We start from the raw sequence: 243,793 nt of genomic DNA, 5'->3' as shown, positions 1-243,793 counted from the left end.
CGGATCAGCCTCAGTCCCAGCACTCCATATTTTCTTTCTTTCTTTCTTTCTTGTTAAATTTATATACCGCCTTTTATTAAAACAATCCCAAGGTGGTTTAGAGCAAAATTTTAAAACAAGATGGTGAAAAAGACACAATTAAAATGTTAAGTGAAAAGTATTAAACAAATCTGATTAAAAATTTAAAACAAAAGCATAAAAGCAATACAGAGTACAAAGAGCAGCAGCAGAGAATCAAATAAATACCTGGGCAAAAAGCCAAGATTTTACACTCTTTCTAAAAGCTGTGATGGAGACCAAGGAGCGAATAGCCACCAGGAGAGCATTCCAGAGTCTCGGGGCAGCAACAGAGAAGTCCCGGTCCCGCGTGCACAACAACCTAGCCTCCCTCATTGTCAGCACCTGGAGCAGAGCCCCCACAGATGACCTCGTCAAGCAGGCAGCAACCCTTGGGAGCAGGCGGTCCCTCAGGTATCCTGGGCCCAAACCGTTAAGGGCTTTAAAGTTCAAAACCAGCACCTTGAATTGGACCCGGAAACAAACTGGTAGCCAGTGCAGCTCTTTCAAAATGGGTGTGATGTACTCCCACAGGGCAGCTCCAGATAAAACTCTAGCTGCCGCATTTTGCATTAGCTGCAGTTTCCAGATATTCTTCAAGGGCAGCCCCATGTAGAGTGCGTTACAGTAATCCAGCCGTGATGTGACTAAGGCATGGGTAACCGTGGCCAGACCTGCCTTCTCGAGAAAGGGACTCAGCTGGCACACTAGCCAAAGACGTGCAAAGGCACCCCTGGCCACCACCTCCACCTGAGCTTCCAAAAGCAGAGCCGGGTCCAGGAATACCTCCAGGTTTCAGGCAGGAGTCTTTCTCAATCCTACGTGATCTTCCCCTTGTCACGATCTCCTCCATGGCAGAGAGAGACTATAACCTCCCAGGGGCCCTCTGTGTTGTAACAATATTATACCAAACTGTCCTCAGATATTAGTGTAAACCAGGGCTGCTCAACTCTGGCCCTCCTACAGATGTTGGCCTACAACTCCCATAATCCCTGCCTATTGGCCACTGTGGCTGGGGATTATGGGAGCTGTAGTCCAAAAACAGCCGGGCAGGCCTAAATTGGCCTGGTGTAAACGAATACTCTGGCAACTTACATGGCTTTCAGTGCTGCTGACCTGAAGCTAGGTTAGATAATATGTAATCTACATTTGCTACTCTTTTCTAGAAAATATATCTGAGTGTGCACTATTGCAAGAATTGTGAAGTGGCTGGGACTTAGAATATACACACACATTTATAATTTTGTGGTTAAACTTGGGGCAACGGCGCAAGAGAAAGATACAATTCTTGCATTGCAGGAACGGGTGGGTGAAGGCTTGGGTGTTCTGGTTTTCTGTCCCCCACCCCACCCCCGCATGTTTAGCCTTTAATATGACAACATAACATTCTTCATGTAATTTGTAATCTCAGAAGGAGGGAACTGGGAGGGGAAAAACCAGTCCCAGCTATTTATTTATTAATACCACATTAACACCCACTAATAAATCACTGAGCTGATATAATCTGACAAAATTTCTGTACTATTATTTCTTCCTGTTTACCCATTATGGCTCCCAACCTGTTTGTTTGTTTAGTGTTTATACCGCTGTTCACAAGATATCCCAAGATGGTTTACAAAAGTTTAAATACAATAAAACTCCATGAAAATCACATTTAAAACCTTAAAATCAGCTAAACAGTAAAACTCATTAAAAAAAACAAACCACCACCATATAAAAGACAAAGAGAAGCAGGAAAACCGAGAGACCTGGCAGCCCCTAAGCAGTAAAAGCCTGAACAAATAAAAAGGTTTGTTTTTTAAAAGCAGCCACAAATGTCAAAGAGAGGACGTTCACTGGGACAGCATCCCAGGGCCTGGGACAACAACAGAGAAGGCCCTGCACAACAATTTAGCCTCTCAACATTGGCACAAGGGGCAAAGGCCTCTCTGACAACCTTCTTGGGTAGGCAGAAACCCTCGGGATCAGACACTCTTTCAAGTATCCAGGACCCAAACCATTAAGGGCTTTAAAGGTAATAACCAGCAGTTGAAGTGCATATGAGCTACATGTGTTTTATAACAGGGGTTCCCAACCTGTGGTCTTCCAGATGTTGCAGAACTACAATTCCCATCATTCCCAGCCAAATTGTGTCTGGGGGTGATGGGAGTTGTAGTTCAGCGACATCTGGAGGACCACAGGTTGGTTACCCCTGTTTTATATCATTTGTGCACATAGCACATTTGAGCACTTTCCTTGTGCCATTTCTACCCCACTTCAGGGATCATCTCTACCCAATCACTAGCTGCTTTAGACTTTGCAGGTGGGAAATTGCTTCTGAGTAGATGCAGAGTGCACTTCCTTCACTACCCAATGATCAAATTAATCATCGTTAACATGATTATTCTTTTAATAATAATTGATTGTTCTCAGGAGAGGAAACACATTGCTGAAGGTGAGCGGCTTGTTTCCTCTCTTCCAGATCACTTCTAGAGGGCACTCATACCGGGGACATTTTCTTTGCTTGCACAACAGCACAATAGAGAGGGGCTGGGTGAGTTGCACAGGACCCTAGTCAGGATGTCACCCACTGAGTTTCAATGAGGCTGACTTCTTAGTAAACGTGTAGAATTGCAGCATTTCTTGCACTCTTACCCTGTAAAAAGGGAAGAATATTGTTTCCTCTCACAGGACTGTTGTGAGGGCAAACATAATGAAGCGTGTGAAGTGCTGTGCAGTTTTAAGTTAATATAATATGTAATTAGTTTCTGTATACATTATTAATTACAGTGACAGTAGTGGTTCAAGCTGAGTTTTGCTTTTTTAATTTGGCCTACAACTGTATATTTAACATGAAAGATGTAGTCTTGCAATTGGTAAAGTTAGTCTGCTAGGTAGGCAATGACTAGGTTTTCCTGCCCTGTAGGTCTTGTGGCGGTCTTGTGTTCCTTATCTCATGGGCTGCTTTTGGTGGAGATAGGGGAAGATGCCATCGCATTTTCTAGGACTGCCAAAGATACTGGCGGGGTGGGGGTGTTATGAAAGAGCAGAACACTTAAAATGTTAAGTTGAGCTGTGACACTTGATATTTACAACCCACCTTTTTTTTTTCTTTGGAAGACATTGAAATTGCTCATGATCTTTAGCTGGGTCTAAATGGATTTCAGTAATTTTCTCAATGGCAACTGAGAAAAATGGCAAAAGGATTTCAGTAATTTTTCTCAATGCCAAAACATTTAAGCAGCCGAATTCCTACTAACCACATCTCAGTTTTCAAAGGTTTTTGTAGAAGTTTATAAGGAAGATCCTGGGATTATCTGTAAACACATGACCTCTTATACATACATACACACACACACTTCTTTTTTTTGAATTTTTTTTGCCACACTTCCTTTCTTTTCTGTAGAGTGAGCACCGAAATGGGGAGTTTAAACTACTCACTTTTGGAGCTGACGCACCCTGTCATGCACCAGGAAGGATGTGTGTGCTACTCAGTTCACTAGTGGGGAGTCTGCTGCAAAAGCAGAGAGTTTAAACACCCTGCCATTTGAGCCAGCTTGCTCCATTATGTACTAGGAGAAAGATGTCTTTCCTGATGCATTATGAGGTAAGTCAGCTTTGGGAGCTGACTTGCAATGGGTCAGCATGGCATACTGACCAATGTTGCACAGCACACTAGTGCCCCAGCCCACTGACTGGGAAATGCTGTTCTATGGGAGTTTGTTGGAATAATCCCCATGGAGGCACACATGTGAAAAACTTGTTTTTGGAATGCGTCATCCACATGGATTTTTCAGGCGGATTCGGTAAGGAGGGGAGGGACTACAGCTCAATAGAGCACATGCTTTGAATGCAAAATGTTCCAGTACTGGCATCCCCAATAAAAAGCTCAGGTATAAGGGTTCAGAAAGGCCTCCATCAGAAATTTTGAAATGTCACAGCCAGTCTCAGGCTTGGACTAGAGGTAGTCCAGTATTCTAAGTCAGTATCAGACAGCTTTTTATGTGATCAAGACATCAGATTCTTGCTTGCACCAGTTCATCGGATGCCTATGTCTTTCTAACTTCTCCTTTTTTCCCTTTGCAAGGAGTACCACAACATATGCAAAAACAAGATTCTGACTGAGGCCTTGTAGTGCTGAATCCCACTTACATGAAGTCATTAACTCTTAGCTAAGGCAGAATCCTCCTGCCTGTAATAACAATCCAGCTAAAGAATTAAGGGACAAGGAATATAACTACAGATCCTCTTGAAATTGTCTTAATTTGATGTATGTGACAGTGGTCAGATACTGATCAGAAATATACAGTGATGTCCTCCAAGTCTTGACGTGTTAACTCATTGCAAACACTCTATTAGTTTGAAGAGGAGAATATATCCATACAGTTGCAGGGCATCAGATCACACAGGAGCACCAAGAAGTAGATTGTTGTCGGTATTCCCTGGAAGAATGATGACATACAGTCCTCTTAATGTGTACATTGCTCATTCCCGGGACTAAAGGGAAGCTCAGCCAAACATGCTCCAATTAATTTCACACTTCCCTTGTCAACAAAATACTGTACAGACAAGTTCAGGTGTAGCAAAGACTGGTGGCCAGGTGGTACTTAAATTCCAACACAGCTCAAGATCTGAATGCCTTGCGGGAAGACAAACATGACTGAGCAGATAGAAAACTGCCATTTGTTGAAATGAGGTGGCTGCTGAGTTTTTGGAGACCCTTGGCTGGTTGTTTGATTATAAAGGATCTACATATTAGCCTGCTGCATGCCAGCAATTTGATGCTCCTTTCTTAGAATTTTGTAATTAATACAAATCTTATCTATAGCACTGGAAGCCATAGTTTGATGATCTTTTCTTTCTTAGAATTTTGTAATTAATATTTATCTACAGTACTATGGAAGTTTTAGATGTCTCCTGGCATAAATGCAACAAGTACTGTAAAAATATGAGAACACAAGTCTCTAGGAAACTGATGTGGTATTGTGGATGGAATGTAGGATTTGACAGGGGAAACCTGGGCTCAAATGTCCACTGAGCCATGTATCTCACTGGTGGCCTTAAAGAGCAAATCCATCTCTTAAACCAAACTTCCTCACCAGGTTATAATTAGGAAATACAACTGCATTTTGCTAGGAGTGAATAGGAACACATTACTGTATGCAAAGAAGATTTGAGCCATTTCTATACTTGATCACCTACAAGGAGCAGTCCCTTCTGATGGGGAATTCATAGGAAAACAGCTGTTTCACCTAAGGAGCCAGCTGGATGAATAGGCTTAGAAGACAACTGCCTTGCTACATGAGACCCAAGGCCCATCTAGTTCATCACGCTGTTTCTAACAGTGGCCAGTCAGATGCCTCTGGAAACACAAAAGCAAGGCATGAAAGTGATTGTCCTCTATGTCTAAATCCATTTTAAAGCCAACTTAGCTCACCACCCAAAACCTCCAATCCTTACTAAACTGTCACAAACCTACAGAATGCATACTTTGCAATGGTATGTAGAGTATTTAAGGTTTCACTTGGTGAGCTGTTTTGCATGACTGGCTACCCATAAGAAAGAGCCTCCGGTTGGCTGGGATGTAAAAGCAGGCAACTCATGCCTACTTGTAATGTTAATCCATTTTATTTGAAATGTTTTCTAGAGTGTAGCTTGTTTCAATAGTATATATTAGTACAGCCTGAACAACATGGCTCAATTTGAACATAGTTTGGAATTTGTTTCTTTCAGCCTTTTCAAAACTGTCATTTGAAACCCTAGATGGTCTTGGGCAGGTCAGAATCGCTCAGCCTCCTGACGGTATTGTGGGAATATTAGTCTGATTTGGTGCTGTTGTGAGGATGAATAAGAACGGAATGTGAAGCACTTTGCATGCTAGGAATGGGATATAAACTGATGAGATTAGTAGTGCTTTCTATCCCTTTGGCAATCCTGCCTCCTTTATTCCTTGGAGAATGATAACTGCATATATCTAGCCATATTAGACTGTGCAAGGGAAAAGGCAGTGGGGGGAAAGAGAGGCTAGCTGCTTGGCCTGTTGGAAAAATACTACGAATTCCAAGCATTCTTCTCTTTTTCAGCGGTTTAATTTTAATCATTGTGTTATTTAGGATTAACACAAGTAATTGCTTCAAGTCCATTTAGGTTTGAATGTAGTGAAAGCAAACTGATCTCCTGCAGACTGCAGGAGACATTTTTCTTCACAACTCAGTGTACTCATTTACAAGAAGCAACTACAGGACTACAACTATTGACTAGTCTTCCCACTATACTCTGTCTTGCTGAGTAGTGAGCATACATTTTAGAGAAATGCTATTTCTGTTGGAAAATATTTTGTCTTGATGACATAATTAATAAGCAGGTTCTGACACTATTTGAAATGATCAAGAATGGATCTGGAACACACACTATGGTGTGTTCCAACAATTGCAGGTGTAAGATCTTTTATAAAACAGGAACTACGCTTCCTCTCAGCATTTGAGGAATTAATGGCACCATCACCTTGGTAAAATAACAGTGGAGCTGAAGTAAATGACTCTCAAATTCTGAAGATGTCTATTTGGAAGGAGGTCCAGCAGTGCTATTTACTTTAACAGAGCTGCTCTCTAGTAAGTGAGACAAGGTTTAGCTTTCTAAGAGCTTGCAGAGTGACTACTATAGGAACAACCTATAGTGTTTTCCTGCTATCCCAAAGCAAGCTGAATAATTAAAATGAAATTAGGTAAATATTTCTTTATTAAATGATTAATTCTATAAATAAATTCTCTTAATTCATTGAATATAAAATTAAATCATTTACAACTTATTCCAGTATTAGGGATTTTTTTCCTCCAAAACAAAAAAGCTACATTTTGATAAATAAAATATTCCGCTTTTAAGAACCACCAATTTCTGTTTGTGGGTATGAAATATATAGCTGGTACCTATAGCTGCCATAGATGAGAACTCCAAAAGTGCCCATCTTAGGAAGGAATGTAACCTCCAACTTGAGCTTGGAACAACAACAAAAGTGTGGTATTATGTTGAACAGTACAAAATTGAAGGTTTTGATAACCAGGACAGACGGACAAACGCATACACAGATCAGTTACAAACAGAAATCAGTAATCATGAAAGTGCTCCAAAATGAAGCAATAAGATTGCTCCAGTATTATGAAGCTTTAAGTATGTTCAAACTGTTGCTCATTAGTATCCAGTTGCACAGTGCATTCTTGTATCTCAGTGTTGCCCTCCAATGGGCAAAGGCACCACTTCCATCAGAGTTCATTTCTCCACTGCTACTTCCAAAAAATAAAAATATTGTTTGGACCAAGTCTCCTGCTCAAGCCTGCACACATAAAAACTTAGTCTCTAAATTTGTGAATATCATTGAATAGCCGGTAATTAGGGTAGGCTTCATTTGCATGAGGGCAGTTGTAGTTGCATCTGCAAGACTGGATCATCATGACATTCTTTGTGAAGGTCTCTCCATCATCACAGCGGAACCGGATCTTGACAGTCCTGGTCTGCTGAGGAGTGCAGCATCTGCTGTCCACACATGAGCCACAGTACTTGGGGCGGTACTTCTTCACACTGGAGCATCCTGCATAAGTGAATTTTACTGGAGCTTGGGCCTTTTTGGTCTTGGTGCATTTCTTTCCCTTCTGGAAGGAAGAGATTAGCAGCATGGTTAGTAGGAACTCTAGTCAAAAGCCACCTTCCAGCCAGAATCATCAAAAAATACTGGTGCAATGGTAAAGGGCTGCATTTACCTTTAAGGAGTCATAGCTAGGCTGCCCGCATGGCCTCACTTCACATATCCTTGTTTCTTTAACTAGTCTGCAGTCAGGATTATCATTGGTGACTCGGGTGGAGACACCAGTCCCACAAGTCTTTGAACACTGGGACCATGACGTTGTTTGCACAATGCACTTTGGATTCTCAAATGAGTGAGTGTGTGGATCAGATTCAAAGACTAAAAGAGAGAGAGAGAAAGAACCTGGTGTAAGCGTTTTGCTTCTCTTATTAACATGCATAGTAGAGCACTGAATAGACATAACAGTCAATTTCCATGCAATGATATTCTAGTGGTTAAGCCCCTCCCATCCTTGGCAGAGGAAGGATAATATAACCCTGAACTCACCAGGTAACATTTTCAATCCTCCTTTCACAATGGATATGAGCTCATTGTTCCTGGTTAGTTCCCCTTCAGAAGCATCCAGCTCCAAGTCTTTGCCAAAGAAACCTTCCAGCTCCTCCAGGGTGTCTTTGGAGTCATCACAGACCCACTCTTCACAGCACTGGCCAGGAACTTTAACTAGCCTTGGGTTCGGACAGCCCAAGTTGGGAAGGGAGAGTTCTTGTGGGCATAGTGGGATACAGCCAACGGCTCCGTCAATACAAGTGCACTGGTGCTTGCAGTTGGGTTGGAAACTTTCTCCATTCTGATAAATTTTGGAGTTGTATTCACAGGGTCTCCCTTCTGACTGTGCTGCAAATGTTAGGAGAGGTAGAGTTATAAGTAGAGCTCATTCTGCTAAAGTAGGCTGGTTCCCCTCCCCGCCCGCCGCTCTGTTAAATTCAATTTATAGTAAAGTTCCCTACAATCCCCTAGAGCTCTAGGCTAGAACAATAAGTTAGTCAGGAATCACTTTTCCTTATGCGCTGTTAGTGCAGTCCAGACATAGTGAATTGCATTCCAGACTGCTGAAGTCATATGTCCTTCTGCCAATCTACCAACAACAAAGCATAACCATACATGGACTGAAAATTACTAAACTTTGCTAGTACAAGGAGTGATTGGTATTTATATATATATATATATACACACACACACACACATAGATACTTTAAAGGAACCAAGGCACAAACTTCTTACCTCTGCAGATCCCCTTCAGAGCTGTGGCACTGGCGCCGAAATTGCATTCCAGCCCCTTGGTGTGATCACAAGGCTGTGTCTTGCTGCAGTCCTCATTGAGCTGTTTAGCACAAACTTTACAGCATCGACAGCCGTCCAGAACCAGACCGACTCCTGGGGCACATTTGGGTACCTCCAGAGGGCATTGGCAAGTGGCTGGGCAGGAAGAAAGTGCCTGGGGGAAAGAAAAGGAAAATGCTGATGAAATACAAACAGCCGGACTAGGTGAAACACTAAACCTTGCTACCACAGATGCAGTCCAAAAATGCACACACATCATCTTTGATCACCTTCAAGTTACAGCTAACTTCCTTATACCTCTATCAACATGCTCTCTCTCTCTCTCTCTCTCTCTCACACACACACACACACACACACTCACTCTCTCTCACACACAGTCTCTCTCTTTAGTTATCCAAGTTAAGCATATGTCAAGGAAATGATCCACAATCTTTAAAGAAAGAAAAGAACAATCCACCAAAACGGGGGGGGGGGGAGAGTTGGCAATCAACTCCAGACCTACCCTATTTACTAACTGGAGGAGGGCAAAAACCAGGACAAAACAGCTTCTTGTTTGATAGTTCATCTTTGTTTCTTTGAAGAGAAGAACTTCGGGTGGTTGTTGTTAAGCTGAAACCGGTGAAAAACAAACGAGCAGAGAGAGAGCCTAAACAATTCCCCTGCCTCAGAACTGCGAGTTCACCAGTGGAAGTAATTCGGCTCTGGCGGTGGCTTTTTATAGAGAGGTGAGTCCTGAAGGGGCTATAATGCCTCGTCTTGCTTCTGGTCTAAGAAGGGCAAGGGACAGAAACCGGTTGCCGCCTCCTTCTGCTGCTTGTTGTGTCTCACGCTTCTCTGGGATCCCGTTGCCGTCTGAAGAAGCGCTGAGAGAGGTCGCTCCTTATATACTCTGCCGCCGCGGCGCCGCATGCTGCAGTTGCACTGACGTTGAGCGTTCCAGAATTCTAAAGCATCAGGAATTCTAAAGTATCTCAGGAATGTTTCCTTGGCGCGGTTTGCATCCAAACTCCTCCCTGTCTAAGTTGCTTTTTTTTTTTTGTCTCGGTGTTAGCAAGAAAACAGGTTTTCCCTTCCACCCGTCCCTTTCCAACATTTAAACAACCTCAAGCTTATTATTCTTATATTTAAAACAAAAACAAACACACACACACCTTTTTGTGTAGTGATCGTCTTTAAAAACGATTTCTCCACCCACCCACCGCAATTTTTCTCTATTTGTAGCCTGGGAAACAAGTGCATGAGACAGATTGTCCCGGTGTGTTTGCTAAATAGCTTAAATGGTTTCGAAGATTAGAGGGAAGGGTCGGAGGGATGTGGAGGGAAAGCGAGGAGGGAAAGAGTACTGCAGATCTGTTTAACATTCGGATCTGGTCCAATGCTGGAATGAAAGGGTGTATCCAAAACTAATACTCAGATGGCGTAGTTTTAACTTTTTATGAATGGGGCATGTGCAAAAGAACCTCTCCATTGTCTGGAGGTGTTCCAGGAAGGGTGGGAATCTTCATGACCCCTTAAGGATTAAGGTTTTTGACTTATGGGAATTCTGCTTCTGTTATACGGTCACTTTGATCGTGGAAATGCAGCCCCGGTAGTCAAGATCTTTTCTTCTCCTCCTCCTGCAACTATATACTCCCCCCCCCACACACACACATTTTGGTGGCCCATACAAAAAAGCAAACCTTCTCACCACTGTGCATCTGTCAACTCCTGCAAATGTTTTCTATCTCTCTATCCCTACCCAGGAAAGGATAGGTGAAGGCGTTTTCTTCTCTGGATACTCATCTCAGAGAAAGTGTTTGTTGTTCTGATCTCTGCCTTTTACTCTATTTTTTTTCTCTGTACTGCAAGATGGATAAAAACAAACCATCTTTAAAGGGCCCGTTCCTCATGCTTGATCTGCTTTGATGGACCCGGGGGTGCGGGTGCAAAAAGGGTGGTGGAATCTGTTTCAGTGGAAGCAAACTTGAAAGTTGTTCTTATGGAACAGTGAACTCTCAGTGACCTTCAGTCTAGCATGGAATGATAAGCAATTAAAATAAACAGCGCTTAAACTGAATGCTACAATTTAGAGGGGAACATTCAAAAGCAATTATATCCAACTGTTATATAAAGGAGGTGTGTGCATATATTTTATTTATTTATTTACTTATTTATTCAATTTCTATACCACCCTTCCAATATATTCAAAATATGTAAAAACACAAATGTTCTTTATAAGTGTGATAATTCTGCTGAAGGCAGTCACTTTGATGAGGATGGATCCATTATTAAGGCCCCAAAGCAACCCAAAACCACAGTGGGCCTACAAAACACCTTTGCAAGTCTGCTGATGATCAGGGATTTTAGTATTTACCTCTGTAGTTAGGTCTCTCTTTAGTAATGTTTCTTTTCTAGTTTGAGATTGGAGAGGAGGTGTTTTTAGCTTCTGTTGTGGCGTCTTTCAATTGGACTTCATGGCTGTAAGTATTTCCAGATGGTGATTCAGACAGGACACCAGACGTAACAATATTTCCATATTTGGTAGAGCAGTAGCCTGCATTTTCCAAATTTTTCTGCTCTGTTATCCAACCACAAAGCATTCTTGACAACTTCAGATGTTGTTAAATATAGACCTCACTTTTGTTCCCAGGGCAGGAAATTCTTTGGAATTCCTGGTGGGGTGGTTTCCCCCCACCCCCCTTCTTCACGCAATCTGCCTATTATGGTTAGGGAGAAATGGCACTGGAGGAAACAATTGTGGTTTGCTGATTTATTAGTGCAAAATAATAACACACTCCCCATGAGAAATATTCTTGCTACCCTAAAACGTCCCTAAGAATAAGATTCTATAGGCATTCTAGAGGTTGCACTTATTTTTACTTTTTCTTTGCAAGTTACAGATTTCTTATTTGCTCTTTATGTCAACCACCACCATGTGCAAGAGCACCTTACAAGCCGAAAACAACATTTGCAAAACCTATAGCGGACTAATGGACGGGGAGGGGGCGAGAAGGAGGGAGGAGATGGGAAACCAAAGCAATGTGAGGAACCTGGCTGCTTACCATTGCCATACGGTGTGTGTCTTTATATGTGCTACACTCACGCAGGGTGGCCATTTAGGGGAGGGGAGTTTACCCCTCACCCGCCCTACTGCTGCTCGGAGGAAAAACCCAGACGGCTCGTCGCCTGCTCCTTCCCATCGCTGAAAGGGGTACACACAGAGAGGGAGACATTTCATAGGCGAATGTGAAGGTGTTTCAGGGTAAGTGTTGCCTCTGGGGTCTTAATTGAGGGGGAGGGGAGAGACATGTGAGTGTGGGTCTAATAGACATTGTGGCAGTTTTTTGGGTGTTTTTTTTTTAAGGAATAACAAGCAGCCTTATTGAATCTTACAGGAGCCTTAGAAATGGCATACACCCCGCCCCGCATCTTTTAGGGGGCTGAGTGTCTCTGCAACCGGGGAGTTGCAGGCGACAGAAGAAGTAGGACCAATATAATAGCGCCTGTGTCCTCCACTGATGGAGGTTTGAAGCACCAGTCTGCAAACTTGTACAGTGGAGTTTCCACAAACATATACGGTTTTGCCTTACTTCTCAAACATGGCTTTTTCCCCCCCTAGTTGGCTCCAGGCATTGCCCTCACCCAAAGAAATAGACATGAGACAGATGATGGATAAAAAGTCCATCTTAGGTGGATTCTTCTGGAGGAACTTCTCCAGCACCCCCGCCCGCCCACCCCCGCCCCACATAAAGCAACATGAGGACACCATCTGTCAGTTTTCGATGCTGCCAAAAAGGAAAATAATAGCATTTTCCACCAATCTCTTTGCCCGCCCCCCGCCACTTCCCCAAACTGGATTGTCACACACAAAAAGGAACTGGTTCAGAATTGGGTCTAGCCCCGCTAAAATTCCACACTTGTAGCCGATGTTGAGAGGATGCAGAGGAGAAAGATTGTTGTGCAGTCGTGGGATTCCTCGTTGCATTTAGAGTCTGAGGAGGAAAGCGCTAAGGCGGCTTCCCTCCAAAAGTGTCTCCTCGCCGCTTGTGATTCTTCTGCTGCCCTCTGCGGGCAGGGGAGAAGAAAGGGTCGTGCTGGCTCCTTGCCTGGCCTTGCTCCGGGAGCCCAAGCAAAGCGGGGAGGAGGGAGTAACTCTCGCCAAAGTGATTTCCGGCTTCAGCAAAATAAACCCGAGAGGTTTCCAACCCCGATCCATATTTGGTGAAAGTCTTGAGGACCTCGTCATCCGCCTACCCCCCCGGATGACGACGCCTGTAGCTGCAGGGCAGGCGTGGCCGTTGAGCTCCTTTTAGGAAGTCGAGCTCATGGGGTCCTTGACCTGCATACCAGAGAGCTGGGTCACTCGGGAATCTCTGGGCACGTTTTCAATCCTGGGATGGGGAGGGGGTTTCCTCCCTCCCGCCCTCGGGTGGAAGGTCTCCTGGGTTCTCTAGCATAAGTGTCGTAAGGAATTACATGATCTAGCCTGCCTCACGTGTTAAATCAGCTCGCCAAGTTAGGGACCGGGAAGTACTCAGTACAGCAGAGTCCGTCCTCTAGCGCTGACATGGTCCGCAGAAATGAAGCATCCGAAGGGAAGGGCAAGGAATTTGGGGTGTGAGTTCACAGAGAGTTTTGTCCCTTACTGTACTGAAGGAACTGTGCAAAATTCTATTCTGAAGTTACCCAACCAGGATCACCCCAGCAGCACATGCGTTGTTGTCACTGGCTGACATGAGGAGGGAAAATATTCAGAGTAGTCCCACTGAAATTAAAAGTTAGGCCTAACTTATCCTTTTGATTTCAATGGGATTACTCTGAATGATTTTCCTCATGTCAGCCGGTGACAACAATGCTTGTGCTGCTGGGGTGACCCTTGGGGTTTTTAAGGGCACCAGTCAACATAGGAAATTGCCATATACTGAGTCAGACCATTGGTCTATCTAGCTCAGTATTGTCTTCACAGACTGGCAGCGGCTTCTCCAAGGTTGTAGGCAGGAATCTCTCTCAGCTCTATCTTGGAGAAGCCAATCCTAGAAGTGTGCCCCAGAAATTATTGCCACGTTGCAGAGGATGCAGACCCAAGTCTCATACTGGACCCTGAGCTGCCTCCCAGTTATTCTCTGTCTGTAGTACTGAAATGGCTGTGCCTTTTGGGGTAACAGTGGCCCAGTGCCTTAGGTGAGATCAGCTCTGTTACTCACCTGAAGAGCAGTTGCTCCCAAGCCTTTTATAGAGGCTGGGCTGGCCTCCATTTGTCTGTCTTGTTTTTTCAGCTGATTAAGGTGCTGCTTGGCACCTTCTGTGCCCTGAGGCTACTACAGCCCTACATGTGTATACATACTTCCACATGAGTCCCTTCACCCACATTTATTTAAGCCTTTAGTCAGTTCTTTGGCCCAGAAATTCACAACCTTGAATAGCCAAAACAAGAGGATGGAGGGCAAAAGAAGAGAGCAAAAGGATACAATGATAAGTCACCTCACCAAAATTCTTATTATCTATTTTTCTCCCTAAGGGAGTTTACCATTTCTTTTTTCCATTCCACATATTTCTCAGTTTGCCCTTGGCGGATATCACTCTGTTGTTAATGTCATATCAAACCCACACATTTCAGGCAGTCCTGATAGAAACCTATAAAGCAGGCTCCCAGGCATATCATTGTAAGATTCTAGGCTGAAACTGAAGGAGTTAAATCCAGAGGCTACGTGCATTACTTTTAATTCAGGTTTCCTTGTGAACATTTCACAGATGTTTTCCTGTTGCAGTCTTCAATTTGTACCTTAGAGAGTGTATCTTCTTTGCTAGACACATGTTAAAAGAGAACACGAAAGCATTTGGATAGCACAAAGATACCTCACCCCCCGCCCAAGATTACTGCTGTTATGTGGTTACGCTCTTTTTCCTGAAGTAAGAAAGTGTAAAAGGATATTGACTCTGGTTCTTTCTAATGGCAAGCTTTCAGTTCCTCTTCTAATAAGACATTATATAACTCAGAAATGTGAACATACTGAACATACAGAACACAACACAATCCACTTTATTTCATTTTGAATAGAGTATCTCTGCCAGAGCAAAAGCCTCGTAACAACTGAAAGGTCTTCTAAGCAGTTTCTTGAAGTGATTATATATGGCTACAAGCACTTTCATGGTCTCCATGGACCAGCTTTCATGGTCTCAGTGGAGTTAATACTGCATCATTAAGTTGTATAGAGAAAGAGAGAGGGTGGGTTCCTTGTTCCCTCCCCCTCCCAAACCCTACATCTTGTCCAGAGGATTCCCTGGTTCCCTCAATATGGTTCCCTCAATGGTTCTCCTTTGCTTTTTCATTCCTGTGCTGCCTTGCACCTGCTATCCACTATCAGCTATGGGTGTGCGGGCTGGCTCGGTTTGAGCCGGGTTCAACATCGAACCAGCCTGGTCTGACAGGTTAGAGGTAGAACTGGGCCCAGTTTGAATGGAGCTGGCTTGGAGCTGTACTGGTAAAGGGGAATCGTTGAGGATTCCCCTTTGCCAGTAAAAGGGCAGGGGCTTCCCTAAACCTGGAGGAGGCGGGAGGGGAGTAATTTATTTCTTACATTGCAAGTCTCGACTATGGGGGGGACAGGGGGCCGCTCCCCGCACGCTGATCTTTGTGCACACATGAGGGTCATTTTAGTGACCTCCATGCATGTGCCCCCCTCTAGGTTCAGGGAAGCCCCTGCTCCTTTACTGGTAGAGGAGAATCCTCACCTGGTTCCCCTTTACCAGTAGAGCTCTGAGCTGGTTTGGTTCAGACTGGGTCTGGTTCAACCCAAACTGGGCCAAGTTTATTCAAATCTGGCCCAGATTCAAACCAAACCAGCCAGGCACATCCCTAGTAGCAGCTCGCTCTAACAAGCCAGCCCCACCAAGAGAGGTGCAGCTGCCTCTCATTTCTGGCAGCTCCGGTTGCACCTCTTTTTCCTGTCCATTTGGTTAGCAATGGCAGAGGGGGCCTGTGTTCACAGCCACCCCAGCAGCGGTATGTGCCTCCTACTCAACATCCACAGCACCTTGCCACTGCTGAAACTCCTGCCACCCACCCGCTGGCTCATAGACCAGTAAGAAACTGGAAGGCCCCAAGAATGTGGCCTTCCAGCTTCTTACTGCTCCACAAGCTGGCTGGCAGGTGGCAGGAGTGGAGGCGGCAGTAAGGCTCCACAGGAAGTGGTGGGTGGCAGGAGGAGGAGGGAGGGACAGGTGAGCGAGGTGGCCCCCCAAACCCTGGGCAACTTATGCTCCTCGGATACATCCAAACAATTACAGTAATCCCTTGCCAACCATGGTATTACTAACCAGGTTTTGAGTATATGTGGATGGGAAATGTTGACAGGTCTTGCCAACGACAACCCAAGTATCTGTGGTTGGCAAGGTTTTTTTAGTGATTCAGGGGCAGGGGGTCTTCAGTGACTGGGGTTTTTTCAGAGGTTCAATCTGCTCGTTCCTCTTGGTGACCCTTGCTGTCTCTAGCCAATTTAAAATGCCTTTTTGTGATTCTGGTGGGGTTCAAAAAATTCCCAGAGGTTCAATCTACTCGTTCTTGGTGACTCTTGGCAATATTACAGGATTTTTAAAGCAAAATTTTTCGTGTATTTTTTCCTTTTATTTGTAGGTCTTTTTGTGGTCATGGTTCCCCTTTACCCCTGTTTCTAATAGACTTTAATGCTTTGCCAACTCTGCAAATTCGTCAACAGCAAAGTTTTGCCTGTATGGAACCCAGAGGCCTATCTAGGGAAAACAGCACCTAGGGCAAGCACTGAAATTGCGCCCCCACCCCCACCCCAAATATCTGACACCCATCTTTCAGATAACTTCACCATAATATCAGCTCAAAAATAAAAGTCAAGCTTTTAATTAACAAATTATGGCACTACCTGAAAATTATAACTGCACCTTACTTGCTTTCACTGATGCAAATTGCTGAGGCAGCACAGATACAGCCTTCTTCAGAAAGCAGGAATCACACCTATCAGCTATTCAGAGAGGTACTGGAGACTGGATGTAGTCCTTACACTCCCTGATCAGCATGTTCATTGCATTCCAAATCCAGCAGTGTGTATTAGCAACCCCCCTGCCCCACCCCCAGCTGCTATCTGCCAGCAAGCAGTAAAATTCACATTTTTTATATCCCGTTCTTCCTCCAAGGAGCCCAGAGCAGTATACATATTTAAGTTCTCCTCACAACTACCCCGTGGAATAGGTTAGGCTGAGAGAGAAGTGACTGTCCCAGAGTCACCCAGCAAGTCTCATGGCTGAATGGGGATTTGAACTAGGGTCTCTCTGGTCCTAGTCCAGCACTCTAACCACTATCAAGGCAGTGTGTGCACACCTGCATTCAGAGTGGGGCCTTACAGCCTCAGCGCCTCCTCCAAAACACAAGTTACTCTACATGCACATACAGCTACAACATGCAATAAAAACAAACAAAAAACCTACTCCATCTTAAGAGTAAGATACACAAAATGAGCAGGCAGGGCTATTGCTGAGGAATCTCAAGGTTAGGGCAAGGAAGAGAGAGAAACTAATAAATTAATTCTTAAGGGGTACACTTATGAACAATTCTGGAATGTTAATCAAACTGTCCCCTCCTTTCCCCTTCCAATACATCAGAGCAAACAGCATGGGAAGAGAGATTTTGTTTACCCATGTGCCCGTTCTTTAAATTTATATTTACACTTATATCCCTCTCTTCTTCCAAGCAGCTCAGAGTGGTATACATGGTTTTTTTTATCCTCACAACAGCCCTGTGAGATAGGTTAGGCTGAGAGATACATGACTGGCCCAAAGTCACCCAGTGAGATTCATGGTTGAATGAGGATTCAAACTCAGGTCTTCCCGGTCCTAGTCCAACACTCCAACCACTACACTATGCTGGCTCTCAGGAAAAGTCACAAAGAAATCCATCAATTACACTTGTATTCATCCGCCTCATAGAAGGGGTCTCTGCATATTAAGCTTTTTAAGGTTTCTTTTGATGACTGCCTTGTTTATGCACATTAATACAAGTTTATTTCTACATAGTGTGCATGCCTGGCAGTAAATGAAAAACTTATTGTAAGTTCTAGAAACTGGCTTCAAATTTCAGATGTAAAACAATCCTTTTCATTTACCTTTACAATTACAAGCCTTTTTCAATTACACATGATTTACTGCACATTTTAATAGTCAACTCTTTTAAAAGACAAGACTTAAATCACAAAATCAATTTTTAACAAACTGGTGCTGCTGGATAGGGATGTGCACGAACTGGTTTGGAGGCCATGTTGGAGGCCTCCGAACTGGTTCGGAAACGGACCGGTCCGGCGGTCCGGCACTGAGGGGGGGTCTACCTTTAAGGGCGTTCCTCCCTGCCTGCCCCCGTCGTTGCCCGGAAGAAGGAGTAAGACGAGCACGCATGTACACGTCGCGGCGCACGCGCACCTATCGCCGCCATGCGCGTGCACCGCATACTCCTCCTTCCAGGCAACGACGGGGGCAGGGGCGGCAGGGAGGAACGCTGCCGCCCCGAAAACTTCAATTTAAAACGCAGCGGCGGGAGGGGTAAGTTCTACCCCCCCCGCTCTTAAAGGTAGACCCCCCCCTCAGTGCCGGACTGTGCCGCGTGCATCCGTGCACATCTCTACTGCTGGAAGGGCAAGTCAGCACAGCTAAGTACCTACTCTCCTCCCCACCCCTCCCCTCTAACCCCCTCTAACAACAGAGCACAGAGGAAAGCCCACCCAAAGAAAGGAAGATGGGATTTGAGCGGGATCGGGAGAGGGGTTGCCTGCAGAATGTTGCTTACTGAATAAGGACCACACCTTCGAGTGAAGAGCTGCTTTCACACAGCAAGCCTGCTCTGAAAAAAGACAGAAAAGCTACCTCCGGCTCTTTAGAGCTTGAGGCCACGCCCCCTTGGCATGTGATGTATCATGTGATTGTATCACATGCAAAGGGGGCGTGGCCTCAAGCTCTAAAGAGTCCGAGCGAGCTCTTCAGTCTCATTTCAGGGCAGGCTTGCTGCCTGAAAGCATCTGTATTCCCTTTCTCTCCCTCTCTGGAGGAAGAGAAAGGGGAATAGAGACTTTCAGGCAGCAAACACTCCCTGAAAATAACTGGAAAGTCAGTGCTCGGGGGAGGCTGGGGGTGGGGGTGCAGGCTCTCTGCCCAGGACTCAGATCTCTGTAGTTGCGGCTGCGTGAGTGGGGGTGGCAGCGGGTGCCCGGCTGGGCGGGGATTTTTTTAAAAAAACAATAAACCCTAAAAAAAAAAACACACACACACAACTGTGGTGATTGGGGGTGGGGCATGGCAGGCACTTGGCACCCTCCTGCAACTGGCGCCTAGGGCACGTGCCCTGCCTGCCCCACCCTGGTTATGCGTCTGATGGAACCCTAGCAGTTGGCAAGGGGTGACTGTATAGCTCTGCCCCTTATCCTATTCTGCTCCATTCTGGTGTTAATGAGAGGCATGCTGCCTGCAGGCTGGCCATTCATCAGGTAGAACTCAGCCTGATGAAATGGCCAGCCTGCAGGCAGCTCCTATTAATGCCTGGGCAGAGCACGATAGGGTTGAGAGGTGCAACTGGAGCTGCTGGGAACAAGAGGCAGCTGCATCTTATTTGGATGAGCTGCTACTGCTCTTACCCCTGTCTTCCATTACTCTGTCTCTTCATTCCACTTACTTTTCTCCATTTTGATTGTTAATATATCAGCATTCAGATGGTAGATCTCTCAAAAGACTGCTGTCAAACATCCTTTAGGAGGGTTCTAATTATAAACAAAAGCCTTTTGAGGTGTTCTTAGTTTTCTCATATTCCATATTCTCATTTCCATAATCCTATACTTTTACAATTTCTTTCACCCTGTTGCAGCCCGGTCTCAAACTTCCCCATGATCACGGGGTGGCTTCACCACTGCCACCAGTAGACTTTTGTATTTTTTTTCTGGCTGTGTCTACTGAAACAGCCTTCTAAATCTGTTTCTATCAAAGTTAGGTAGGGTGGAAAGGCTTCTAAGTGTGTGGGGGAAACAACTACAAATCTTTAAATTCAAAACCAGAAAGTTTTACTTTAAAATAATTCTGTTCAAAACAATAGTATTTTGGGAATTTTAGTACACGGAAACAGCAGCCAAATGAGCATAAGGCACAAAAAATAAAAGAAAAACACATCCAAACTAACCTATACCTAATACTGTGCCCTAACTCAATCTTTACCAGGAATCTTCCTATAATCACCTCTAGTCAGCTTCTGCAGCAAACCTAGCTTTCCCAGCCTCAGGTTCTGCTCTTTCTATCCAGTTCTGGTGGCTGAATGATTCAGTTCTCCAGAAAGTTTCAGTTAAACTCTCCCAGCGTTTTCTTAGCTCTAACTTCAACAACTCTTCTCAGCTCTTCTCTCCTGACTCTCCAAGACTCCAGCTTCCACTCCAGCTGGCACTTGCACTCACCAACATGAACCTGCACTCCCTTGAGCTTCTTCACTTGAACTAGTAAAAAGACGTGAACTAGTGAAGAGACTAGTGAAGAAAGCCCAGAGACATAAGTTTTGGGTGGTATAAAAATATGTTAAATAAAATAAAACTAACTTTCTGCTGCAGGCAAGCCTCCTTTTTATTCTCTCCTCCCTGGGGCGGAGCCACCATTGTGCAAACAGGTTCAAAGAACCCGGGCTGCCAATGGTAGGGGCCTCTGAAGCCCACAGCAGGGCGTGGCTCGAGCTTCGGAAGAGCCCTGAGCGAACTCCCCACACCTGGGCTATGGAGAGCCCCGACCGAGCACTTTCCTGTCCTTTTCAGGGAAGCATCTACTTTCCTTTCTCTCCCTCCAGCGAGGGAGAGAAAGATAAATAGATGCTTTCAAGCAGCAAGTGCTGCCTGAAATGACAGGGAAGCGCTCCTCAGGCTCTCCGGAGCTCGAGGTCATGCCCCTTTTGCTCCAGAGAGCCTGAGTGAGCGTTTCCCTGTCATTTCAGGCAGCACTCACTCGGGTCTCTCCGTAGCCTGGGGTGGGGGGTTCTTTCGAGGCTCAGCTACACCCTGTGCATGTGATGTCCGTCGCACTGGACCCAAGCTGCCGTTTGGCTGGCTCCGCTCCTGCTCCCCCCGCTCCAATTTTTTTAAACAAACCAATCAAAACAACTCAAGTTTCCTCCATTATTTAAAAGAGATCCAATCAAACCCCATTATGCCTCCAAAACATAGGCAGTAAAACCCTTCCCCCTCCCAAACCAACAGTAGAACCGGAGCTGTGACCCTTTGACAGCTTTTAAAACACAGAACATAAAGAGTAAGCATATACATATTCAATACAGAAATCTGTAACACAAAAAGAGGAGGTTCAGGCCTTGTTCCTTCACACACACACCCTTTCTCCATTCAGCTTCTTCTCTCTCTACGCTTTTCTGTATGTAATGTTTGTGCTTACCTTAGAATGGGCCTCTCCTGCTGCCTCTGCCAGACCACTGGTTCCTGCAGCCCTAAATCATTCCTTCAGTAGTAAATGTCTTGGTTCCGTGACTCACAGGGGAGGTGAAAGGCTGGGGAGGGAGGCAGTTAAACATGGAAATGCATTGGAAAGACAGCAGAACCGAAGCATGACCTCAATGTTTAATGTTCAAGTGGTTTCAGGTTTTCACTTCCTTGGTTTGCCCAAAGCTATGTGAAAAACAGCTTCTAGGTCCATTTTTTTGTCCTTCAGAACAAGCAAGTTCTGTCATTTCTACCTTTATTTTACTGTCTGCTGTGGTTGTACCTTTGCAGATCTCATGGTTTTTGTTTCACTGCAGAGTCTCCTGGAACCTTTTGCCTTTTTTAAAAACTTCAGATAATTAAAGAGAGGATGGAATCTAGCAGTTTCCCTATCACTCTTCAGAAGGGTGGGTGTGTTGCAAATATTTGAGTTAAATAATGAGAGATAACATCTGAATGATGGTTACACTTTGGCCGGTTCGGATGATACCATCTGCTGGTTCCACCCACCACATGATTACAAATAAGGGCATACATGTCCTGCTGCCCCCCATCCAGGTTTTCAGGTTTCTGAGTGTAATACGAGTATCGTAGCAGCTGGCAAATGATGGCATAAGCAGCAGGTTTAAGCTGGACATTAGGAGGAATTTCCTGGCTGTGGGAGCTGTTCAGCAGTGGAGCAGCCAGCTGCCTGCAGTGATGGGCTCTGCTTTGCAGGAGGTTTTGAGCAGAGGCTAGATGGCTGTGTATTGGGGGTACTGTAACAGAGCCCACTACTGAGCAAGGGGTCAGGAACATAGGAAGCTGCCTTCTACCGAGTCAGAGCATTGGTACATCTAGCTCAGTATTGTCTACCCAGACTGGCAGCAGCTTGTAGGCAGGAGTCCCTCTCAGCCCTATCTTGGAGATGCCAGGGAGGGAACTTGGAACCTTCTGCATGCAAGCATGTAGATGTTCTTTCCAGAGCAGTCCACCCCCTAAGGGGAACATCTTACTGTGCTCACACCTGTAGTCTCCCATTCAAATGCAAACCAGGACAGACCCTGCTTAGCAAAGGGGACAATTCATGCTTGCCACCACAAGACCAGCTCTCCTCCCTGACTAGAAAATTTCTAAGGTTCCTTCTTTCCAACCCTACATTACAGTGATTCTTTAGAGAAGAATGCAGAATGTCACTTGTTGCTTTTGGAGGACAGTAGCTCTGGTTCAACCACACAGAGTGCCTGGGGTTATCACTTCCTCTCTCCCTTTCAACCCTCACTTTCTCTATGGGTTCTTATGTTTTCCATTTTCCCTTCTTTAATATGAAAATCAATGAACCAGGCTTCCAAAAGGCATCATATTTTCTCTGTCTCTTTTGCTGGTCATGCAAGAGAGGTATATATAGTAGGGAAGACATTGTGGTTGCCTAGCAACTGCTGGGTGTATTATGTGGCCTCAACTATTTCTGGGTCAATTTAGATGTGCTTGGGGCTGCTGTGTTCCAGAAATTGCAATATATTCTGCCCGTTTAACTAGGAAGTTGAAAATGGTCAGTTGAAAAAATGAAGGAGATGGAGTGTGGTTCCATAAACCACATTTTATGATTGAAACATAAAATACCCAAAGCCATAGGTAAGTCTCTAAGGACTCCAGATGGCAAAATTTAGAGAAATAACATCAATAGTAGCATCCATATATGATGAAGAAAGTGAATTTCCTTAGCTCTTTCCCCTCAACAGAAGGAGCCTATTGTGACTGACCTGTATACTTTAAAACATCTGTAAATTGATCAGACAGTGAGTGACAGCGCAAGAACAATTCATTGTTAAATGTTAAGGAGTAATATAAGGGGTAAAATAACATTGTTAATTGTTATGTTATACAACATATTGAGAGGTTTGCTAACTCCTTTATTGCAAAATCTGCAAAGCAAGCTCCAGTCTGATATATGTTTCTGTCTTCTGAGAGTGAGGCTGCTTGGGAATCAGCTGTTAAGGGGAAACACAACTAGACCATAAGATGATGGGATCACTGAGCAATTACATTTGGTATGGGCATTTCATTTTGCTGCATGGCTCAATCACCTTAATCAAAACATCTTATCTGCTCCTATAGGCATGTACTAGTCAATGAAGCTTGCATTTTGCTGCTACTGGAAGTCCCCATTGCCCAAAGCCATAGTCTGAATACTGTGTGTGGAAAAGCAACAGAATGCTCATAGTGTTCTACACTCAACACTAAACACATAATTTGACTTCCATCTCTCACACACACAAAAAAATTAATTAAAATAGCTTTGGGGGATTCACTCATAATTGCGTGTATTTAACCCCTCCGGTCCTTTGGAACCTGACTTTGCTATCCAGCTCTTTACTGAGGTAGAACAAACTGACAGTTCATTCCATCCTGGTAGGCAAGCGTGTGAACGATCGCCCCGGGTAGCAGTGCTCCCGACAGGCCCATTTTAGGCAGCGAGTTGGGTGGAAGGAGTGACCGTGCAGAGCGGAGCAGCTGCTATACTGAGAGCAGCCACTCCACTGCTCGCATGCTGCCTTCTAGGTCCATGAAGGACCCAGGCTGGCTGTTACCTCTGCGGCTGGCACTCTGCCACTTGCTGCCCTGTGCATGTGTGGGTGCATGAGTGGTGGGGGTTTTGAGGAACATCCAAATCATCTGTGGGGAGGCAGGCCTGCCTCCCCGCCCGCCCTGCCTACCACCTGGGTAAGTGGTTTTGAGAACAACCTTTTTTTCTTTTTGAATTCATTGTAATGTGAAACTCATGTATTTCTGCGATGATAAGCTATGTGATTTGTTTCTGCATCCTGAGTACAAACATCTCAACATGGGGCAGATGTACACGAAAAGTAGAAAGCACAATCCATGCTTCATCTCCCTACACTTACTTGTAACATGCGAAGGAGACATTCCATATAGACAATGATGACTGGTGTGTGTGACGGAATAGTTCTTCTATGTGCTGCCACTACTGAGCAGCAATTGCAAACGGGGAGGAGTTGGTTCATGTAGGCCAGTTAATGTCATTGGTTCACACTGGTGCTGACTACAACAGTTCTGTGGACAGGAGCCAAACGTGGGGGGTATGTGACTTGCACATTTGTTTTTCTGCCAAATGGATTTCCCCCTTGCTGCTAAATGGCTCATTTGGCATAATGGGCCCATTAAGCACATTCAGGGGCGTAACCACAATAGGGCAAGGGAGGCAGTTGTCTGGGGGCCCACTGCCTTGGGCCCCCCCCGAGGCAAGTCACATGACTGACTCCCCCAGCCACGCACCTGCCCGGGCTTTCTTCAGTTGTATTCATCCTCCGAAACTGATGTGAGTGTTAAGACCTGGAGCTACCAGAACAGCATGTCTTTCTCTAGTACCATTAAATGACTTGCATTGTCCATAATTTACAAAACCTTTAAAAAAAATTAGGATGATGTTCTATTGTGGCACATAGGTTTATATAACACACACACACACACACACACACAATTTTTACTATGCTTTTTGTTACCACTATTCAGCCTCATTTAAGATTTCTGTACTTCATGAGCTGAGCTTCAGTGAGGGGGGCCCCATTTTAAAATCTTGTCTCTGGGCCCACTCCAGCCTTGCTATACCCCTGAGCACATTGGCTCTCTTCCTCTTTCTCCCTTCTCAACCATTGCTTGGTTGAGCAACCATTGAGGGTTGCTCAATCGGTTGAGCAACCATTTCTCCCTGCTCAACCATTGCAACCTTGCTGCCAATTACTGTTGGAAACTTTGTGTGTGTGTGTGTGTGTGTATGAGAGAGGGTTCCATCTATTAGCAACAATCTTGTGATGAGGGTTTAAATAAGAAGACATCTTCTTCTCTATGAGTCCCATTGCCCATTGAGCTCATCCAGAGAGGTTCGTCTGCAGTTGCCATCCGCCCGTCTGGTGGCTATACAGGAATGGGCCTTCTCTGTTGCTGCCCCAAGACTAATGCGCTCTTTGCAGAAATAAGAGCCTCCCTACCTCTGATAACTTTTTAAAAAGTCCTTAAAGACACATTTAATCACCCAAGCTTTTAAACTAGACTTGTGGTTTTAAATTGTTTTAAGGCTTTAATTTGTTTTATGTTGCTGTAAACCGCCAAGAGATGGAAGTTTGGGGCAGTGTACAAATATGATAGATAGATAAATAAATACATTCTCATAATAACCATTTTGTAACCAAACCATCTCTTAAAATCACACTAAGTCCCTCTATCACCCTTTTAGGCCAAAGCCCAAGAAAGAAGAACATTTCAGCATTTGTGCAGCTTTAAGGCTACTAATCCCATGGTGCAATGTGATGCTGAGCAAAATATGCATGTGTGTGAATGACAGAGTGTGTTTGCAGCTTTGTATAGAGAATAAATGATGCTGTGAATGAGCCTAAATACATTGTGACAAATATTTGGGCCCTAGATTGCATCAAATAATTGGAAAAGCAAAGCTTTCTGAGGATGTACATGGAGTTTTGAAGTGGCCAATGGCATTTTCTGCAAACATACAAAGCTTTGGGCTTCGAAAACAGAACAGGAAATTCAATTCTTTCTGTGCACTTTGCACTTGACTACCCCAAACCCATTACAGACAGTGCTTGTAGCCTTCTTTATTTTTTGCTGGTGACCATTATGTCTTACCAGCTTCAATTCTCCTGTTAGTTGATTTCTCCCCAAAGGCTCATGCAATGTGCTATATTTAAATACCTCCTGGGGTTTATATAACTCTTATGTTAATAATTTTCCTACATGACCCAAAAGCGTGTTAGGCATTTAGAGAACAAAGGGGGAAAAGGTGCTGTCCTTTCTCCAAGGAGCTTAGAATCTAATTTTACACATGACAGAACAACAAGGCCATGACAAACAATAGGAGATATGGGGTGAAAAAAGCGACAAAAGATCCAGCACGCTAGGTAAGCTTCACTCATCTATTCAAAGAGCAAAATATCACCATGTAACTTAGGTGGCTGCCTGCTCGCAAAAAAGGACATACAGTCAAAGCAAAGAATTAATGAGCACCCGTTGTGCTGAAATAGATCTGCATGAATTCTAGGTTTAACACTGCAAATTGAACAACTCACATATTAATTAGAACCAAAGCCATAACTGAGAATAATTCTAGCCTGATAAAATCACAGTTGCTTTATGCATCTTAAGCAGTTTTAAACAGAAATGCATAGTTTCCAAAATATTCTATCTGAAACAAATATTTACACCATTGTAATCTCTGAAAACAAGACCAGATTGTGCTGTCATTTTAAAATCCTAAAACTGTAAGGGATCTAAATGACAACAGGCAGAAGTTTGCACAAAAGGCAGAACCATGGCTCCAGGGATCAGCTGACTGGGATTGCTTCTTTACATATTCTTCTCAGCTGTTCATTCCTATTTATCATTATTGAAGTCAGCAGTCGAGATGCATACGTTTGTTGGTTTGTTTTATTTAGGGATGTATAGCTCATCTTAGGTAGACGAATGGCCCTAACATAAGAACAGCCCTGCTGGAGCAGGCCCAAGTCCCATCTAGACCAGCATCCTGTTTTCCACATTGGCCCACTAGATGCCCCTGAGAATCCCATATGTAAGAGGTGAGGGCACTCCCTATCTCCTGCTTTTGCTTCCCTGCAACTGGTATTCAGAGGCGTCTTGCTTCTGAGGCTAGACGTGACCTGTAGCCACCAAACTAGTAGCCATTGATAGATCTGTCCTCCATGGATTTGTCCAACTCCTCTTAAAGCCTTCTAAGCTAGTGGCCATCACCACATCTCATGGCTGACAATTCCATAGATTAATTATGTGCTGTGTGAAAAAGTACTTTCTTAAGTCGGTCCAAAATTTCCTGGCCATCAGTTTCATGGGATGGCCACTGGTTTAATGGGATGACCCCTGTTGTCAGAGAGGGAGAAAAATTTCTCTTTGTCTGCTCTCTCTACTCCATGAATAATTTTATATACCTCTGTCATATCTCCTCATAGTCACCTCTTTAAAATAATGAAAATGAATACAATAAAGGCAACAGATAGAAACAAGAGCCCTTTGGGGACAGGGAGCCATCTTATTTGTTTGTTATTTCTCTTTGTAAATCGCCCTGAGCTATTTTTGGAAGGGCGGTATAGAAATCGAATTAACAACAACAACAACAACAACAACAACAACACAACAATAATTATAGTGAACTAGTGAATAAAAATTGTTAAAATGAGCATCCAGTTAAAAAGGAAACCAATATCATAAAAGCAAATATGCTATTAAAAGCCCAAGACAAAATCATAAAAGATAGATATGAAGGTGTCAGGGAAAGAGCTCCACAGTTTGGGCACCACCATTGAAAAGGTCCTCTCCTCAGTAGCCGTCTGCCTGACGAAGGTGGACATACCAAGAGAAGGGCCTCTGACAAAGATCTTAACCGACAGATAGATTTGTGTGAGAGAATGTGGCCCTTTAGATACCTTGGTTCCATGCCATGTAGGGCTCAACGATCAAGACTGCACTTTGAGTTGATCTCTGAGTCTGAAACAAACTGATGGCTGTTTATGCTTCTTTAATACTAGTATAATAAGCTTACAGCACTAAATTCTAGCTAATAGTCTGGCTGCCACATCTTGTTCAGCTGTAGTTTTCAGACACTCTTTAAGGGCAGCCCAAACACATTACAGTGGTCTAACCTGGAGGTACCACAAGCTATTGATGCTACTTGAGCATCTGCAAGCGAAGCTGGGTCAAGCAACATCTGGAAGCTGTGCACCACTTTAAGGGGAATGTAACCCCACCCAACAGCTTGAATATCAGCAGTACCTCTGTTTTTGCAAGGCTGAGCTTCAATTTGTTAATCCACAACTACCCCACTACTGACTCCAGGCACTGATGCAGGTTTTGCATTGTTACTGCTGGGCCTGAAGCAAAAGAGAGGCATAGCTGGGTGTCACCAGCATATTGATGACACCCAGTTGGGACCCACCCCCCCACAACTCTCCCACTGGTTTAAGCTGAGATGTCCTTATATGCTGATTCTTTTTTGGCTGCTGCTATAGCTCAGAATTTAGCTGTTCTATTTGATCCTTGTTTTTCCTTCTCTTGTCATATCTCTTCTATTAACAAAACCTGTTCCTATCAAACTGTCCCTAAGATTAGGGGTGTGCACGGAACCGCCAACTGCGGTCCGGCACTGGGGTGGGGGGTAGCTTTAAGAGCGGTGGGAGGGTTTACTTACCCCTCCCGCCGCTTTCCTGCTCTGGCACTGTAATTCTAGGAGTAATTGGGGTGGCAGGATACCTCCCTGCCGCCCCTTCCCCGCTGTTGCTGGAAAAAACTCCCAGGAGTCCTTTGCGCGTGCACACGTCACAGAGACATCATGCGCGCGCTTCACGTCTCTGTGATGTGCGTGTGCGCAAAGGACTCCTGGGAGTTTTTTCCAGCAACAGCGGGGAAGGGGCGGCAGAGAGGTATCCTGCCGCCCCAATTACTCCTAGAATTACGGTGCCAGAGCAGGAAAGCGGCGGGAGGGGTAAGTAAACATTCCCGCCGCTCTTAAAGCTACTCCCCCCACCCGAACCGAACCGCCCAGGTCCGGACCGGTCCGGACCGGAGGCTTTTTCAGTAGCCTCCGGACCGGGCCAGGCCCATCCCTACCTAAGATTAGTTGGTTTCTTTCTATTATTGGGCTCATTCCTTAATACATTCTTTGATTTGTATCTTTGATTGATTGATTGAGTAAGTGCTGTCAAGTCGGTGTCGACCCGTAGTGACTACATAGATTATCTGTCTTCAGCTTGGCCTTTAAGGTCTCTCAGTGGTTTGCAGTCGTAATCGAGTCCATTGCTGAACTCATTGTGGTCATTATCGAGTCCCTCTACCTTGCTGCTGGTTGTCTTATTCTTCTCTTTCCCTCCAACTTTTCCAAGCATTATGGACTTCTCAAGGGAGCTGGATTTTTGCATAATGTGTCCGAAGTGTGATAGTTTGAGCTTGGTCATTTGTGCCTCGAGTGAAAATCCTAGATAGATTTGTTCTATGATCCATTTGTTTGTTTTCCTGGCTGTCTATGGTATCCTCAAAAGTCTTCTCCAGAACCAAAGTTCAAAAGTGTCAATACTTTTTCTGTCTTGCTTCTTCAAAGTCTAGCTTTCGTATCATAGTGTCATAGGAAAAACCATCAGAGTGTCATAGGAAAAACCATTTCTCGAACAATTCTAATCTTTGTAGGTGTAGACACATCATGGCATCTAAATATCCTTTCCAAGGCCTTCATTGCAACTCTACCAAGTGCTAGTCTGCAGCATATTTCTTGACTTCTGGATCCTTTACTGTTGATGGTTGACAGTAAAGGATCCTGTTTGTTTGTTGTTACAGAAAATTACTGTAATTCTTCACTTTTTGGTTTACCCCGATGCACCTTTAGGCTTTCTTTTCAGTTTTTTATTCTTCTCTTCAGCTTATTTTTTTGCTTGAAAATATGAGTCATCCCTCACCAACCGTGAGGGTTACGTTCCTGCAAAACCCCACAGTTGGCAAATTCTGAGTTGGAGAGGCATTGAAACCAATGGAAAACAGGGTTGGGGAACTGCAACCGTGAAATCACCTGAAATCAAGCGGGGAATGCAAAAAACAAACAAACCTCAAATCACCAAAACTCCCTAAATATCAACAGAATCACCAAGAGTCACCAAGAGGAATGAGCAGATTGAGCCCCTTGAAAATTCCTGAACCCACCCAAACTACTCAAATGCACTTTAAAATCACAAGAAAACAGCAAAACATAAGAAATCTCAATGAGAAGCTTTCCATACCTGACAGCCATGCAGATGGTCAGGATGCTGAGGAGGAGGGGTAGGAGGGATGTGGTGGGTTGCAATCAGGGGGAGGGGAGCGGTGGGAGAGGGTGGGGTGGCTCAGGGGAGATTTCCAAGGGGAAGAGGGGATACTCGCACCCTCCTCCGATGACAGTGCACCCTCTGTTGCAGGCAGTTCACAGCTGCTCCCCAAAGTGCCAGGATGCTCTGAAGTGACAGGCTGTGCTCTCTTGAAAAAGCTCAGGAGAGTTGGCAGTGCCAGCTTCTTCCTGAGGTCTTTTTGGACCTCTGCGTAGGGCTGAATCAGGTCATTCAGTCCCCGTCTGCATGTCAGGCTGCGCTGCATAAAGGGATCCATGTCCACTGCCTCATCTGCTGGCTCTGAGGCATCTTTGTGGAACCTGTTGATCTTTTCCAGGGTCAACTTTGCTGTGGCCCTGCAGTCTTCCTCTTCTTCACCAGCTTCTTCCTGATCACCGGAAGATTTGATCAGGGCCTCCAAATGTTGCTCTGTGAGCTCTTCCGAGTGTGACTCCAGGAGCTCAGCAACTTCAGCCGGCTGGATGTCTTCCAAGCCCTTGCCACCAAGTCGCCTGGCAAAAGTCACTACCCTCTCAACCTCTTCATCCACAGTTGGCACAGAAGTGTTGTCTCTCACAGATTCTTTCCACAGCTTCCTCCAACCGGCATTCAGGGTGCTGCTCCTGAGCTTATCCATCACCTCCTTGAAGATGGTAAAGGCATGGGCAATGTTGTAGCCCTTCCAGGCTTCCTCAAGGGTCATGTCGGGGTTGCCATCCATCAGGTCAGTGATGTGTTCAAAGTTACACCTGGTGTAGTAGCGCTTGAAAGCCTGGATGATGCCTTGGTCCATCGGCTGAATGAGCAATGTGGTGTTTGGAGGCATGAACACCACTTCCACATTGGGGTGGGCAAGCAGCAGGTCTGGAGGATGCCCTGGGGCATTGTTCAACAGCAGCAGCACCTTGAAAGCCAGGCTTTTCTCTCTTAGGTAGCGCTTCACCTCATGCACAAAGCAATTGTTGCTTCACCTCATGCACAAAGCAGTCATTGAACCAAGACATGAAGATGGTGCACGTTACACAGGCCTTTGTGTTTGCTCTCTAGAACACAGGGAGGTGGTTCATGTTCTTCCCCTTCAGTGCCCGTGGATTCAGGGACTGGTAGACCAGCATGGGCTTCACCATCAGGCCACCTGGGGCATTCGCGCAGAACAGAAGGGTCAGCCTGTCCTTTGCAGCCTTGAATCCTGGAGCCCTTCCCTCCTCCTTGGCGATGAAGGTGCGGCTAGGCATCCTCTTCCAATAGAGTCCAGTCTCATCCGCATTGAAGACCTGGTCAGGCACATAGCCCTTCTCCTCTTCACCTTCTCCTCAATCAGCCACTTCAGCTTGGCAGGAAAAGCAGCTGCAGCCTTCTAGTCTGCAGAGGCAATCTCCCCAACAAACTTCAGATTGTGAAGGCTGAAGCACTTCTTGAAGTTCTCAAACCAGCCCTCGCTGGCTTGAAACTTCTCAGGGTCTCCCTCTCCAGAACTCTCCACCATGTGCCTGTATCCTCAGCACCTGGATGCAGATCATGCGGGTGCTGAGAAGGACCTTTTTCTGTGCCTGGTCCTCCATCCAGGTGAGATGTTCATCCAGATGTTCAGGTGAGATGTTCATCCAGATGTTTTCAATGTTGGGGTTTCATGGCAAGTACCAAACCTTAAGAGAGAACTGGGTCCCACTGGCAACACTGCTTCTGATGTCATCCTCATTCTTCTTGATGCTGTGGATGGTGGATTCATTGACCCCAAACAATCTTCCAACCACACTGTTGCTTTGACCCTCCTTCAGGCAGTCCAGTACTTTGATTTTGTCCTCCTGGGACATGACATTCCTTGCCTGCTTGGCCACAGCAGCTTCCTTTCCCTTATCTGCACGCTTTGGATTCATTTCTGAGTGCGCTCTCTCTCTCTCTCTCTCTCTCTCTCTCTCTCTCTCTCTCTCTCTCTCTCTCTCTCTCTCTCTCTCACCACTGCTCCTCTCTCTCTCACCTCCACTTCTCTACCTTTCCCAAAAAAGAAGTGCAAACACAGCAGTGAAGACACAGCAGCCATGCAGCACCCCAGCACATGCAGGCCTCCCCCAACAGCAAACAGTGAAATCCAGGCTCCCCACAGCAGCAGTGAAAGCACGGCAGCCATTAGTGTACAAGCCCCCAACATCTACAGCCCCCAATATTACACATTTTCCACACATCTCACCTATGCCTCTCCAAATCTCTCTCTTTACTCCAACACTCCAACAGCTCTCCAACGCTCCGCCAACTCTCCACAATGCTCCTCCACTCTTTCCTGCCTCTGACCCTCGGAAAATTGTGCCAATTAAATTCCGTGAGAATCGCATATACTCAAGTCATGGTTGGCAAGACCGGTCACAGTTTCCCAGTCGTAAATACTCAAAACCACGATTGGGCAACCCGTGTTGGCGAGGGATGACTCGACTCTTTTACTAGTTTCTCTTAACTGGCTAGCTTGTTCTTTCAATTGTCAAATTAAATTTTGTTGTATTCATTGCTTGGCTCCTTTCTTTTTTATCTTAATTATTTGCCTTCATTTTATTCTCTCTTTGTTCCGGTTTTTTCTTCTGTTTAAACTAAGGATTTATACTTTAACTCAGTTTCATCAGTTTCCTCTTGCTGCTCATTATGCTTGGAATAGGGATGTGCACGAGCTGGTTTGGCGCTTCCTCTGGGAAGCACTGAACCGGCTCAGGTGCCTGTAGCCGATTCAATTCGGCAGGGCGGGGAATGGTTTCCTTAAGAAGCAGGTAAGCAGGTAACTATTGCTGCCCCTCTGCTTTTCTGGGTGCAGCGCTCGCTCTAGCAAAGGCCGCAGCTGCGGCGCTGTTCCCTGCAGCCTGCGCACTCAGCATTGACATGCACATGGCCACTGCACATGCACGATGGCAATGTACATGCCAACGCTGTGTGCGCAGGCTGCAAGGAACAGTGCCGCAGCCACTGCAGCCTTTTTAGACAAGTGCCACACCTGGAAAAGCAGCGGGGTGGCAGCAAAGCAGGCACCCCTCCCCACCTCGCCCATGACTGCATGAGCTATTTGTGCACATCCCTAGCTAGGAATGCATTATCTGCTAAGTTTTAGTCTAACATGCTTTCTGGCTTTTAAGAAACCACTTAAATTGGTTTCAATTAGCATGTTCCCAATGATATTATTTTATTGGTTTTCCCCTCCATTTTCTTTTCTTTTCTTTGTTCTTTTTCCTTTAAAATATTATTTTAATTAATGATCTTGCAAGTTCTTGGGCAGGGCATTGTACCCTTTTTGTACATCACCTAACTATTTAACAAAAATAAGTTTTAGTATTATAAGACGTATTATAAGACACACCTTTTAATGTGGTGATTCTCTTTATTTAGCAGGGGGAGAGTAACTGGCCCTATCCACCCCCAGCACAATACCTCCAGTGACTGTTGCTGGTATCCATCTTGTATTTCTTTTTAGATTGTGAGCCCTTTGGGGACAGGGATCCATCTTATTTATTTATTATTTCTCTGTGCAAACTGTCCTGAGCCATTTTTGGAAGGGTGGTATAGAAATCAAATAGATAGATAGATAAACTCAAAGGCTCTGTTGCTGTTCACAAGAGAGATGGAGGTTTCTAATCAAAGAAGGAAAAATGAATAGACATAATGCCATACATGAAGCCTTTCATGAAGCTAAGGGGTGATATACTTGACTTGTTGACAAATGGTGGAGAAGTTGTGCATGTGAAGGAAGCCCATCAAAGCTGGACTGAGCTCCCAGCCTGCCCATTGCCTGTCTTTAATCAATATCCAAGGTTCTTGGAGCATGGCAATGGCTTTTATAAGAACTCTTGGGCAGTTGCTAGAGTTGACATGAGCTTCTCACAGACTTCCACTTAATTTTTATGTGTGCCTTGATGGGATCAAAAGGCAAATAGCTAACCTATTATCTTCAGTTAATGAAATGTAGACACTAATACCCTATGCTTTGTTTTGCCAGATACAATTGGAGAGGCTCAAAGGCTGATCCTTGTCTTAGGGAAGTGCCCTATGTGACATAGTTTGAGAATCCTATTTCTGGAGAAGATTCCCATTTATTGTAATGAACTAGTACCACCTGGACCTTTGAGTTCCTTTCTGATCAAGCCATATATGTTCCACTGAGGAAGAAGAAAATTCCTTGACGCACATGTCACAGAAACCAACATAGCTTTCAGTGTCATAATCATCCCTATGACTATAAATAGAATTTGGTCACTCAAGCTATAGCTGAACAAACATACTTCATGATCAAGGGTTCTTCTGTCCTAATTCAGAAAAAGCTCCTCTCACCATTGACAGGAGACAAATGAATAGCCATGATGTCACTATATATATGAGGAGCCCTCTCAGGAAGCCAAAGGGCCATCTACCTGACTTGTTGACAAATGATTCCTTTTTTCCAAAAAAGGTATTCTATTTGTGTCTTCCAAATTTATTTCAGTGGGAGTATTGTCCAAGACTCTATACATTGGGTGGTACCTGTCACAGTGATGGGTGTGGTATAAAAATTAACCATAAATGATGAAGAGAAAAGGCCCTAGAAGGCATGAAGTATCAGCACATACATTGTAATAGCATCTCAACATATCCATCACCAATATTTTTAATGTTTGCTGTTTTTCCTCCCTTTTTAATGCCTGAAAGAATTACATCCTAAAAAGAATTTCTAGGTTCATAGAGCTATGTTGTCTGCTGAGTTGTAGCTTCATCATCTTACGTGTATTAGGCAGCCTGGGTGTCTTTGTTAATAGTTTTATAATCCACTCCCTACATAATTTAGGAGCCATAATTAAATATTTAATTTCTCGTTGCTTTTCACTTCCCATCATGCGAACTCATTTATTTGCCATTTTCTTCATATGCTATTGTGAAGCATCAGATAGCTGCTTTATACCCTAGGACTAGCAAGAAGCTGTGGTTTAGATGCAGCTTATCTATTCCCTTGCTGCTGCTGCTGCTGCTGCTGCTGCTGCTGCTGCTGCTGGCACAAGTAATTGGAAGTTTTCTCCAAGAGCTACTGAGCTTAAAACCTGTGGATTGTGATGCTCAGTTCATTTACTCTAGTGTGGTGCCATTAAATTCAACATGAACTGTTGTTGTGCTGCAAATTGCTAACCGAATGATGTATAATTGAAGAGTGATTTTCTGTTTTAGTTGATTTTAAGGCTTTCCAAGGTACTGAATGCTTTATCTAACTTATCTTTTTAAATATGGGCAATAAAAATAATAAGTATTATTATTAAATAAAGATTATAATTGCTACAATAGTTTTGCCAAACATTTGGCAGGAAACACCAACATCACAAGACTTTGCTTCAGGTCATCGTATTTCAAAAAGGAAAGGGCCTTCATCCTTTTCAGTGTGTAAACGTTCTGCAGATACAGTTTCTTTCATCAGAGTTTGGAGTTGGGGGGGGGATTGCCCTGCAAAATGCTGCCGTCATTCACAACTAGTGTTCCTTCTAACTTTTTTTCATCTATATGCAGAATAAGTGTTGTTCTGGGCAGCAGTATCAATGCAGTGTGTGTGCACTTGCATTCAGAATGGGGCCTCCCTGATTCATCCTGAGCAGGGTCTAAAATTAACTGTAAAGGTAAAGTGTGCCGTCGAGTTGGTATCGACTCCTGGCGACCACAGAGCCCTAGAGTTGTCTTTGGTAGAATACAGGAGGGGTTCACCATTGCCTCCTCCCATGCAGTGTGAGATGAAGTCTTCCAGGACCTTCCTATATCGATGCTGTCCAATATAGATATTTCCTATAGTCTAAGAAACATACCAGCGGGGATTCGAACCGGCAACCTCTGGCTTGACAATCGAGTCATAGGAACATAGGAACATAGGAAGCTGCCATATACTGAGTCAGACCATTGGTCTATCTAGCCCAGTATTGTCTTCACAGAATGGCAGTGGCTTTCTCCAAGGTTGCAGGCAGGAATCTCTCTCAGCCCTATCTTGGAGAAGCCAGGGAGGGAACTTGAAACCTTCTGCTCTTCCCAGAGCGGCTTCATCCCCTGAGGGGAATATCTTACAGTGCTCACACTTCTAGTCTCCCTTTCATATGCAACCAGGGTGGACCCTGCTTAGCTAAGGGGACAAGTCATGCTTGCTACCACAAGACCAGCTCTCCTCTCCAGCGGGGAGTCATTTCCCCGCTGCGCCATTAAGTAGTTTAACTGAGCGGACATCAAAAAACTTGTGTGCATGCACACATGTGCACAGAGGGAACACTTTTCACAACCCTTAATGGGACAGCAGCCCTGACTCTTCTGGAATACAGTCACCCTAATCTGGCCTTAAAAAAAACCCAGTCACATACTGTGCAGAGAAATGTTAGCGAGCGATAGAGGCATCTGTGCTGCTGCAATGCCCTCCAAAGCACATCAGCATTACTGTGGAGGCAGGCTGGTCTGTGCTTGCTAAACATTGAGTAGGAGCAGCTGTGACGCAACTTCCATTATTCCTCACGGAAGTAGTGTTGCAACTGTGATTGTGCAATGCTTAATAGGCACGGAGCAGCCCACCTCTGCAGCAGCACTGACCTGCTTTGGAGAGCCTTGCAGCAGCACAGATGCCTCTCTTGCCCCTCAGTGTTTCTCTGTTCAGTTTGTGAATGATTTTCTATAGCCTATCGGTGTCATTTTTGTGTTGTATGTAGAAAACATTTTGCGTCAAATCCGAAGTAAGTTAGAGATATTGAAGTTCAGTTGCGCTTCTTGACAGCCTTGAGATGCATGGCCTAAACCAATATTCCTTGTTCACATATACACATATACATGCATGTTGCTTCATTTTCCTTCATTAGTGAATTGCAGCTGAATGTATGAATAGAGCCCATTAAAGCTGTATGTGTGAAGTGATATGAGGTAATACAAAGATCCTTTCTGTGGGGTACAATCTCTGATATCACATTCATACATCTAGGTAATCTATCTATCTATCTATCTATCTATCTATCTATCTATCTATCTATCTATCTATCTAAAATATTTATAATTCTGCCCCTCCAGCTCAATGCTGCTCAGAGCAGCTTGTCATAATAGACCACAGTATTAAAAACAAAAAGTGAATAGGCAGCAGAGCAGTATAAAACTAAACTATAAAACAGTATAAAAGGTGAACCTCAATTAAGTTTAAACTCATGCAGTCAGCAGATAAATACTAAAAAGTCTCTCTAAAAGTGAGACTCTTTTAAATACCATTAAAAAGTGAGTCCAACTGAGCTCCTCTGTGAGGACGTTCCAAAGCCAAGGGGCCACAACTGAGAAGGCCCTCTCCCTAGTCCCTGCCAACCAAATCTGAGTCAATGGCAGGGCTACAAGCTGTGCCTATGTTGCAGAACAGATAGCCCTAGCAGGTTTGTATTGGCGAATGTGGTCTGACAGATGCCCAAGCTGTGCAGGGCTTTAAAGGTCAAAACCAGTACTTTGAATCTAACCTGAACTAGATTCAGGCTTGAATTTGAGATTCAGGCCCAGATTTGAACTAGCAACCCTGCAACAGGCTGGGTGAATATTTGTGAAATGACTAGCATCCACGAGCATCTTTGCAGCAGCATTCTGGCCCAGCTGAAGTTTCCTGGCTTCAAGGGCAGCCCCACATAGAATGCATTGCAGTAATCCAATTTGCATGTAACCAAGCCATAGGTGACTGAAGTCAGTTTGAATTCTCCAACTAGGATCACAGCTGGCATACCAGCCACAGCTGGCAAAAGGCATTCCAAAACAATCTGAGTCTTAAAGGACAGTATTGGGTCCAGGAGAACTCGCAAACCGTTAACTCTGCTTTCAGTAGGAATACAACCTCATCTTTTTCTTTTTTCTTTTTTGGCTTTTAAAATTTTTTATTGGTTTTTACAATACCTTAACAATCCCGTTACATCTAATTAAGTAAATATTGACTTCCCACTCACCAGTCTGCACGATTCATTAACTATACAAGTCAACCATTGCTATAGTAATTCAAAGCATATATCCTACACATTGCCAACTCAATTTTACTCTACCCAACCTGCTATTATTACTAAATTTCAAACCCTGCTGAAAAATCGATATTAGAAAAATAGTTCTTTAAGTATAGTAAGAATGGTTTCCAATCTTCTTTAAAACATTCCAAGTTTTCATCCCTTATCAGTACTGTACGTTTTGCCATCTCAGCATATTCCAAAATTTTTATCAACCAATCTTCTTTTGAGGGCATTTCCTTATCCTTCCATTTCTGCGCATATACTATTCTGGCCGCCGTGGTTGCATACATAAAAAATGTTAAGTTTCTTCTGGAAAACTCTCCTTGCATTATTCCCAGCAGGAAGGATTCTGGCCTCTTAGGAAATGTCATTTAAAAAATTTTCTTCAACTCATTACATATATCCCAAAAGGCTTTTGCCTTCCCGCAAGACCACCACATATGAAAAAAAGTTCCTTCACAATGTCCACATTTCCAACTTTTGTTTGGAACATTTTTATACATTAATGCTAATTTTTTGGGTGTCAAATACCACCTGTACATCTTCTTATAATAATTTTCTTTTAAAGTATAACATGCAGTGAACTTTAAATCCATTTTCCATAATTTTTCCCAGGCTGCCATATCTATATTATGACCCACATCTTGAGCCCATTTTATCATAGTCGTTTTAACCACTTCATCTCTTGTCTCCTCCAAAAGCAACAGCTTATACATCATAGAAACTAATTTTTCGTCATTTTCACACAGCTCCTTCTCAAATCTCGACATTTGGAATACAACCTCATCAAAGAACAGATTTACTTCACCGCTTGGACAATCACTTTTGCCAGTCCAGAGTACCTCCATCTTATCTGGATTAAGTTTCAGCTTGTTTGTCCACATCTAACCCAGACCAGCTTCCAAATAGCTGTTCAGGATAACCACTGCCTCGCTGGTATCTGCTGTCTTCAATAATAAACAGAACAGAGTTTCATCAGCATACTGATGACTCCACCGCCCATACCCATGGAAAACCTTTCCCACTGGTTTCATGTATTTATTGAACAGCATGGGGGTATAGAATAGATCTTTATAGTACCCTGTAAGCCAATGGCCAAGGGATAGAGACCACCTTCTGTGAACAGCTCTCCTGATAGGACTGGAGCCACTGTATAATATTGCCCCAAAGTCCCAACTTGGTGAAGCAATCCAGAAAGATATAATGCTTGATGGTATCAAAAGCTCCCAACAGGTTCACACTCCCAGTGTCTATCTCCAGGAATAGGTCATGGCAGTTTCTGGACCACTTGGAGCTGAGGCCTGTATGCACTCCACCTTGCCCCCAAATTCAATTAGATACTGGCCAAAATATTGTTCAGGCTCGTTCCAAAGAGGGGTTTTTGGGGGGTGAGAGGCACTTCTTTTGACAGGCGGGCACCACCATCTGATTCAGGGAGAGGTTTATCACCCCCACCAGCCACCAACCTAGTCCCTCCTTGGCTGCATTCACCAACCATGAAGGTGAACAGCCAAGTGCACAAATGGTAGGCCCAAGCAGCCTATCCACCTCCATAGGCAACACAATCTGAAAGGTATCCAATCTAAGAAGACCAGATCATGCATTGACTACCTGCTTCTACAAAAATCCAGGTTGGCACAGATATGATTAATTTTATCTACAAACTGGTCACAGTGGGCTGGAGAAGGTTTAGTTTGATGGTCTTTCAGACTCCGCTGAGGAGCTCTTGATACATTCAAAACCGCTCCATTGGACAACATTGAGCAGATGCAATGATGATGGAGAAGTAACATTTCTTCGCTGCCATCACTGCCACAGAGTTAGCCCTAATATGGGCTCTAACCTGAATTTTCCACTATTGACACTCAAGCTGTCTACTAGTCTACTTCATCGCCCTCAACTCTCCTGTATACTGGTGGGTGGGGGGGTGATAGGGCTTGGCAGGTCTGGAGAAAACACTTAGGTGCAATCATGTCAATTGCCTGACCCATTTCTTCACACCAAGAGAGACAATGGCATCAATAGGATTGTCCACTTGATACATGTTCATAACTTAATCGCTGCTGTATGAACCTTTTGACTCAAAAAGGTTTTCAGTTCTCTCTCTATTCTTTCTCATGAAGTATAAATGTCAGAGGATGTGAGAAACCCTATCCTAACTACACATGGCATTGCTGTCAGAGATAAGGTCTTCCTGTGGAAGAGTGGGTATTTGCAGTGTCATGGGACCTTCAGTATTAGGTGGTTTTGTGTTTTGCGGATGAAACTCAAATATTTGTATGAAGGAAAAGTGTAAGTAGACATGATGTCATCCTTTCCTACAGATAGGAAAGACTTGCTGGCGGCCAAGAAACCATGTATGTGCTTAAGAGTGATTGTTGATGCAGTTTCAATTTAGAAATGCACAAGCAATTGCCCAACCCAGTATTGCATGTCTCTGAATTAAACAAATGGCAACATGTCCAGCTCTTAGTATGACTAGTTTACAAATCTTAACAATATTTCATACCTGAGTGAGGAGGGTTTCTGACTTGGCTAAATGGGATAGAATGATCAGGGTGGGAGGGGAATGAAATATCATCATTCTCTTATTTCCACTTGCAGCTAAAAGAGGCCTCAGGAAAGAGTTTGTCAAGGTTTGGAATGGTTCCTTCAAAAATCGGTATATGTATATGTTTATACAGTGCAAAACCTTGCTTTGATGATATTACCCATGTTGATTTCACAGTCCACATCAACTTCAGCAGAGTATGGATGGCAAAATATGTCCTTATGCCCCTATGAAAATTGAAGTACTCTTCATCATCCTATGAAATTGAAGTACTCTTACATTTTCAGTGTTCTGTGGGATCCAGTTGTCTTCATAAATGCATCAAACATCTTAATATAATGTATGGATACAATCAATTTATTCATGGTAGATTTTTACAAGTTCCTTTTCATAGCAGTAGTATCATGGTGTTTTCCTTTCAAGGATGCTTTGGACACATCTGGGTTCCCAGTTTATCTCACAAACTGCTAGGCAATTCATTAGGACCACAGAAAGGTGATGGAATGCAACATAGTTGGACCTGTCTAGACACTTCTTCGTAATTGCTGGGTGAGCCATAAATGGGAAATATGCTAAATTGTGATAGACAGTTTTGTACATATGCCACCACTGTTGATGCTGGGAAGAAAATGTGGCAATGCTCTAGTCATACTTTCTGAGGCGTATACAGCATTGTATTGGAATAGTATGCCTGTCTTCTAGACACCATGTTTTTCTTATGAGTATTGCCAGCAGCGGGTAAAGGCCATGCCAGAAAGCAACTTTTAGAATTTCAACATAATTATTTAATATAGCTAGAGATTCCTGGTGTGAAATGTTAAGATTATGCCAGAACATTAAACTATCCCAGATACAGACAAGTATTTCCTCCAGCAAACACTAAAAAGCCAGCTCTTGGGTTTGTCAGGTACTGTATAAAATAAAATTATGAATTGACAAAAAGCTGCCTCCAGAGCTGTTGACTTTTATATGCTGTTACACTTTTGACCCCCCTGTTTCTGCTTTGCTACTTAATCCCCAGTGCTGTTTTTCTAATGAGGCTTTTTGATAATTATATAAGAGAACTAGCATCATTCTTCACCTAGCAGTCTCCATACAGACAAAACAATTTGTGATAATTCTGCACGTATGGGGAACAGCAAATTTGACCCAAGAGTGTGATTTTGCCCCTCCTTGCCAAGTAGTGGGGAAGTAACTGGATATAATTTGCACCTGATAATGTCCAAGTATTTAAACAAGAGGTGTTTGCATGTTGAGAAGGTGACTAGTATAAATTTTTCAACTCTGCATTGGCAAGGGAACAATCCCAGATTACTTGCTTTGCTGGTAATGCATATTCAACATACACCTTGAAAGCACCAAATGTGTAATGTACAAATCTACTTGCCCACATTTATGCTGATCTTTCTCAGCTTAACAGTGAAGGCAGGCAAGTACTGTTTATAGTCAGTTCCATGTACTAGCACAATGCTGTACTGTTCAGCTTGTGGGCTCCGGAGGGGAATGTTTTAAAAATATAAAATTGTTCCATTGACTTCTTCTTTAAATCAGGAAAACATTACTGTTACTATTAGCTGATAGGAAAGCTTCCTTTTAAGAAAAATAACATAGTCCTATATTTGATGCTTGACATTATTGACACAAGAGATGGGACTAAAGATTGTTGTTAGATTTGGTGCCATAGTATTCAGAGAGTGGACTAGGACTGTAGTAAGAGAGAATAAGAAGCTTTCACAGCCTTGTATGTCGTAAGTGGGAGGCAGTCTGTATGGTATCCCTTGAGATGATGGAGCAGAGAACTAGTTTCCAAGCATTCTTCCTGCATACACAACCACTAAGAAGATCGAAAAATGAGAAGGCAGGATAGTAACAGCGGTTGATCTTCAGCTGTTCCTGGAAACCCTTAAGCCTCTTCACACAAGCATCTAACCTGGGTTATCTGCCTCTAACCCAGGGTTGCATGTTTGTGTGAAGCAGGACAGACCCTGCAAGCCCTGGTAGTCTGAATCTGGGTAACCTAGCTTCTAACCCTCAATCTTAACCTACGTTAGTGCAGAGTAAGGACCCCGGTACCTGGGGTTGTTGATTCTGTGTCTGTTTTCCTCTATGTTTGCAGGTCCAGCCACCATATTTGTTAGAGAGTGCTGAGGCTGGGGTGGCTGTGATCTGTGAATGTGCCACTCTGCATAGACCACTCTATGATCACTTGCTCAAAATGGCTTTAATGGGGCTTGCCCCTCCTCCTTCCCCCTCATGGCCAATCAGAGGCTAGCTGTGATGTAATGCTGTTTTCCCTTCTCCTGGCAGCAAGGTGCATTTTAGGTAGGTTTTCCAGATTCTTGATGGATTTCCCCCTGATTGCTGCTGTGGCTCTCTTCTGTCTGCTGAGTTTGCAGAGTCCAACAGAGGCTCTGCTTGCATGTGGTAAAGACTCTGCTCAGCCCCAAATCACCCCTTGTTTGCTGTCTTCTGCCTTTCAGAGTAGGATTAGCTTCTCAAGAGAAAATACTAGACTTTGTTCATTCAGCTGATTTAAATGTTTGAATATTTAAAAATCTCTGATTACCCTGTAGCAATGTTGAACGGAAGAAAAAAATCTAAACCCAGGACAGTTGAAAGATATATTATTTGCTGCTGGATGCCATGATGGGTTACATCTTGAAATGTTATGCAAATACTTGAGATATGTCTTTGGGCCAAATGACATAGAGAAGCCTCCACATGAATACTGTTTGAACTGGAACTTTATGATTTGAACCAGCAGAATGGTATCATATCTTCTTAGACTTAATTCCATCAAATCCTACCTTCTTATTACCATGAAAACTGTTTTGAATCCTGGAGGTTACTTTTCTGTATTTGGCCTGTCAACTGTATAGTGTGTTGAGCAACGTAAGGTCTTCTTTCTTTCTCATTCCCCCTTCTCCTGTGAAGGACCCAGGCACGCAAAGGCCCATTGAACATGTGCGGCAGCCTCCAAAATTGCCACTGCAACGGAGGGCAGGCCCGGAATGGGCTGAAGACCGCCCAAACCGGGCAATTTGGACATTAACAGAGGCCAGTGGGCAGAGAGGGAACCGTCATAGACTGCTTCCCCACGACCTCGTTGAAGCCCCCCAGAGCAGCAGCAGCGAATTATTTTTCTTTTTTTCTTTTTTTAAGTCACAAACCCCCCAAACTGAATGCAAGGGTTGGGTGCACAAAACCAAACATGCCAGGTCTAGTTTGAGTCAGATCTGGACTCAAACCAAACCCGGCAACCTGATTTTGTATACACTCCTAATAGCATGGTTTATTTGAACATGCAGCTAGGCAAAGTTTATGCAGTGTCAGAAAAATGTACAGTGTGAAATATGTGTTTGTGCAGTTGGGAATGTGCGGTTTAATAGAAGCTAAGTTGTTCCTTAACAAGAAATAGATGAGAGGGGGGAAACAGCGGGGGGGGGGGGAAAGAGATTTAAAAATAGTAAATGAAGCTGGATACTGCTTTCTTTCAATCTTCATAACTTTATATGAATAGTATATTACACGCTTGACTAGTCAAAGGCATTTATTGACCGATACTGAACTCTACTACTTAAACTATATATGTAGGTATACCAAAAAAATCGCGAACCTCCCAAGCTGAATGGAGTTTTTGACATAGCAGTACAAAACAAACACAGTAAATAATAATTTTCTCCCCCTTCCGCCTCTTCCTTCTTTTCTTTTCAGTTACAAAACGTGCAGGGGGCAGAGATGGGTGGTGTCTAGTGGCTGCTTGTGTAGTAAGGAGAAAAAAAACCCTTAGAATTTATGCTGCCTCATACATCAAAGAGGTTTGAGAAGGGGGAATTCCTTTCTGTCTACTGTTGTAAAAAAGACCCTGCTTCATACAAATCCCAGTGTTAGGCAACCACATAGAGTTGTGTAAGGCTGGTCCTTAGGCAAGGTGAGGCCTCAGGTGGCAGATTATTGGGGCACAACAGGGTGGAAAGTTGCTCCCTTACTACCACCATCAGAGCAGCGCTTCAGAACTGATCTGACCTTTGCAGCTTTGCAAGGAGCACCTCTCCTCATGCTCCTTGCAAAGCTTGCAAGAACCACGAGTAGATAACAGGAGGTGCTTGCAACCTTTTCTCTTCCCCACCACTTTCACTGCTGCAAGGGTTGGTTTTGAAATGGGGCTAGGCCCCATCAGGGGTGTGGGGCAAGGCAACATTTGGAAACTCACCTCAGGCATCCCAATACCTTGGGCTGCCCCTGGTAATGGGGCATGTGACAAGAGCCAATAAGAATGGCGCAGTGGCTACAGAGGTGGCCTTGGATGCAGGAGATCCAGATTCAAATGCCTTATAAATTGTAAAACAAATCAGGTTGCCTTGACAATGTTGCTTCTTCTACTGGTTAGCAGTGAGGGATAAAATGGACTTAAGATATATTCTGTCTGAAATAGGGTAGAAGACAAATATAAGGTGGGCACCGCACTGGTGAAGACAGGAGCATAGAGACTGAACTCAGGTCTCCCAAAGCTGGAAAAACCATGCGGGTGTTTTATTCTCGGCAATCTTTAAGTCTAGCATTTTTCACTTTCCTAAATTTCTCACCCTTTTTGAAGGCTCTGCATTTTGGTACAGAGTCAGGGACAGCTGGCATAATGACAGGAGATGTAAAAAATGAGTGCTTTGTCAGCCTCCATCTGGATGTTACCATCATTTTAATGCTAATGTGGTTTCGCCCCAGTCTTTCTCCCATCTGAATGTTGGGAACTGAAGTCTCCTGATATTTATGGGATTTTACTCGATTAGCTAAAAACGTTTAAAGCAAAGAGGCAGTTCATTCAGTAGTGGGGGTTTGCTAGAAGTGCCACCTTAGATAAAATATTACAGGAATCAAGTAAGTATAAATAAGACCCTTGCCTATGAAATGGTTTCTTATGTGAATTTGGGATTAAGGCCAAGAGTATGTCTAGGATTTAGGGAAATTTATTAGCCGAGGTCAACTGTATTTCTAGGACTCGGAAGATGGGATGGCAAAGAATTTGCCTGTTGGAGTCAGGCACTTCCTCAGTTCTCTGCCTTCTTTTTACTGAAGGATTTTTTGTTGTTGCTAACTTTACAAACTCTCAAGATGGTGCCATTTGCAGTTTTAACTTTTCTGCTTCCTAAATTGCTGTGGAATGGTAATAGCTCCCCATACTGAAACCATGAGCGTAGCATATTGTTCTCTTGAGAAGCTGCCAAATGTTAATGACCTCTCTTTTTTGGAGACACAGCTCCACTTTAGAGGACATTCTCCACTCATAGTCAAATGATTCATCTGAACATATACTCTGCTGACCCTTCTTAATTAATGCATAACACTTATTACTTGCTTGCCCTTTTGATTTTGTTCTCAGATTTTAGGTTTAACAACCTGTTCAATGTAGAACCACAACATTTGAGGCATTTCCCCCACCCCACCACCTTTTTTTGCATTTCTGACAATTTCCTACTCATCTACTCCTGTCTCACTTCTTATTCTTACTACTACCTCCCATTTTATCCTTTAGTGTAAGCTCCTCTCAGAATTCAGAAACACCAGAGTCAAGGCTGCCAAAACCCCTGCCCCATTTGTAAGTATCTGCCCCTGACAGATTATAGATAAAAGAGGTATAAAAGATGTTTTCTTGGCTCCTTGGCATTTTTTACCCTGTGCCACTACCAGTCTGCTTCTCCTTAGAACTCCCACTTTCTGTCTTACTTTCTGTAATGCTGTTTACATCAGAGACAGGAGGAATATCCATTGATTATGGGGCGTGGTGGTGGGGAGTCGAAGAAGTAATGTTGACAGGCCAGCAGGCTGTTACAGGAGAAGGGAAATCAGAAATTTAATAGCTGTTTCTCCTTCTGGCTGTCCTGCCAGCTCTTTGACCTCTGGCCAACTACCCATAGAGCCTCACCTTGCTCCTTTGTAATGCCAGGTCGATCCATAATAAATCAGAAATCATCCATGATCTGATTATGGATGAACAGGCCGACCTGGTTATCACAGAGACTTGGTTGGGGGGGGCTGGTGGCCAAGTCTGGTCCCAGCTTCTCTCTCCAAGGTACCAGTTTGGGCTCAGTTTGAGGGTGGCGGGGGGCTTCCATAAGTGTAACCATTAGTGAATTGAAGTACTCAGTGACCACTGGCAGCTGCAGTGGCCAACAGTGTCTAAAGCTTCTGAGAGATCCAAGTAAGAGGACATGGGTGGGGAGGTGGAGTAGCTGTGGTCTATAAGAATAGCATCTCCTTTACCAGGATCCCTGTCAAAGTGTCTGACACTATTGAATGTGTGTCCTTAAATCTGGGGACCAGGGATAGACTGAAACTTGTTGATGTACTATACTGATCACCCTGCTGCCCAACAGAGTCCCTAACTGAGCTGACTGACTCAGTCTCTGGCTTGGCATTGGAGTCTCCCAGGCTTATGGTGGTAGGGGACTTTATTGTTCACTTAAAGACCAATTTGTCCAAGGCGCCTCAGGAGTTCATAGTGGCTATGATAACTATGGGCCTGTTACAAGTGGTCTCAGGACTGACGCATGTTGCTGGATATGTGCTTGATCTGGTCTTTTACTCTGATCAGGGTGGTGTTCCATAGGTGAGGACTCTTGTGGTTTTCCCATTGTCATGGACAGACCACCATCTGCTTAAGGTTGGACTCACAATCTCATCTCACCTCCTCTGGGTTGAGGGACCTACTAAGGTGGTCATTAGATCCAATCGGATTCCAAGAAGCTTTGGAAGGATTTAGTGTTGGCTCAAAAAACTTGCTCCTTGGTATACAGAAGAACTACAGGAGCTGAAGTGGCAAGATAGACAACTGAAGTGCAAGTGGACAAAGACTCGACTCAAATCTGACAGACTACAACACAGAGTGCATTTGAAGACCTATGCTCAGGCAATACATGTGGCAAAGAAGTAATTCTTTTCCGCCCGTATTGCATCTACAAGCTCATGACCAGCACAGTTGTTTAAAGCTGTGAGAGGGCTAGTACGTGCCCCTCCTCCCTCAAATCACAATTTGGAACCATCAGTTACCCGTTGTGACATTTTAATGAGTTGTTTGTGGATAAAATCTCTCATATTGGGCCAACAGACTCAGGCCCCACAACTATTGCAGAGTCTAATGCGGAGGTGACCAGCAACTCCTCATATGTGGTTAGTTTGGATCAGTTTCAGTTTGTGACTCCTGATGATATGGATAAGCTGCTTGGAGCGGTGTGCCTACCACCTGTTCTCTTGTCTGACATGCCTTATGCTGTCTGGCAGGGGAATTGTTGTAGAGGGTCTGGTAAATATTAAAAATATTTCTCTGTGGGAGGGCAGGATGCCCTCCTGCCTTAAGGAGGCAAATCATTAGACCCCTTCTGAAGAAGCCTGCATTGGATCCCTCAGAGTTAAGCAACTATAGGCCTGTCTCCTTGGTTGGGCAAGGTAATTGAGAGGGCGATGGCCTCCCAGCTCCAGGCAGTCCTGGAGGAAACTGATTATTTAGACCCACTTCAAACTGGTTTTCGGGCAGCCTATGGGGAGAAGACTGCCTTGGTCGGCCTGATGGGTGATCTCCAACAGGTACAAAGGAGCGTGACTCTGTTGGTCCTTTTGGATCTCTCAGAAGCTTTAGACACTGTTGGCCACTGCAGCTGCCAGTGGTCACTGAGTACTTCAATTCACTAATGGTTACACTTATGGAAGCCCCCTGCCACCCTCACACTGAGCCCAAACTGGTCTGAGTGGTTCGGCTTTACCTTGGACTGGACCCAGTTTGTTCCGAGCCTTCAAGCCAACCAGTTCAAGTTCGAACCAGCTTGATTTTGAGCCAGTTTGCACACCTCTAGTACTGAAACCAAGAGATATGTTTGCAGTTTGAATATACTCTTGGGTCCAGCCTTGCTCTTGGAAACTCATATGGCAACCATGGCCTCAAGTGTTTTATTTCTTATACCTGATATATTGAGTATTTGTTTGATCTGTGTTGACCATATTGGCAGAATTACAAGTCATCACAAAGTAACCACAAGTAAGGCTCTTAAAATATGTTGTTCAAACCTCCCTATTGCTGAAAGTCTAAGGTATATACTGTATTAACATCAGCTGCATACCTTACATAGCTAGATGCCCCTAACCCAGAAGGACCTTCACTTTGGCCCTCCCTTTGGCTGTTTTAGATGGAAGATATAAGAAGATCCTCTTGCCTGTGCCCCTGTGATGCTGGGCAAGTTAAAACCACCAAACACATCCTCCTACAGTGCCTATTTTACAGAGACATCCGCAACACCCTTATCCTCCCACTACTTGCTAGGTCATATAGGCCAATTCTACGGCCAATTCAGGTCGTACAGGCCAATTCTATTCTCTCTTACTCTTTGACTGCAACCCTCATAACATACAATGTTGGCAAGTTCTGCGGGGTCACATGTTGACCAGTTACTCAGTCCTACTCCTTTTACTGCCTCCACTTCTTGGATAGCACAGAATATATCCTATTACTTGTATTATAGTTTATAGTCATCTTTTTAGCCTTATAAGCTTTAGCCTTGTAGCTTTTTATAGTATTTATAGCTTTTTATAGAAATAGACTAATAAATTCTATTTTTACAGTTTTTATGTCACAACCTTTTAACTCTATGGTTCACAGTTTCTAGGCACAGACTCTACTGTTTTTAATGTTAATAGATGCTAACTTCAAAGCTTGTTTTTCTCCTTTTACCTTGTGTTGTTCAAAGACCGAAATAAAGATATTGATTGGAAAAAAGCCTGATGACCAGCCTCTTCAGGGCTTGATTTGAGCAAGGATTCACCAGGGCTGACTGCATATGTGCGCGCGCACATACATACATACACACACTCACACCCTTAAGAGACTCTAACCTGAGCATGTGCCATATGTTTTCCTCTCATGAAGAAGTCACCACCAGCACCCATGCATCTAAGATGAGAGGTTAAGGCTTCCCAGTTGCACAACTTCCTGGCAGTCTTCAGCTTTGGTATCTCTCACTTCAGAAATTAACTATACCCTCTCCAGTGACCCCCAGTGATGTCCTACAATGCTAGAAGAAGGGATTGCCTCCACCCTACACTAATGGCTTTGCAAACTGTTGCGGGTCTTCATGTGCACTATTATGTTGTAGCCTCTGAAAAAGTGTAGCTTTACTGCTTGTGAGGCTTAGCGGTAAAAGAGCCTGAATAGCTTGTCTGACTCTGATACAAATCAGTGTTTTCAAAGAAATGCATTAGAGACCTACTTAGGCATGTCATTTACGATCACTCTGGCATATGACCAGATAGACAAAGTTTCATTGAGGCTTCTTGGTGATGCGCTGAGCTAAAGTGTGGGAAAAAGCCTCCAAACTGAACTTAGCTTTTTGTCTTCCATGCCATTATGAACTCTTTGTGGAATATTTGTCCCTCTCTTCATTTGGACTTTGCTTTCTCTTGTGCAGCATCTTTTGCTCTAGTATCTGTCAAGTCTGCTTCACCTTTGTAAAAATAATATTTTTCTTTTTGGTGTAAATGAAAATGTAGACAGAACAAACAGAAATTAATAAGACTGAGGCCGAATGTATTTGAGTTCAAAAATAGATGCAGAGATTACAGCCTTAGTTCTAAACACTTGTACATGAATAAGCCCCATTGATTTTAATAAATTAGACTATGTTCTCAAGCTGAGCTTTTTTCCCAGGACATCAGCTTTGTGCTTGTACTGTGTGCACAACCACACTGACCACATTGTAGTTCCAAGTCAGGGCATCGATATTGCAGGCTGAGTTGATTGCTTGAGTGATCACACATAGAACTACTGTGTAACTGGTGTAACCAGGACCACCACTTGCAAAGTTAGTAAGAGTGACGTTTAGAGGTCCGTTGTGGGGTGTGGGGTTATTTTTGGTAGGAAAACAGGATGGGCAAAGAATGAACATCCCCATTTCCCCCAGTCCCAACTGGGCTTTGTTTTTTACAAAGACCAAAACAAAACAGGCGTTGTCAGCCCAAAGCAATCTTCTGTAGCACTCATTTGCATGCATCTATAGTTTGGCCCTCAAGACAGCAATGAATGTGTATGTGATGAATGTACACCTATAAGCCAGTGTGTAATGATGTGCTGGTTTCACATCAGCAGCCCCTCACCATTGTCCTACCAGCCTGCCTTGGGTTGCCTCCACCATCCCTCCTCAAACTGGTCATGGCACAGGTGCCAGTCAGCAGCACCAGCTCAGAGTGGAATGTCAAACTAACGTTAAGAAATGAAGAAGGCAGCTTGCTCATTGTGCGTGCTCATTGATTTTAAGCTCCGCCCCCTTCAAAAGCAGTGGATAGCCGCACACGGTATGGTCTGAATGATGAGCTGCCAGTGTCCCTGGTGTGGGAGCATCCATTGCTACTTGCTTGTCTTTGGAGGTCCAAAGTATTTGCAGCTCTTTTTCTTTTCTTTTCATTTTTTGCCATGTTGAAATGGCAGGAATGTAAAATGAAGGAACAACCTTAGTGTTTTCAGGACTGACTTCTGCAGAAGCTATAAGCCAGTTATGCAGGAATAGCAAATAATTCTACCGTAATTACATTTGAGAGCTTAGAGCGTGTCCCTGTGTTGTGGAGAGTGCTCTTGCAGTACACCAAGTTCAGGAAATCTTGAGAATAGTGTGTGACTTGCGCAATTGCAAACTGCATGCCCCCTCTTAATAGTATCGCTGTTATGTAAGCAGTCCAGGAACTCGTATATATGCATTTGAATCAAGGCAGTGTTTTCCAGGATGTTCCCCGCAATATTTAAAAATTGCATTACTTTTCATGAGAGTGAAATTTGAATACTCTATTGATGAACTGATTTGTTTGAATTTTTTGCCCTGCATTTAAGGCAGAAGCTTTAATCTTCACCAAAAGAGGGCATTGTCTGTCTGTCTGTCTGTATATATGCATATTTTTAAAAGGGAAAATTACACATATACCTAATTGGGTTGAAAACAATCAGCATCTGATCTGATTCTCAGTGACTCTGGTAAAGTGCTATAAATACATACACGCCTATATTAATATGGAAAGGGGCTGAGCGCCCAGAAAGTCTCTTGGCAGCTCCTGCTGTCTGGTTAGAAAAGGAAGCGAGCAACAACATTTGAACATTCAGTTCTGAGACTTGAAAGATTTCTGGATTTTATTATGGACTCAACAGGGTTTTCATTATGCATGTGGCCAAGTGGAGAGGTTTACGCAAGAGGAACATATTGTCGTTGAACGTGTTTGTAATTTTACATATTGTTAAATAATTGAGATAAATAAGTACCTTCAAACTATACACTGACAGAAAAAAAATCAAAGAGTAAAGAAGGCTGTAATGGCAGGGCAGATTGACAAGAGTAAACCAAGGTAAAAGGACATCTTGAACCCTGCTCTTAATCTCCCTGCTTGTACAAGCAGCACCCGATTATGCACTACTGAAATTAATGACAGGTTGGGTATTTACGTGAATATGTTTCGCTACTCTTGCTGCTTGGCAAGCCTGAAGACATTGCAATCACTTCTCCAAACTGGCTCATCCCTTGTTCTCCCCCTGCCCCCACCACTATCCTTAGGAACCCTACAGCAGTGACGGAACCCTCCCCAACCATTTTTGGCACCCTTTCCTTCCTTAAAAAGCCCTCTGTGCCACCCCCCAAAATCTGTCCAAGTGCTGTATAACCTTCAGGGACATATTTTTGAATGACACAGCATGCTTCCTGAGGAAGGGGAGGGCATCAAAAATTGCCGCTGCACTGTGGCAATTAGCTGGGAAGTGTTTTCGCCTGCTCCTGTCACTGCACTGGTGCTTCCTTGTTCTGTATGTCAGTCAGGGCATTTAATTACCATCGAGTTCTGTTGCATCAAATAAGCACTAAAGTGTAGGGACAATATCATACAATTATTAGTGATTAGTGTTTAATGGATAAATAGCCAATGCCTCTGTATCATAAAAGAATTCATCCTATACACTGCTGAACCAGTTTCCAAATCTCATTTACTCCAATCTAGCTAATTAAATTAATAAAGCAACCTGAAGGTTCAGTTAAGTTGGCCAGTGCTAGAGCTAAATGTCTAGGACTAGAGCTAACATCAGCATAACCATATAGGATCCTATGCTCTCCCAGGAACATGTTCAAAAACACCATAATAGCAATTAAAAGGGAGGCAATGTGGCAACAACAATTGCAGTTCCTACACAATCTCTAAGAACTTGGTCACCAGCCACCAATCACAACATTGCTCCTGACAGCATCCCCACAGTAGACATGAATGGAAGGCACACATCACCATGCAGCAATGGCAGGAATGCTATGATGCTATCACATCACCCATTCCATAGCCCTTTCTCACACACAAGGCAAAGCATTCTGCCAGGAATTAACCACGGTGCCTCTTCCAGCACAGCAAATGCCATAGCACAGGGGGTAGGAGGGCAGCAGCCTACAAGTACAGTCATAAGCTGCACCGTCTCCCGCAGGTAGGGCTTTGAATTTCTTGCCAGGTCCAAACACAGCCATAGAACAAACCTTTTGCCAGGGAAGTAGCCAGCATCATACAGAGAGGAGTGCCATTCCAACACAAAACCCCACCAAATCTGTAGGCCAATGCCTGAGAGTGAGCCTGCACCTCAAAATCATAAGTGAAAGACATTTAGGAGCAAATTCACAGGAGCTTGAGTCCTGCTGCATTTCAAATATTTTTACACAGACAATTCTAATCGCACTGTATTGGTGTCTGTGTAAGGGGAATAAGATTTTCTCAAGGGAGATGAGTAAGTTGGCCAAGGAAGAATGGATGCTCTAACAGCAGGCTTGCAGGAATCTGACAGTTTAGTGGGAAATAATGCTGCAGTGGGAAAGAGGAAAGGGGAGTTGAGTACCCCTGGACCCCCTTCCCATTGTCCCATTCTGGTGACTGCACAGGTGAGCAACAAGCAAGGTTGGGAAAGGGTCCCAATCTCTGAATAGAGGCACAGTTGAAACGGCCAATGCTCTTATTAGACATCATCAGTGATGGATTGAGCTTTGAAAGCAACATGGGGGACTTAGGGTAGTTAGCCTTTTTGTTTCTGCAGGCTGCATCTCCATGGTAGGTACAGATGTGCCTACCATGGAGATGCAGTGATGGGGAAAGCTGTACCTGTTGCTCCTCTGTCTTATGTAGCTTTCTCAGGCAGGGGCCTGCAGAAGAAAAAGGCTAACTACCCGAAGTTAGGGATGTGCACGGAACCAGGCGGAGGTGGTTCGATGGTGGTGGTGGGGTTTTGCATCTTTAAGGGTGGGGGAGGGTGCACCACATTTTCCCCACCACATTTCCCCCGCCGGCGTTCTGTTTTATTTATTTATTTATTTATTTATTTATTTATTTATTTATTTGTTGAATTTATATACTGCAAAGTATAAAAGTCTCTAGGCGGTTTACAAAATTAAAACATACAAAATAACACATTTAAAATTCATAAAAAGATAAAAATTATAGATTAAAAACACATTAAAACACATTAATTTTTTTTTAAATTTGGTTAAAGCCCCTCGGGGTGGCAGTGTACTTCCCTGCTGTCCCATCGCCGCATCTCCCGGAAGTGACCAGAAGTAACAGACGGGCCTGCGCATGCCACATACAGGCACATGCATGTTGTGCTCATGCACATGGCATGCACATGTGCACAATGTGTGCGATTGTGTGTGTGCCCATTTCGGGGCACGTCTGTTACTTCTGGTCACGTCCGGGAGATGTGGTGACGGGGAGGCAGGGAGGCACGCTGCCACCCCGAGGGGCTTTAACAAAATAGAGCACCAGTGGGGGAAATGTGGCGGGAGGGGTAAGTGCACCCCTCACCCTTAAAGATGCACCCCCGCCATCGAACCAGCAGAACTGCCTGCCGATTGAATTGGTTCCTTGCACATCCCTACCCTAAGTCCCCTGTGTTGCTTTCAAAGCTCATTCCATCACTGAAGAGCCTATGGAACTACCACATTGCCTCATTAATCCTATATGCATCTTCGCTTTTTTGAGACTTTATTGATGGCCTCTGTTAGCAAGTAAGCTTCATGCCTCATGTTTTGACTTCTGAGGTCAAGCTATACCCAACAGTAAACACATAATTTGAACCCCCCCCCTCTCTCTCTCACTCACACACACACACACACACACACACACAATAGTTCTGGGGGATTCACTCATGATTGGAACTGTGTATTATGGGGAGAGTGTATTTAACCCCTTTTCCTTTACCATAGCTCTGATGAAAATTGCCCCCTTCCCCAAAGCTCCTCCTATCCAACCCCAGCACAGCATCCCTCCATTGGCTGTTGCTGGTGTCTACCTTATGTTTCTTTTTAGATTGTGGCCCTTGGGACAGAGAACCATCTTATTTATTTAATATTTGCATTTCTGTGTAAAGTGTTTTGAGAACTTCTGTTGAAAAGCAGTAAATCAGTATCCGGAGTAGTAGCAGGAGTAGTAGTAATAGTAGTTCTCCTATAAGAAAGAAAACATCATGATTGCTTGGTAAGCAGTAACCATAGGTCCTGCTGTTACTCCCCTGCAACTGGTATTCAGGGGCATCCTGCCTCTGAAGCTGGAGGTGGCCTATGGACCGACTAGTAGCCATTGATAGACCTCTCCTCCATGAAGTCATCCAAACCCCTCTTAAAGCCATCTAGGTTGTTGGCTGTCAACACATCTTGTGGCAGAAAATTACACAAGTTGATTACGCATTGTGTGTGGGGAAAAGTACTTCCCTTTGTTGGTGCTAAATTTCTTGGCAATCAATTTCATAGCATGACCCCTGGTTCTAGTGTTATGTGAGAGGGAGAAAAATTTCTCTCTATCCACTTTTTCTACACCATGCATGATTTTATAGACCTCTATCTTGTGTCCCCGCAGTCATCTTTTTTCTAAACTAAAAAACCACAGGTGTTGTAGTCTTGCCTCATAAGGAATGTGCTCTAGGCCCCTGATAATCTTTGCACCTTTTCCAGTTCTACAATGTCCTTCTTTTTTAAAATTATTATTATTATTATTATTATTAGGATTTCTATACCGCCTTTCCAAAAATGGCTCAGAGCAGTGTACACAGAGAAATAATAAATAAATAAGATGGATCCCTGTCCCCAAAGGGCTCACAATCTAAAAGAAACATAAGATAGACACCAACAGTCACTGGAGGTACTGTGCTGGGGGTGAATAGGGCCAGTTATTCTCCCCCTGCTAAATAAAAGAGAATCACCATGTTAAAAGGTGCCTCTTTGCCAAGTTATCAGGGGATATAGATGTGGTGACTAGAATTGTATGCAGTATTCCAAGTGTGGCCACACCATAGTTTTGTATAAGGGCATTATAATATTAGCAGTTTTATTTTCAATCCTGATTTGGCCACTTCACTGCTTACCCCAACTTCTAGATAATTTATGAATCAATTAAAAAGCACTGGTCTGAGTACAGATCCCTGGGGAACACCACATCTTACTTCCCTCCATTGTGAAAACTCTCCGGTTATACCTTACTCTCTGTTTCCTGTTCTTCAACCAGTTAGCAATCCACACATGTACTTGTCCCCTTATCCCATGACTGCTAAGTTTCCTCAGGAGTCTTTGATGAGGAACTTTGTCGAAATCTTTTTGGAAGTCCAGGTATACCATGTCAACTGGAACACCCTTATCCACACACTTGTTGACACTCTCAAAGAACTCCAAAAGGTTTGTGAGGCAAGATTTACCTTTGCAGAAGCCATGCTGGTTCTCCCCCAGCTGGGTCTGTTCTTCTATGTGCTATAATATTTTTGTGCTGTTGGCAAAACATTATATTGTCATTAGAAGCAGATCTGACTTCTGAGCAAAGATAGGGTTTTGGTTTAACTCTGTTCCCCTCTCCCAACCTCCCGACTTTACCTGGTTTTGACCTTTGAACTGGTGGTGTGACACCAGTGCAATTATACCAGTACTATAGAGTATTGGACTAGTATAAACATTGTACTGTTGCAGACTGTGTAATTCTGGATCAGCCTAACTGCAGTGAGCAAATTATTGTGGCTTACCAGCAAGAGAAGTGCTTCCTAAGTTCAAATCTCTACTCATTGGGTGATCTTGGAACAGTCGCTATGTTTCTGCCTCACAGTGCTGTTATATATCTATTGTATATTATAAACCTATTGTGCATTATTCTGCAGAGTCTTTCCTAGTATGCCTAAATCCAACTTAAAAGCTCTGAGGAACTGCAGGATCTTGCACTTCCTCAATGCTTTTATTAATAAAAAATGTGTGGTATTTTTAAAGAAGTCTCATCAGCTGACTGGCTTTGACCTTGGCCAGAACATATGAGGCTTGTCTGCAATGCAAGATATCCAGCTCAAAATCATTTTCTGTGGTTTGGGGTTAATTTTACATGGCTTCCAATGCTTCTGCTTTGCATCACCCTGCCCATTTCTGTGCTTCCATAGCTGATGCACACATTCTTTTCCCCTGTGCCAGCATGCATGGAGGTATGCTGGAGTGACTTGGCTCTCCGTTGCTTGTCTGTCATCCTCCCAGACTGACCTTTAAAAAAAAATTCTCTCAAACATCATACTCTTGCAGACTTTATAATGCTGGAGCAGCCTAACAGCAGTGAGAAAACTAATGTGGCTTTATAGCCAGATAGATCCTTGTCTGGGAAAGAGGGTGGACCCAAGTTTCCCAGCCTCTTGCCACTGATCCAGGTAGCAGTCATTCACTGCCTGAATAGCTGGACGGTTGCCTCCTCGGTCATTCTGCTGGCCCTGTCTCAGGCTCTCACTGCATGGTTGATGGCACCAGCTTTGTCCCACTTCCTTGAGGGGTCTTTGGGGTCTGGGACCACTCCTGTACAAGCTTAGCTTCAATAGGAGAGTTAAGTATGTGCTTACATCCTTCCCATGGACGTAAGTCATAAAAGTGCTTAGCTGTTGTTAGATCATGTGCAAAGTCACAAACCAGGGAAGGGAGGAAACAGAAATAACACTGGTCTAGTGTCAGTGAGGTAAGCAGGGCCTGGGCACAACAGGGGTTGACATCCACAAAAATTTTATCAGAAATAAGTATGCATATATGTGGAAACCAGTGACATCAGGCTTTTAATTAGATACTGTTTTAATAGGATGATTTTAAATAGATTTTAATGTTTTACATTTTAAATTGTTGTAATGTTTTAACCTTTTTACTTGTTTTTATTGTTTTGTTGTAAACTGCAGAGAGACTTGCGTTTTGGGTGGTATAAAAATATGTATTAAATTAATGTTTAAAAAAATTCAGATTTCCCTAGAAGTTGCAGTTCAAAAATTGTTATTGGAACTTTAGTATTATGATTTAGATTTAAAAAAGAGAATGGGCTAGTTTTCTTTGCATGCACCATATGCATTGGCTTTTTGTGTTCTTTAAACATTCTAGAATCTTATGAGTGGTTACGGTGCCATGTCACGGTGCCAGAATCTACTACCCTATCTTCAATAGAGAATATTCTACTCCGGAAGGGGTCATTTCTATATAAATTAAATATAAGAAGACCCTGCTGAATCAGACCAAAGGTCCATCTAGTCCAGAAACCTGCTGCCCACAGTGGTCAGTGCCTCTGGGAATCCCAAAAGTGCTTTAAAAAAAAAGAAAATTGAGTATATTTTCCATCCCATTATCTACTGATTCCTCCTCTCAGTCTCTCTTGAACTGGAACAAAAAGGTCACCTCAACTTGAATATCTGTCCATGAAAAGACTTTCAGATGTTGGTAATTCTGCCAGTTTTTGTGGGATTTATAGTGATGTTTGCCTTTTCTCTCCGCAATATTTTTGTTTGAGTGTGTGTGCCTGTGTGTATGTGACTCACACAATCCATTATGGGCAATGGTTTTGAAGAAGAGTGATATTGATTCTGTCAACCAATCACTAAGATTTCCTTTTTAAATAATTCTTATGAAACAATACACAAACCATGAGTTTGCAACACTGGTCTCACTAACAAGTTAACTGTAATTGCATTTTAACAATTTAAGGGGGAAAACACCCTCTTCTAAATACGAGATGAAAGTTTCCAGTAATGAGCCAAGCACCTTGCAGAGTGGAAATATAATTCTGAGAGACTCCATAAGCCACTGGCACTCCTTCCTTCCTTCCTTCCTTTCATCGTAACTAGTGTCTCAGCTGTTTGACAACTTAAATCCTGTACGCTGTCACATGACACTACAGCTGTGAACCCAGGAGACTGAGGACAACCGAAATTCTATACCCTTGGGCAGCTGATACAAGGGCTTAAGGACTTAATTATTCTCTCACTTCACTGCAAATCAAAAAAACATTTCATTGAAGGCACTAAAATTTCCGCAGCAGTCTTTCTGGCCATCGGTTTATGGATCAAGCATATATTTACCTAAGGCAGAGGATTTATGAGATCTACAACTTCAGCGAGCTTAACCACAACAACTAAGTAGTAGCCATAAAATAATAATACCTGTCTTGGGAATGGGAAACCTACACACAGTTATATGCTGTAGTTTAGCTGAAATAATATATACTGTCATATAGGTATTCTGTTGTCCTTTACAGTAGTGCTATCCGCTTGAGCAGTTTGCTTTCCACATGCCAGGACATCATGTTCATTAAGAAGGCATGGAGATTTAAGATATTTGTTTATTAAATTTATTTTTTTACTGCCCTGTTAGTTATTTGGGCAGTCAGGGTAGCTTCATATGCACAAATCCTCACTATTCAGGTCTGTTCTGTGTTAGTTGCTGCAGCAGTCACCAGAGGGAGCTTGTGAACTCACTAGACAAGCAAGATTTGTGCACTTTGTACAAATGGTAGCTGTGGCCTGCATCCCTTCAGACAACCTTGTTCTATTTGACTATTACAACTTGTGAACTACAAGAAGTCAACCATTGTTTGGGATTCCCCCCCCCCACACCTGAATCCAGCAAAAAATGTGTGTTCATTGCTATAAGTAAGCAAGTTGCCAGTGTGTGTGTGTGTGTGTGGTGTGTGTGTGAGATAAAATATTATCTTTAAGTGTTGGAGCTGCCTTTATTCAACTTGGTTTACTTAATAGGAACCTTAATGGTAAATATATTTCATAGTAAAAAAAAAAAAATCAAATTATTTGTTCTGATGGATTCATTTATTATTGTGCTGATATTCTCATTGTTATAATCATCTTTTCCAATGAAAACATTTTGCATTATTTCCAGATGTATAAAATTAATACAAGAAGAAGTATACTAGAATAAGACAAGAAAGGAGTCAGAGAGAGGAAGTATGCAAGAACAAGAGCAGCAGCACTTGCGCGGGGCATCCTTGAACTTCTGGGGCCACATGTGCCCCTGCTAACTGGGCAAAGAGGCACCTTTTACCATGGTGATTCTCTTTATTTAGCAGGGGGAGAGTAACTGGCCCTATTCACCCCCAGCACAGTACTTCCAGTGACTGTTGCTGGTGTGTGTCTTGTGTTTCTTTTTAGAATGTGAGCCCTTTGGGGACAGGGAGCCATCTTATATGTTTTATTTCTCTTTGTAAACCGCCCTGAGCCATTTTTGGAAGGGCGGTATAGAAATCGAATTATTATTATTATTATTATTATTATTATTATTATTATTATGTGTCCTGATCCCCGCAGCCCCCGCCGGCTCCGTGATGGAACCGGTAGTTGTGTGGGCAGTTGATCCTGCCGCCCAGGGTTCCCTTTCCCTAAGCCCGCTCTCCCCACAAACCCCCTTCCAGCAGACTCGCCTCCTTGTGTCCTTTTTGGCACAAGGGTCCATTTTCTCACCCCTTTTCCTATGTGAACTGTTTTTGGAACTTTTGTTGAAAAGCACTGTATAAATATTACATATTTCACATGAAGTAATAGAGAATGTGCATGAATGGATGTCAGCTGGGAATTTTGAAAACTGCCCAGTCAATATGGATAATCACCAACAGATAACAGAGAATATTGATTAGAGATGTTTTGTATATTGCCAAATAATATGCACATTTTCAACAGTGCCTTGGCAATATGCAGAGTCCCTAAGTGGTGAATACATATGCTAACCAGCCAGTATACACTACCCATTGATATTTATGGATGTGCGAATCGATTCAGGTACAAAACGATTTGTACCCGAATCTGACTGATTCAGGTGATTTGTAGACAGAACAAATCACCCCTGTGCTCAGTTGCCAAGAATCGGGTACAAAACAAATTACCCCAGATTCGGACCTGAAACATTTAGATATTTGGACCTCCATTTTGTGGCCAAAGTGGGTTGAGTGGTAGTGCCCTATGGGTGGAAGCTACCGCCCAAATTTTGAAATAATTGGGCAAAGAGGTTTGTGCATCTTTAAGCTTTCCCCCCATAGGGAATAATGGGGAATTTCAGCAGCCCCATAACTCCACTTGGGTGGCCCAGAGCAGGTTGTGGTGTAGTGCACATAGGGTGTCAACCACCCCCAGAATGACAAGCCCATGGGGCACTGGGTTTTGTTGTTTTCATCCTACCAGAGAATCTACTCTCAGAAGAACACCTCAGACATTGAAAACAACAAAACTGAGTGCCCCATGGGATTGTAGTGCTGGGGGTGGTTGGCATCCTGTGTGCACTACACAACAACCTGCTCATGGCCACCCTGGTGCCCCCCAAGTGGAGTTATGGGGCTGCTGAAATTCCCCATTATTCCCTATGGGGGGAAAGCTTAAAGACATGCAAACTTCAGGAAAAAATTTAAAAACCACCCTTTTGCCAATTTATTTGAAATCTGGGTGGTAGTAGGCACCCATTGGGGCACTATCACCTGACCCACTCTTCTGCCCCTGAAACCCCTTTTCTGCCCCGAATCTGCCCCAAAGACATGCCAACTTCAAAAATTCTTTCAAAATCACCCCGTTGCCCAATTTCTTTGAAATTTGGATGTTAGCTTTCACCCATTGGGCACTACCACCTACCTGATTCTTTTGCCCCAGAACCCCATTTTTGCCCCAAATTGATTCAGATTCAGAAAATTCTATACAGCTTCAGAAAAGTTGAATCTGGGGTGATTCAGAAGGGGCAGATTTGGACCCAAAACAAATCGGGGGTGATTCAATTCGTGTACAAATCAAAAAGATTGATTTGTGAACATCCCTATTGCTTTTATTCACTTATGCACATTATTTAGCATCACTGGGAGATGATGAGGTTGTAGTCACAAGCGGCCCTGCCTGGGCAGAAGATCTGTAGCTCGGGTAGGGCTGGTCATGGCAGCTGCTGAGATCGCTCCCAATTCTAGCACTCCTGGTACAAGATGATCCACCACAAGAAATCAAATGAATGAATGAAGTGCTATGCCCGCCTGCACCTCTGTGCTGTGAACAGCCCCAAGAAGAAGTGTGGCCACACCAATGATCTGCACCCCAAGAAGAAGGTCAAGTAAAGAGCTGGGAGGGGGCCCTCGGTTTCCATCTGGCTTCAGCACTCTGTCTCACGACTTGTAGCCAGCAGTGGGAAATCTCATGTGCTGTTCATTGTGGGATACCAGAGGGCGCAGCCTGTTTCCCCCACTCACTGCTCCAGAATTTCTTGCACGTCAGTCATGTGGGCGTGTAGCATAGCAGAGCCCGGGAGCGGCGAGGATCATGTGGGGGAAGGTAGGTCACTACCTTCCTGCCTTCCCCCCAGCCCTCCCAAGTCCCAGCCCCAGCAGTTATGAGAATGACCTCTGTTTCATAAATATGCATAATGTGCTTGTTCTCATGATTAAAGTGCCGCTGAAAGTCAGGCGGAGAAGGGGGCATGGACTTCTAATAGTCATCTGGGTGGTGAAAATGTCAGGTGGAGGACCAGGAAGTGAGTGGGTGCAAGGAGTTATTCGTAGTTGGATGGCATCGGCAGCTGTCCTCCTCCACCCCAGATCAACTATAAGACCATTGATGTCAAATGCCTGTGCCAACCAACCACCATTGACTCCTGGCCCAGTCACTTCCCAGTCTGCTGTCTGACATTTTCACCACCCAGACAATCAAGTTTCTGGATTGTGTGTGCCTCCTCCTCACCCTTATGCCCAACCTTTGGCAGCACTTTGATTGTGAGAACCTGCCCAATGCGTGAAATCCCCTATTCAAGCTGTTAGTTTGTGCACATGTGAAGAAGCACAGTCATTGCTTCTCTATTGACCCACATTAACAGCAACATATACATGGCCTGATATTTCAAAGGGGTTTTAGTGACACTATCCTCCTGTTCTGAGTAATCCAAACATTAAGCAACGAATCAAAACAATAGGGAGGTCTCGTGACTTTGCCTTACCTTGGGCCATCCCGAGTGGCTGCATAATCTTCTCCATAATCACAGTGTCCCATGTTTTGAGCAGCCATTGACATTTTTAAGCATAAGAGCAGCCAGCCCAACTGTTAACTGCGTCTCAGTGTGAGGAATATCCCCGATTTGGCAAATTCTTGAATGCTCTTCTTCAAGTATTATTTATTTATTTATTTATTTATTTACTTACTTACTTACTTACTTATTAGATTTATATACCGCCCTTCCAAAATGGCTCAGGGCGGTTCACAACATGATAAAAACAATTAAAACGAATTAACAATTAAAATCAAACTATTAAAACACAATAAAACCAATAAAACAGCTAAAAATATTGATGGTTATTGACAGAAAGGCCTTTGAACAGGAAGGCATTGCATTGGAAACCAATGTGGTTTGTCATATATAAACTGCCTAGAGATAACAATTTCAGTGGTATAAATCTGTGAAAAATAAATAAGATAATGAAGGTTATCTTACTACGAGGTTAATATCTGTCACTGAAATGTGAGCTGGATTATAAGCATTTATAGTAATAATCCTAAAAACTGGATATCTGGAAATGTGTGCTGTCGAATTTTAATCCTATCCTAAAAAACACAAGACGTTAATTTCTAAGAAGAGAAGTTCTGAGCTCAGGTTTATCTGCAAATTACACCACTTGATTTCTGCTACATGGCAGTAATCTGTGGTTACTCATTGGTGACAGGCACTCTGCATGTGTACAGAGGGCATCAAGTATTACTTGTAACTACATGATGTTCTATATAAATATGTGTAGTACAGCCCTGACACTGTTTTTCTTCTTCTTCAAAAGAAAAAACAGCTTGGGAAGGGATAATTGTGATTGGAGAAGCAAAGTGGGAGAGAATGCTTTTTCTGCTCCAGTTTGCCACCGCCCCCCGATGTCTCCGCCCCTGCAGAGTTCAAAATGTTTGTTTGCTCTATTTTGAAGCCCATGAACATCCTTGGACACCCACAGAGCTGCTGTGTTTGGATGAATTCTTCTGTTGTGTAAAAAAAAAACATGCTGAATGGTAATTTTGAGAGAATGAGAAAAGCAACGAAGCAGTGATGAAATCCTGTGGTTCTTTGGGGGGTGACTTTGAGCCCATAAACTATGTGTAGGGATGTCTCAGCATCCCTTTCACATAACCCCCCCCCAAAATAGAACATTGATTTGTGTGTAATGTGTAGTTAGTGTCTCATGTTTGTGGCACAGATATTGAAACATGACTCGTATTCATTCTTGATAATTCTGATAAGCTGTAGTAAGTGTTAATTGGAGTCAATGGTCAAAAAATAATACAAGATGTGAATGAGAGTTTATCACCTCCACAATGGCTGATGGGTGACATCATGCCTGTACTGTATGCAAGGAACATCACTAGACACCCACAAAGCTGCTCTGTTGGGATGAATTCTTCTGTTGTGTAAAAAATCATGCCGAATGGTAATTTTGAGAGATGAGAAAAGCAATAAAACAGTGATGAAATCCCAAGTAGCAGCTGGAGCGTGCCCAAGAGCAGATCAAATAGCCAGCAGTGCTGACTGTACAAGCTTCTAAAAAATGTTTGTCAGGGCAAAACTTAACAAATCTGAGAGCGGTTTTTTAAAGGGGTGTGTGTGTGTGTGTGTGTGTGTGTGTGTGTGTTTTAAGATAACTTTGGGTCATATACTGATATTTGAGATGAAGAAAACTGCAACGGAGAGATTTCTATATTGCTTAAGCAAGATGTCATAAGGCATATGGGGAGAATGCTAGAACATTTCAAATAAGTAACTCATAAAGATTGAGACAGCAAAAAAGGTTAGAGAGACATTTTCCATAGTTACCCTAGGACTGTGGACTCCTTTCCACTGGAATAATTATGAAATCCTAGACTGAACATATTTCAGAAGCATTTTATTTATAATTAGGTGACCCTGCACAGAGCATCTGTGCGCTAGGACTTTGTTGCTCTCCTTGCCTGCCCCCAAACCACAGCCCCTGCTTTATTGCTTAGTGTCAGTCATCCACTCTCACTCGCCCTCTCTTAGCCGCTCGCTCACTCACTCACTCACTCCCTTCCTGCTGCTTGCTCACTCTCCTGCTCGTTCTCTCACTCCCCTGCTAATTCTCTCACTCGCCCACTCGCCGCTGCTCACTTGCTCACTCATCCCCTCCCTGCCACTCACTCACCCCTGCCATTTGCTCACTCACTGACTCACCCTCTCCCCACCACTTGCTCACTCACTCGCCCCCTCCCTGCCGCTCGCTCACTCATTTGCCTCCTACCCACTCCTTTTCCCTATCTGCATATGGAATCCCCTGTTCCCAATCACCACGGTGCTTCTGCTCTGTTGCTGTTGTAAATCTGTCAGGCTAGCCAGATGAAGCGCAACAGAGGCAGAAGCAAAACAGTAAATCTAACAGGAATAAATTCTCCAAACCAGGTCCAGTCCAAGTCAATCCAATAAATCCAACAGAGTCCAAAACGAAATCCACAGGCAAGGTCAACACAGTCCAGGGTCCAAACACAGTCACGGTAATACACGAACACAGCTGATTAGCCCGCAGGAAACTGTTGTTGCTATCAGAAGGGTAGCTATGTTACAGGCGTCTTAAATAGGCTGACTCCCGATACTGTTAATTAAGAGTTACTGAGTCAGCAGCTTTGCCTGTTGTTCTACACATGCAGCTCCTTAACTCTTGCTGTCTCTTGGGCCAGCACCTCTCAACAGCTGAGACTGGTTGCACCTCCTCCACAAGAGCTGCCTCACTTGGCTCTAACTCATCTTCAACTCCTTCTGTGTTGGACCCACTCTCCTTGCCCTTGTCCTTGCCCACCCTCCTCTCCTGTCAGCTCTGTCTCCACCTCCAACTCCTCCTCAGAGTCTTCCAGCATGCCCATGACACTTACCTTTGATTGGTAAAGCATTGTGTGGGTGGGGCTTCCTACGTAGAGCCTTAGTGTATTCTCTCTCTCTCTCTCTCTCTCTCTCTCTCTCTCTCTCTCTTCAACACTAGGTGACCTTTGGTGGCTAAAGTTAAGATAGATGTGTTGGGGTGGTGGGGGTTAGTCTAAAACCCGTTAAATACACCCAGTTTTGTTTGGATTTGGCAGAACGTTCTGTGTACTTACCCTGAATCTGAAGTGTAGGGTAGCTAGAAATTTAAGTAAACAATGTAAGCAATATGAAATCTTTAGGTGGGCCATGTCTTAAATTCCAAGTGTGTGTCTACCCGCTTTCAGTATACCAGGCCACATGTGATTATTCCTCAGAAGTACCTATATCTCTAGTTATTATGAGGTAATAAAGTTGTTGGCTACCACCATCTTGTTTGCTGGCTACTTGGGACTGGGCCTTCTTTGTGGGTGCTCAGGGGCTCTGGTATGCACTCCCTGTTAAAACCAGAGTTTCTCCATCTCTGGCTGGTCCTAAAAAAAACACTCAAGATGTCCCTGTTTCCTCAGGCTTTTTACATTAACGTTAAATTATTTTATATAATAATTGTGTTAATCTTTTTATCCTTATATTGCATTTTAACTTATTTACTCTGCCTAGGGATGCACATGTCAGGCAATATAGAAATATGATAAATAAATATATAAGTAAGTAGCCACAACAAATGCTCTTAAAATACACTGATTTCTGGATTTAATTGTGAATATATCAAATGGCAGACTATATTGTCAATCTTGGGTGACAGCTCAAATATAGTCTTCTGCTTCAGCAAAGCTATTTTATTTGTTTACTTAATTTGGCATATTTATATACCGCCCCAAACTCACGTCTCTGGGTGGTTTACAATAAAATAGCATACATTAAAACAAGAATTATAACTTAACATTAAAATAATTTAAAACAACAAAAGATTTTGCTTACTACATCTATGTGGGTTAGACATTGACGTAGAGCATCTGTCATGAAAAGAAACAAATGAGAGTATCTGTTACAGCTAAAATGAAGTGGGATTTCCCTTTGATTATGTGGAAAAGACCTGGGGGGGGGAATCAAAATAGGGCAAAAATTATGTCGCACAGATATAAACTTTATGCATGTTATTCTTACTTAATGGTATAGCCAGTGGGTCACAAATCAATGTAAGGGGAAGGAAATGAAATAGCCTTGGCACATTATGACACTATTCCTTCCTGTAGAAGAGGAAATAAAATTCTTTTATATACTGCTGAAGCCTTTCACCTTCTGAACTCTTCATGGCTAGAGCAGAAGCAGTCAACAGCAAGGATGTTAACATGTCTGGAATCTTTCCCCTTTACACCTTCACCTCCCATCCCATGAAATGTAGCCAAGAACAGCATCTTCTCAAGTAACACTAGAACCCGATTCAAGGTCTTGTATGGAATTCTCACTATATCGGGTGTACCTCCTGGCTAGGGCCTTGGGTCAAGTACTACAAGCTGTAATAATAAAGCCTGGTTAAGAATGGTTACCTTGACCTGTAGCAGTTGTCATAAATTTTGAAGTTGCTTTAAAAATACTGAATGGATGAAGTGTGGCTTGACAGGCTGTTTGTGTGTGGCTATGAACGAAGTGAAAAATGAAAAAAGCACTGAAAAAAGCAATGAAAAAGCATTGACGCTTTTGAACTTTGGTGTTGGAGAAGACTTTTGAGGATACCATGGACAGCCAGGAAAACAAACAAATGGATCATAGAACAAATCAATCCAGAATTTTCACTCGAGGCACAAATGACCAAGCTCAAACTATCATACTTTGGACACATTATGTGAAGACTCAGCTCCCTTGAGAAGTCTATAATGCTGGGGAAAGTTGAAGGAAAGAGAAGAAGAGGACGACCAGCAGCAAGGTGGATGGACTCGATTATGACAGCAATGAATGCACCACTGAGAGACCTTAAAGGCCAAGCTGAAGACAGATCATCCTGGAGAGAATCTATCTATGTGGTCACTAAGAGTCGACACCAACTTGATGGCACTTAATCAATCAATCAATCAATCAATCAATGAAGTATAACTTAGTGTAATGAGTCCTAATGCAACAACCTTTATGCTCACACAGGGGTTCTGCTACATTCATGGAGCTCCGTGCATGAAGATGTCCAGTTTATGGTCTGTAGATGGGAACTAGCTTAGTAAGCTACTGTAGATGGTTTGTGCTCAAGTCTCAAAACTCTCTTGAGCAGCAGAATGAAACAGAGGTATACAACTTCAATGCCTGTGATTAGCAGGCAGTATGAAGTCTCTGAATTGTCCAAATCTTGTTGAAATAGGAGAACTCTGGCTTCAACACTTGCCTAGCCAACAATTATTTCTGCTACACTTCAGATTCAGGATCCTTCCACTGCTACCACTACCCTGTCATGAATCCGGATCCAGAATTCCCACAACTGAGGGAGTGAGACAGAATGGAGGAACTTACATCCAAGACTCAATGTCACCTCACATCACCAGGAACCTCCCTCCTGCCAGGGGAACTGGGGAAACCAGAGCCAGCATCCCCACCATGATCCAAAGAAAGACTTGCCTTCATCTTTTGACTTGTAGTCCCTCAATGACCTGCCACAGCACTGCTGAAGCCAGTGCTTACAAGATCGGGCAAAGTCCCTTCAAACTAGAGAGCCTTCGCCAGGAAAGGGGCAGGGCCAATCTACTCCACCTGGGCAGCCACCATATAAACTGTCAGTCAGTTCCAAACATCCACAGCCACAACATCTGCCTTTCCTTGTTGTACCTACTTCCTTTGCTCAGAGCTATCTGAGGTCATGATCCCTTTTCAAACTGCTCCAAAGTATCACAGCAAGAGTCTGTATTGCTTTGCATCCAGATTCCTATCTCAGCAGAGGACCTGACTCAGCCATTGACACCAAATATAACCTCAAGGATCCCGACTTGGAAACATTCCCTTTCCTGGGACTCAAAGCAATACATTGCTTATAACAATAGTGGGTTTGTGGGCCTGAGTGAGCTGACCAGAGATACAGGTACTCCGGAGGAATAGTTTAACTGGCACTTTTGCTGAAGTTTTTTTCTCTCCCAGTGGGTTTCCTGAAGAGAGAAGTAGTGCTAGTTTCTAAAAAACACAAACACACAAAAACCAAAACCAAAACCAAAACCGGGGGTATTACAATTCTACACACCCTGCCTATCCATGCCTACCTGGAGAGTAGATTAGTCAAAGGATGGAACCTGGCAGTTCAAGGACTGAAACCTCATGGTCCAAGATTCTCCCCTGGGAGGAAAATGACATTTTAAAAAGCACTTTTAGGGAGAAAAGCATAGGTAAGGGAAGGGTTCACCTTCTGCCTGTCCATGCTGCACTTTAAAACTCTCCCAGTCTTGCTTTGTAGAGATTTGGCAAGACCCAGGTTGGGTTGTATCAAATTACCTCTAGTTCCAGTAAAAAAAATATTGCCAACCTCAGTAGTTCAAAAACCGTTTATCTAGTATCAAAATAATGCTTGTATGTCATGTCATTTTTCTCTTTTTAAAAAGTGCATCTTTTTAGAATGGTTTTTCAGCTTTTATTTTCTTAAATCATGACAGTTAATAACATACTTTACCCTTCCCAGTCTATTTTCCTCCACCCCTCCCACAAATTGTGAGAATTTTCAATAGCATTTCAAAAGGACATAACCCTGCCATGAAATCACTAATAAGAAAGGAAAATAAATGTGCGACAGGGATCACTGACATATACGGTACTCTCCAGCATTCTGGCCACCTGTGGCATGTGCGGTTTCCAAAGATACCAAATATGTTCCTTAAGTCAGAATTAGTTCACTCATTGTGGTATCTAGAAGTGCAGCTGGTCAGGGCAGGTCATGCTTGTAAAGAGTCAGCAGATGATTAATATTCAGCTGGACAGCATTATCAACCACTAACTCAAGATGGGAATACGTGCAATACAATGTTTTAATCTCATCTCTCTGGCTCATCCTAGCCAGCTACTTATATTCTTAAAATAGAAATCACCTCAGAGAGGGGAAGTCCCATCCATTATAGGTTCCAAAAATATATGTGATTGTTCATTGGCTTCTGGAAGTACTTGTGGCCACTTTCTGATGAATACTTCTGTATTCCATAGCAGGTAATGTGAAGTTTATGGACCACAAAAGGGCCTAAAGTTGTCCCAATGACGTACCTGACATCAATCCAATACCTCCATTTTTAATCAGAACTAAAACCTCTGAGAGAGGTCATCCGGGTTGAGACATGGGGGCACGGTTATATGGTGACTATGCTCCTACTTGGAGGGTCATACTAAGAAGGTGGTGCTGGGGGATGCCTGCTCCACTCTTTGGCCTATGGGGTGCCACAGGGACATATCCTGTCCCCTTGTAGATGTTAATCTACATGAGATCTTGGGAGAGGTAATCCATGGGTGTGGGCTGCGGTGCCATCAATATGCTAATGACACCCAGCTTTACTTATCTTTTAAGTCAGTAACACCAAGGAGACATAAGACACTTGAACCAGGGCTTGGAGTGGCTTGGAGGCTGTTCTGGGCTGGATGGGGGAAAACAAGCTGAAACTTAATCCAGATAAGATGGAAATGCTCTGGGTTGGTAAAACTGATCATCTGAGTGGCAAGGTAAACCTGGTCTTGGATGGGGTCACACTCCTCTGAAAAGACAAAGGCTGCAGTTTCTGGACCTGACACTGTCCTTGGAAACACAGGTGGAGGCGGTGTGCAGAGGTGCCTTTTACCAGCTACGGCTGGTACGCCAGCTGCAACCTTACTTGGAGAAGTCGGACCTGACCTTGGTCACTCATGCTTTGGTAGCATCCAGATTGGACTATTGCGATGCACTCTATGTGGGGCTGCCCTTGACATTTCGGAAGTTTCAGCTGGTCCAGAATACTGCTGCAAGGATGTTTGTGGGTGCAAGTTGAGTGTGAGTATGACCCTCCAAGTTGATGAGTGTCACACCCATCCTGTGGCAGCTTTCATTGTTGCTGGTCTTGACCTTTAAAGCTCTTCATGGCTTCTATGGAGTCCAAGGCTGATAAAGGTAAAGTGTGCCACCAAGTCAGTGTCAACTCCTGGTGACCACAGAGCCCTGTGGTTGTCTTTGGTAGAATACAGGAGGAGTTTGCCATGCAGTATGAGATGATGCCTTTCAGCATCTTCCTATATCGCTGCTGTCCAATATAAGTGTTTCCCATAGTCTGGGAAACATACCAGCGGGGATTCGAACCGGCAACCTCTTGCTTGCTAATCAAGTCATTTTCCCGCTGCATCATTATGTGGCTTCAAAGCAGTCCCATTGAAATTAAATGGGCTGTTGGGTATTGCATAACTTTTAATTTCAAGGGGATTACTTTGAGTTATTTTCCTGATAATGTAGGCCCATAATTTCAATTGAATAATTATTTATTATTTTTAATAGAGCATTATCAATGTACATGAAATTTTTACAGTGAGAGTGACAACCAAGGGAAGGAAGGGAGGAAAGGGAGAATCAAGCATAGCAGATAATGAATATTTGCAAATTAAGCTTACATATACTTAAATTTTGTTTCATTGGGGCTGGTTGAGGACTAAAGGGGTAATCCAAACCCTTTGCTGAAGAGATGGATTGGAGGAGGAATTTGAAGGAAGGAAGATGAAACACCATAGGTGCTCTAGAAAGTAGTTCCAAGCAAGAGAGAAATGGCAGGGAAAGAATTTTGAGCAGCTTAGGTATAGAGTTGGCGGAGTGATAGCCATGGGTAGGGATATAGGGAAAGTTTGTTTGTGCATACAAACAGTAGGACAAAACCATGAAGCGCTTTCAGTGTGATGGCAAGGAGTCTCTGCTGAGTGTGGAAAGAGATAGGGAGCCACCACGGGGGTGGTGGTGAGGAGAGTTGTCACATGGCCCAGCAATGGCAGAGATGAATGCCTTTCACAGTGGAGTTTGGGTAGAAATGAAAGAACTGAAGCATTCCTTAGAACAGTTAGTCACGGAACCAACCAGAGAGATAGCGACTTTGGATTTAATCCTGTGTGGTGCCCAGGACCTGGTGCAAGATGTCAGAGTTGCAGAACAACTGCGTAGCAGTGACCATAGTGTGATCCAATTCAGCATATATGCAATTGGAGAATAGTCAAGGAAGTCCAACACAGATGCGTTGGACTTCAGAAGAGGAAACTTCTAAAAAATGAGGGGACTGGTAAAAAGGAAGCTAAAAGGGAAACTCAGGAGGGTTAAATCACTCTAGAAAGCATGGAACTTATTTAAAACCACAGAATTAGAAGCTCAATTGGAATGTATACCAAGAAGGAGGAAAGGTACCACCAAGTTCAGGAGGATGCCGGAGTGGCTAACAAGTAGAGTCAGGGAAGCTATAAAAGGGAAGAAGATTTCCTTCAGAAAATTGAAGTCCTGCCCAAATGAAGAGAACAGGAAAGAACATAAACTCTGGCAAAAGAAATGCAAGGACACAATAAGGGATGCAGAGAGAGTTTGAGGAGCATATAGCTAAAACTGTCAAGGAGAATAACAATAACTTCTTTAAATATATCAGAAGTAGAAAACCAGTAGGACCCTTAGATGATAAGGGTGTGAAAGGGATTGTTAAGGAGCATAAGGAGATTGCAGAGAAGCTGAATGAGTTCTTTGCATCTGTCTACAGTAGAGGATACTGACCATATACCCTCTCCAGAATTGAGTTTTTCAGGTTTAGCGGCTGAGGAACTGGGTGAATTTGAGGTGACAAGGGAAGATGTTCTAAACTGTCTTGAAAAGCTAAAAACTAACAAATCACCAGGGCCAGATGACATCCACCCAAGATTTCTGAAGGAACTCAAATGTGAAATTGCCGATCTCCTAGCAAAAATATATAACTTGTCCCTCCAATCAGGCTCTGTACCAGAGGACTAGAAAGTAGCCAATGTGACTCCAATTTTCAAGAAGGGATCCAGGGGGGATCCAGGAAATTACAGGCTGGTTAGCTTCACTTCAGGGCTGGGTAAATTGATGAAAAGCATACTTAAGGACAACATAGTTAAACATATAGAAGAACAGGTCTTGTTGAACCAGCATGGCTTCTGCAAGGAAAAGTCTTGCCTCACTAACTTTTTGGAGTTCTCTGAGAGTGTCAACAGGCATGTGGATAAAGGTGATCCAGTTGACATAGAAGACTTGGAGGCGGGTCTCACGATGTGCGAGACCCGCTTTTGTTAAAACTACGGGGAGAGCGGGCTAAGCCTGCTCTCCCCACAGACAAGCGTGCAGGGAGCCGCCCACACAATGGCCGGATCGGCTGCCCACACAATGGCCAGCTCCATGACGGAGCCGGCGGGGGGTGGGGGGAGCGGGGGCCACGTGGCCCCCGCAAGCCCCAGTATGCTCTGCGTGAGCACGCAGGGCATACTGGGGAGACCCCTGAGCCGGGAGGTGGCTTTTCACCTCCTGGCTGGGGGTCTACTCTTGAGTAGGTGCGGTGCGAAGCTGCACCACGGCTACTCACAAGCCTAAAAAGCAGGTTTTCTGGAGCGCTCACTCTGCAAACCTGCTTTTTAGCAGGAGTTCTCAAGCGGGTTACTCGCTCAAGAACCACCGGGCTCGGCTGCGAGCCCAGTGGTTCTTACGACCAACAAAAATCAGGCTAGGTTCTCCTAGCCCGATTATTGTTGGTTGTGAGAATTGCCCCTTGGACTTCTAAAAAGCTTTTGATAAAGTTCCCTACCAAAGGCTCTTGAGTAAACTTAGCAGTCATGGAATAAGTGGACAGGTTCATGTGTAGATCAGTAACTGGTTGAAGGACAGGAAACAAAGAATAGGAATAAATGGACAGTTTTCACAATGGAGGTAGGTAGGAAGTGGGGTCCCCAAGGGATCGGTACTGGGATCAGTGCTCTTTAAGTTGTTCATAAATGATCTAGAAGTTGGGGTGACCAGCGAAGTGGCCAGATTTGCAGATGACACTAAACTATTTAGGGTAGTGAAATCCACAATGGATTGTGAGGAACTCCAAAAAGATCTCTCCAAACTGGGGGACTGGGCAACAAAATGGCAAATGAGATTCAATATAAGTAGGTGTAAAGTGATGCACATTGGGGCCAAAAACACCACATATACACTGATGGGATTTGAGCTGTTGTTGACTGACCAGAAGAGAGATCTTGGGGTCGTGGTGGACAGCTCAATGAAAGTGTTGTCTCAGTGTGCAGCAGCTGTGAAAAAAGCTAATTTCATGCTAGGAATGATTAGGAGGGGGGTTGAAAATAAAAAATGCTAATATTATAATGCCCTTATACAAATCTATGGTGCGGCCATATCTGGAGTACTGCATACAGCTTTGGTCACCGTATCTTAAGAAGGATATTGTAGAACTGGGAAAGGTGCAGAAGAGGGCAACCAAAATGATCAGGGGCCTGGAGCATCTTCCTTATGAGGCTAGGTTACAGCATCTGGGGCTCTTTACCTTGGAAAAGAGGCAACTAAGGGGGAGACATGATCAAATTGTATAAAATTATGCATGGAGTGGAGAGGGTAGATAGAAAATTTTCTCCTTCTCTCACAACACTAAAACCAGGGATCACCCCATGAAACTGAAGGTTGGAAAATTTATGACTGACAAATGGAAGTACTTTTTCACACAGTGCATAATTAATCTGTGGAATTCCTTGCCATGGGATGTGGTGATGGCCACCAGCTTGGATGGCTTTAAAAGAGTTTAGACAGATTCATGGAGGACAGGTCTATCAATGGCTACTAGTCTGATGGCTGTGTGCCATCTCCAGTCTCAGAGGCATGATGCCTCAAAATACCAGTTGTAGGGGAGCAACAGCAGGAGAGAGGGCATGCATAAACCTCGTGCCAGTGGGCTCCCCAGAGGCATCTGGTGGGCCACTGTGTGAAACAGAATGCTGGACTAGATGAGCCTTCTACCTGATCTTAAGATGGGCCTTGTGCCTGATCATAAAGGCTGTTCTTCTGTTCTTATTAGGGAATGCCACACGACAAAGTTGCAGTAGTCCAGTGGGAGATGATCAGGGAATTGAAAAGAAGAGGTAGAATTTTCTCAGTGTTTAACAACAAGGAGCAATGAGATTTGGTTAAAAGACTCTGCTGGGAGAATAAGCAAGGGGTGGGGCGTGACTGATGACTGATCAGCCAGGGCTCCAAATTGTGCGTAAGAGCTCTCTGTGTATTCAGCTTTGCCCTGTGCAGACAACCATTGAATGTACGGTCACTAATGGTATCTGGACAGTGGGTGCATTAGCATCATGGGTGTGGCTAGTTAACACTACTCCCATTTTCCTTTATATGTGATGACTGTATGATGTGTGAGGAGGAGAATATCTGAAAATAGCTTCCGTTTATGCATATTCTTATGTCAGGATTCTATTTTGGATTGTTTAGTTAAGCTATTCCATGAGTTCATTGATGTTAAAGGACTGGAAATTGTTTATTTTCAGCCACTATTTCACTCAAGTTTACTTTATGCTATTTCACAATTTGTCCACCATTTATTGATTGAGACAATCTGTTCTTTTCCAAAGTGCATGAAAGTGTTTGGGGTTTTGGGGTTTTTTTTGCTACTTTCGTACACAGTATAATAAGTGTCTCTATCAACATAACATATGGTGAAGTAATTTTGTTTTGGTGCTTTTCTTGCTAAAGATGACATCTCTTAGCAGTTGTGTCATGGAAAAAGTAGCCACTTTTTAATCAGTTTCTATTTTTAATTGAGTTTTTCATATTTAAATTGTATCTTCAAAGACTGATTCCAAAACTATGCAATATTGTCTTGCTGTTTTCATTGGAGAGTGAAGCCCTTTCAGACATTCAAATTATGTTTGAACTATGTTTGCCTGGATCAGGATCATACCTTCTGGTCATGCTCCTTGTTGTACCCAACCTCCATATGTCTGTATGTGTGGTGTGTACCTGGCAAAAATGGAAGTTATGGGTTGTATATAGAGAACCTACATCAACCCTGCTCAACTTTGGCTCTCCTGTAGATGTTGGCCTACAACTCCTATAGTCCCTGCCTATTGGTCACTATGGCTGGGGATTATGGGAGTTGTAGTCCAAAAACACTTGGGGGGCCAAAGTTGAGCAGGCCTGGCCTATATGTACTGTATGTGCATAGGCTGTAGAGATAGGACTTCCAGCATAGGGAGACTGGGCACCTTGAGTGGATGGGATCAGTTGGTGGCAGGACCCCACCAACCCACTGACAACCCCAACCCACCCCCTGTATATGTCTACACAGATCAAATGTCTGCTTGTGACTTGATATAATGACCTATCAGCATACATAGAACTAAGGGAAGAAAGCTAGGATGTGCAGTTTCATAGTTTTAGATTCATGCACGATCATCTCTCTATATAAAACGCTTAGGTGGTCTGTGGCAAATGGTTCGTGGCAAGCCCCGCACACACAGTGCTTTACCAACCAGAGGTAACAGAGCAGGAGCACCGTGGTGATTGGACAGTGGGAATTTCATATGCAGATAGGGAAGAGGAGCCTGTGATGGTTAAGGTCAGTTGGAATGTGGCTGTTACTGGTGGGAAGATTGTAGAGGAGAGAAGAATCTATCTATATATAAAAGGATAGTGGGCAGGGGAGAGGAGTTGTGAGGGAGGAAAGACCCCCTTCAGGAGAAAGAGGCTGCCACTGTGTGAATTAGATGAGGAAACAAGATGAATAAGATCTGTTAACTCAAGAAGGAAGCGTGAGAGAGAAGGTAGAGGGGAAAAGACAGAGGGGAAGAGCTAGTGGAGGAGAGAGAAAGAGAGAAAAAGAAAGGAGGAAAAGAGAGACAGGAGGAAGGGCAAGGGGCGGGCCTGGGCCTGTCAGTTGCCCTAAGGGAACAAGTAGCCATGCCGGTGGCGGCAGCGAGGAAGGACCCAGTCAACCGTTGCTGCTGCTTGAAGCTACAGAAGCTATTGGCGGAGGGAGGCAGGCAGGCAGGCAGGCAAGGGATTGCCAGCTTCCTGAGGGGAACAAGCAGAGGAAGGGCCCAGTCAACCATAGCTGCTATACCTGCAGAAAGGAACAGGTGTGGGGCTTGTGTGAGGGTGAGGAGGTCTCTGGGGTTAGGGGGCTGAGGCTTGGCCAGTTGATGCCAGCAACGCTGCAGCCGTGACCAAGAGGGGGATGGTGCAATGGGATGGAGGAGTGACCAGGAGGGGTAATGTGGATGAGGGGGGTGGAAGCAATGGAATGGAGGAGGAGCAGCAGGAGCACAGCTCAGGTGAGGGGGGTCTGAGGTGAGGGGGCTGTGGTGGGGGTGAGGGGAGCAATTAAGTAGTAGAGCACAGATGCTCTGTGCAGTTAAGCTAGTTTAAAAATAACTTTTCAAGATGCTGTGTTTCCACAGGCATACATGCTATGATGTTTATATTAGTGTCAATGATAAAGTGATTTATCATTGCCATAACCACAACTCTGCCACCTAGGGTTGTGGTTGTGATTTTTTTTAAAAACTAAAATGACACATCAACAGAATTTCTCTCTTGTTGGGTTACACTCCATGAATCCACCTGTTGGGTTGCACTCCATGACTTAGAAGCAGAGGTGTATCTAGGGAAAATAGCGCCTAGGGCAAGCATTGAAATTGCGTCCCCCCCCATCCAAACATCTGACACCCATCTTTCAGATAACTTTACCATGAAGCAAAAAAAGAGTGCACTGTGCAAAATAGGCTGCAGCAGGATCAGTGCAAACACCCACACCTTCCTTGCCCACCACCTTTCTGCTGCAACCTTACCTGCCACCACCACCCCCAATTCATTCACTGCTCCCCATCCTGTGTTGCAGTCTTCAGACTGTACAGGCTTGGTTGCAAAACTCCATAAGTTGGCGGTGGGGGACACCGCACGCCACAGGCTGGCAGAGAGTCACAAGAGCCAGTGCCTCCTACTGATTGGAGTCGTCATTTTCCCACTTTGACCATTCCCCCCGCCACCCCATGGGACTGAGCTGCACGCGCGCGCACACACATGCATGCACACTCGCCTCTCTCTCTCTCTCTCTCTCTCTCTCTCTCTCTCTCTCTCTCTCTCTCTCTCTCTCTCAAATCTCTCTCTCTCTCATGGAGTTTTGTGAGAATGGGGGCATACATGTATAAGGGAGCAATCCATCTAGTATTAAAATGCTGTGGGTGGATTGTACAAGGGGAACCTTCTTTCAATGATGCATATTCCCCAGCTCTTATTAAAGCTTATGTGAAGTAGAGGAGGGCATGTGAATCCAAACATTCTGGCCACTTGCCACTAGGGGTGTGCACAGAATCCGTTTTGGCAATTCAGTTTGAATTTGAACCAAATTTGAACCAAACCACCAGTCTGTGAGTTGTTTTGCTTGAACCGGCTGGCTCTCCAGTCTGTTCAGTCAAACCAGTTTGACCCAGTTCGAGGGGCTTTGCTTGTAAAGGGGAATTTGGTGAGGATTCCCCTTTACAAGCAAAGGGGAATCCTTCCTCTAAAAGCGTTCTAAGGGCAGTGTATGTTGGGGGTGGCGGCAGCAAGAGGGCACCTTACCAGCTTAAGTGGTGGCGGTGGTGGCGGAAGCAACAGCAGTTCTTCTAAACCCCACCTGCATGCCCCACCAGCAGCGTGGGCCTCTGGCGGACTACACTGCTGGGGGGAAAGCACTGATGGGGTTTAGAGGAGCTACTGCTGTGAGTCCCCCCCCATTTTATTTTATTTTTAAATTTACCCCCTCCGGGGGTGTTATCCGAGGTGGGGGTCCATGGGGGTTCCCCCTCACCCTGCCAGCCTCCCTTAGGTCCAAAACTGGCCCATTCGGGCCTTTCCTTCAGTTCAGTGGCCATTTTGGAGGCTGCTGCACCTGCACAATGGACCTATGAGTGGCCTGGCATTCATGTACCATCCCAAGTGCAGTTCTTTTCTGGGTCAGATAGCCAAAGACTTCACCAGAGAGAAAGGTTATAAAGGCTTTATTTGCTCTGCAATAGCAAAGGTTCTGGTCAGCTCATGTTCACGTCCCAGAACAAAGGACATACGTAGCACAAATTCATGTATACATACAAGTTAAGTTTCATTCCACCCCAATACAAGTTAAGTTTTGTTACACCAGCCCACATACCTCTTTGCTTGTATAAACAGTCTCAGCTGTCTCTAGCTAGTTACAGCCAGTCTTACAGATGTTGAAGCTGTCGTTGCTGACTTCCCTAATTATCTTTTGTCTCCTTGAGCCTTGTGTGTCGGTTTCTTCACAACAACTCCATATGTGGTTATACCCTAGCTTGATTAGTCACCCCTAATAGGTTTCCACCAGCGATATATACAACCCCAAGGTAAAAATGGTGTTAGTTTGGTCAAGCCCCACATCAGCATGACCGAAGAACAGCTGAACGGGCCATTTTTGGAACTAAGGGAGGCTGGCAGGGGAAGGTGAAACCTCTGCAAACCCCTCTGCCTCCTCAGAGAATACCCACAGAAGGGGTAAGTTTTTTAAAAAACAAATTAAAAAAGAAACACGCAAACCCTTCAAACAGGCTGGTGGGGGGTATTGTTTGGTCTGGGGTCAGACTGAATGGGGGAGAGGGTTCAGTCTGATCTCGAACCCTCGAACACGTTCGATGTGAAACCTGTTTGCACATCCCTAGTCTAGAGCATAATTTTTAATTAATTAATTTTCAAAGCATTCAGTACTTTTCAGGCTTTGCCCAATGGGATGGTCCATACGCTAACTTATCTGCCAGTCCTGTATGTACAATGGAGCATGGATTGCACATGCCTACCTCACCACACATATAGAAAATGGAGTATAGATATTTATAGTCTTACATATGTACACTTGATTCCCATGATAATTCTACCCATTTCAACAGGTGGAAGTACTGTAGGAATCAGGCAAAAAGGTAAACAATTATATGCACATTTTCTATGTATCACATAATACATTGTATGTGCTATACAGATCTGCATCTTGTTGCCCTTCTGCACTTAGAATATTTAAAGATAGGTGATTGAATGAATTGGTATGTCTGATATTTTGTCTGGTGTAGAGATGTGTTGTCTGTGTATTTCATAGTCTGATATGGCTGCTTAATCAGCCCCACTGCTAGGGGCTTGGTTCTTACTGGCAATTGGGTGAAAGCGTGGTTAGCCCAAAATGCATGGCAACATTAGTACTATTCTAAGTACTCTATCTTGTCCCAAAAGATGTTTGCATAGCCAGGAAAAATAAACATTGTGGGAATTAAAATAGAGGGGTATGTCCTTAGACTGGGAAGTAGCAAGCTGAAGGAAATGCTTTTTAAAATGTATTTTATAGAGGTTGTTAGTCCAAAAACATCCTTTCCTGCCCACCTAAAATTCTTTAACGCAAAGTAGTTTTTGAGGCATTGGGCTGGAAGGTAGTTAGTGGAAAAACAACTCAAGATGAATTGATGGTTGGAAAAATATATTTCAAACTATTTAAAAATAAATATTCTGTCTTATGTGTGGCTTTTATTAAATTGGTTGTGCATATGACACAGTAAGTGGTGGGATGTTATGGTAATTACTAATGACCCTTGAATATTTTGGTTTACCACAGTACAGAATACCAAATACAGTAGCTTTTCCAGGAAGATTTAGATCCATCTTCAGGATTAACTGTAAGCTTCTTGTTTCAGCAACTTTTCAATTACTTCAGTCCAACTCTAGGAGTTTCCACTCTGGAAAAGGGGGAAAAAATGTCCTCCTGACATCTGATGGGGGAGTATGGAATGTTCCATACTCTACCTTCCTGGTAATGAACTGTGAGGTTACACAAGGGAGGTGGATTGTGGATTGGAGGGGAAAATCTTTTCAGCATGTTCTGTTGAGCCACTGCAGACAGAGGCTATGATCTACATTGCTGGAAAACCTTCAGTATTTGTAATTTGGTATCCAACATTCTTGGATCTGGTTCACTCATGCATGCACATATTTTGATTTTGCTTTACTTGATTACTGGGAGCTGAATGTGTGACATACTCTATTGAGAAGCAATGTATCTGAGGTGATACAAAAATTCTGTCAGTGGTATTGTATCTGCAATTATCGATTCACACATGCAAGTCATGTAATGATAGATATGCAAATATGAACCAACCCTCTGTCTGAATTTTTGAGCTTTCATGATTTGGAGTTTGTTTGAAGGGTTCACTAATAGATTTTTCTAGCAGTATGATTACCACCACTATCCCTAATATTTGGGTGGTTCTCCACTTGACAAGCATTTGTGTGAAGTGTGGTTTCAAAGGTTAGGAATGACTTTAATTATGTATTCCACTGAAAATCCTGGAGTTCAAGGTTTTCCTCTGGCATGGTTATGATTGGTCTGACATTCATTAAGTGGAGTGCCACTCTAATATTATAGGTATAGCAACAGCAACCATGCACAGCAAAAGCACATATGCACACTAACTAGAAGGCCACTTCTGTGTCTTAGGGCATCCCAGCTATCCCACACAGAAAATTAATCTATTTCTCCTGATGCAATTGGAGATCCAGCTGGCAGGGGAAAGATGTCTCAGTCCAGGTGCTCCAGTCTTCCTTCTATAACCAGATGGAAGTTGAAAGGGAGGACAAAACCATGTTTTTGTGGGAAGTGCGAATCAATTCAGGTACAAAATAATTTGTACTCAAATCTAGCTGTTTTGGGCGATTTGTAGACAGAACAAATCGCCCCTGTGCTCAATTGCCCAGATTCGGGTCCAAAACAAATCGCTCAGATGTGGACTCAAAAAAATTCGGAGATTGGGACCTCCATTTTGTGGTGATCTCTCTTGCTCTCCATTTGTTTCCGTGCTAAGATATTTGAAAATTCCACCCTCCAATCTTCAGATTGGTGACATTGTCAGACTCTCAGAGGACGAGGTGGGCTCCTAGTCCTTCTTGAACTCCAGAATGACTGGAGCACCCCCCAAAAGGTCAGCCTCAGGAACAGCCAGGGGAGGAGGTTAGCTTGTAACCTGAGTCCTCCTCCTGGCTTGCTGCATTCAGCCAGTTCCCTCTCCTGGAGAATGCCTGGCTCCCATACTCAGAAGCAGCCCCTCCTCATCAGCTGCCTTGTCTTTAAATACCCCAGTGCAGAGCTGACAGGGCTTAAAACCTACTTCGAGCCCTGCCCCCTTCCTGACCTTGCTTCCTGTATCCTGCCACACCCAACCTAGCTGTCTTCCTAGTATGGATGTGCATGGAACCAGCTGGCCTGGTTCAGTTTGAGTCTGGGCTAGACTCGAACCTGACTGGACCAGTTCAGTCCGGCACCCCTTATAACCCCCCACCCTGGTCTGGTCTGTGTGGGGGTGTTCACGAGGTGTTTTGTGTGTGTGTGTGTTTTTAAATTACCTTTAGCCCCTTCAGGGGGGCTTCCTCTAGACCACAAGGGGGTCCACAAAGGTTCCACGTCCCCCTGCCGGCCTCGTTTATCACCATCTCAGCCCATATAACTCTCTTCTTTGGCCTGTTTGGGCCTCTGTAAGTTGGCATAGTGGCCATTTACCCCGCCGCTGCTCATGCGCAAATGGCCTGTGCGAGGCCTGGCATGGTCCAGAGCCTCGCAGAGGCATTTGCCTCAGCTGTGCCAACTTACAGAGGCCCAAACGGGCCAAAAAAGAGGGTTATACGGGCTGCAGCAGTGATAAACTAGACCGGCAGGGGGGGAGGGGGGACCTCTGCAGACCCCGCCGCCACCCCAATGAACTCTCCCAAAGGGGAGAAGGTAATTTAAATATCTAAAAAAAATCAAAAATCGTGAAACCCCGAACCGTGGGGGTGGGTGGGTTTCAGTTTGACCCTGAATGGTTGAACCGAACCGGTTCGACCTCGAACAGGTTCGGGGTCGAACCTGTTTGCACATCCCTACTTCCTAGAGCTGTTTCCTGCAGCTCTCCCTGCCTTGCCTTCTCAACCCCACTGGGATCCAACCAGCCTGGGCCCTTCTCATCCTCACTGATCCCTAAAGGGAATGAAAGCTGGAGATGAGGGATGCCATGCCCTTCTCCAGATTCCACAGGGCCACCCAAGCGACTAGGTAACATGGATTCCCGACAGACTTACAAGTGTGAATGATCCCCCTTGGTACTAGATTGGCTCGTTTCCATTCAAATCTTGTGTTGCCAGGGATAACTGTGCCAGCATTGGCTAGGGGGAAGGGACAAGGGGTGGGGAGGCACATGGAGGGATTTTCAAATGGGTGGTGGACTGGTGTCACCATGGCCCAGCAGCACCACCCATCCATCAGAGGCTGTGGTGTGGTGGGGTGGGAGGCAGGAGGGTTTTGGGGTTTGTTTGTTTTTGCTGGGAAGTACTTGCATGCTGATATGTATTGATTCCATTGATTAATTGATGCTGTTATGAATGATGAATGTGATATATGATTGATGATGATTATTTGATTTCTTTAAATTTGTAATATGGCTTTGCACTTTTTTCTTTAATATTTGTATACAACTTTGCATTTCTGTTTTTCCCCATGGGATAACTGTGACTGAAACAGCACACACACACACACACACACACACACACACACACGCATCTCCCATCCCAATGCCCCCAGTCATGGCCAAGGATGAGCTTGCTGCTGGTGTCCTCACATGTGTCAACTTGTCTGTCACGCAGAGAACAGAGCATTTTGAGGCTAGAGCAAAAGATAACCCAAACCCTAATCTTTTTGCACAGCACGCACAGGTATATGTTATTTTTTCTCCATCACTAATAATCACCAGCAGTATATGTATATATTTAATTCAAGTGCCTTGGTTCATTGCTGTGCCTGTACATGTATTTTGGTAACCTCATGGATGGGCACAGGTTCTCTGTGTGTGAAATCTTTGCAATAAAGATTGGGTCATAGTGTGACTCGTGTTCAAGAAGCATCATCATTTTATTCAAACTAGATTGTTTGCATTACAATCGGTTCTGTTGTTGCTACAGGCTCTGTTCTGTGGCAGATTTGTTGTTGTTGTTGAAATGTGTGCCATTGTCTCATCACTCTCTTATACTTGTGTGGTTGTGTGTGTGGAGAGTAACTTTGCTATGCCTCTGCCAGCCCTGTTTTTGCGTTCAGGGATCTGAACTTAATCTGCTTAAGGCCAGGTACCAAAGCAGCACACACAGGTCTCAGCTTAGTGTATGTGTAGTGGTGTTGTTGAGTTCTTCTTGATGAAATACTTGGGGGAGGGAGGGCATTTGATGTTGTTCCTAGTTGTCTGTGCTATCACCCTTGTTTGCTGGCTGCTGGCTGCTGCTCTTATCCTGCGTTCGGGGTGGGGGTGGGGCATGGGCAGTGCATTTTGTTGTTTCGCACTGTTGTGTAGATCAATTGCATTTCTGTTGGAGGGGGGACACAGTGGAAACCTTTGTTGAAAAGCAGTATATCAATACTTCTTGTTGTGCACTACGCCACCCGTAGGGGACAATGGGGACACAAATGCCCATTTCTGCCTGTGAGTGCCTTTTGGGAGTGCCGCAGTGGGTTGGGTGGTAGTGCCCAATGGGTAGTGGCTACCACCCAAATTCCAAAGAAATTGGCAAAAAGGGGTGCTTTTTAAAAAAACAATCAATTTTTTGAAGTTTGCTGTGCATTTTAATTTTCCCCCATAGGGAATAATGGGGATTTCAGGGGTCCCATAACTCCATGTGGGTGGTGCCAGGATGGCCCAAATCAGGTTGTGGTGTAGTGCACATGGGGTGCCAACCACCCCACAAGCCCATGGGGTACTGGGTTTCTTATTTTCAATTTTTGAGGAGTTCTGAGTGTATTATTTGGTGCAAAATGAATGATGAATGACCAAAGAATCCACTTAGAATAATCTCTTACTAATAGCACCTTTTTGGCCCCAGAGACCTTGGTTCTCTGAACTCCAGAGCCTCTCGTCAGTCCACTGTGGTGGCTTCCTCTTTGGCCAGATCTTCTGGCGCAGGAGTCCATTCTTCATCCAGAACCTCAGTGGCTCCAACTCTGCACCTTGAGGATGAGTGCAATGTCCTAGTATGCAAGGGTTACTCTAAAGCCATCCAGGACCCTATCCTTGCATCCTGATAACCCTCGCCAAACCATATTTACCAAGCTTCATGGGCGGCATTCTCCAGATGGGCTCACAGGAAACGGGCCAACCCCCTCTAGGCAGGGGTGGCTGAGGTGTTGGCGTTTCTCCAGATCGGCCTAGACATGGGGTTATGCCCAAGCACTTTGAAATGGCAGATGTCAGTGCTTTCCTCAGTCCTCTCCCTAATCTCCATCCACATCCCAGATGATTCCTCAAGAGGGCTATGAACCTCGCCCCTCCCACAAGCCACAGGTTCCTGTCATGGAACCTGAACAAGGTGTTGAATGCACTCACCAGGGAACTATTCGAGCCTCTGGTGGATTTGCCTCTCAGTCTCTTGTCATTCAAGGTACTCTACTTGGTAGCTATAACTTCAGCCTGTAGGGTCCCCGAACTGTGGGCCCTTTCAGTATGTAAGGAGCTATGCATCAGACATAGTGGTCCTGAAACCGGATCCCACCTTTCTCCAAGTCAACTGTGCATTTCATCGCTCTCAAGATATCATGCTACCATCCTTCTGTCCCTCTCCGGTCCATCCCAAGGAATGTGTTTGGCACACCCCAGACGTCCGGTGGGCTCTTCGCACCCACTTATGTAAGATCAAAGCATTTTGCCATTATCAGTCTTCCCTGGGAGCCAAGGTCTCTAGGAACACCCTGGCTAGCTGGATCAAGTCTTGCATTTCCCTGGCTTACCAAGCCCTCAATATTGCAGTGCCTAGGAGCATCATCACGCACTCCACTTGCAGTGCCACAATGTCTGCTGCCTTCTCCAATAACACCCTACTCCTAGAAATCTGTAAGGTGGTGACGTTGTCATCAGTTACACCCTTCATTAAGCACTATAAAATTGCTTCCATTCATGCGGCTCAGGCTGCTCTCAGATGAACTATTCTTCAGCAAGTAGTCTAATAGGCATCCTTCTCCCTACTGTGCTCAGCTTCGGTATGTCCCATACAATTGGAGGATGAGCTCCTCAGACTGTGGAAAAATAAACTTTGGCTTACTGTGAAGGGTTCTTTTTAACAGCCGAGGAGCTCATCTGGCCCACCCTAGGATGCCTCCTCCTCCTCCTCCTCCCCTCCTCCTCCTGCTCCTCCTCCTCTCTGCATGGGAGGGCCACTTTGTGGGTGAGGATGACTTCCAGGGTTGTTAGCCTTGCAGGCTTTGTTCATGGTTTCTCCTGCCTTCTTTAGGTTTTATCCTTTCTCCACTTTTTTCTCTTGATATGGTATATATAAGTTGACATTTATCAACTTGTAATCAAGCACAACAGTCCCAGACCTGGGATTTGCTGCCTTCCAGGCAGGAAACTAGCCACACCTACAGTTCAAAAGGTCAGGTCCTGTCTGTTGGAGCATGCTCAGTGCACAACCCAAATGATTGGAGGACAAGCTACTCAGCTGTGAAAAAGAACCCTTCACAGTAAGCCAAAGTTTCTTTTTTCACCTTGCCTAGGCAGCCAGTCACTATGGGCCATTCTGGCATTGATTATGTAAAGAAGCTGGAAGAAGATTCTGGAATACTATATTTGCATGCCGCTGTTCAATCAGGAAGTTTATTTGCATCTCACTGGTCAATCAGCCCACAGATAGTCTCTTACCCAAGGACCTCTGGAATCCTATAGCTCTCCCAATGCCATACATTTTATAGTTCAGAAAATCCACATTCCCTTTTCTCATAATTGGGTGGGGGGATCTGTATGTATAATAACATGTTACATCAAATGTTGAGAAATAAATCACACACACATTAAAATAAGGCCTTACCTCATCTGACTATAGTGGGAAGCTTGGGAAATTGTCAGCTTTTAGAAATTCTGTTCTGAAAAGAAAGGAGTCAGGCTTTAGTTACCCCAAATTACTTGAGGAACCAACAAAATACATGCTTTACTAGTGCAGAGACAGAAAAGGTTATATGAGCACATTATAACAAGCTTGAAAATGTCAGAGCCATGATTCTTGAGCCGTGGCACCTCTTCCCATGAGTACAAAACACAATGATTGAATTAGCTCTGTTTCCTCCCATTTGGCATCGTAATACAGAAAGGCATATAATGTAAATCAGCAAATGCTTAAAGGATTTATTGCCAGTTGTTTTATTTGTAGTCTCATAATTAGGATGATTATTCACCTGCGGTACACTACTCTTGTAGTATGTAGGGCTTTGGGGAGCAGGGCTGTGAGTTATCAGTTTGAAATTCCACTTGGAAAGGCTCTAGCTCAGTTGTAGAGCACATGCTTTGCATGCAGAAAGTAGGGGTGGGCACAAAACCGGCTGACCTAGTTCAGTTCAAGGCCGAATTTGCTTCAAACTGGACTGGGCCAGTTCGGTCTTGCCCCCCTTGCCCCCCCCATTCAGTTTGGCTTGAGGGGGTGGTGAGAATATATATTCTATAAAATTTTATTTTATTTTTTGTACTTACCCCCTCCAGGCCATACAGGGGCCCATTGCGCATGCACAGTGGCCTCCAAAATGGTTGCCGCAATGGGGGCAAGGCCCAGAAAGGGCAGAAGATCACCCAAACCAGTGCTTTTATACATAATAAAGGCTGGTGGGGGGAGGGGGAACATCTATGGACCCTCTCTGGTGGCCTCAGAGAAGCCCCCCGGAGGGGGTAAGAAAAACAACAAAAAAGAAAAGAAAATTTAAAAAAATATTTGCGAATATCCCAAATGGCCGGGGGTGGGTGGGTAGGTTCGGTCCAATGTTGAGACAACCCGGTGTGTGTGTGTGTGTGCGTTTCAGCTTGAGCCGAAAACATCGAGCCGTCAAACCAAACCGATTGGACTTTGAACAGGTTCTGAATCAATCTTGTTCGGAACCTCCCTAGCAGAAAGTTCTAAGTTGGATTCCTACCATCTCCCATTAGAAAGGATCAAGTACCAAGTGACAGGAATGAACCTTCTGCCTGAGATCCTGGAGAGCCATTGCTAGTTGGGTTCAATTATGGGCTAGATACACCAATATTATTACTTGGCATATGGCAGCTTCACATGTTAGATTTTGAACTCTTTTGAACTTAAGAGGGATCCATCTTTTAATTTCTTTTGCTATGTAAACTGCTTTTTAAAACTGAAAAGCAGTACATGTGTGTGTATATATGTATATGTGTGTGTGTGTGTGTGTATGAATATATATATAGATATAGATACACTAAATAAGTAAATAAATAATGTTCAGTGTGTGTTCTGCAAACTGTAATAATCATTACTAGCTGGAACGGGGCAGAGCATCTGCACCTCTAGTTCTCCCCCTGTCACTGCCATTTTCTCCTCCACCTGCCGGCCGCCACCATTCTCTTTGCTTGTCCGCCTAACCCCACATTCTCCCCCACCTGCCCGCCACCACCGCAGCATTCCCTCCTACCCATCTGCTGCATTCCCTTCTACCCACCTGCCGCCACCGCCGCCACCGCCATCATTTTTGGCCCCCCCCCCACCGCCCCTGCTGCCATCGTTTTATCCCACTCACCTGCCCAGCCACCACCGCTGTTTTCTCCCGCCCGCCTGCAAGCCTGTCTGACGCCGCCAGTTTTCTCTCCCCCTGCTGGCAGCTCGATTGCGAACTCTCATGAGAGGTGCCACACATGGGATTATCGACAGGTACGCCATATATATATATATGGTTTTACAGTGGTTCCATTCCTACCTATCTGATAGATTCCAGATGGTGTTGCTTGGAGACTATTGTTCTAAGCGAGAACAAAAGTGTGGAGTTCCACAAGGCTTCATACTGTCTCCAATGCTCTTTAACATCTACATGAAACTTCTAGGAGAGATCATCAGGAGGTTTGGGGCAGGGTGTTATCAATATGCTGACACTCAGATCTACATCTCCATGCTGACCTCATCAGGAAATAGCATATCTTCCCTGAATGCCTGTCTGGAAGAAGTAATAGGCTGGATGAGGGATAACAAACTAAAGTTCAAATCAAATAAGATGGAGGTACTGACTGTGTCGGGGCAGGACTCAAGAGATGGTTTAGTTATGCTGGTTCTGGATGGGGTTACCCCCCCGAGAGATCAGGTACATAGCTTGGGAGTGCTCCTGAACCCAAAGCTCTCCCTGGTTTCTCATGTTGAGGCGGTGGCCAGGAACCTGACAGGGCTTAAAACCTACTTCGAGCCCCGCTCCCTTCCTGATCTTGCTTCCTGTTTCTTGCCACATCCAACCTAGCTGTCTTCCTAGAGCTGTTTCCTGCAGCTCTCCCTGCCTTGTAGTGGTGTGCATGGAACCACGCCTCCGTGGTTTGATGCCAGGTGGGTGGTTCTTTAAGGATGGGGGGTGCACTTACCCCTTCCACCGCTTTTCCTCCACCAGCACTCCTTTTTAAAAGCAGTTTTGGGGACGGCAGCACACCTCCCTGCTGCCCCTGCCCCCGTTTTTGGCTGGAAGTACTGTGCACGCATGCACGCATGCACACATCGCATGCACCCGCCCAGCGTGTGCCCACCTGCACACGACATCCGCCCACTCGTGCAACATGTGCATATGCATACGGTACTTCTGGCCACTTCCAGCCAAAAACGGGGGCGGCAGGGAGGTATGCTGCTGCCACAAAAACTGCTTTTAAAAAGGAGTGCTGGTGGGGGGAAAGTGGCGGGAGAGGTAAGTGCACCCCCGATCCTTAAAGAATGCCCCTCCCCGGTGCCGAACTGTGTCACGTTCGAACCGGTTCGGAGGCCTCTACGATGGCCTCTGGACCGGTTCATGCACATCCCTACTGCCTTGCCCTCTCAACCCCACTGGGATCCAACCAGCCTGGGCGCTTCTCATCCCCACTGCCCACTAAACAGAACGAAAGCCGGAGAGGATGCCATGCCCTTCTTCAGATTCCACAGGGCCACCCAAGTGACCAGGTAACATGACATCCTGATATCTGTGTTGACTTTTAAATATATTAAATTTTGTACAGTGCCTAGGGATGTACATTTCAGGTGGTATAAAATATGATTGATGAATGAATATATGTTCCAGAAAAAAATAATTTCTTATCTGAATTCATAAATAGGCAAGATCTTAAAAGCAGAAGTGGGCAGTTATTTTTAAAATATAAAATTTAAATATGACAAAATGATAAGAATTCAACCAGCCAGTCATTGTCCAGTTGCTGCTGTTCGGATAATGCTAAGGAATTACAAAATACTATAAGGTGCTGATTTTAGGCATCATGTGAAGAAGCCATTTGCTTGAAAAGAGGCTGATTGCTGGACCTTGGGAAGGAGGCAAAAACAACAGAAGTTATAAAATCAGAGAAGTAACGCAACTTTGGATCATAGAGAAATTCATGCTTGCCTGTGTATACTCCTGCACTATGATCCTAAATGCATGCACTTGTGTATTTACTTGTAATGCCCTATTGAGGATCCTACAATAACAATGTTTCATGCATTAGGGCCCATTTGGACATAATGCCAAAACCAGAGGTAAATGTGCTACGGGTTGGAGTTTGTGATTGTCTGAAAGCATGAAGCTGCAGTTTTGTCACCCAACCACGCCTCCATTTTTGCTCCCAAACTTGAATTGGAACCCTCAGTTTGTAGTGCGTTTCACTGCTGAAACCTGAGGCTAGAAGGCAGGATTGTGTTGTCCAAGTTCTGCTGCCGCTATAACCTGGGTTTTGTGTGCTAGCTCCTCCTTCCACCAAAGAGAGGTTGGCTCAGAGCAGCCCAGAAAGGTGTCCATTTTAGGGTGGCCATGTTTCTCACTGGCCATCTCTTGAAGCTAATGCCCCACTCTTTGCTGTCTCCTTGTTCCACCTGCCGCTGCTTGGCAACAGGGATGCTGCATCCCTGCAGTTCCTGCATTTAAAGGGATGGAATGGCATTAGGGAAAGCACACTTTAACTAAAAGGAGAATAGACACATGTGCAAGGAGCCCTTTCATTGACCTAACACCCAATTCCATCCTGGGGCTATCAATGGAGGGTAATTGCTTTGGTCTTAATGTACACAAAGGTGCGGGCCAGAGGCGTAACTATAGGGGGGGCAGGGGGGGCACGTGCCCCGGGCGCCATCTTTTCTGGTCACATGGGGGGCGCCGCCATGACCAATTTTAAAAAAATATTAAATTTTTTTTGTTAATACAAATGTTTCCTGCTCAGTGCAGCAGTGCTGCAGCAGTCAAGGGAGCGCGTCGGTGCCCCCTCCCCCATGAGCGGTCCCTTCCACGCCGCCTGCGCCCCCCCCATTGCATTGCTGGCGCCTGGCGGCCAGTCAGTGGCCTGGCTTGGCGGCGGCGGTGGGCACTTGTGAGGAAAAACCTAAGTATAATGTAGTATGTTGGGGGGGTGGCGGGGGGGGGCACGGGGGGCGCCATTTCAGTGCTTGCCCCGGGCGCTGTTTTCCCTAGTTACGCCTCTGGTGCGGGCAGGGGGGAAACCAGACTGAGGGACATGCCTGAGAATCCCGGGGGAAAGACACCGGTTGCTGGACCATGGAAGGGCCAGGGCTGGCCATCTAGAACTCCAGGAACAGATATTATTTGGGCTATTCTCATGATCAGCCAAAATCGGGCTAGGAAAGCCTAGCCTGATTTTGGCTGATTGTGTAAACCACCACGTCGCAGGCGAGCCCGGTGGCTTACAAGCAGCTAACCCGCTTTTTTAGCCCTCCCCAAAGCTCGGGTTTGTGGAGCGAGCACTCCGCAAACCCGGGCTTTCTGATCATGAGTAGCCACAGCGCGGCTCCGCGCCATGGCTACTCATGAAGAGACCCCCGGAGGGGAGGCGAAAAGGCACCTCCCGGCTCCTGGGGCAGTCTCCCCAGTATGCCCTGTGCGCTCGCGCGGGGCGTACTGGAGCCTCCGGTGGCCACGTGGCCCCCGAGCTCCCCAGCCCCCAGCGGCTCCATCACGGAGCTGGCAATCATGTGGGTGGCCGATCCTGCCGCCCAGGGCTCCCTCTCTCCCCGCGCAGCTCCTGAAACGGGGTCTCACTGATCGTGAGTCCCGGCTCAATGACTTCCTAGGAGGGGAATATGTATATTAAGGCAGGCAAAAGATTCTGGGGTTTGGTTCACTGTAACTAAGGGTGCCACCAGGCTAGCAGACTTGCGCAGTATTGTGAGAAAAACCCATCATATTCTCGTCCTCGTGTCTGCCTGCTGGCTGCCTTCTCGTGAGAAGGCCAGTCCACCAGAGAAAACAGAAACACCAATTCAGCTCTCCATTTGACTGCACTCTCATGAGGTAAACCTTCCAACTATAGTGGGGCCTACTGTTGTGGGGCTCCCAGCACCACTGGTTAACAGTAGAACTTCTACTCCGTATCTTTCCCCTTTCACCCAACCCTTTTGGACTTAAAAGGTCTGGGCCACTTTGAGTGTTTGAGAGATTTTGGGTTGGGTGGGCAGGCAAGGAGAGACTGGGGATGAATCCTACTTCCCAGGCTAATCAGTGGCTGGGCCTGATGCTGCAGCACTGTGGGGTACTTTGGGATGGGACATCCATGAATTAGAACAGTCCTTGGCTAGCCAGGTGACTGTGAGAAGCTAAAAGCATGGAGATGTGTTGCAGGGAAACTGGACTCTAAAGGGGCACTTATATTCTTGGTTCCTGCCAGTCGTCAGAACCAGGAGGGATATTGCTGAGGAACCTTTCCTGGGGCTTTGGTGGAACTGGAGGGCTGGTAAAAGCCCTCCAGCCCACATGCATGTCTCTGGGGCCAGGCACTCTCGAGAGAGAGTGGTCCACTCAGAAGCAGGATCCATCTTCATTGCACTGGGAGCATCTCTCATATGATCAAAGCCTGCTCTAGATGGACAGTTCTGCTCATGAGGTTTGGCTGGGTCTGAACATGCTCTCACCATGGGGAAGAGGCTAGGGCCCCCTTCCCCTACCAACTGGTACAAAAATAGATCAAAATCACCAAAAACCCAGGGGAGGGAAGAAGGAGGCCACAAGACCTTTCCTCCCCAGCTGCGGAAGACAGTGGTGCAAGCAGTGTGAAAAGAAAGGAAAGATTGTGCCATCGAGTTCAGTGTTGGCTCCTGGTGACCACAGAGCCTTGTGGTTTTCTTGGAAGAATACAGGAGTGGTTTACCATTGTCTTCTCCTCTTCCAGAATGAGATGATGCCTTTCAGCATCTTCCTGTATTGCTGATGCCCTACATAGGAGTTTCCCAATAGGAGTTTCCCATAGAAAGGGTTAAATGTCTTTGCCCTGCCGAGGGCATGCGAACACTGCTGAAAAGGCACAGTCATGTTGAGCATGCCTCTTTTAACATAATGGCCAATGGTTGCAGCTTCACTAGCGGGCTGACGCCATGCCCACAGTCTGGCGATGCAAGCAGAGTGGAGCTTGCTGGGATGCAGCCTGGGCAGACTAGGAAGAGGGAGGGGTCCCTCTGCCCAGAAGTTGGAGGTAGCCAAACTGCAATTAGTAAATTGCAGCATGATCCCCAACTTCACAGATGAATCACAGCTTCATCTACCCAAGGTTTCATGCTATGTTCCAACAGGACATAGTGTCATCTTAAATCAAATAAATCTAAATAGTAAATAAAATATTGGCCTTGCCAATGAGTATTTGAGGGCAAAGTGCATTAGCATTCAAGGAACTGGGCAGACTGGCTCACTTGCCTGTATTGGCCCTAGCCCCGCTCCCTGTAGCAGTTCAAGTGCAGAACGTTCATTTCTTCATGCACCATGCCAGGTGCAGCAAGCCAGACGAAGACACCCCCACCCCCACCCCCAGACCAGAATCCATAATTCATAGTGTGCATGGGGGTGGGTGGGGTTGCATGACTGCTGCCTGGCACAGGACTGTTGAAAACTGTGTCTGGAAGCATTTTCATGTCAGGCAACCAGAGCTGAGGTGGCATTTATGGTGGGTAAGCAAGCCCTCGGTGGTTTCAGTCATCAGTGCAGTGTATGACATTGGTTCACAGCTGCATCAGTTGTTGGATCCACTGCAGACCAATCTGTCCTGTCCCCACTCCATCACTTCACAGTCTCCAAGAAGTCAACCAGCTATCCATCAGTGGTCCCAGCCACCTTGCCCTTAGCTGCTGAGTGAAGTGATCCTGGCAATGCTCCCAGCAGAGACTGCAATTGACACAGGGCCATACTCAGCAGTGAACTTGAGTTTCCTACCCTTAGTGCAGGAGGGCAGGATCGTGGCCATTATATGGGAATGGCGGTTGGCATAGCCTGTAAAGGGTTTAGAGACCAAAGCCTTTTTCTTACTTTCTGTTGGCTGCTTGGGCCAGTTTAACTTTGAATTACTGTAGATTCATTACTTCTTCTTAAAAAAAGTTATTCTGATGGCCCAAGTGGAAAACATCCAAGAAGCTTTAGTCACCATCACAATTACTACCATGCTGCTCCCTTTGTGGAAATGGCATGTCATCACTAGGACAAGACCAGAGGAGGTTACAGACTCTCTTTCTATAGGAACTAGTGCAAAGGAAAGAGATATCAAAAGATATTTGTGCAGAAGTCTGGCAGTTGTATTACACTGTTTCTGAGGACTCTGAGGATTAATAAACAACTGTGCTTGCTTTGCAGCACCTTATGCTAAGCATTAATAAGCCCATGCATTTTTTAAAATATGTAGTCTTTCTGTTATGACGACAAATGCACTTTTGCTACTGTTTGAAACAATCAATATGCATAAAAGTAGTTTAGGGCTTCTGACAATAATAATACTGAAACACAGAAATATTCTGTTTCTATTTAAAAGCTTGCATTTGTCTACACCAAATGGAAGTTTGGTCCAACAAAATATATGGCCTTAACTATATTTTGTACAAGAGGCTTGAATTGTATGCATGCAAACTCACTCTGCCTAATCTTAAAGGTGTATATATTTGAAGCGGCAGTTCCCCTTAGGCTTATGTAAACATGCAGCCAAATTTGCTATCAAAGAACTAATTGCACACTGCATCCTGAGCCAGTCAAAAGTTACAATTGCTCAATACGACTGGTGCCAAATATCCCAGTATTCCTCCATTATATGGAAGGCTTAAAGTGATCCCCATTTATATTCAAATCTTCTTAAACCTGTGAAAGAAACGGATCTTGCTTTTCTTGCCTGGGAACAGCCTTGTTTAGGTCTGGAACTTGTTATTTAGATGATTCTACAATTAGTCCTTGTCCTTTTTAACGCCAGTGTTTCACTTGTCAGCTGACTCTCTCCCCCTTTACCCCCACCTTTAGCTTGGGCTAGGGATAATTCTTTCCTAGCTGATCTTCAGTTTCAAAAGTTTTCCCCTGCCTTTCTCATATTCAGCTGTGTCAGTCTTTTCAGTAAATGACCTTGCAAGACACTTTGAGAGCTGATCTAAATCTCATTTTTTCCCCTGCTGGAACGTGGTCCTGTTTCAGCTCAGCTTGTCATTACTCCAAGTACAACGGTGCTTGGATGTGTTTGTGCATGTGAATGTGTGATTCTTTTTCCAGGAGCTGTGTTTTGTTCTACCACTTGTGGTAGGGCAACTATATATATTGCCACAATCCAGCAAGGAAGAAGCACAGCTGCTGTCCCTGTTATCACCTTGGATGGAGATGCCATTTTTGATAATTATATATTAACACAATATTATAACTAACTGTGTGAATCATATTCATGTGCAGTTTGTGTTCTCCGTTGAATGCCATACCAAGAGCCAATTGCTGCATTTAATTCTGGGTCCTGCGATCCTGTTTCTGGGCAGCATCTGGAGATGATTCACTATGGGGCCATTTGCACGGCTGGGTGGGTGGCAGGGGCGGTGGCGGTGGGGGGGGGAGGCTGCTTCAACTCACCTTCCTCCCAATCACAAAAATGCTGCTCGGATTGTGGACCACACCACACAGCATGGGAGCATGTCCTGGCCAAACAGTGCAGCGCTCCGGAGGCCGGGTCGCTGCATCCTGGGCTCTGGATATCCCACAATGCACCACACCATGAGTGTGGTGCATTGACAGGATCCCTTGTCAGACAGGTGCTCTAGATGCCCATCTCTGTGTCTCTTTGAGCTGTGTGCTGAGACACACCAGCCTGGCAGCCAAGTTAAGGGAGCACTTGCTCCCTTAATCTCAGGTGACAGGTAAGAGATGGGCTTAGGAGCCGGGTTAGGCTGGGCAGGAGCTCCGGGATACTCTACATTAAGAAGGGATCTGCCAGGTACTGCAGCCTAACTGTAATATAACCAGGGACAGATGGCAATTCCTTCATTTAAAATGAAGTACCACAGAAATGTGCAAGTTCAAAAGGGGCCATAGAATCACAACTCATTAACTTTGGATCAGACCCAGTGACTTTAATTAGGCTATTCTGGAGACAAGCCTTTGGGTGTTGCAGCCAGAGCAAGTGAGTTTGGCTCTAGTGTTAAAAGTGCTTTTGTCCCCTGAAAGACATGCAAAGTAAATTTTTGTGACAAGAATTCATGCAAGGCTTTGCTGAAATTTACAAAGGTGCACAAGCTGAGGAAAAGACAGTTCCATAAGTAAGATATATCTTGGCCCTGCTTTACACCTTATGTAACTTTTGCCTTTATGTATATAACTAAAATAAGTCTTCTTCAAAGGAAAGATGAAAAGAGAACAGAATAAGATACCCTTTATTTCTAGGGGAAGCTGGACATGCATAGCAATTCATAAAAGACTTTGTGCTCAGATCTACCAAGAATTATTTGAGTCTAGCAAAATGCCCACCAAATTGGTCAAAGAGTTTGAAAATGTCAGCATAAAGACAAACTGTGGCGGAGTGGATTTTTGGATAACAGTGCTCCCTTTCCTTCCCAGTGGTCTTTGCTTGCAATTTTGTCTCTTTGTCCTAACCAGCTTTCGTACCTTCTCCTCCCTTTTGGCTGTTGCTACTGTCAACTGCCTCCTGATCTCTCACTTGCTTCTTCCTCTCTTCAGTCCTCTTCAGCAGCTATTGACCATCCCAGATGTCTCTTAAGTGAGATACCATCAAATATTTTGGATGTCTTTAGAAATATGGCAGCAAAGATGGGTTGAATGGATGAGTCAGCCCTGTATTTCTTTCCTGGCTGGTTCCTCACATTTCTTTCCTTTGCCCCCTGCTTCCTCCTTCTTTCTCTTTAAAATCTCACCTCTGTCCACTGCCACATCTGCACCCTTGCCTGAAGAAGGTGCTTCCTTCCTTTCAGCCCTATTGAGCTGTAACCCATCCACATGATTGTGTTAGTAAGATCTGTGTCGTTTCTAACTGCATGGTCCCTGGGTGCTTTTTCATCCTGGACTCTGTTTCTTGGATCTTTATTCCTTGGTTAAATTGGAAATGTAGAAGCAGAGGATTGGTATTTTGACTGTTAATATCTCAACTGTTCAAAAATGCTAATAGGACATAGGCAGCAGGGGGAACTGAGGCTAGGTGATGTCATGATTGCCATCCACTCTGATTTGAGAACTTGTTTCTTATTGGAGTGGACATTTGGGTGTATCTCTTCCAGGTGAAAGGGACATTTTGAAGTAGATGTCTCCCAGATGGAAGGCTGCAGATTTCCCAGATTAGTAGATCATTTCCTGTCCCTCTTTACTTCCTAGCAGTGCCTCTTCCACCCATAACAGTGAAGCAGTTCAGGAAGAGTAATAAGGACAGGTTCATGCTACACAAGCATCTGGGGCATTATCATCATCATCATCATCATCATCATCATCATCATCATCATCATCATCTCCCAAGCTATGTACCTGATCTCTCTGGGGGAATGTAACCACATCCAGAACAGGCATATCTAAACCATCTTTCAGGTCCTGGACCCCCACAGGCAGTACCTCCATCTTATTTGGATTCAACTTCAGTTTGTTATCCCTCATCCAACCTATTACTGCCTCCAGGCAGGCATTTAGGGAAGATATGCCATTTCCTGATGAGGTCAGCATGGAGATGGAGATCTGGGTGTCATCAGCATATTGATAACACCCAGCACCAGACCTCCTAAGGATCTCTCCTAGCAGTTTCATGTAGATGTTAAAAAGCATTTTAAAAATGATGTTAAAAAGCGGTTTAATGTAGATATTAAAAAGCAAAGGTTATTAAGTCCTGCTCAGTGAGATTTGGTGGGCTCTTTGGAAAAATTTTCTGGCTTCACTGAAGGGTTAGCTTTGTCTCTAATTTCTCTCCATCCCTCTCCCTTTTTTGAGGTGGTTTATAAGGTGCATGTTGAGAGTCGGTGTGTTAGTTATGTATTTAGAGCGGGGGCAATATATACACATAGAAAGTATGTAAACAGAAATCAAAACACAACAGGTTGTAGCCTGCATTAATATTGGCTCAATCCGGGGTGGGAAGAGGGTAACTGCCCCCTTTTCCGCATGCCCATGATTGTACTCCCTTCCTCAGGGCCAGTTTGGAAAATTGCTGCTGGGGAATTCCTTTTCCATGCATTGGTTGTTAGCCTATGGCATCCCACAGAGGTCCACTCTGTCCTCCATTCTGCTGAAGGAAGTCATCCAGGGGTTTAACTTTGGGTGTCATCAGTATGCAGATGACACCCAGATGTATATATCTGTGCCTTCCCCAGCTGGAAATGTGATTGACATCCTAAACTGAAGTTTAGAGACAGTGAGAGAATGGATGAGAGCAAACAAACTGATATTAAACTCTGGCAAGATAGAATCTCTGTTGGTCAAAAAACCTGCTGATTCAGCAGTGAATTATCAAGCTATTCTAGGTGGAACTACACTCGTTGAAGATGTGTAGCCTGGTTTTTTCCTGGACCAACATTATATGATTGTTTTGACCTCTCCTATTTTTATTTGGTGCTACTTACTCATGTCTTTGTATGTTGTTGATTTAAGTTGTATTTATGAGCCTCTTTGAATTATTGAAAAAAGCAGGGTATAACATTTTGAAACAAACTCTTCCACTTACACAAGGGGGAAGGGACACTTAAAATAAGTCCTGAGGATTGGGAGGCAGAGGGGATTGCAGAGGGAAGTGGGTTCAATAAAAAAACATCCCTCCCCCTCTTGTGCAAGCATAACTATTCTTTTCACAGACATACTAGTCTGGATTCTGCCCTATGGTATTTTTAAGTTCCTTTGTACTATTAACTAAAATTACTATTGTGAATGAAAACCTACTTAGCTCCAAAAGTATCACTTTCTGTCTAGTTTACAAATACTGTTTTGATAGCTTATTTTATTTGAAAAATATAAAGCATTTCTCCTTGTATTTTTACTTTACACAAAGCAATGAGAATTTGTATTGCACCCCACCTCAGAGATTTTAGTTGCTTGCAAATGTAATAGTTCTTTTTTCGCTCTGAAATTATTGCAAAACATTTATAGAACATATATTAAATTATGCAGCTCTTTATCAACATAGATGAAGACACGTGCACTGTAAAAAGTAATCTTCCACACCTATTTTGAGAGGTGCCATTAAGGAAGAACATTTAAAAGATGATGGTGCAGAACAGATGGCATCATTATCTTTGGATGTGAATTCACCCATATTTCATTTGAATAAGTTCATGCATGTGATTTTTCCTTAGTTATTTATGTTGCAATTAGTAATATTTTGTATGTATTGTATATCAAAATCTCTCTGCTTAACATCTTCATTTAAATACCTTTAAAAATAATACATGGATGTTTTTATTTCCCCTTATCAGTAATGATCCTGTTCTCATTTACTATAAAGGCTGATTCATAGCAGCTTAAAATGTGTAGGTAGATAATCATGTGTACATCTGGAGCTTTGCTTGCTCTTTTTGCCACAGCAGGCCCCACAGAGGAAAAGGCAAGCCACTTTTAAAACTGAAAAATGACTTGCCTCTTTGGCATTAGGAACTGCCTCAGCAAAAACAACTGATAAAATTCTGGCTGTTCTTGAAATTTCCTCCCATGCACATATAGGGTTGGTTCTCATGATCCGGAGATGAAAGCTATGCCACTGAAAGTTAAGAGGCAGAGATATGCATGCTCCTATGAAAGCTGATATAGCGATTGCATGCTGGCTTTAATGTCTGTGCCCTGCTGGACATTCAATTACAACTGGATCTTAAATCACTGATCATGGTTGAATGTTCAGTAGTGGGGTGCAGACATTAAAGCCAGCATGCAATGACTTTATCGGTTTTCATGGAAGCACACACACCTCTGCCTCCTAACTTGCAGTAGCATAACTTACATCGCCCAAGCATGAGAGCATACCATATCCTTTTTTTGAATGAGTGAGTTAAAGTTCAGTTTAAGTGATAACCATAATTATTGTCTTTTAAAGAAAATTATTATAAGATGATATATAGGTGGTATCTGACAATGAAAAAATTAGCATTAATGTGTTTCAAACAAATGTTGGAAATGTGGACAATGTGAAGGAACATTTTTCCATATGTGATGGTCATGCGGGAAGGCAAAGGCTTTTTGGGATATGATATATAATGAGTTGAAGAAAATTTTTAAAATGACATTTCCTAAGAGGCCAGAATCCTTCCTGCTGGGAATAACCCAAGGAGAGTTTTCCAGAAGAAATTTAACATTTTTATGTATGTAACCACAGTGGCTAGGATAGTATATGCGCAGAAATGGAAAGACACCAAAATGCCCTCAAAAGAAGACTGGTTGATAAACATTTTGGAATATGCTGAGATGGCAAAGCTTACAGCACTTATAAGGGATGAAAATTTGGAATCTTTCAAAGAAGATTGGGAGCCATTTTTACTTTACTTAAAGAACTATTTTTCTAATATGGACTTTTCAGCAGGATTTGAAATATAGTAATGACAGCAGGTTGGGTTGGGTAAAATCTAGTAGTAATGTGGAGCATCTATATTTTGAATTATTATAGCAATGGTTTATGTGTATCGTTAACGTGAACCGCGCAGATAGGTAAGTGGGAAGTCAGATTTACTTAATTGTAAGCTATTGTAAAAGCCAATATAATTTTAAAATGCAAAAAAAAGGGAAGATAACCATAATTATTGTCTTCCTTCAGTTGCCTGATAGAAGGGTTGTAAGGTGTCCCTTATTCTAAACATATGCCAGCGGCTGCATAAGCAGCCAGTCCTTTTCAATATCCCTCAGTTGCTCTGAGGGCAAAGCACCAATTTCTCCCATCCATTTTCAGTTAGGGTTACCTGGTTGCCTTTTGGGGCAAGTAGGAATTTTTTGGGTTACAGTTTAGCCCTGGTGTGAATCCTGGTGTGGCCTTTTTTCACCTACGTCTCACTGAATTCGTGTATAGGATTGTCATATTTGATTGGTTGGTCACTTTGCCAGAGAGTGCAGGTTGGTGTAGGTTGTCTTGTTCAGTTTCTGACTGGAGGACCATTCAAGGTGAGTAGGCAAGCCAAGGAACAGCCCTTGTGGGTTTTGCGGCCCTTGGGCTGGGATCTACCCCTAGTCAGGGGCTGGCTGGCACCCACCACTCAGAGTTTTGCGGCCTGGATGGATGGGGCTGGTTGGCCTCCCCTCAGCGGGGTTAACACCTCACGATTGTTATTATTTCCAGATTTGGTGCCGGGCTGAATTAACACCCAGTTCTTCGGCCGGTAATGGGCGGTGCTCCTTACGAGAATGACACATAGAGGGGATACCCGCACTCACTCTAATTATTGTTCCTCGTTTCAGGTTATTGTAATAACAATAAAGTGGCCCTAGGTCATCCAAATACATGTGTTTTATCATTATTGGGCCTAGAGGTGAAAATGGCTGACTTCACACAATTATTTATTATTTTATTATTTATTTATTTATTCTGCTGCAAGTGAGAAAGTTGAGAACATGTTGTGGAAATGTTGGGAATCAGCAGCACATGCTTCTGGCCGGCATGATATCTGAGCCCTACCTGAAGTCCTGTTTCTGAGTCCTTCACATAACATTCTCCCAAATTCTGCTCAACTTCTGTAACCAACATTTGGAAGTTGGGTGGAGAATCTTGGGAGAATGTCAGGTGGAGGATTTGGGAACTGGACTTGGGCAGGTTCAGACATCAGGCATGCAAGGAGCATATCCTGGTGGTTCCCGATATTTCCCCAATATGCTCCTAACTTCCTTACTTGTGGTGGATCGTGTGAACCAACCCAGTGAATGAAGGAGAAGCCATGCCAGAGTTGGCAAGTATGCTGTACATATCCTGTGATATTTTATGCTGGGATATATAATGTTCAATATGGCTACCCATCATTTCTGAGATTATAAAAAGCACAGTTTGTTTGCAGGAATTCCTTTTTGTCTCCTTGTTTCTGATATTTTGAGCATGTAGTCTTCATGTTTCCAGGCACTTCTCAACAACAACTATGTCTGAAAACTTTAATTTTTGGAATTGTAATGATCATGGCTGTGGCCTGGAAGCTGAGCACCTGTGAAAGCTTTCACTTTGGTTTTGCAGATGCATTAGCCATTCTCTTGGCATAAGAAAAGTGATTTTCTATATTTTAGAGTCTGAATATGGTCATCTCATGCAAAAGAGAACAGCTTATCCCATACTGTGAAACTTTTCTTTTGGAAAGCTTCCCTGCAAGAGACTTTATGAGATATTGTGCCTTCTACATATAATATTTGTGAAGAAGCCAAAAGTATTTTTTTCCTAGCAAAATCTGCCAAGCAGAACATGCATTGTTTCAGGAACAGGAAATCTGTAGGCAACATAGAGATAATATTACACAAACACCAAGTCAGTAACCAGTTTGCTATTAAAATGCTTGGTTCGTAATGAATCCTCATAGGGATTCATTATGAGGAAAGGTTATTAGACACCAAAGAGCCTAAACACTTGCGGGGGGGGGGGGGGGCTAGAACATAAACAAGGACTGCCTTGTGGGTGGGAGTGGGGTGTAGTTGGCACATGGCAACCATTTGACGGTTAGAAAAATAAATCCTGCCAGTTTAAGACAAGAGTTGAGATTATCTGATTTTTGGCTCAAACTCCACAAAGCTAGGAATTTGGAACCTAAGGCTGATGGCCTAACTATGTGATGCCACTTGATCAGTAAAGATGTTGTACAATGTCACAAATTGTGCTTGTGTAGAACTTGCCTTCCATGTACCCACATGGATAATGTGTGACAACATTTCTAGTGCCAGGCCCTCCATCCTCTCCATCTTGAGTTGGGCCTCAAAAGCCAAGAAAAGTGTGAGTGCATGATCACAAGTTGTAAATGAACACAATTTGTGACATTGCACAACATCATTACTGATCAAGTGGCACGTATGTTAAGACATCAGCCTTGAGTTTCATTTTCCCAGTTTTGTAGAGCTTGAGCCAAAGCTAATTCTGGTCTTAAACTGGCAATTTCTTTTTAACCATAAAATTTCTGGGGTTTTTGAAAAGGAAATTTATCATTACAGTGTTGGCAATCCCATATCCTCCCCCAAAGTAATATTTAGTACTGATTCTGAAGTGAATTGCATTACATTTAATATATTTCTTAAACAGGTGTAGTATATTTTGCATTATACTAGAGCTTTACAATCATCATTGTGATATACTACACCTACAGTATGTGGAATACTATCTGGGAAGGTACACAAAGAATGCTGGGAAGTGTAATCCTTCCCAGCACTTGCCACATAGGACTCTATGAGAAAGGTACTGGGAAAGACCACACTTTCCAGTGCTCTGTATGCACCTTTGAAATAGGTGCTGAGGCTTGACAAGGCTGTTACACTTATTATCCCCCCTCCACACTCTGGGAAAAGCAGAGGTGGAAAATGTCTCTTATGGTGGAGAGGTTTTTTTTTGTTTTTGTGTTTGTGTCAAAGTGGCCCCCACTTGAAAAATAGTGAAGATCACTGACCTATGCAATTTTCCCACTGTAAAAGCAAAGACTCCCCCCACCACAAGGCCCAAGAGGTCTAGGAGAGAAGTTAGTGAACTGGGAATTGTGAAGGCCAAGGGCAGTTTTCCTATCAGCGTTCTGACAGTTGGGAGTGGGCAGAAGAACATTATCAACTGTGAGGTAATTTCGAGGGAAGGGGGCATCACTCTCTGCCTCACAGAAAGAGAGGATGGGGGAGGGGAGAGGGGGAAAGGAATGCTGTAATCCTGTGCAGGCTTACTCAGAAGTAAGCCCTCATGAATAGAGAAAGACTTGTGCTAATATATCTTTATCTTTTCACTTGTGCACATCTACATGATGTGTGCATGTGCGTGTGCGTATGTATGAGAGAGCGAGAGAGAGAGAGAGAGAGAGCGCGCACACATGTATGTGTCCACTAACTACCTACCTGGCTTTTCCCACCTGACCCTTTTCCTGAGAATTCACATTCCATATCTTGAATAGGCACTGTCCCTGCAATAGAATCTTCTAGTTGTCTCCCACTGCCAGTGTCAAAGTACTAGAAAAGTGTCAGCATTCTGGCTTCACTGCCCTACAGGCCTTGCTCTGTATTGCATAAGGATAAGTATACTTGTAAGTATAACTTTGCCAGCACATGCTATCCATGGGCTTTAATGGAAACCTTAATACATGTTAAACGGCTGCTCAGAACTTCACCAAACCACTAAAAGGCACCTTTCCTAGACAAGCCTGAACAGCGAACTTGAGTCATTTTCACAAAATTTGAAAGAAATATATGATATACCTGGATAAAGTTTGGGCAATGAGGTCAAACATGCCAAGTTTCACATTATTAGCTCAACAGCTGCCATATTTATAAGCAATATAATTTTGAGATTTATAATAGCAGGACCTTTTTTTGCTGCTTGCCTTAACTAAAAGGGCATTCTCGTGCCCCTTTAATCTTATTTTACTGTAACCTCCATGACATTATAATAATTCCTAGCATTAAGTGGTTTCCATTTTAGGCTAATTAACCATTACACAATAGTTTCAAGACCTATTCAGAACTGTATCTCCTTGGTCAAAGTCATTGTGGTGGTATTACTGGAAGCCATTAACACATCTGACATGGCCCATAATTTATTTTTAATTCTGACTCACAAAAAGTGGTATTTCTTTGTCAGACATATAAAAATGAAATTGCACATCTCTGTCCAACCTACTGTTTTTGTTGTTGCTGCCAAATCAGACATAGAGCTTCTAATCTAGAGAGAACATTCAAAGGATTTATCCAGGAAATCTGTATATCTATATTATTATTATTTATTTAATTTCTATACCGCCCTTCCAAATATGGCTCAGGGCGGTTTACACAAAGAAATAATACATAAATAAGATGGATCCCTGTCCCCAAAGGGCTCACAATCTAAAAAGAAACACAAGATAGACACCAGCAACAGTCACTGGAGGTACTGTGCTGGGGGTGAATAGGGCCAGTTACACTCCCCCTGCTAAATAAAGAGAATCACCATGTTAAAAAGTGCCTCTTTGCCAAGTTAGCAGGGGTCAAGTTAGCAGGGGCCAACATCTACAGGAGGGCTGAAGTTGAGCAACCCTGGGGTAAATGGAATACTAATAAGCCCTCAGGATTCAGACAGGTTCTATGCTACAAACCAGTTTGCACACTGCATGTATACTTGGCCAGAGGCTGTACCCAGTATACCTGTTTCCGGTATATATCCTCTGACCTGGATATACATGGTTGTGTGAATGGGGTGACTGTGTGCAGTGCCTATGGGATACAAGATCCAGTGCAAATGGTCCTAGCACCAGTACAAGTGGTGGCCCAGTCCTGTCCCTTGCAGTGGTATGTATTACTACTCATTAGCTTTTCACCTTCTAGGAAGTTCAGGAATTTACTCCTCCATTATAAACATATTGAGAACTAAGTCATACTGAACTTAAACCACATACCCAAGTCCTAAACATGCTAATGCAGAAATAATTTCAGTTAATGTAACTGATAGACTGCATCTTCTTGTTGGTAACCTTTTTATTTTGTTCCTGGTAAGGAGGGTACCCCCTCCACCAAGTCCTGCTATGCTGCCTCATCATGGCAGGGTGTGTATTCTTGGGAGGGATGAATGAAGTATGCCAGGAGGTATACTCCCAGTAGGGTCACCCAAAGTGCAAAGGTCATCCCAGCTGCCCAGCTAAAGCAAGGAGGCACCTATATTGGGCGGCAGCGATACAGGAAGTTGCTGGAGGCGGACGATCACTTCAGTGACAACGACAAAGGCATAATTTCATACTGCGCAGGAGGAGGCAATGTAAACCACTCCTGTATTTTACCAAGAAAACCACATGGATAAACAAAATAGAATGATTTTCGATGTAGTGCCAGATAATGGGCCCCTCAGGTCAGATGGTATTCAACATGCTATTGAGGAAGAGCTGAGGATCTCTCAGAGTACCGATGGTGTTTATGATGTGGTTAGATTAAAGCCTTTTGGACCTCTAGTGGCTGATGTTGTCATGCAGGAAAAGAAAATCCAAACCTGCAAAGACAGAATTACAATGGGAACGTGGAATGTAAGAAGCATGAATATGGGAAAGCTTGACACAGTGAAAGATGAAATGAATCGACTGCAGATTGACATCTTGGGCTTCACATTTTCAGTCAGAAAATCATACCATTTACTACTCAGGACATGAGAAACAAAGAAGGAACGGTGTTGCTTTCATAGTCAGGAAGGATATAGCAATGACAGTGCTTGGGTACAATGTGGTCAGTGACCGACTAATATCAATTAGATTTTGTGGACAACCCTTTAACATGACAGTTCTTCAAGTCTATGCCCCAATGACTGATGCAGAAGAAGAGAAAGCTGATTAGTTTTATGCTCAAGTTCAGTCTGAAATTGACAGAACATGCAAGCAAGATGTGCTGCTGGTGGTTGGAGACTGGAATGCCAACATTGGAAATAGTAAGGAGGAAAACATAGTCGGACTGTATAGCCTAGGAAACAGAAACGAAGCAGGAGAATGGCTTATTAGTTTCTGCCATGCCAATGATCTCTTCTTTGCTAACACATTCTTCAAACAACCAAAGCAGTGCCTATCCACATGGACTTCACCAGATGGAGTACACAGAAATCAAATTGATTACATTATTAGTGCAAGGAGGTGGAAGAGTTCAGTTATAACAGCAAAAACATAGCTGGGGGCTTATTGTGGAACTGATCACGAACTGCTCATGTACAAGTCCCAAGTCAAGCTAAAGCAGAAAAACAAAGGTATCCAGCTTCCACGATATGATCTTGAGAATGTACCCACCATTTTCAAGAAGAACATCAGGAACCACTTTAAAGTTCTGAACCTCATTGATAGGGAACCAGAGGAACTGTGGAATGAAATCAAAGAAGTTGTTAAGGGCGAATGTGAAAAGAGACTGCCAAAGACCAAGCAACAGAAGAAAGCAAAATGGATGTCAGAACAGACGGTGGAAATTGCCAAGAAGAGGAGAGAAGCCAAAGTCAAGAAAGATAAAGACCTCAGGAAGGAACTTAATAGGGAATTTCAGAAAGCTGTTAGAAGAGACAAGGAGCAGTACTGCAATGACATCTGTAAAGACCTTGAGGATGGAAATAGACACAGAAAAACAAGTTTTCCAAAAGATCTCTGAACTCAGAGAAGTTCCAACCTCAAATTGGTATGTTAAGGGATGCCAAAGGACAGATAGTAACTAATTCAGAGAAGATCAGAAATGAAAGGAGTATACTGAAAATCTGTACAGCAGGGACATTAACATTCAAGATACTCTAGAAGATATTCCCTACTTGCAAGAACCTCTAGTATGAGAAAATAAAATTAGATCAGCACTCCAGTCATTACCAAGTCGGAAGGCTAAAGGAACTGATGGAATACTACAGAAATATGGCAAGCAGCAGAAGAAGAATCAGTCAAGGCTCTAACCAAACTATGCCAGCAAATTTGAAAAACAATAAAGTGGCCAACAGATTGGGAGAGGTGAGTCTACATACCCATACCAAAGAAAGGATACTTAACAGATTGCGCAAACCATTGCACAATATCCTTAATTTCACAGGCTAGCAAAAATAATGCTTAGCATCATCCAACGCAGATTAGAGCCATACATGGAAAGGGAAATGCCTGATGTTCAAGCTGGTTTCAGAAAAGGCCAAGGAACAAGAGACATTGTTGCTGAAGCACACTGGATAACTGAGAAAGCCAAAGAATACCAAAAAGAAGTCAATGTGTGCTTCATTGACTACAGAAAAGCCTTCGATTGCATCAACCATGTCAAGTTGTAGAATATCCTTAGAAAAATGGGTGTCCTAGAACACCTCATTGTTTTCATGAGAAACCGATACACAGGACAGGAAGCCACAGTCCAGACGGAACATGGTGAAACAGACTGGTTCCAGATCAGAAAAGGAGTAAGACAAGGCTATATACTTCCTCCTTATTTATTCAACTTATATGCTGAACATATACTGAGGGAAGCTGGATTGGAAGAAGATGAGCACGGTTGTAAGGCTGGAGGAAGAAACATCAATAACTTGCGCTACACTGATGACACCATTCTGATAACTGAGAATGTGGATGATCTGCAAGCTCTAGTAATGAAAGTCAAGGAGCACAGTGAAAAAATGGGACTACGACTAAGTGTAAAGAAGACTAAACTAATGACAACGGGTACGGCAACAAGCCTCAGAATTGATAATGAAGACATTGAAGTGGTGGATAGCTTCTGCCTTTTAGGATTGACCATCAACAGTAAACGATTCAGCAGTCAAGAAATACACCACAGACTAGCACTTGGTAGGGTTGCAATGAAGGCCTTTGAAAGGATATTTAGATGTCGTGATGTGTCTAAACCTACAAAAATTCGAATCATTCAGACAATGGTAATTCCCGTGACACTCTATGGATGTGAGAGCTGGACTTTGAAGAAGCAAGATAGAAAAAGAATTGACATTTTTGAACTTTGGTGCTGGAGAAGACTTTTGAAGATATCATGGACAGCCAGGAAAACTAACAAATGGATCACAGAACAAATCAATCCAGAATTCTCACTCGAGGCACAAATGACCAAGCTCAAACTCTCATACTCTGGACACGTTATGCGAAAAACCAGCTCCCTTGAGAAGTCCATAATTCTGGGGAAAGTTGAAGGAAAGAGAAGAAGAGGACAACCAGTAGCAAGGTGGATGGACTCGATCACGACAGCAATGAATGCACCACTGAGAGACCTTAAAGGCCAAGTTGAAGACAGATCATCCTGGAGATAATCTATCTATGCGGTTGCTAAGAGTCGACACCGACTTGACAGCACTTAATCAATCAGTCAAGGAGGACACAGCAGTTAGGACTGGGTCCCTCCCAGACAGCAGTAAAATGTGCTACGTGAAGTTGCAACCAAGAATCTATCCTTCTCTTGCTCCCACAGGCTTCTGTCTCCTTTCCCTGTGGGATCTCAGATTAAACATTAAAAACACTGTATCCTAGTCATATCAGTGGCCTGGAAAAAGGCAACAATGTTTTGAACATACTGTGCAAATGCACGTACGTTGATCTGAGATATATAATATCACAGCTGAAACATATATTCAGGAGAATAGGAACCATAATATTATTCACTGTAGTTATCTCAGAAATCATCAATTAATTAAACTAACTAACCTAAGAAGAACAGAGCTCTGCTTATTTCACAAAGCTGATTAAAATTCTGAAGATAACAGTTTATTTCTAGATGGATGGATGATAGCTTTTAAAAATACCTCATAGAGCAGAGAGAGATAGTTCTATGTGCCAATGGTCAACTTCCAGTTGTAATAGGGGTGCTTATTATTATTTCTTGTTTACACAGTCAGACAGGTGTTATTGACTGGTTTGTTTTATCCAGACATCGAGTCCTTCCCAAGGACCTGGGATGCCAGAATTTTATTGTCAATTGTTATAGATATCGTCGCAGAATATAGGCTGTTCCAAGTAAAGCTGCTTTTTGTAATTGACTGATGGTGATTTCTTGTTGCCCCTATGGTGTTGAGGTGCTCTTCAAGGTCTTTTGGAACTGCACCCAGGGCGCCAATTACCACTGGGATTATTTTGGTCTTCTTCTGCCACAGCCTTTCAATTTCAATTTGTAGATCTTTGTATTTGGTGATTTTTTCTATTTCTTTTTCTTCTATTCTGCTATCCCCTGGTATTGCTATGTCGATTATTTTGACTTGTTTTTCTTTCTTCTCGAATACAGTGATATCTGGTGTATTGTGTGGCAGATGTTTGTCTGTTTGTAGTCGGAAGTCCCATAATATTTTTACATCTTCATTTTCTACCACTTTTTCAATTTTATGGTCCCACCAATTCTTGGCTACAGGTAGCTTGTATTTTTTGCAGATGTTCCAGTGTATCATCCCTGCTACTTTGTCATGCCTTTGTTTGTAGTCAGTCTGTGCGATCTTTTTACAACAGCTGATCAGGTGGTCCACGGTTTCGTCTGCTTCTTTACAAAGGCGGCACTTGCTGTTTGTTGTTGACTTTTCGACTTTTGCTCTTATTGCATTTGTTCTTAGTGCCTGTTCTTGTGCAGCCAGTATTAAACCCTCAGTTTCTTTCTTCAAGTTGCCATTCTTAAGCCATTGCCAGGTCTTGGTGATGTCTGATTTTCCACTTATATTATGCAAATATTGACCATGCAGGGGCTTATTTCTCCATTTTTCTGCTCGGTTCTTGACTTCTTCTTTCTTGTAGGCCTGCTTTCTTTCATTGGTGTTGAATAGATTCTTGTTATTGACTATTTGAAGTGCATCTTCTTCACTGTCCTTTATATATTCTTCAAGGCCTCTTTTCTCCTCCTCTACTGTTTGATGGACTTGCAGCATTCCTCTTCCACCTGAGTTGCAAGGGAGGTATAGCCTATCGACATCACTGAGGGGGTGCAGAACATGATTGATGGTCATGATTTTCCTGGTCTTACGATTGAGCGTCTCTAGCTCCGCCTGGGTCCAGTCTATTATTCCTGCAGTGTATCTGATAACAGGTATAGCCCAGGTGTTTATGGCTTGTATGGTGTTCCCGCCATTGAGTTTGGACTTGAGGATTTTTCTAACTCTCCTGATGTATTCACTTCCAATTTTTCTTTTAACTTCAGTGTGTGCGATGTTATCAGCCTGGAGAATGCCCAAGTATTTGTAATGTTCTTTCTCTTCCAGGTACTTGATCTTGCTTCCATTGGGCAGTTCTATTCCTTCTGTTTTTCTTATTTTCCCTCTGCTCATTATTAATGCAGCACACTTGTCTAGTCCAAACTCCATTGCTATATCGCTACTAAATATACGGACAGTGTTTAGCAGTGATTTGATTTCTGACTGGGACTTTCCATACAACTTCAGATCGTCCATGTACAGCAGATGGTTGATTTTACTGGATGTTTTAGATGTTTGGTATCCGAGGCCTGTTTTGTTTAGTATTTGTGAAAGTGGGGTCATGGCGATTACAAACAGAGGGGATAGTGAGTCCCCTTGGAAAATGCCTCTTCTAATGCTAACCTGTCCAAGTGTCTCGCCATTGATTGTTAGCTGTGTACTCCACATGCTCATTCCTTTTTTTATAAATATCTGAATGTTTTTGCTGACACCAGTTGTTTCTAAACATTTTAGTATCCATGTGTGAGGCAATGAATCGAAGGCTTTCTTGTAGTCAATCCATGCAACAGTTAGATTGGTTTTTCTTATCTTGCAATTTTCTAAAACCATTTTGTCAATCAGCAGCTGGTCTTTTGTGCCTCTGGTGTTCGGGCAATTTCCTTTCTGTTCAACTGGAAGCTGTTTGTTAGTTAATAAGTGTTGCTTTATTATTTCCAGGACTTCTCTAATTTTCCTTGAATCTAGGTGGTATTTTTGGATCAGATACTGTTTGGTGTTTTCATTCTTCAGCTTCTTGTCTTTCATATCTTTCAATTCACCAGCATCTGATCTAAGCCTGGAGATTTTATTTTCTAATCTAATCTTCCATTTAGGTGATGTACTACTTTCTTTTTTTACAGGTCCATTGATCTTACACTATATCCGAGCTCTTGTGTTGTTATTGTTGCTGCACTGTACATTAGTTGGTTTGTTTCTTGCAAATTATTGGTTGTTATTTCTGCAAGTGCAGCTTTTGAGGTGAAGGCAAAGGGGAGGTTGCCTGGTTTTGATTTTGAAACAGTTCAGCAACGGTGGTATCCTCTATTTCCAACACCTCCTCCATCTGCACCTGAGCAACTGCTTCAGTTGGTGGTAATTCTTCTTCCATATCTTGAGCCTGTGTTGCTCTTTGCAGTTCTTCCAGCTCAACTCCTGTGAATACTTTATTTCTTATTATGAATCTTCTCTGGTCTGCTAGCCTTTGTTCTGTTATTTCTGTATCTGGATGCTTCTCTTTCCAAATTTGGTACATTCTTTTTAAATAACCTCTTCTAGTTGGACTAGACTTGTAATAGCAGATTATTATTTCCTTGTTGGCATTTTTTGTATATTTTTTTCGGTTAAGCGACGTTTCTTCCAGTAGCTTTGCTGTCTCCAGCCCTGGTTGCTCAACTGAAGATCCTGAGTCCTGTAGCCCACTTGCCACCAGATGTCCAGGGACTATAGCACCTGGCGTGGTCCTTGTTGACCCGGGTGACGACCGATCCAGTATAGATTTATTAAAGTTACATCTCACCATATTGTTGATGGGAAAGGCACTCTTTGTCTGGCTCCTCTGGTGAGACCTGTCCAGTATGGTTGGACCTCTGGCATAGCTCTCACCTTCCTCAAGCACACAAGCCCCACAACCACGTCAAGGTAGTGCCTCACTGGGGGATATTATTATTATTATTATTAGTAGTAGTAGTAGTAGTAGTATTTTACATTTCTATCCCGCTCTTCCTCCAAGGAGCCCAGAGTACTACATACATCAAGTACTACATACTTGAGCTTCTCTTTCACAACAACCCTGTGAAGTAGGTTAGGCTGAGAGAGAACTGACTGGCCCAGAGTCACCCAGCTAGTTTCATGGCTGAATGGGGATTTGAACTCAGGTCTCCCCGGTCCTAGTCCAGCACTTTAACCACTACACTACGCTGGCTTATGGCACCAACAACAATACCCAGTGTGGTATAGAGTTTAAGCTGTTTGGACTGGAGAGCCTTGGACAGTACAGACTCACTGCTATGAAATTCATTGGGTGACTTTGGATATGTTCACCACCAGGCACTATCTCTCAGCCTTTATGTATCTCTCCATCTGACAGGGTTGTTGTGCATATGAAATAGGCTATCCACCCATATATTGTTCCACTCCTTTGCTTTGCAGTAGTTCCGCTCCTACCTCATGGTCAGATTCCAGATGGTGTCCCTTGGAGACTGTTGGTCTTCCAAATCTGAACTTTTCTATGGTGTCCCTCAGGGCTCCATATTGTCTCCGATGTTGTTGAACTTCTACATAAAATAGCTGGGAGAGATCATCAGAAGATTTGGTGCAGGGTGTTATCAATATGCTGATGACACCCAAATCTATTTCTCCATGTAAACATCATCAGGAGAAGGCATAACCTCCCTAAATGCCTGCCCTGAGGCAGTAATGGGCTGGATGAGGGCTAAACTGAGGCTGAATCCAGATAAGATACTTATACTAAGGTACTCAGATACTTATTGTGCGGGGTTGGAACTCGGGAGACAATTTTGATATTCTGGTTCTGGATGGGGTCATGCTCCCCCGGAAGGAAAAGGTGCACAGCCTGGGAGTGCTCCTGGATCCAAACCTCTCCCTGGTGTCCCAGGCTGAAGTGGTGGCCGGAGGTGCATCTGCCAGCTGCATCTGTTACTTGAGATGAACGGCCTCAAAATAGTGGTACATATGCTGGTAACCTCTAGGCTGGATAACTGCAATGCACTTTATGTAGGGCTGCCTTTGTACTAGGGTTGCACATTTTGTATTTTTTCTGTTTTGATTTGGACCAAATCTGAATCAACCCCATTTTGTATTTTGTCCAAAATTAAGCCTTCCGAATCACCCCAGTTTTGTATTGTATCCGAATTAATCTGAAACTGAATCTGAATGAATTCAGATTTTAAAATGGGTCACATGGTCAAAAGAGTGGGTGGGGGTTATACTTCCCAATGAGTGGAAGCTACTACAAAAATTTCAAAGGAATTGGGCAAACTGCTGGTTTTTGGTGAATTTTTGAAGTTTGCGCATCTTTCAGATTTTCCCCATAGGGTATGATGGAGGTTTCAGGAAAGGTATAGCTTCATGTGGGGGGGGGGAGGGGTGGCCCAGAGTGGAGTGTGGTTGGTGGTAGTGCCCAGTACTCCAATGGGTTAGCAATCCAGGGGGGTGGTTGGCACCATTTAAGAAAGTGCAAAACCATGGATCATGGTTACAAGAAAGAGAGAAGCAACTAAGATTCCTGGGGATGTTGCTGAAGTTGCTGAAGTTGCTTCTCTCTTTCTTGTAACCATGATCCATGGTTTTGCACTTTCTTAAATGCAGTGATGATAAATCTCAACAATTCTGAACAGTAGGCTGATTTGTTTGGGCTACAGCTCACTCCATTTCAGTTAAATGAACATTTGGAGCTGTTCCATACCATAGTACCAAGGCAGTTTTATTTTATTTTATTTTATTTTTTTTACATTTTATATCCCGCTCTCCTCCGAGGAGCCCAGAGCAGTGTACTACATACTTAGGTTTCTCCTACCCTGTCAAGTAGGTTAGGCTGAGAGAAGTGACTGGCCCAGAGTCACCCAGCTAGTATCATGGCTGAATGGGGATTTGAACTCGGGTCTCCCCAGTCCTAGTCCAGCACTCTAACCACTACACCACACTGGTTCATTGGTCTATCTTGCTATCTCAAATGACCTCTGGTCACTGAAAGATTGCTTGAATCCACAAATGGGTTGTGCTGCTGTGCTAGTGCTACAGGGACAGGCTCACACCCACTGCAAAATTCTCAAATAACTGTGCCAAAAAATTAAGTGTCGTTGTTCATCATTCTCTTCACTCTTTCAACTTATGTATGTGGGGCTTCAGGGGCAAAACAGTGGGTTGGGTGGCAGTGCCCCAAGAGTGGAGCACCCAGATTCCAAATAGGGCAAAGGGCTGATTTCTTGGAAATTTTTTTAGGTTTATGCATCTTTAAGATTTTCCCCCCATAGGGAATAATGGAGGTTTCAGCAGCCCCATAACTCCACCTGGGGGGCACTGGGATGGCCTGAAGTGAGTGGTGGTGTAGTGCACAGAGGGTGCCAACCACCCACATAGGTTGCCAACCCATGAAGTACAGGGTTTTGTTGTTCTAAGATCACTAGGTGTTCTAAGATCACATTCTCTAGTAGCATATGAGAGCGGATTCATGGTTTTTCATTAAAAATCTCATTTGCTACCAGAGAATCTAAACTCAACACTTCAGAAACAACAAAGCACAGTACCCCCATCTGCACTAGACTGCCATTTGCTCTGGGCCACCCCAGTGCCCCTCAGGTGGAGTTATGGGACTGCAGAAACCTCCATTATACCCTACGAGGAAAATCTGAAAGACACGTAACTTCATTAATTCTTTAAAAATCAGCCCTTTGCCAAATTCCTCTGAAAAAATTGTGGAAGCTTCCTTGTAGCAACTGGGCACTACCACCAAACACACTCCACTCTGGGCCACCCCTCTCCCCCCCCACACGTGAAGCTATACCTTTCCTGAAACTTCCAGCATACCCTATGGGGAAAATCTGAAAGATGCGCAAACTTCAAAAATTCACCAAAAACCAGCAGTTTGCCCAATTCCTTTGAAATTTTTGTAGTAGCTTCCACTCATTGGGAAGTATAACCCCCACCCACTCTTTTGGCCATGTGACCCATTTTATAATCTGAATTCATTTGGATTCAGATTCAGATTAATTCGGATACAAAACAAAACTGGGGTGATTCGGAAGGCTTAATTTTGGACAAAATACAAAATGGGGTTGATTCAGATTTGGTACAAATCGAAACAGAAAAAATATAAAATGCGCAACCCTACTCAAAATGCTGTCTTCCAAATCCCTTTGCAAGGTCAGTTTGCATTTCAGTCACACTGAATACAACAAATACTTAACTAAACCATTCAAGCTCAAAAGCTTTTTGCATATCTTATCTTCTGCTAATCACTCAGTGCCTCAGCTGGAGTGGAGAGAGTCTGAGAAGTCAATTTGAATTGCAATGCTTTCCCAAAGAACAAAGCATTCTGTCCGAAACACAGTCATTTCGATTTGGAAACAAAAATATCTGTTTTTTTATTCTTGATTTTGTTTTGGTTACAAAACCTCCAAAATTGCCATTTTTGGGCACAAAACGTTTTGTACCCGAATTGAAATGCACAAGCCTACTTTGTACATAGTCCGGAAACTACAGTAGGTCCAGAATGCAGCAGCTAGGTAGTCTCTGGGTCAACTAGGAGAGACCATATAACTCCTGTTTTGAAAGAACTACACTGGCTGCCAATACATTTCCGGGCAAAATACAAGGTGCTGGTTATTACCTATAAAGCCCTAAACAGATTAGGCCCTGGGTATTTAAGAGAACATCATGAGCTCCAGTGCCTGTTAAGTGCCTGGAGCTCATCTGGAAAGGTTCATCTGCAGTTGCTGCCAACTCGTTTGGTGGTTACTCAGGAACGGGCCTTCTCCATTGCTGCCCCTGGACTTTGGAATGCGCTCCCTGTTGAAATAAGAGCCTCCCCATCTCTGGCAACTTTTAAAAAGGTACTGAAGACACATTTATTCACCCAGGCTTATGAGTAGATTTATGTTTTTAAATTTTTAATATTGGTTTTAAATGATTTTAATGTTTAAATGATCCTAATTGTTTAATTGATTTAGTTTTGATTGTAATTGTTAATTGGTTGTAATTGTTTTTATTTTGATGTAAACCACTCTGAGCCATTTTTGGAAGGGTGGTACATAAATCAAGTAATTAATTAGTTATATGCAAGCCAGACTTCTTGAAGGAAAGGTCAGACACAAATGTGAATGATTTCTGTTCACATCATTATGTGAGGCCAAGTTGATATTGGCAAGGAGCAGGACTCTTATGGTGGTGACCATGTGGTATGGAGTGACTCCTGGTCTGCTGAAGCACATCCTCCCTCATAGCCTTCAGGAAGGACTATGAGGCCCTATTCAGAAAGGCATTTGAGAGCTGAAGTCACTGACTTAGGTACTCAATTCCTGGAAGTTTTGCTTTGTTTTGTTTGTTTGTATTCCACCCCCCCTGCCCCCCCCACTAATTAGTGGTTGCTTGATTTTAATTTTGGTTGTGAGTGATCTCAAACTGTAGGATGAGGTAGGATATAAATATTTTAAAAACATAAATAATCACTGGGTTCTGATTCCATGTGTCCAATCCCAGCTCATACTAACCATGCGAAATTCTTTTTTGTCATGGCAAGCTAACACAAACAAGCCAGTGTTTCAGAGTTGGCTAGCATGATGCTGTCAACTAGGTTTTTCCTAACTAGTCTGCCTTCAGAAAAGGTTAAAGTTTCTGTGTTTTGGTGATATTAGTCATTAGAAATGTTCAGGAAATAATCAACATTTTCCAAGGTGGACTGTTTGAAGGGGTAAATATTATTTTTTCTTCAGGTGAAGTCTGTTTGAAGGAGTCATAGTAGAAAGCTTACTGACAATGGCAAGTCAGCTTCCACAATTAAAATGGCAGTATCAGGAATATCTAGGAAAGGGTTTGAAAATAAAACATCAAGTTATAATGGCATTATGGAAAATGTTGAAAATATTTACAAAGTAGTTAGGAAAAACTTAGCTGACAGCATCATGCCAGCCCACACCTAGAATATTATATGCAGTTTTGGTCATGATGTTAAAAAAAGATGTAATGAAGCTGGAGAAGGTACAAAGAAGGCAATTCGAATGATTAAGTAGTTAGTGGAGCATTTTCCTTTTGAAGAAAGTGTTACGAAGTTAGAGAGTTTTGTATATAAAAATATGGGAAGGAAGATGTTAGAGGTTTATAAATTACTAGTCACATTAGGCCCGTTACATTAACGGGCGCTAGAAGAACGCCGGGCTGCCCCCGCCCCGCCGCACCACCATCACCGCGTGGCCGGCGGGGTCGAGTGTGGCCGCCGCCGCCATAGGGCCCTGCACCCCGCCACGGCCGCCGCCGCCATCGGGCCCAGTCCCCCCACCGCCGCCGCCATCGGGCCCAGTCGCCCCACCGCGGCCTCCGCCGCCATCGGGCCCAGTCGCCCCGCCGCGGCCTCCGCCGCCAGCGGGCCCAGTCCCCCCCCCCCGCCGCCGCCAGCGGGCCCAGTCCCCCCCCGCCGCCGCCAGCGGGCCCAGTCCCCCCCCGCCGCCGCCAGCGGGCCCAGTCCCCCCGCCGCCGCCAGCAGGCCCAGTCCCCCTGCCGTGGCCGCGGGGAGGGCGCCTCCCCGACGCTCCCAACATGGCGGCGGCCGCCCACTCCGCTTCCCTTTCGCCGTGTTTTGCGCACGCGTGCACCACGCATGCACAGAACACCCGCTGGAGACACGGATGCAGACACGGCCACAGGCACCCTAGCGTTTTATTATATAGGATGAACTGCATAAAGAGAGTGGATTAAAGAGAAATTATTAGTTAAAGCACTAGAACTCAACTCGTCTGCTCTGATTGATTTGCTTAGCAGTAGTGTTTGGATAAACAAAAGGAAGTAGTTCTTCACATGATGCATAATTGACTTGTGGGATCCATTACTCAGAATTGTAGCTTGTGGATTGTGTATGTAGGGTAGAGATGCTCTCTACCCAAGCCTTCTAGACTTCAGTCTTTATGGAAAACAGACATACCAGCAGAGCCAAGAAGCCTGCAGGTATTGATGCATGATCTATAATGGACCAGATAATTGATTAGAGAGCTAATGTCCTCAGAAGAAGGAACAGAGGGTACAAAATATGGTTCCATTCTCAACAGATGTCCAATACATATGGACAGTTCCTAATTGTTTATATGTATACCCTGTCAGAGAGCCACTCCAGGGCCAGTCCATGGCATCTTGCTACCTGAAGAGGAGCAGCAAATGGTGCCACTTCCTTTCCCTTTCTTTTCCTTAAAACCCCCAGTTCCTTTCTTCCTTCAAATCTGTAATAGGAAGGGAAGAGGAAAAGTACCTTGGTGCCATTTTTCTCCCCTTCCTCTGTGGTACATCCATGAGGCTGGGTTCTTAGACTGGCTACTGTGTTGCCCATGAGTATTGGCTCACAATCCACCGCCTGAAGCAGCTTGTGTCAACCTGTTTCATGGTAGGATTGGTCATGCACTACTCTATACAACCCATGTCAAAGCATACGTGTCTCAAAGCATCCGCCTCAGGGGTATCTCTTCTTAAAGAATTAATCACTCCTCTTCCTTGGATTAGATTTGTTTTACAAGGAATCATCTTGGCAAAGTGTTCACATTAGCTGAATTCCTTTCAGTTTGGCTTCAGGCTGGATTTGGGGGATGAAATTGCTTTGGTTGCTCTAGTGGATGACTTATACCATAAACAGATTGGGGAAGTGTGATCCTATTGATTCTCTTGGATGTCTCCATGACATTCAGTTCTATGAACCATGGTGTTCTTTTGGATAATGTTTCAGGGCACCAGGAGGCATTGCTATGCCCTCAAAGGATCTGGGGCTGGGCCCAGACTGTTGCAGCACCTATGGTGCAGCAGAATTTTAAAAAACCTTTTTTTTGGGGGGGGCGCTATCTCTGTCACCACCTCAATAGCAGCAGTGGAACTAAAAATTGAGGCAACAGCAGAATTAAACAGCATACCGCTGTTGCTTGGTTGCATGCGAAAGCAAGCCAGGAAATAACAGCAGTGCATACGCACCACTTCCCTCCTCACTTTTCACATTCGGATGGGCAGCGGTGCACTGTTCAGTTCTGCTGCCACCCTGATGATGGCGGCGTAACTAAATAGTGCACCGCTTCCCAGTTACGTGCAAAAAGCCTGCCAGGAAGTGGTGCATATGCACCCGCCATCACTTCCCTGCTCACTTTTCACATGCTTCTGGGCAGCAGCGCACTGTTTAGCTCCTCCACCACCAGGATGGTGGTGGAGGCGAGGCTGAGGCATTAGGTGAGGCGAGTGAGGTCTGGGGCACACCCCAAAACATTGGGGGCATGGGCCTCCCAACAATGCAACTGGAGGACACTATGTTAAATTGACTCTGCTCTACAAGACAGTTTGCTCGAGATTTCCTTGCTGGCTAAGGTACAGAGATGTCCACAAGGAGCAAGGCCTTTTTGGTTGAGACACCATTTTTATAGAATGCCTACACTAGGGAGGCCTGCCTGACTCCTGCACTTGGTGTTTTTAGACACCAAGTCAAAACATGGCTGTTTAGAGTGGCCTTTGACATGAGGTGAGCGCATTCCTTTCCCCCTCTATCGTTGTGTGAAGTTTTGTCTCCATCCATACCCCGTCCCAGTTTAATCTGTTTGCTATTTTTAAGATTTAGAAGAAGCTATTGTTATTGTTTATTATGTTGCTAGTTTCTTCTATTTAATGTGGTTGTATTTTTATTTGTAAGCCACTCTATTTTATTTTTTGATGAATGGACTATCAGGTCTTTTAAAAATAAATAAATAAATCTTCTGTAGCATTGTTCGTACAAATCATAATTAAGTGAAGGATTTTTTTGCACATTCTTGGGTGGTTTTTTTGACTCAGCCATTAGGACCCAATTTACTGTAGCCTCTAGATTTCAGTTATGCTATGCAGGAGGGCCTCGATTATTATGGTGGTTACATTCCATGATGCCTCCACGAATGCCTAAACTGTGATAATTGAAGCCTTGTGTCTATGAGATGATGGGGTTCGGTTCCTTGGTACATTAAAAAGTAGTAAAAATTACAAACAAACAAACAAAACCTGGGGGTGGTGGGAAACCAGAAATAAGAGAAGAGTAAAGCACTGTACCTTGGCCACTCCACCTCTCCAGTAATGGCCCCTCAAAACAAAAAACAAAATCCTCCAAATTCCACAAAAACACATCCCAGCATGGCTCTACACTATCTCCAGAAGTGCCTCCAAACTGGAACTATCACTGGAAATGCCACTCGAAGTGTGAAAAGCACACACAAGAACCGTGAATGGCCAAAATGCACCCCCATGATAATTGAAACCGGGTATTATAGCTGAACTGTGACTAGCTGAAACCATGAATGCAGAGCCCACAATAGTCAAGGGCCTCCTGTATTCCAGTTCTGGTGTACTATAGAGAGCCAGTGTGGTGTAGTAGCTAGCTAGTGTATTGGATTAGAACTGGGGAGACTGAGGTTCAAATCTGCACTGAACCACAAAGCTCACAAAGTGATCTTGGTCCAGTCACCATCATTCTGACTTACCTACCTGTACTTCACTGGGTTGCTGTAAAGATAAAATGGGCAGGGGTAGGTGAAGAATCATATGTACTAGGGATGTGCAGAACCGGTTCACTTGTGAACCAGACTGCCATGAACTAGGCTGGTTAGAGCAGTTTGATCACAAACCGCTTCAAACCAGCGTACCAAATGGTCCGTGAACACCCCTAATATATACTTCCCTGAGACCCTTGGAGGAAGGAATGGGAATGAGATAGAAATGTAATGCAAAAATGTATTTCTTTTTCAGTTATTGTTTTCACAGTTTCCATATTTGATGGCTCTAAAGCAGAGTCCATAATTTGTGGGAAATAATTCACGCTCTTCCAGAAATATTAGGCATATGTGTAACCATTAGCTCCAGTATTCTGTTTACTTAATTATTTACAACATGCAATGCCTGTAAAATTATATAAAGTAGTTCTAAATATCCTGGTTATTGCCAGGCTGCTTTATGCTAGGCATTAGAAAAGTCATGTTACAAAAAGTGTGGGAAATAATGCTCTCAAGTTAGCAATTGATCAAATGTATCAAAGCAAATATGGTTTAATAAAGGAAGCATGGAGCCAAGTTGTAACACCTATAAGAACTTAATTTCCATTAACCAGTAATAATGTTTCACAGCCCAACCCTGTTTAAGCCACATGCTAAAGAATTTTTCTTTTTCTATTGTTTTACTTTATTTTTCTTTTGTATCTTAGTTTTGCCTACTATATTGTATGCCAGGTAAATTTTATTTGCTTGGTATAAAAAGCAAAAGCTGTGGAACAGCATCAGCCATCTTGACAGGGTCAGATAAGTAAAATTGTAATGCTGTAATATCAGCCCAGCTGATAATGCTGTGGATAAAAAGGATAATGCTGTGATAACAGCCCAGCTTGAGTGAACCCCAGTGGTGTCCACCCTCAGTGGGGTGGTGGCCAGTCCATGGGAAATTATCTGTTTACCCTAATCCAGATTACAACTAAAACATAGGAAGAAGCCCAGCAGATAATGGCTGGCTAAATCCTAATATGCAGTTCAAGAGTCTTAGAGCCAATCCATGTTACCTTTGCAATGTGTTTGCTGCTACAAAGCCGTCTCTCGTTGTTGGCTCCAACAGCGTACTAGTAAAATGGATGTTTGCAGCAGTAGTGGAGCCAAACCAGTGGCGGCCTGTGTCCAGCCACTCATTGTCCCCACTCACATTGCCCCCTACATCTGATGCCAGGCGTGGGCGTTTAACCATGCTCCCGCATCTGACGTCAGACGTGGGGGCGTGGTCTGGCTCCTGAACGGGGCTGCACGGCCAGGAGCAGATCTTCCCTGCCTTAAAGGAAGAGAGAGCTGCTTCTGGCCACACTGTGAACGCAGCACTGGCCCCGATCTAGCTCCCGAATGGGGCCCCGTGGCCCTGTTGTGGAGTTAGACGGAAGAGCCGCTCTTGGCCGTATACACTTGAAAATGTGAATACAACAGGGATAGAGCCACTCTGAGAGGAGCAGAAGGTTCCAAGTTTCCTCCCTGGCTTCTCCGAAACAGGGCTGAGATAGATTCCTGCCTGCAACCTTGGAGAAGCTGCTGCCAGTCTGCGTAGACAATACTGGGCTAGATGGACCTATGGTCTGACTCAGTATATGGCTTTCCTTCCTTTCAAACACATGTTTGAAAACACATACATCACACAGGTATGCTTATCAGGGGACAGTGATTGGCTGCAGCTCCCTGTTGAGTGAACAGCCAATGGTAAGCCTGGGTTTGCCTCTGAATAATGTGTGAAATGGCCCAAAGAATGCCTCATCTACCAAATCTGATTTGGTACTCAGGATGTGCTAGCCCCTTCAACACAGACCTGGACACAAAAATACATACACACAGACACACACTTCTGTTTGCAGCTTTAAAAATCCTCTCTCTCTACACACACAGACACACACGGGCAAAACTATCTTATGTCCAAAGAACAAACAAAAGAACTCTGTTTTCTCTTTTGATATTTCAATTATGAGTGTTATTCTCTGGATTGGCTTTACTATATTGTGACATGAAACACTTTGGTCGTAGTTTAGATAGTAGATTCCATAAATAATTATATCCCCCTGGTTCTAGAATCCATCTTGAAATGTCATTTTTTAAAAAAAAGAATAGTTCCAGAGTAGGGTGGTGGTGCCATTTTTACTTTTTACTTTATGTATGAAAATTTCGAAGGCTAGCACTGGATATCTACCATCCAATATCATCTGACTTTTCCGGATCACTGCTTAAGTGTATTTTAAAGGAATGAATAGCTAAAAATCCACACATATGAGTACAAATATGACATGTACTACATCCATTTCATATTTGAGGATTCATACCTAAATACAGAAAATACCTGCTTGAAGCTTCCTTCAGCTTGGTTCTTCTGATATTGATTCTTATGCATGATATTTACCACTTGACTTATGTCATTAGCCCTATAATTTAAAGTAGAATATAATGTCATCAGGTCCTCCTTACCAGGTTGTCAAGTTATAACCTGAAGATACATTTTTCAAGCTTTCTGAGAGGTCTACCAATTCCAGCCAGCAGCCCTTCCACATAAAGTATGACTCTATGGTCAAAGAAGCAGAGTATTTTAAGAGCATATTAACAAATATTATGTCCCAGAATTTTATAGTCCCTTCTGATCTACTTGTTGTGTTATAGCCTACAGTACTGTACTAAGCTAGGACTTTCCACCTGCTGTTCAGTGATAGAGGTTGAGAAATCACATTTAGAAATCTGATCACTCTACCAGAAATTTGAAACAGTAAAATCCATGTTACCATTTTAGTCTGCTTCATGTGTAGCCATAGCCTGATTCTAGCTTCGAACAGACAGCATTTAGTTCTTGAGGTTGAGGTTGTACTGTCGAGTTGGTGGTGACTCCTGGTGACCACAGAGCACCAAAGCAAGGAGTCAATACAATGCACTTCACAAAGTATGACTTAATTGTGGTTGATCTAATGCTACTGTGCCTGATGCTGCCCATGCTGATCCTGCTAGTTTGTTTGGACAGTTGGACTAGAAGCAATTGGAATGGGGATCAGCCCAACCCCTTTTGGTTGGAAGGTGTTAGTAATGCTGATCCAGAGGACATGAGACTTGCAAATTATCTCTGACTGGAAGTGCCCCATAGTCTCTAGTCATGGTGTTGCTCTTTGACAGTTTCACTTGCAATGAGAATTTTAAAAATATGCTTTCTGAAGGATTGTCCAGCAGAATGTCTTTAATCTGTAACATCAGTGGTCTGGTTCATACAATGAAATATTAGTCCACATGATTGTGGACGATTAAGTGTTTTTGGGTTATGCATTCATGTGCACAACTGAAGGACTGACTATTAGACAACTGAAATATGATTAGATACCATCAGCAGCACACCCGTGATTGTGACTGCACTTCCAACTTCTATGACAGTGGAAACTGTTGGAGACTATGTCCAGAATCACCTGGCTCACATATTCCATTTGTCCTCATGAGCAGTGTTCCCACTAAGGTGTGAGCATTTTTGCGTGCTCACAAGTTTTTAAATGTCCGCTCAGTTAATTTTAGATCCTGCTCAGGTTGACTCAGGAAGGTCCCACTCTGAATGCACATGCGCACACACTGCCTTGATACTGCTGCCCAGGACAAAACTCATTCTGCACACAGATGAAAAAAACAACAACAACAGAGGGAACACTGCTCTATATTTATTTTATTTATTTATTTATTTATTCGATTTCTATACCACCCTTCCAAAAATGGCTCAGGGCGGTTTACACGGAGAAATAACAAACAAATAAGATGGAACTCTGTCCCCAAAGGGCTCACAATCTAAAAAGAAACATAAAATAGACACTAGCAACAGTCACTGGAGGTACTGTGCTGGTGGTGGATAGGGCCAGTTACTCTCCCCCTGCTAAATAAAGAGAATCACCACATTAAAGGTGCCTCTATCTCGGGAAGTTCAGGAGGACTCACATGGACAAATAATGTTTTCTATGTATTGGCCATCTTTGTCTACACTCGGGTTAAATGGCAACAGGGACATCTTGTGCTAGCACAGTTGGAAGAAAGCAGTGATTGATCATAGCCCTCTGGAGGTTACTCCACTACCCACCTAATTCAATGTTCTTCCTTCCCAGAAAAGCTAAGTTTCCATTGTGAAGAATTGGTGGGTTTCTTTGCTAGCCTCATTTTCTGCTTTTTTTTTTAAACCTAAAGTTCACATATTAGTGCTAACATGTTTGCTCTTTATGTGTCAGTAAAAAGAGATGCAGTGTGTATGGGGTTGGAGAGAGTTAAGCACTCTCACCCACCAGTTTCCCCCTGCAAGTGCCTTCAGCCTCCATGCTATAGCTATGAAGAAATCTGGTGTTGGAAGTTCAGTGTTTCCGTTATGATATCTAGTTTATGCTGTAGTATATTGGTTAAGAGACTGAGCTATTTATTAGGAACTCCCGAGTTCAAACCTCACCTATGCTATGAACTCACTGTCTGGCCTTAGGCAAGCTGCTTCCTCTCAACCTCAGCTGCAATATATGACTACAAATTATATATAGATAATATTATTTAATAATAATAATACTTGCCTACCTCACTAAGCTATTGCAAGGAATACAGCAAGATAATACATGTGTGAAGCACAACACAAATGCTAGATATTAGTTTGGCTCTGAGTCCCATTGTAACCTGTGGTTCAAGAGATCTATAGTAGCAGGTTCTCACAATGCATGTGATGCCACTGAACTGGGAAAGGGAAGATTCCTGAGGTGTGCATGCTCCTGATTTTGCTGGTGATAAGAACCCCGAAACTTTTGGTGGTGTCAGGTTGGCACCACTCTAACTTGATATTAAATAGAGATTAGTAACCTTAGATCTTATCCTAGATTACCCATCTTGGTTAAACTTTTGGTTAACACAGTGCCAACATGGCATTACTGAAAATTTCTGAATTCTTATTGGGAGTCTGCCTGCCTCAGGAATTCTCCCTTTCTTGGTTTGCCAGCATGTCCAGTGTTTGCAAAAGTCATCTCTCTCGCTCTCTCTCTCTCTCTCTCTCTCTCTCTCTCTCTCTCATTTCTAGACTGTCTAATATAGACATCTCTAGGCAGCCTTTGGTAATCCCAAACCCTCCTTAACAGAATTCTAAACATCTGTATTCAGCTTTAAATATTCAGTAGAGAGATCCCATAGTGTGAGTAAATGAATGAATGAATAATATTTCATATTATTCATATATTTCATATGGGTTGAAACTTGGGAGATGAGTTTGATCTGCCTGTTCTGGATGGGGTCACACTTCCCCAGAAGGAACAGGTACAGAGTCTGGGGTTGCTTCTGGATCCGAACCTCTCCCTCGTCTCCCAGGTTGAGGCAGTGGCCAGAAGTGCCTTATATCAGCTTTGGCTGATACACCAACTGCATCTATTTCTTGAGGTAAATGACCTCAGAACAGTGGTAAATATGCCGGTAACCTCCAGACTGGATAACTGCAATGTGCTGTATGTGTGGCTGCTCTTGTGTGTAGTCCGGAAACTATACCTGGTTCAGAATATGGCAGCCAGGTTGGTCTCTGGGTCATCTTGGAGAGACCATATTACTCCCATTGAAAGATCTACACTGGCTGCCAATATATTTCCGGGCAAAATACAAGGTGCTGGTAATAACCTATAAAGCCTAAACAGATTGGGCCCTGGGTATTTAAGAGAACATCTTCTTTGTTACGAACCCCACCTCCCATTGAGATCATCAGGAGAGATCCATTTGCAGTTGTCACAGGTTCATTTGGTGGCTACTCAGGGATAGGTCTTCTCCACTGCTGCCCCAAAGCTTTGGAACGCACTTCCTGCTGAAATAAGAGCCTCCCCATCTCTGACAACTTTTTAAAAGTCTTGAAATTCACCTGTTCATGCAGGCTTTTAATTAAATATTGTTTTGCAGTTTTAATATCATTTTAAAATGTTTTAAAATTTAAATTGTTGTAATGTTTTAACATTTTGTTTGCTTGTTGTAAACCGCCCAGAGACGTGAGTTTTGGGCGGTATAGAAATGTGTTAAATACATACATACATACATATGTACCATTTCTTTGTTGTGTAGAGTGTTTTCTGGTTTTCATCTCACTGTGTCTCTCTGAGTTTGGTCTGTTACAAGCAATGTAATAAATGTTGTGAAATCTGATCTGCCACCCCTCCCCGATTCGACGCATTACATCTTGTTCTAGCCACAGAACAAAAGGGGGACATCTGTACTCTTATCTCCTTTTATGCAATACTTTTTAATATATTGCAGAGCCCTTATTTCTTGATAGGATTTACCAACATGCCTCTTGAAGGTATATAGTGAAACTCCCTTATTTTCTCTAGGGGTTTTTTCTCAGACTTCTCCAATTGAAAATAATTTGTATGTAATCATACATTTTTTCATTTGTCAGTTGAAAATAGATATATTTTGTTTTGTGTTACATGAGAGAGACACTTTTATTGTTGGAGTAAAGAATTAGAGGTTTGACCAAATACATTTTGTGACATCTGTTGGCTGGCATCCAACATGATAGAATTTTGTAAAATTAAAAATGTAACTTTATCATCTACAAAATGTTTTGAATATTTGTAAAATTTTATAGTATATGTTTTTGCAAATCTGGATTCTACAAAGGCCAGAAAGTATAATTTCTGGAATTTCAAAACCAAGGTCGTAGCTAGGGGAGAGGGGGTCCATGTTCGCGCCCTTGCCTGGTGGCCCCTTGGAGTGAGGGAGATAATGAAGAAAATAGGGAGAGGTAGAGCTGAGGGAGCCTCAGGAGCTGGGGCCCCCGGGTTCTTTGACCCATTCCACTCAATTATAGCGACACCCCTGTTTAAAACCAAGATTAATACTGCTAAAAGTATTATAGCAGCACAATAAACAATAAGATGTCATTCTGAGGAACAGCACATGGAGTTTAAAAGTTTACACAACTTGGCTTGGGTTAATTAAAAATATCACTTCATAAGTACAGCCCTGCTGAATCAGGCATAAGGCCTATCTAGTCCAGCATCCTGTTTCACACAGTGGCCCACCAGATGCCTCTGGGGAGCCAGGCAAGAGAGGTATGTGCATGCCCTCTCTCCTACTGTTGCTCCCCTGCAACTGGTATTGAGAGGCATCATGCCTCTGAGACTGGAGGTGGCACACAGCCACCAGACTAGTAGACACTGATAGACCTGTCCTCCATGAATTTGTCTAAGCCTCTTTTAACGCCATCTAAGCTGGTGGACATCACCACATCCCATGGCAAGGAATTCCATAGATTGATTATGTGTTGTGTGAAAAAGTACTTCAGTGTGAAAAAGTACTTTCAGTCGGTCCTAAATTTCCCAACCTTCAGTTTCATGGGGTGATCCCTGGTTCTAGTGTGGTGAAAGAAGGAGAAAAACTTCTCTCTGTCCACCCTCTCCACCCCAGGCATAATTTTATACACCTCAATCATGTCTCCGCTTAGTCACCTCTTCTAAGGTAAAGAGCCCCTGATGCTGTACCCTCACCTCATAAGTGTTGGAAGTTAAAGGACTTTGTGCTGTCTCTTTGTCTCAGACAGTGGAGGATAGACTAGTAAGTCAGAGGGCTAGAGGGTCAAGACATTAGTCATCACTTCTCCACTGCGCTGATGCTATCCCTTTGATATGTAGATTGCTAATCTCAGGGACTAACTTCCTTTTTCTCTCTCTCTTCCCTACCTGCCCTTCTACCTTGCAACATGGCAAGCCTCTCTCCCTGCACCATATGTGCAGAGAGGATGCAGAATCCATCTGCATCCAGCTAGATAGATAGATTAGAGATCCTAACTCCTCACTTTCCTATCTAGAATGGAGTTCCTTAATAAATGCCTTATATATTGATTTGAAACTATGAATTGGCTCCAAGTTACTTTACTCTCAGCATACACGCATGCCTAACTAAATCCGCTGTGTTGTGCCTCTGTGCACTCTGCTATAATGAGAAAGGGATTCTCTCACCACAGAGAATTTCCAACAATAAGAAAGGTGCTCCAGGCCCCTGATCATCTTGGTTGTCCTCTTCTGCACCTTTTCCACGTTCTACAATATCCTTAAGATACGGTGACCAAAGCTGTACATAGTATTCCAGATGTGGCTGCACCATAGATTTGTATAAGGACATTATACTGTTAGCATTTCTATTTTCAGTGCCCTTCCTAACGAATCCTAGCATGGAATTAGCCTTTTTCACAGCTGCTGTGCACTGAGTCAACACTTTCAACGAGCTGTCCACCACAATCCCAGGATCTCTCTCCTGCTCAGTCACCAACAGCTCAGATCCCATCCGTGTATATATGAAGTTGTGGAGTTTTTTGCCCCAATCACTTTACATTTGCTTACACTGAACAGCATTTGCCATTTTGTCACCCACTCCCCCAATTTGGAGAGACCTTTTTGCAGCTCCTCACAATCTGTTGTGGATTTCACTACCCTTAATATGTCAACTGCAAATTTGGCCACTTCACTGCTTACCCCAACTTCTAGATCATTTAGGAACAAGTTAAAGAGTACTGATCCCTGGGGACCCCACTTCCTACCTACCTCCATTGTGAAAACTGTCCATTTATTCCTACTCTCTGTTTCCTGTCCTTCAACCAGTTTCAAATCCACAAATGAACCTGTCCCCTTATTCCATGACTGCTACGTTTACTCAAGAGCCTTTGGTGGGGAACTTTGTCAAAAGCTTTTTGGAGCTCCTCACAGTCTGTTTTGGATTTCACTACCAAGATAGTATTAGGGTAGAATAGTTTCCTGTCCTTCAACCATCTGTAAACTTACCCCAACTTCTAGATAATTTAAGAACAAGTTAAAGAGCAGTGGTCCAAGTACAGATCGTTGGGGGACCCCACTTCTTACTTCCCTCCATTGTGAGAACTGTCCATTTATTCCTACTTTCTGTTTCCTGTCCTTCAACTAGTTACCAATCCACACATGAACCTGTCTCCTTATCTCATGACTGCTAAGTTTACTCAAGCACCTTTGTGTGTTTTGGGGGGAGACTTTGTCAAAAGCTCTTTGGAAGTCCAAGTATACTATGTCAATCAGATCACCTTTATCCACATGCTTGTTGAAACTCTCAAAGAACTCCAAAAGCTTAGTGCGACTGGTTCTTCTATATATGTAACAATTTTGTTCTTAAGTATGCTTTCTATTAATTTTCCCAGCACAGAAGTTAAGCTAACCTGCCTGTAATTTCCCGGATCCCCCCCCAATCACTTTTTGAAAACTTTTCAGTCTTCTGGTACGGAGCCTCATTGAAGCAACAAGTTACATATTTTTGCTAGGATATCAGCAATTTTACATTTGAGTTTCTTCTTGCGTAGATGCCATCTGGCCCTGGCAATTTGTTAATTTTTTTGTTTTTCAAGACAGTTTAGAAAATCTTCCCTTTTCACCTCAAATTGGCCCAGTTCTTCAGCCTCCAAGCCTGAGAAACTCAGTTACGGAGGGAGTATATGGTCAGTATCCTCTGCCATGAAGACAGATGCAAAACACTCATTCAGCTTCTCTGTGATCTCCTTATCCTCCTTAATAATCCCTTTCGTGCCCTCATCATCTAAGGGTCCAACTGCCTCTCTGGCAGGTTTTCTGCTGCGGATATATTTAAAGACGTTTTTGTTATTCCCCTTGACACTTCTTGGTATACATTCCAAATGAGCTTCTATTATTGTGGTTTTTAATAAGTTCCATGCTTTCTGGAGTGATTTGACTCTCCTGACTTTCCCTTTCAGCTTCCTTTTTACCAGTACCATTTTTGAGGAGTTTCCTCTTCTGGACTCATCTAAGTTGGACTTCCTTGGTAGTGGTCCACTCGTATGTAAGCTGAATTGGATCACATTATGATCACTTTTTCCCAATGGTTCTACAACTCTGACATCTCTCACCAGGTCCTGGGCACCAGTGTTCCCTCTAACCAAGATTCCCAGATGTTGTTGACTACAACTCCCATAATCTCCAGCCAAAGGCCATTGCAGCTGGGGATACTGGGAGTTGTAGTGAACAACATCTAGGAATCTCTTTTAGAGGGAACACTGCTGGGCACCACTCAGGATTAAGTCAAAGGTCACCATCTCTCTGGATGGTTCTGTGACCAGCTGTTCTAAGGCACAGTCATTTAGCATGTCTAGAAATTTGGCCAGTCTATGTGAGGGTAGTGAAGTAACCCTTATTACAGCTCTGTTGCTCTTTGATGCCTCTCTGATTTGTTTTTCCACATCCAGGTCACTCTCAGCATTTTGATCTGGAGGGTGATAGCACATCCCTAGCACATCTCCTTTCAGTCCATGTATTGTCACCCATAATGATTCTGTGGAGGACTCTGGTCCTCCTGGGTTTTCTAGCTTGTATGTCTGTATCTATACTTATATAGGTTAGTTGTACCGTTGAGTCGGTGTCAACTCCTGATGACCACAGAGCCATGTGGTTTTCTTGACAGAATACAGGAATACAGCCTTCTCCCATGCAGTATGAGATGATGCCTTTCAGCACCTTCCGATATCACTGCTGCCCTATATTGGAGTTTCCTATATTCTGGGAAACACACCAGCGGAGATTCGAACCAATAGCCTCCTGCTCTCTAGACAGGTTGCTTCCCCGCTGTGCTTAAATATACAAGTACATATCTTTACTAAGTAGTGGGAACAGATTTAAAAGGTAAAAGCACCCATGTTACACAAAGTGAAAATTACCCCCAATATATATGTTGCATCCATTGGTGAAAATGGGCAAGGATTGACAATTATGGAATACTGGCAAGACATTTGCATCACTGTGTTTAAGCATCTGATGAGTACTATGGTTTCTCCAATTTAAAAAACAAAACAAAACTAACATTCACCACTACTTTGATCAAGCCAGAAAGGCTTCTTATTCCAGCCAAATAAGCGCAGAAAGGCTAGAAATAAACAAGTTTTTAAGAGAGTTGAAAATGGCTTGAAAGAGGCATCACTTGGTGTGCAGTACATTTCTTTTGACCAATTGCCATGTCTTGTCAAACAGGCAGGGTCTGTGGGATTTTTAAACAATACAAAATCTGCCACATTTGGAAGCCAAGTAGAATGAGTTTAGAGACATCACAATAGGCAATATTTCCTGCAAACTGCCTTCAGGCTTCTGAAAAGAAAAACCAACAAAAATTTCCTATCATTTGTTTCCAGCCAAATAAGACAGCCTAATGAAGAATCTATGTGAGTTTGAAAATCTGTAAAAAATTTGCCAAACATATATAGTGCTTTCTTTATTCTGGCTGATGGGATGAGGAAGATGACTGAAAGTAGTCCCACTGAAACTAAAAGAACAAGTTAGTAATTTCCCTCATCATGTCAGCCTCTGTGTCCAGTTTAAGGTTCTAATTCATTCCACACCAACCTATTGTAAACTGAATCTATTGGACAGGTACAATTGGTGGGTATCTCCAGAGCTGCAAGCCAGCACACAGGTAATTTCTGCCTGTTTCAACCAATCAGATGCCCTAATTAAAACAACCAACCAATGGAGGTTCCCTCGAATGCGGGAATGTTGGTGATGGGTGTCCAATCCAAAGCGGCTTCAGCTTCTAGCGTTCGCCCACCTCCTCCTATTCTGAGGGGGAGGAGGGCGCTTCAGCTGATGCTTGGAGGGGGAAAGCTTGGCAGCAGCTGCGGTTCCTAGTGTGCTGCGCAGCGCGCGGAGCCAGACGCGAAGGCGGGCTGTCGTCGTGCCACTGCCTCCTGTTCTTGCCGCCAGCCGAGCCGACTGCCCCTCTCCTCTCCCTTACTGTCCTCCTCTAGACATGGCAGGGCTAAGCAGCAGCATCTCCAGCTTCGGGCGGTGCAGTCACGCCGTGGTGCGGGCTCTGCCGGAGTCTCTGTGCCAGCAGGCGCTGAGACGAGAGAAGGGCAAGGAGGTGGACTTCGCGCGCGCCGAGCGAGAGCACCAGCTCTACGTGGGGGTGCTGAAGAACAAGCTGGGGCTGCAGCTGCTGGAGCTGCCCGCCGACGAGAACCTGCCCGACTGTGTCTTTGTGGAGGACGTGGCTGTGGTGTGCGAGGGGACCGCTCTCCTCACGCGCCCGGGGGCGCCCAGCAGGAGGAAAGAGGTACTCTCTGCCCAGCTGGCGGCGGGCTGCATGACTGTGGAGTCAGGCGCGTGGGACGGCGTAGGGGGAGCTGCTCTGGCCGTCTGACAGGAGGACTGCGCCTGCACCCTCCCTCCCGTCCCCAGCCCCTTATACTCTGCGAGGGTCGCCGCAACTTCCCACCACACACGGCAGAAGGGTGTGGAGGAGAGCGGGTGGCAGGCTGGGGGCGGGGAGAGCCGCGGCAGCAGCGGCTCGAACTGCTGCACCTTGAGATGGGTCAGCTTCCTTGCAGAGCAAGGCAGGCTGCTGTTCCCTTTCAGTGACATTGATTGGACCTGAAAGGAGGGGCTGGAGCCTGTGCAAGGGTGCAAAGACAAGGGTGTACAACGCGCGCCCTGTGCACACTTATGATGCGGAGTGCTGATGAGCCGCTGCCTCTTGAAAGCAGACTTCCCTGGATGCGTTGGGTGTGGAGTGCGGTGGCGATACTGTAAGGCGTGGCAGGCTGGGCTAGAATGGGGCGCAGGCAGGCGGAAGAGATGCTGGGAGGAAACGAAGATGCTCGCAGCAGATGTAGTCTCCTTTTTCTGTTCATCATGAACTCAGCAGCCCTCCCCAATGCCCATCCATCAAGCCAGCACAATATCTGCAGATTGGGGTGAGGAGGGAAAGACAAGTCTATGTGAATGAGCCTTTTCTTGCCATAAATCAGACAGTTTTCATCTGGGTGGAAGGAGAAAGAAATGTGGAGCCCAGATGCGTTGTCAGTTTTAGAAATGATTGCAATTTGACTCGACTGGAAAGATAATCTAGCTTCTTTCTTTGTGTCTTCTTTCCTCCCCTTGATTCCGAAGTGATGAGATTGACAAGATCTTTCCGATATGGTTGTAGGAAGTAGTGATGCTTACAGTTGCTTGAAAGTAAATCACAGCAGGTTCCTTTTTAATGACGCTAAATCAAGGGTGATGCACATCACATTTGTCAGAAATAATTAAAAACCCCAGGAATCTGTACAAGAGCCAAAAGACATTTACACTTGTCTGCATAGTGAAAAAAGTTGAATATTAATATATTTCTTTGAAAAAGTATCCACACTCACTTTCTTCGGTTGATAGTTCTGTGTTTGATGCATTCATATTGCATATCTGCACATAATTTCAAACATTTTAGAGGTGCATCACTTTGCTCAGTTCCTTAATAGTTTTCAAACTACTGGTAATTAAAAGGACATATTAACATGACAAGCAATGTTTTCTTTAAATAAGAAATGTCAGAGGTACTCAGGCACTTTTGTGAGAAAATGATACCAAGAGAAATGAAATTTATCTATCCAAATAAAGCAAAACATTGTATACATAAAAATTAATAACTGGCGTTCTTAATTTGAGTTACATTCTTAACTTTGCATTGTTTCAAGCAAGTGTATTTGCTTTACTCCGTATCATAGGAACATAGGAAGCTGCCATATACTGAGTCAGACCATTGGTCTATCTAGCTCAATATTGTCTTCACAGACTGGCAGCGGCTTCTCCAAGGTTGCAGGCAGGAATCTCTCTCTCAGCCCTTTCTTGGAGATGCCAGGGAGGGAACTTGGAACCTTCTGAAGGCTTCATCCCCTGAGGGGAATATCTTACAATGCTCACACTTCCAGTCTCCCATTCATATGCAACCAAGGTGGACCCTGCTTAGTTAAGGGGACAAGTCATGCTTGCTACCACAAGACCAGCTCTCCTCACAGCTATCCTCTGTGCACACCTTGTAAAGGAAGAGCCCTCATACTATTGAGATGTATTGCCACATACATTTACTCACTGTCCTATATAAATACAGATTCTGCTGATTTATTTGGTATGTAGAAGAATTTTGTTGGGAAGAATACTGTTGGGAATTCTTTAGTGATTTGGTTGCATTTGTGGGTGGCTTTTAGATATCAGTTTCAGAACGATTAAAACAGATGACTTTGGAGGAACCTGAGCACTGAACATTTCATTTTTATATAGTGGGACATGCTCACAGGATTTTTAAAGTTTGCTTTTACCTACTGTACTTTGGTATTTTTTAAACTAATATTTCCACTTCTAAATGGGAGAAGATCCAATTTAATTTGCTCCACCCAGTTTTACTTTGCTGATGTACTCCATGAGCTGTAATTGGTTTCCAGGGCAGAAGACCATCATGTCAGGAACCGCCTCTGCAATCTGTTCAGACAGGCAGGGACGAGACCAGCCAGCCAGAAAATGAAATAAAAGCAGTCAGCAGAGTCTGATTTGGGAAATGGTTGAACCAGATTAGAGGCTAAGAAAAACTGGGCTGTTTAATAATATAACAGCAAAATATAACAGGGATACTCTCTTTCATGGAATTCAGTTGCTGGATAGCAGCAGCAACAAAGTATGTTGCATGGGCACAATCCAGAGAAAGTTAAGTACGCTTGTTTTGCTGACATCCATAGCATTTCAAAAATTTTGAAAATGACCTGTGACCAGGAGGTTGTGATTATAGCAGTCATTCCCAAACTCTGTGCACATTAGTCTGCTGCAAGAGAACTATTAGTATGTGGTGAAAAATATATTAATTAAATAATTAGAAACACCTATGAGTCAAAAGTAACCCCTCCACATGCACACCAAAGAGGCTTCCTGCTGCATCTTGGCATGTTTAATTTCTCTTGCTTTGGGTCACTCCAATCAGCCTCCACTGGGGATGGGTAATTTGCCACGTCTGAGCATTGGCTGTGATTAGATCATTTCTTCATTCCTGATGCAAAGACATGATAGAAGTCTCTTAACTCCCAGGAGGCAAGCCATTGTGCCTCTGCTTTAGTATTTTCTCTGGGCTTCCCTACTTCCAGCCAGCAGGTGCATCTTGCAGAAACATTGAACTGGGTTCTTCTTAGAAGGAGAAAAGTGCACTTTTCTATATATACTCTAGAAGTAAATATTTTCAGATGTAAGAGTAAAGTGTATTTTGAACTTTTCTCAAAGTTAGAGAAAAACTGGCATGTATTGGAAATTTTGGCGAACATTTGTTTGTCCTCTAGACAAATAAGTTCCCCTAAAGAGGGCAACCTTCTCCTCTGCTTTGCGGGGGGAAACCAAACCAAACCAAACACCTGACCGAACCAAACACTCGGACACCTGAGCAACATTTGAGGATGGAAAAGGGGATAGTATGGATACCACAAGACCAAGAAGATTAAGCTGTCCAAAGCAGTGCAAAAGATGTGTGGTCACTGCTAGGCACTGGCTTCTTAAAGACTTTTGCAGCCCAACAAGGAAAGGGGTGGCAGGAAGGTGTCCTCCCGCCCATTTCTAAAGAGCAAGCAGAGTGGGCTTGAAGGGTGCAGCAGGGGGCTTGAAGGGGGCAGCAGGGAGGTATCCTGCCGCCCGAATGTTAACCACAGAGGAGTCATTCGGATATTGAAGCGGGCGGCAAGGAGGTATCCTGCCGCCGGATTTCTACACTAAATACGGCACCAAAGGTGGAAAGCGGCGGGAGGGGTAAGTAAAGCCCCCCCGCCCTTAATGGAACCTCCCACCCTAACCCTTCCGAATCGAACCGCCCCGTGTCCGGACCGGTCAGAATGGCCTCCGAACCAGTCCGTGCACATCCCTAATTTCTGTGGCCCCTATGGTGTTGAGGTGCACTTCAAGTTGTTTTGGAATTGCACCTAGAGCGCCAATTACTACTGGGATTATTTTGGTCCTCTTCTGTTGTTGTTGTTTGTTGTTAATTGTTATTGGTATTGTTGTTCACTGCCTAGAGTCTTTGGAGGAGGTGGTATATAAGAAAATTTTAATAAATAAATTTCTTTGCATGCCTAAATAATGCAAACTGTTATTTATCAACAGGTGCAAATGACTGATTTACTGTCGGACCCTTATAAGGCCTGTCCTTAGGGCATGGCAAGCAGGGCGACCACCCCAGGCCCTACTCTTTTAACCTCCATTAGAACTAACTGGAAGGGTGAAGGGGGCCCCACACTGGCTGATTTGCCCCGGGCCCCAAACCCCACCAGGGTTCTCTAAGGACAGCCCTGATCCTTATGCACAGAAATTTCTGGTTTATATTGAAGGTTTAAATCATGCCAAGTCTCTTGCTAAACTTGCTTAGCAATAGACTTCTTTCTTCCTGAGCTTTCACATCTCACCTAAAACTTTCATCTGCTGTTCTGTGTGTCAGAAGCGAGATGGGGGAACGCAGTGTTGGTAAAGAATTAAAAAGAAGCACAAAATGATGTTTGTGTCTCATTTAAAGTTTAACAAGCCTTGTTATTGAAACCGAGCCTAGTTACTGAATCTGAGGAAATGGCTGACTCCTGTATCAGATATTAATGGAATAAAACTGTTGATTGTGCATTGGAAAGAGTGGTAAACTTGGACTTTAGAAGACTTGTGCTCAGATTCCCTTTTAATTATTATCTTGAGGCAGCAAGAGTTGGGAAAGTCACTTACAGTTCATTTCTCAACTATGAAATGGTTAACAGCAACAACTTGCTGTGCCATTTGTATTTGCAACTTTCTGTGCAAAGTAGGCTGAATGGGTAGTATGCTGAATTTTAATTTATGCTTGCAGTGAATCACTCAAAACAACTTTGCCATGGGCATACTGGATTCCATGCAGATAGAAAAGAAATATCCAGCCACATGCCAAAAGGGCGCACTAACAAAACATTTCCCCCCAAAGATGGTAAGGCTTCAGTAGAACCATGTTCTCTGAAAGCTCCAGTGAGCAGTGAAACCCAGAGACATCAATTTTTGTGCAAGATATATTAGTGCTCATTGGAGAGGGGAGGATTTGTTTGTCCAAATTAACACAGGTTTTATGCTCGAGTTCAGCCTTGATTGTGAGCCTTTCAGGGACAGGGTTTCATCTTATTTGTTTGTTATTTCTCCATGTAAACCACCCTGAGCCATTTTTGGAAGGGTGGTATAGAAATTGAATGAATGAATGAATGAATGAACCAGATTCCATGTCCCACTTATCCAGCTGAATAGAGATTCATATTTGACTATATCATGCATATGTCAAGCCTGTATTATATGAGATGTTAATGGTGGTTCCTTCTCTATGGATATTTTCTGCTGGAGATCATCCAAGGTTCCATCAAACTATTCTTCTGGAAGTGCAAAGAAAAGGGGGTGATTTCAGTGGCTGGTGTTAAGCCAGTACTAGGAAGATGTTACATATATTTCAGTATGCTTCTTAAGTAAATGGGCAGCATCAATACTAACATTGCCCTAACATAAGAACATTTCACTCATGATATGGGAGAGGGGCAACTTTAGCAGATTTCCCTTCCCTTTGCTGTCTCCAACCCTCTCCCACAAATATGTTCCTGAGGACTGGAGGACTCTCAGGGATATATTTTCAAGGGGATTGAGAACAGCAGAGGGAAGGAGGATTGCCAAAAATCAGCCCTCCCTCATTATGTGAGCAAGCCATTCTTACACATTAATCTAAATGCTGCCCAGTAATTGTTACCCGCTCTGAATACAAGGTGGATATGTATCTAAATAAGTAGAAATGTAATCTGCAATACAGATTGCTGATGCCACTGAGTCACTTCTCACCACTATCATTCCTCCTAAGACCCTCAGCTTCCCAGGAGATCCCTGGAAGCTGTTCAGCGTAATAGGTAATTCCCAATTGCCAGCAGACTTTTTGTACTGTAAGTCTTCCTGGAAGCAGTTCTAACACTGTGAAGGCACAAACAATATCTCTGGCTTCATATTTGGCCTCAGCTGGAGAGGTCAGATCTGTTTTTTGACCTGACACTAGCCTGTTAGCACTATGTTAGCTTGGCTGACAGTAGCAGAATGGAGATACAAACAATGCTGCTTTTCGACAAAAGTTCCCAAATATAACTTTTACATAGAGAAAACAATAATAAATTAGTAAGATGGATCCCTGTCCCCAGAGGGCTCAGTCTAAAAAGAAACGTAAGGTAGACACCAGCAGCAGCCACTGGAGGGATGCTGTGCTGGGTAGGGATGTGCAAACGGGTTCGCTGTCAAATGTGTTCAATGTTGAACAGGTTTGGTTTGATAGTTCGGGGTCAAACTGAATCACCTCCTGTTCACTCTGACCCTGGACTGACACACACACCTGGCCATTTGGGGTGTTCGCAAGTAATCTTTTTAAAAAACATTTTTAGTACCCCTGCTAACTTGGCAAAGAGGCACCTTTTAACGTGGTGATTCTCTTTTATTTCGCAGGGTGAAAGTAACGGGCCCTATCCACCCCCAGCACCATACCTCCAGTGACTATTGCTGGTGTCTGTCTTTTTAGTTTGTGAACCCTTTGGGGACAGGGATCCATCTTGTTTATTTATTATTTCTCCATGTAAACTGCCCTGAGCCATGGGGTGGTATAGAAATAAAATAAATAATTGAATAATAAATAGTACTTACCCCCTGCAGGTAGCTATTCTGGGGCCAGGGTGGTCAGAGGAAGTTCTCCCTCCCCGGTTGGCCTTCCTCCCCTCACAGGCCTTTCCCCCTCGCAGTGGCCATTTTGGAGGCTGCCGCACATGCACAATGGGCCCTTGCGTGGCTAGGTCATGACCCAAGCCATGCAGAGGCCCATTGCACATGCGCAGCAGCCTCCAAAATGGCCATCACTAGGGGAAAAGGCCTGGAAAGTGCCAAAGAATGCCCTAACTGGGTGATTTTTGGCATGAGGAAGGCCGGCATGGGGAGGGGGGGCCTCCCTGTCCTCCCCCGGCAGGAGGTAAGTACTAAACCAATTTTTAAAAAATGACTCGCAACCCCCCACCCTGAACCCAGGGGGTTCAATGGGAGGCAAACCAAACTCAGGGTTCAATGGGACTCAAACCAAAGCAGGCCAGCCGTTTTTGTTCACACCCCTTGTGCTGGGGCTGGATAGGGCCAGCTTCTGCTGGGGGCAGCTTACAATATTCATAAAACAGACCTTGTTCATCTTGCTTCCTCAGCTAATTTGCACAGTGGCAGCCCCCTTCTTTTGATGGGGCTCTTTCCTCCCTCATGACCCCTCTCGTGATGAGAACTTAAATTGTAGTCTTGTGTTATCCCCTGTAAAAACTAACAGTTTGCAACACCTTCATTTTTCAGTTTTTTAGCCTACTTTCCAAAAAGAAAAAAAGGCTTACTGTATTTACCTGTATTCAAGACTAGATTTTTTCAGAGTTTTTTGATGTTAGTAATTGTGAGGTCATCTTAAATTCAGAGCTCTGTTCCTTTTGAGTAAATACAAAAATATAAAGTAGTATGTAACCTCTACTTTTTACGGGGGTCATCTTAAATTCAGAGTCTTCAATTCGAGTAAATATGGTAATAAGATCACCATATGTCTCTGTGTGTGTCCCTCTAATAATAATAATAATTATTATTATTATTATTATTATTATTTTTACATTTATATCCTGCTCTTCCTCCAAGGAGCCCAGAGTGGTGTACTACATACTTGAGTTTCTCTTTCACAACAAGCCTGTGAAGTAGGTTAGGCTGGGAGGGAAGTGACTGGCCCAGAGTCACCCAGCTTGTTTCATGGCTGAATGGGGATTTGAACTCGAGTCTCCCCGGTCCTAGTCCAGCACTCTAACCACTATAAACCAAATTCAAAGCACATGGGAGGGGGGTTGAAGAGATTCCAGTGGGGATATATATATATATATATATATATATATATATATATATATATATATATAAGATTCACCATCTTATTTCAAGATAATGACCACTCAAAATGCAGGCAACCACCCCTTTGTAACCTGTGTTTTGATAGTTGGATACAAACTAATTTTCCAGCACCTGAGAGGAGGTCTCTAGGGTAGGGTTGTGCATGGAACTGGTTTGGCTGGTTCGGTTCGAATTTGAACAAGCCAAGTTCCAAGTCCGGCCGAACTGGTTTGGGGAGACATACTTGTAAAGGGGAATCTGGTGTGGATTCCCCTTACAAGTAAAGAGGATGGGGGACCCTCCCAGAGGTAAAGGGGCTGCCTGGCGGGCGCAGTGAGAGAGGGAATAAGGTCCTTAACTGGCTGCTGTCACCACAGCTCACTACTGCTTAACCTCCCTGCAGCCCCAAGCACACTCCTCCCCTCCGGCTCGGCGGTGGCTTGGTATTGGAGGGGAGGAGCACGTTTGGGGCCGCAGGGAAGGCAAGCAGTGGTGCCGGCAGCCACATAAGAACCTTATTCCCTCTCTCACCACCCCTGCCTGGATACCCCCTTATCATGCTGAACTGGTTTGTCAGAACTGGGCCTGGTCTGGTTCGATCACGGACCGAACCACCCCGGTTCTCCACAACTGAACCCCCAAACCAGCCTCGGTTCAAGGCAAACCAGTTTGGCATGAACAATTCGTGCACATCCCTACTCTAGGGGACCCTGATGGGGATTCCCCTCATCTACCATGTTAATTCAAGATAGTAGCCACTCAAAGGGTAGACAACACTCCTTTGTAACCCATGTGCTGACAGTCTGATTCAAACCAAATTTACACTTGCGAAAGAGGAACGGGGTGATTATACAAATGTCCTCTGCAAGAGTTTCCCACCCAGGTTCTAATATCTGTCCTTAGATGTTGCAGGACCCACCAGCAGTCACACCTATGCTTTGGATATCTGACATGCATTTTACAAAAAGATAAGTTCATATGCCCAGAAAGCTCTGCGCCAAAGAATGGTTAACAATAAGGTTGTTAATAAGTAAAATGAATGAATGTGTTGGCCGTATGCTACATCTCTACCATTAATTAGAATAATTGACTTTTTATATTGCACATTAGTACCATCAGTATCTTCAGTCACTGGCAGATCATGTAAAATAGATTCTTTACTGCACACTTGGCTGTGATTCATTACATTTCCATGGGGCATTAGCATTTGCTAGTGGAAAAACTGAGAGATGCAAAATAAGTATAAAATTTGATTATCACTTGCAGTGTTTACATAATGTCAGTTCATACTATTAAATTCACATGACATATGCTGCTGTTTGACTGTGTTGAGAAGATGCATGTGTATCAAGCTGTATATTTCCTTTTCTCCCTGTTGAGTTTACACATGACTCTCTACTCTTGCTGTTTTCCATGTCTCTGCTAGTAGGAGAGGCAAACTACCCCAGTCAGCCTTGGAAACTGAATTGTTTTTTCACAACAACTTCAGAACATGGCTTGATTTATTCCAAGTCCAATTCAGACCCATCTGACCCCTCCCAACCCCACTTGAATCCTCCAAACCCCATCCACTCACAGAAACTACATTTCCCAGGGTTATTGGAACCTGACACATAACCACGGTGGTGTGCCAGGTGTTAACAAGGAAAGAGAGAGACCTCCCTTGCTTCCTCCATTCCACTACTGCCAGAAGAGCAAGAAAAATAGGGATGAGGTAAAGAAGCAGGGTTGGAGGGAGGGAGACCTTAAGCTTTTTCTCCAGTTCAGATTAAAATCCAAGTTGCTGAAGAACTTCGTGCCAGGGATGCTTGCCTCATATTTATATTCCTAAATCAGGAAATTCATATTTTTGAGCCAGGAAATACTGATGTTGGTGACATTGTTAATTACAGGCTAGGATAAGGTACCACTACTTTCGTGCTGGAATGCAGTCGTCCTGCTATGTTTAATTCAAGGGGGGTCTGCCCCAGCGTTCTGATCATGGGAAGACTGTATCCACAACTACATCATTTATTTCTACAGACAAATGCTGTAGCCATCGACAGTAGGGTGGGGAGTCGGATTCTGAGTGCATCAGTAGAGAGGTGGGGCTTCAGAGCGTGCTCTCAAGGCTGTTGTACTCAAGAACAGCAACCCCAGTTTTTATAATGCCTGAAAGGAGCTAAACAAGATGGAGGGAATAGTATAAGGTCATTCTCATGGCCAATATCAGGGCAGGGAGGTCGGGTGGGTAGTAGGGAGGCAGAGTTCAACCTATCTTCCCACAGATGATCGATCTTCATGTCTTTGGTGCGTAAGCCGTGCACCCCCATGATCTGTGCTGCTCCTGGCAGCACAAATCAACAAAACTGGGACTTGTATTCCCGGCCTCCGGATAGCTCACAAGACACCATGTGGGGGCCCTCCAGCACCATCAGAGCGGCACTGTAGGCACCCATCTCTGTGTCTCAGGCTGTGTGCAGCCCTAGGAGATGCATGATCCCGGCAGCCAGGTTACGGGCCCACTCGTGCCCTTAACTTTGGCTAAGAAGTGGGGTTCTGCTGGGCAGGAGCACCAGGATCTGTGTGGATCCCAGTGCTCCACACGAGCAGCCTAGCCTAGGCTAGGCTGCTCATGAGAACAGCCTTTATGAGTTAGAAATTTAGGTCTGGATGCATTTTTCTTCTTGTTTTAATTAATATGAAGCCTGACCTTAATTGCTTGTAAGCTGTCAGTTCAGAAACTAACAACAGACAATATCTATTGGTATATAGAATTTTCAGAAATGAACAATTTATGATGTTAACAAAATAGTCACATCTAGTTGTTTGTTTTAAACTGGTATTGAGTTCTGGTTTGTAAATCCCTGCTCCTTGGTTAATTGGGTGAGATCAGCAGTCTTTTAAAGGAAAATTCCCAGTAAATATTAAGATCAGCTAGTTGCCACAGATCTATCATGGTCATGTCCTGGTAGTTTCTTTACTTGATGTGGGTCTCTCCTTGCAGCTGCACCTGGTCCAAATGCAGCACCCTGATTGTTTTCTTGTGTCAACTACAGAGGGCATATGAGACTCATCCTACATGAGCTCCACTGGTTAACAGTTTGCTTGTTCAAAATGCTGATGCTTAGCTTTAAAGCCTTATATTGTTGGTATCCAGCATACTTGAGAGAGCATCGTCTCCCATATGCATTTTGCTGCTACGTAACATCCTGCACAGATAATCTTTTGAGAGTTCCATCTTCCAACAGGTTGGTGGCCACTGTGAAGAGGGCTTTGGTGGTGGTGACCCACAAAGTATGGAAATAATTGTCTAGTGGTTGTTGCCAGAACCTTGGCTCTATTAAATAAGTTTAAAAACTGGCTTATTTAATCAAGCTTTTTATGGTTAGCCATTTGATTTTATTGGTTGCTATCTTTGCTTTTTGTGCTCATCTCTTTTAGATAGTTTTCTTGTGTTTTCTTTTAATCTCTGTCTGTAGAATTGTTATACTGAAATATGGGCTAATTATTTATTTCAAGAATAAGAGTAACATGGGAAGTAGCAGTTAGATGTTTTATGAAAGACTGAGTGCTCCAGTTAAGTCTTGGCCAACGCAAGTAGAGTGGAACAATTACTTTCTCTTCTTAGGCCCCCAATTATTTTCTTTCTGAAGTGCATACTATGTGGCAGCCTGCCAGGAAAACCATCCATGTTGTTCACTAAATTGGTATTGCAAACATGATGAAACCTATTTGGAACTAAGATGTACAGAGATGGGGGAAAAATATAGGAATAGCTATCCAACTTCGGTGCTTTAAAGCATGAAAGGACTTCATTAAAACATGCTTGCAGCTACATGTTTTCATTCAACCAATTTCCGCAGCAATTAGGTCCATTGTTTTACACACACACACACACACACACACACACACACACACACACACACACGAGTTTCAGTCCAGCCTAGTCCCAAAGCTAATCTTGGCTGACCAACATCTGCCCAGCCAAACAACTGCCAGGGATCATGGCAGGATTGGGGCAGGATGTACCATTTGCATGGCTGGTTTGGGCCCTGAGCAAATGGAACATAGTCTTCCTTGTGCATGGCTTCTGCTGTCATTGTAGAGCACTAAGGCTTAAAATTGAAAGTGCATGAGGTGCTGAATTAGGTCTGCCGTAAGGGTGCTTTTGGTGCTGGACTGTAAACTGCAGATGGAAATAGGCCTCCTTGTAAACTCAGTCTCACATGAGATCCTGTGCATATGAATTCCTTCATTATGATGTGCCTTGTTTGGAGTGTTACATTGCTCTCTATCCACTTTCTCCACACCATACATGATTTTATAGACCTCTATCATGTCTCTTTGCAGTCGTCTTTTTTCCTAACTAAATAGCCCCAAGTGTTGTAGTATCTATATTATTAATTCTCCAAGATGGGAAATGCGTGGGGACGTGGTAGAAAGGAGGCGATTGGCTGATAGAGTTTGCAAGCAGAAGCACCTGATTGGGAAGTGGGGATTCCATATGCAGATAGGGAGAAGGAGCCTGTGAGAGCAGCAGCACCATGGTGATTGGGCAGTGAGGATTCCATATGCAGATAGGGAGGAGTAGCCTGTGGCACTGTGGTGATAGGGCAGTGGGGATTCCCTATGCAGATAAGGAGGAGGAGCCTGTGATGGTTAAGGTCAGTTGGAATGCAACTGTTACTGGTCGGAAGATGTTCTTGATTGCAGAGGGAAATCTCTCTCTCTCTCTCTCTCTCTCTCTCTCTCTCTCTCTCTCTCTCTCTCTCTCTCTCATAAAACCCTAAGGTACCTGCGTCCGTGTCTCTTGCGGGTGTTTTGCGCATGCGTGGCGCAGAGGCGCGGCAGCGGGCCCGGCCCAGCTGCGGGGAGGCCAGAGGTGGCGGTGGGGAGGCCAGAGGCGGTGGCGGCGGTCCCTCTTGAGGCACAGATGCTCTGTGCCTGGGCCCACTAGTATATATATGAAAGGATAGCAGGCAGGGGTCTGCAAAAAGACAGGTCGTGAGGGAGGAAAGAGCCCCTTCAGGAGAAGGAGGGTGCCGTTGTGTGAATTAAATGAGGAAACAAGATGAACAAAATCTGTTAACTCAGGGAGGGAGGGAGGGAGGGAGGGAGGGAGAGAAAAAATAATGAATGGAGGGGGAAGAAAGAATGGGGAAGAGCAAGTGGAGGAGAGAGAAAGAGAAATAGAAGAGAGGGAGAAGAGAGACAGAAGGGATGGGCCTGAGCCTGTCAGCAGCCTGAGCGGAATGAGTGATCATGGCGGCACTGGCAACAAGGAAGGGTCCAGGCAACCACTGCTGCTGTTTGGGGCTACCGAGGCCATTGTCAGAGAGAGGGAGGCAGGCAGGCAAGGGATGGGCCCGGGCCTGTCAGTGGGCTGAGGGGAACGAGTGGCCATGGTGGTGGCAGCAGAGAGGAACGGCTCGGTCAATCACTGCTGCTGCTCCTGGGGGGAGGAGCAGGAGTGGGGCTCGGGCTCGGGTGGGGAGGTCTCTGAGGATAGTGGGCTGCAGCTTGGCCAATAGGCGGCAGCAATGCTGCAGCCATGACCAAGAAGGGTAAGGGGGATGGAAACAATGGGATGGAGGAGGGACAGGAGTGCAGCTCAGGTGAGGGTGGGGAGATCTCTAAGGTGAGGTGAGCAATCAAGTACTAACGTGCAGATGCTCTAGAGCGTGCAAGAGTTCCAGCATTGAAGCGGAGAGAAATAATGGTGGCGGCCAGGATGCAGAGGTGGAAGGCCGGCAGGCGAAGCCCCTCCGGCCAGAAGAGGTGGGTGGGCAGTGGGCTAATCCCCGCCTACCAGGAAGAGGAGGCGGTGGCGGGGAGAAATAATGACGGCGGCTAGGAGGTGGGCAGATGGTGGGCAAAGCCCTACCAGCCAGGAGGAGGAGGTGGGGGGCGGTGGGGGGATGGCCTGGCCCTGGCCCGCCCAATGGGGAGAGCTGCGGGGGGGGAGAGCGAGCGAGCTTCAGGGGGAGAGAGAGAGCAAGCTGTGGGGAGAGAGAGAGAGAGAGCGATGGGCGGGAGAGTGAGCGAGCGAGCGGCCTGGGGGTGAGCGAGTGAGCGGCGGGGGAAGAGTGAGCGAGCGGCGGGGGATGAGCGAGCGAGCGGCGGGGGAGAGCAAACGAGCGAGTGGCGGGGGAGAGTGAGCGAGCGGCGGGGGGAGTGAGCGAGCTGTGGGGGGAGTGAGTGAGCGAGCTGCAGGGGGATGCCACAGGCTCAGTGCACAACTGCACAGATGCTCTGTGGGGGGTCAGCTCGTTGCCTCATAAGAAAGGTGCTCTAGCCCTTTGGTTGTCCTCTTCTGCACCTTTTCCAGTTCTATAATGTCCTTTTTTGGATGTGGTATCTAGCACTAGCACTTACATTTATATACCGCTTTATAGCCGGAGCTCTCTAAGCGGTTTACAATGATTTAGCATATTGCCCCCAACATTCTGGGTACTCATTTTACCGACCTCGGAAGGATGGAAGGCTGAGTCAACCTTGAGCCCCTGGTCAGGATCGAACTTCTAACCTTCTGGTTACAGGGCAGAAGTTTTACCACTGCGCCACCAGGGGCTCCTCGTGATGGTTAAGGTCAGTTGGAATGCAACTGTTACTGGTCGGAAGATGTTCTTGATTGCAGAGAGAAATCTCTCTCTTTCTCTCTCTCTCTCTATATATATAATAAAACCCTAAGGTACCTGCGTCCGTGCCTCTTGCGGGTGTTTTGCGCATGCGTGGCGCAGAGGCGCGGCAGCGGGCCCGGCCCGGCTGCGGGGAGGCCAGAGGTGGCGGTGGGGAGGCCAGAGGCGGTGGCGGCGGTCCCTCTTGTATCTGTATCTGTATGAGTTAGGATTAACATCAGGGGAGCTTTACGATGAAACATGGTTTAAGGCTCAACCCAACTAAATCACAGTAGTATTCTCTGGCAGTACTCAGGAGCCAGGCACTGCCACAAAAGCCTCACACCACACCTCCATTGAAATCTTCTGTGGTTCTCTCCTTGTGCTCCTACTGGCAGATTAATTCTAAATGTCTCTGCAGTTGATATCAGTCACCATGATTCTAAATTGTGGTGTTTTATTCTGTTTTGTTTTAAACTGCCCAGAGACTTCAGTTTGGGGCAATATATAATTACATTAAAAATCTGCCATGCTGAGGAAACACTCCCATGTTTAGAGATACCTATACTGATAAATGCATAAATATGTAAATATTTTAAAACATAGATAGGTCTCTAATTGTCACATCGTGTTTAGTATAATAGTTGGTTAGCACAGAGAAAATAAAAATCAATTCAAATAAAATATTGAGTTGGGATTGACTAAAGTAAATTACACTGAGGGCAGAATTAGACATTAAAAAGAAGGTGCATTCAGAAGGTGCTGGAAGTCATAGCTTAAGGTGTAAAGGTATAAAATAGGTAACGCATAACCCTTTTCACTGCATTCCAGTCCTCCTGACTTGGTGCTGAGACCTTCCTGCATAAGATTCCAATTGCTGCTGCAATGTTGGGTCGGGTCACAGTGGTGATGTATAACAATTTCCCAATTACTTCTCTATATTGTTGGTTGTTTGGCAACAATTTACTCTTTTCTTTGCTCTGCTTTAAGTAACTGTTTCTATGAGAGTACTTACTGCCTTTGCATCTTTCATTCTTTCAGTCTTTCATTCCAAAGTCCTCTACTATTTCTTCTGTTTTGCAGCTTTGACTAAGGCGGTAGCTTCCATCATCTTCTCTGTATTCCCAATACTTTATCTGTATTCCCAAGTAGTGTGTTAGGTTTCCCAAATCTTTCTTTTCAAATTGTTGAAACTTCACTATAAAGTGCTATGGACCAGAGTAATCAAGATTATCAGTTTTGGGGCATTCAAGGGTTATTCATGGTGTCTCATTGGATACCAGGCCTATTTTATGGTGAAGCTTTGGTAGGAAGTGACCACTATGCCTGAGGAAATGGATTACAGTGATAATGTAAGTGTCAATAATGCATGGTCACTGCATTTGACAGGATTTGCAGACAAGCAACAGTCTTGGACTTGATGTTGGAAAAATGAATTCAAATCCTCAGGTATCCACTTTAATTGAGGAGTCTGCCAAACATATCATTCCTGCAGTATATCTAGTGGGCTTTTATACAACACAGCCTCTGAGTCCTTTTGATTTTCAATTGCCTCAGACTTGTCTTCTGCACCAAGTGACGAATGTTTGAAAATACAATCAAGGAACAAACGAATATGTGAAAGAGGGTTACTAAGCAAGCAACATTGCTGGAATTTGATGTTGGGAAAGCACATTAAAGTGTTACAGTCTATAAAACAGCAAACTGCTGAAGTTGTAGTTTGAAGCAGAAGATTGACATGGGGGAAAGAGGAGTTTCTTAACCTTTCCTCTCATGCTGCTTTTCTGATGAAGGTGTACTCTCCCCACTGGCCATTGGCCAACTGCTCCTACCTCTGAAACTGAAAAGATGACAAGTATTCTCAGCAGCTGAATTGTGCAAGAAATCAAATGTCGTAAGAAGCTACTTTACACAGAGTCAGAACATTGTTCCCTCTAGTTCAGTATTGTCTACACTGACTCAGGGGTGGAGCTGTAATAGGGCATGTAGGCCCCAAGAACTGGCGCTGCCCTGTCTCTGGGGCTGCCTCACTCATTTCTGGGGCTGTGCTGCTTGCTGCTTGCTACCGCAAGACCAGTTCTCCTGCCCAAGTTGGCCGGTCAAAGAACAGCAAAACTAGAGATAATCTGTTGTTCTGTCCATGGTATTTATAATGAGGGGTAGGATAGAATACTCTTACCTCATAACTGTATAAGCTCTGCTATCATAACCCAGCTTCAAGCAGTGAGCAAAACACTGAGGCTGTTCTCACGAGCAGCCTAGCCTGGGCTAGGATACTGATGTGGAGTGCCAGGATCTGCACAAATCCTGGTGCTCCCGCCCAGCCAAACCTTACTTTTAAGCCCGGCTCTTAGCTGATGTTAAACATAGTGAGCACTCCCTTAAACTGGCTGCTGGGATCATGTGTCTCCTCGGGCTGCACAAACTCCCTAGACTGCCTGCCTGACAGGGGAATTCCCCAATGCACTGTGCTCGGCTCTGTATACCTGTGCTGCTTGGCGCAGTGTGGATTGTCTGGGAACACAGTCCACACTCCCAGCAGTGTTTTCTCTGTTGTCTGGGGGAAAGGTGTTGGAAGTGAAGGACTTTGCATTGTCTCTTGTCTCAAAGATAGTGGAGGACAGACTAGTGAGTCAGAGGGCTAGAGGGTCAAGACATTGGTCATCCCTTCTCTACTGCTCTGACACTATCCCTTTGGAATGTAGATTGCTACTCTTAGGGACTAACTTCCTTCCTTCCTGCTTTGCACTTCCTCTCTCCCTTCTCTTCTTGTTCCTTCTACCTTGCAACATGCAAGCTGCTCTCCCTGCACCATGTGTGCAGAGATGCAGAATCCATCTGCATCCAGCTAGCTAGCTAGATTAGAGATCCTAACTCCTCACTTTCCTATCTAGAATGGAGTTCTCTAATAAATACCATTTATATTGATTTGAAACTATGAACTGGCTCCAAGTTACTTTACTCTCAGCATACACGCATGCCTAACTAAATTCTGCTGTGTTTTGCCTCTGTGCACTCTGCTATAATGAAAAAGGGTTTCTCCTACCAGAGAGAATTCCCAACAGAAGGTAAGTTTGGAACAGCCTTCACTCACTTGCCCACCTGCTTGTGTAGTTATGTGAATACCCTTTCTGACTTGAAAGAGATCTCCAGGGGACTTTTGACTTACATTTTGAGCTGTGCAGGAGCTGAGCATGGATAGGTGACACAGATACTGACTTGGGATCCAATAGCTGGAACTCCACATACCAGAAAACGCTTCCACTGACCTTCATGAAGAATTACTACATCCTCCGCTGAAAGCCTCATGATTGCCAACCCTCTCGCACTACAGATTACAATGAATTCAGCTGGAAATAATGAAATGGCAATGGAGTGCAAGGCTCTAGATGAGGAGGCTACTGCTTTAAGATTTCCTTTCCTTGGAGAGTGGGGAGCCTGGGACAAAGAGTATGATGGTTAAGGATGTAAAGCCTGGAATTCATCAGAGCATGTTTTCTCTTGTCGTTGAGTCTGCAACCTGTATATCTCTAACCATGTATCTCCTCATCTGGGCCATTTGGTTCCCTGTCTCAAAAGGGCTCATAATCTAAAAGGAAATCTAAGGTAGACTCCAACAACAGTGACTGGAGGGATGCTGCATAGGGATGTGCATGGAACCGACTGGTTTGGTTTGAGTCTGAACTGGACCCAAACCGGACTGGGCCAGTTCAGTCCAGCACCCCCTTGGACACTGCCCTTGGTCCAGTCTGGGGGAGGGTTGCAATTTTTTTTAATTTAATTTTTTTTTACACTTACCCTCTCCAGGGGAGTTGTCTGAGGTGGCGGGGGCTCTCCTCCACCGGCTGTTCTTTGGCCACTTTTCGGCCTTCCCCCCTCAGCGCGGTGGCCTTTTTAGAGGCTGCTGTGCCTGCACAATAGGCCTTTGTGTGACCTGGGTCATCCCAGGTCATGCCAATTAATAATCATGCAGCCTTGTTTTGTACCAGCTGCAGTTTCCGGACCATTTTCAAAGGCAGCCCCATGTACAATGCATTGTAGTAATCTAAGCAAGAGGTTACCAGAGCATGAGTAACTGTGGCCAAGCTATCTCTGTTCAAGTAAGATCACAGTTGGCATATCAGCTGGAGCTGATAAAAGACATTCCAAGCCACAGAAACCACTTGAGCCTCTAGTGACAGTGCTGGATCAATGAGCACCCCCAAACTGAGAACCTTGTCTTTCAGGAGGAGTGCAACCACATCTAGAACAGGCTGAACATAATTCACCTGGACAGAGGAATCACTGACCAGCAGTACTTCTGTCTTGTCTGGATTGAGTATCAGCTTGTTCACCCTCATCCAGTCCATTACTGCATACAGGCACTGATTCAGGATAGTCACCACATCATCTGCATCTGATGAAAAGGAGAGATACAACTGAGTGTTATCCGCATACTGATGACATCTCAGGCCAAATCTCCAGATAACCACTCCCAGTGGTTTCATGTAGATGTTAAACAGCATAGGGGAAAGAACTGAACACTGTGGTAGGGATGTGCACAAATCAGTTCTTTGATTTGATTTGTGCCTGAATCGAATCACCCCTGATTTGTTTTGTGTCCAAATCTGTCTCCCCGAATCACCCTAGATTCGATTTGGATTTGATTCAATTTGATTTGGATTCAGATTGATTTGGACCACTTACAAAGGTCCTAGGGGCACCAAATCTGGGTGGTGGGTAGGCCCCCATGGGTGCCACCTACCACCCAAAGTGCAAGGCAGTGGGGCATTTGGTTGATTTTTAATGATTTTTGTTTTTGTTTTTACTGATTTTGTATATTTCTGCCATAGGGAATAATGGGGATTCGAAATCGCCCTATCCCAACCCTAACATGGATCCTCAGCTGTAATTTTTTTTTTTAAGCTACGCTTTAGCTCTAGTTGGCACATGGCAGTTGACAGTTGGAACTGTCCAATGACAGTCAAAATGAACAGAAGAAATAAAGATATGCAATGAATCCTCATAGGGATTCATTATGAAGAAAAGTTATTATACACCAAAGAATTATAATACTTGAAAAATAGTGACCACACATTTTGCTCCATAACTCCACTTTTACAAGGGCTAGAGCTTAGCTTAAAAAAAAAAATCAAAGCTGGGAATCTGGGGGAAATGATAGGAGTAATCCAAATCTCGAAGCGTTTCGAGTAAAATCTGGTGAGATTTGATTTGGATCCAAATCTAGCCAATGGACCACAGGACTGATTTGTTCTGTCTCCAAATCGCCTGAATCAGCTAGATTCAGGTACAAATCAATTTATACCTACTAGATGTAATAAGCCATGAAGGGTAAGGGTCAAGCATGCATGTGGTCAACCAAACTCAACTAAACACCTTGTCCACATCCTTAGGCACCAATAACTGAAACTCCTCCAGCTAAAACAGGCCAGGTGTTTAGGGATACCTTTCCCAATGACCTGCATCAGCCATAGAATCCAACTCATGGCAAATGCAAGTGACTTTACCCTCAAAGTACCCTGTACAAATGTGTCACAGTGTGCTACCAAGGATTCTAATACATCTTGTCCGGGGCTAGATTTCAAAAGAGACTTGTGTTTTGGGCGGTATGTAAGTAAGTAAGTAAGTAAGTAAGTAAAATAAAATAAAATAAAATAAAATGACCCCACACCACCCAGAAAAGCCCCTCTGTATGGCACTGAGAGGATGCAGTGGTGGACGAAAAAACCCCACCCAATTTCTTCTGTTCCACCTTTGTCACAGAATAGACTCAATAATGAGCTCTAATGCTTTCCCCCTCAGACTCACCCCAAGTTTTCCTTCACTTCCATTACAGCTGTCTCCCAACTTGCTTCATCCCCTTCAGCTCAGGTGTATACCAAGGCACTGCACGGGTTCTGCTTTGTGGGAGAGGGCATTTGAGAGCGATTGTGTCAACCACCCATGTGTCCATTCCAAAGACTAGCTAGAGCTTTGACAGGAGTGCCTGCCATACCAGCTGGAAAATCCCCCAGAGCACTCAGGACTCTGGGTGACATATCTCTTTGGTCTTTAATAATAAACAGAAATCATAAATTTAATAATGCAGTAGCTTTTAATAACATTGTAAACCAATAAGACATACAGAGCAAAAGAAAGCCACTCTAATATCCTAAAAATTAAGTTATTTAATTTTCCAGTGAAACTGAGTTTTGGCCTGGACAAACAAGGAGCAGAATGAAAATGCCAAAATACCACAAGAGTGTCTGTTGCTGTCTGGCCCAACCAGAAGCAGGAAATTCTTGTGAGATCCTGTCTCCTGAGATTGTCAGCCAGTTATGAAGCTGGCCTGTTGCTAGTTATTAGAAATAAGCAGAAAGCAAGGAATGTAACTGAATGCAGCATCCCTGAAAATGTAAAAAGCATTGAGTAGCTGGACATTTTCTTTGCATTTTTAAGGAAATGGCCCCTGGGTTTTTGCTTTCCCCAGTAGCATCTGGCACAGTTTGCTTCTGCTGAGCCATCTGGCTTTGTTTTAGTAAGGTTGCTGCTCGTCCTGTAGGCACTTTGGCCAGACTGCACCTTGATCCCTCCTGCTCTCTACTTTTTATAGCACACTGTAATCTGGATGTGATGTGGGATATGGGCTGTTAGACAACAATGAGGATTCAGTTCTAGTCTGAAAGGGGTTGAATTAACAGAAGGATTTAGAATTGTACCAGAAATACAACAGTGACAGAGTTATCCAATGGGAAAGAACAACGTCTGGCTTTTGAGCATTTTAACAAGTAGCATTAGACCAAGAGAGAAAAAATTGTATCACAGATGCTGGATAGAGGGGAAGGGGCAGGGACTACAAATACGACATACATTTATATACTGCTTTTCAACAATATTGCATTGCACTCAGCCAATCTGGCACCGGTTGACTGAGCTGCTACACTGGCAAAGAATGTTCATGAATGTTCAAAGTATTTAGGGAGCAAACCTTACAATATTTGCAGTCCAGTATTTGTGTGAGGGAAGGGAAAGTTGTTTATTTAGCTGTGGATTGAAACATCATATAGGCTTTGAAACAGGAGTGGCTTTGTGGGGCAGACTGAGGACTTGAAAGAGGCTCCAGGAGGGGCAGAATTCTCAAGGAGGTTGAAGGCAATGTTCAGAGCAGTCAACAGATTGAGAAACAGGCAGATGTAGGAGAAAGAGGTTTGAGGAAAAGCACAGAAAAAATAGCAGCTAGGGGGGATGGGGACTGAATTTCATATATTGACTTCAATTATCAAGCCAATGCATTGACTGCAAGCTTCTAATATTAAATTACTATCTGAAGAAATTCATGAAGCAGAACTAAAGCTGTGGAAATAAACTGTCCTTTATTTTCCCTGTTGACTCAAATTTTTAAATGGCTTTTGAGTGCCCATGTTTTATATTCTAGTTTAATTGAAAAATTTCAACACCAATATGCAAACAGTCCCACACATATACTTTAAGATCAGTTAGGTTTGTTAGGCAAAAAATTACTATAGGAGAAAATGTGTGTTTTGAGAATCTGGACTTAGATTATGTATGGTAGTTCCAGATGTTAAACTGTTGTTTTTTCAGAAGCCTTGTTAAGTTGCCAAACCAATTTTTTAATTATTGGAAGGATTTTCCAAACTCCAGCTGATTATCACAACATGTCAGAATCCAAATTCAGAGTTTGGCTATGAAGTCATCTCAGCAGCTGCAAAAAATATGCATAAAGAGAGACAAGTTCACAAAACTATTCTCTAATGCCCTTAAAAGGTAAAACACACAAAGATATGGTGAGTTCCTCACTCGCCACAATACCCTTCTCTGCCTAGTATTTCATCAGGTCTTATGTACATAAGTTAAGAACATAAGAACAGCCCTGCTGGATCAGGCCCAAGGCCCATCTAGTCCAGCATCCTGTTTTGCACAGTGGCCCACCAGATGCCGCTGGAAGCCACAGACAGGAGTTGTGTGGTAACCTAAGTTACCACACTTAGGTAACATACATTTTGTTGATTGTGTAAAAATGTGTATGGAACATGTTATAAGAGAAGTGTTGCTTAGAAAATAATTGAAATTAACAGTTTTTGATTTCTTGATGCTCAGGCTGCTATTTTAAGTGTGGTATGTTCATATGACACGGTGGTCAATTAAAACATTGAATTTTGGTTGAAGACTTTGCTTGTACCTAGGTATTAATACACACAACTTTTGTTTAGATCACAGAGGATTATGTCATGCTTACAGAATACATTACTAAAATATTGTTTGAATTGATGCAGTTAGTTGTATTTTTGCTATTCCTTCCCTTTTTGAAAATGTGCCATTTCTAACCTCAGTACAATTGTTAATTCTTCCACTGACATCAAGGAAGTTCTTTCATTTTGCCCATATGGAAACCCATGGAAAAAGTCCAATATACAATGGTTTCTGAGGGTTGATTCGTTCCATTTAAGTGAAAGTTTATGGAAAGTGTTTCCACAAAACCAATATTGTCCTTTTTCCTTTTAATCTGCGGCCCATTCTTCTCCACACACACCCAGTTTTTGTCCTTTGTATGAGCCCAACAAACAAACAAACAAACAAAGTAAGATCCCTGTGATCTAATGCATGATTTCTCTCATTGTTCACTTTGTTTTAATAAGTCTGCAGATGGCTTCTACAGGGTTTGTTGTGGTAATTTTCTCCACCTAAGACTGACTCTTTTCTTGCATTGTGGCAAAACTTAGCCTAACTCTTTGTTTTCCTGGCCAGTGAGAGTGCTTATAATCAAGTAGGGGTGTGCACGGAACCAGTCCAGCACTGGGGTGGGGGGTTCCAATAAAAACAGGGGGGGCCTTACTCACCCCTTCCATCATAGTAACTGTAATTCTTGTAGTAATTGGGCGGCAGGGTGCCGCCGGCTTCAATCTCCCCTGGCGCAGCTCGGGCTCCTCCATTCCTATACGTAATGGGGCAGCAGGATCGCTCCCAGTCCCTGCCGCCCCCTTCAAGCTAAGCCCCCTCGGCTGGAGGCCACCCCCTGCAGCACTCCAAATGTCCCCTGCCGCCCCCTTCTTGCCAAATATCCCCCCATCACAAGGGGTCGGCAGGAGAACTCTCCTGCCATCCCCGCTCGCTTTGCCGCTGAGTTGCAAATGGCTTCTAGGAAGCCTTTCGCGCGCGTGTGCGAAAGGCTTCCTAGAAGCCATTTGCAACTCAGCGGCAAAGCGAGCGGACGGCAGGGAGTTCTCCCACCGCCCGCTCTCTAAAGTTTAAAGTTCTTTAGCATTTGCAACTCAGCAGCAAAGCGAGCGGGGACGGCAGGAGAGTTCTCCCGCTGACCCCTTGAGATGGGGGGATATTTGGCAAGAAGGGGGCGGCAGGGGACATTTGGAGTGCTACAGGGGGCGGCCACCAGCCGAGGGGGCTTAGCTTGAAGGGGGCGGCAGGGACTGGGAGCGATCCTGCCGCCCCGTTACGTATAGGAATGGAGGAGCCCGAGCCGCGCCAGGGGAGATTGAAGCCGGTGGCACCCTGCCGCCCGATTACTACAAGAATTACAGTTACTATGATGGAAGGGGTGAGTAAGGCCCCCCCTGTTTTTATTGGAACCCCCTACCCGAACCAAAACTACCCCGTGTCCGGACCGGTCTGGAGGCCTTTAGAATGGCCTCCGAACCGGTCTGTGCACATGACTATAATCAAGTATACCTGTGTCGAGGGCTGGATTAAATGGCAGGCAACCCAGTAAATCATTTGAGGAATAAGGCTTGGTGGGGAAGTTATCAGGCATTTCAGTTATTTTTTTAAAATAAAAAGCTTCGGTAGTGATCAGCCACCCCTACCTCTAGAGAGTTAACAGGTAGTAACCCCTTGTCTTGACTGACACGCTGGTGAACTCCAGGGCAGCCAATCAGTACACCAGGTGGGTGGGACCTAGAGGGCAGTTGCGGGAACAAGAAAATCAATCTTTGTTGGAGAGAGGCACGTGCGGAAAGGCTTAGTGAGGGGCAATGGAGTTTGCTCCCTCGTGGTTGAAGCCAGCATGGAGGTTTCTCTCATGGAATAACTCTGTTACCTGCAGGAGACTTGAATTATCTTCTGGAGTTTGGTGAGTTCAAGGGAAAGGGAAGTTTAGACTAGGGGAATGTTTGTTTAGTCAGACTTTGCGTTAGAATTTATATTTCTTTGGTGTGTGTGTTTTGCATATTCCCGATAATGATTTTATTATTTCTTTGGTGTGTGTGTTTTGCATATTCTTGATAATGGTTTTATTATGCCCCTGCTAACTAGGCAAAGAGGCACCTTTTACTGTGGTGATTCTCTTTATTTAGCAGGGGGATAGTAACTGGCCCTATCCACCCCCAGCACAGTACTTCCAGTGACTGTTGCTGGTGTCTATGTGAAAGAAGCATAATTTAAGGCTGAAGTCTGACTTCCCCAATGAAGTCACTCCTACCTATGGAGGCAAAAATTACTGCCCTGAAGTACAGCTTATTCTCACCTACTCCCCCAGGGCATGTAGCAACAAGGGATCCCAGTCAGCATCTGAAACCTGTTTTAAATATTTGTAAGCATTTGCCAGTGATTATCTTTACTCTAGTCATATAGTTTCATTAGCTAGTTCTTTCCCTTGAAAACTTGAAATGATTTGAACCTTTTTTCTCTCATTGCTCCAGTGGCTTTTGTAATTGTAATTTGTTTCTCCACAAGTCATCTGGAGAGCCAGTAGAACAGCTCAACAATGAGATCATGTGAGGACCCTTTTATTCACATACGTCTCTTCGAGCATGGCTCCTAGTTTTTTATTTATTTATTTTGTATTTATATACCTGGCTTTGAGTTATTCTCTGTTGACTTCCAGCTTCAAGAGTCATGTATGGAGATGCTCATGTGAATGCTAACACCTCTGGCAAAACTAGTCATGAATCAGCTTTTTGAACATTGTGAGAGCAGCTTTTATAAGTGTTCCCACTGGCATGCAAATTCAGAACCCATGGCCAAATGTGCTCTGAACTTTGCATGCCACTCATTTTAATAATATCTTTCATTACTTTGTAAACTGCTTTGAACGGTGGAAAAGCAGTATAAAATATATTTTTAAAATGAGATTTTAAAAAATCAGACAGGAAATAAATGCCTCATTGTGTGGCACCTGGATGTGCCTGTCTCATGACACAGGTTGGCTTCAGATGTATCAAGAAACCCCAGTCAACCCTCAAGAACACAGATGATCCAAGACATTTTGCTGTCTAAGGTAAAGGACAATAAGATGCCTCCTCCATGGATGGGTGGGTGCTCAGCATTGTTTGCCATGCTGCTGAGGCAACAGTGGCAGCACACGATCACTCTAAGCTTATGCCATCAAGCCAAATAGTGGTGGCAGGAGCATTCTTAGCACACACTGTGTGTGGGGAAGATGATAAAGACTAGGTGCACACCAGCAGGGCAAGGAGTCGAAAATGAACAGCATGATCCAGTGAAATGAGGGGTGGTGGTGATAGCAGGTAACAGGAAGGCCTGTGAATCTTGTGGTTCCTGTGCTGGTGTGGAGCTGGTGCTTGCCACCCCCTGTGCCCCAGTTTGTGCCTTGACCAAGGCAACTGCCTCATGAAAGGGACGTATCTGTTGGAGAGGCGCAAGCTCAAATGCTCTTTTTGGCCACAAGCGGAGGAGAGTTAAAATTTCTGGTTTCGTTTTAACGTTAACTAACTAGAGTTAGAACAATCATGGTGGTTCTAACATTTGACCCTGTTTCATAGCCTGGCTTGTTCTAACTCTAGTTAGTTAACCACTAACTGGAGGGGAAATAAGTGGGACCATGAGACGCTTCACACGATTAGTGTGAAGTGCCCTGAGGTGGTTTGCGGGGAGAGCGGGCTTAGCAGCCTCCCAAGCCCGTGGAGCCCTGGGCAGCCAGACCGGTTGCCCACACAACTACGGCTCCACCATGGAGACGGTGAGGGCTGCTGGGATTGGGAGCCACTTGGCCCCCAGAAGTCCCAGGATGCCCCGCGCAAGCACAGGGGGCATTCTGGGGGGACCCCCAAGCTCAGGAGGCTGCTTGTAGCCCCCACCCCCCAGACGGAGGTCTACACGGTGGCACACATGCAAAAAAAACAAGGTTAACAGAGTGCTTGCTCCGTTAACCTCATTTAAGGGGGGGGGTGTAGACTAGCCACCTTGGAACCACCAGGCTTGCCTGCGAGCCTGGTGGTTCCAATGATCACCAGGAAGTGGGCTAGGCTCCCTTAGCCCACTTTCTGGTCATCATCAGAATCGCTTCCATGTAATGGGAAACCATGAATTCCTTTTATGTCTGAACGTGGCTATAGTGTTGTGAGCAGGCCCTTAAGACTGTCTCTATTACAATCTATCTTCTTTTAACAAGTTTTTCAAAGCCTCCTTTTTAAATTCTTGTTCATATCTTTGAGGCACTTTGAATCAGAAATACTGTTGTTCTAATTAAGGGGAGAGTGTCACCACACAAAACTTCTTGGAATAAACATCAGGATATGAGAGGTCAGCTGTATTTCCAGGCATCAACTGAACTGCTGAAATGTATGTAGCTTGCTTTTCTCTGTGATATAATAGTTTTTTTAAAAAAATCAGAGTACGTTTTACCTTAGTGTCTATCAATGTGAATTTATTCAGACTGGCTGACAGTTCTGCGCACTCTCGCTAAAACTGTGTATCATCCATTATTGGCTGAATCCACTCTAGTAGTTGCTCAAATATTCATGGAAGCTTAATTAGGCATTTGCTGTAAGAATAGCTAAATGTATTAAACTGGAAGATGTCACATATGTACTATACCAACAGCTAACTTGTTGTGACCTGGACTGTTAGAAAAGTAGGTATGAAATAATAAGCAAACTGGGATTATTTCTCATTATATAGACCTGATCTCTGCAGTTTGCTAAGGAGCAGAAAAAAGCTTACAATTTTAAACTGAAAATATCTTATCTCCGGTAGCAAGGCTAGAAAAGGCCTCTGCCTGAGAGCTGACCCTATATTTGTATTAAAGCAGCTTTAAGGCTATCCAAATATTCCGCTCTGCATAGCTAAATAACCTGCTCAGCCCTGTTGGTATCGCATAGAGACTTGGATCCCTAACTGACTCCCTATTGGTTCCAAGGGTCCCTTAAAGAGGACGGAGCCCTGGTACATTTCAGCATCATCTTGGAAGGTGCACAGGCAGTGCTGGGAAGTGGAGTCCTTTCTATCTTTCCCCCCATAGAGCTCTATGAGGAAAGCCCTGGAAAGTAAACTTCCCTATTCTCCCTGCATGCTTTCCAAAATAGTGCTGGAATGTGGCAGGGCTTTGTGCCCTTTCTTCTGTCAGGAACTACCTGCATTAAAGGGAGAAATCTGAGAAGCTGCTGCCACATGTGGCAACCAGCTGAACTGCAGCATTCTTACTAGGACTGACCCCACTATCGAGCTTTCCAGGACGGTAAGAACAAAAAGGATTCCTCTCTGGGCTCAGACTGGTTCCTATTGCTCAGACTGGTTCCTGACTTGCTCTCTGGTCCTGGCTCCACTTGACTCCCTTTCTCCCTTTCTCTTTCTCCGTTGTCTCTGTCCTTCCAGTCCCAACTTCAGGCCTAGACCTACCCTCTAGAGGCTGCCAGTGACCCAGTGCTGACAGGCACTCACAGCAACAGCTGTAGCTGCTCCTATGTATATTCTGTCTTTCTTTGATTTTTCCTACAAAACTGTGTGCCTCGGAATGGCTCTAGGCTGTTCTCATGTAGGGAAACATGGTTGTGTGAATCAAACCTTTGCACTGCCACTTCACAACTGGATATATAATGGAAGGAGCAAAAAAAGGAAGCCTCTTTTTATAATTTGATGTGTTGTTGTTATAATGGCTTATTTTTATGACGTTCCTAGAAACCCCTTGAAAGAGTACAATCTCCTTAATGAGGCACAAACAGTTGCTTGTCTCCTTCCTGAGCCCTCATCAGTTGGATGTTTGATCTGAAAGAATGTCAACCCCACTTTTGATTTAATGTACTGTAACTTGTTTTGTGTCTTTCCATTTATTTTGAGATAGCGGCATACAACAGGGGGCACCCACCCTCATTTTCCACAACAGTTTCTTGGGCCCCATGGCTAAATTTTATCTGACCTAATCCAAACGTGAATCCAAATGTGACTTTTCAGCTCCTTTATCAGTCAGCGAAGCTCTCCTCATGATCAGTGAGGAGAGAGCTGCCAGGGTTAACTGTGGGGAAGAAGGGTTTACCCCTTACCTTTCGCACAGATGATCTGAGGGAGTTGCTTGTGTGGGCAGATCGGCGACATAGACGAATGGTGGCTCTCCTGCTGTCTGTCCAATCCTTGTCCGGCAGTTCCGGGGTCAGACGAAGAGAAGCAGCGCCATGCGGCACCCCACCCTCCAGAGCCCCAGTAAATCACCATGTGAGTGCACAGTGCATTCCTGGGGTACCCCCCCTAAGAGAGAGCACTCCACTAACCTCGTTTAAAGGGGAGCATTTAAGTGGGCTTGCTGCCGGGAGCCACAAGAATCCTGTTGCAGCACATGACCAGCCAAACCTGGGCTGGGTTCCCTTAGCCTGGTTTCGGCTGGTTGTGAGAATCGCCTCAGCCTGTGTTTGAAAAGCATGTAAGAAACTACCATTAACTAGGAAGGTTTTCTGTAGCAAATAGAAACAGACTTGTAGCTACTAACTGAATAGTTTGTGTTCTCTTTCTCTCTCTCATTTGCAAATGCTGCAATTAACTAGTACCAGCAACAATAGCAATAAACTGAGAGATATCATTCTATGGAGAGGTTTAGGTTTACAGTATGGTCTATTTTCTTTATTTTTTTAAGCCTGCTTTCCAGTAGGCTTATGAGATCACCCAGCATTCTGTGTGTGTGTCTGTGTGTGTGTGCATCCGTGTATCCCCCACCCTTCAACTTCGCAACGCCTGGACCAATACGAACCATATCGAGTACAGTTGTAGGCACACCTCAACGACATAGTTTGTGATGTCATCCACCCCGATCCAAGTTGTCGGATGCGTAAACTTTTGAGGTGCAAGTGGGCTAACTTGTGAGCCGCCTAACTGATATGAACCAAATTTACTACAGCTGTAGGGACACATAAGGATGTCAAATGGCATGGTGGTATGATGATGTCATACACTCCAATTCAAGATGGCGGCCACATGAACATGTGTCGTAAACCTGTCCCACTACTCTGGAGCTATAAATATCAGCCACCCGAGAGTGATCCGGTGACAGGGGCAGAAGTCAAACAACAAAGCCAGGCAGTAGGCGGTTTCTTCAAACCAGAGCCAGTCCGGGTCGTAATATCATCAGTAAGTCAAACAGAGTCCAAATCATAATCCACAAACAGAGTCCAAACGGTCCAAGGTCAAAACACAAGCACGGCAAACAGGAACACAGCCAAGTATCTCAGTGAAGAACAGCATTGATACCAGCACAACGGCTCTGGCAAAGCCAGCTAATATAGGCTGAAACCATGTGCTGTTAATCATGGATCCCTGACTCAGCAGCCTTGCTTGTTAGTCTAGCCGTTCTGTGCATGCGGTCCTTTATCTCTTGCTGTCTCTTTGAGCTACGCCTCTCCACTGCTGAGACTGGCTGTCCTTCTTCCATAGGAGCTGCCACGACAGGCTCTAATTCTTCTCCAGCCTCCCGTGGGCTGGTCCAGCTCTCCTCTGCAAGTTCTGGACCTTGAACTCCCACCTCTGCTGCCATCCCGTCTGTTTCTTCCTCCTCGGAGTCCATCCACATGCTCATATATTATGTGCACATCTGACTCATGCTTGATTCAACATTGGCCTTCCATGTTCTTGCAGCATTAAAGATGGTGTTCATGTTTTCCATTCAAAATGCACCCCAGAAAATTTTGTATCACTATAATTAATGCATTAACCCAAAGAGATGTTAGCTTTTGCCTTTCATGTTGTGTGTGCAACATAAGCTAGGACAGGCCTTAAGCTGAGTATACTGAATGTATTTTTAAAGTGAGAATTTTACTCAATGCGATATAAAACTCAATTCTTAAATTCAAATGCAATTCATTCTCAGTTCTTAAAATGAGAATACAAACCCCTCAGGGGAGACAGTTCCAAAGCTGGAGGGCTTCTCCTGAGAAGGTCCTGTTCATCTTTACAAAGCATCTAACTAGTCCAAGTGCTGGAGTGGGAGGGGGGAAAGGAAAATTGTCAGTATTTCGGCTGAACTGAAATACTGTATTACAATCATTGATCAGTTATAGCAATAGCACTTATATTTATATACCGCTCTATAGCCGGAGCTCTCTAAGCGGTTTACAATGATTTAGCATATTGCCCCCAACATTCTGGGTACTCATTTTATCGACCTCGGAAGGATGGAAGGCTGAGTCAACCTTGAGCCCCTGGTCAGGATCGAACTTGTAACCTTCCGGTTACAGGGCGGCAATTTTACCTCTGCGCCACCAGGGGCTCTTATTTTATTTATTTATTAGCAGTTATAGCAGTAACTATAATATAGCAGTTATTTTATTTATTTATTTATTTATTTATTTATTTATTTTTACATTTATATACAGCCTTTCGTTAAAAGAAAACCCCAAGGCGGTTTACAAAAGTTATAGATACAAACAGATGATACTACATTCAGATAAGAAGTAAATCATACAGAATACATCAACATAGAAGCCTTATGTAACAACATCTAAAAAGGACTAGAGGTTAGCTGTTGATAGATCTTAACAGCAGCTGCACAAAATTTGGCAACCTTGTAGGTGGTAAAAAGTTTCTTATCTGCCAGGAGGAGTATGGCGTAAAAACCAGCAGTCCTGCTGGGAAAGCGTGATAGCAAGGGAGAAACAAGACTGCACCAGCTATCATTATTAAAAAAAGGACAAAACAACAGCACATGGTAGTCGGATTTGACCTCACCTGAGCCACAGGGGCATAACCAACTGGCCAGAGACATTTTAAAAAACTTTCCCAAAAAGACTGCTGATGGTAAGGCATCATATCTTGCTCTGAGGAAAACCCTGTGATGGCTTGGTAAAGAGAGGGACAATAGCTAGCTAGCAGATTCCCAGTTGAAGTCACCAAGGTGCCCGCTTATGGTCTCTGGGATGGATGGAGCTTAAATCGTTCTGATGTTTAATGTCCAAGACCCTCTGTTTGAGGATCTCCTTGGCCTGACTGTAATCTAATAATGACAAATGTTCAGCAGAAAGGTTGGGTGACGACAATTTACCCATCAGTGCTTGTGTCCAGGTGGATTGAAACCTATCGGCCAACATAAGAGGGATCAATCCCAGAGGGGAGAAATGTATCCTAAACCAATAACTGAGGATTAAAATCCATGCTTTTGTTTCCACCCTCTGGAGGCCCATTTCCAACCTCAGCACTGCATTGGAGATACATCGAGTGGCCCTGAATACTGCTCTAAGAAACTTAGATTGGATTATCTCCAGTGGCCTATAGTTAGGGTAGGATAGTTGGGCCAATGATTTAGCAGCAAATAACTTTAGTGCTGCCGGGATAACTTCTCCACTTTTGGAGCGAAAGAATTTTAACGTTGCTGAAGCACTTCTTTGTGCCTGTTGGGCAATGTAGTCCATAGGGGCTTTCCATGACCCAGTGGCTTGGAAAAAAACAACACCCAGATATTTAAAACTATTGACCTGCACCATACGATGGACTTCTATATGCCAGTTAAATCTTTTGGGCCTCTTGGCAAAAACCATCACTTTGGATTTCTGGAAGTTAATTACCAAGTGGCTGTCCTTACAGTAAGTGGCCAAGAGCCTAAGTGCTCTCCTAAGGCCCACAGGAGTTCATGAGATGATAGCAGCAGCATCTGCATACAGCAGGATTGGGATAGCTGTGCCCACAATAGCTGGGGAATGCAGCACTGGATCGGAGAGGTTATTAGCTAGGGTATTTATTTATATAAAGATTGAATAGGGAGGGTGCCCAAATGCACCCTTGTTTAATGCCTTTACTAGTGGTTACTAAGTGTGAAAGTGAGCCTTGAGTATTACATCTCACTCTTACACTAGTATTATCATAGAGCTTCTGAATAAGAAAGAGTAAACACCTATAAATATTAGTGTCTCTGAGTTTCCCCCAGAGGCTTATCCTTGAGATTGAATCAAAGGCTGCTTTGAAATCTACAAAAGCCACATGCAAGGAAGAGTTAGGTTTGTTGCTATATTTCTCAATCAGATGGTGTAATACCATGGCATGGTCCATGGTTGACCACTGTGTTCTAAAACCAGCCTGTTAATCACCCAGAATACCTTCATTCTCCATCCAGTCTTGTAATCTAAATGCCTTGTGTAAAGCTTACTCACAACACTCAGCAGGCTAATTGGGCGATAGTTGGCAGGATCACGTCTATCCCCCTCTTTAAATATGGACACTGTTATGGCCATGCCCCAGTCTTCAGGCATGAGCCCAGCTCAATCTATGCATGTAAAGAGGGCTGCCAATACAGGGGCCCACCAATTTGTGTTAAGCTTAATCATTTCAGAAGAGATAGAATCATAGCCCGAGGCCTTGCCAACAGTCAATAAGCTTCTTAACTTCAGCAACTGAAACAGGTGGCCATTCAGGGAGCGTGTCACTTTAAAAAAATCTCCTGGGGCTAGTTCCTCCCCCTGGGCCGAATAGAGAGCTTTAAAGTGTAATTCCCATCTCTCCATAGGGACCTGACTAGTCAAATGGGAGGAATGATGCTCCGAGCAGCCAGCTGTAATACGCCAGAAGAGAGGGGAATTCCTCTCTCTAACTGAAGCAATCAGCTGCTGCCAGGACAACCTTTTGAGCCTCTCTTTTCTTAGCTTTGATCAAGGATTTATATTGTTTTTTCAGGACTAGTAATGTTGAAGGAATAGCACGTTGAGGGTCTTCTCAGTACAATTTATAGTTTGCCACTAGTTCCTTCTTAGCAGCTACACACTCTTGGTCATACCAACCTCTAGCCCTACCCGTTGGCCAGCAGTTATAATTAGTTCTTTGCCACACAAGATGGTCTCATATTATATGAATGAGTGCCCCATAATGATTACAAGCCCAACTTCTCCCCTTATTAACTCATCACAAAGTCCCATCATATCATCTGAGTTTAACAAAATGTCCATAACTTAAGCCTATCTCTCATCCCATTTAATCCGTACTCCCCCAGCCACCACTTCCAAAGTGAAATTGAGCTTATCCTTAGAATGAGATGTTCCAGCTGGTAAGTTCGTCCTTTGAATCAAAGGGAGATGGTCGCTATCAGGACAAGAGTCAACCTCCATTTGAACAACACTACTAACCAGGTTACAGGATGTAAACCAGTAATCCACGGTTGACATCCTGTTCCCAGATCAGTAGATAAATTCTGCTGGGCAGTCTCCACTCGCTGCTCCATTTAGAATACACAAATCAAACTGATTGGCCAACTGGGCCAAACACGGGCCTGCAAAATTGTATTTCTCATCCCTGGCCAGCCGGAGGGGAAGAATGGAGTCTCCCATATCTTCTGGTGGGACAGCATGGTAATAGGTATATAAAGCTGTGTCATCCTGCTCCATCCTTGCATTGAAATCACCTCCCACTAGAATATAAGCTAGGCGTTTGGCTTCAATGCATTCCTCTAGATATTTGCTTAGGCTTTGCCTTTGCTATCCTACCTGGGAATGCTTACACAGAGGGGTTTATATATTAATCAGAACCAAATGAACATGATTAAATTGCTGTAAAACTGCAGTCACCCACTGGGCATGAATGGGCATGGGGGTAATTTCACATGAAGCCTTATTGCAATTAATAAGGCCAGTCCTCCTTTGGGTCTACTCCACTTTTTGCTGGGCCAGGCATTGGCATATTGTACATAGAAACCATCCACCATAATCTTATCCATGGCCCAAGTCTCCTGCAGGAAAAGACTATCTAATTTAGACAGGTATTCTATAAAAGAGATATCTCTAGATTTATAAGCCCAACCGGCTACATTCCACGTACAGAGGGAGAGTCCGTGTTGATCTGATAATTGTCACTTGGGTAATTCAGCAGTGGCTGGGACCAAAGCCTGCTCTTCAGGTGAATTTAATTGCTGAACTGGATTAGTAGAGCCCAGGGCCTTATCAGACTCCATTGGGCAGACATCCAGAGGAGATTGCTCTGTTATTTGGAGGCCTGATGGAGGAGACATCTTGGGACTGGATTGATCCTTTTTCAAAGATTCTATAAGTTCAGGCAAAGATGGAAGGGACCCCAGAAGGTCCTCCAGTTTTTCCTATGATGAAATAGGCTCAAAGGGGAATTGCTGATTTTCCTCTGGTTCCACTGAATCTGCATTGGAGTGCCTCTGAGTGTTCTCCGGAGCTATTCCTGTCAGATGGTTTTTATTTGCAAGGAGTGTCTCAGAAATATCTGTTGAATCAGAAGCCAAGAGTCTTACTATGGGATTCCCATCCTGGGTCTCGGGATGCTTCAGTTGCAGTGCTGTAGGGCTGTGAGCTTCTGCATCAATCTCATCCACGTCTTTTATATCCTGGTTCAGTTGTCTCACATGTAACCCCTGCTAACTGGGCAAAGAGGCACCTTTTACTGTGGTGATTCCCTTTACTTAGCAGGGAGAGAGTAACTGGCCCTATCCACCCCCAGCACAGTACTTCCAGTGACTGTTGCTGGTGTCTATCTGATGTTTAGTTTTAGAATGTGAGTCCTTTGGGGACAGGGAGCCATCTTATTTATTTATTATTTCTCTCTGTAAACTGCCCTGAGCTATTTTTGGAAGGGCGGTATAGAAATCGAAATCATCATCATCATCATCATCGGCCAATTACAAAAAGCAGCTTTACTGGGAACAGCCTATATTCTGCGACGATATCTATAACCATTGACAATAAAATTCTGGCATCCCAGGTCCTTGGGAAGGACTCGATGTCTGGATAAAACAAACCAATCAATAACACCTGTCTGACTGTGTAAACAAGAAATAAATAATAAATAATGTACCAATTGTAGCTTTGTCAGGGACTCTGTTTCATACATATAGAGCTCCTCTCTATAAACGCAGAAGATTTCAGAAAAATCCTCCCCAACATTTAACTGTTTGTTAGCAGACATATCTTCTAGCATAGCAGAACATTCTGTGAGAGGTTCCATCTGTATAAATTCAGAATTCAAAAACTCTATTAAGTCCTAAGGAGACATTGGTTAAAGCAAATTGATTATGTTTCCCTACAGCCTCCTTTTCGCCAGGAGTTGATATCCCAGAGTTATCAAATAGCTTACACTCAGCGTGCTGTTGACCAACTTTTGCAAGAGGACTCACAATTGTTTGAACTGAGGACAGAGCCCGTTTGGGATTAAGTAAATTTTTGTTGATTTCATTTATTCTTTGCTGCATCTCCTTTTCCGAATCATTTGAGGAGAAGTTTAAGCTATCCTCTCGAAGGCTGTCCAGAGTTTCAACTGTAATGCCTTGTTTATGTGAAACTCTCTCAACACTGGCTGTGGGAGCACATTTTCCACAATGGGCTTATCAATTTTATGCAAATTCAGTCTGGCTGTCAAATATCTTGCAGTATTAACCCTTGCAATGAGAAATGAGTAATGAGAAAATGGAGGTGTTTTGAAAAACACTGACAGGAAAGATTTGATAGCCAGCCAGAAAAGCTCTCATTTTGAGAAGCATCAAAGGAACAGTAGATTGACTGGAAGTTAACAGAATTCTTTTGCACGTCAGGGAAGAGGTCAACCATTAAATATCTCAGATATCAACACTTGGAGGGTGACAATGAAGTAGTTGACCTAAAGAGAGTTTAGTAGCCTTCCGGGTGGACCACCGCCTTCCCATATTGATTGATTGTTGAATTTATATACCGCCTTTCATTAAAAACAATCTCAAGGTGGTTTACAAAAGTTTTTAAAAAATAAATAAAATGACAATAAAAATATTAAGCTAAAAATATAAAAACAAACCAAATTTAAAATCTATAAAATACAAGCCTAAAAACTATACACGGGTAAAAACACATAGAAGCAGCAATAAAAACAATCATGTAAAAGCTTGGATAAAAAGCCAAGATTTAACAAGCTTTCTAAAAACTGTGATGGAGTCCGAGGAGCGAATGGCCACTGGGAGAGCATTCTAAAGTCTGGGGACAGCAACAGAGAAGGCCCTGTCCCAAGTGCACGACAGCCAAGCCTCCCTCATTGTCGGCACCGGGAGCAGAGCCCCCTCAGATGACCTCGTCAAGAGGGCAGCAACCCTTGGGAGCAGGCAGTCCCTCAAGTACCCTGGGCCCAAACCATTAAGGGCTTTAAAGGTCAAAAACAGCACCTTGAATTGTACCTGGAAATGAACTGGCAGCCAGTGCAACTCTTTCAGAATGGGTGTGGTGTGCTCCCGTCGGGCAGCTCTAGATAAAACCCTAGCTGCCGTGTTTTGCACTAGCTGCAGTTTCCGGATATTCTTCAAGGGCAGCCCCACGTAGAGTGCATTACAGTAATCCAGCCGTGATGTGACTAAGGCATGGGTAACCATGGCCAGATCTGCCTTCTCGAGAAAGGGACTCAGCTGGTGCACTAGCTGAAGCCGTGCAAAGGCACCCCTGGTCACCACCTCCATCTGAGCTTCCAAAAGCAGAGCCGGGTCCAGTAGTACCCCCAAGCTGCATACTTGCTCCTTCAAGGGGAGTGCAACCCCATCCAGAACCGGTAAAATCTCCTCATCCCAATTGGCTCTCCTACTGACCAACAGTATCTCCATCTTGTCCGGATTCAATTTCAGTTATTAGCCCACATCCAACCCATCACGGCCTCCAGCCCCCGATTCAGGACATCCACCGCCACCCTAGGATCAGGTGACAAGAAGAGATAGAGCTGAGTGTCATCTGCATATTGCTGACAACTCAGTCCAAATCCCTGGATGACCTCTCCCAGCAGTTTCATGTAGATGTTAAACAGCATGGGGGACAAGACCGAACCCTGCGGGACCCCACAAATTTTTGTGGCCATGGAGCCAAGCAGTAGTCCCCCAGCACCACCTTCTGGACCCTCCCCCCAAGAAAGGACCAGAACCACTGCAACGCAGTACCTCCGATTTCCATACTTGAGAGGCGGCCCAGAAGGATACCATGGTCGATGGTATCGAACGCCGCCAAGAGGTCCAGCAGAACCAATAGGGATGCACTCCCCCTGTCTAGTTCCCAGTGTAGGTCATCCACTAGAGCGACCAAGGCAGTCTCAGTCCCATACCCGGGCCAGAAGCCAGATTGAAAAGGGTCCAGATAATCTGTATCATCCAAGACCCTCTGCAGCTGGGACACCACCACATGCTCTATCACCTTGCCCAAAAAGGTAAGCTTAGAGACCGGTCTATTGTATTGTCTATAAATATTGTATTTGTTAATAATTATCTGAAGTGCAACCTATTTAGTCTGAAGAATTCTGGTATCAGACATCTTGCCAGAGTCATTCCCTATGCCTACCGCATTTCTGTTCACAGAAATCTTTGTAATGAAGCTAGCTGTACTAGATGAATGCTTTTGCATAAGGGTGTCAACTGAAGTCATTATACAATCTACCTTCTGGCTAATTGAGTTTAAATTTTCAAATACTGCAAGGACGGTCTGAGCTGTTAGTAAACATTGTTCTCTAATAAAATCTACCGATAATCTGGGGCACTTGTCTGGGTCCAGCCCTCCAGCTGATGCAATAAATAGGTTCATTAAAAGCTCTTTATCATTTGCCAAGGTATTATCCCCCTGCAACTGTCTCTTTGATAACTGTTGCTGCTTCAATTAACTCAGTTTCATGTTCCTCCAAGAGTGCAAATCTATTCGATGTGGGAACAAGGTAGTTCAAACTTACAGGCTCTTTTGGTGTCTTACTGTGCTTCGTTGCCATAAATGTATCCAGATGTGTTTGCTTTGAGGTTTTCACCTGTCCTTGCACTTCTGGGCTGATATGCTGCTTGGGGGGGCGGGTAGCATTATTTAGGTTAGCTCAAAAATTTACAACAGAAAATAATCTGTTGTCCTTTATTAAAAACCAAAGAATCAAAAGAAAAACAAAAGCTAAGCAATCAACCAGCCAGCCAGCTGGTCAACAGTGCTCCAGTTGATTAAGTGCATAACTCCTCCAAATGACAAACCACAAACTAAGGTGCAGAATTTTAAAAGGGAAAGGGGGGGGGAAACCTAAAATGAATTAACTCCTCTAAGAGAGTCCATATATAAAACAGCATATAAAAGATTTAAAAATACAGACATATGGCAAAAAAGAAAAATTCCCACTGAACGGAGCTAACAAGACCAGCTGCTTTCACACTGCCATCTGGCTTCCTGACGAGAAAAGGAAGGTCTGCTCGCCACAAGGACAAGAGCCCTTGTGCTCTTGCCAAGAGGCTCATGCCCCTGGCCCAGCCTGCTCCTTATAGCAACAGCAGCAGAAACAACAGCAGCCTAGTGATGGAACACACCTGGAGGAGGTAGGGCAGAGGGAAACACAACAGTTAGTGCCCCACCCATCAGTGCAGGGATAATCAGAACCATTCTGCTTCCATTTTCCTTACCTCCTTTCTTCCCTAATGTGTCTTTTCATGAACCTTATATTTTAAGCCTGTGGGGAAGGCCTTTAATTTTTAATTTTTATACATCACCTATTGATTTTAGGTGCTATATAGGATATTAGTAATAACAACTGTGGTCCTTTTTTTGCCCTGACTTGGTAATTGTGGTTGTATATCCTCCCACTTTTCACTGATGTAAATAGGGACATGCCTGGGGATGTGGAGGGAGTATGGCCAAGCAATCCAGGAGGCATGGTATACAGTTCTGACTGCAAGCATGCCACAAATGGAAAACAGATAATAAAGTGTCTGTAGTGCACACTATTATATTACTAAAACACATAAGCCAAGTCCATGTTCTCCAACATTTTGCAGATGAAAACAGGCATAAACTTGTAACAATCAATTCTCATGTTGATTGTTATTGCCTGTGCCTCCCACCCATGATTGGAGTTTGCTGAAGACTGGATTCCACCCACTATATATGTGTATTGCATAGTGCCTTAGCTTTGTGCAGATGCACTGGAGGAGTAATGCATCCACCCACCCTACTGGAGAATTAACTTCTAAAGACCCTAGGAAGGGAGTTGAATTATGAAGTATGAAAACCTAGAAACTTACATTTAAAAAATTTGAACAAGGCATCCTCAAGAGGCAAAAATAGGGACAGTGATATGCCAAAAAAATTGAGATTGTCCTTTGTAAACAGTAGAAGTGTGCACAAAACATATTTTTTGCTTCATTTCGATCTTGAAATGAAACACAAAATGCTCAAAACATGTCTTCAAAACACTTGAAAAGTTTTGAGTCAATTTCGAATGTTTTGACCATAGGGAACAATGGGGAACTCAAAACACTCCATTATTCCCCATGGGTAGCACCTAGTAACACCAACGTGGCTTGGGTGGGTAGGGCATGATGGGTGCCTCCTACCTACTACCCAGTCCACAAAATAAACGGGCAAGTGGGTGATTTTAAAAAAAATTAATCCCAAACCCCCATAGGATCCTATGGGGAAAGGTTACAAATTTGTTTAAAATCACCTGCTTGCCCATTTCTTGTATGGGTTGGGTAGTAGGTAGCACCATCACCCAACCCACTTTGGTGTCCCTTGGAGCTACCCCTAGGGAACAATGGGGTGTTTCAAGTTTGTTCCCTATGGCTGGAACAAACGAGTGCACAATTTTGCAATCCTGCCTTGAAAAACACTGCAAGCACACAGTAAGAGGGAATCTGGTCCTCCCATCACATAACACACATTTCAAAGAAAGTCCAAAAATGGTCAGAAAAGAATCACTGACACAGAATCCATCTTCTGCCAGCCACAGTGCCTGCACTGCAGTCACATCATTAGCACAAGTTGCTCTCTCTCACACAGTTATGACTCCATGCATTCCTAGCACTGCAACAGCTGCCATAGCAGTACCCTTAGCAGCAATCATAGCCCAACAAGAACAACTTCAACTTCAACAACTCAACAAGAACAACTTCAACCATATTTTGACTGAGTACACCTTGCAATGAATGCAGATTGCAGAGCAGACCAGAGCTGTGAGTGAAGCACAAGTTAGTTTCAAGGCCAGACATGGAGCTCATCACACTAGTCACCAAGAAATATTGCGCACACACACACACTGTCCATTTCTTGCCACAACACTGTCTCACAAACAAAGCAAAACACAAGTCAAGAAAGGCAGGCAGGCAGGCATCCAAGTTCTGCCTTTTTCAATATGAGCTCCAGTAAAACCAGATAATTATTATAGCAGCAGTAGGTAGCACAGCATATACTCAGTGCTGAGAAAAGAAAACAATATCAAACCATTCCTTCCTTCCTCTTGTCCTGATTCTCCATTTCTTCAAAAGAGGAATAAGGGAAGCTTTAAATACATTTTGAAATTCCCTCCAAAAGTGTTTCCCCCTCTCTTCTCCCTCCCCCTCCCAGCCAATGGGTACACAGTTGGCCATGATAATGTTTGATTTGGATGCTAACAAGCCAATCAAGAAGCAAGGAGATCCCAAACCAATTGGAAGCCAGTATCAGAAAACCAATCAGCAAAGGAAAAACAGGCCTCCAAAATGGCACTCAAAATACTGCAAAGTTTCAACTAAATGGGGTTGTTTTGTTCCGAGCTTGAAATAGGCCCTTTATTTTAGAGGTGTTATATTTCAAGATCAAAACACTCAAAATGGCCTGTTTTGAGCTTGAAATGTTTTGCACATCCCTAGTAAACAGGAAAAGTTGGAGTCTATGTGGCTACCTACTGTGGACTGCCCATTACTGCCTGCTATGATGTAAACCAAAGTTATATTTTGTCCGCTCCTAGAAAAAAGTGCCTATGATGGTAAGCAATTACAAAAGGGCTGGCTCAACTATGTGGGCACAATAAGATGCTTCACAAGGAGCACAGCTCAAGGCAAGCCCACCATATTAGAAGCAGGATAGAAGTTCACATCATAAAATTTCAAGTCATAAAGCTTCTGTCATGGCTGCTTCCCATTCAAAATGAGAGTGATTCCCAAAATTTTCTGTCAGAGGTTCTGAGATGCAGGTTCACTATAATGCTATAAGCATAAAACACAATTATGTGTTTTATTATTTTCTAAAGGATACAAGATCTTAATTTTCAATTGTTAAAATGGCCCGTGTGACACATCCTCAAATAAATAACATGTTGAGTTTGTTGTACATCTTGAATGAATTTACTAGTTTTCCATGCTATCATTTTCTGCTTTGTGTGATTTCATAAGTTGCAACATTTCCTTTCTAGTTCAAAATTGTGGCTTAGTAATAGGGTTTGTATACTCTCTGGCAGGAGGGTTGTTGCAGAGGGCCTGGTAGATTTTATAAATGCTTCTCTGAGGGAGGGTAAGATGCCTTCCAGTCTTAAGGAGCCAATCATTAGACCTCTTCTGAAAACCCTGTATTAGATCCCTCAAGTAAATATACGCCTGTCTCCAACCTTCCATGGTTGGGCAAGGTAATTAAGAGGGTGGTGGCCTCCCAGTTTCAGATAGTCTGAGGGGAAACTGATTATCTAGTCCTGTTTCAAACTGGTTTGGGGGCAGGCTCTGGAGTGAGGAATGCCTTGGTCAGCCTGATGGATGATCTCCAAAGTGGAATTGACAAAAGAAAAGTGACTTTTTTGGTCCAAGATTTGGCGGCTTTCGATACTATCAACCATAGGATCCTTCTGAACTATCTGAGAGGGATGGGAGTGGGAGGCACTGCTTTGCAATGGTTCTGTTCCTACCTCTCGGGCAGATTCCAGATGATGTCACTTGGAGACTGTTCTTCAAAACATGATCTTTTATATGGCGTCACCCAGGGCTCCATACAGTCTCCAGTGCTTTTTAATATCTACATGAAATCTCTACATGGGAGAGATTTGAGTCATGAGCCATTTTTGGAAGGAAATCGAATAAATCATATAGAAATCGAATAAATCATCATCATCATCTGGAGATTTGGTACAGGGTGTTATTAGTATGCTGATGACACCCAAATCTATTTCTCCATGTCAACATCATCAGGAAAAGCCATAACCTCCCTAAATGCCTGCCTAGAGGCAGTGATGGCCTGGATAAGGAATAACAAATGGAGACTGAATTAATCTAAATAGGATGGAGGTACTTATGTGGGATCAGAACTTGGGAGATCATTTTGATCTGCTGGTTCTGGATGGGGTCACACTTCCCCAGAAAGAACATGTACGCAGTCTGGGAGTGCTTTTGGATCCAAACCTCTCAATGGTGTCACAGGTTGAGGCAGTGGCAAGAGGTGCTGTCTATCAGCTTCAGCTGATACACCAGATGAATCCGTTTCTTGAGATAAACAACCTTAGAACCATGGTACAAACTGGCAACCTCCAGACTTGACAACTACAATGCACTCTATGTGGGGCTGCCTTTGTACATAGTCCAGAAACTGCAGTTGGTCCAGAATGCGGCAGCCAGATTTGTCTCCGGATCATCTTGAAGAGACCATATTACTCCTATATTAAAATAACGACACTGCCTACCAATAAGTTTTTGGGCAACGTACAAGGTGCTTGTTATAACCTATAAAGCCCTAAACAGCTTAGGCCCAGGTTATTTAAGAGAATGTCTTCTTCACTATGAGCCCCATTGAGATCATCCTGAGAGGTTCGTCTGCAGTTGCCACCAGCTCCTCCGATGGCTACACAGGGAGGGGCCTTGTCTATTGCTGCCCTGAGACTCTGGAATGTGTTCCCTGCTGAAGTAGGAACATAGGGAACATAGCCTCCCCATCTCTGATAATAGGGACAACTTTTAAAAACTCTTTAAGGACATATGTATTTGCCCAAGTTTTTTTAACTAGACTTGTGGTTTTCAGTTGTTTTAGGATTTTTAATTTCTGTTTTAAGTTGTTTTATTTTGCTGTAAACCACCCAGAGATGGAAGTTTGGGGCGGTGTACAAATAAGATAAATAAATGAATGATTGATTGATTGAGACAGTAAAAGGTAGTATTAGGTCACCTATAAAGTAATACTTGGTCCTCCACAGTATCCTTGTTAACTGGATTATATTTCAGTAGACATGTTCTCTATTCCTACATGGATCTGTAAATGTATTGTATTGCTTTGTATTGTATCTGTATCTGTAAATGTATTGTATTGCTTTCTGTGCTGCCAGTTACAATACTTTTGCTTATGCACTGTACTTTAGGGAATGGACAGGCTAGTTTTCCTTGGTACAGATAGGGAGTATACCTAATCCTGAACAGAAAAGAAGACTAAATCTTTTTCTTCTTCAAAAAGCAATAGAATCAAAAGCATTCATTGAAAGTTTACGTTGACATGTATGTGAAATCCATTGAAAGGCTTAGGAACTGCTGTTTGAAAGCAGATGTATTTGGACGAGAGTTTGATAGTATATCACCCCAGAGCCTAAGCAGTGAATACAGCGTTAGCACATTTGGGAATATGAACTGGAACAATATAGTCACCAGCTATCTTTTGAAAAGCACTAATTTACATATAAGTGAAAGCTGACATGTGACATCTGAGATACAGGAAGCACAAAAGAAATATAGGCCATCAGATTCAATTAACAGAATATGTGTAGTGGGAAAAACACAATTATCGTTGTTTACTCAGTATATACATTTAAATAACATTTCCATTCAAACGTTTATTAAATTTCTGCAGAAAATTGAATCCAGTGATGTGGGATGCAAAGCAAATAGTGGATGGGATCAGGTTACATGCATCTGAGTCATTAGTCAAGCAAAACACTTGGGAGGTTGCACAGATTTGGCAACTCAGATCAGTGCAGCAGGTCATGCCTCACAGTCAATCTATATGATGTAGTAAACATATGGCTTTCATTGAAAATGGCAATCATGTGTTTAATTCCAACCCCCCTCCCCGCAAAGGTTCAAGACAACTTACTTATGTCCTACTCATGACAGACAACAGTGTGGAGCAGGGATGGGGAAACACCCAATTCTGTGATATCATTGGACATGAGTAAGCAATTCAAGACAGCTCAGAGGGGGAAGGAGCAATAAAATTTAGAGTTGCAATTTTCAGCAGCATTTATGCATTTAATGTATGTCTTCCAGCTTGTCCCTAAAATGTATCTGCCTTGGTGCCAAAAAGAAGCACTGTTCAATTGCCATTACAACTGAAGGACAACGAAACATTATGAATATTATAAGTGTGTTTTCTTAATATTTGATAACTAGAAAGCTATGTAACTGCTATCATCAGTTGCTGCTTGGTTGGTCATCCTGAATCATTACCTCTCATGGCTTAACAGTTACTCAAAAGTAGAAGTTATATTGTTGCTTAATTTATATAACTGTAGTTATTGTTGTGTTGGCTGACATGTCAGTGATGGGCAAAATACTTCTAAAAAGTATTTTAGATACAAAATACTTGACCAAATGTATTTTAGATACAAAATACTTGGTAAACAACCAATAAAAATACAAAATAGTATTTTAAAATACAAAATAGTTTTTTTGAAACATATCTTAAAATACAAAATAAAATGCCTGAAAAAAGGAAACAATTTTGAAATTTTCATTACTTATACAAACTTGTTTCCATTTCCTTTAAGCAATATAAGTTTTTCAATACAAATATTAAATCACACAAGTTGTGCCTTCTGGGGCTGTGAATCATTCCAGCAAAGTAAAATAACTGTTCTACGAGATTGCTTGATGTTAGACTTGTATTATCTTTATATATATTTATCTTAGGCATACCCGTCACTAATCCTATGTATGACATCTCTTGCGAGAGTGCACAAGCATCTGTCCGGATAGCGACAGGGATGGGGGAGAAAATGGTGGTGGGAGCCGGCTGACTGGCAAAACAGTGGCGAATGCTTATGGCCGTGGTGGGAGGGAGGGAAGAAAGCGGTGGGGGGGGGGAGAAGATGGCCAGCAGTGGGGGGGGGGGGGCGGAAGAAAACAGCCGTGCAGGGGAAGAAGGCGGCAAGCTGGCAGGCACAAAAGCAGCAGCAGGGGTGGGGGGGAAAGTGGCAGCGGGTGAACTAGAGGCACAGATGTTCTGCGCCCAGCCCAGCTAGTACCTTTTAAAATAGCCATTGGACTATGGGATAACAATCCAACATACTAATGTGCTTGGATTTGTCCTGCAAAAATTGGAGTATTTCCAGCTTTTTAAGCATTCAATCAGATCAATAATTCCAAGACAACATAAAACCCTGTTTCTTTTTGCTATGTTTCTCCATTCTCACTACCCTCAATGGGCATCTGCAGGCTTTTTTCCGGGGAGTGGGGGGCGGTATACACAAAGTATGTCAATAGAAATCAAAACACAACAGGATGTATCCAATGCTAATCCTGCTTAGATAGACCCACTAAAATAATTGACAGTTAGTCATGAGAATGGCTACAATCCTATAGCTGTGGCAAAGTCAAATGAGCAGCAAGTTGTATTTATGGTGAAGCAATCATATCGTCAAATTATATGGGGAAGAGAACAATTCCTTTTACCCCAATTAATCCACCTCCCCTTTCCTTTCTCTATATGCTATTCTTGAAGCACTGAGAGCAATGGGGTGAGTGTTTTACAGGAGTGACTCAGAAGGATTCCCCTAAATCCAAGCTGTTAATCAGTAAGAAAGCTAAATAAAGCTTCTAGTTTATATACAAATCAAAAGGATTTATTTGTATATCCTCCTTCAAATCAGAAAATAAAGAAGATTCTAACTGCCCCATAAGCCAATGTGTTGTAGTGATTAGGTTGTTGGATAAGGACTGGGAGACCCAGGTTGAAGCCTTCACTCCGTCATAAATGAGCCCCTGGTGGCGCAGTGGTAAAACTTCTGCCCTGTAACCAGAAGGTTGCAAGTTCGATCCTGACCAAGGGCTCAAGGTTGACTCAGCCTTCCATCCCTCTGAGGTCGGTAAAATGAGTACCCAGAATGTTGGGGGGCAATATGCTAAATCATTGCAATAGATAGCTTCCAGCTATAGAGCGGTATATAAATGTAAGTGCTATTGCTATTGCTATTGCTATAAAGCCCTCACTCAGTCAGATCACTGGGTGATCTCGGCCACTCACTGTTTCTCAGCCTAGCCTACCTCAAAGGATTCTTGTGAGGATAAAATGGGGGAATCAAACTTGGAATACTGTACGTGGAGTTATCTGCTCCTGTGAGGCAGTGTCTCTCTCCCCCTCTTTCTCTCTCAACCTCTTTCCCCCTCCCCCCGTGACCAATTTTAGAGACTATTGTGAGAGATTTTTAATCCAATCTAAGCAAGCATGGCTGCTTTATTTCCTGTATTGCTCTTTATGTCCCACAGTGATACTGAGACTATTCTCATGACCAGCCTAACCTAGGCTAGGGCAGCCCAGCCTTGGTGAGGCTGGCTGTATGAAGCGTCAAGATCCTCAGGGATTCCAGCACTCCTGTGCAGCCTATCCTTCTTACTAAACCCGGCTGTTAGCCAAGGTTAAGTGTGCAAGTACACCCTTAGCCCAGCTGCTGGGTATTGTGTGTCTCCTCGGGCTCCATGCAGCCCAAGGAAACACAGAGATGGGGGAATCCCCTAATGCACTGCACACGGTGCATTGTGGGATACATGGCGGCCAGAACAATGAGTTCCAGCCACATATCACTCCATGCTCTTTTGTGGAGCATTGCTCATCTGGGTGTGTGGGAGGCATGCAGAAGATCCAGGGCTTGGTCATCTGGGGGGAAGGTAGGTTAAAAGCAGCCTTCCCCCCACTCCCTCCTCGCCTGTTCTTGGCAATCACGAGAATCGCCTCAATGTGTCCCATTCCCACCACAGCCAGGTAACCCAGAAAGCCAGCTAAGCACTCTGCATTCCCTCCAGAAATCTGAACATGAAGCTTTCTAAAGGTAAACTTTAGTCAGAGAGTAAGTATGCTGATGTTTTGTTTCACAGAGATGAAAGAAATGGAAATTTGCTACATTAGTCAGCCACAGGGAGATATTTGTAAACTACTCTGCAAAACAACCTGTCTAAGGCAAGTTGCAAATTTACACTGATACTGGACCAGAAGAACTTCAACCTCTTCAGATCAGGTCAAGTTTCTAGTTGCAGCATTACAGCCAGAGGAACAGAGGAACCTTAAAGCAAGTGAGCTGTGAGGTAGGGAGTTCTCTTGCATCCAAAATCCGGGCAGGGGGAGATGCTCCCCTTTGAGGTGCTACCCTAACCCTACCCCCCCCATGGGTTTCCATGCCACCCTCACCCCTCATTTCCCATTTTACTTAAAAATACTTAAAAATACAAAATACCAGAGTAAATGTATTTTAGATACCAACGTATTGAAAATATGTATTTTAAATACTTGTTTTTAGGGACTGCCCATCTCTGCATAGCAAATGGGTTTTTAGGGACTCAGAAATCACTGGGTTTTTAGGGACTCAGTCTGGACTCAGAAATCACTGCATATGTCCTAAAATAACTTCCTGGCTTCTTATGCCAGTTTCTAATCTAATCAGTCCAGTCTTACAGTTTTCTGTTCCTTCCAATGTTTTATATGACATGTCATTTTGGGAATGGGCCATACAGATACAGAGAGCAAGGAAGAGAAATCAGAGGTTATATTCTTCCCCTTCAAACAATCACAAACAAAGAAACCAGTAAAAGATCAAACTTACAAACCTATGTTCCCTCTAACAGGGATTCCCAGATTTTGACTACAACTTCCCTTATCCCCAACTGCAATGGCTCTTGCTTGGGGATTCTGGGAATTGTATGCAACAGCAACCGGGAATCCCTGTTAGAGGGAACACTATATACCAAAAGCCAGCCAGCTCTCTAACCAAAATGGTGATTGGATTCTTCTGAGTAGTATTTTATAGCTGCTTCCCTAATACACCCATGGACATCTTAAGTAGATTTAACTAAAGGTTTATTCAGCAACACAACTCCATGTTTCCCTTCCCTTTCCCTTCCTTTCCATCTTGACTTTTCACTCTCTACAGGATCCCCCTTGAGACAAATGTACAAACTGCAAGAGTACTGAATAGAATACAAATAGCTAAAAGAAAAAGAGTTTCCCACCCTGTGGACACTCTGATTAGCTGCCTTAGGAGTTAGTCAGCATGATGCTTTCTGATTGGTGCTCAGGGCATTTCAAGCTCCACCCACCTTCTGAAAACAAAGGCAAGCCTTGTAATTGGCTCCTGCCTAATTAATATTCAAATTTGAACAACTCTGTGTGTTCCTATTGGTGTTTACAAAATTCTGGTACTGTAGCCCATCCAATATAAACCATGGGGTCAGGCTGCAGGCTGAGAAGAGGCACAGACAGGGAAGCAGTCAGAGAACTGGTTACAGAAAACATACAGAGGAGGTAAAATGGCTGACAAATATTTTCAGGTATTTTCAGATGGGCATTGCCCACTCTGCCCTCAGGTAAGAGCCACCGCTGGTTCAGTGGCTCTGTGCAGAAATTCCTGGCTAGGTACCCCTGGACTGGCCCCTGAGACTAAGTCCAGGATTGAGGACCTGCCCTTTGATGGACAGGCCCTGTTTGGATCTAAGACTGATGAAACAATGGAGAGAGTTCAAAACCTCTATAATACTGTGAAATCTATGAGTTTTACTCCTGCGATGAATACTAGATATACCAGACCCTTTAGGTCACGAACACAGTCTTCTAAACCCTCTTCTCAGTCTCAATTGGATCATTCTTTTTGACAGCCAAGATTTCACCAGTTCAGATGGAAGTCCTTCTCCTCTTTTAAATCAACACTTCCCAAATCCAAATCCTCTTCTACAACAAGCGAGTGTGACTATTTCGCCACAGGTCATGACTATGCCCCTATCTAGATGCTTGGGGAAATATTACTTCAGACACTTGAGTACTTACCATTGTAAGAGTGGGTTATGGTACAGAATTTCTACAATGTCCCCTAGACTCCAGTTGCAAGATCACCTTCTGAAGCTCTGCCATCTGTGAAGAGATAAACATGCTATTGCAGAAAGGGGCTATAGAAGACATACTTCCCCCCAACTTTCACAGATGGCCTTTCCCCCTGTTATGCCATCATTCCCCAAAAGGACGGAGGCTTCCATTCCATCATCGACCTAAGGAATCTAAACATCTTCATGATATAAAAACGGTTCCGTATACTCACTGTTTCCGATATTCTCCCACTACTCTGGAAAGGAATGTGGTTTGCCTTTATAGATTTGGAGGACACTTACTATTACATCACTGTTTGCCCCAACACAAGAAATTCCTGCATTTTCAAGTAGGTTCCCAAAAGTTCCAGTTCAGGGCCATTGCTTTTCATCCTTGCCTCTTCCCCATGAGTCTATACGGAATGCATGGCAGTAGTGATTGCGCACCTCCAAGAATGGAATTCAGATCTTTCCATACTTGGATGATTGGCTTGGTGGTGCATTCCAGCATTGTTCTACACCTGACAGCCACCTTATGCCTGCTCCATCATCTAGGTCCTAGGATCAACTACAAAAAGTCCCAGTTGCAGCCAATCTACTGCATAACCTTTTGGGGAACTGTTTTTGACTCCTTCAGAGCAGCTGTCCACCTTCCTCTGGAGCGCATAAGACATTTTTTAAAATCTCGCTTTTTCTCGCACACAGCCAGACAAACCCAGTGTATGCTAGGCCTCATGGCGTCCACTACTGCAGTCCTCCCTCTGGCCAGACTCTGCATGAGACCGCTTCAGCCCTGGTTTCTAGATGCTTTCAATCCTCTCTTGGACATTCAGCACAAGATTCTCCACATTCCCTACAATGTGCATCGATCCCTGGTCTGGTGGACCTCTGTGACCAACCTACTGCAGTCCATGCTTTTCACTGTGCTAGGTCCTCAGGCATTCATAACCACAGATGCTTAAGACCCTGGATGGAGTGCCCATTTCAAAGACCTTTGGATAAATAATGTTTGGTCACCTTGAGAGGCATCCTATCATTTAAATTATCTCAAGCTACTCACTGTGTACAAGGCTTTAAGAGGTTTTTGCCCATGTATTTCCAGGTGTCATGTACACATTTTGATGGGCAACACAACTGTAAAGCCCTGTCTAAATCGACAAGGAGGCATGGGCTTCAAGTACCTGCTTCACCAGACTCTGCAAGTTTGGGAATGGGTGCTTCACCACCATATTTACCTTTCCACAAACCATATCCAAAGCCACAAGAACACTCTGACAGATTCTCTGAGCAGAACCTCCCCACTGATCCACAAGTGGCAACTTGACCTGACTGTTCTCCAGTGACTTTTCCAGATTTGAGGGGAACCAGAAATAAACCTGTTCACCAGCACAGAGAACTAACAATGTGAGCAATTCTGCTCCGGAGCAGGTCTCAGTGAAGGCTCCCTGGGGACGCGTTCACTCTCACCTGGAACAGGCATTTCATTTACACTAGCTGACCCTGCACAAAGCATCTGTGCACTCTTTGGGGCCAGAGGTTACCTCTCCCCCACTTCTGCCCCAGTCTCTGCTTCCGGGCCCAGCCACCTCCTCACTGCCACTTCTGCCTCCCCACACACTTTCTTTCCCCTCTCCTGAGCCTTGCCTCCATGGCCAGGCCAGGCCCACCACCTCTGGCCTCCACGGCCGGGCCACTGCCACAGCAACCAATCCTCCTGGGTGCACCTCAGCCAATCAGGCGTGTCCACCACCCAGCCAATCAGCTGGGTTCTGGGACACATATTCCAAGGCACACTCAGGAGAATTAATATAATAGATATTTCCCTCGGTTACTCTGAGATACAGACCGACAAAACACATTACATACTGATAACCCCCTGGTGGCCTCGGCGCCATTGGTTTCCTCACCTTCTGAGACTCTACTGAAGGAACTTCCAGCAACTGTGTGTGTGTGTAAATGTGTAAATGCTACTTGCATCCAAAGGTTTATGTATGAGAGTTTTGGTGGTAGGGTACTAAGTCTTCAAGTCTGCATTCAGAAGAAGAAAATCAAGATGTGTTTTTTAAAAAAATATTGAGTATAGATACAAACTTGAAGAGTTCAAAACATGCCACATGAAAGGATAAAAAAACTGATAATTTTTTGTCTAGTCTGAACACCAATGATATTCATGTTGTCTGCACACAAATTTGTGAAATTGTTGTTCCCAAATTGTGAACACATTTTTTCAAAACAGAAAACAAATATCTTTTAGTTAAATATATGTTCTTAATGTATTTAGAAATATATGTTGAGCAAGCAAAATTACATCATTGTCAGGATTTCCTTATTTTATTAATTAATCTGTCTCCTTCTCTACCTTTGCATTCTTATGTTGCTTTCTTTCCTCCTTTTTCCTTTTTATATTGTCTCTTTTATATATAAGATATCAAGACTTCAGGCAGGGCCTTTGTATTTGATTTTAACTATTTTGATCTGGTGGCTAGAACACTTTAGGTACTTAATAATGATCATAATTATTATTACTATTAAAAGTGAGGACTGAACCACCTAAAGAATATTGCAGCCTCTTTAAAACAAAGCGTCCTTTGAAATGCTGTAAATGTTCTGAATACTTTGTGTCAAGCACTGAACAAATAGCACAGAAGCAGCAGTACTGTACGAAGTGAAATCTGACATCTCGGTGTTAGGGAAAGGAATGCTCCTGTATGGCTTGATTGTTATCAACATCTTCAAGTGGGTTTATTAGCAATTTAATGGAATATTGGTTATTCAAGGGCAATAATAGCTCCAGATGAAATGTCCATTATACTCTCTTTTTCCCATGCACTTTGGAATGACTAGAATGCGACAGCTGAGCTTTCAGCAAGCTTCATGAATTTTAAATACTTTTCATTGCAAAAGGTGGGGGGGGTGCATATGGCATGTGGCCAGTGGTGGACTTGGAGCTAGCAGTCATTCTGGGTATTATTAGGTGTCTCAAAGATAATGAATACTTGGCTTATGCAGGTGCATTCTTGGCCTACCTTGCATGTCCAGGCAGAAGAGACTGTGCCTCTCTCAGCCCAGTATCTAACAGTTGGCCATTTTGTATTTGTTAGCAGAAACACATTTAGAATGTTGCTTTCTTGGCATAGTTATGGAAGATTTAAATTTTCTGTCACCATCTCTAGCCAACGAAATCTTTACTGGTATTCAGTAGTAAGCTAACAAATGCCAGCAAAAGTTTTCGATCTCTCTCCGTATCTCATGTTGGTATTATTTAGCAAGGATCCTCTCTTCCTTTCCCTCCTTCATCCACATTAGGCTTCAAGTTTTTAGGAAATCCCCCACACACACCCTGCCATTCTAAGCACACAACTTATACTGCCTTATGAAAGGCAGTATAAAAATTGTAAACTGAACACAGCTCACATTTATAAATGTGTAATCAATCTGTGTAATATGCACATAAGCTATTGATAGCACACACACACACATACCTAAGTGCTTTTGCTGGATCATATTCCTGTTTTAAATCTCCTGCACCAAAGGCTTTCTAAAATCTGGGAGTTTCAAGAGAATGCAGGTGAAGCTGACAGAAAAAAACCTCTGACTTGGGTGTTCATTCCTGGTTCTTCTTGCCTTCAGCCTATACAGCGGGGAGGATGGGCGGGGGTGTGAATGGGCAGATGACCACCAAAAGAACCCCTGGTTTAAGGAAGGTGAGGAGGTGCTAATAAGACAGCATACTTCAGTTAGGAACACAGGAAGCTGCCTTTTACTGAGTCGGACCATTGGTCCTTCTAGCTTAGTATTGTCTACTCTGACTGGCAGTGGGTCTCCAAGATTTCAGGCTGGAGTCTTTCCAAGCCCTACCTGGAGATGCCAGGGAGTGGACTTGGGGTCTTCTGCATGCAAGCAGCTGCTGTACCACTGAGTTATGGCCCCATCCCCTAAGGGCAGCAGGCAGTGCTCACATGGAGTCACCCATCCAATTGGGTAGACCCTGCTTAGCAAAAGGGATCACGAGAACATCTCTCCTCCCCACCCCCCCGGGTGTTGTGTGTACCAAAAATAAATAAATACATGCAAATCCAGCATTGTACACAGAAACAGGCATCTGCATGAACATGGAAAAATGTGAGTTTTCAGTTACCAGTGAGATGGTCCAGATGCATAGAAACTCATGTGTATATGCTGAAAACAGAACACAGAGAACTGCTCTAACAACCATTTGTCTAGAAGCACTAAGAAATTGGCATACATGTGAAAAGTGCTGACGTGAGACCTCAAAACGTAACACTGGAAAGATCCTGAATCGTGCCCTAAGGTGCTGGTTGGTTTGCTTGCTTCACTAATCATTTCAAATATTTGTTCATAGGCAGTTCTAGTAGGCTTGCCTGCATTGCTCCTTGTTTTCACTGAACAGAATTTAGGGAGTAGAGATGCATTTTACATAATTTCTCTAACTGTTACAAACAAATTCTGAACAAAATATTCATGAAGGGAGAAATTCAACCCCCACTGAATGACATTTCATATCCTGTGTGGGTTTGTTACATATAGCTGTTGTGCTGGCCATTTGATTTTAAAGAATCCATGAAAAGACAAGTAGAACTATAACATTTTTATATAGATCCAGATTTCCCCCCAGGTATTTATTCAACATTTTTAGTTTCAAGGCCATTTGTAAAATGTTGCATGCTGTTTGCTCTGGACAGCTAGGAAAACAAAGGATCCATCTCTATTTCTTTTCCCTCCCTCCTTCTGCTCATCAATCTGTCATTTCTGTTCTCATTTAGAAAACATTTGTTTTGTTTCCAGAGCTGAGATAACTGAGTGACAATAAATAACTTTTAAGAAATGGTTCTTATTTAAAGCACATTGGCACAAATATGAGGAGGATGAGTATTTTGCACATAGTAGTTGTGGTACTGATGAACTACATATAGATACTAATGAGTTCCATTTTTAAAGTGCAGGGGCTGAGGAAACTAGATTCTTATAAATGTCATCAAACACAGTTAATGTCATTTCCCTTCAAACAGAGCTCAGCTGGCTTAAGCTCAGAGTCTCTCAACCAGCTTTATTATGGATTAGATACATTCCATCTCACAACAGGAATGTGCTTATTAGGAAAAAAAATCACTGCACAAAGCAATAAAGGCTTAAGCATTCAGCCATGATATATTAACGGTAGCAGTTATGATAACCATCTTGTATTATATGTCCTCAAATCTAAAGTTGGGTCTATATTCAGCAACCTGGAATTATGGAAAATGAAAGGTGTGTGCAAATGTAACACTACAGTATGAGAGTGGCAGAAGCAGATTCTTTGCTTTGATAAACGGGCATACTGCTTCCATTCCAAAGTATGAACTTAAAAAGACAGTTGTGCAGATTTTCAACATGGTGATCTTTGAGTGGGGAAGATTCACCAGTGGAAAGCTCATATTGGCTGGAACCCTTAATGTTATGCACATATTTCTCCCTTCCCCCCACCCATCTCTGGATCAGTTTTGCAACTTTTTTTGCTGTGTGGTACTTTATACATTAAAAAACACACACACACACCTTAGGCAGCCCACCTGAAATGTGGGAGGAGGGATAACCTAACAGGTGAACCAGCTTTGATTCACTAGTATGTACATCAGTCATGCAAATACTGAAGCCAGGAGAAAGTTAGGTTCATAACTATGGGGAAAGACTTTGCTGTGTCTTCACTTATTAAATTACTTCCATTTTCACTCACGGACTTTGTATATCAAAAGTCCGATATGATGGTTTTCACCCATCTTGTCTGCATATCAAACGTCTGATATGACTTTAACCTACGTATGCTGTTTTCACTGAAAGAAGGTAGGGCAAAATGAAAATATGACAGTGTTGTCTTGGGTACTCACAATGTGTGTAAAGTTCATCAGATGAAAGCAAGCATTGAAACTATTGATGACTGACCAAATTGGCATATGGGATTTTCTTGTGTATTTTCAAAAGCAGATGAAAAAACTTTTGGCTGCTTAAACTAAGAAGAGTTTTGTTTCCTTTACACAACCATTCCCTGAGAAGTATAATGTTGGGACTTATAAAAAATCAAGTGTTTTGACCTGCTATCATTTTCCACTGCAAAATTAACATTCTTCAAAACAAAACACACACACATGTATTTTGAGAGGGAGTGAATGCAAGGCAGTAAGGTCTGTCACATGGAATCCTGTCACATTATCTTTGCCTTTCCTTTGTTTGCAGTTATTGTTGTGAAGCAATTACTAAAGCTAATGCAGGATAAAACATTCATTCTTTAGAAACCTGGTCAGTTATGTAGCAATCCCTTTTTGACATCTGAGGAGGGAGGGATGGCCAGGCAGAGGCGTATCTAGGGAAAGTAGCGCCTAGGGCAAGCACTGAAATTGCTCCCCCTGTCCAAACATCTAACACCCATCTTTCAGATAACTTTACCATAATATCAGCTGAAAAATACAAGTCTGAAGGTCACATACAAGTCACATATCTGAAGATGTGTACAGTGACGTATATTATATTATTTTTTTTAAAAAAATTACCTGTAGCCCCTTTGGGGGGCTTCCTAAAGGCTGTGGGGTGGGGGGTCTGCTAAGGTTACCCTCCCCCTCTCTGGCCTCTAGAGCCTCACAGGGACCATTTGAGCATGTGCTGTGGCCATTTTTTAAAATATATATATTTTTAAAAATGGCCGCTGAAAACAAAATGGCTACTGTGCATGGTCAAATGGCCTCTGTGAAGCCTGGCATGGCCTAGGGCCTCACAGAGGCAATCTGAGCATGCACGGTGGCCATTTTGTTTTTGGCAGCCAATTTTTCAAATTTTTAAAATTTTTAAAAATGGCACCCACCTTCAAGTGGTGCCTGGGGCATGTGCCCTGCCTGCCCCACCCTAGATATGCCCTTGTGGCCAGGCTAGACACGACATGCAAGATCCATGACCAGATTTTCCAAATAGCTTTTTCAAAGCTTAAAAGCAGGTGAGGTAGGGAGGTGCGGGTAGGGAGTTGCACTGGGGGCCATGTTGCTGGGAGAGGGAACTAGTCTTTTTTGTGCAAACTACCCAAATGCAACTCTCCACCCTGCAAGCTGTTAATAACTGTGCTGGAGAAAAACTACAGGTACAATTTGGTTGTCTCCCCCTGCCCCTGCTGTCACCCTCCAGTTATACTGTAGGGCCATTCACATGACCTACTGGGTGGGCAGAGGGAAGGCATCCCAAACCTTCCCTCCCCGCCCCCAATTATCCTGGTAAGCCTGGTGGGAGCACACTCTATGCTCCCACACAATCAGCCCTGCTCCATGCAGCACAGATCAGGGCAGATTGATCTCAGGCTAGGACTTCTGGTCCCAGCCTCCATGAAGCCCACAATGCACCATGTGACACATGCACTGCATTGGGGAATTCCCCCAAGAGATGGGTGCTCTATGTGTCCGTCTCTGTGTGTGGCTGGACTGGAAGCAGCCTGTGCTTGCCCACAAGCAGGTAGCCGGGGTAAGGGAGTGCTTGCTCCCTTAACCTTGGCTAACAGCTGGGCTTAAAAACTGGGCTTGGGGGCGCTGACCTGCCAGGATCGGGTTCAATCCCAACGGTTCTCACATGCAGCGAACCCGGGCTGGATGTTCCTAGCTTGACTTAAGCTACACACAAGAACAGCCTCTATTAGTGGTGAAGGGAACCATTTCAATTCAGAAAATGGATAATTGGGAGAGTGTTAACCCACTCCCACAGTGCTACAACCCTAGTTCAATTTGGGGCATTCCTGTGTCTGCTTTTCAGCTTTGAAAAAGACATTAAGAGATAATGAGAGAGAGAGAGGAAGTTTGAGGCCTTTGGTGTGTGCTTGTCAACAGTATTATTGACAGACACCAAACTGAGATCATCCAGTCAGGTCCATTTTAAAATGTCTTTTGTGAATTCAGTGGTTTGGAAACTATATTATTTTTAAATCATTTATAAAATCTTAATTTTAAAAAGAGTCTGGTCAATATTATTAAAGAGGGGCAGTATTCAGACTAAAATTTAGGTGAGGTGAATATTTCGGGGATACTTGAGTTGTTAAATGGATTCCCTGGTCTGCTTTCTATCCCCATGTATTAGCATAATTGGCATCTTTTAATAGAAAGACCAAAAGGGGACCGTCTGTACATAGAGGTTTTCTAGGTCAGGACTGGTATAACTGTATTGCAACATGAAGATGCTTGAAGTGCTTGTGAGTGGATATTCTGAAGCCTTTACCAAGAGTGGCAAATTTCCTGAAAACGGAACTCATTTTTGTGGGACATGCATGACTGAGATGCAATAAAAGCCTTTTCAGTTCTAAATACCTTGTGTGCACTCTGTAAGGCAACCTTATTTGTGAGAGCAAGTCCACAGTGCATGTTAACTAGAAATATTTACTTTGAATCAGTGACTGATATTCCCACTAAGTGTGGGGATGTGTCCCTGCAGCAGACTGCTTCCTTCGTTCCACAGAACTGATCATATAAGGAGGGGTTTTGTTGTTGTTGTTCTTGCCATTTTCACTTATCTCTCCTTCCCCTCAGAAGTGCCCTGCACGAATAGTAATAGTAGTAGTGGGAGTAGTAATACCCAAAAATATGTCTCTGTGGGCTGCACAGCCCTTGGGATGTATTTTCAGGTGGAGTAGGGCACATCTTGGGGAAGGAGAAATCTACAATAATATCACCCTTGTGCAATCAGCCCCTCAGAGCTAAGGAAGTCGTCTGCTGCATAGATACTTCTTCCCAGCACGCAGCTGTATAGCTAGTGGGGATATCAGCCAGTTGTTGTTTTTTTTAATTAATTGGTCTTGTCTTTCATTTGGATTTACTTTCAAGGAATAATTGTCTGAAGTGGAGGGCACTGAAAGCTTGTTTTTAACACCAGTGGCAATGCTCATTCTCAGTATGATAATTATCTGCTAGACTTAAACATCATTTCCTAAATTTTGATAAGTATTACATTTTAAAAAAAATAGCAGGCACCTCTTTCTGGTTTGATTCATGGATGTTCTAGCTGAGTGGACTTGAAGCCCAAACGTAGAAAGGTTGAATTCAACAGAAATTTCTCCCCCAAAAGTGGGAGACTGCAGGCTTAAACTGAATTCTAAATTGTATCATTTTCAAACAGGTCGAAGCAATGAAGAGAGCACTTGAAAGCCTTAGCCTGAATATTGTAGAAATGACAGAGGAACATGCAACCTTAGATGGAGGAGATGTTTTATTTACAGGTACAGTAATAAAATATAACTTTGTCACAATGTTTTGACTGCACAAAAAGTTTGATGGTAGGATAATTCTCAACATCTATTTGTATCTCCCCACCCCCTGGCATAACATTACTATTCGTTCATTTGTTTACCAAACAGTAATATGTGGCTTTGAGTGTGAGAAATGTCTTTCTAACACAAAAATGCCCTATTGTCAGAATAAAAGAAGAAGCAACAGTAATCAAAGTACAAATGATATCTGTCATTAAAGTTGGGCTACATCTTAATCAGTTATCCTAGGGAAAATACAAGAAAAAATTTCTTTCTTTGGGCAGTCAAACCATCCTACTATAATTGTACCAGGCACATAGCTATAATATGGGCAGTGGGCCCATATTAATCCATGGGCTGCAAAGTCGGAGGGGGGCACCTGCCATACCCTCCCACCCTTCCTGAACTTGCTGCCTGTTGTTGCCTGCCTTCATGGACCCACTGGCTATCTGGCCAGCCGCCACTACTGTCAACCTGCCTTCCTTTGCTGGGCCGCACCAATGTGGTTTAATGATGTCATCACTCCAGCACCTGTTCTCACTGGGATGGGGCAGTGTACTTGGTCAACATTAGACCATGTTGACATGACCTGGCAAAGGAAGGTGCATTATTTATGTGATGTAGTAGCTGCTGAAATAACACTGCTTTGTAGTTGGGCTCCATAAAGCACTACTGATGTGTAAAAGCACTGATTGCATGAGTTGCCCAGATTGCATGGGTATTCTCACATTGGCTTCAGTGGCTAACATAATTTGAAGCCAATCTTGCCTGAGGCTTATGCCAATGTGTACTATGGTTGGTTTGTTTTTTGGAAAATCTGTCTGCCTTGATTTATAGCTATTTGGTGTAATGTTACTATGTTGATCCTGGAGGATAAAAGTCCAAACAGGAGTGATAATTCTTTTTAGTAAATCAGTGTCTACTCACACTACACAATTCTTCATGCTTTTCAGAACTGTTCTTTGTTTTTTTCCTGGCAGAAATGTATGTTTGTCATGCCTTTCTAGAACATATAAAACTCAGATTCCATTTACTCTGCCATTTTAAAGTATCAGCAACTGAATTCAAACGGGAATTTGTAGGGAGAAACAGAAGGCCAATCAGAGACTTATTAAACCACCTGAGCTTCTCTGTGACCCCTACATAATTTTAAAAGAAAGGAGTTGATGATGTTCTTGTAAGGTTCTATATCTAATTTTTTTAAACTGTAATTAAATTTGATGTTACAGGACCGTGTGTATTTTCAAAAAACATTTTTGTAGTTGGTTGAAATATTCAAACAATAGCTTCAACATAGTCAAAAGAAAACATTGTGGACAAGTTCTTACATATGCGCTTACCTATTAATCCTTTCTCAGGCAGGGAATTTTTTGTGGGTCTTTCAAAGCGGACTAATCGTCGTGGTGCAGAAATCCTGGCAGACACCTTTAAGGTTAGTAGACTTGCAGATTGATCTTCTGATGGCAGGGAGTTCGGGTGAAGAGTTGGAGGTGTTTATTCAGTGTGCAAGATGGAAGAGCTAAAAGATCACCATCCCTGTGGCATTCTCTGTAGTGGGTCAAGACAGCAAAGTGCAAGGAACTAAGAAAGAAGTTGCCAGAACTCTGAAGTTGCCAGAACTCTGTGCTGTATTAATTTGGGGCAGCATCCAGATTAAGTTAGTCATGACAAAGTCCCACTGAATGTAATGGGACTTAAGTTAGTCTAGAATATCCTCTCTCATTTGATTTCAATGGTGTTTAGTTTTGACTAACTAGTCTGGAAGCTGCCCTTATTATTTTTGCAGCCCATTGTGCTAGCTTACTGCTTGAAGTACCTGGTGGATGCAGTATATCACCTGACTTCTATGTAATGTGGAACATAAGGTGGTGGGGGCAGGGAAGAATAAACTGTTGGTTTGGAACTTTTTGATGTCTATATTAAATTTACTGTAAAATACAATGGTTTATGGCCTGAGATTAATCTGATATTCCCACCTTGGTATGGGTTCACACAAACCCACTTTGGCTGAGATTCCACCACCTTGGCTAATGTCGAAAAGCCATATTAAACTTAAATTCAGGTGATTGCATGAATCAGTCCTAAGTCAATGTGGTATAGTGGAAAGTGTATTGGATTTACTTCCTTGTAAAGTGTTTACAATGGTGTATTTATTACTAGGATACAGTTGTTTCTTTAGTCTCATAACTTCTCCACATTTTTTTTTAAGCTTTAAAGTCAAGCTTTCAGTTTTCTGGATATTTATTTTGCATGTTAACTAAGCATTGTTTTTATTTGCTTTTCTGAAATAATGATAGTATGCTCTCAGTGCACATGGTACTCAGTGCACAAAACTGCCCAAAGAAACATACTATTATTCTAAAGGTGACCTTACTTAATTTATATCAAGACATTACAGATCAATCCATGCACTGAGAAAGAACAATTTATCATTGGATTAATTCATGAAGTCTAATGTATTTATCTTGCAAATGCCTAATTTCTATACAGGATTATGCTGTCTCCACAGTCCCTGTTTCTGACTCCTTGCATTTGAAGAGTTTTTGCAGCATGGCTGGGCCTAACCTCATTGCTATTGGTTCAAGTGAAGCTGCACAGAAAGCCCTCAAGGTAAAGCAGGCTGAAAACCATTTGTGCTGGAAAATGGTGCTTTTAACCTCAGTCTTTCCTTGTAGAAGCCATACAGAATGGAATTGCTTGTTGTGAATTATATCTGTATAGGCCGCAAATCTAAACAATTAATCTAATCTCTAAAATTAATAGTGCTCAGGATGCATATTCTGTGAGTCTCACACTTTGGGGAAATGAATGTTCATTTGTCTATTTTCTAATCTTAGATTGGTACTCTACTCTATCCCAAAGGCTCTGGGCAGCCAACTAATATATATGTATAGATTCAATCAAACAATCTTTATTACAGTCATAGATCAGCATAAAGTTAAAAAGGTGATTACATATTAAAATTATTTTTACATATTAAAAGTAAAAGTATATTTTAAGAGCCTAAAGGTGCACAATACCAGCATATAATGAAAGACTATGAGAAGAGACTATAAAAATCAGGAGTAAAAGTAAAATTTAAAATAAAACTATGGCTGTCTAAGATAGAACAAGACCACAAACTAAATGACCCTTTATAGTTAACAGTAAAAATGGGTACAAATATTTGTCATAACATCATTTTAAAAGGCATAAAAGAGAGGAATAGATTAAAAGATATATGAAAAACATGGAGGCATATAAAATCATAAAAACATGGGTACAAATATTTATAAAAGGCATCATAAAAGATAATTAAAAAGGCATAACAGAGAGAAGCAAGAGTGCACTAAAAGGTTATAAGTAAAACGTGGAGACATATAAAATCATACAAGGGCAACTATAGACATAGTAAAAGTCTTATCAATTTAGGGCAAGGTAAAAAACCAAGAAGCTGTAGGTCTATAGAACCGCAGGAACATTGGGCTGCTGTGAAGCACTCTGAAGCAGAATGCAAAGGTGTGCTCGAGTTAGTTCATAAAGTTGGGCGCTGGGCACAAACAGGAGGTCATCATCCACCTGATTTTGATCGCTGTCGCGCAGAACCTGACAACACTGTAAGTGGTGGTGGAGATGCTATCAGAAAGTAGCAAAGAGGTGTACAATTGGTCTGTATGATCAGGATAGTTATGTAATAGCGGTAGAATGAAGGTGGCACAAATGTCCCTGTAATACAAACATTGAAGGAGGACATGCCCTATTGTTTCTACTTGCCCTGAGCTGCAGGGGCATTGATGTTCCAAGAGTGGAATCTTCCTATATCATCCCTCAAGCACAGCTGAGGGAAGAACATGGCAACGTTACAGCATGAAAGCCTTCCTGTGCTTTGGGACTTCCAGTTGCATTAGGTATGCCACAGGAGAGGTAGTATACCTGAGTCCTTCACTGATGAAGAAGTTCGGGGCCTTGCCTATATCATCGCTCTATGTAATACGCTGTTTGATAAGTGCCTTGGCCGGATCGTAGCCCAAGTTAATTAAGAGAGGTGGGGATAGGCCCAGGGACAATATTTTATTCATAATTGACTGTTTCCAGCTGGATTGGAAGTCATCGCTCAGGGTTAGGGGGGCAAGGCCTAAGGGACAGACAGAAAGTCTAAGCCAGTAGTTAAGTATGGTAACTTGAAGAGCTGCTGTTAGGAACTTTGATTGCACATACTCAAATGGGGCAAGGTTGGGGAAGGGGCCCAGCTGGGCACCGTATAGTAGCTGTGCTAGAGGCTTGGCTTCATACGATTTAAGCACTGCAGGTATATAATGGCCACCTCTTGTCTGGAGAAACTTAAGGATAGCAGAGGTACTCCTCTGTGCATTTAATGCTGCATAGTCCCTATATGTCTTCCTAGTGCCAGTGGAGTGCAGGACTATCCCCAGGTATTTAAAACAAGGAACCTGTTCAATCTTGTGCCCTTCTATAGACTAAGTGCAGATCTTGGGCCTTTTAGCAAAGGCCATAAATTTGGTTTTATGATAATTAAGTTCCAGCAGATCTTTGTTGCTGTACTGTGCTAAGGCCCTCAATGCACATTTAAGGCTGAAAGGAGTCCTTGAGAGTATTGCTGCATCACCTGCATATAGTAGGGTGGAAATCTAGGTTGTTGACCCACCATGGTGTTAATGTAAAAAATAATAGTAGGGCCAGTATTTAGCCTTGCTTTACACCCTTTTGTGTATCAGTGGCACCTGTGAGATGTGCTCTGAGGCAAGCAGCCCAGTTATCACTTGATCTAACTGGGGAGTCCATTTGGCATGGCAAAGGGCTCTCCCTGCTGAGGATACTGGGGGTTGATAGCGGTCTTCAGTGTGGGTTGAGTGGGTGAGAGTCTTTAATTGGAGTAAGATTGGAAGGTGATCGCTGTCAAATTTAAGAACAATCTCTAGGCTCTCAACAAAAGGAAGCAGATCCCTGGAGACGATTATGTAATCAATAGTGCTCATTCTTGAGCCTGAGAGATAGGTAAATTCTCCTGGCTGATCGCCATTGACAGTACCATTTAGGACAAAAAGGTTAAGTTTAGTTGCTGTTTGTGCCAAACAGAGTCCTGCAAAGTTTGACTACCAGTCCTTTGCAATTCGATTGGGAAGGAGTCCATCAGCCTCAAGAGGATGGGCATTGATGTTTCATATACAGGGTGTGATCGTCAGGACCGAATCTAGTGTTTAAGTCATCACCCAGGACCACCAGTGCATCGGGGAGAGGAAGGCTGAGGTTGGCAGCATAGGTTTCAAATTCAGCCCAGATTCTAAGGTGAGATTTCTGCTGTTGTAGAGGGAGATAAGCAAGGAGCAGCGACTGAATTGGATTAACACTGCCACAGCATAGTGCTTGAGTGGTGGGAGAGAAGTTGATGATGTATGAAGAGTGGGGGAAACTAGTACCTCCAAGCCGCCTTTTGATCTTCCATGGCCCATCCCTGGCTCAGCCCTAACTGAGAATGAAAGAAACCCATTAAGTAATTTTTCCTCTGTCCATGATTCCTGTATTAGGATGATATTGTGGCTGGCCACAAAATCAGTGAATCAGGCATCGCTTACAGATGTGGCCCATCCAGCCACATTCCAGGACAGGAGGGCTACCTTATACTGGTCTTATGGATGTCATGGGGTTGGACTGTGGATTGGTATCAGAGCAGAGAAGCTCTGTGAGGGAGGAGGATATCTTCCAGGATCTGTCCATCTGCCCTGACTGGAGCCCCTGGTGTTGCCCTCAGTTGGTCTCATCCCATTGACCAACTGGATGGGATCCAGTCCGGGAAGGTCAGTAGGAGAGTCCTGACTGCTCATAATCTCTGGTAGTCTATTTTGGGCACTTGGCTCAGCACTGTTGGGGGTGGAGTTCTTGGACCTATATCTTGAGTATCAATGTCCTCTGGGGCTACAGAAAGGGCCTGGGTCCCCATTCCAGGGAGAACAGTGGGGGTACCTGGGTATACACATTAGCCCTTGTGGGCTGTCTCGGTTGCTCAACTCGCCCATAGTCTGAGGTTGAGCTTCACTGGACATGGGTACCTCGGTTCCCAGCTCTTGCAGAGCGGATGGTGTATCCGTTGAATTAGCAGAGGAATAGTATATGGATTCTGTAGGTAGATGGGATTCTGGGGGGGGGGGGTTTCTTTCCTTCACTCTCATTGGTTGCCAAGATGTTTGTGTGAGTTGAGACTTTCATTGTAGGGGCCATCCCTACAGACCAAGAGAGGGCACTGCAGGAAGGGCATGGGGAGTCCATGACGCAGGCAGCCTGTCTGGGGCGAGGAGAGCAGTAACACCATCAAAGTGTGGATCTGAAGCAAGAATCACTCCCGAGCTCATGTCAACCATAACTGGGACCTTTGTTTATGCATAGATTGTTTATAAATTGAAAATATGATATGAATGGAAATTATAAAATACCCTTAATACAAAGCATAAACTGCTCTTAAGGGCACTGCGGCAGAATGTCCTGTGAACATGTTAGCGCTATAGCAGAAACTAGAAATACAGAAAACAGTTTTTGAAAAGGATTTTTTTTTAAAAAATAAAAAATGATAGTAACACATTAGGCTAGACAGAAAGTTGATAAATAGTTTCCTAACTGTACTATTCCTTATTATTCTTTATCAGGACTGATGTATTAAGGTCATTTGCTGGGAAACTCTGGGCCAGTCACTTCTCTCTCAGCCTAACCTACTTCATAGGATTGTTGTGAGGAGAAACCTAAGTATGTAGTACACCACTCTGGGCTCCTTGGAGGAAGAGTGGGATATAAAATGTAAAAAATAAATATAAATAAAATAAATTTGAAAGTTAATTTTCTGAAATGAGAACAGTTCAGCCTACCCCACAGAAAGAAAAAGTCTACTATGCTGTATGTGTGGCCATCTAGTTATAGTTAAGGTTGCACAACTACCTTATAAAATCAAGGAAAATGAAAAGCAGGGTGTTGCAAATAAAGAAGCAAGGCAGGACAGAAGTCAGGCAACCTGGAAAGACAGGCTTATTACTGTGTAGGAAACATCAGACAATGGAGACAGATTTAGAGATAGGCAGATCTCTAAAGGGAAATCCAAGGGAAAGAGTTGTGCTATGCAAAGACAAGGCAGTGGAGTGGAATCAGGAAAATTAATAGTTTAATGAAATAGATATTGAGGCACTTCACACAATTTGTGTGAAGCGCCAGGAGGGTACATGCAGGGAGAGTGGGCTTAGCCCACTCTCCCCGCACACAAGCAGTTGTTCGTTGCTGGGCAGCTGGATCTGCCGCCCCTGCGCTCAGCCGCGGCTCCATCGGGAGCTCCGGGGATCAGGGGAAGGGGAGCACCACCACGCAGTGCCCTGGCCCCCCAAACCCCAAGAAGTCTAGTTCAACTTCCAGTTCAACAAGCAGAAGTCACTGAAGTTAGCTGTGGAAGAGAAGCAGCTCTAGCGACAATAACGCTATTGCACTTTCTGTGAGCAAACTCAGCAAGGATTGGAAGAAGGAGGAAACCTAGAGCCTCTTAAGACTAAAATGCTAGCTCATAAGTGGCCTCTACTCCCATCTGTAAGCCCCACTGTGCTCCAAAGATGGCTAAAGATAGGTTTTGAAAATGGCAAACAATAACTGACAATTTCAAAAGTATCCCACAAATAAAGTGTGTTGGAGAACGGTAGAAGCAGAGGGAGGCTGGTAGTGGCCCGTGTTCGGCCGCCGCCACAGCCCCCTGGCCCCATGCCCCCACATCTGACATCAGGTGCTGGGGCATGCTCTCACTCTCAAACGGGACTGTGTGGCCCCGTTTGGAAGGGAAATCGGCCCATGCTGCATCAGGCAACGCAGGCAGGAATGACTCTCCCTGCCTTTAAAGGCAGGGAGAGCTGTTCCAGCCATGCTGCCAATGCAGCACCGACCAATCTCCCTCCCAAGAGGGGCTGTGCTGCCAACGCAGCGCTGGCCAATTTCGGGCTAAAGACCACCTCCAGCCTCAAAGGCAGGATGTCTCTGAGTACCAGTTGCAGGGGAGTAACAACAGGAGAGAGGGCATGCCCTCAACTCCTGCCTGTGGCTTCCAGCAGCATCTGGTGGGCCACTGTGCAAAACGGGATGCTGGACTAGATGGGCCTTGGGTCTGACCCAGCAAGGCTGTTCTTATGGTCCCAAATGGGGCCACTTGGCTCAGTTTTGGAGCGAAATAACGCCCCCTGCATCTGACATCAGATGCGGGGGGGGGGTGTCTGGGGCCACAAGGCGCGGCCCCTGGGAGCAGCTGCTCGGGTTCTTCAAACCTATTCACACAATGGTGGCTCCACCCCTGGAGAATGACAATTACAACAAGATTTGTCCCCAGTTACCACCATAATAGATCAAATTTTGGAAAAACCACTAGGAGAATATTCTGCCAGCATTACCTCAGAACACTCTGGTTTAGGTAGCAAAATCGCATTGTAGAAGATCAGGAGTATTGCATATTATATTTGTGGTTGCCCCACCACCACAAAGGGCCTCCCCCAAACTTGCTACCCCCTAATGGTCTTTCTCCACCCCATCATTTCCCCAGATATATTACTCTAGAATTGTCCTTGCATCTATCCATTCCTGTGTATCAAAAAACCAAACATCTTGTTAGGCCCCTTTTCCTTGATGTCATCCTTTTCTTTTTCTCTTTGCTGTACATTTATATGTTTGAATTCAATTGGCTTGGAAACTGTAGCAGGATACTTCAGTCAGGGAAACTGAAAATGTAATTTAGACTACTTACATTAGACAAATACACCAGTAAAAGGATTTCTCTCATTTTTCCTGTAGATAGAATGGCATGGCTGATGGGAATAACTGCTATAATAGTTAGCATAAAGTAAATAAGTAATTATATATCATTAAAATCTTCAATTTTTTCCCCATTATGCTCTTACTGATGAGGCTTCTGTTCGTTGACTATGATAGCTGACCTCTATCTAATATAAGAAGGAAAGTGGGGAAGAAAAGTGAAGGCTGTTCAAAACAAATTATATTCCAACCCCCCGACCCCGGGTATAATTTTAATATCCAGTATCTGATCTTAATGACAAAGTCCTCTTAAATGGGACTGTTGTTTTAATTCTTATACAGCTTTCAACAAAAATGTTCACAAATCAGTTTACATTTTTAAAAGGAAGAAGAAGGATCCCTGTCCCAAAAGGGCACACAATCAAGAAAGAATAGGGGTTTTTCATTGCTTGGCTATAGCTAACCTGGCAGCAGTTACCATAAACGCTACTAATTTTTTTGATGATACATCTGAATTGACCCCAGAAAATATATTTAATAATGCCAGCTGGAGGCATAATCCTATTTTCTGATTTGTGATTTTACTCATCTCTGTGAATACCTTTGTCCAAAAGTATAATACCCTGGGGCAGGTCCACCAAAGAAGAAAATAGGTTCCCTTCATCCCACAACCACTCCAGCAAAGTGGAAAACAGTCTTTATGGATGTGTGCTGCTAATTTTACTGGGGTCAGGTACCATCGATGGAAAACTTCTCCTTAATTTGAGCTGAGGAGGAAGTAATTGGCTTATATTTCTATGTTCAACCACTCCTGGTCTTTGATTTCCTGTTGGAAGTCATTTTCCCAAGACACTTTAAGGCTGGGAAGTACATTAAATGTGTAGTTTATGATCAACTCATATAATTTTGAAACCACACCTTTAAGGGAGTCTGTGGCTTCCAAAACCAGAACTTCAAATTTTTTTAATTGTCTATTGGCTTGTGCTATTATTTCTGGGGTGGTTATAAAGGGTCTGCACTGTAAAAGATGTATCCATGTACAGTGCAGAGGACCCAGAATTTTCCCTATAGCCTCTAGGTCAATAGGGTTTCCACGCTAGTAAAACTTACACAATCTGGCAACTTCCAGATTAGTAGCTTCCAACAGTTGAGGAGATGTGAATAGTCCAACAAATTTGGGGTGACAAAACATTGGAATAAGAGGTGAATAAGGGGCACTAAACCCTTATGCCATTTTGCCCAGCTCTTAAAAGTGGTGCTCAGAAATGGGTTGTCTGCTGCTTTAAACCTGGTAATCCATTCTGGTATTAGAGGCAAGCTTTTAACTCTATAAGAGTATTGATCAGCAACTTCCATCTTAACCCAAGAGTTAATTTCGACTTCAGTCAGCATTCATAAGATGTTTCAGAGGTGAAAAGCCCCGTAATAGGCAGGTAGGTAATGGTATGGGATTCCTATTCCACCGTTAGCTGTTTTTGTGCAAAGAACACTATATCTAAGTCTGGGTTTTTTTGGCATGAATAAAAGAGATAAAAATTATTTGCCATCTCTGCGGAGAATTAGCAGATAAAGTAATTGGTAAGACTTGAAACAGAAACAATAATTTGGGTAGTAAATACATTTTAATGGCTCCTACTCACTCCAGCCAGGAGAGATTGATCCCTTTCCACTTCTGAATCTTTCTTTTGATATATTTTAATACTGAAGTGAAATTCAAATGTTTAAGATTTGTGAGATTCTTTGAAATGTGCACACCCAGATATCGAACCTTTTTAGATACTTTGATGATGCCCAGGGATTTAATTATGCCCTTTTGAGACCTGGTGCTGATCCCAGTACACAAGATTTTTGATTTAGAAAGATTTATTTTTAAACCCACTACTTTTTCAAATTTAACAACACATCCTGTACAGATTAAATAGCCTGTAAGGGATCTGCTAATATTCAAGCAGTGTCTGCCTATAAACTGTTCTTATGTTCAGTACTATTAATGGTCAGTCCTTTAATTTGCTGGTTACCTCTAATGGCTCTATGACAAGTACAAATAGCAGAGGAGAAAATTGACATCCCTGTTTTGTGCCCCTTTTGATACTGAATGTTTCCGAATCCAGGGAATTTATAGTGGCATAAGATACACTATATAGTTGTCTGATATTAGTGAATCCTGTTCCCAAAACATGTCAATGGATATCTGGTATAAGAACTTGTGGCATATCGCGATTTCAGAAAAATTAACCCATATTATTCGGTCCCATGCAAACCAGACCACAAATAACTCTTTGTGTAATCTGCTTAGATTTCATTCTTTACACCAGTTGGGAGAATTATGGTTGTTTTCTTGCCCCAGACATCATTAGAGTGTGGATAGATTGATGAATCAGGGTTAGTTGTATGATGGTTTGCTGTTTGTGTTTGGATCAATTTTGTTCTGCAGTGTAAATTTTGTTCTAATAAAGTTTTTATTTTTAAAAAACACAAGAAAGAACTGCAAGTGAGTATGTGCCTCCTAGGTACAAATGTGTATCTTTCTAATTTAGGAGAGGAGGGCTGGTCTTGTGGTAGCAAGCATGACTTGTCCCCATAGCTAAGCAGGGTCTGCCCTGGTTGCATCTGAATGGGAGACTTGATGTGCAAGCACTGCAAGATATTCCCCTCAGGGGATGAAGCTGCTCTGGGAAGAGCAGAAGGTTTCAAGTTCCCTCCCTGGCTTCTCCAAGATAGGGCTGAGAAAGATTCCTGCCTGCAACCTTGGAGAAGCCACTGCCAGTCTGTGAAAACAATACTGAGCTAGATAGACCAATGGCCTGACTCAGTATATGGCAGTTTCCTATGTTCCTATGTAATTTGCTACAGTTATTGTTATGCTTTTACCTTTTGCTTTCTTCCTCAAATTTGAGGTCATTCTTTATCTGATATTATTTTCATCCAAGAACGCTTTCCCCTCATTATGCAGTGATTATTTTTGTATGTGTTAATTAACGTTCCTATGTTTGATTGTATGTATATTTTTATTTTATTGCATATTTTCTGTTCAACTGTTCTGTTTTATCTTGCTTTTGGGGGAAATGTGTTTAATAAAGTTCATGTTGTTAAAAAAGAAAGGAAAAAAAAGAGTAGGGGTCTGCATGGACCAGTTCACAATCAAACCAGTCCACTGCAAACTGGTGGCTCAAGTAGGGAACATATCCAACAATCAGAAATAGGTCTAATCTCTTCAGTGTTGTTGCCGGTCCTTTTCTCGTCCATTTCCTGATTTGCCACAATGTGGGAAAGAATGAGCGGTGCTGCTCTACAGTAGTAGGTGGGCAGCAAAATCACCTTAAAAGACTGCCAGGCTCTTTTCTAGGTTGAGATCTGAGAGTTAGAGGTGCTACACAGGATTATAAATCTTCAGCTTTCGTGCCTGAAACCACTGTGTGCATTTTCATTATTATGTGAGACTAAACCTTTTGTGATTGCAGCCTATAGTATGACCCTTTAAGATCACTTGTCTTTTAGGTGAAAGTCATGCTTACTGGTAATTTGTAGATACTTTTAGCTTTTCCTGTTGATTTTTATTATTCTTTGGAGTGGAGATAAAAAGTGTCAAGATCAACTAGTCCCCCTGCTCCCGCTCCCACCCCAGAACTGTGAACTAGGAATGGGAAGATCAGTTTGAATAGAGTACTACTTCTTATTTGGGACATGGCATTTCCTTTTTTCCTTTTTCTTTATTTTTTAAATTTGTAATTGATAAATGAGGATGGTAAATTGTTTCTGTCTGAATTTTTTTTGGTCTCCCCTCCCCGTTTCATTGCCCCAAACTAATGAATGGTGCTTTCCTAATGAATTGTAAGTTTAATTGAAAGCCCCTGAGATTTTGGGAGCTCTGAGCTCAACTACTTGTGAGAGAAGAAATTGAGTAAAATGTAGTTTAGCTAGCAAATTCCCATCCATGCTAGTGAAAGTGTCATGAGAATGTCCCAGGTGTAGTCCCAACAAGAAATCAGGTGGAGAGAAATGTAGACTTGTGATCACTCAACTTCTTGCTTCCTTTCATGTATGGAAAAAAAGTCAGGGGTGTAGCCATGTTAGCCTATTTTAGTAAATACAGCAGTCTTTTTGCACTTAAAGACTAGCGGATTTATTGTGACATAAGCTTTAAATGCGCTAAAGGACAATTCATCACATGCAAGTTTCTATAACAGTTGCAGTTAAGGAGATGCTAGTGCCAGATTTTTATCCTTTGGAGATTTCCCCTCAGTCTGAGAAATGATGGATACTGCATCGTTTTGCTGCTTTTAATGTATATAGAAACTAACCCAATTATAGCTCTTTTCAGTGAGATGAAGCCTGGTCCTCTGGATGCAAAGGTTGCACATCAGCCTTGACTAAATCAGAGCCACAACTTCTAGCTCCATCTAGTGTTTTCCAGCAATAATTGCTGAAGGTCTTTCCCCCTCTTGCTCTTTTTTGAGAACAGAAGAGAAAATTGTTTCTGCTAAGATGAGCAGATGCTCCTAGTCACATAGGATCAACTACTGTGAAGGCTGACAAGTTCTTCATGTTTTTTTAAACTTTGTTTTTCCTTTTCCTCCTGCTTTTAATTATGGAATTACTGAGCTTTTGTGTAGCCTAGATTGCTTATGTTTTTCTTCTTGATGTGCAGTTTACTACACGGGGAAAGATGTGAGGGGTGTGTGTGATGGGGAGCATTTACAATTAAGACCCACGTCTGCTGTCTGAAGTGGTACATTATAGATTTCTACCACTTCCATCTGCCTCCTCATTCTGTGTAATTTTTAGACTGTCTCTTAATAATTTCTTATCCTCTGTTTAATATTCAGCTTCCATTATTCTGTGTGTGATTTTTTTTTTGGTGGAGCTAATTGTTCTTCTCTCTTAAGTAATGGTGCTTGAAGAAGCAAGCAATACTGAGATCAAGAAAAAGAGAAGAGAGAGAGAGAGAGAGAGGAGACTCCCATGTCTCCCAGTATAATCTTTAATAGAATCTGTAGGGGAGGATCTTTTATCCCAGATTCTAGTGGCTAATGTGGCTTTCCCCCTTCAATTTAAAAAAACAACCGGCCATAACTTACATTTGTTTACTGGATTCTAGTAGTAGTAAGCTCATAGTCTTTTTGTCTAGTAGGCCAGTCATGCTTCTGAGTTCCTTTGGGATTTTAAGATCAGTGAAATTTGGAACATGTTCGTTGTTAGATTTAATCTCCACCAATAGATATCTAAATATTATGCAGAATCAATATTATGCTTTAAAATGGCCTCACTATCCTGTGTTTTGTTTCTAGAATCACTTTTAGCAGCCCTCAGAGTCCTGCTGAGGCAATAGTTGAAATGATGCCTATTTCTGATGTAATTCAGTTAAAGTTTCATTAGCCCCGGGGACACAGGCTAGACAAAATCACCACCAGGAATTACTGAAGGAACAAAAAACCACTTTATTCCTATTATGTGTTCCTTCTCATCCCTTCCTTCACATGTAAATCCCAAGATTCTGCTTATTTACTTAGCTGGCTGGGCAAACATAAATGTCCAGCTACTAGGCTCTGTGTAATCCTCTAGAGTTTGTATCAACCTTACTCGGCAATGTATTTCTGTGCTGCTTTTTGTAGGTATGCAGAGATTCTAGTCTATTCAATATTGTGTCCACCAGCTAAAGAAGCATCTCTTGTGCCTGAAGCCATCTGTCATTTTCAGACACTTCAGAGCTTTCCCATAGTTCCAAAAGGCTTTTGTATATGACAGTCTGTATTCCCATTCAGGCTTAAGTACTATTGCATATGTGCTGGGGTGGGGGGGGGAGAGCGGGGAGAAACCCTTTATGCCTATTTGCTGGAATATTTTGTACTCATATTTTCTAGTTCACTAGCTGCTGTCTTTATAGAGAAATGAAGAGGTGACATCTTTTACATTCAAGATTTTGGCATGTGCTGATCATTGCAAGATTGTGTCTCTGAATTGTTCTCCTCTGCAAAGGGTTGAGTCCTTGTTAAAGGTAATGGTAAAGGTTGTGCCATCAAGTCGATGTCAATTCCTAGCAACCACAGAGCCATGTGGTTTTCTTGGCAGAATACAGGAGGGGGTATACCATTGCCATCTTCCTTGTTTTGAAGGGGTATATTGATCATCACTCCAATGTGCCAGGCAGATGGGCTGGAGTGAGGGTAACGGGAGCCTAAAAGGGGTGCAGGTGGTCACAGGTTTGATGAAAAAATTGCATCTGCCTGCTGATTTCTCTGACATCAAAAGCCTTTCTACCAATGTGAAGATGAAGCAAGCAGTGACAGCATGGAGATGAATAGGGCTGAGGAAATCCACTAGTCTACTAGTCTGTGACAAGTGAAAAATGATGCTGGACAAGTGAAAACATCCTGGTGAATAATGTACCAACATAGTTCAAAATCCAGCATCCTCACTCTGCCCCTTTTTGGATTCCTTGGAGAGGCAGCATTCAAGGCATCCTCAAGGAATGAGAGCCAAAATAGCTGTGATTAGCAGATATTCCAGCTAATGGAACATGTGGAGGAAGCGGAAGGAGGAGCTGGAGGAAACACCCCACTTCACAGGACGAGTCACTGCTGCTTGCTCTCTGAGTTCTTGCATTGTTTTTGTGCTGGCTCTGGCAGGCAGCAGTAAGTTTTGTCTTGGGCAGAAGTGCTTTTTCTTTTCTTTTTTTGTGGTAGAGGCAGAAGTGCTCTTACCCCTGGACTTCCAGGCCAGACTGTACACCTCCAAATTCTCTTTAGTCTGTCCTAGATGGTGTGGTTGCCCAGACGAGCATGATGATGCTTAATTTGCAGTGGGGGGGGGGGCAGCTCCAAAGGTCTTTAGGTCCAGGCTCCAAATTACCTAGGGGCAACTCTGGGTGGCAGGTGCTGACCTTATCCCCTTTCCTGACTAGCCACCCAGCGATCAGAAGAGGCAGGTGGACCCTGGCCAGCAAAGAGGAACAGCAGCCAGCAGCTTCCAAGGGCACTTGTGAGTCCCCTCCCTTGAAATATGTTGGCTTGGCAACCTCAGCCTTGGTGTGTTCACAAAACTTCAGAAGGGCAAAGTGGAGCTAACTGCGAAAGGCTGGGGCTCGAGAACATGAGCTCCCTCCGGAACACATATTAACATATCCTGGAGTTAAAAGTAATGCATTCAGCTAGTGGCAGGATTGCCCATAAAAAACTTGGTATCTGCAGCTCAGTGGCAAATGTGTTATTTAGATTTTTTTCTAAATGCTTCCCACCAATCAACCTTTTCTTGTGCATATTCTGAAGTTAGAAAGTAGTACATTCCGCTAATTTAAGTGGCAGCATTGCCCATGCAAAACTTGTATCTGCTGCTCTGTGGGAAGCAATTTATTTAGTGTACCACCATAACTTGAGGAATAATCTGATTAGTAAAAATTTTGTCAGGCTGGTAAACTGAGCCAACATTTCTTCACCCCTGCAGATGGATATCCAGGTCTTGGAACATCTCCTGGGTAGATTGGAGAAGGACTGTTACATAAGTCTAAACTTTTAAATGGGCTTGTCCCCAAAGCTTTGGGAATACAATACTTGTTACAGTGAATTGCTCAAAGGGTTTGTGATGCAAATTTTATTGTTCCCACCCCATTTGTTTGTGTGTTTGTATATATAATACATACACACACACACGTATCTTCCTGGGAGAGTATCAGTACACTACTTACTGCGGTGTAAGTAGGGAACCCTTCTTCGGTTTGCCCCTTTGTTTCATGGATCTTGATCATTGTTAACTGTATTAACTGGCACATTACTCTCATTGTGAGAATCTTGCCAGGGGATGAGGCAGTAATTGCAGCAATGCTAATTAGCTCCAAGTCTTTCTGTAAAGTCCACAATATTCCCAAGAGCACTTGGGCTGAAGGAGAGCAAAACAGCCATTTCAGAACATTAACATTGGTGCAGAAGACAATTGAATATGAGCTGCAGGAGTCTAAGAAACAGATAAAGGAAGTATCAATAATGGTTTTTGCGTTGAAACAGCATGAAGCCACTGTGGGGCAATTTGAAAAGGAAAGGAAAGATTATGCCATCGAGTCCGTGTCAACTCCTGGCGACCACAGAGCCATGTGGTTTCCTTGGTAGAATACAGAAGTGGTTTACCATTGCCTTCTCCTGCACAGTATGAGATGATGCCTTTCAGCACCTTCCTATATTACTGCTGCCCGATATAGGAGTTTCCCATATTATGGGAAACACACCAGCGGGGATTCACACCAACAGCCTCCTGCTCTTTAGGCAGGTTGCTTCTCTGCTGCGCCAATTTAGGGGGTGGCAAAGTTTGGACTGTGTTCAAATATTCACCACCTTGCATGTGACTGCTTGAGGAAACATGTGTACAACGTATATTCATATACAAGTGCTACCTGAGAAGTATCGTTATCATTTGGATGCTTCTTGGAAGCATCATTACCACCAACTTGAATAGCTTTAAAAGGGGCATAGACAAATTCATGGAGGACAAATCTATCGCTAGATACTAGTCTTGACGGCTATAGGCTACGTCCAGGTTTAGATACAAGATGCCACTGAATACCACCTGCAGGGAAGCAACAGCAGAAGAGGGGGCATGTCTTTATCTCCTGTCTGTGGGCTTCTTAGATGCATCTGGAGGGTCACTGTGGGAAACAGGATGCTGGACTAAACATGTCTTGAGCATGATCCAGCAAGGCTATTCTTATGTTCTCAAGTTGGTGTGCTCCAGGTTCATATTCCCTGGAGGGGGAAGCCCATAGTATCCTGCCTCATGTTGGCAAATGGCAACCTTGCAAAGTATGGCATAGTTAATATGTCATAGTTAAATAATGCAACAGAAAAATTGCATTGGCTCATGCATTGTATTGGGCATTTTTGTTCACATACACATTTTTAAAAGTGCCTTCATCTTTATCTGTCTCCCTCCACCCCCCACTGTTAATAATAAGGCTCTTGCGTGTCTGGGGACGGGAACTCGTAGTCCTTGGACTTGTAGTCCTTATTTGTAATTCAGCTTACTCTCTGCGTGAAATCATAATACTCAGTTTACAGTATCACAGGGGGCTGCTGTGGCAATGTTTACAAATATTAGCAGCCTAAAAAGAGAGTAACTTCAGTTAGGAAATAAGCAGCTAGGGCAGACCTGCTGATTTCTACTTAAGCTTAACTATGAAGAATGAGAGAAAAGAAATGCAGAGGACAAATGACAAATTGCTTTTAAAATAGGAGCTTCCCATGAAACAGCTGCTCACCTCCCAGCATTATCAAAAACTATTGTGAGTGCCATCTAATCTGATAATTATCTTTGCATCAGCCTATTATCCCTTCTACTGGACCCAATCTTGGTTGTGACCTCAAGTACATTTATACATCTAGCTGGAAACAGAGTAAATGCACAACTAAAGGTGGGCTATCAGTATTCTGTATGTGTGTATAGGATAACTCGGTAAAGTGAAATCTAGTGTCTGGCATAGAATTTATAGCAACTTTGGAGCTTCACATTGTTATGTTTAAAGCAACTTTTGAACTGTCAAACTTGCATTAAAAATGTGGCCAACTGGGAATGGGGTCATAGTGCAGTGGCAGAACATCTACTTTGCATGAAGAGGGTTCCAGATTCAGTCCTTGGCATCTCCAGGTAGGGCTGAGAGAGATTCCTGCCTGAAATCTTTGAGAGCTGCTGCCAGTCAGTGTAGACAATTCTGAGCTAGATTCACCAGTGGTCTGACTGCTTCCTGTGTACATGTGTAGACTCTCTCCTTTGAAAAGTACCATGCTTATATTGACATCTGAAAGTTCTGGCTGTGGCAGTTTATCTGTAATGGCAATGTAATGCCTCATGCTATAGTTAGTCAATAATGAGCATGTACTTCCTATTTCACTTCTCAAGTAATAGCTAAAATGGTTTCAAAAGTAAACATCTATACCATCAAATTTTAGGCCCACTCATTGAAATTTGCCTCTGTTGGTTTAAATCTTGCTGAAACCCATGACATATTACAGGGTCATGTCTAGGGATGGAGGAGGGTGCCACTGCTTATGAGTGGACTGCTATGGTCCCTTGTTAATGTTCTGAAGCTTAGTCTGTATCTGTACCTTTGGAGGAAAGGGAGCTCTCGTAGGAATTTGTAAAGCTCCAATGGGTGTGTGTACTGTCTATATTTTACATTTATATCTCACTCTTCCTCCAAAGAGTTCAGAGCAGTATCCATGGTTGTGTTTCTCCTCACAACAGCCCTGTGAAGAAGATTAGGCTGAGAGAGAAGTGAGTGGCCAGAGTCACCCAGTGTGTTTCATGGCTGAGTGGGGATTTGAACTCAGATCTCCCTGGTCCTTGTCCAGCACTCTAACCACTCCACCATGCTGCCTAGTAAACAGACTAAATGTAAACATCCAGACTAAATGTTATGCTTGTAGAAAAACATGTGTTGGGAGACGTTTAGAAACATACGAATTTGGGAGAGGTGAATGGGAAGTGTGTGTGGTGGGGGGGGGGGAGAGGGTTGTCACTGAAAATAGTCCCTTCCTTTTTCTGCAGCAGAAAACATTATTCCATGAATGCAACATTAGTCTCGATGTTGGCCAATATTTTTAGCCTACTTTCCAGTAGATTTATGAGATCAACTGGCATTCCGTATGTTCATGTGTGTGTCCCCACCATTACCTTCACAACGCCTGGACCAATATGAACCAAATTGGGTACAGTTGTAGGGACACATAGGGACTCCTCAATGGCATAGTTTGCGATGATGTCATCGACCCTGATTCAAGATGGCAGATGTATAAACCTTTGAGGCACAAGTGGGCTAACTTGTGAACTGCCTAACCGATTTGAATCAAATTTGCTACAGCTGTAGGGACACATGGGTAAACCTCAATGGCATAGCTTGTGATGATGTCATCTACCCCAATCCAAGATGCTGGGTGCATGAACGTTTGAGGTGCAAGTGGGCTAACTTGTGAACTGCTTAACCGATTTGAACCAAATTTGCTATAGCTGTAGTGACACAGTTGTAGTTAGTGACACACAGGGAAACCTCAATGGCATAGTTTGTGATGGTGTCATCTACCCCAATCAAAAATGGCGGGTGCATGAACGTTTGAGGAGCAAGTACACTAACTTGAGGACTGTTTAACCGATTTGAACCAAATTTGGTTCAATTGTAGTGAGTGACACACAAGGGCACCTCAGTTGTGTAGTCTGTGAAGATGTCGTCCACCCCAATCCAAGATATGTAAACATTTGAGGCGCAAGTGGGCTAACTTGTAAACTAACCAATTTGAAACAGCTGAAGAGGTACATGGGGAAACCTCAGTGGCATCGTTTGTTGTTTTATCGTTTGTGATGATGTCAACCACCCCAATTCAAAATGGCGGACACGTAAACTTTTGAGACACAATTAGGCTAACTTGTGAACTGCTTAACTGATTTGAACCAAATTTGCTACAGCTCAGTGGACAGCACCCCCCACCCCGATCCAAGATGGCAGACACACGAACATTTGAGGCGCAAGAGATCTAACTTGTGGATCTTGATCTGAACCAAATTTAGTCCAGTTGTAGAGGTAGTGAACAACTTACTAGAAAAACTTATTTCTTTCTCAAAAAGCATTGGGGTGGAAGGAGAACAGTTTGAACTTAGGCCATGGAACAGGGGGGAGAAGGGGTTAACCTATTCTCTGATCATGACCTTCTTAGTTCCTTGATGCAAAGCTTACCTCTTGAAATAGTTGTAAGCCATGGAGGAAAAACAAATATACTGACACGGGTATTGTACTCCTTTTGTTTTTCCATCTGCGTCTATTAGCAGGAGAGTGTGTGTATGAGTGATTTAACTCAGGGAAATGGCCTGGGGGGGAAAGAGTTTAATATTCCCTACCACTATGCCATGGCCTGATCCAAATCAGGGGACCCCCTTGCTACTTTTTGAGAGCAAGATAGAAAAATATAGTGAGCTCCAATCATGGAATTCCATGTCACATCTAATTTGGACTTACCTGCAACATTATGCCTGCATCATGTTTTGTGTTATACTGTATTGACCCAGCAGTTGGGATATTTTATCTTAAACAGCCATTCACTTGTACAATAAATATTAACCTCAGGCCATTACAGATATACTTTTATTTGTTATTTTGTCTCCTACCTTATATTATTTCTTAATTAACTTTTTAGAAACATTTTTGAGATCTCTTGTATTTGTATATGCATTGTAGATTGGGACACCCTGCAGTTCTGAAAAGATACATAACACTTGGGCTCCCTCTGATTATGCACTTCTGACCACCCAGAGCCTGTCAGACTGTAAAAGTTAGACCTTGTAATGGAGGAAACTGTCAGCCTGACTTATGTAAACAGAAGCTTTGTTTCCTTGTCATTGTTCTTGTTTGTTTTCATTTGCTTTTCTGAGGATTAGCTTCCCTTTTCTTCCCATGTTCATGTTCCAAAAGACAGGATGTTCATTTTCCAAAATTTCTTCAATGCAACAACAGTTTGAGCCATTTCCTTAAGTACTTTCCTGGACATGCTTTGGCTTTCTACATCTTGAATTGGGGTGTTCTGCATAATGAATTCTTATGCAGTGGCTGATGCTGAACTAGCACGATGATCTTGGTACAACATTACTTCAAAAGAAGCAGAGCAGGCACATCCCCTGCTAACTGGGCAAAGAGGCACCTTTTAACGTGGTGATTTTATTTAGCAGGGGGAGAGTAACTGGCCCTATCCACCCCCAGCACAGTACCTCCAGTGACTGTTGCTGGTGTCTATCTTATGTTTTGTTTTAGAATGTGAGCCCTTTGGGGACAGGGATCCATCTTATTTATTTATTATTTCTCTGTGTAAACCGCCCTGAGCCATTTTTGGAAGGGCGGTATAGAAATTGAATTAATCATCATCATCATCATCATCATCATCATCATCATCATCTTCAGTACTGCAAATGTACAGCCTGTGTTACCAGATATATTTCTTCCCAAGGAAGTCTCTGGAAGGTAAAGGAGAAACAGTTGTGGTGGTGAGTGAATATTCCTGTTTGAAAACAACAACAAACAACAACAACAAATATTTATATACCGCTTTTCAACCAAAAAAAAGTTTCCAAAGCGGTTTACATAGATAAATAATAAACAAACAAACAAATAAATAAATAAATAAGATGGCTCCCAGTCCCCGAAGGCTCACAATTTTAAAAAAACATAAGACAGACACCAGCAACAGTCACTGAAGGCACTGGGCTGGGGGTGGATAGGGCCAGTTACCATCTCTCTGCTAAATAAAGAGAATCACCATGTTAAAAAGGTACCTCTTTGCCCAGTTAGCAGGGGTTTGCTAGCACCAAAAGATGTTTGGGCTAAAAGAACACCCTATAAAAACCATTAAGGTTGTCCACATGACCATATTCGGTGGGGCTGGGGAAGGCGGAGGGGAAGGCAAGATACAAACGCCTTTCCCCACATGATCCTTGCTGCTCTGGGATTGCTCGCACCATGCATCCACACAACTGGTGCACAAGTGATCCTGGAGTAGTGAGGGGACAAGGGGAAAGAAAGATGTGACCTCCCACAATGCACTGCATGAGGAGAATGATGTATTGGAGGATTTCTCCACTGCCAGGTGCTCCTTCCACCCAGCTCTATGGAAAATGGGGCTGCGAGCAGCCCGAAAATGGGGCTGCCGACAGCCAGAACAAGGTTCCCTCACTGCCACGACTGGGCAGTGAGGGAACCTTGGCTACTCAGTGGAAGAGCACCGGGATCAGGACCAATCCCAGCGGTTCTCATGACCAGCCCTATTCAGACCAGCACTGCCCTACCCGGATATGACTGGTCATGAGAATGGCTTCTTTTTAACTTCAGAACCCTTCATGTGGGAGGCAGCAAGTAGATCTTTTCTTCCTGTGTCTACTATCTGTGTAAGATATTGCTTAAAATAAGGTATTCTGCATTTGAACAAACACCAACTCCTAAGTATCTGATATATCAGCTCTATTTCAAGAGTTCTGAACTAAATGGGGCATAATAGAACAAATAAGAGCTGAGGTAACAGCATGTGAATGAAGAATATTCAGTTGGCCTAGGCTTTCACTAAACAAATTTTAATGCATTATTTGCTACCCTAGACTTCAGTTTGTTTGTTTGTATTCAATTTCTATACCGCCCTTTTCAAAAATGACTCAAGGTGGTTTACACAGAGAAATAACACATAAATAAGATGGATCCCTGTCCCCAAAGGGCTCACAATCTAAAAAGGAACCTAAGATAGACACCAGCAACAGTCACTGGAGATTCTGTGCTGGGGGTGAAGAGTGCCAGTTACTCTCCCCTGCAAAATAAACAGAATCACCACGTTAAAAGGTGCGTCTTTGCCCAGTTAGCAGGGCCGAAGTTAGCAGTTGTTAAAGTATGGGAGGAGGGGAAAGAGACAGGGGGCTTAGGGAATTTTTCTGTTTGACATCAGGGAAACATGACTCAGGGCTGAGAGAATGTGGAGCAAAACCTAACCTATTCAGAAGGAATAGAATTCCCAGAAAAACTAGACATGCAGGAAATGCCAGGCTGCTAGTATAACTGGTCATGCAAAGGTTTCTGAGCAGGAAATCATACTCTCTCAGACTGACTGTGTGACTGTAATAATGTAATAAAGGTCATTTCCCCAGCAGCATATCTTAAGCACAGCACAGTCTTACAAAATGAATGTTTCTATTCTACAGACATTTGCACTGAATTAAGTATTATTGTGATCACCACCTTCATTCCAGAAAGTCTTTCTTCCTCTTGTTGTGAACTACACCTGGTTTCGCCCTCTGTATATGCTCAGCGGGAAAGAGGCAAAGTCACATCATACACAAACTGAATTGGTTCTTTAGGATCTGGGCGCGCAAACAGAGATAGAGAGAGACACACTCAGAAAGTTCAATGGACTTTATTATAGAAAGTTGCTCATCAGGATAAAATTCAAACAGGTCATCCAAATTAAAAACATGTTTCTGATTCAAGGTGTAGTGCAATGTGCCTCGCTATCACATGTATGGGCAATCAATAATTACAGCTGTCTAACAAATCCTAATAAAACATTTAGAGAGAAGCAGAGAAAGAAGAAAGAAGGGAGGGCTTAGGACAGAGATGGCAGTCATTAGTAGGAGGGAGGGAAGCGGGGAGCAAGCTGATCTGTGCGTTGAATAGGCATCTCACCAGGTTCACGAAGAAGGCTTCAAAGGATTTGTTCATTGCTGGAGCCTGAGAGTGATGCAGGCTTCATGTGCAAGGAGCTGGTGCTGGATTTCACAGACAGAGTCAGCCCTTGGTTCTTCGACCCGCAGCAAGAATCACTGAGCAGTCTCTTGTCTGCAGGTTCCATGCTTCTGCTAACTGCGCAGCTCGACAGCAAGCTCTGGGGATGCACACATGAGCACAGATCTGCTGGTTAGGCAAAGCTTGCTAACAATATGTTCAGTGAGCTCCATTCTTTATAATTGTTTCTTCCTTTGATCTCCATAGAGTCTATTCAAAGTATCCTCATCCTTCCTGGATCCCTAAAAGGTGACAATTTGCTGTTACCCTCTGGATAGTGTCTTTTAATTATTAATAGTAGTTCAGGATGTTAGCTCAGTCCAGGGTGAGCTCCATCTCCTGTTAGCTGCTATTTGGGGAGATTGTTCTATTGAGATTTGCCCAAAGCCAATCTGGATCTCTGAGCTTGCAAATGGGCATAATCTCTTGTCCCCAGATTTCTGGCACCTGGTCCCCCAAGAGTGTTAAAAGGTGTTAGCAAAGAAAAATCACAGCTACAGGTGTTTTCTTTGTGTGCATCTACCTAGGGTGGAATTTCAGTTCCTAGCTTCCCAGATCCATTATCTGATAGCAAGTTAAATTTTAGCACTTGGATAGAAGCACTTGTCATTCTCTGGTTAATGCATCTGAATTCAGGCATTAATTTATTCCTTAATAAAATGGAATCAGACACAGGCCTGGATTCCATATTACTCTGAGTTGGTGACTCTGGGTTTAATGTTGGGGTCAGGGTATCCCAAACACTCTGTAGGTAAGTAGAAGAGCTCCCAATCTTTTAGCTCTCAGCTGAGTGAGATTCTGGGGGAGAAGGGCAGCATTTTCAACTGGAAAACCTTTTAGAGTATTGTGCAGGGGCGTAGCTATAATTGAGCAAAAGGGTTCAAAGAACATGGGCCCCCAGCTCCTGAGGGCCCTCCAGCTCCACCCCTCCCTATTCTCCTCATTATCTCCCACACTCTGGGGGACCTCCAGAAAGAGGGATGAACATGGCCCCCCTCCCCCTTAGCTACGCCCCTGGTATTGTGAAGAAAATAAGTTTGCACTCACAGTGGAAAACAGAGGGGTTTCCTCCCTGCATTAGCTCCAGGCTGAAGTCCTATTTGCCTGTGGTCTCATGACATGGCTGCACTGCATTTTCACCAAGTCTTTCCCATTATGTATTTGAATTGGTGTGTAGCTGACTGTTCTATGCACATAGAGACCCTCACCTGTCCTAGATCCTGACATGATGAGGAAGGAGGAGGACATTGCCACTGGTGTTTCCAGTAGTGATGCTGCTGAAGTCTGAAAATAATATCAGAATACATTTTTTTCCAGCTTGTAATGCCTGGATGTATTTCAAGATCTCCTTTGCTCTGAAATTCTTCCTATGCTGCTTGGAATTCAGACTGAGAATATTATGAGTTTATGTGCCAATTCTGCACCTGTGTGGTCTGCATTCATCATACTAGCTGCTTAAAGCCAGCAGCCATTGTTGGTGCGTGCTCAAAAGTTGATCCTTTATTATGATGAAATTGTTTAATCCTTTATTATGATGAAATTGTAATTGGCTGACTAGAAACTTCTTTAAATGGAGCAATGGTTTAGCGAACAATAACTTTGCTCCAGTTCTGAGCCATCAGTTGGTCTAGGAATACCCAATTCATAAATGCCAAGGACACTAACTGCCTGTGTATGGTCTGATCATAATGGAGGGTGGTCAGCTGATGAAGTGGCCAATTCGGTCCTTCTCAAGCTATGAAGAGCCCACAAACCAGGAAGAACTGCTCCAAAGTTCCTAGTAGAGGTTATAGCTTGTCTTGCATTGTTGGGGAAAAGATTCACATACATGGGGTTCATGCCTGGTTGCTTCCCTTGTTTGTGTGTGGGATTGGTGAGAGCTGGGGAAAGCCTCACAGCTTGGAGCTTTGGTGCTAAATGAATTATTTTTTATTATGGTGCAGCCTGCCCTCGCACTACATTTCTGACATGGCATTACAAGAATATGCATGCATGCATCCTGAAAAAGAACACATGCACAAAGAATGACAAGCAAATGTAATTCCAGTTCCATTCAGAATCAAACCAAGGGCTGTTTACTCATCACTAGTTTCCAATGCATAGTTATTCCTGTATCACACGACTGATTCTTCCAAGACCTTTGGATTGTCATGGTACAAACATAACATCTACTCTGGCCTATCAGTACAAGAAAGCATCTTTTTCTGCCATTCTGTACTTTAAATAGAGCTGGGTGGTGCTACACAAGTTTAGTAGCTACCTGATGTCCCTTGGGTCAACTGGTTTAAGACACCAATCTTTTTGATGTGGCTACTAAGAGCGTAGAGGTCTTTATTTCCAAAAGTCCTATAAGATGGTTTGATATTCTTCAGTAGACACACCAGACATAACGTGAGTCTAAAATGTCTGCCACTGCTGTGGCATACAGCCAAGAGAGTCACATTGTCATTTGTATCTTTTTGTCTGGATTAACAGACAAGCCATATCTTCATATTTTTAATCTCCCATGGGCTTTCTAATTTCCTTATGTTGCATTCTATCTAGTAGTCTTTTATGTTTTATGATTTTAGAAGTTTGTCCCAGGAGGATCCTGTAGAGAGTAGAGTAAGAAAAGAAAGGAGTGGGAAAGGAGAAAGGGGGGAAATGGAGTTGTTTCTGAATAAAAGTCTTAGTTAAACCAAATCTTAGTTAAGATTACTTAACTAAGCAGCTATAAAACTTTTGGCAACAAGATTTTGAACCAGCTATGAGTGTGAACCTACAAAGCTTGTGAAAGTTCCTGCATCTTTCTTTCATTGCATTACTGGGCCTACATTCCTGAACTGCTGCCTTCTGCTATTGCTGCTGCTGATTGTTTATCCAGCTTCCTGACCTGCACAACCCTGAAGGTATTTCCCCCCCATTATCAGTCCTGTGCTCTTCTTGTTCACTGGATGCCCACTGCAGCATGGCACAAATCCCACCACCACCTTTTTTTCTTGTCCACCCCAAGAGAACATATTCTTCCCAGAAGTAATTAAGGTCTTATTTTGCTGCTTCCTCCTCACTATACAGGCCCCTGATTTTACTCCAGCAAAGCAGATGGCTTTATTGTTTCACTGCTTGGTCCCTGAAGGCCAAAGAATATACAGTATACTCATTTGCCCTTTTCTACCAACTTGGGAGGGGATGCAAGCCCTTATGAAGCTGGTCTTCAAGTCTTAGACTGAAAGCCCTGCTCTCACTTCTTTTGACACCAACAGACACACCATTGTAACACTGATGCTGTTGGAGATCCAGCTTCAGATGGCATTGATCTTTTGCACCAGTAACCCTAATGACCCCTCTATGGATAGAATGTACTCAGGAACTTCTTGGGAGTGACTTCTTTCTTCTTCCCAGAATGCTCCTAGCTCTGCCTCTGAGCACCATGCTTCTATAGGTCTCTCTCTGACCAACATGTAGCCAGGAGTTAGATATAGGTCTTTTCCTGTCTTAATGTACTTCTGAATAAAGTAGATTAGTTGAACCTTACATGAATCTCCATGCTCATCATTTATAAGCCGTTGCCCCTGAGACTCTGTTAACTTCTGCTGTAATGGGAGTGAGTTAGCTCCTGCTATATAAGTAATTACCCCCAACAGATGCTTCTGAACATGGTTTGGGTGCTGTCTTGACCCAGCAAAAAGGGGGCAGGGAAGTTACAGATGCCTTTGATTTGAGGGTGCTTCGAAGTTTTATTTTGAAATTGAAAAACAAGCTCTAGCATGTTTCTGAGCAGTGTGGCACTTCAGGACTTAACTTGTGGGGCAGAAGTCTGCTTTATTTACTACTATCTGCTTTATTTACTACTCGGGGATCAAACCACCCAGAGACATAAGTTTTGGGTGGTATAGAAATACGTTAAATAAACAAACAAACAAATAAATAATGTGACCCCAGGAATAGCCAAATGGATCACCAGACTTATGGACTTTGATTTCTAGGTGGAATATTTGCTAGATATTTGGAATAAAACTGCAGATTTTCTTGACTCCACATCTAGGCCAAGAGGAGATCCCAGAAGAAGAGGATAAAGGAGTAGTGATTGTGCAAATAGCTTCATCCACTCATGGAGTGATCATGTCTTCTGAATGGAAAGTGGCCCTTAGTGCTGATCAAGTGCTTACTGAAATTAAACCTTACATAACTAATGGATGGCCATGCAAGAACAAGGTACCTGAACATCTTCAACCATACATGCATGTAGCGAGTGAGCTGTCCCTTCTCAATATGCCAGTGCTGAGGACTGATCATTTGATCTACCCCCTTGACTCCAGTAGAGTATCCCAATGGTCCCTGGGAAAAACATGCTCTGGATATAATGGGGCCTTTTGATAACCAACCCAAAAAACACAGATTTGTTATAGTGCTGGTGGATTACTATTCCATAAGAACATAAGAACAGCCCTGCTGGATCAGGCCCAAGGCCCATCTAGTCCAGCATCCTGTTTCGCACAGTGGCCCACCAGATGCAGGAGTTGAAAGGGGCATGCCTTCTCTCTTGCTGTTACTCCCCTGCAACTGGTACTCAGAGGCATCCTGCCTTTAAGGCTGGAGATGGTCTTTAGCCCTCCGGCTAGTAGCCAATGATAGACCTCTCCTCCATAAGGTGGCCAGAAGTTTCATTTGCTGACAGCATTACTACAAACAAGGTGATCCAGTTCATGGCTGCATTTTTTTTGTGAGAGAAAGTCCTCCCAAAGAACTACTGAATGAGACACAACTTACCTCATTTGAAATAGAACAATACTTGCATAACCATGGGATAAAATACACTACTTCGAGGGAAATGGTTTAACGGAAAGAATGCACCGGTTAGTGAAGGAAAGTTTACAACTGGCTACTATGCAACAACAACCCTGGAAAGAGGCAAACCGAGAAACTCTGAGGTCATTCACATAATAAAAAACTGTTTTAGCCAGGTTTGGAAGCTTTGTGTGCTGGGTATCTGGGTAGCTTTTCCTCCTACCTTGCTTCCACACAATCACTTCTACCCAGGTTTTCTTCCAAACTTGCTTCTACACAACTGAAAATTGGGAGCACACACAGCTCCCAAACCTGGCTAGAACAGTTTGTTATTGTGTGAATGACCTCTTTATTTGCTTATCGAACTACTCCTCATTCTACAACAGGAAAATCACCATTTGAACTGCTGAAAGGATGCAAAGCTACCACCAAACATACCCAATGGCAACAACTGATAGGGGTTTCCGTGCCATCTCACCCTGAGGATGCAGAGATTCGTGATCAGGTAATGGAGAAGCAACAAAAATATAAATTGTATGTGGATTGGAAATGGGGTGCAAAATGGCAAACATTTCTGGTGGGGAACTTTGTTTGAGTACAGCTGCCCTATAAAGTGAGAAAGGGATGTTCCCAATATTCTGGACCAAAACAAATAATCAAAATCTGAGGAGATTCTGTCATACTGGATGATGGAAAGAAATGGAAGAGTTCAAGACTTTCCAGCATGCATACTATGAGACAAGAGGGAAGGGAATCTGATCTCAAGAGAGTAACTGGAGAGGACTTTGATTTTGACTCCAGTTTTGACCTCACAGATGAAGCTGATTAAAGTGATGGACAATCCTTGGTACCAGAAGAAAAATCACCAGCAGCTTCTGTGCTGGAGACCCCAAGAATTAGAAGAAGTGTGCATGATAGACGACCACCTCAAAGACTTCAAGACATTGTCGCTGAATTTTAAATCAATTCAATTCTGGCTGATATAAAGGATATAAAGGAAGGGTGTATTGTACTCTGCCTAGTAGTCTTTTGTATGTTTTGTGATCTTAGAAGTTTGTCCCGGGGGGAATCCTGTAAATTAGGGGTGTAGCTACAATTGAGCAGATGAATTCAAAGAATCCGCCCCCCCAACTCTGAGAGCCCCCCAGCTCCACCTCCCTATTTTCTTCATTATCTCCCTCACTCCGAGGGGTCACTGGGGAGAGGGGCAAACACGGGTCCCCTCTCCCCTAGCTGCACCCCTGCTGTGGAGAGTGGGAGAGGGTGGAGTCAGAAAAGAAAAGGGTGAGAAAAGAGAAAAATGGAGTTGTTTCTAAGACTACTTCATGATAATGAGGGAAGCAGCTCTAAAATACTTCTGTTATTCCAGGGTTTGGTCTTGGTTTAATTTGCTGTTGCACTTGGAGCCCTACATATCACAGAAAGTATTGCTCAACATAGGGTTACATTTTCCAAGGAAGCACTGCATACTGTAAACAAAAGCAAAAGGTGTTTGGTTTCTGAGCCTTCTGTTTAAATGATCTTTTGCAACTGAATCAAAATACATTCCTGAGAGTTGAGCAACTGCTTCCATAGAAATTACAATAGCAGGTTTTTATTTACTTTTTTCCTGCAAGAATGAGACAGCCCACCATGTCGGACAGAATTCAGTCCCAGATTCTTTCTGCACTGATTCCTGTGTGGTGTGATCCCAGTACAATAAATGATATACTTTAAATGAAACTTCAGTAAGTCAGTTTGGTATGAACAGTATGTGCTGCTTGACCCAGGCTACCTAAAGTCTGTGCCAAGAAGTTAAATATGTAATTTGTATAAATTATGCAAAAACAGGTGATGCTATTCATGTGCTGGCTCAGTGCCTTGAGGCTGTCAGGACCTGGATGTGCCAAACAAACTCAAGAATAATCCCTCCAAGACTGATTTGCTCTTGTTCAGTTTGTGATCTGGCCAATTGCCGTTTGTGAGTTTATCTCTTGACGGGGTTGCACTTCCCTTGAGAGAGACGGTTTGTGACCTGGGGGTCCTTCTGGACTCATAGCTCTTGCCTGAACCGCAGATGGAGGCCGTGGCCAGGGGTGCCTTTGCCCAGCTTCAGCTGGTTCGCCAGTTATTGCCTTTTCTTGACCGGCAGGCCCTGGCAACAGTAACTCATGCCTTTGTTACCTCTCGCTTGGATTAGTGTAATGCGCTCTACCTAGAGTTGCCTTTGAAAATGATTCAGAAGCTTCAACTAGTCCAGATTTACAGCGGCCCGCCTCCTCATGGGTGGCTGTAGATTTGATAATGTTACACCTCTTTTATGGTCGCTGCACTGGTTGCCAGTTCGCTTCCGGGTCCAATTTAAAGTGCTGGTTCTCACCTACAAAACCCTTATAGGCTTAGCACCCTGTATATCTCCAGGATTGCCTCTCTTGGCCAGTTGTATCCTGTCCTATGAGGTCTTCTCAGTTGGCCCTCCTTAGTGTCCCAGACCCTGGTGTAGTCCGTGGTGCCTGGGCCTGTAGGAGGGCCTTCTCTGTGGCCACCCCTCTTCTTTAGAACACACTCCCCCACCCCTGGATTCATTCGACCCCCTCCTTAGTGGCTTTTAAGGCCCTTCTCAAGACCTACCTTTTTCTCCAGGCTTTTGCCCTTTAATTTATTTTTTAAAAAATTACTGCTATTGTTATTGTTCACCGCCTAGAGTCTTTGGAGGATGCAGTATACAATTTTTTAAAATAAATAAATAAATAAATAAGCAAGCAAGCAAGCAAGCATAGGATTCTGCTGTGAGTATGTAGGTTTATATTTTCAGGTTTGTAACCTGAATTACCAGCTCATTGTCCTGATGTTTAAGTTTTGTAGTTCAGACTTTGCATACTGATCTGTTGTATCATTCAAGCAAACATTTGGGGGATAGGGCGTATGTACAAAATGATAAGTGACCATCCTTCTTGTAATGAATTGTGCTTTGGAGCCACCCTGAGAGCCCTATCTCCAGGGCCTGAGGTAGCATGTTCATCTCTTCAGTGCACCAAGCACACCAAACCCTCCCCACCCTTGTCCATTCTCACCCCATCTGTGTGCAAATTTCCCCCCAATCCTGCCTGATCACCTCCTGATTACCTTACCCGGATTGGGTAAGTGTCCCATGTGCCAGTTGTCCCCCGCCCCCTATCTTCCCCCAATATTTCCGTATCTGGTGCTGGTGATAGCAGCAGCTGCCCTCTCTATTCCTGCTCTACTTCCTATTCATCCCATCTTTCCTTTCCAAAAACTAGAAGGTTGGGGGGAAAGAGCCAGGAATTTACTCAAAGATGTCACTCTGCACCACCCTCTGTCTTTTGACAAGGCAGCATGGAATGGAAGGGAGGGACAAAGAGGGTGGTGGCAGCTGGAGTGTGTCAATCACTGCCAAGGGAGATTTAGGGGATGCATCTGAAGGAGGCCAGCACACAGTCCACTGCCTCCACCCATGTGCTGCCTGGAATGCTCACCTCATCCATCCTCATTAGCTGGCCGGCCATGCTAGAGCTGCTCTACGTAGCCAGATCCACACATGCAGCAGAATAAGGAGATCAAATAGACTGTATTGCTTCAGACTGCAGTTGGGGGGACTACTTTTGAATGGTTCCTTATGTAAAAGCTTCCCAGCAACACAAAACTAGAATATTTAGAAGGAAAGATTTAATGTAGCCCTCTACTACAGCTCTTTTTACATGATGAAGCACTGAAAAATATGAATGCTTCCATGAGCCGTTTATGGAATTCAGTTTCCCACCTCATTCTGAGTAAGAAAAATCAACTTTGAAATTAAGGGTTGCATTTTCGTGAAATACATGTTATTATATTGTCTACTTAATGCCATACCTCTTCCCTACAAATTGAAATGCAGATTCTTGATGGGCATATTGCCCAAATTAGCCTTAACTGGCAATGGGCACAGGCCAGGGTGGAACACCAAATTCAGCCTTGGACTGTGCGTCTTCATCTCCGGCAGTGAAAATCAATCTAAATTTTAAAAGCAAACATGGGAACCTGTAATGTGTTTGGAAGCCCAGCGGAATGCAAAGATAATTGAGTGAAGGTTGCAGGGGAAAATAGTAGAGAATCTGGGGAAATATATGTGTTTATTTTTTAAAAAATATTGATATTCCAGCCCTGCAGCACAGCCCTCCAGTGGTTGTTGTTGGTGTCTATGTTATGTTTCTTTTTAGACTGTGAGCCCTCTCGGACAGGGAACAATCTTATTTCTTTTTCTGTGTAAATTGCTTTGGGAACTTTTTGTTGGGAAGCAGTATATACATATTCATAATAATGCTCAGAGTGGCTCAGGATGGCTTTGCTTTTTCCAAATTTAGGAAGGAGCACAGCTGAATCTTCTATATCCCAGCAATGAAAGGGAACAGCTAGATCATCTTGGATGTGCTACACAATACTAGAATGTGTGCACATGATGGTGGTGATTGGCTCTGTCTGTAACTGAAAGGGGATCTGGGGTCATAATGAAAAATGCTGAGGTTGCTACTCCTGCCATTTTGAGGCTGAGTGAGTTTACAGATAGATAGACAGATGGATAGATAATTTTATATATATATATATTCTACAGATCAAGGAGGAAAGATATATTTCTCTTTCACATATACACACAATGATATATTCTAGCAATATCTATTTGTTCTAATTATGAAAATAGATGTCTGTGGAAATCCATACAAATGTCTTAGCTGGTGAGGAAACACAATGTTTCCTCACAATGATATACAATGAGGACATATCCTCAGGAATGCATGGCATTCCTTACCTCACTTTCATATTCTCCACAGGATATTTACGAGTCAGACAGGACTGAAACACTTGGGTATCTAGACATACCAAGGAACTGCTGAAAAATGTGTGCACATGTTTTGGGTATATCACTATGCCATAGATCTTCCCAACACCCTATTTTTATAGAGTTATACATATTATTCATGTGGAATTTGTCAGAGGATTATCCAGATTTTTAAGCTGTAAATTTACAGAACGCTGATATTGCCCCATACTACTGAAAAAGTTAATGACTGAAGGGGGAACATAATAGTTTGAGTTGTACGCAGCAAGTGGATAAAGAGAAATTTTTCTTCATCTACCCTAATACAAGAACTCAGGAGCCCTATTCAGACGTTATATCCAAAACCAGTGAAGTGCCAAAAGCAATTTGGAAGTCCCGCCTGGCCTGTCACTTGTCTTCTCAATCTAGCCACTCACAGTTACAGTGGTGTTTTGTATAAGGAAATGTTGTGACTGTGATGACTGGTGCTTCAATGATCAGGAGTCTGAATCAGGGATTCTCAACATTGGGTCTCCAGATGTTATTGGACTTCAACTCCCATAATTCCCAACCAAAGGCCACTAGGGCTGGGGATTATGGGAGTATCTGGGGACCCAACATTGAGAATCCCTGGTCTGGATCATCCCAGGCTGCTGATCACAGAAGCACCAGCCATCACGGTTATGGTATTTCTCTATGCAGACAAATGCTACCATAACCATGAGCGGCTAGGTCAAGGGGGTGCATTACATACTGGGGTGGGACTTCCAACCCACTTCTGGCACTTCTAAGCATGTTCATTGGTTTTGGACAACATCTGAATAGGGCTCCTGGCATCCAATGAAAGTAGGTTAGGGACAGACAAAATAAAGTACTGTTTCCCACCACACATAATTAATATATAGAATTCACTTTGTGATGGACTTCACTTAAGTGACTTTTTAAATGATTAGACACATTTGTGGAAGATAAGTCTATCAATGAGTATTAGCCAGGAGAGCCAAATGAAACTATTATATATTGCCTTTACCTTTCTCCTTGCCATGGCATCCCAGGATGTTCAGTTGCTTCAGCTGTGCCACTGCAAGTAGAACCACCCCAAAATTAATAGCTGCCACAAACAAATGAGTTACCAGAGCTACAGAACTTACGTATTATGGGGGAAATAGAAGGGAGACTGTGCACTGGCATTCTGTGTTTAGACAACCAAAGAAGAATCGATTTAGTCACAGCCTCTGGTCCTATGGTATGAGGGCTTAGTACAAAAATGTTTCACTTCTGGCTACCAATACCACATTTTAGGTAGATGTTGTATGCATATGAAAGTTTGCAAATCCACCAGGAGACACACTCTTACATACACACACACACTGTAGGGAACACTTTCCAAAACAGCCCCAGAATATTATATATATATATATATATATATATATATATATATATATATATATATATATATATATAATATAATATGAATGAATATATAGAATATTATATTTATTATTATAAAAGTCCCTCAGTAGACTGTAGAGTCTAAAGTATTATACCCGTGCATGGTGGAAAATGTTGAATCCGATCGGATACAAACAGACAAAAAAATTGTTGAAAAAGCCAACATGCCCCACCCCCCACCAAAAGTGTTAGTTGGTCAAATTGGGTCAGAATTCCTGATATTTTTTCCTAACATTCAGTGGGTGATTTTGAGGGGTTGTATGTTAGTAATTGGGGGATGAGGTGAGCAGGGCAACTCACCACGAGAACCCATCCGGTCAGATCGTCCTCCAAGGGGGGCTGCCTCTCTCCCCATCCTGATTTCCAGAATACTACCTTTCAACACACACACCCCACTAAGTAAGAGAGAATTTCTCTCTAACTTAACTCTGGGGTAGATTTGAGGGACTGCATGCTGGAAATGAGGGGAGCAGGACAGCAGTCTGAAGGGGAATGACAGGGTGAGAGGGTCCCCCCTCGGTCCCCCCTGCTTTCTAATCCACCAGTTTCCAGCATGCAGTCCCTGAAAACCAGACCTACTGCAGAGTCAGAGAGAATTTTTCTCGGGGGCTTAGCTCCATGTTGTTGGGGTTACATGTTGGAAACCAAGGTAACTCCTATAGGGACCCTCTGTGGGTCCTTAATGGGGAGTTGCCTTGCTCCCCCATCCTCTGATTTTTCAGGATGCCGTGCCCATCCCACCCACCCCCAGAGAGTCAGAGAGAATTTGTGTCTGACTTAGCTCTGGGGTGATTTTAAGGGGCTGCATGCTGGAACCTGGGGAATGAGGCAACCTTCTACAGGGACCCTCTGACACTGTGGGTCCTTTATGGGGAGTGACCCTCCCCACTGCTTTTGGAAGGGGAAAAAAACTATTAGAGATTATTGGTTATCACTTGAGGAGGTTGACAAGAGGCACATTTACAGCACTTATGCTCTAAAGCCTGCCGAGGGGCTACCGAGGGGCTATTTTGGAAGGCACCCCCTACAGGCCACAACATGTGTAGGAAAGCATGTCTTCTGGTGGATTTGCAAACTTCCATATACATACAGTATCTACCTGAAATCTGGCACTGGTAGCCAGAAGTGAAATATTTTGGCATCATTTGACGCTAAGCTCTCACACTAATATGAGATTATAGCTAAAGGTTCCTTGTTCTTTGGGTTAAATATATAGTAGGAAAATATACTAGGCCTATAATTCATTATCATACCTAGTTCAAAATGAACCTCACAGCTATAGCATGTGAAACAGCAAGGCACATGCTAGATGGTGCCTTAAATAATGTATATGCATGCATACTGGTATCAAGATGCACCCCTCACATACACACTCTCAAGCTGAAGGCAGATAACAGATAGAGGACTCCCGGTATGCACTTCAGCCACACTACAAGTGCGGCTGAGCTGACAGGTGAGCATGCCAGTAAATCAAAGCCTGGTTCAGATTGCCAGTCTTACATTGCCTTTCTCCACTCACCCATTTCCTCACTTGCTCCCACCACTGCCTTCTCCTCCTCAGCTTCCAACTGGGGAAAATTAACAAAGTACCCTGAAGCTTCCAGGCATTGTCCATGGGAGTGCTTTGACAACCTTCCCCCAGCTAAAGGAGGATGGTAGTGGAAAACAGGCTGGCAGGCAGGGCAGAACTGTCATTTCAAACCAGCATTCAAATCATTGGCGTGCTGGTCTGTTTATTCATGAAACTAGAAATAAACCAATGTGAGTGAGCTTATTTTATGTCTATCTTCACCTTGGAAATTTGACTTCTAGAGACTAGCAGCAGGAGGGGCTTACAATTCAATAATGGTAAACTCAATGCACACACTTTTTAAAGGGACTCACCAAGATCTGCCTAAAATACGGACAAAACAGGGACATGACTTATTAGGAACAGGTACCAGAAGATGGGCTGTCTGTAAAGAAAGATGATTGGTGCATATGCTTGTGGCACTGGTGAGGGTGGATCGTGCTGGTGGCTGTGGTTATTTAGAATAGGATCAATAGAAGGCTCCTTAAATAAGGATACTATGAATTCTTATGGTTTGCTAGCAAATAATGATGTAAATATTATGTACCTTAATTTTACAGATAGTTCAAAGCAAATAATGATGTAAATGTTATGTACCTTAATTTTACAGATAGTTCAAACTTGGTAGAGGTGTAAAGCAGCCAGTCTTAACTTATAAAACTTATAGAACTCAAATGTCTAACATGCCTGAACAGATGCATAGCAAGGTTGGAGTGGGCCTGGGGACGAGATTTTAAAATAGGCCCCTTGCTGCAGATTAACAAAGGAGACTTTCAACCATTCAGTGTGAGCCTAAGTATGTTTTCTCAGAAATCCTAACAAATTCAATATTGTTTGCTTCCAGGAAGATTTTCACACGGGGCTTTAAACACACATCTCCTCTGGAATGGAGGAGTTGTGTTCACATATTGGCCAGATTTACCCCGAAGTCCCTGCGAGTTGTTGGGGAACAGTTCACACGCAATTCGGGGTTTTCACTGTTCATTAGAGTGTAGCCCAATTTATATCTGGAGTTTAAAAAAATCCACTGTTTGCGTTGGTTTTTTGGGACAACTTCAATTTTGCAGTAAAGTCTCCCAGTAAACTTGCAGTAAAGCCTGCTGTGTGTAAAAGTCCCAGGTAAGTGTGTGGAGATTTGCAGCCTCGGGCAGCAAATCTAACCACATTTAGCTGGAAGTACATTTCACTGAAACCTAAAGGACTTACTAGCAAGGAAAGCATGTCTACTTAAAAATAAACCCCATTGCATTCAACAGTCTGAGATCTATCCCTGGTAAGTGCATATAGGATTGCACATGCTCAGGGATGTAAACCAAACCAAACTAATTTGTACTCACAACATATTTTGCTCCTTATAGGAGACAAAATCCCCTCCTTATAGGGGACTTCAGTAAGTCCCACTGAAGCAAGGAAGATAGGTGGGGAGAAATAGAGAAAAGAGCAAGAATTAGCACCATTCCTCAGGAGAAAAGGTTTGGGGGAGAATGAGGAATCCGCCTCTTCTTGGTAAAATTTTAAGATAGATGAGACAAGGAGCTCCCAAAGTTACTCCCTCCATCCTAAAAGTCATTCTCCCTGATCCCCAACGTGGAAGGAGGGCTGGTTGTGGTCTCTCACAGTACTGAGATAAAAAACACTCTCTGCAGGAGCTCAGAAGCAGGGCCCTCCCTAGGGGGATGCAGGGCTGGGGGCAAATCAGCATGTGCAGGGCCTCCTCAATATGTCATATCATTACAGAATTATATTGATTGATGACATACAGTGTAATAGTGTGAGTGAGGTTTTTGGACATGTCCAACCAGCTTGGACATATAGTGCATTTCTAAAGAAAAAAAACAAAAACACAACACATGCTTCACGGTTGTTACAGTCCTTCTGGGTTGCAAACCAACTTGAACATAGTGCATTTATTATACTATACTATACTATACTATACTATACTATACTATACTATACTATACTATACAAAATTGTTTGTTTATTCCAGAAGTTTTTGTAATTTTCTGCCATGAAACAATCCACTTATAGGACTTTTTAATGTTTTCTTTAAATTCAAAAAATATTAAAAACCAACAATTTGTCCAATCCATTTCAATTTAAATATACATATTCCTCCCACCCTGCCCTACATCTCTGTTCAATACCAAAGTCCTAGGCCAAGTCATTTCAGGTGATCAAATACTAGATGGCAGAAAGGGGGGTGTTTTACCCGTTTTTATGAAGGCAAAGGGCAGATTCTTCCATATGGGGGTGGAATGATGATCGGGGAGGGGGCTTCAGTTCCAGAAATTTTTGTAATGTTCTGCCATGAAACAAGCCACTTATAGGACTTTAAAAAGTTGTTTTTAATTTAAAAATATATGTTAAAAACCAGCAAATACTCCTAATTAAATATTCAGAGTCTTCTCAATCTGCCTTACCTTCCTCCCGCCCCATCAAAGCCCTATGACAAGCCAATCCCTAAATATCTGGGTTTGTGGGGGGGGGGTGATAAACACAAAAAGGAAATCACATTCTACCTCCATTACAAAGCAGGCAAAGGCTAGGCAGGGGGTCTGCAAAGAGCTGTGGTGGGCGAGGGCAGCCAGCGCTGGGCACTCTGCCTCCCTCCTTCCTTCCTTGCTGCCTGGAGCGCTTCAGGCTTCAGCCAGGCCTACAGGGAGGGCTCTCTAGAAGCCCCACCCACCCACTGAACTGCTGAGAGGTGGACAGGGAAGGAGCTGTAGCAGCTTGCAGGCTGCTTAGCTTGCCTGGCAAGCAAACAGGAGAGAGGGCGAGCTGGCCAGGGGGCCTTGGGGGGCCCCTCCATACCCTGTGGGCCTAGGGACAATCGCTCCCCCTTGTCCAATGGGCCCTATGTCCCTGTGCCTGAGATGCTGAGCATCTTAGGAATCGCTTTAAGAAAGACAGCCCATTGTAGCTATTTCTTCATTCCATTATCTTACAAAAGTCTGGAATACGTAATCCTAAATTGCACAACTTCATCACTACTTAATAAATCCTCAGCATTTATATAGCGCTTTTTGAGTAAAGTGCTTGACAGTATCTTGAGGTAGCCTTTGCAACAACTCTGTAATGTAAGTATTATTATCCCCATATTGCAGTTGGGGAACTGAGGCTGAGAAGGTGTAGCTTGCCTAAGGCCATCTAGGGAGCTCATGCAGAGGTGAGCTTTAAGCCAGGGGAATCCTGGGTCACAGCTCAGTCTCTTAGCAAGGGTAGAGCTATAACTGAGTGAGTGGGTTCAAAGAACCTGGGCCTCCCGGCTCCTGAGAGCCCCCCTCCCCATTTTCTTCATTATCTGAGGAGCCACAGGAGAGAGGGGGGAACACAGGCCCCCTCTCCCCTGGTGTCTTGCACTTGAATTATCTTGCTTCAGGGTGAGAGATTTCTTGGTTTGAATTTGAAGCCTCTATCCGGAAACAGTACTTTTTCTTTCTGCTACTATTGTTTTCTTAAAATGCTTGTTTTTGAAAGCTGAACTCAACTTTGCTCTGAACTGCTGTGACTTAACTTTCATAACAGACTATGCAGCAGATGAGTGACCACCGCTATGACAAGCTTACAGTTCCTGATGACACTGCAGCAAACTGTGTATATTTAAACATTCCTGGCAAAGGTCATATTTTGTTGCACCGGGCCCCTGAAGAATACCCAGAAAGTGCAAAGGTAAAAGCAAAAATAATAGTCTTGTTCCTATAACATGCTAATCAGTGCTAAGTTGATAGCTGCAATGAGAAAGGAGCTGGCTGGCCTCCAAAATCTACTAGCATTTAATGCACGAAGAAGAAGAACGAAGCAAGAAGAAGCCTAATGGTCGGGTAGAATGAATGAGTTTGGGGCTAGGGACAGTTTTGAATAACAAAGCTTGTGTCCTGAACAGTGCTGGGCTGAAACACTGCCTCAATTTTCACCGCAAAAATAGTCTTCAGCAAAAATTGAGGAGTATATTCAACACTTTTGTGAAGAGGGGCAAGTGATGAAACAGTTTGGGGCTTGGAGGCAGAGGTGCACCTAAGTAATTTTGGAGTCTGGAACTAAAGGCTTTTGAGACACACAGCGCCCCCCCCCGCGCGCACACACACAGTATTTTAAACCCATTTAAAATGCGACCACACCACCTGTTCACATGGTGGCATGATTACAGCATAGGAGACCTAGCTACAATTCATAGTTCCTTAGGAGATCTCTTAAACCTACTAAAGAACAAGGAATTGTGGCTATGTCTCCTATACCTGAATCATGCCATGATACCTGAATCATACCATAAATGGAAAGAATAAAAATATTATTTGCACTGGGACACATTATTAGGAATGGATGGCAGCCTAAGCATCTTCCATCACTCCCTGCCCTTTTTTAGGGTGAGGGATTCACACTGAAGGCTGGAATGCTTGTTGCTGAGGTCAAATTTTTGATCCATTGATTCAGTTTTAGACAGGGGCGTATCTAGGGTAGGACAGGCAGGGCACGTGCATTTGACCACAAACTTCAAAGTGTCCTTTACCCTATAAAGGGCAGGGAATGATGGAAGATGCTTAGACTACATTCCATTCCCAATATCATGCAACAAGTGCTTCTAAATAGGTCACCTCTGTAGGCTTCATCAGACTGAAAGATGTGCACGGTCAACAGTATTAGTGAGTGTGTGTGTGGGGGGGGGGGGGGTCAGGACAGAGCAGTGGGGGGGCCACAAGTGATTCTGGGAGAAAGACAAAGTTTTACGAGTACAAAATATTTGATATGTAAGCACTCTTGTGGTAATAAAAATATGTTCTTTCTTTTTCTTTAATAGGTCTTTGAAAAACTGAAGGACCACATGCTGATCCCCATAGCCATGACAGAGCTAGAAAAAGTAGATGGGTCACTCACTTGTTCTTCTGTTCTTATTAACAAAACTTCACAATTATGAGTTTACAGACTCCCTCCCTTGTACCTGGCAATAATGTACATGCAAGGTAGACGAATCTGTATCCACTTTTATTGGTTTTATTGACAATCTACTGTACCACTGTGCTACTAAACTTCGTTTACAATGGTGCCCCTTCAGATGATAATTAAGGTGTAGATATGTGCTTTTCCTGGACTCTGCAGCATGCTTGTCTGGGCTAACAGAAGACCATTATGGTGTTTAGTGGTTTATGTAGCTGGTGTGAAAGTGGGCTAGGAATCAGAAGCCACTTCTAATGTTACTTTTGATTGACACATATCTTAATACTCATGTCTTAATATCACTTTAAGTGATTAGATGCATTGTAATTTTGTGTACATTTCACTCGCAAGTGGGTCCCAGCCCTTAGGCCCAGGGTTCCCAAAGTATGGTAGAAACCATTTCCCTAGGGCCATATGTCCATTTGCTGGTGAAGATGTCTCTTTTTCCTCACTTTTAGCCTCCTTTTTTACCTTCCTCTGCAGACCAGTTCTGTGAAGATACATGTGCCTGGAAGTACAGTGCTGAGCTATACCCCTGTGCTCAAGATGCCATTGTAACACAGATGGTAGGGACCAACGGTACAATACTTTAAGGTCATTTCACACAACCATAACAGGGGTGGGGATGGGGGAAAGTTAGGGATGAGCCTACCTCCCCACCCCCTGCCATCAAAACGTGCAAGGAACTCCTCTTCAGCACACCAGTGTGCACCCACTCAATCTGCACTGCTCCTGGCAGCATGGATCGCTGGAGGCTGGGAAAACGATGCACCGTGTGATGAGTGTGGTGCATTGGCAGATTCCCCTGTGAGTTGGGCACTCTAGGCACCCAACTCTGTGTGCGCTTGGGCTGCATGAAGCCCGAATACACACACAATCCCAAACCTGGGGCTGGGGGGGCGGGGGGCGCTCGCATTATCTAACCCTAGTTAAGGGCCACGGTTAGAAGTCAGGCTAGTGGGGGTGGAAGCACCAGATCAGGAGCTATCCCAGTGCTCCACACAAGCAGCCCAAGAACTACCAACCATTTTTAAAATGGAAAGTAGCTGCAGGAGACTTTAGGTCTGAGCAAAGAAATCACGGAGAGAGGGATTGCTTAATTCTTTCCCTCAGGTAATTTTTCCAGTCAAAACTGTCCCCTTTAAGCAGTTTTTCCATTTGCCAGGGAAAAGATATGGTACAATATCTTTCCCCCTATGGGTGTAAAAGCAGCTTGGGGGAGGACTTTGAGTGGGGAAAATGCCTAGAAAGCATTAAGTAGTCCCACCCCCAACTCAATCCTGAAGCTTCTCAAAGTGAGGGTGGTGACAGCGACCACAAGCAACTGCTGTGTAACTTGTAGTTTGGTCCTCACATCTCGGCATAGCTGGGTACAGACACAGAGTAACACCTATACCTTTAGCAGGACACAAGGCCATATTAAGATGAATTTCATGCCCTCAAACAAGACAGTTGCACTTAGGTGACCCCGAGTTATTTGTTATAATGAGCATCCCCATCGAGGATAAAAAAGTCTGAGGACCTGCATTAGATTGGTTGCTTCTATGCTTTCTTGAATATATCTGGTGGGAGTGAAATTTAGATATGACATTTTCACATGAGACATAAAGCAGTATTTCGCTTTAGTAGTTTATAACATGAATGAGAAGTCTACATTGGCCAGAATGCTCATTCAGTTGGAAATGTTCTGTTCCACCTTCTCTTCTCCATTAACAATAAGACATTCACATAGATAATATAAGAGAAGCTCAGAAAACATCTTAAGCTGTTTTTTAGTAAGCTCATGTATGAAAACTGCCTTAAAATGGGCACGCATAGCTGACACTGGTCCACATCCAGCGCAGCATTAGGCAGGTGGTAGCGCTATCACCTGTGCTGTTGCTTAGGTCGGAAACAACATGGACAGCATTGCAAAGAGCACTGTTTATTTATTTATTTATTTATTTGAAACATTTAATATACTGCCCACTCCGAAGACTCTGGGCAGTGTACAAAAACATGCAAAGCAAGACTTTTGCAATCTTGTACAAGTGCAAAAAAACACAATCATGTGAACACAATTGTGCAACAGTACAGCCACTGGAAATAATGCCCATATTACTGTTTGCACTGTTTGTTGGCAGTTGTATAAGAGGATTCTTGTGCAAATGCATCGGCATTGTTTCCAACTCTTGTAACAGCACAAGCAGTAGTGCTACCGCTTGCTAATGTTGCCACTGACTCTAAGGTTGGTGTTAATGAAGGGTAATGTAGGAATCAGCCCTGATTCTAATAATCTCTGGGTTGTTTTTGTTTGTTTGTGCCAACTTTCTCTTTAGTTCCATGCCTCATTTTAGTTTTTATCTTTTTTCTCTGTTGACTTTTATCCCTCTTTTCTCACTCTTTCCCGAACATCTAGATAATAGGTAATTGAACAGAAAACTCAATAGCATCATAAGCCTGAACTTCTGTGTAGTGTGTTCTGCAGTACCAGCTGCAGTGTAAAAACAAAGGTGCTCATTATCCCACAGTATCATGTTGCTACTTGTGCCTGGGGGAAGGTGCATTTGAAGAGAATTGTGAGCAGAATCCATTGCATAATGCAGGTGGCACTTGGGGGGAAGGTGTTACTACAGGGAAGTATTCAAAGGGGATTTTATTATAGTAGCCTTGAATTACAGCAAGGTTTAAACCGTTTGTGTGTCCTCGAACTGAAACAGTGGCCTGTTTGTTTATCCCTTTTTTAAAAATTCAGTGAAATTTCAGGTAGATCAGAAATAAGTCTTACATCAATCATGTACTAAAAACAATCAGTGTGATTATGAGAATCTCAGAACTGATGTTCTGACACCCATGTGTCTCATCTTATAAATAATAACACATTTCTTCCTTAACTCACCTTTACCTATTATGCTTTGCTGTTTAGAATTTGTTTTGTTTTGTTTTGAAATGGCATTTGATCAGCAAAGTTCTTTTCTTCCAAGAGCCAATGCTGAATTTCCTGGAAAAGCCTGATCATGAGAAAAAGGTGGGAGATCTAGGCAAAGTGTCATTTTACGGTGGTGTTTTCATCTTAGTAAGGAAACGAATTATCTTCCAAAAGGCTGCCATGGCTATTCTATCTAAGCATTCAGGTTGTTTTGTCTGGAACAATGGATATCTTAAGTTATTTTTTTAAAGTTTTAATTGTGTGACTGTTTACTATGGAAATCAATTGAAAGAAATATTCGTTATGGCAATTTCTGCAACACTTAAGGCCTTACTCATATGTTTTTCACCATACAAACAAAAAGAATAGACAATTGTACTCTCATGAAACTTGTGTCATTTCAAGGAACAGGGAAATTAACTGAAGTAGCAGTAGGAACTCTCCAAGGGCTTACATACAGTCTGAGTATTTTATCAACTTCCTGGTTAAGTCTACTGTTTTCCGGTGCTACCTCTAGCTTGTGGTTGAGATGAAATATCAGGAAATTCAGCTAGCCAAGTAAGTGGTGTGTGTGTGTGTGGGGGGAGTACAGCTGGAACTATTTCATGTAACCATACAGGGAATCAAAGGCATGTATGCTGGGTAATATCTTCTAGACCATCTAGCTGCCTTGTAATGGGATTAATTATACTTAAAAAGTTCTCTGGTTAATTATTCTTCTACCCTTCTCATCTTTAATTAGAAATTATTCTCCCTCGAAAAAAGTAAGCGGCATCTCATTCTTCTATCTTGTATTGATCATGTTCCACCAAGCCAGAGGCCTTAGAATTAGTTTACTTGAACCCTGCATGGTGAAACAAAGAAACATCCGCACAAGTAGCTGCATTGATTCTTAAGAGAAGGATTTCATGTGGTAGAAATTTAATATCGGAGTGAGGGCTCTGTTTCACCATGTGTAAGTACATTTATAACAGCAAATAACCATGGAAGGACTATAGCAATTCCATGGTGCTATTTCCCTGCAAAAAATAAAATAAAAGGTATGTTTAATCTTAAACTTCAGCAAATCCTCATCTCGGTCATCATCTGAAATCCTCATCATCTGAAGAAGGGAAAGAGGCATGAAGAAACCATCCTTCCCAGCTACAACCTCACAGCACAAAGGAGTGGTTTGTGCCTTGTAATGCTATTTCAATCCTTGCCACAAGGAGTGCTAAGCTGTCCTTGATACAGAACTGAGGGCTGAAAATTCCTGTGAAAGGCTCAACATTCTTGATACCTCCTCTTGTCTCCAACTATAGAGGTCATTACTTCAAATGCAACATGCATATATATGTTTAACTGAAATCTTGTGGATTATATCTGTTGTCTGCCACTGCACTATTTTTATGGTACCTCACGTGGCTTCTTGTGCCTGAGCAGAAACATTTGTGATAAACTGCTTGTACAAAGCTTTCAGTTTCTCATCGAATGCTTTTCTGTCAGGTACCTTAATTGATTGCAATGCCTAATATGTGACAGTTCTAGAGTTGCCAGGTTTCCTGATTTTTTCTCATGACCATTCAGCAAATAATTATGTTCTGTATAAAATAATATCTCTCTTTACAAAAGAAAATGGTACATATTCTCCACAGCGTTATAAGGGCAGTGCAGTAGCTCCACCCTTGCAGGGAGCCAGGACATTAGCTGCAGCAAAAGCTTGTCCTGCAGCCCAGTGCGCTGGGAAAGGTATGAGGATGCTCTTTTCACTTCTCTCCACACAGCCCTCAGGAACAGACTTCTGGCAATGAAAAGGCTCCCTGTGGCTCCACCCTTGTAATGCTGCAGAGAACATGAGCCAATGTTCTGAACTTGAAAGGTGTGTGTATATATAAGGAGATACTCCTTGAACGTGCAGAGAGAGAGAGAGACTTTGTATTCATCCAGCAGGCACATTTCCTTTCTTATGATTGACTTGAGCCCACACACAAACACTCGTGCCTACACACATATACATACATACATGGGATGTATCCTCCAAAATCCATTATTACCGTTCAGCTTGATAGCACAGCAAACGTCTGTCTGTGGATGGGACTTGATTTTCCATAGTTGTTGCCCAAAGCAGCAGCTACCTGACTTGTTCTCCTCTATCGAAAGGTCTCTAATGTCACATCATCACACAGAGGATCCCTAGATGTTATCGCATACAGCATCCCAAGAGCATGCCCACAAGCCCCATCCCAGAGCTGACATGCTCAGAAGCCTCACTTCCGTGCGGAACAAATTTACAGTGTTTGTCTGTAGAGACAAATGCTGTAAGCAAGAAGAAATTCTTTCTGTGATCAGAAGGCTGGCAGGCCCCAGCTTCCCAATTGCAGAAAGAATCTCTTCACACTGACAGCATTTGTCTCTGCAGACAAACCATGTAAGCATGTTCAGTGTGGGGTCAAGGCTTCTGAACACATCGGCACTAGGGTGGGGCTTGGGGGCATGCTCCTGGGATGCTGTGCGTGGGTCCAGTGTCCCCACCACCACCACCTGCCCAATGTCTGAAGAGGGCTAAAATGAAGTGGTGATACCTTTCCCAGACAGTACTGTTTCAGCCTGCAGGTAGGGAAGAGCATATTTGAATAGCCCACCACAAATCAACCCTGAATTGGCGGGGTGGGGCTTGTAATTGAGAAGGGCTCAATCTAGCCTTCACCTCTGCTACCATATAATATTCTATGTGCAAATAATTTTTTTGTGGGCAGCATTAAAATAAATTAACAGCCCTCTCTTAACTTAGCTGCAGCCTGATTTACCGCTTAATTCTGCTGATAAACTCTCCATGAATCCTAGTTACTGGCATCTCATTTGACCCCAGTTCCAAGTTAAAATGATTTTAGAATGCCTGAATGAAAAGATGGCAAGCCTTGTCTTATTGTATTCTTCAGTTTAATTTTACCCACTCTTTCTCTGACATGCTCCATGATGTGTCCAGAATTTGATATTTTTTGTCCTGAACTTGGTAGGTTGCAAAGTTAGATGGCCTAGATATGCTTTTATTCCAACCCTGGCTGCTTGGGTTGTTTTGCTTGTTTGGGGGCTGAAGAAGGTGAAGCAATATGTGGGTTTCATTGTTGGACAAAATGTGATCAGTGTCAGCTAAGGTTCCTTTCTTTGTGCCAATGAGACATTTGTTTAGAAGTTGTACCTTATATTGCTTCACTTGGCATTATTCCAGTCCCACCCACATCACAAAGTATACACTCAGTTAAATTTTCACAGATGCCGTGTTTTAGAAGTATAGTATGGATTTTTTAAGGACACATGGAAACCAACAATCCCCTTGAGGTGGGATCATCATTCATGTGGAACACCATGTTCAGATTTGGTAGAGAAGTCAAAATTGCCCCCTCTCATCTCTCTCCCTTCTTTCTTCTTAACAGCCAGCTCTGTACAATCAAACCACTTAAAGTGTATTTAAACATATGCAGGCAGAATAAATCTGAGCAACAATCAAAAGATTCTCAGGAGCTGGTACATATCCATAGGGAATAAAAAGAGAACCTGTTTTCCATTAGTAGCAGTGAACAAAATATCAGGGACCTCACTTGAACTCCAAGAAAGCCTGCTAGTAGTGGATGTCTGCTGATGTAACTTGTATGAAGTCACATGTGAATCATGTGTGTTGTGCTGCTCTACAAAGCACAAATGTGACTACTAAAATCACCACAGTATTAGACTCTGTTAGCTTTGAGAGACCCCCTGTTACAGTACTGTACAGTATATTGTTGCTCACTTTTTTGTGCCAAAACATTATGCATTCCACAACACTGGAAAAAAGCTGCTCTCTCTTTTTGGTTTGGTTTTATCTTTTGCAGTTTCAGTGCTGTATGTACACGCATCACAATAGAATAAAGTATCAGTTGTACCTGAACTGTGTTTGTTTTATTCTGGCACTACACATAAAACACATGTTCTGATTCATTTGGGTTTGCACAAATTTTGTAAATTTTTTTGGCTAACCATATAGCCTTCTTAGATAACTGTGATCCAATAGTCACAATGCTTTTGGTAATGTTCATAGAAACACTTTGGCCTAAAATTGCACACACAACATTCCAAACTCATCTATTTCCGAACATTATTAATCTAATACTAACAACACAAAGCATTTCTATCACACTTCCAAATCTTCATATGTATTAACTTGTAATCCTTACAACACCCCTATAAGATAAGTCAATATAATTATCCCCATACTGAAGATGGCAGGAGTGAGAGGTGAAGCAAAATGGCTTGGTTAAGTTCGTCCTTGAAAATTCATGGCAGAGATAAGAGTTAGGCCAAGGACTTGCTGATTTGCTCCTCAGCCATTATGCTAAGGTAAAGGTAAAGTGTGCCATCAAGTCGATTTCGACTTCTGGTGCCCACAGAGCCTTGTGGTTTTCTTTGGTATAATACAGGAGGTGTTTACCATTGCCCGCACAGTATGAGATGATGCCTTTCAGCATCTTCCTATATCATTGCTGCCTGATATAGTACCAGCGGGGATTTGAACCGACAACCTTCTGCTTGTTAGTCAAGCATTTCCCCACTGTGCCACTTCAGGAGCTGCCACTATGCTACATCAACATAATCGGTAATGTGCAGCTTAACTATATATCTGTTTATGCATAACATCATGGAATTTTAGAGCTGGAAGGGACCTTGGAGGTCTTGTAGTCAACACCCTGCTTGGTGCAGGAAACTGCTACAGCATCTCCAAATGATTTATTTATTTCTTATTTATTTTTTACATTTTATATCCCGCTCTTCCTCCATGGAGCCCAGAGCAGTGTACTACATACTTGAGTTTCTCCTCACAACAACCCTGTGAAGTAGGTTAGGCTGAGAGAGAGGTGACTGGCCCAGAGTCACCCAGCAAGTATCATGGCTGAATGGGGATTTGAACGCAGGTCTCCCCGGTCCTAGTCCAGCACTCTAACCACTATACCACGCTGGCTCCAATCCAATGATGGCTGTCCCACCTCTGAAAACTGTGTTGTATAAGCTTGCTCCCAGGTAAGTATGCAGCCTAAGAGACCATTCTTCAAGCCACTTATTGAAGAGTTTTGGTGACAAACTAGATGTGTCGTTAAACATGTCTTGGACTATTAGCAGCTGAAACAGAAGTTGTGTGAGGCTGTGATTTGTACTGAGACCATGGTGCAGAAGTAGTGGTGTTTAGCCCTTTACTTTTGCACCATTTCCCCCCACAGAAAGTCATCCTGACTGGAGTGCCTACTTAACCATGAAAATTCCTTTGTAGCATTTGTAACAAATTGCACTTTCAGGGTTAAATAGCCATGGTGGTGGGGTGTGTGTGTGTGTGTGTGATTTATAGTGGACAAATACCACATGACACAGGGGAGACTCCAGAACAACTATGGTAGTTTAGGGGAGCAAAGGGGTGGCAAAGAATGTTATTAAGGGAGTCAGGATTTTACTATACAGAGGTAAGGTAATTAATGTTGTTAGTTTATTTACCTTATTAATGAAACTGAATATACCTTTTGCAGGAATATCTGCTTTTCTTTGCATTTTGTTTCATAAAAAGCTCTGAAATGGTCAATGATTTTTTGCTTGACATTTTCAAACATATATAGAAAATGGGCCAGATTCCTCTTTAAAAATATTGAGGCGCTTCACACGATTGGTGTGAAGTGCCAGAGCGGGGTTCAGCCACTCGTAGCTGGGCAGCCAGATTGGCTGCCCACACAACTGCCGATTCCGTCATGGAGCCAACAAGGGCGGCGTGGATCGGGGGCCGCATGGCCCCGGAAGTTCCAGGATGTCCTGCGCGAACATGCAGGGCATCCTGGAGAGACCTCTGAACCTGGGAGACTGTTTGCAGCCTCCCAGCAGGGGTCTCCTCATGTGTCGCCATTGTGCGGAACCTCACCACGGCAGCACACAACCAGAAAACCCAGGTTAGCGGAGCACTCGCTCCACTCACCTGGGCTAAGGGGAGGGCTACTTTTGCGGGCTAACGAGCTCGCTGGTTCTAACGATGGGGAAAAACTTCTTTAGCCTGTTTTTCCCCCATCGTAAGAATAGCCTCACTGTATTTTTAGGCCAAAGCTTCCAGTCTGCTTTCCAGGCCAGTTTTTTCTTCCTGCCCAGTTGGGTCATGTAGCAGGAAAGACTGGGGTGGGAGAGAGGTCAGTACCATTCTGCTGAAATCTGCAGGGGAGATGATCCTCTCCCCACATGGTCTCACCCAGCCTGATTCCTGGCCAGGAAGGAAGCTAAGGGATTGGCCTGGCTCCTGGGAGGCTGGAAGAGTATCCTACCTACCTGGCTGCACTGGCTTCTACTGCTTGTTCTTGGGTTGAGGAATGAGTGAATTAGGTTTCCTTAAGCCTTTTAAAACAAAGCTTTAGGACCGTAATATGCAAAGGCTGTATTATCTAATACTTTGCTGTAAAGTTAGTGTCTAGTAGATGAGGAAATGGGAAATATTGTGGGGTGGGGGAACATTCCCTATCCTTGGAGGCACCCTGGTAAACATCACCTATCTCTATGTCATGATACATATTCAAATCATGGCCTCTACTTGTGAGTAAAGCCCCAACCTAGACAATGATGCATTTCACATCATATTTATTTTGATCCTCATTAAATTTGGTATGAATTCTCCATAATAGAGTGTTCATCATGAAGATACAGTTTAAAGAACTGCAGTGAAGTTACAGCCACATGAAATGGCTCCGTTTCTATTAAGAACTTCATAATAATTCCCTGTGGAAATGTTGCATACCTGAGTTCTCTTTTCAGTCCATGCTATCTGTCAACCTTTTGTAAGCTTCAAAGGGAGACACTGTTATTCCCTCTAGGGAGTTATTCCCTATCCCTAGGAAGGGATAGGGAGGGGAAGATTGGGGGTGGAGTAGCACTGTATTATAAAAAGGGAGAGAATTCAACAAGCTAGAAGACCAGAGTCCTCCACAGAAACATCATAGGTGACAATATGAGGACTGAAAGGAAATGTGTTACTCCGGATACATCCGGAGATGCTATTGTCCTCCAGATCAAAACACTGAGAGTGACCTGGAGCTAGAGAAGCAAATAAGAGAGGTATTAAAGAGAGACAGAGGAGAATAATTGGTGACTTCAACTACCCACACATAGATTGGGTAAATTCACATTCAGGTAATGAGAGAGAAACCAAATTTCTAGACATGTTAAATGACTGTGTCTTAGAACAGTTAGTCACAGAACCAACCAGAGAGATGGCGACTTTAGACTTAAATAATCCTGAGTGGTGCCCAGGACCTGGTGTGAGCATTGCAGAAACATTGGGGAAGAGTGACCATAGTGTGATCCAATTCATCATATATGCAAGTGGAGAATTGTCAAGGAAGTCCAACACAGATATGTTGGACTTCAGAAGAGGAAACTTCTCAAAAATGAGGGGATTGGTAAAAAAGAAGAAGAAGAAGAAGAAGAAGAAGAAGAAGAAGCTGAAAGGGAAAGTCAGGAGGGTTAAATCACTCCAGAAAGCATGGAACTTATTTAAAACCACAATATGAGAAGTTCAGTTGGAATGTATATCCATGGGTGACAACAACCACCAAAACATCAAGCAATCAGACACTACTGCGATTTTTATTGAATTTCTGAAGATTTTTCAAAAAATTACATTTTCCACATAGG

At 43.5% G+C, this 243,793-nt stretch overlaps 2 protein-coding genes across 3 annotated transcripts; one reads left to right on the top strand and one right to left on the bottom strand.

Moving 5' to 3' along the window:
- Positions 1-6,756: 6,756 nt before the first annotated feature.
- On the bottom strand, positions 6,757-9,823 carry CCN1 (cellular communication network factor 1). Its single transcript, XM_053247791.1, has 5 exons — positions 9,459-9,823; positions 8,897-9,110; positions 8,162-8,509; positions 7,791-7,993; positions 6,757-7,682 (listed from the first exon to the last, which is right to left on the bottom strand). Exons 1-5 carry the CDS (start codon positions 9,519-9,521, stop codon positions 7,383-7,385), a joined length of 1,128 nt encoding a protein of 375 aa, XP_053103766.1. The 5' UTR covers positions 9,522-9,823; the 3' UTR covers positions 6,757-7,382.
- A 2,324-nt stretch (positions 9,824-12,147) lies between these two features.
- DDAH1 (dimethylarginine dimethylaminohydrolase 1) lies at positions 12,148-233,255 on the top strand. Of its 2 annotated transcripts, none has more exons than XM_053247793.1 (6): positions 12,148-12,197; positions 191,538-191,637; positions 193,026-193,099; positions 194,158-194,277; positions 231,814-231,957; positions 233,084-233,255. In XM_053247793.1, exons 2-6 carry the CDS (start codon positions 191,547-191,549, stop codon positions 233,198-233,200), a joined length of 546 nt encoding a protein of 181 aa, XP_053103768.1. In that variant the 5' UTR covers positions 12,148-12,197; positions 191,538-191,546; the 3' UTR covers positions 233,201-233,255. The 2 variants fall into 2 exon arrangements, with proteins under 2 accessions (XP_053103768.1, XP_053103767.1); XM_053247792.1 differs by lacking the exon at positions 12,148-12,197 and adding an exon at positions 132,750-133,248.
- The last annotated feature ends 10,538 nt before the right edge of the window (positions 233,256-243,793 follow it).

This window comes from Hemicordylus capensis, chromosome 4 (genome assembly GCF_027244095.1).
Source record: "Hemicordylus capensis ecotype Gifberg chromosome 4, rHemCap1.1.pri, whole genome shotgun sequence".
Classification (NCBI taxonomy): Eukaryota; Metazoa; Chordata; class Lepidosauria; order Squamata; family Cordylidae; genus Hemicordylus; species Hemicordylus capensis.
Note: the sequence above shows the minus strand (reverse complement) of the source record. Positions and strands in the feature narration are given on the sequence as shown.

Bases quoted from the DNA above. Each gene is read 5' to 3' on its own strand.
- DDAH1 (XM_053247792.1), top strand. From the start codon at position 132,943: ATGGCAGGGCTAAGCAGCAGCATCTCCAGCTTCGGGCGGTGCAGTCAC. The intron at 191,638-193,025 runs GTACAGTAATAA...ATCCTTTCTCAG, and splicing joins AGGAGATGTTTTATTTACAG to GCAGGGAATTTTTTGTGGGT. The intron at 193,100-194,157 runs GTTAGTAGACTT...ATTTCTATACAG, and splicing joins TCCTGGCAGACACCTTTAAG to GATTATGCTGTCTCCACAGT.
- CCN1 (XM_053247791.1), bottom strand. From the start codon at position 9,521: ATGAACTATCAAACAAGAAGCTGTTTTGTCCTGGTTTTTGCCCTCCTC. The intron at 8,510-8,896 runs GTAAGAAGTTTG...TAACATTTGCAG, and splicing joins TCTGAAGGGGATCTGCAGAG to CACAGTCAGAAGGGAGACCC. The intron at 7,683-7,790 runs GTAAATGCAGCC...TCTTCCTTCCAG, and splicing joins CTAGCTATGACTCCTTAAAG to AAGGGAAAGAAATGCACCAA.